Source organism: Haemaphysalis longicornis, unplaced genomic scaffold, assembly GCF_048455015.1.
Source record: "Haemaphysalis longicornis isolate Haplotype H1 unplaced genomic scaffold, Haemaphysalis longicornis Haplotype H1 scaffold_2, whole genome shotgun sequence".
Classification (NCBI taxonomy): Eukaryota; Metazoa; Arthropoda; class Arachnida; order Ixodida; family Ixodidae; genus Haemaphysalis; species Haemaphysalis longicornis.
In genome coordinates this window covers 177,962,072-178,246,076 of record NW_027526295.1, presented here as the reverse complement: position 1 = coordinate 178,246,076, position 284,005 = coordinate 177,962,072, and the positions used below count along the sequence as shown (strand labels likewise).

The window sequence follows — 284,005 nt, the reverse complement described above, 5'->3', positions numbered from 1 at the left end:
GTGGAGGGTTGGTGGGGCACGTCCAGACGAGATGAGCTGTGGTGTTAGGCTCATCGCATTGGGGGCAGTTGAGTGGGTAGTTAGTAGGGGATAAGTAGTGGAGATGGAGGTGATTGTAATATGTGTTTGTTTGAAGTCGGCGCCAAATGCGGGCGTCAGCGGTAGAAAGGGAAGGGTGGGGAGGGGGATAGGTGCGTCGGGTTGCTCTGTAGTGGTAGAGGATGTCGGTGTATGTTTGGGAGAGGGGCGCAAGGGAGTTTGTAATACTGGCTGCATTGTTGCCCTCTTCTGGGAATGCCCGGTGAAGGAGAGCTCGGGCGGTGGCGTGTGCCACCTCGTTCCCAGGGAGGGAAGTGTGGCTGGGTGTCCACACTATGCGGGCATGAGGGAGGGTGGGGCATTGAGAAAGGATGGCCAGGGTAAGAGCCGAGACTCGTCCGAGTGCAAAACGACGACAGGCAGCTTGTGAATCAGACAGTATCGTTACGCTGGGACTCATGGCTTGGGTCATTGCGAGGGCAATGGCTGCTTGTTCGGCCGTGGTAGTAGACGCTGTGCAGACAGTTGCCGAGGTGAGGAAGGCATTGTCGTAGCGGGCAACAGTGGCGACGTGAGCTGGTCGTTGAGGATAGGGAGAGGCGTCCGTATAGAGGGTGGTCGGGTCGCTGCCGTATTTTCTGATGAGGAGGCGTGTACGATGCTGACGACGGCCGGCGTTGTATGTAGGGTGCATATGACGCGGAATGGGGAGGACATGGATGTTGCGTCGCATTGATGGAGGTATGCGTTGTGGCGAGTCCGGAGTTTGTACCACCTTCCGGCCTAGCGTTTTGAGCAGATGACGACCGGCGGGTGTGAGTTGTAGGCGCTGTAGTTAGTTTTGGAGATGGGCCTCAATAATCTCCGAGAGGGTGTTATGTAGACCCAGTTTCAATAAGCGGTCGGTAGAAGTGAAGGTAGGCAGGCCGAGGGCTGTCTTATAAGATTTGCGTATTAGGACATCAATCTTGGCATGTTCTTGTGGTTTTAAGGTAAGATGGGTGCCCCGTAGGTGATGCGGCTGATCAGCATTGCTTGAATGATGCGGCAGTTATCTGTTTCCTTGAGTCCGTGTCGGCGAGAGCATATTCGTTGAATTAGGTGTGTAAGTTGGGAGACTGTCTGTATAAGTTTGGGGAGGTACGCGGCCCCGGAGCCGTCGTGGTGGTAGTGGACTCCTAGGATGCGGAGGATCTTGACGGTGGGGATTGCTTGCCCGTTGAGAGTGAGTGAGGGGTCGGGGGTAGGGTTTGGTGGGCGGCCCCGGGTTCGTGCTCGGAGGACGAGTAAGGCGGATTTTGATGGGGCGCAGCAGAGACCACAGGTTTGGAGATATTGGAGCGTAGTGTCGACTGCCTGTTGAAGACTGTCTTGCTGTTGTCCGGGAGAGCCTGTGTTGGACCATATGGTGAGGTCGTCTGCATATAAGGCGTGCGACACGTGGGGGATTTGTTCAAGTACTTTCGGGAGTCCCATGAGCGCTATATTGAAAAGTAGGGGTGAGACAACCGAGCCTTGGGGAGTGCCCTTTGCCGGTGTGTGAAAGGTCTCTGTCTGGTGAGAGCCAATGTGGAGAGTGGCAGTTCGATCTGTCAAAAAGGCTCTCACGTAGTTATATGTGGCAGATCCGCAGCCCGTGGTTTGAAGTTGGCGGAGAATGGCTGTGTGAGTGACGTTATCGAAGGCGCCTTGTATATCGAGAGCGAGGACGGAACTGGGATGTACTTTGCTGAGGCAGTCGAGAACCCGCTCTTTGAGTTGGAGGTGGACGTCTTGCGCCGAGAGGTGAGTACGGAACCCGAACATGGTGTGAGGTAACCGGTTGGTGTCTTCAAGGAAGTCCGTTAGACGGCGAGTCACCAGATGTTCAAAAAGTTTGCCCACACAGGATGTGAGGGAGATCGGTCGTAAGTTGTCAAAAGTGATGGGTTTGTGAGGCTTGGGAACTAAAGTGATATCTGCGTGGCGCCACTGGGGCGGTACTGAGCCGTTAGTCCAGTGGTGGTTGTAACAGGCAAGCAGGGATTCTAAGTGGTCGTCGTTAAGGTTACGAAGTAGCTTGTACGTTATTAAATCGTGTCCGGGTGCTGTTGTGCGGGTTAGCCGGGTGAATGCTTGCGTGAGCTCGTCCATGGTAAAAGGGCCATCGAGCTGAGGATTGGGAGTGCCCACGTAGTCCGGGTGCGAGGGAGTTGTCTGAGATGATGCAGGTCCGAATAACTTGTAGCGGATTTGGGAGAGTAGTTGATCAGGCGGTTGAGAGTGGTTGTGTATAAGTCGGGCTATGTTTTGCGAAGTGGCAGTTTTGGTAGGGGCGTTAGCCAGGAGGTGGCGTAGGATGTGCCAAGCTTTCTTGGTTGTAAGAGTGCCATTTATTTGGTCACAGAAGTCGCGCCAGTTTTGGGCTTGCAGTTGTTTGGCGTATTTAAGAGCCTCTTCTGTAATCTGGGCGATACGACGTTTAAGCTTGCGATTGTGTTTATTTCGGCGCCATCGGTTGAGTAGGCTACGTCGTGCCGTCCATAGATGGTCGAGATGGTTGTCTACTGCCGGTAGATCCTGCGTGAGCGTGATTTTCTTGGTGTGTGAGTTTTGTAGATCAATGAGTTGCTGCGTCCATTGTTCTAGGTCATCGGTCGGCAGTATGCTTGGAAGTGGAGCTTCGCGGAAAGCTTGCCAGTCAGTGAGCTGCGCCGTGCCCATCTTGCGACGGATACTCGTGAGTGGGACAGTGAGAGCAATGATGTAGTGGTCACTGCCTAAAGTATCTGGCAGCAGATCCCATACAAGGTCGGTGGTGTTGCGACTGAATGTCAAATCCGGTATGGTGTCTCGGGTCACGCTTGTGCCTAGACGTGTTGGCCGCGTCAAATCGTTCTGCAGGGTGAAGTGGTGGTGCTGTGTTGCTTGTAGCAGAGCCGTGCCTTTTTTTGGACGCGTGGGGATAGCCCCATGTAACGTGAGGTGCGTTAAAATCACCCAGGAGTAAGCATGGGTTGTTGCGAGTGTGCCGCACCGCCGCGCTGAGGAGGGCTTCGATTGCGGATAGGGGTTGTGTGGGCGGGCTGTAGACGTTCAGTATGTAGAGGCTTGGTGCTTGTGGCTTATGAGGAAGGATTTCAACGAGGACGTGATCGATGGGTGACGTAATCGGTATTACCTGGGCTGTCAGTGACCGGGCAATAACGATGGCCGTGCGCGTGTGAGGGGGATTGGTGTAAGTATCATAACCGCGGAGGCTGGGGCATGGGATGTCAGTTTCTTGCAATACAATGGCATCCGGCGGGTTTGGGGAAACGTATAGTTCGAGGGCTGCTTTTTTGCTTTTAAACGATCGGCAATTCCATTGGTAGCTGGTAAGGGGCACTTGCGTTGCGGGTCTATTGGTCATCAGGTTTAGACTTTTTGGCTTGAGGTGGGTTGTCCGGGAGTAGGGCGCGTTCAAGCAAGGAAATGCGTTCTGAAAGCACATCGAAGATACTTTTGGTGGAGTCGGTGATCATTTTGCTTAGGTATTCTGTAGACTGCTGTACCAGCTGCTGAACTTGTGGGATGCTGCGGGCCGTAAATTGTGCGTCGATGATTTCCTCTACGTCGGCTCGTGTGAGGGGAGGGGTAACCACGGGGACGGGCGGGGGTGGTTCGGACTGGGGGGCTCGCTCTGCTTCAAGGGCTTCTACCCGGCGTAGGAGGTCGGCATTTTGTTGTTGCAGGTTTTTGATCAGGTCGAGGAGTGCGGGGGGAATGGTGGCGGGAAGTGGCGTGAGTGGGGATAGCGGGGGATAGTTTTGTATGTCGCGTTGGGGAGGGAGTCGAGCAGTGGGAGCGCGAGAGGCAAGAGCAGACCAGCTTACCTTGTCGGCGGCTTGCGTGGACGTCTTGCTGGCCGGCGAGTTCGGGATGAAGCGGCGTGGACAGTCTTTACCCGCCGTGGAATGGGGTTAGGAGCACAATCGGCATTTAGCGATACACACATGGTCTACTGACGGAGTCGGTTGTCCGCAGTGGAGGCATTTTGGGCTGTCAGGGTTAGGGCACACGTCCATGCGGTGCCCCAATTCACCGCAGACGCGGCACACTTGCACGGAGCGGCGAAAAGGCCGGCAGCGGAGAAGCATACTGCCACCCTTCACGTAGAACGGCACGCGAGTCCCTTGGAATGTGAGAAGCGCGGAGCGGGTGTTGCCCATGATGCGCGTGTGGAGGAGGGTGGGGTAGTTGCCTTGAAGGTAGGCGCCTAGGTTGTCCTTGTTTATCGAAGAGTCAAGGCCATGGATGACCCCGCGACAAGTTCCCGGTGGTGGCTTCATATACGTAGAAAATTCGTAGGTCAAAGTTGAAATTTGCAGTTGCTGTATCTCACTCAGCCTTACGGCCAGCTCGGGATCCGCGGTTGTTGCGACGAGTACATTGGGAGTAGGTTGTACCAAGAGAGTGACGGCTCGGTAGAAAGTCGGAAGCGGCAGCTCACATTTGGTTGACAGAGCTTCGGTCAGTGCAGCGGTGGTCAGGGTAGCAACGTTGAGGCCGGCTCGTGGGCGGAAGATGACCGTGTAGTTGGTAGGCGGTAGACGTGGCGGAGGCTCCCGGGGTGGGGGCTTGGGGGTCGGCGCTTTGGGTACTTGGGGTTGGCCGGTGGCTTGGCTTGACGTCGTGGCGGTAGCAGTGGTCTTCTTTGCGCGTTTTTTCAGAACAGTAATCCATGGGTTGTCTGGCGGGAGGGTTCGCCCGCTGTCAGGGTCAGTATCCATGTCGGTGCTTGGCGATGCGTGTGGAGGAAGCGCGTCGTTCATCTCGGGCCCGAGGCACCGGCGCTGGTTCGAAACGATGTAGCTAGGCCTACAATGTAGGCCTAGCGGAGTCGGCGAGGTCGCGAATCTCGGTCGGTGATAATTTGGGCAGCAGGGGTCTAATGCGGCTCACCCAGGTGTCGAGTGGTTCCTTTCGTCGTTGTACAGACGCTGGTGACAGTGCTTAGGCTGGATACTGTTGTCAATCCGCGTTTTGGCAGCATAAATCGGGAGCTGAAGCGAGGCGCGGGCGACTGCGTCAGCCCCCTGGTGGCGGTTAGTCGACAAGAAAAAGAAGAAAAAGAAAAGGGGGAGACGAAGGTGACTGACAGGGGTTCGCCAGAAACAGAGCTGTGTGCGTGCCATGAAAGTGCAGTGCAGTGGTGTGCAGAGAGTGGAAATGAAGTATTTCGTAGGGACTCCGCAACGGTTAGCCAATCGTCCCCGAAGGATGGGTAGACAGAGCAGAGACTACATTTTGATTAGTTTAGTTTGTGTAGCTATTTTGGGTTACTTGATTTCCTGTATCCGGCATTTCCTCCCAATGGAGAGTTTGTTTCAAGGGGGGAAGTAATTGTGGTGTCGCGTCGGCGACGGCCCCGAAGGCGCGAAGCAGGGGACGTGCGCTCGAGTTGAAGAGTCAATCCAAAGAACCCCTTTATTCAGAGTGACGCACAATATACCCACGGCGTAGCGCCCGGTGGTAGAACCACCGAAACGCCGAGATGTGAAAACCCCGGATACTACACCAGGTCGCCGCTAGCCAGCTGGCCCTCACACTGCTCACGGGTTGGGTTTGGATGGGGGAGTGGAGTTGGGGTTAGGTGGCACTCCCACACCATGTGGTATAGGGTGCATGGGGATGGGCAGTGTTTCAATTTGGAGAGTACTGTGCAGAATAAATAGCATGAAGGCGTGTGCCATGGGGAAAGGTGTTGGTTTGCAGCCGCCGTAAGATGCACTCGTCGCTCTTGGAAGGTTCGAATGTGGTGGAGAGAAGTGCTGGCTTTGTCGGCCTAAATGGGCTACGATGTCAGCATTGCGGAGAGGTATGGGCGAGAAGCACTTGGGTCGTCAGTTTTTGAGGGTGCGCGGGGTATGAGGGCGCGGGTAGAGGCGTGGGCCGCCTCATTCCCAGAGAGAGCCGTGTGACCCAGTGTCCACACGATGCGGGTATCGGGGATTGGCGTTGATCATTGGGCAAGAGTGCGAAGGGCAATGGCAGAGATTCGTCCAGCTTGGTAGTGGCGGCAAGCGGTCTGAGAGTGTGTCGGGATTGTCACGTACTCTACGTCGGTGTGGGCGGCCAAGACGATTGCAATTTCTTCTGCTGTTATGATGTTGTTGGTAGGGATGGTAGCTGAGTTCACAAGACGTCCCATGGAGTCGACGTCGGCCGACGTGTGGGCCGAGTGAGAGGAGTATGGAGAGGTATCCACGTATCGAGTGTCGTCCCGAAATCCGTACTTGACGTAGACGTGGGCAGCCCATGCCTTTCGGCGGCCTTGGTTATACGTTGGGTGCATATGGCGGGGTATATGGGATACAGTCATGAGACGGTAGATAGCTGGTGGAATGCGTTGAAAAGTATGTTCCGGGGGGGGGGGGGGGGGAGAGAGGATAGCCGAGACGACTTAATATTGAGCGACCAGTGGTTGTTAGGAGGAGGCGTTCTTTTTGTGTTGACGTGGTGATAGGTAGCCCAAGTGCCATTTTGTAACTTCTCAGTATGAGGGCGTTTCATTTATTGCTTTCCGCAGGTTTCAGTGAGAGATACGGTGTGCCGTACGTTATACACGCGACAATTTTTGCGAAATATACATTATTGTGGAAATGCTATGCATTACAGGTTTTGTCATTTTCCGTAATTCTTATTATTTTTCTTATGTTCTAGCTTTTCAAAATTTCCTCCGACCAATTAATTCTATTCACGTTAATGTAACCTTTAATTTGGAACTTTCGTTAAATGCGCAGTATTGTGGAAATGCACGGCGTTACACAGTTCCTTAATTATACAGATTCCGTAATTATTATACATTTTGCTATTTAAACTTTTCAAAATTTTGTTCAAAAGTTATTTCTATTTACGCTATTTTAACGATTACACGTGGAACTTTCCAGGAATGAGCATTATTGTGGAACTGTCGAGTGTTCCATGGTTGGCCACTTTCCGTAATTATTTTATATTTTTGTTATTTTTAAGCTTGTTTTTAAAATTTCGCACTACCGATCATCTCCTTTTACGCTATTATAACGATTACAGGTGGAATTTTTTGAATTCTGCGGTAATGGGGAAATGACATGTTTAATTTTAAATGTTTGTCTTTTTTAAAGTTTGTCAAAATTTCATCCGACCAATTATCGCCCTTTACGTTATATAATGATTAAATTTTAACTTTCCCGAAATCTGAATTTTGTGGAAATGCAGGGCTTTACGGGGTTGGCCAGTTTCCGTAATTTTTTTGTATATTTCCTTATTCTTTGTTTTTTTCAAATTTCGTCAGACCAATAATTTCCATTTACGCTATTATAACGATTACATGCGAAACTTTTGCGAAATATGCGCTATTGCGGAAAGGCCATGCATTATATGTTTTGCGATTTTCCGTTTTTCCAATATTTTTCTTATTTTTAGTGTTTCAAAATTTCGTTCCACCATTTATCTCCATTTACGCTATTATAACGCCAACAGGTGGAACTTCAGCGAAATCTGCATTATTGTAGAAATGCAGGGCGCTACACGGTTCGCCATTTTTCGGAATTTTGTATTTCTTTCTTATTTTTTAGTTTTTCAAAATTTCGCTCGCCCAATCTGCCTTATTGTGGAAATGCGATGCGTTATACGTTTTGCCATATTCCGTAATTTTTATATTTCTTGCTTATTTTTTAGTTTTCGAAAATTAGTCTGACCAATCATCTCCATTTACGTGATTATAACGACCACATTTAGTCGTTAGTCGTTATTATAACGACTAACAACTACAGCATTAATGTAGAACTGCAGCGCGTTACACGGTTCACCTCATTCCATAATTATTTTATATTTTTCTTGTGTTTTTAGTTTTCCAAAATGTCGCTCGACCAATCATCTCCATTTATGCTATTATAACGATTACATTTGGAACTTTCCGAATACCAGCATTATCATAGAAATGCGGGGCGTTACATGGTTTGCCAGTGTCCGTAATTATTTTATATTTTTCTTTTTTGTTTTTGAAAATTTTGTTCGACCATTTGTCTCTATTTATGCTAGTATAACAATTACAGGGGTAACTTTCCCGAAATCAGCATTATTGTGGAACCGAGTCTGCCGGGCGTTACATGGTTCGCCACATGCTGTAATTGTTATTTCTGTTCCATTTTTTTAGTTTTTCAAAATTTTGTTCGACCAATTATCTCTTTTTACGCTATTATAACGATTACAGGTGAAACTTCCGCGATATCTGTATTGTTGCGGAAAAGCAAGGTGTTACACGGTCCTGGCTGCGGGGGTACTCGGTAAAGAATGCTACGCATAAAAATGTGTGACGGCGCCTTCTCGCTTGAACAGCGTTTGTTCGCATATAAAACTACTATCGGAAAAAACGTACCCACATGTATGTTACCTAGGAATGAAGGGGCTCATTGCGTGATCAGAGATAGTAAAGCTGGGGTGAAGTAGCTTTAGTGTTTCCGACTGAAGAGGACCATATTTTTTTGTGTTGTCAAAGTCTGATCGTACGACATTCGAATTACGCTTCAGGTACGTACCCTTACCAACTCAGCTACTCGATCGGTGTGCGTGTGGGCGAGAGAGAGAAAGAGAGAGTGTGCATACAGCGGGGGGCTGCGTGCGTGCGAGTGCGTGGAGATCTCACAGCTGTTTGTGTCAAGCCTCCTGTAGAATACTTGCATAGATAAATTTCCTATACCTGCTTTTTCCGGCCAAAACATACAGCATTGTGTTTTATGAAACGTTTATGCAAGTGAAACCGGAACAGGAGAAAACTGTCCAAATGCCAGTGCACAGTTTTCACTCGAAATACGCTCCTATCCAAAGGACGAATGCGATTTTCACAGGACGCTAAACCTCACGCGATACCTACGAAATCGGCAGCGATTCGTTCGGCTTGGTGCCATGCGTCCCCCCAGTATCAAGCGTGTAAGATTCGTTCATGTGAACTCCAAGGTGGTCATGCTTCTCGTTCGGCCCGTCGGACTCTGCGGTTGCAGAACGGTGCGGGGGGAGGGTGTGCATGGTGAGGTGGCGATTTGTGGGTCGTGGGGACAGCTGCTCCGTGGTGCCGGGGTCGGCCGGCCTCGAGATGGGGACTATGATGAGCAGCAGCACCACCACGAAGGCGACCAGGAACACCACGCATGCGCAGGCCATGATAAACCCAGCGCGACCACCAGTTGGAAGCTCCAGCTTGCTTGTCCTGTCCATGTAGTACGGCCGGGCGGTGCCATTACCCTTGTTGGCCTCGGCCTTGCGGGTCGCGTTTCCCTCGGTTTTGGCGGACGGCTGATTCGCTGGCGGGGGAGGGTCTTTGGGGGGTTCTTTTGGATTTTCACTGCGCGTAGGCGCCGATGACGACTGAGAGGCCATTATTTATCTTATTCTTCCTCTCCTTCTAGCGATGGTACCTATAAAAAGGGTCGAGAATCGACTGAACAGCAACATAGAGTGCTACAGATAACTTATAACGATCTTATAACAACAATGAAAAGTCCTATAACAATCTTATAACAACAATAAAAAAACAATATGTGGTTGGGACGTATGGAGGTACAGTCGGTATTACTATTATATTAATGTTATATTATTTTAAGGCCCACTCTTGTACTCTACCTGCCTTACATCGCACATTTTAATGTGCCCTGGTGGCCCCAGTAACATTTTTTTTAGAATTTATTATTCTCTGTCATTATTATTCGTAAATATATTCCTGTGTTTCTTTCATGCATTCATGTGTATTTGAAGGTTCATGTTTGGTTGGGTGGTTTGGCCAAACCCACGCGGGGGATTGGCCAAGAAGCTTTGTACCTAATTAGGATGTGTCCTAATATATTTTAGATCCCAAAATTTAGGAAAGGAAATACGGAACAATTTTTAAATATATATATATATATATATTTATATAGAATATGAAAGTAGAGTCAGGCAGAAAAATTAAATAAATGTGAACGCTTAGCTGGCTAGCAGGAAAACCAGCCTGTCGCCACAATGTGAGAGTGAAGGGCGGACACAGCATCCCTGTGGCAGACTTCTAGGGCGGAAGCGCCTATTGACAGAACCTCGAAAGTAGATAGCGGAAGGTGGAGGCGGATAAAGGTTGACTCCAGATGCTCGCGTCGCATTGGGGAAAAGCTGCGGCAATTAAACAGGAAATGTTCCATATTTTCCAGTTCGTCGCAGAAAGGGCATTGTGGAGATGGAGCCAGACCAGATTTATAAAGATAAAAATTTAATGGAGGAATTTTGCGCCAAAGTTTAGTGATTGCTACCTCGTATATCCGAGATACACAAAACATCGGCTTCCATGCATGACGAAGGTGGCTATAATCTGGAGAAGAGAAAAGGGCGTCTTGCCGGTAAGTCTGGAGTAGTTGTAAACGTCTAAATCTTGCCCCCAATCAGGGCCGTACCCAGAGGGGGGTTTGGGGGTTCGAACCCCTCCCAAAATCTTTTCCATGCAGCACGTAAGCAATACTTGCTGTTGCTTTCAGCAAAACTACCCCCTTCCAAAAATCCATAACCCCTCCCAAAAAAAATTCTGGCTACGGCCCTGCCCCCAATAGAAAGCTATCATTTGGACATTGCATGACCACATGTTACCCTGTACTTGCAGACATTATTTTTCCTCCTTGTCAAGATTTATGCGGTACTGGTTCATAAATCTTGCCAGGCCGTTCAACATAGGTGGGATGTCGCTAGCAACTCTAATATGGAGGTTATCGTCGTTCGAATCCAACCTCCGGGAGGCAAACCCATGCTTGTCGTCTCCGTTTACTACAGGCCACAATGCAATTCCAAAACTAGACACCTACGACTGGATAACACACCTCTTTTCGCGGAATTTTTCTGGTCCAATAATTATTGGAGGAGACTTTAATGCAAAAAGTAGCCTATGGGGATACTCTCACTCCGATCTACGAGGAAAACTCTTAGAACAAGCCCTCTAACTCAGCTCCCTCGAGCTAAGAAATGAACCATTTGTACCGACCCGAGTTGGGCTTCACACTTCTCAGCGGGATACCACACCGGACCTCACGATAACTACACCTGGTATAATTAAGAAATGGCACACTCAAGACTCCACTTGGGGTAGCGACCATTTCCCCATCTTCCTTCATCTCAACAGTAAAAAGCTTCGCCCGAAGCATACGTATACCGTAACAAACTGGAATCTCTTTCGATCCTGCTTTCAAACCAACGCCCGACCGGACCTCCCTGAGTTCTTACATGCCGTCTCCGATGCTCGTACATCTGCTGCCGAATCAGTCAACGGCACTGTTGAGGTTGACAACCCAGATATCCATATTCATAGGTTGCTCCGAACGGCCCAACGTCTCACCACGAAGTATCGAGAACGTGGCAAACGTCACCCTGACCTCATTAAGCTGAAGCGAGTTTACAAGAAAATCAACGATTACCAAAGGACATTACAAAGTGAAAACTGGCAAAATCTTTGCTACCGGCTCGGGCAAGAGAGAGGCCTTTCTCACTTATGGGGCATCTTTCGCAGCCTTTGTAATAAAGGAAAGATAAAGCTTCCTATCATTGACGAAATGAGACTGCAGTGTGACTATTACGACGTAGAGGAAACTATTATCAAGTCTCTCTTTCCACATGCTACGAAGGATAAAACGGCACTAAAATCTCTTCCCGACATCGACATACCACCCCCTCTAGACGAACTTGACACTCCTTTTACCCTGGGAGAACTTCACGTTGCGCTCGCTCAAGGCAAATCTAGATCCGCTCCGGGCCATGATAAAATCACTTGACAAGATCTCCGCAATCTGCCAATGCAGGGCCATGAAGCCCTTCTGAGTGTTGTCAACGAATCATGGGAAACGGGACAAGTCCACGAGCACTTGAAGACGACCATCATTTACCACATCCCGAAGCCTGGTAAAGACGCCCGAAGACCCGAAAATCTGCGACATATTGCACTAACTCCGATCATGTGCAAGGTCATCGAGCGATTAATTAACAACAGACTTCTGTTCCATCTCGAGCGCACAGGTTGGTTTCATCCATTGCTAACTGGCTTCAGACCTAATCTTAGTACACACGACTACCTTTGGCTGCTCCGAAGAGTCGTAAATCTTACATCTCGAAAACAACTCCCGGATTACATTTTGCCGCTTAATATGCAGAAAGGATTTGATAACGTCAGCCAAAAGGGGATCCTACAGACTAAATCCTCGAGATGAATCACCCACGATGTACTATCTTGACAGAGGAGTTCCGCAGGGGTGTATTTTTGGTCCACTCCTCTTCAACTTAACTATGAGTAGAGTCGCGCGCAAACTGGACGACGACTCAGCCGCTCGCTTTGCATTCTATGCCGGCGATATCGTCGTATAGACTAAAGCGGCGGATTATGACAACAAAGACCTTATGCAAACCGAACTACAAGCTGCAGGATTCAGCCTTGAAACGTCCCTTTTGAATTTCAATTTGAATCTTTCCCCAAACAAGACTGAATTTCTTAGCATTGATGGCAAACGCTCAACAAATCCAGCGCAAGTCATCCGACTCCAAATTGGCCAGACAAGTATCGACTCCAAGAATGGTACCATTACACCGCTGGGCCTACAAGTGAGCAGTTGTAATAGCCCTAATGCGTGGATACGACATCTACGTACCTCAATTGAGATCCACTATGCATCTAATGTCAAGAATTTCGTACAAGTATGGCGGTTCTCAGCAAAACTCTTGCCTCATGTTAGCCCGTGCTGTAGCCCACGGCAGGATGACATATGGTTTCCCCGTGTATGAGTTCAAGTCAAGACAAATCCAGGAACTGAGCATTCTGAACCGGACAATAATCAGGACGGTTACTGGACTTCCAAGGCATACAAGAACGGACATCCTTGAGCAAGCTGTCTCTCTACCACCTGTTATCAACTTGGTCGAAGAAACACAACTACGATTTCAATACCATCTCGAGCATACTCCCCAGGGACGTGCCATACAAAGGCGGGATCTCCTAAAAAGTGAATTTGACCCCAGAACTGTCTAGAAAACACTTCCACCATGAAAAAGACCCTTTCTTGACATCATTCGTCGGCGCCCCATTTCTCGGCGACACCCGGAGGCCAGGGAAAGATATGTGCGAAAACTGTCCAACGAAAAGGAAGAAGGCGAAGTTGATCTTTTTACCGATGCTGCCGTTACTGACACTGCTGCAGCCATCGCATGGAAGTACCCAGAACTTCCTCAACTGGATGAGTCTCGCACTATTACTAACACGTGTGGACTGACCGACGAAGCGGAACTCTTTTGAATATTAGGCGCTCTACAAAGAATTCAGAATCACTCAAAACTACAAACAAGGCAATTCAGAGCCGTAACAGACAATTACGTGGCACTCATGGAGCTTAACAAAGCCTTCACTCAAAATTTTACAGCCAATTCCATACTAAGAGCGGTACAAGAACTCAATTTTGAAGGAATCAAAGTCCGCATGGCTTGGACATCTGCACATACACCAGGAGCGCAGGGCAACCAACTGGCACATAATTCTGCCCGGGAGAGTTTACAAAATCCTCCCTTGGTCCCCCCCCCCCCCGTCATCACTGAGTGCGCTGCGTCCGCCCAAATAGACGTACCCAGTACCAACTGGCAACAAGAGTACTGGCGATTCAAACTACTCAGCAGACAACGATTGGCTGAAGCTTCCCCACCTGGTTTTTTGACACCTTTAAAGACGCTATCGAGACGAGTATTCGCCAACAAGGTGTATGCGGATGCGGCTTACACACCGGACATCATTTCTAAATGGAAAAGAAATCAGGCTTCGACATCTAAATGTATCTTCTGTGTGGCACATACTATCCCCAATCTCTTTCATCTAATTTGGTCTTGTCCAGCATTCTGAAGTGGCAGAGAGCAACTCCTAGAGTCCCAGGAGGCCCCGCAATCACTAACTCAGCACTTGCAGCTTATTAGAGGCGATCCCCGCACCCTTAAAAGGGTAGCAAACTTTGCTGTACAAAGTGGTCCGTACAGAGTTGTATAGTGGCTGACTGACTCCCACCCTTTTTTCAAGTGTTCGTGCACGCGACTGTACTCGTGTGAACCTCGTGTAAACAGTGTGAACAGTGAGAACAGTGCTCGGTTTCTTGAGAAAAACAACATTTACCCTGATTTCATGACAGGATTCCGAAGAGGACGATCCTCTATAGACAGTGTCACCGATCTGGTGTCTTCAGTGGAGCAAGAAAGAAACCGTTGCCGAATCGCGGGCGCATTGTTTTTTGACATCAAAGGCGCCTGTGACAACGTGCTCCACAATGCGATTATGGATGCTCTAGAGATTGTGGGCATAGGCGGCAGACTCTATGAGTGGATTTCCAGTTACCTTACTGGTCGGACAATCTTCATGTCCACGTCTGCCGGTGACACAGGGCGCCACCATGTTAATCGCGGTGTTCCACAAGGGGGAGTACTGAGCCCCACCCTCTTTAATATTGCCCTAATCGGTCTCGTGGGCGAAATGCCTGAAGTCGTCAGAGTCACTATGTACGCTAACGATATCTGCATTTGGACTTCTGGTGTAACTCGACCGCAGCTGCGAGCCCGTTTACAGCGAGCCGCAAGAACGACGTCTCGGTACTTGTGCCGTCAAGGTCTGAGTTTAGCGCCAGAAAAATGCGCCGTTCTTGCATTCACCAGAAAGTCGATGCTCCGGTATCCTATCATTATTGAGGGTACACTGATACCTTACGTCACGCACCACAGATTTTTGGGAGTGACTGTAGACCGCGGTCTGTCGTGGACGAAACACATCGCCTCGTTGAAGACTAAACTTGCAAGCCTTGTACATGTTCTTGGTTTCGTGGTGGGGATGAGATGGGGTCCATCTGAGAGCGCTCTTCTCCAGTTGTACCGGAGCCTGTTTTGGAGGCATCTTCGTTACAGCCTGCCAGCCATTTCAAACCTGCGAACTTCTTCCCGGTGCACATTGGAGGGTTTGCAAGCACAAGCCCTCAGAATATGCTTGGGACTACCACGATGTACCTCTACTGTGGGCACAATTGCCGAGGCACGTGTTTTTCCAATCGATGCACTTCTTTTGGCCGAACCCCTCCGAGTCTACCTTAGATGTTTCACAAGGCATAAACACCATCCATTATCGGCTCTTCCTACTACGTATTCGAGAAGTAGTTTTGCGGCAGCCATTTTGCAACACCAACATAGGATCCCATCAGGTTTCGCTCCAATGGTGGTTTCCCAGAATCCTCTGTGGGTACTATCAAAACCATCAATTTACCTTTCCATCCCGGGAATTGGGAAGAAATCCTCTTTGCCATCAATAGCCCTCAAACAGTTGACTCTAGCGTTCTTGACAGACAAGTACGCCGGAACTGTACATGTCTATACTGATGGCTCTGTGACTGCATCCCGGTCTACCGCGGCTGTGGTAATTCCAAGCTTATGCGTTACCCGAGGATTCACACTAGACCACAAGACAACTTCTACTGCCACTGAGTTGGTTGCCATACGGGAGGCGATTCGTTTAGTCTCCCGTGAATCACCTCAAGCTTGGACCCTGTTTGGTGATTCCAAGCCAGCACTCCAGGTCCTCAACGGAGTTATGAGGCAAGGACCTTATTATGCCCTTGCTGCGGAAGTACTCGAATTATGCTCATTGGCACTGCAACAAGGACATGTCCTCACCATTCAGTGGGTACCAGGCCATTGCGGGCTAGCTGGTAACGACTGGGCTGACCAGGAGGCAAAGAAGGTTTCTGCAAATGCAGATGTTGTACGTCTGCCCTTCTGTCCGCAAGGACGGACACGCCCGCCCTTCTGTCTACCATTCTCCGCCACGCCTCGGCGAGTCACTGGTCACACCCTGACAATCGTGATAGAAGACTACACCGCCTGGACCCCGACTGCAAGTTTCGGTTACCTCCTGGTATTCAGCGAAACTACGCCACGCTGTTTCACCGACTACGGCTTGGCGTAGCCTTTACCCGTCGCTACAAGCACCTCCTTGGCTTTACGAGTGACCCCGACTGTGAGACATGCCATGTACCAGAGACTATTTCGCGTGTTCTCTGCCACTGTCCACGCTATCCGCATCCTCGAGAACATTTAGCGAGAACATTGGACCGTTTGGACTGCGTGTGGTGTAGGAGGAAGTGCTGCTGGGACCTTGGCCAGACGCTAAGCGTTCCCACAAGGCATTTAAAGCTGTGCTGACATTTCTGCGCAGCAGCGGCCTCTCAGAGATATTGTAGTTGAGGCCCGTCCGGCGTAACTTTAACACATACACCGTATCGGTATAGGCATCTTCTATACATAGCCATTTATTTATTTCTCGGCCATCTTCATCTCTCTCGTCCTCTATCCACGCTCTTTCCTCCCCTTTCCCTTCCCACACACAGAATAGCTGGCCAGATATGCTACCATCAGGCCGGCCTTTCTGTGTTTTTTTCATTTCAATAAAATTCCTCTCTCTCTCTCTCTCACATACCAACGGCCAGTGCCTATGTGAACACTCAAACCGTGCCTGCAGCTAACCGGAAGGGGAACTCCAAACGCTTACAACGTCATGTGATCATTATTTGTAATACGGGTCTTCCCTCTTCCTTTTCCCCCCAACCCCCATCAGGGCCTCAGGCCTCTTCCTAAATAAAGGTCATTCATTGATTCATTCCTCTTTGTCCTGTAGCTGTGCTTATTGTACGACAACTTTTTTGCAATTGCTGTTAATCGTGTAATGTAGATTGGATGGCAGTATTTTGTGTTTAGTCTTTGTAGTTTTTCTAGTTTTTTTTTATTGCTGCAGTGCTGCCCCTATTTTGTCTCTCAGTGCGCCAGCACAAAGGCTTCGGCTGTTCCTGGGCACTCTAATAAAGGTTGATCATCATAATCACCATCATCATTATCACCATTTTGCTGCAAAATGGCCCCTAGCAGGGGTTGCTGTGTTCTGAGCTCGCGTGCTTTTTTTCGGAAAGCAGGCGGTTTTCCGCTGCTCCGCTCTAAAACTGCAATTCAAAATTTTTCCACCGGTCGCATTTCAGAGCCGCCACTCAAAATTTTGGCAGGAAACTCTGCCCGACCCCTAAAACAGCCAGTTCTTCTGACCTGGACGCCCGCGCATTCGGGCCTCGAAGGGAACGAAGCGGCCCACGAACACGCCCGAGGACTCGCGATCCGGGCTGGGCCCAGCCTCTATCCCTACCACGGGGCGCGACCTGCGCGGGATCGCCTGGTCTCTTTTCACGACATCACTATGCACTCGCCTCTCCCGCTTGACCTATCCTCTGGCGGACAAAACTTTAGACAATTCTAAGGCTCACACGTGGCGACTTCTTCAGACAGGCACCTTTCATAATCCCGCAGTCCTGATGCACATCCACCCAGCTCTGTACCCCACTTCGGCCTCCTGCTTATGTGGCGGTCATGCCACACTATGCCACATCATCTGGGCTTGCCCAAAAAGCCCTTTTCCCGAAATACCATCCGACGAACGGTGGGAGGCCGCGCTGCGCCGCTCGGACCCGGACCTGCGGACCCGCTTGGTCGCCAGGGCTGCCGAGGTCGCTGATCACTTCACGCTGACAGTCATCAACGCGATCTAACCACCAGCATCGCTTTCATGATGTATTATCACTGATATTCCTCGAAATAAAGTTTAGTCTCTCTTTCTCTCTCTCTCTCTCTCTCTCTCCGCTGCTCCGCCTGTCAGGAATCTCTCTCTCCCCTGCTCCGCCTGTCAGGAACGTGTGCACATGAAGTGTGTTGTGTGGCCGGACGCGAAGTTCCAGCTGCTGAAATCTGGTGCTCGGCCATTTAAATTTAAGGTGTCTTCGATTTGGCTGCACTCATTCAGGTAGTGCAGCACTCGCCTCTTCGATTTTCGAGTGCAGCGCTCGGCCCCTGCACTTTGTTCTTCGATTTACCGACGGCGCAGAGAATTCAGGATGAGTTCACGGCTTTGCCTGCATTTACCAGGGAGAAGGTGCAGAATCAGGCGACAAAAGTGCAGGTCCGGTTCTGCAGTGGCGGCGATTGCGCTGAACTGGCGGCATTCACGCAGAAAGTGCAGGCCAAATCGAAGAGACCTCTGGAAGAGACCTCTCCTACAGGTCTCTTACGGCCGAGATGCCGGCCTGGCCTAGCCACACCAGCAACGACATTGGCCCGTCCGCAAGCAGGGAATCTTCCCCCTGCTCCCTTCGGTGAGGTTCGCCGGCTGTCGTCGAGAAGGCCTTCTTTCCGCCGCTCCAACCGGTTGACCTTGGCGCCGAAACTGCCGATCTTCGGGCCCTCCTCACCCAAGCGCTGGAGGGCACGACTAAATGGCCCGGCTTCACGAGAAATGGTAGTGTCTATTATCACGGCAACCATGAGAATCATCGTCAGAAATTTTCCACTGCTGTCGCCTCTCATTGGTAACCACGCTTCACGGAGATTCTATAGGATCAATATTCCCTACAAAGCCATTCTTGCAGCTATCCCTGTAGCGCTGTGGTATAGTACTTGGCTTTAATCGAGGAGGCTCAGGCTCGTATCCGAGAATGCGATGCTTTTCTCGGCATTAAGAATTTATCTGTCATGATTTTGTTAATACTGAGTCTGGTTTTTACTATATGAAGGGATCAACGCAAAGGACTTTTAGAATGGTATGAAGTACGTTTAATCTAGGTTGTGTTCTGTGTCGTTCGGGTGAGTTAGATTAGGTTTGTTGCAGTTGGGCTGAATTTGGGTAGCCACTTTCTGAATCAAGCTAAAAGCAGAAACGCCGGTGCGTACGAGATTTTGGCGCACGTTAAAGAACCCAAGGAGGTCAAAATTAATCCGGAGCCCCGCACTATGGCGCGCCTCATTTCCTGCTTTGCGTCGGCGCGATAAAGCCTACAATAAAACAATCAATCATTGAATTCTGGTAGGTTATGATGCGTTCGGTTGGGTTACGCTAGGTTTGGTGAGGTTATGTTGTGTTAGGTTACGTTGGGGCGTAATATTATTCAGCAAATTTTAGGCCAGCCAGCTTTTATGAAAACTGCCGTGAGAATTTTCCGGAGGTAATTCTCACGGCTGCCGTGACATTAGGCGCAGCCTGATAACAATGACCAGCTAAGCCGGGAAAACATGCAGGGATTTGACAGCCTTCGGCGGGAAGGTGAGCGGGAACTGGCCTGGCACGCATCGGCTTCCTCCGTGACGAAGTACCAGTCTACGAGAGGAGGTCGCCGCGCGACGACCGGTTATGGTGTCCGACCCGCACAATGCCGTCTCTCTTCAGTCACCCACGGCATCGGCTGCGGCCGCGTCACTAATCATCCCCATGAAATCGCCTTTCGCCACTGCCGAAGCCGCCGCTTCTGCTCCTGCGGGTGCCGCGCCCCCGAAGTACGGTTTCTATCGTCACCAGCCGGCGTCGAATCACGGGAGTTTGGGTCTCATGGTTCACGCCCAAAAGCTGTCGGCACCGGCGGCCCCGACGCGGGTTCCGCTACACGAGGATCTGACATTGCCGTTACCACCACCGGTGATGTTAGGGACAAGGGGCACCAACCTACCGCTTCCTTCGGAACGTCCGACTCATGCGAACTATGATACAAGTCCGAAAGTAGCCGTAGGGTTTCTTCGTCACGGAGCATTCCCCTGAGATCACGGAAGCTCAGCTCACCTCATACTTGTCTGCCAGAAATGTGTCCCCCCTTACGTGCACGAGCCTAAAAACAAAATAAGATACCTATTCCTCCTTTCATATATCCAGTAAGCGACGAGTGCTGGGGCGTACTGCCAGGTCCTGGCCTGTGGTCGAAGGCTTGTCTCTTTAAGCAATTCAGGGGCACTCTGCATGAGCCTATGCTGCATTCGTCTGAAATTTCCTAGCCCCCGCAGTGATTCGACGCCTGAATGTGTACTACCAAATTGTACGTGGTGTCAGGACCATACCTGCTGAGTTATTTCTCTCCTTAGTATAGTCCACACTTAATGTTGTTACCATTAATGAAACTGGGCTCTCTTCAGAAATTCAATCCAGTGATTATTTTACTGATAATTATATATGCTGTCTTTCGTAGTGACCGTGAAAGCTTCACGCCCAAAAATTGCGGTTTTTGAGTACTCATTGCTGTGGACAAGTCGTTGTATTGGCCGTCGTCGCTCGGACCTGGAAACTCTTAAAGAATCAGCGTGGGTAGAAGATGTCAGCGGAAGCAAAGATACCATGTTAATTTCCACTTTTATATGCCGCCATCCATGAACTAGGCGAATGTCAGCGCCGTATCGCATTGGTGGATGGTATTGCAAACGCTTACCAAGCCAGTAAATTTCTATTCTCTGGGGACTTTAATGCCCCCGGGATGAACTGGGATTATGGCACTTTTAGCCACAATAATCACTACGTCGCCCAGAAAGGTTACTGTCTGTTAAACGTTTTTTTTTCTTTCAGTGGTATATAACCAAGAGATAGGTGTGAAAACATATGCAGCAATGTTTTAGACCTTCGCCTCTCTAACTTGCCCGGCCGAACTATTTCTTTATCGGATGTATTGTGGGTCCGACCTGACAAATTTCACATTTCTCTGGCGTATCCTTGGCAGCACTGAAGAGGTTCCGACGATTCTGCCCCTCCCACGTGAACTTTGCTGCTAGAAATTACATTGCCTTTTATGACTTCCTGTGTGACATTGACTGGTCTCTTCTGATAAAACTTCCCTCATTAGATGACCGACTTCATGTTCTTACCTCAGTTATTCAGCAAGGAATGTGCACGTTCATAACAAAAAAGTCGAGCGAGAAATCTAAATTCCCTAACTGGTCTTTTACACTACTGAACTTTACCTTTTACGCCTGCACTTTATTTTGCTGCGAAAGCTTTTATTTCACCTGCAGCGTTCCTTCGCCGGGCTCCAGCTGTGGTCCTTTAAGCTTGATTTGTTTAAGGTGGGTTCGCAGGGGCAATGAAAAACTTAATGAAGCGGATAATTGTCTCACACGTACTGCCTTTACCCGCCCTGTCTTTGCTGGCCACTGTTGCGACCGGGCGGGGGCACCCGATCCGAGGTCCGTGGCCTCCGACATACGAGTGGTAGCGTGTATGATGCGAGCGGCCAGCCGCTGTTGCAGCCGTGAAGAAGTCCAGAAGCCGTAGGCTAACGTAACTGTTTACTTCATAGCGAGAGGTGAGCCGAAGCCAAAGAACAATGCCCCGACGGGCGAGGTTACAATACAGGACTCGAGCAGAGCGACAACATCGATTCGCTGCTCTAACAGGAATTGGTTTACAACGCTTGGGCAGCTCTATTTATACCCAAAAGCGATAACGGTCAAACGCAACAAGTGGGAACACGCACAACACTCTTTCCAGAGTTCGTAAGCCGTTCATAGCCTCGGACACGTTGAGTCCGAGAGAGGGGAGAGAGGAGGACTCCGCTGCGATCGACGGGGCCTCTGTGTCCTTGAAGAGCGTGGAGACGAGCCTTGCAGGCAGCCGCCGAAGTTTTGCCGAGAGCAAAGCGTCTGACGCGGCTTTGTCGCAACTTGTTGCCGACATGGTGGCGCGTGTTTTCAAAGGCGCACGAGTGGCTTCGCTGCACAGCCGAGGAGTGATGCGGGGAAGTACTGTGGCGCTGGCCGATTCATAACAGCTTCTCCGCCGGGGGTCCGAGATGCCGATGGATAAGGGTCTGCAACCGTTGTCCGGAGGGATGCTGTCGAAGTGAAGTGTTCGGCAGACGCTCGACTCCAGGCCTTGGCTGTACGACACCGTGCTGGAGCTTCACCGGGAGGGTCACTGGATGAGTAGTGGCTCCCCAAGAACGTCTCTGGCTTGGTCAGGCAAGCAACAGAACAACACAGGAAGACACAACCGCATCGCCGGCAAGTGCGAAGACAAATCCACACTGAAGATCTACCAGGCTTTTAGTTGCGATAAAATACGCTAATAACTAACTACTCTAGTTACATTTTTGCCCAGCAGTACTTTCAGTGGTGGCGGCCCAGCAGTACTTTCAGGCAAGTGACAAACCTGAAAGGTGACATTTCGCTTGATTGGAAATGTCCCACACAAAAAGAAACGTAATCGTAAAGGGCGAAACCTGCTCCAGGAAAAACAATGAACTTGAGAAAGTCAGGCGTCTACAGGCCACTTCTCGCGCTGAGAGCTGCGATTTGAGCTCTCGTCATTGTTCCGAGCCTTCCCAATTTGTACCGCACTTTAGGTGCACCCGTTCTCTGAAAGAGACTGCTGCGACCGCGTGAAAAGACACCGGTCGTCTTGTTCGACAAAGGTCGAGCGCGCGGAGGAGCGAACGAGATTTTCCAACGTTCAAAGGAGAGGCGCGCACTCCTTTTTGGAGGCGGAGTTCTCTTGGCGCGATGCGAGCTCACGGCTTTGCCCCTTCGCGTGCCCGCACTGAAACGCGCGCCACAAGAACGCGCGGACGTTTTCCCTCTATCCTTCTTGCTCGCCTTTTCGCGAACGCGTTCGGCAAGCAAACGCCGGAACGCGTTTACGTTCTCTGCTCTAGGCTGGTCGGTTCCCGACTTCGGCTCAGCCGCAGTCGACACCGCAACCTCAACTAGCTCCGCCGATGTTGGCCTATCATCGGAAGCATCAGCTTGGCGTGAAAAGGGCACGACGTGCTCATTACACACCTCGTAGCTTCCAACAGACCCTATCTCGGCGTCCATCGCCTTTTTCGCAACACCCTCAGCAAGCGAACACCGAAGGGTGTTTTCGTTCTGTGTTGCGGCTGTCAAGGCTACACTAGATCCAAGCTGCCCTGTCTCAAAAGACGGCTCAGCCGCCCCAGACACCTGAATCTCTACGAGCTCGACTGGCCGTTGCTCGAGGTTGGTTACCTGAGCTGGTGGCAGGACGGAATCGGCTTGCTCAGTGGCGAGATCGTCATTTCTCCCAACTGAACCGTGCAAACCGTTCGCTGCCTCGGCTGCAGGCTTTCCCACCACGTCGCTCTCTTCTGAATTACCGTCCGAAGGAACAACTTCGGGGCGTGGACCCTCGAGATGACGGCTGACCAGCGGGCGCTTGGCCAAATTGACCGGCTGCGGCGCGCCGAGGGGGGCGGCCCGCTGCTGCAGCGACTGAGGGGCCACCACCGCTCGCGCATGGGGCGCATGCTCGCGCTCTACGAAGAGGTGGTGGCCCCCGTGGATGCGCAACCTGGTGGCCCGGCTCCTGCTCTGACAGCTGAAGTGAGGCTGGACATCCCAGGTCTGCGCAGCAAGCAGCGGACGCCCCCATGCGGACAACTGCAGCTGACACGGGGTGTCATCTGGGGCGACCTCGAAAGCCACACCCTTGTCTACACGGACGGCTCGGTGCGGCAGCAGCAGGGGTCGGCCGCAGCGGCAGCCGTGCTGGGAGGGGCCACCCGGCAGGCGCGGCTGCCCTATGCCTCATCTTCGGCCACTGCCGAGCTGGTGGGTGTCGGACTGGGTCTGGACCTGCTGCTGGAGGTGGAGCCCTTCCCCGAGCGCTCTGCCCTGCTGTGCGACTCCCGGGTGGCCCTGGCGCGTCTACGGGACGGCGACTCGCACTCCCTGTTGGTGCGGGGCATCCGGGAGAAAGCGGCGCAGCTGGCGGACCGGGGCACTCGGCTGTGCCTTCAGTGGGTCCCCGCCCACATCGGCCTGGACGGAAACGAGCGGGCAGACGAGCTGGCCGCCGGGGCTCACGCGCTGCCTCCCTCGGACATGTTGGCCCAGGCGGCAGCGGACGACGCCCGCCTTCTCATCCAGCGACACCTCCGCACCAGGCATCCAGACCCGCGGCTGCGTGTCGGAGGGGGTCTGCCGCCTGTGCGGGCATCACGCCTGCCTCGTCGACTGCGCTCGGCCGTCCTGCGCCTCCGCGTGGGGGCCGCGTGGACGTCAGAGCGGAAGCACCGACTGGGGCGGGTGGCCAGTCCCGCCTGCACGCACTGACGAGCGCCCGTGCAGTCCCTGCCGCATGTACTGTACGAGTGCCCCAAGTTTGCGGCAGGGCGGGCGGAGCTTCTGGCCGTGCTCCGAGGGGTTCGGCCGCTCGAGGAACTGCTTTGGCCCCCAGGAAATGCCAGGGAGCGGGACAAAGTGCTCGAGGCCCTGGGAGCATACCTGGGGGCCTCGGGGCTCCACAATGCACTAAGCTACAACTCTACGTAACTGCCCGGGTCGCAGTGGAGTGTAGCTGTTAGGGTAGAATTCCTGTGTGTGTGCGTGTGGGTGTGTGAGTGCGTGTGTGTAAGTGTGCAGGTGTCCTACTCCTTTGTGTCCTGTATTTTGATATTTATTTATTTGTCTAGTGTTTCGTTTTTTTTGTGTGTGTGTGTTTTTTTTTTCTCTTTCACCTAACGTTGTATATAGGTTATTCTTGCCCATGTTTTATATATTTATGTTAGCCCTCTACCCTATCCCCCTATTCCTATGTACTCTTTCCTCCCTTTCCCACCTCCCCCACACCAGCAGGCGTTCCGGTGTCCGCCCCTAGGCGAGACAATTAACGCCTGTTGGTGGACCTTCCTTTCTTGTTTTTGTGCAATAAATACATACATACATACAACTTCCGTTTCAGCGGACTCGTGTTGCCTTTCGGTAGCCTCATCGTTTACGCAATCCTGCGAAACGTCGCTATCTCGCGAAATGTTCACGTTCAAGCCGGTAGCCGTTCCCACGGCCTCCCGCGAATTTGAACCGTCCGAACACTCCGCCGAGATTTCCAAAACAAACGTCGACACATTATCGCACTCAGTGGACACGCACTGCCCTCTGCCGCCTCTGCCGACAGTCTGAGCTAATGCGCCGTCGTTATCTCTCTCAGCAACCTTGCCGCGCTGCTGGGCTGCAACCGTCGGGATAGGTTCTTTGCAGTACGTTCCACATGGGTCTCCTTTGCGCATGCGTGACCACTGCAGTGAATTTTTTAAATCAGCCGATTAGCCGCCCTTTCTCGTTCTGGGATTTGGTGTAGTGGTTCCGGCGCTGACTACGGTCGTTGTAGTCCCTGGTTCGATTCTCGCACTGTTCTTTCTTTTTTTTCGTGCGTGTGTGTGTGTGTGTGTGCGTGTGGCCGTGTTAGCGTTTTGTAATAGCAAAACTTCGCGCCCGCTTTACAACTCACGCGATGAGAGCAGTCGGTCTTGGTTTTTTACTCAAGCGGCCGAACCGCTCCCGCTCGCTGGATCCAAGGCCGACGTAGCCATCGCCAGTTACGCCCGATCTCCTCTAATTATTACCAGTGATTAATAATTAACAGTGACTCTGGCTAGTCAGTGAGCGGAAGCGGTTTGGCCGGTTAGGTAAAAATCAAGACCGACTGCTCTCGCTGAAATATTGTGAAGCGGGCGAGGCGCGCGCTCTGAGGCGGGCGAGGCGCGCGCTGCCCATGGTTGCCAGGCGTGGTCACGCATGCGCAAAGGAGACCCATGTGGAACGTACTGCAAAGAACCTCTCCCGCAACCGTCACCTCCGACTCGCGCTTCCGAGCGTCTGCTACTGGCAGCGCTGGCACGGTGGTGCTTTCCTCGACAACGAGGTCTTTTTCGAGCAATAATTCTAACTCAGGCTTCGCTTCTTCCTGCTCGAGTTGAATTTTGTGCTCTAGGTGCCCTGACCACGACTTGCCGTGTGCGAGACGCAACAAATCCTGACGATAGACCTGCGGGACAACTAATTGGTCATACTCCACCCTTCTCCGGTCTCGATACTTGCGGTAAAGTATCTCCTCCCTCGCCTGGAACCTTACGTTCTTTTTCGCAACCCCTTCAGTTACATTATCCAGTAACTTTTCCAGCGTGTGATCTTTTCTTTGCTCCGCGCTCAGTGCCGTATTACCGACGTGCAGCAACCGCTCTAAACTTTCCGACGTAGGTGCTACAAAAAGCTCTGCCAGAGAATCATCTGTTTCGGCGGGGTGCTGCTGCTGCTCGACACCCGCGATCTGAACCTGCAAGGAGGCAGACTGGCCGCGTTCGGAAGCAACGTCGGCGCTAGTCGCAGCAAGCTTCCCCACCTCCTCTCTTCGCGAATCGTTCCTGCTTTCAACCGCCGCCGTCGCTCCGAGTTCGCGAACCTTCGAGCGCGTCAGCGCGAACACTATCCCTTCCCCGAAAACGAGTCCCCTTTCGCGCAGCAGCTGATCGGACCTGTTCGAGAAAAGATACGGATACTGCGCCGGAAGGCTGGGAGAGACAGCGGCCTCGGTTTCGAGCTCTCCGAAGGGACCATCGATGGTTATCCTGGCGATCGGAAGACACACGCTTTGCGCTTCTACGGCCTGCTTTATCCACGCGCAATCGCCCGTGAATTGGTGGGGTTCGACGTAGGACGGGTGGACCACGTCCATTGTTGCTGCGGAATCGCGAAGCACTCGGCACGGTTTGCCGTTAACTGCAAGCTCGCGTACGTAGGGCTCTAAAAGTTGTCTGCTCTCCTCATCCTGGTCTACTAAGTGAAAGACAAGCTTGCCCTTTTTGCAACTAGCTGCGAAATGCCCTGTCTCGCCACAATTGTAGCACGCGGACTGCTTGCGCGCTTCGAAAGCCTTTTTTCGGCGCTGTGCCTCTGCGTTTGCGCTCTTTTCGTTTTCCGAGCCCGTTTCATTATTCGCGGATTCGGTCACTTTTGCTCCGCTCTTTTCGTAGGGAGCTCTGCCTTTCGGCCCTAACTTATCAGGCCTCGGCCTGAACTCTTTTTGGCCGTCTTTCGGCCCCTGCGCACCTCGACGTGCGATGAACTCGTCGGCTAGTTGAGCTGCCTTATCCACAGTATTTACCCCTGGCCTATCTTGCACCCAGAGTCTCAGGTTTTCAGGTAGACGGCGATAAAACTGCTCAAGACCGAAGCACTCAACTACCTTGTCGTGCTCTCCGAAAGCCTTTGCCTCTTTGAGCCACTCTTCCATGTTTGCCCTCAGCTTGTAGGCGAACTCAGAGTATGACTCGCCCCTGGCTTTCTCGGCTTCACGGAACTTCTGACGAAACGCCTCTGCTGACAGCCTGTACTTACGCAGGAGGCTAGACTTGACTTTCTCATAGTCCTCCGCCTCCTCCTTTGGCAAGCGGGCCATCACGTCGGATGCCTCACCTGGCAAAAGCGTAAGGAGCTTTTGCGACCATGAGTCTCGGCTAAACTGGGCCCTCTCACACGTACGGTCGAAGTTGACCAAAAAAAGAACGATGTCTTCTCCTACCTTGTAGGGTCGCATTAGGTCACACATTCGCAGCGTAGGCCGCTCAGACTGCACGCTTGGCGCGCTGTTGTCACTCTCACGCCTAGCTCGAGACGCCTGGACGTCTAGACGCTTCATTTCCAGCTCATGCTGTCGCTCCTGTTCTCGCCTTCTATCCTCGCGTTCCTCTTTCCGCTTTCTTTCCTCGCGTTCCTGTTCTTGTTTCTGCCTTTCGAGCTCCTGTTCTCGCTTTTAAAGACGATAGTCTTTCTTGGGCTACTTAAACCCAGAAATTTTGGTCTGACTGTATGTCTGTATGTCTGTCCGTCTGTCTGTCTGTGACCCGATTCAGCCACCCGGCCAAAGCAAAACAATGCCTGCGCAATAGTCTTATATAGTCACAGCTAAATCTACCCGTCTATGTCCGGTGGAATGCTCATACTTGTCAACATTGTTGAAGAAGAACAAGACATTACGCAAATATGAGACAACAAATCAATACAGAAGTGATATTTGCAGTGTTCCTTTATAAAAAATCAAACATGCTTGAATTTGCGAAATATAAATACTCCATCAACTGCAGAAAAAAAAATTCCCCCGCATTTCCCCGAGGGGGAGAATGTGAAAGTGCGAATGCACGGTTGTCGGCCCGCTTGCGGCGCTTGCGCTCGGCCCCCGCAGCCCACCGCCTCGCCGCCTTCTCTTCCATCTCTTCCATCGGGTTTGTAGTATCACGTGTACACCACGCAGTTATCAAGCCGCTATAACGCCGCTGAGTCGCCAACGCACGCCGCTGACGGCGTAGTTTGAATGCGATAAAGATATAAGGCGCGTTACTCACACAGATATCAGCGTGGCTTCCGTGGCTTAGTCGGTAGCGCGTCGCGCTGCGGCCGCAAAGTCCTCGGATCGAAACCTGGCGCCGGATGCTGTTTCTTTTTTAAATGTAGAGGAGCACTGCGGACGCCGCCGACGCCGCCGCCGCCGCCGCCGCCGCCGGCGGTGGATGGTTTGGGGTCGCTTATAAAGAGCATTCGCTCTTAAAAGAATTCACTCCGCCGTCCTCTGCTGTCGCTCGCGCCACTATAGCTTCTGGGGCCATTTTAAGAAATCAACCGGCAACAGTTACGCAAGGTTCCACTAGGTAGGTTCCACGTTCTGCTTGCAACGCACGTGGAGTAGGGAAACGCGGTTCTATAAACGCTGAAGTAGGGCGCCTCGATTAACGCGCGTCTTCGCCGTACGGCAGCGTTCGCATCGAGACACCCGGTTTGGAGCAGTGGAACGCGGGAAATTTAAAATGGTTTAAGCAAACCTTTGGCGTCTTTACCTTGGGAGGAGCGCGACGCAAGAGGAACAACATGAGAGGTGAGCGGGAAAGCGAAGGGAGGCAGTTACTTCGCAAAAGCCGATAAAGACTATCGTCTTTTGACGGCATTTGCAACGAAAGGAGCAGATACGCGGCCAATTTTTCTCCTCGCGTTCCTCACGCTGGCGCTCAGCCTCTGCAGCCTGACGTTTAGCCTCTGCCTCGGCGGCCTGACGTTTCGCGGTCTCCCTGCCATTGATCAGCTCAATGCATTCCGACAGCTCCTCATCGTCAGCCCCGACAGCGAGTATAACCTGTATCAGCTCTGGCTTTCTCAGCGCGTCCGTAACATCCAAGCGCAACTCTTTTGCAAGCTCCAACAACTGCGGTTTTTTCAACGCCTTCAAATTCATGGCCGGTCTAGAGTACTGCTTTCCCACTTCTGCAAAAATGTTTTGCGCGAATAACCCACGCGACAAAAACACACGCCCTACCAGCTATCCTCAGAAGCCTGGTAAAACTCAGTGAAGAAAAGTCCCGCACTCACCCTTGACCGCCGTGAATTCTGCGAAGTCCGAAGCCGCCTTGACGTCCGTGGTGTTGGGTCTCGCACCGCTGGCTTCAGGTGTTACGAAGTTGCCATCCGACCGCTGCCAACCAGTTGTTGCGACCGGGCTGGGGCACCCGATCCGAGGTCCGTGGCCTCCGACATACGAGTGGTAGCGTGTATGATGACACGGCCAGCCGCTGTTGCAGCCGTGAAGAAGTCCAGAAGCCGTAGGCTAACGTAACTGTTTACTTCATAGCGAGAGGTGAGCCGAAGCCAAGGAACAATGCCCCGACGGGCGAGGTTACAATACAGGACTCGAGCAGAGCGACAACATCGATTCGCTGCTCTAACAGGAATTAGTTACAACGCTTGGGCAGCCCTATTTATACCCAAAAGCGATAACGGTCAAACGCAACAAGTGGGAACACGCACAACACTCTTTCCAGAGTTCGTAAGCCGTTCATAGCCTCGGGCACGTTGAGTACGAGAGAGGGGAGAGAGGAGGACTCCGTTGCGATCGACGGGGCCTCTGTGTCCTTGAAGAGCGTGGAGACGAGCCTTGCAGGCAGCCGCCGAAGTTTTGCCGAGAGCAAAGCGTCTGACGCGGCTTTTGGCGCGTGTTTTCAAAGGCGCACGAGTGGCTTCGCTGCACAGCCGAGGAGTGATGCGGGGAAGTACTGCGGCGCTGGCCGATTCGTAACACCACCCTCTTCCAAGCCCGCGTAACGCCTGCATGGTTTAGCCGGCACTTCTGGCTGCAAAGATTACCGCATGTCTCTGCTTGCCCTAACATCTACCACCTCCGAGGCTCTTGCTGGTGTTGCTTCACTTGGTATCGGACTAACTCGGACTAATCAACCTTTACTTTACCTAGCCCTCTTTTCTAAGGCACATTACACTGTTCTTGCGCAAAGATCTCTTCACCCATCCTTTCTCGGCTGCTAACAGCTTCTTCGCGCTCCACGAGTGACACATAAATGTGCTGTTTAGTCTTGTGAGTTTTATTCTGGGTATTGTGAATCTAGTTTAGGTCAAGGATGTTTTTGGGACGATCCCTTTTTTCTAAACCCGGAGTGTGCCGTTTCGGGTCCCAAAACTTTTTATTTATTGTCGCGATAGGCTGCATATGCAAATCATTTACTTTTCAACCTTACATCTTTTCCGTTGCGGCATCATTTCTGCTGTGTTGTGAAGTTTTTCTGCGTAGATACTTCCCATTCTCGGTTTCTTCCTTTTCGGAATACGCATTTGCACTTAGACACCACTTCCCAATTTTGCGTGACCCCAGAGGACGAAATTCGTGCACGAAAATAAGAGTGCTGTGAGGAAGACATCGTGTTGGAGATTTTGCGACTACGGAGTCTATTCAGAGCCACCGACATGTATCCGAATGTAAAATAAATCTGCAGACTATACTAAAATTTTCAGAGTATGTACTTTGTCACTAATCTGTAAACATAAGCGCTGTCTCTCGGTTGATTTTCCCTCGTTCGCGTCGGTATCATCATGCGAAAGATGCTTGGAATTGAATGGTAGTGGTGGTAAAAACACATTTATTGAGCAGCCAAGGGAGCTGGAAAGGGACGCGGTCAGGCTCCTACGTCCAGGAGGCCGCGAGCCAGCGCCGAATCCAGGGCTCGTTGCTCCAGGGCGGCTTGATGCTCCGGCGCCGAGCTGGTCAGCGCAGACTACCACTGCTCAAGGGAGGGGGAGAGAATGGGGTAGAGGGGGGGGGGGGGGGGGGTTGCATGAATACACAAGGTGGTAGGTTCTGAGAGGGGTGTCACATTGTGGGCAGTTGTGTGGAAAAAAATTCCCGCACCTTCCCGCGAGGGGAACACGAGTAAATGCAGGGCATTGGGGGTCGTTAACGCCGCGTAAAGTCGCTTTAGGGTGGGTAGTTGGGTCGTAGTTGCGTTGGTGTTGTTTTGGGGTAGAGAGAGGAGAGCGAGACGAGAGTGTATATAGGGCTGAATGCGTCATTTATTATTATTATTGGTCGATTCCGTCGTTATATTGCACAGGGATCGTTTTTGCTTACGTCGATGAAACCGTTGGGAAGGGGGGGGGGGTGGGTAGAGGTATACAGCTTTGCTGTAAAAAATGCCTGCAGTATGTGTTGTATTCCACTCCATGCCCATGATTCCACTCCATAGAGCCAGTAATGCGCAACGGCTCCTGGCCTCCCTGGAGGTGGTACCTACATTTATTAATTGGTCCTTTCTACAGTGATGTTTTTGTAACTATAATAGTATATCACGGCTGTGATAGTATTGTTTCGCGTGCAGAGTATGTTATCCCAACTACAAATTAAGGCCGACCGATTACAAGCAACTTCTGAATAGAGTAGTTTCATATGACAAGTCTCAAGCTATGAAAGCTTTGAATATGGGCCGTTTGATTATCCTTGCTCCTGATTTGTTCGTATGCGCGCCAGCACGAATCGCTGCGTAGTTTACGTAACTTTTGCTGTGCTCATTTATACCTGACTTACAGAAGCAATAGGTGCATGCGTCCTCAATTATGGCGCGGCCTTGATAGTTTCCGCGCCACAATACGTTTCCCCATTACATTTAGCACGCGCCTTCTTACAAGTGCAACTCATGGTGCATTAAAGTGAGGCGTCTTAAAGGGACAGACAACCGATTATTGTCGAGTATATATTCTCTATCCCAAATGAAAGGGCATCACTTAAAGCACCTTGACGAGAAACGGTTTTGCTGATAACGCCCTAGAACTTTTTAAATCGGAATTTTTAGATCTGCGAAATTTTAAAATGTTTAGAAATACATATACAATTTAACATTGTACAAATACTTGTGTTGAAAGGTTTTCAATACGTACATAAACGTTTCAGCAGTTACAGTAGCTGCTAGGTTTGCAGGTCGGCTACCGAGTCGGCTTTCTAAGTAGAAAGCCACAACGCATTCACAAGGCCCACCTTCACCTGGAACCATAAAACACACTGGCGACGGGGATGCGTACTGAGATCGCATTTTAGGCGTGTGTATTATTCCCGTCCAATCCCGAATTTTAATTTAAGAAAATCTGAGAGCTGACAATATAGCTGATTAGCGATCGCAGTGACATAGTTTGTCTCGGGTGTCTGCTAGTTTCTGCATAGTGTGTCTACTAGTTTCTACCTTTAATTTTATGCGTGGTGAATAAAACTTCATGTAAAGGTCATTTCAATAGCCAACACGCCCCTTCACCAAGTGTGTAATCATTTCCTTAGCCGGTGCAGTATTGCATTCTGGGTCAATTTTCCTGCTTGGAACTTCTGATTATGCTAGGTGGCAAGTTGAAGGTGAACTTGAGTGAGTTTGTGTTGTGGGTGCCCAAGAGTTTTTGTGAGGGTGTAAAGGTGGGCAAGTGAAGGGCTGTTTTGTAGGCTTTCCATGAAAACACTGGTTCAAGAAACATCTTTTTTTTTTTGCTTTCCAACCAATTCTGATGAAACTTCATAGGCTTGTTCAGTTTTTTTAGCTGATTTCAAATATCTAATTAGTTTTAATGTGAGGCAACTAGTTTCTGTGTTAATTTAAAAAAATCCTTGGTTGTTTATGAGAACAGTAGAAAAAAAACTATTCAACAAGATTGCCAGCAAGACATGAATAGATACCAGAAGTTGTGGAGAACGAAACATGGGAAGCAGTTTTTTTGTTTTGCAATCACATACAAGTTTACACCAATTCTAACTTCTAGGTTTGAACTACTATTGGTAACCAATTAAAAATAATGCTAATTATACAAATACTGAAATGCAAGATCTGCTTCCCATATCGCATGGTTTACACATTCAGCTTCCCAGTGCGAAAGAAGTGATCATTTCTAGTTGCACTACATGCTGGGATGTACTGTCGGCATCAAATGAAACGCGAACATGAAAATATGGACCAGAACGTGCAGAACGAGAACGGGCTAGGGCAAAGGCCAGTTCTTCGTCCTCCTTCGGGTGTTTGGTTTGGGTGGAGCAGGGGTCAAGAACTTTGCTCGAGCAGTCGGTGGCGGCTGAAACCATAGCTCCACGTGGCTGTGTCAATACAAACAACGTGCAGATTTCCTCGAGTTCCTGGACTCGCAGCTCTCTCCGCAGGGGTGGAGATCTTGTCGAAGGCGGTCTTCTCATGTAAAATGCGGAGGCTGTCTAATAGGTGTCTGCTCGCGGTTATCTTGGTGAGGTGCTCCAGGTGCGCAGTGTGTTGCACGGCTTGCACCTTGATTTGTTCTTCGAAAGTGTTGCGCGCACCCAACGCGTCATATTTTTCGTTTGGAGCGTGCATGGGTATTCCTAGGGCTTAGTAATGCTCATTTCTTGATGAGGCTGCTTGGCTTGCAATCATTTTAAAATATTTACGGAATTGTGGAGTTGTTAGGGGTTTGTGTGAGGGAGAGGCTGGAAGATGGGTACTTGTTGTTAAGGGGGGATATGGCGATCCACCCGCCCCAGTTGACTGAATATTGCTTCACTACAATTCGCAAACTGGGGTCACTTCAAATGTAAGCTGAATAATCTTGCGCAAGCGCTGTTGGGTAATGAAATTGTAGGTGTAAAACTATATTATGACCATTGATCTAAATTCCTGCGTACGCTAAATAAATGGTGGGAAGCGGCAGCGTCCCGCGGTGTCCTACGGCTGCGGGTCGAATATGACAAGCGTTAGGTCGGCGGGGAGCGGGGGCGATGCTACGATATGAACTAGACATTCTAGCTTCACCGTACTATCAGATCCGTTCGCCCCTAACGAGATCCGCGGCTTGTTTGGTTTAATAATCAGTATCCTGGAGTAGCTACCTAGCGATGATAAATAAGAGTATCTAAACAAATGGCGTAAACATGCACAAGCAAACCGCGGTATGTACGTGCGCTGCTTAAAATAAGCTGCCGACAGTTTTTACCTACGATTAGGGAGTTTTAGTATAGCGTTTTAGCTGTAGCGTTAACGTTTTGCGGGCCGCAATCGCGAACGGATAGCGCCTCGTTATGCTACGGTTAGCGTGCCCGCTAACGCTACGGGCGCGCTAAAGTGGTGCTTTCCGCTATACTAAAACTCTCTATTGCCTTTGTGCAGTCGCGCGGGCGCCGGCTGGCAGCTTGTTATGTAGCTTTGTGCTTTACACAAATATTGACGCCCAGGTGCAACATACGACGCGGGGCGCTGCGCGTTTCTCGCGCAAGCACGACCATTGCCCAGGTCAGGTTAGTTTTTCCAGACTGCTCTCACACTATAGTTCGCGTAAATCCATATCGCGGCCTCTCAACACCGAAAGTGCACAACAAACGTCTTCGAATCGAGCACGCATTAATAAAAAAAAGTAAAAGCATTGCACGCACGGCATAGGACTCGCCGGCCAATAAGATGGCTCTAGCGGCGCCGGAGTGCGCGATGTGCCGGAGCACGACCGGCTTTATGAATAGCGACCTGCGCACGCGCCGTTTTCCTACGGGGCTACGCGGTCCTGCTTTTTCCCGCCGTATAATTTTTAGGGTTTGGACAATTTATTAGGCTTTGTTGACATTAACAGAGCGATGACAATGCTGACAACCTGGCAGTTGTCATTAGCATCGCGCCACAAAGGCGGTGCGTTCGGAGAGCTATTTTTCTGCCCTACACTGAAGGTGCGGGGAGTTTCTTTGTGCAGCTGAGCCACCCAGGCTTGGACCACATGATGGAGCGTGTTTATGCTGCTGACTACTGCGCCGGAAGACGGGTCGTCTGCAGCTGGCGAGCCTGCTGAAACCGAGTGGTGCAGCCTGTCCGAGGGAGTCGGCAGTCTCTACTTTGCGGCCATGGGCCATCACGGATGCACCGCCACCTTAGCAACGCTTGCTTGGGCTGGCTGGTGCGATTCTTCACGGATCTACCTGCCTGCAGATATCAGCGGGTGATGACCGCGCCTGCTGGAACATTGCCAGCGGTGGCATTGGACAAGCGGAAGCCGGCGTAGGGAACGCTATGCAGTGACTAACGATTTAATCGACGAACGAACTTTCCGTCGCCTCTAGTCCTGTAGTCAGCTCTCGCCGGCGTACGCAAGAAATTTAGGAGGGAGGGATGTGGGGATCGCGACTTTCACGCGAAACCCTTTCTGGCTACTTCCCATTGTGGCTGGCGTTGCACAATGAGCCTCGCTCGCGCGACGGGAACCATACGGGAGGGCGCCAGTGACCGGAGTGTTCGTTGTCGCCAGGGTGGAGGCGTTGACCCTTTTCTCCTCTGCCTTACCCGAGAACCAGTTCTTCCTCGGCACTAGCGCCACCAAATGGCGAGGTCTGGTGGGTTGTCGCATGACGAGAGGACGCTCTCTTGTCTTGGGGATGCGGTGGCGCGCGGACGTTTCGGCGCGCCAGTCCGGACCTGGCAAACGCGCCACAATGGGACGTGTTCGGGCGAGCTGGGAGACTGCAACCGCGCTCGCACGCGCAGCGCTCCGCTGCTCCGGTATGCCATCGGTGAGTCGAACCATCTCGATCTCTAGCGTTGTTTAATGCCTCGTTCCCAGTGTTACCATTATGGCCTACCAGTAGTCTGTATGCAGTATATTTGATTTGCACTTTGCAATAAATGCTGCCGTTGGTGTTTTGCCCTCTCCGCCTCCTGCCTTTGTCTGCCTCCGCAAACAATGGACCCGTCCGCAGCCGGCGCTCGCAAGGCATGTTTGCTGAGCGCGGATGGCTGCGGGGTGGGAAATAACTAGTGTGTGAAATGTAGAATCCCGCTATATATATGTGTGTGTATATATATATGTGTATATATATGTGTATACATGTATGTGTATATATATTGAGAGGCAATGCCAGGAGACTTCGCGGACGACGTGTATTCGGCGAGTGGTACCCTGGCCAGAACAGGAGCAATCACGATGGCGATGATGGTGCGTCCCAGAAAGACGACGAGCGATGAGATGATGGACGCACACAATGCAGCGACGACGACGAAACACGAAGGCGGTATTGGCCAGTCATAATACTGAGATATGGCCTGATGACGGGACATTGAAGATTCGCGCTTACAATATATATATATATATAAATATATATATATATATATATATATATATATATATATATATATGTGTGTGTGTGTGTGTGTGTGTGTGTTTATGTATATATAACGACACCACGTCAGATTCTCAAGACGCCATGTTTGTTCTCCCCCAAGGCGCGATCCCCGCTTCTTCCTTCGCTTCCACTCGGCGGCTGTCCTCCTCGGTTTGGTAGTGGATTGGCCGGTGACCGTGGTCTCAGCTTTTGCTTGATCTTTTACGTCTCTACACTCTGCCACACTTCAAAGAGGTGCACCACCGAGCTGTTTGCGTGGGCCCCTGGCTCTGTCTCGACAGTTGACCCACGAACGGCTGAAGAGACCGTTGCAGGTCTCTCCCCGTTGGTTATGTCTAGTGGTTCGGTTCTCTTTCTTTCTGGCTAGTGCTAGAGCAAAGCTTGTTTCCATTGACGAGTAATTCTTCACTGCGTATTCCAGAAAGATCCTCTCCTGCGTTTCTAAGCGGCGCGTTCTGCTGTCAATGCAGTCCGTTTGTTTGAAGGTATTCCTCCCTCTCATGGTCATTTGGTTCTCGTTTTCATTTATGCGTAAGTCTGTCTTTTTTCCACGTGCTTGCATTCAAGATTTTTGTTGTCGGTAGCGGTAATTGTCGCAAGAGCATCCTTGTCTGTAGCAGGTGTATCCTTATGTTCGTCGTGCTTTTCATCTTTCGTTCGGGCGTTTGATGCTACCTCGCCGCTGGCTTCGGCCTCATCATTTATAGCCGAAACGATGTCCTGATCCTCAATGGGTTCTTCATAAACGTTTGCGGATGAGTTTCCCAAGATGTTGTCCTCGGTCGTCTTTTTGCCTTCTGGTCGGCCCAAGATTCCCTTCCTGGGGTAGTTCACGTTACCCGTCGCGGTAAGCGGAATGTGGTCTTTCACCGGCACCTTGGAGTTGTTGCAGGGCTCCATCAGAATTCCAAGGCTCACGTTATCTTGGTTCAAGGATGCGGGCGTCGTCCTTACTACAACTACAACTACAACTACAACTACAACTACAACTACAACCACAACCTTCGGCTGGCACTGCGGCGTAGCTGTCTTACTGTGGGCTTGTTGAAAGACAGCTGCCGCCTTCGTGCCATCCTTCGGCTGGCACTGCGGCGTAGCTGTCTTACTGTGGGCTTGTTGAAAGACAGCTGCCGCCTTCGTGCCATCCTTCGGCTGGCACTGCGGCGTAGCTGTCTTACTGTGGGCTTGTTGAAAGACAGCTGCCGCCTTCGTGCCATCCTTCGGCTGGCACTGCGGCGTAGCTGTCTTACTGTGGGCTTGTTGAAAGACAGCTGCCGCCTTCGTGCCATCCTTCGGCTGGCACTGCGGCGTAGCTGTCTTACTGTGGGCTTGTTGAAAGACAGCTGCCGCCTTCGTGCCATCCTTCGGCTGGCACTGCGGCGTAGCTGTCTTTCGAAGCATAATCGGTTCGCGCTTCATGAGCTGCGCTTTTTTTCTCGACTATTGTGTTTCTATTTGCTTTCGTGCTTGTGTTACTATTCTTGCCACTGTTAAGCCAGGTTTCCCGTTGTAAATTTGATGTGCATAATAAAAACAACTACACAGAGGGACCAGGTGATTTGTTTCTGACTTGTTTTGCAAGTCCCGTAATTGCTTCGCAAAATTGATGCTTTTTGTTTATTGTGCCTCGCGGTCCGATTTCTGTTTTATAGATGCATTGTACAGGAAATTATTTAACAAGTGCGCATTAAATAAATGAGTAACGTTAAATAAATTCCTGTTAAAGGGCATGTATAAAGCAGAAATCGGGCAGCGAGGCATCCCATAAAATAGGCATTGGTCATAAAGACTGGCCACAAAGCCAAAAATGTGCATGAGAATTCACGGGGTGCACCCATAGGCATTATCATGGCAACATACTTTGCCAAGATTTGTTCAATATTGGCCTTCAAGAGCGTGGCCATTTGTTGGCTTGTCAACTTTCCCAAGCGCCAGCCAATAATGGCGGCCGAAGTATTGCCAAGCTCGGACACATTGGGCCTGGCCACTGATGATTCGCCGTGCTTGGGCTTGGCAATTTCTGCTGCTTGGGAACGTCTTGTACACATTGAGGTTCGTACGTCTTCTAGTCATCTTAGTAAAGATGACTTATCAACATCTCACGGAGCTTAAGACGTCGGAGATCTTGCACAATTGTCCTGTAGATATCTCTCTTAAGACATCTTTGAGACATAAAAAATAGACGTCTTATAGCTAACTCGCATAGTGCAAGATGTCTAAGACCTTGCAAGACCATGGTGGACATCTATAAGACGTTTAGTGTTCAGTGGGCTTTTAGGCCTCCAAAATTGTGCTGGGCATGGTAGTGTAATTAAGTTACTGAGTAGTTACTACAACATATTTTACTTATTTCTTGCCTAAATATTTAGCGCGTGGGCAAATTCTATTTTGCAATAGGCAGTTTTAGCATATCGATACCGTGTTTGCGTTACCGTTTACCGTGTTGGTGCACAGCGCGAGAGTTACCGCGAACGGTAACTTACCGGCACAGGCTTCACCGTCACCAGCGGCTTCCGGTAACACGGTAAACGGTAAAGAAAACGTGTCGGAAGGACCCTTTAAACCTAGTACACTCTAAAAAAAGAGAGTCCAAAAGGAGTCGTCGCTGCAATGACTCCCTTAGACTCTACTAAGACTCTCTTTTACGCTCCACGACCCTCTTTAAAACAGGGAGGGGTCACGGGACTCTTGCACTTTGCAATGGGAGTCACGGGTCAACAGCATTTTTAGCATATATTTATTGACTGATTGAATTTCCACAGTGATACTTAGGTTTGTTGCTACCGTATTGCAAGATTTAGTGGCGCAGATACAAAAACATGAAAAGTAAGGGCACACAGGTGTGTGTCCCGTGACTTTGTCCGCTTCTGCGCAAACGGTACAAAATTTGATTTTCTAGGACTGTAAAGCATAAAAAATCTAACGCTGTTTATGGAACACACAAGGTTGAAACGCCATGCTTTCTACGATACAAACGCAAAGTCCACAATGCAAAGTGCTGAGCTAAGCTAATGTGGTGATTATGATTTTTAGTGTGTAATTGAGTCATCTGAATATGCTGCTTCGGTTAGCTCAGTGTTGTCATTGATTTGGACTTTGGCGGATAGGAGTGTGGACTTTTCATTTGTATGGGAGAAAGCTTCGCGTTTTTCATCCTGCTCCTCTTCGTCTTCTTATTATTCTTTTTCAATATGTGCCCTCCAAATTTGTAAAGTTGGCTTTCCTACTTCGCGTTTTATCAACGACACCACAATTTGCCCTCCCATTGTTTAAAGTTGGCTTTCCTGCGCTGAGTTTATCATCATCATCACCACCATAAGCCCTCCCATTTGATAAAGCTGGCTTTCCTGCAGTGCGTACAGGCGTAAAAGCGCCATGAGTGGGCATAGAGAGGTTCACTTTAACAATTTTTTTGAATATGTCGTATCAGAAAGCAATCATCTACAATACATACCATACCTGTGGTAGCCAAATTATTTTGTTCTTACAATTGTCGGTAACTATGGGCGAATGAAAATGCTAAAGTGCGCAAAGACTAGCAAATATTTTAACATTGCATAGAAACCACATGTAACAATAACACAATATACTTAATATATACGAATTAAAGTCTTTACTGCAATGCTGTTCAATGTTGATGAAATAAAATATGATTGACATTGCTTCTGTATATGATTTAAATGGGTTGTCTATTTTTTACGTTAAAAACATTGCCAACTGTGCACCGGATAACGCTCTGCGAATAAGAACACGAATAAAACTATGCTTCGTAATATATATTGCTACGCAACTAAATGGCCTTCTCAGGAACCCTACAAAATAGGCGGGAGAATATCAGGACGTGTGGCGTGTTCGTAACTAGCTTTTGCGCCACAATTCTGCCGCTCTACAATTCAGCCTCTCTATGCACGATGTTGCGTGCCTGCTTTCTTGCAAAGCTTCGTTCGTTGTCGTGCAACAAAGCCTACTTTACTGCAGATGTTATTCTCATTCGCGTTTTACCAATTAAGCAGTATGTTCACTGCTTCATGTGCCACTAGTAATTTTGTACATTAAGTACACATCGATGTAAGGCATCGCACTTGCGCGCGTACAGAGCTCTGTTCAGATGTCGTGTAAACTTACACCAAGCTGCCTGACCAAAAAGCAGAATTCAAGTGTTAGTCATTCAAATCCTTACTTGTAGTTGCTTTTATTCAATAAAAACTACTTCATATTGCGACAATCTTTTTATTTAAATGATTAATGCATGTTGCCCATACTTATTATATATTTGAACCTGTGTGCGAGCGTCGCATCTTTTAGTGCGTTTAAAAAAGCCGCCAAGTAGTCACGTGACTGATTTGCGTTTGTTTTATAAAAACTTCTGTACATTACGTAAAACGTACATTTATAAAAAGTTCCTGCCAGAACCAGATTTCTTTTGTCTAGCGTTTGCTTTAAAACTCAATAACAAGAATACAAATGCAAATATTTTAGACAACGCGAATCAATAGAATCCACTGCGAGCCAAGTAGAGTAAGCCAGTGAGTGGCGCTAGAGTTGCTAGAGTGAACTAGAATGTGGCGCGAAGGCAGCGGGGCGAGTTGATGCATTTTTGTCGAATTCGCGTATCAAAACCGCTGCGGGATGGAAACGGCGTGACACCGGTATGAAATTTGCTGTGCGGAATTCATTGCGCACCGCCTGAAATCGTCTACTAGAGTTCTTCAGTTCGGCAAGTCGACGGCGTGCTACGGTTGAATGCGAAGCCGGAACAAAGGCTGTGTCATCGTGTTTTTTCACGTGAGTACTGCCCCTGCTAATAATACCAAGTGAAATAGTTGTCTCGGTTAGCTTTCCGGACACATGCCGAAAAAGTTGCATATGCTGTGCTTGTTTGCTTGCTGCCTGGCGCCTCGTAAGCATTGTGAAATCTCTCCTTCGCCCCCTCCTCCCTATTTGAGACTGTTCTAAGCTATCCCGATCGCGAGACCAGCTGCCGCCGCCGCGACCGTCCTTCCTCGCGGCTGCTCGCGGTCTGCGGGCCGCGATATGCGTCGTGAAACTGCCGTACTCCCTGTTCTGTGGCCGTACTCGCTCGCCAACGCGCCCCTACAGCGTACGCGTTGACCGTGTGCTGGGGGCGTTGTCGGGAAAAAAAAGTTGGCAAGAGGTGAGGACGCAGGAAATGTAGTTGAACAGATGAGAATTTGCAATGTGCAAGGGGGAGAAAATAGTATGCAAATGCAGGACACGGAGAGAGAGTTCGGGCCGCGCGCCAGCGAGCGAGTACGACATTTCCACAACGCCTGACGTTGCCAAGCTTCACGAGCTAATGACGAAGCCCGTCTTTGAGTTCACGTAGAGTTCACAGGGGCACAGAATTCATATACGTGGAAATTGGAGGTGAAAGGCGGACATGTGGCCTCGCAGGGAATTAAGTCTCGGGGGGTGTGTGTGGGGAGGAGGGGTATTTTACAGCGCCTACGAGGCGCCTGTTCTAACTTGTTCATGCCGTCCGTATTCTTCAGCACACCCTCCTTTTGCCCTCGTCCATTAGCCCACGTCAAGCTTGTCTCTAGCGCTACTGTTGTGTTCGCTGTCTAATGGCTGCTTTTTGCACCGTCGGTTGCAGAAAACCATTTGACTGTTGGGCGGAGTGGTACAATTCTGTAATACACGGCGCTAGTTTGCAATGGCAGGCTATTCAAAAGTGTGTCAAGTGTTCCCTTTTTATTCTGTAGTTTTCTTCTTTGACGTTTCGTGAAATAGAAACCGAACTACAAAAAAAAACAGTACATGGGGGGTGTAAATCGTTTTGAACCCTTTGGTGCAGCGTCATTTTTTAACACTGGTCTGCCCGTATAGGCAAACTTGTTGGGACCGTTTAGTGTCCTTTTTATGGGGAAAAGCTATTATGAATGGCAAATTGGCATGTATTGTCGCGTTCGCGCGATATTTGCAGGTAAAGAAAATAGGCCCCAATGCAAAATGAATCCTTTAATATAGGCATCAAAAGAAGCCTGGAGCATGCTAAATATTCTTTTGAAGGTAGGTTGTGCTTTTTATGATCACATAGACGGACACAAGAAAACTACGTACAATTTCACGAGTAGACGGCGCCATCTTCTCGTGAAAGCGGACGTTTTTTTTGTGCCCGTCTCTGTGATCGTAACAAGAGCAACTTTCCTTCAAAAGCTTACACCAATTAGCCCGACATAAAGCTGTGCAAAATATTACATGTCCTGATCACACACTCAGAGTGTACTTTCGATATTTAGTGAGTCACCTGTTTGCATCATTATTGTCTGCCAGACATGTTGTCACTTGGGCATTACTCCAGCATGCAGACCAGTGTTGCACAAGTAGACATGCTTCAGCGCTCTTCCTGTCACCCTCATCTTTTGCGCAGTCTTTCAACTAGCCAGCAACCAAGTCTTCATCTTCCCTCTCGTTATATTTTGTATGTACTGTATTACAGAGCCATAAACACATCAGCTTGTCCACATTAATTAAGGAGGAGGTGCTCAAGCAAGGAACAAGGTTCGGGTGGAGGCCGATCGCGGAACCAGAGGACTCTGAAGCTGGTGAGCTAACCAGGACTGGAGATGGGCCTGCGGATTCTGTGTACCAGAGGTTCCAGACGAGCGAGTTGGCTTGCAGACAACCGGGCTCGGTTCTACACCTGGCCGCGGTTGGTGGCCACGGCCCAGGATGGATCACCACACCTGCCTGTGCTGCTTTGTCCGAGCAGTACATGCATTCGGGGGCCAATGCTCTGCTGCAACCTGGACCAACGATGACCCGGGGCACACATCGCTGAATGGGGCTTCTCGTGTTGGTGAGAGCATTTCCGTTTTTCTCTTCGCTTGAGCTGGATTTCGGGGGCTGCACGTTGACCCTTGTGTCCTTGTTTGGTGCTAAGTTTCCCTTTCACCGTTCGCCATTGTAACTCATTCTGTTCCCTTTCTCCTGAGTTCCGTGTGAACGTGTCACGCTCCTGCAAGGCCAAGAGAATCTTTGCATCAACAATTAATTTTTCCCGAAAGGTTAGAGTGTCAAGCACTACACTTGGCTGTTTGGCATGGAAAGACCCAGCATTTGAAACATGTCATAACAGCAGGTAAAATCTTGCAGGGCTGCAGATTTTCATCGACATGGCTGTGTGAGGTTATGCGGGTTTGTAGTAGGTTTCAGGGGATATAAAATTTGCTTGTGCCTGCTTTGGACTGGCCCTTGAGACTTCGAATTCTTGTGCGGTTGACGTCTGTGTAAAATTGTCATTTGTTGCAACTGCTCCTGCCCTTACTTTTTGCCTTCAGCTTTGGCTCTATCAGGTATGGCTGCTCTTAATCCTCAAGTCCTGTGGATGTCCATGCTCACGGGGTACTTTGCCTTTTTGGAGGTTTGTATTACACTTGTCTCTATCTTAGTTCTTTCAGTTCAGCTCATAACCCTCCTAGAGATCGCACAAATATTGTTGATTTCAAATTAATTCCAAATCACGGTTGGCTACTGTTATTGCACGAAGGCATCTTTGGATGTTAAAATGCTGTGAAAATTGTTAAAAATTGAACCTTGGTGTCACTTCTTTTTTATTCCCAGAGAGGTTGTGTCAGTTTTGTGCTTTTCGTTTACGCACCAAAGGCTTCACATAAAAAAACCAAAGCTTCATAATACTAATGGGTCATTCCACGCGAAACGTTCTGGCCCAAAAATTGGCCACCGCCAATTCCGTTGAGAAAAGCAGGTGAAGGAATCCTGAAATACTATGAATACGTCGAAACCTTCATACAACAGCTGTAGAAACCCTAACGAGGATTTGAATATTCAGACAGATTTGATCAGTGGACAAAGCTTACTCAAGGCAATATTACACTAAAATAATGCCGAGCACGGCAAACACTAGTTCGGAAAAGTTTTTTTTCCACCCTCCGGTTTTGTGAGCAATGTAACCAACATAAATGAAAACATGCAAACCAGTTATTCTCGTTAGCACAAAGGCAAAGGAGACTGGGAAAGGGTAAAATAGGGGACAGAAGAAAAGGAGGGCTGGTCAGCCTTAAGAGCAGAAATTGACAAAGGGAGCAATAGAAGAATGGAAACTTGCAGGGAACAGTGCAACAACACCTTCCCGGAGGGCTCAAATTGGTGCGAGGGGCCAAATATGGCCTACCGTCGAAACAAAATCTAAGTAAAATTATCAGGCTAGATAGAAGTTGTTTCAGACGGAGTTCACTATGTGCGGTGCGGCTTCTGTCTTCACTTGCGGCAACTCTTGCTATGCATATTGCACATCTGATATGTTTCATCATTTTTGTGGGCCCCAACACAGGAAGAAGCAGTTTTCCTCCCCTCATTGACCAGGGTCGTAACAAAATCCAAGTAAAATTATCAGGCTAGATAGAAGTTGTTTCAGACGGAGTTCACTATGTGCGGTGCGGCTTCTGTCTTCACTTGCGGCAACACTTGCTATGCATATTTCACATCTGATTTGTTTCATCATTTTTGTGGGCCACAACACAGGAAGAAGCAGTTTTCCTCCCTTCATTGACCAGGGCAGCAGTAGTCTGATGTGAAGTGAAGTTTATAAGCGAACACATGCCCAGAAAATGCTAGGAAAACACCTAAGAGGACGTGGTGGAGAAGCGCCACTCTAATGTAGCAGGGCCGGCAGAGGACTCTTGTCTGTCGACATTTTTTAGTGCTAGCCCATATTGCGTCTCTCATGCCAAAGCCTCAGTGAGAAATTTGAAAATATTCTGTGTTGCTTGCGGATTTCTGACTAATGTATTTCCGGCTTGGAAGGGAGCCGAGTGAGTACTGAAAAGCTAGTTCTTTCAAACTAAACAAAGCTGTATTCAGTCTTTATGGACCCTTTACTGCATGTGTTATTGCTTGCTTGCTGCAGAAACAGTGCTGACGTTGTCATTTGTGTGTTTACAGCAATTCCGCGTTTTTTACAAACTTGTAATCCAGTTCCACTTCTAATACTGCTAAATGAAAGTAGTGCGGAAGTAGAGACCCTGATAATAAAGCAATTGTTAATACACCGTGAAAATATGAGGAACGTAGCAATTACCACATTGCATTTGTTAAGCTGGAGCCCTGTGGATATTTTTCCTTATGGCCTCCTCTATACTCTTTTGTTGGTCCCCCACATCTTATTAATTTTCATGTCAGTGATATGTATTTTTTTTTATCATTAGATGCAAGAGGGGTGGATACACTGTCCTGCGGCCTGTTTTGCTGAATGAAAGTGGTGTCGAAGCCTTCAGAGAAGCACTGGTAAGTACAGCAGTAATTACTTTTAATGAAAACACTTCGCAGGAGCTTTGGAAAAAATGAGTGTTGCTTCTTTGTGTGGTTTTAGAATTTTTAGAAAAACGGTCGTGTCAGCGAAATTGCTTAAATTTCTTGGAATCGTTCCCAGTCTTCAAAAATCATCTATCGATTTCTCTATAATCTCGCTCCGAATAATCTTCCAAAAAAAAAACCGAAGAAGCAGACAAAAAAGGCATTGTGAGCTACTAGCTACCAACCTTCAAAACAACTACCTGGTCTGATAACCACGCCACCACTGTGACACCGTGACACACCTCCTAAATTTCCCATACGGACCCTGGCATCAATGAATATCTTGATGTGTGGGTGGGTTTTGTATTTTTAAGCTATTTTGGCAGTGATAACGCTCGTTTCTCACGAAATGGTCTTCCAGATCGGCCTAGTCATGCTAATACTACAAGCAATTAGGTTAAAGCTCCCATATTCAACTCATAAAAAGCTCTCACACAGTTGCAATTTCAACAACTTCAGCCAATGTAGTCATGAATAAAATGAACCACTAGAAAAACAGTTGTCTTTAGTTACAGTTTTCTAAGAAAAATAGCTTGGTTGAATTTGTCTCATGACAGCTGATTAAAGCTACAGTTTAAAGGTAATTCTTTTTCTGTGAACGAAGCGATGCTTCCTACTACTAAAACCTGTCCCGAACATCAAAACGCTCGAGACGGCCTGAAAATCCAGAAGCTGCCGTATGCATTGCGATGCTCGCTAAGTACACTACTTCTGGCGTTGACGCTGATATCTGCTAAGAATAGACTTCGGAATATGGGCCGCAGACAGGGCGGTAACTTTCTTTTTATCGCAGAAAGTCTACCAATTTTTGGGGTCTAACAAAACATTTTTGTGTAAACATATTGATTAGGCACATTCTGCATCAGCTCAAAATGCAGATTATTCGATGCCCTTTCCAACAAGAGCAGATTCGCAAATTAACAAAATCAGTTTTTGGCCAAACGTTGCAAATATGGATAAGTTGTGTATATCAGTTCGCAAATAGTTTAAAAAGTTTGGAGTATAATTTTTGCCAAACATAGAAAACACATCTTGGAAAAAAGTTTTGTTGCCCAGTACAATTTGTCAGATATGAAAAACATGTTACCATGTGTGGTGCCCTCGTTCTGCAGTGAAGCCCTACCTCTGTTTCAAAATATGCAATTTCGGATAGTTTACTGAAAAAAATCGGGTGGTTTGGCATTATTAGAGGCACTAATTTGTCCCCACATGATGTAAAAACATCTTGTCAATGGTTGACATCGCATTAATGGTAAGGTAAAAATTCGGGATAGGACAAAAACTGCTTGGGGCTGAAAACAACTCGTTCACTGTCAGTTTACTATCATGCACCTGTTGAAGCTTTCACTTGCTGGTTGTTATAATCTTCTGGCTCACTTTTCTAACCCTGCTCTCAGGAATGAGGTGCGATGCACTGGAACAGTGCCCAGCTAGCTATCCCCGAGTAACTGTTGTGTGACAAATGAAAAAGGCGTTCAGCTCTATGAGCCTCCTGCATTGCACCTCCACCTAACATTTTAGAAAACAAACAATACCAAACTTGTGGCAGACTCTGTCAGAATATGTAGTTCTACTGAGGAGCAACTCTAGACCTCCGAAAATATCCTCGTACAGAATCAAAACTGAAGCTAATTTTAAGCTCTCTCTCCTTGCCTTAACTGATGTCCGATGACTTGAGGTTATCAATTGACTTTCAACTGGAACTCTTATTGCACAAGTAAGGCATGGGTGAAGTGAAATCACAAACGGCATGCTTTTTTTGAGGAAAAGTAGTGGGCAACGAAGGCGTTAAGGCAAATCGGGTTGAAGTTCTCTGTCTAGTAGTGCCAAATATAAATTGCGCAATGCAGAAATGAAACAAATGACAGGAAAAGGGCTGAAAATGCTAAGTGCACTTGTCAGACATGCGGAGACATCCACGAATACTTTGACTGAAAAAAAGCTACCGGTCCTCTAAACCAAAGCTCACTAGTGCATACCTGGTGTCATTTTCTGGTAGTTCTCACCTTTAAACGCAGTCGGATTGCAAAGCTGACGACATCATTTGATACTTGACTTCTGTGAGCCATTTGATCAAAAAATCTAGTGGTAATGCAGCGTAACCACAAGTGACATCCTTTTTTGTATAGCGCAGCAGCCATGGCACCTATCGAAACAATACATGCTGCTCAACCCTCAAAAACACCGTCAGAAATTTCAGTGTAGCCAGAGCAGGAAAATTAGAACTGATTCTAAAACTGCAGTGCCTAGACTAACCAGTGGGATGCGTTAGTTGCAAGAGAAATGACAACATGGATATCAGGAATATACAGCATTGATGATCGGTGATCGGTGCTTTATATTTCCGATTTTGTGATGTTGTAGTTGTTTCTCATGTACCCCGGTGGTTAGTCTAGACACTACACGTTTAGGCAACCTTGAGATTTTCGGCAGTTTTTTGCAAGGTGAGGTGTGTATGTTTTCTCAGAAGGGAGCGTTGCTGCTGCGCTTGATAAAAAAGCATGCGACTCGTGGTCATGCTGCATTACCATGGAATTTTCTTGACCAAAAGTCTTCCAGCAAGCCAAATACCAAATCATTTTGCCAGTTTTGCAATCCGATGGCAGTGACAGATGATAATTACCTGGAAATGACACCAGCTTTCCACTACTGAGCTTTGGTTCGAAGAAAGGGTCGTTTTATTTTGTGAAAGCTTATTTCTGAAGGTTCCCCGCATGTGTATCAAGTGGACCTGGCATTTTCAGCCACTTTCCAGCAGTTTTCATTCTGATTGATTGATTGATTGATTGTAGGGTTTAACGCGCCGACGCAACGCAGGCAATGAGGCGCGCCGTAGTGGAGGGCTCCGGATTAATTTTGACCACCTGGGGATCTTTAACGTGCGCCGAAATCTCGTACACACGGGCGTTTTTGCTTTTCGCCTCCATCAGAAAAGCGGCCGCCGCGGCCGGGAATCGAGCAGTTTTCATTCTGTTTGTGTGTTGCAAACCTAATATTTCGTGCTACTACGCAGTTACCCAACTTCAAGCCAATTTGCCATAGCACCCTCATGCTTCACTCATGCCCTACTTTTGCGATAACAGCTCCAGCTGAAACTCAAAAAATAACACCAAGTCATCGGATATCAGCTGAGACCAGTAGAGATTTCCAATCAGCCTTGAACACTGCCAGCTGTTCACTGGCCAGTTTTGTTAGTACGAGGCTATTGTTGGAGGTCTAGTGTTGCTTCTTACTGCGACTGTCTAATCTGGCAGTCTCCAAAAGGTTTGATATGGTGCCTTTTTGAAAATGTTAGGCAGCACTCTTTTCGCCGTGCGAAAGCTTGCTGGGCACAATTCTAGTGCATCGCAAGTTATTTCTGCAAGCAGGGCTACCATAGCGAGTCAGAAGATGACAATAAACCGCAAGTGGAAGTTAGTTCTGGTAGATAATTGATGATCAGAATGTCAACAAAAATGCACCACTGAGATTGGTTTTAAATTCCAAGTGGATTTTTTGGCATCTCTTGCTTGCCGTGAATCTGGTGCTTGCTGTAGTCCTTAATAAGATGTTTTTGCATCACGTGGGGACTAAGTTGGGCCCCTAATAATATCAAACCATTTCAGAGAACCATCCAAAATTGTGTATTTTGGAATGAATGTTCGGCTTCACCACGTGACGCGGGCACCATGCGTGCAAGCACCTCGTGGGCACCACAGGGACAAATTAATTTGCACTAGTGAATTTTTTCTTGGACAGGATTTTTTGATGTAAACCTTCAAAATGCGTATTCTAAATTTTTTCCACAATTGGTGGTTTGTTATACACAACTTCTTTTTTTTTTTTTCATTTTTCTTTACGGTGACAAAATTTTGATTTGGGTTTTTTTTTTTGCGATCATTATTTATGCAAACATTACACAACTGGTGCTAGCAAGGGCGTTGAATCATCCGCATTTTTGCCACTGCACTATGTGCCTAACCAACACATTTAGCAAAAAGAAATGTTTTCTTAGAGCCCTAAAAACTGGTCAATTTTCTGCGGTAACAAAATAGTTGAAATCAACGCTGGTGTCAGCTTTACTGCATGACTCTGAATTTGTGCAGAGAAGCCCCTCTAGTGCATGAGAAGTTCGAGAACAAAAAGTTGGACATCCAAAGTCAATAAATTGGGATAGGGAAACTAATTATTGTGGCATGTCCCATCAAGGCTGTAGTGTCAGCTTTACTGCATCGCTCACAACTCGTGCAGAAAAGCCCATCCAGGGAATTAGAAACTTTGGAACAAGTTTTGTGCCAAATTTAATTATATGAGAAGTTAAAAAATCAGGGTACGGAAACTAAACGCGTTGACAATAATTCAAATAGACAAGTGGTTTAAAATTTTTTATTTTGGCCACTAAAAACATGAAGAAACCGAGGCACGTAACAAGGCAGTGGTGCCCTTTGTACTGACAACTTAGGTTTCTTTTCCATCAGTAATAAGTGTGATCTAGATAACTACAACTGTAAGCATTATTTAGTGCTTCATGCTTTCACTTAAGCTAAAAACTGTTGAAGGAAAAAACGAAACGGGGTGCAGACATTGCATGCAGAGTAGAAAATATAGTCAGCGTATTGAATAACTTTAAAAAAGCGTCAAAGTTAATCAGTGAAGCGTAGATGAAGGTTCAGGCAAATTGCTGCTATCAAGCCTAAAAGCAAAATAAAAGCGCAACGAGCAGCACACCCAGCGCTTTTTGCCCAGGGAATGGGGAGGATCTATGATGTGTCGTTCCCATCTGGAAAGTCGATGTATCCAATTTGTCCCTTGGCGTTTTGCATGTACCCACTCATTGCGAATCATGCAAGTACAAGCCTTTCTTGGGCCAAGTTTGACTTCTGCAAAGAAGCTAAAGCACTGATTTTGGAGCTTTTAGATGTTTATTACATAAAAAACGAGCACAGTGAACCTGTATTGCAATGAGCTTGAATATTTAGAAACTTCGCTATGATTCCTTTGTTACCATTGTGCGGCCCACTATTAAAGGGTGTTATTTTAGACGATGCACTCAATAAACTTAGTTGCAAGCAAGTGCTTGTCCTATCATCTTCTTTGTCATGTGCTATGGACTCGACTTTTTAAGAACTATGTACTAACTTGCCTCATGCTTTTTACTGAACAGTTTGAGTTAGACTTTGTACCCCTCCAGTGTTTTGCAGTGTGGAGCATGCCCTTTGCGCAGCAGGTGTCTCAGTTCACTTACTGCTTTGTTACTCGTGCTGCCTTTACGCTTTACATAGATATTTTCATACCATCAAAAGGGGGGAGTAGCAGCCTTTTGCACTCATAAATTCTTAGTCTCCCTCCCTGGAGCTTTCAGATCCTCTTTATGGATGCAGTAATTTTTGAAGCCTTTGCATTTCTGGGGTGTCCATATGTAACTTCATACATTATATATACATATGTTCCCTCATACAAAACATTTCATAACAAAAGCCAAATGGCGAAGCAAGGAAATGTAATAGCAAGAGGTGTGCTCCTCGCCCTCTTTTTTGTCAGGCACTGGGCAGTTAGCCTGTTGTTGATGATTTTACTGTGCTGGCTACAATTTCATTTTGCTTTTGTCTTATCGTTCAATTTCTTTTCATTGATATTTCTGGCAGGTCCGAGACAAGGCCTGGTCCGAGACGCCAGGACCCGAGGACACCTTGTAACGCTTGTGCACGGCTTGTGAAGATTTCTGGATTGACTTCATGGACTTGTGTAAGAAGTCTGCCTTAGAAAAACAGCAACAAAGAAATGAGCCTTTAAAAATTATTGCAATTTATTTCCACACCAGTTTAACCTTGCACCAGCAGGTAGGCAAAGCTGGTTAACACAAAACTTGTTTTTGTGATTTAATATCATGCCTGTTAGTCTAGCAAACCTGCGTTGTGACAAGCCATAGCAAGCAGTAAAACATGCTTAGTGTACCTATTTTTAGGCTATTTGCTGGTTATTTTGTAATTTAAAACAGCTGTGATACCCTAAGCTGGCTTTTCATTCAAATGTGTATCACTTTCGTCTTTAATAAAATAATTTTCAAATACTTTTGGTTTCTTTGCTATACTTGTATGAAACTGCTCATGAAGCTGCATGCATGTGGGCTAAAATTGCACTTGCACGTATACTGCAATGATTCCACCAGCAGTATTACTGACCATCTCTGGGAAGGTCACCAATACACTTCCACGACTCTGTCGCCATAAGCATCACGGGACTCTTTAAAAAGGGGCGTCCTCACAACTCTTGTTACAGGGTCGCGATGATCATCAGGCAGGGGTCCCGTAACTCTCTTTTTTCTTTCGTGGCAGTCAGTGCTGACTCTAAGGAGGTAGTCACCCATATTCTACTGTGACTACTGCGACGGGGTCCGTGTGACCCCCTTTCAATAAGACTAGCGTGACTCTGCGAAAGGGGGTCGATGATGAGTCAAATCTGTGGCAAGTAAATACCCCCCAAAGAGGGTCACAGGAACTCCTTTTTTTCTTAGTGTGTAGAGTTAGAGTCAATAGGCAGTTTTAGCATATCGTTACCGCGTTTACGTTACCGTTTACCATGTTTGCGGGAGTCGACTGCGCAGCGCGAGAGTTACCGCGAACGGTAACTTACCGGCACAGGCTTCACCGTCGCCAGCGGCTTCCGGTAACACAGTAAACGGTAACGCAAACACGGTAACGATATGCTAAAACTGCCTATTGACTCTAACTCTACTAGGTTTAAAGGGTCCTTCCGACACGTTTTCTTTTTAAGCTCTACAGGTGATGGCTATATTGTCAAAGCAACTACAGTTATTGTGAACGCTTCACCCGAAAAGTGAAATATTCCAGCTACTTCAAACGAAAGCAAATAGATATCAGCAAGAAAAATTATGCGTGATTTGCTTTGACACTAATTCATCAGATGTCGCTACTTGCGCCGCGGCGGCCGAAATACGCAAACCGCAAACGGTGTGCTAAATAAAAGAGTTTTAGCATAGCGTTACCGTGTTTACGTTACCGTTTACCGTGTTTGCGGGAGTCGACTGCACAGCGCGACAGTTACCGCGAACGGTAACTTGCCGGCACAGGCTTCACCGTTGCCAGAGGCTTCCGGTAACACGGTAAACGGTAACGCACCCACGGAACGATATGCTAAAACTGCCTAATACATGCCGTTTTCAGCGGCAAACGGAAACTCCCGCTCCCGGTAACACGGTAAACGGTGACGCAAACACGGTAACGATATGCTAAAATGCTATTACAGACGGATAACTACCTAAATGTATGGTTTTGATTTTCCACGCACTGCGTGCCCGCTTATGTATTACCCGTAAAAAGTACACGCAAGAGAAAACGGCTTGGGGTACGTGTTCTTAACGCCTGGATGAAAAATATGTGCGAACCGTTTCCTCCGAGGAAAAATTTCAGCTTTAGACTTCAATGGCCATTCTTCTACAGACATTTGCATATAAAGTGACCGTTAGCGACGTACACATTAAAATGGATCGTACCACCATGGCTTGGCCCTTTCTCGCTTTGATAAAATAAGTTTTTTCTGTAGTTAGTTAAGATTTGGTAATAATATTTCGCGATATCTTTTTCCTGCAAATAAAACAGTATACCTGTACTACCCCTAATAAATTAATAGTTGCATTTGTTAAAACCCCAACTTCATTCTTGAGAAGAGCTGCGGGCGCTACAGACTGGCACTGCTACCGCGGAAAGGTTCTATTTTGTTAATTCTCGCTCTTTCTTTTTTTGTGTGCGTTGCATATAAGTGCATTCGTTTATGCCACCTTGCGGACTGGCACCATCACCGCTGCCGCGGCGTACGCATGCGAGTAACACGTTCCAGACCGCGCTCGACCAACGCAGAAGCAGACGGAAGGTGTGCTGTACCGGGTCGGACGTAACGCAGCAACCTTCGTGTTGTTTTTTAATTGGCGCCGCGTATCGTAAAACGGACCATTGCAAAAAGGTTGCAGGTTCATAGGGCGTCTTCATACTTTGGCTCCGCCAACCGTAACGTTTTTTTACGGTGAAATACGTTTGACGTAACTTCAATTTAATTTTCAGGTTACGGCGGGCGCAAGTTTATGACTTTCGGTTACGTCGAACGTAACTCAAAACATAAGGTTAAAATACAGTCGGACGCGACTTTAATTTTAAAAATCGCACGCCTCGGTTCGAGTCACCTGAGTCGAAACTGGGTGCGTTATTCCGGGAAGGGGCTAAATGGGAAAATACGAAACGGGAAGGGCGTTTTGTACCGGGTTGAAGCGGCAGGGAACAAACGAGAAGGTTCAAATGGGAACGGGTTCAAATGGGAACAGAGGAAATGGGAAAGGCGAAGAGCTCTGATTCTCATCGTTTTTTCACGTTCGTTGTCATCTGCATGCAATTTTCTGCAGCCAGAGCACTGAACCGGAGCTCGCCGGAACATCAAGAGCGCTCGAATAAAAGGCCTCGTTTTGGGGACGCAGGGTGCGCTGACGCTTCGTCAGCTGTTACATCTCGCTCTATCCCGCTTCCGTGTGCTGCCACAACAGAAACCCTGCCTGACGACGCCCCCGTGGACACGCTACCAGATGGATATTCGGGACAGCCTGGAGCGGTGATCCTTGAAGACAAGCATGATGGAGGTGTTTATGTTGACAGCAGATCGGCGTCAACCTTGTTGACTACAGAAAAAGTTAAGTGGAAGAGGAAGGAAAGCGACCTCATGAGTCAAATTGTGCGACTAAACCGCTGCAACAGCTGAGAGAGGATTCCTTCAGTGCGGACCTTTCGTACATACGGCAAAAGGCCGCTGAAAACGTGTCTTCCGCATTATTCTTGCTTGAATAAGAAAGTAAGGCCGACATGGTCCGAGGAAACAACTTGTCGCTGTGTTGTTCTCAGCCCCATATATCTACAAAGGCATATGAACGTATACGAGGTGAAGCACTTCTGAGGCTGCACTGCAGAAGTGCTCAGTCCGGGCTTATCTGCATCCAAAGTGGCGATATGGGCTTCACAAAACTGGTTGCAGCTCGCCTTAAGACTGAGGCAGAAATCCTAAGCAAGCCACAATCAATGGGTGTAGCCCGAAAGAACCCATTCCCGTTTGACCCCTTCCCGTTTGAACCCATTCCCGAAACGCCCTTCCCGCTTGACCCGTCCCGTGTGCGCCAGTTCCCGAAACGACCTTCCCGTTCAGCTGGTTGGCTGCCTAATAGTCTTACTATGATGTCTTCTCGCTGAACATCTGCAAGGCCCTTAGAGGTAGTATTCCCGCGACAATTTTAAGTTTCTCTAGTAAAGAAAATTTAGGCTAGAGACGACCCTACGCTGCTTAAGTTTTTGAAGGTTTGCCCTACTATGCAAACTGAGTACGCCAGAGTGACGGGAATAAACAGAATCAATAAAACGCAAAGCTAAGTTTATATTTTTCGCCGCTTCTCATGACTGCGATTTTTTATAGCCAGATGTGGCATATGTATCCAGATACATAGGGTTACTTTATTTTTATACATCTTTTTATCTTTTATAGTTTTCATCTGTTCCTTTTCGACATTGATGTACACTTGCGCTATTATAACGATTACATGTGTTAGTCCGCCAAATACGATTTCTTTCAAAGTGAGGGTGTTTTTGCGATTTTTTATTTGTGCTTCCGCGGCGCTTTTCTGGGCTTTTTTATTTTATCATTTTTTGGTTTGTTAGTTTAAAAGACTTGTTTGTTAATTTAAAAGATTTGTTTATTATTTTGTTAATTGTTACTTCGTTTGTTAGGCTTTGTTAATTTAAAAGATTTGTTAATTGGTATGACGAATTGTAACCAAATGTCGTCGTCTCTAGATTCAAAAAGTGAAGCCCAGGTTTGAAAAGCAGTCAATTGAGGACTCTGGATGTACTGAGCATGCTATCACAGCGGCTGTGAACAAACGGAAATAAATGAAAAACAATATGAAAATGTTTTTATAACGTTTCATAAACTGGGTACGTTATTCCGGGAAGGGGCTAAACGGGAAAATGTGAAACGGGAAGGTTCTTTCGCCCCGGGTTGAAATGGGAAGGAACAAACGGGAAGGTTAAAATGGGAACGGGTTCAAACGGGAACGGGCCAAGTGGGAAAGGGCGAAACGGGAAGGTCGTTTTGCGCCGGGTTGAAACGGGACGGAACAAGCGGGAAGGGTGAAATGGGAATGGGTTCAAAAGGGAACCTCCCGTTTGACCACCCCTGCAACCCGAACGATTCCGCCCAACCTGGTGTGGGAGCCGGCACCACTGAGGCACTCCATTAAACTAATTGTTAATGTTTTCACCCGCCTCAGTGTATCTCATTTCCTCCAAGCTCTGCGTGGACCCACCTTAATATGACTTTGTGACTAACCCATTACACGAGCGTCACACGGAAATGCCATGCGTTGTGCATGTTGCCATTTTCCGTAATTTTTATTATGTTTCTTATTTTTCAGTTTTCCAAAATTTTGTCTGACCAATTATTTCCATTTACGCTATTATAAGGAGTACACGTGGAACTTCCGCGATATCTGTATTGTGGTGGAAATGCAAGGTCTTACACGGTCCTAGCGGCGGAGGTATCGGTAAAGAATGGTACGCATAAAAATGTGGGACGACGCCCTCTCGCTTGAACAGCATTTGTTCGCATATAACACTACTATTGGAAAATACGTAGCCACATGTATGTTACCTAGGAATGATGGGGCTCATTACGTGAACACAGGAAGGAAAGCATGGGTGAAGTAGTTTTAGTGTTTTCGACTGAAGAGGACCATTTTGTCGTGTTGTCAAATTAGGACAGAAAAACAAGCACAGAGTGTGGCCTGATCGTACGACCTTCGAATTACTCTTCAGGTACGCACCCTGTTGCGAACCAGGGTAGCGTGGTACAAGTGGACCGTGGTTGGTGTCGTGCCGGGGCAGTCATGATGACGAAGTTAGTAATTTTCAGGTCTTCTCCGTACCCAGGAATGCACCGCGGTGTCTCGTGTCGCCGTGAGGGACGAGGCAGACTCGGATGTCCAAGCTATGTACAGTTTATGTACAGGAATTATTTACAAGGCATATACAACGGGAGCAGAACTAGCCCGCAGTGGGGCTTAGAAGCTTGCCCGTGTCTAGCCGGCGCAGGCGGGACTCTCCCCGTGACCTGCGGCAAGTTCAGAGCAAAAAAGACCCCCTTCATCTCGCCGGGCTCGACATAAATACCCTCAGTGAGGGAAGGGGAAAGGTGAAAAAAAAACAAGAAACGGCAAGGCCGGGTACAATACTCCCCGACCGAGCAAGGTACGTTCGGAGAACCTCCACACATGGTCGTCGCCACCCAACTTGTCAAAGAGAGCGGCGCCTTTTTGTCCCGGGCCGGACACGACCCTGCTCGTTTCCGTAGGCGCCGTGCGTCGAGACGGCCTAATTGTTAGCGGCCCTCCGAAGGGTGACGGCCGTCTCCGCGTCTCTGTCGTTGGGGGCACCCGCAGTGCAACGACCTCCATGGTCAAACCTTACACCTCCTACACAAGATACATTTAATCCCACTAGATTAAATGGATTAAGACGAAAAAGAAGGTTTGATCTGCGTTGCCAACAGTTCAGGGGAACACGCGCAAAAAAGATATAACATGGCGAGGCGCAGACTGAACTAACGCGCACCTCTAGCGGCAAAAGAAGTAAAAAAAAAAAAACAGGCGCATGCACAAAAAACAAGCCATGGACCCCACAGAAAAGGATGAGGTCATCTCGTAGAACACCATGAGTGTCCGCCGCGCAAGAAATGTAAGTGTTCGGTTACGCTACTTCCGTCAGGCACTGATACGCACACTTAGGAAAAAAAAATGCACACAAACAGTCTGCCGCGGTCACACAATAGTTCATCGTACCGCACCAAATCGGAGGTGGGCGAAGTGCAGTCCGGTGGTTGCGCGGTCGAACACATTGCACCGCGCCGTCCCCCACCCCAACCCCGCCGCGAGTACCGCTGTCCGAATGAACCTTATGCATTACATTTACAATGCGCGCATTAGCTTCAGAGTTACGGAGTGATGGGGGGGGGGAAGACGTCAGTAGTTGAGGTTTTCGGAGTCCTAGGTGCCGTAGAGCCAAAGCTCCGATTTGAACAAACAGCGGATTGCCCAAAAGGGCTCTACCACATTAATTAGCTGCTTGGTTTTCGGCCTTGAGTAGAAACGCCCTACGCCCGACGGAAACTGATGCTCCGCTTTGTCGCGTGCGTATTGGTCGGGGGCATGTTTACGCGGGCCTCTACGCGACAGTCCTGCGCTTGCCGTGAAGCTAGGTGCGTCGCCCTGACCCACCTTGACCAACTGTGGCTTTTTCGACGGCGGCAATCTATCCGGCATAGTCGGGGCTGCTACTAGATTTACCCCTTTCCCGCCAAAATGGTGGGAGGTGCTCTTACCGGCAACGTGGCCAGTCAAGCGTCGCCTCCGGCCACGCGTCATTCCCGACGAAAGCGCCGTCTTCTTAGCGCGGTGTCTCGGCCTGGGAGACCCCCGACGGCATCTGGCGCTCGGCCGCGTGGCCGTAAGAATACGGTCTGCATGCGGTGCGACCGGCGGTGCTACCGGCTGCCTTGGTCCGAGCGTATCAAACTCGCCCTCAACCGGCGGTTCACCAGCAGCACCCCTCGTTGGGTCAGCCAACTCCCATACGTTCGACACGTAGTTGCCGGTGCCCTCTTGCGGCACACCAGCGGCCGGTGTGCCCAATTCACGACTCCGGGCGACTGGTATGGGCTCGAGCTTTGCGGAAGGCGTGACGGGCTCGCGCGTAACTGACAGTGGCGTTGCCTCTACCGCCAGCTCTACAAATCCACCCGCCTCGGCTTCGCACTCAACTGCTGAGCCACCCGTGTCGCCCCCGGCCGGGTCTGCCCGCTCAAAGACATTCGAGTCGCGGTCGCATGCTCTTTCCAGAAGTTCGAGACTAACCGCCGATATTAGCAGGGCACATGGGCCGGGCGGTTCGGGCACGCAGTCGACGACGACAGGATATGTCTCTGCATCGCGGGAAACATCCTCGGACGACCCCCCGTTGCGCGAACCTCCTTTACGCTCGAGCGCCACTTTTCTCCGATGGGCTTCCAAACGCGACCTTGCGACTTCAACCTCTTTTCTAGCAGCTTGAAGTTTTCTCTCCCACTCGTCTTTACAGAGCTCCCAACTAGACATCGCTCTAGATTTAGCTGACCTAGCGCGGAAAAATAACAATCATCAATACCCCTTTCGGACAGCAGTAGTCGCGTGCGGGTGAAAAGGGGAAGGGGACTCACTTTTCTGTTGCGATGGCCCGGTGCGCAGGCTGTAGCTCCCAAACGGCGCTTGCGACGCACCGCCGTTGAGTTGGTGAGGATAGAGACGTTTCCCTTCGCTGTATCCTCACGCTTCTCGGTGAGACTTGGAGGCTGTCTTCGTGAACTCGAACTGCAGGCTCGAGCTGTAGGTGTGCTCCACGGGAAGGAACGGTCAGGACTCGCTCCTTGAACGGTGCTGGGCTCGTTCTCGTTGTCCTCGTAGGTGGACTCAGGCGTGCGGTGATTCCTGTTCTGCCGACTGCGCCAGTAAATTTCAGGTCTTATCCGTACCCAGGAATGCACCGCGGTGTCTCGTGTCGCCGTGAGGGACGAGGCAGACTCGGATGTCCAAGCTATGTACAGTTTATGTACAGGAATTATTTACAAGGCATATACAACGGGAGCAGAACTAGCCCGCAGTGGGGCTTAGAAGCTTGCCCGTGTCTAGCCGGCGCAGGCGGGACTCTCCCCGTGACCTGCGGCAAGTTCAGAGCAAAAAAGACCCCCTTCATCTCGCCGGGCTCGACATAAATACCCTCAGTGAGGGAAGGGGAAAGGTGAAAAAAAAACAAGAAACGGCAAGGCCGGGTACAATACTCCCCGACCGAGCAAGGTACGTTCGGAGAACCTCCACACATGGTCGTCGCCACCCAACTTGTCAAAGAGAGCGGCGCCTTTTTGTCCCGGGCCGGACACGACCCTGCTCGTTTCCGTAGGCGCCGTGCGTCGAGACGGCCTAATTGTTAGCGGCCCTCCGAAGGGTGACGGCCGTCCCCGCGTCTCCGTCGTTGGGGGCACCCGCAATGCAACGACCTCCATGGTCCAACCTTACACCTATTCCTGTACATAAACTGTACATAGCTTGGACATCCGAGTCTGCCTCGTCCCTCACGGCGACACGAGACACCGCGGTGCATTCCTGGGTACGGAGAAGACCTGAAATTTACTAAGTTGAAGGAGAAGAAAACTTTATGTACAAGTATTTACATCAGAGAACAGGCATCAGAGAACAGGCAGTGCGCTCCTGCGCGCGAGAGATTAAATAGGCGCGTTGGGTCCGTTCCCTTTCACCCTTTTTCACGGCTGACGTCAGGATGCACCAATCACAGAATTCATGGCGCTGATAGTAGCTCCCCCACGCACACACGCACGCATGCACGCCCCCACGCGCGCACACACACACACACACACACGCACACACACACAGACGCGCGCACGCACGCACGGCCGCACGCACGCACACGCGCACGCACGAGAGACACGCTTCTCTTTTGCGCAGGTGAGCGTTAGGTTGCCCGCGCCGTGGCAATCCGCCTTGAGTAGGAGTCCCCTTTGTCCTTGTGATGTTGCACCACCATGAACACGTCTTGCATCTGTCTGTCGTCGGCTCCGGTCTTTTCGGTACAGGGCGTTTCCGTCGAGTGTAGGGTGCCTCGATGATCGATGCGCCCTAGTCGGGTGGCTCGTTGAAGACGTCTCCAGGGTCGTCAAACACGTCACAAAAAGGGCATGACAATGATGCGCAGGCACGCCGCCGAAGCTATAGCAGTAAGGGGCGCCAAGCAATGCTATTGTCAGCACCGCCACCGCTGGCAGGTTGGCGCTTGAGGGGCCACGAGGTCGCTGAAAGGGCTGTTGTCAAGTAGCAGCACCTTGACTTGATCAGTGACCGCATCTCCGTCCTCATCATGATACCTGACCAGACGAACTTTCGTCGAACTCTTGACTACATACCTATAGTTCGCCACTGTGGACACGCCGGGTTGTGGAAAGTCGATTAGGGAAGACCGACAGCAGGTTTTTGGTGGTTCACCCGAGCGCAGTAGACGGGTTGCATAACAGCATCGCAACAACGCTTACGTACTCAGCTACCAAATCAGTGTGCATGTGTGTGCACGCGAGCGAGCGCGCGAGAGAGAGAGGAGTGAGTGTTGCATGCGTACGTGTGCGTGCAAGTGAGTGCGGGGGCATGACACAGCTGTTTGTGTCAAGACTCCCGTGGAATACTTGTATAGGTAAATTTCTTATACCTGCTTTTTCCGGCCAAAGCATAGAGCGTTCTGTTTTATGAAATTTTTATGCAAGTGAAGCCGGAACTGGAGAATACTGTCCAGATGCCAGGACACAGTTTTCACTCGAAATACGCTCCTTTCCAAAAGACGATTGCGATTTTCACAGGACGCTAACACACACGCGATTTCTACGAAATCGGCAGCGATTCGTTCGGCTTGGTGCCATGCGTCCCTTCAGTATCAAGCGTGTAAGATTCATTCGTGTTAACTAAAAGGTGGTCAAGCTCCTCGTTCGGCCCGTCGGACTCTGCGGGTGCAGAATGATGCGGGCGCAGGGTGTGCACGGTGAGGCTGCGCTTTGTGGGTCGTGGGGACAGCTGCTCCGTGGCACCGTGGTCACCCGACCTCGACATGGAGATGATGTAGAGAAGCGGCAGCACCACGAAGGCCACCAGGAACACCACGCACGCGCAGGCCATCACGACCGGAAGCACAGCGCGACCACCAGTTGGAAGCTCCAGCTTGCCTGTCTCGTCCATGTAGTGCGGCCGGGCGGTGCCATCACTTTTGTTGGCCTCGGTCTTGTCGGTCGCCTTTCCCTCGGTTTTGTCGGAGGGCTGATTCGCTGCTTGGGGAGGGTCTTTGTGGGGTTCTTTGGTATCTTCGCTGCGGGCAGGCGCCGATGACGCCTGAGAGGCCATTATTACTCTTATTCTTCCTCTCCTTCTAACGGCGTTGATGTTATAACAACAATAATAAGAGTGTACTATGTGGCTGGGAGATATGGGGGTACAGTTGGTATTATTGTTATATTAATGTTATTATTATTATTTTACAAGACACTCTTGTACTGTACCCGCCTTAAATCGCACATTTCAATGTGCCCTGGCGGGCCCCGGTAACATTATTTTAGAATTTATTATTCTCTGTCGTTATTATTCATATATTACTGTGTTTTGTCTCATGGATTCATGTGTATTTGAAGCTTCATGTTACCCCGTACTTTGTCATTCTTTTTCCACTTTGTCCTGTAGCTGAGCTTACTGTGTGACATCTTTTTTGCAATTCGTGTTAATCGTGTAATGTAGGTTGGATGGCAATATTTTATGTTTCTTTGAAGTTTTTCTAGTTTTTTATTTCTGCAGTGCTGCCCTTTTTGCTTCTCAGTGCGGCAGGACGAAGGCTTCGGCTGTTCTTGGTCACTCTAGTGAAGGTTGATCTCCGTAGTCACCATCATCATTATCATTTTGCCACAAAATGGCGCCTAGCAGGGGTTGTTGCTGTGTTCTGTGCTCGCGTGATTTTTTCGGAAAGCAGAAGGTTTCCCGCTGCTCTGATGGTCAAAAACGTGTGCACACGAAGTGTGTCATGTGGCCGGACGCGGATTACCAGCTGCTGAAATCTGGTGCTACGTCATTCGAATGTAAGGTGTCTTCGATTCGGCTGCATTCCCTAGAGTCATTCAGGTAGTGCAGCAGTCGCCTCTTCGATTTTCGAGTACAGCGCCCGACGTCACTTTGCTCTTCGATTTATCGACGGCGCAGACAATGCAGGGTCAGTTCACGGCTTTCCCTGCTTTTACCAGGAACACGGTGCTGAAGCAGACGACAAAAGTGCAGGACCGTTTCTGCAGTGGCGGCGCTTGCGCTGAACTGGCGGCATTCATGCCGAAAGTGGCAGGCCAAATCGAAGAGACCTCCCCTACACGTCTCTTACGGCCGAGACTCCGGCCTGGCCTAACCACACCAGCAACGACATTGGCCCGTCCGCAAGCAGGGAATCTTCCCTCTGCCCCCTTCGGCGAGGTTCGCCGGCTGTCGTCGAGAAGGCCTTCTTTCCGACGCCGTAACCGGTTGACCTTGGCGCCGAAACTGCCGGTCTTCGGGCCCTCCTCACCGACGCGCTGGAGGGCACGACCAAATGGCCCGGATGCATGAAAACAAGGTAGTGTCTATTATCCCAGCCACCGCGAGAATTACCATCAGAAATTTCTCACGGCAGTCGCCTATCATTGGCTAAGCATGCTGCGCGAAAATTCTGTGGGATCAATATTCCCTACAAAGTCGTTTTTTCAGCTAACCCTGTAGCGCTGTGGAATAGTACTCGGTTTTAAACGAGGAGGCTTGGGTTCGAATCCGACAATTGGATGTTTTTTTAAGTTTAAGCATTTTTCTGTCCTCGGGATTTTGTTAATACTTTTTTTTTACTCTGGTTAATTACTATATGAAGAGATCGACGCAAAGGACTTCTAGAGTGGTTTGAAGTATGTTTAATATAGGTTGTGTTCTGTGTCGTTGGGGTGGGTTAGATTAGGTTTGTTGCAGTTGGGTTGAATTTGGGTGCCGCTTTTCTGATGGAGGCGAAAAGCAAAAACTCCCGTGCGAACGAGATTTCGGCGCACGTTAAACATTCCCAGGTGGTCAAAATTAATCCGGAGCCCTGCACTACGGCGCGCCTCATTTCCTGGGTTGTGTCGGCGCGTTAAACCCTACAACCAAACAATCATTCAATGAATTTGGTAGGTTATGATGCTTTCGGTTGGGTTACGCTAGGTTCTGTCAGGTTTTTTATGTTAGGTTACGTTTTCCGTGAGAATTTCCCGAAGTTATTCTTACGGCTGCCGTAACATTATACTCAGCCTGAGAACAATGACCAGATAAGCCGGGTGTTATGAATGTTGGACCGGTCCGCGTGGAGAGCAATGAGCCGGACTACTGTTTCTAAGCCAACACACGCGTTATATTCAAAAGGCAATCCAAACGGGCAGGTACGAAAGGGGGAAGACGATATTTACAAGACTCGCAGAGGACTGGCGAGGAACTTGTCCACTACAGTCCGCTGGGGCTGGCACGGTGGATGGAGCGGAGATGGGCTGGTGACTTCGGTGAGTCGACGCGAGGTGGCAGTCTGTCCGCAGAGCTGACGAGATGTGTGCGCCGAGAAGCTTCAACCCGGTGTTATGTTCCACGGCGAAGAACATGGCGGTGCCCATGATTAGAGCGGGCCGGACCCCGGCTTCTCCCGGCGGCGTCCAGGGCTGTCGTCGGGCCTACACCGCGATGGATGGAAACTTGGAAGGAAGTGCCGGCAACAGACCTGCCTACACCGCGAGGGCGCCGTCCTGCTGACGTCATGCCCGAGCTCCTCCTCCTTCTTATTTCTTGCTGGCCCTTTCTCTTCGGCTAGCGGTACACCAACGGTTCGGCGGATTGGCCACCACACTGCCCTGGCTCTTCACTACACTACCCCCCTCCTCAGAAAGTTCTTAGAAAGAAATATTCTAGAGAAGTTGGTGATGGAGGCAGTGTCGCAGAGAGGGCCTAAACACCAATCCATCTCGAAAAGTCACACAGCCCAGTACCTATTTGCGCGCTCGTAGAACATAAAAGTTCACACACTAAAATCCAAGCAAGTCCCTGTAAGCAGTTCGCACGGGCACAAACAGTTCAAACAGTCCTCTCAAGCTGCTTCACAAGTCCTCCTACGTGTTAACTATAAAATGTTCTAAGCTAACATAAGAATGTATGCCTAAGTGCACTACAAGGATAAAAAGCGTACGAAGCTGTGTACAGCCGAAAATCGTTGTTCAGATTCATATTTCGAGGTCCAGGCATGCGTGTACGCCAGAAAAGCCTACGGTTGCCTGAAGAACTCGGCGCCCCTTCCGTGTCGGGCAGCACGACTCTCTGCTATGGAACACACCCTGATTTCCGTTCCTGCGCCTCTTTGTAGAGTGTTTATGTAAAGACAATCCGGTAGAAACAGGGCTGTACTGACATGTGGTGAGCATGTCACGTTTCTTGTGGCTTTGTGGCTTTTCCCTCCGCTTGCGTCTGATCTTTATCCGTTTACGCGAATGCTTGGGTGAAGTTGTTTTACGCGGTGTACCACTTCGCTGGGTGATCCGGATAGCGGTAAGTATAGTCCTGCGTAACAACTCGCATGTGGAACTCCATTTAAGCTATAACTGCCGTTTGAGCGATCGGTGACCAAGACATCTGCGTAGCCTGTTTCGATGCTTCCGCGCAGGTATCGCCATCTCTCGGCCGCTCGGCGCACCGCGCGCCACGGCGACCGGTCAGCGTAGGCTTGCATCGCGGCAGATATCTGATCGCCGCTTTTAAAATAAGCCCTGACAACAATCCCTAGCACAATTTTTCACCACACTAACACCTACTTTCTCGCATGTGGAACTTCTTTTTAGCGATCAGATTGATTCAGAAGAGCAGCGACAAGCGCGGTTGCTACCGTGGTCTGCGCCGGTTCGAGCCGCTGAGTGTGCCGAGCTGGCAGGCGCGACCGGCGTGTGCGCGGACTGTTTCCGATGCAGAAAACGCTTCACGATTGCTTGCTTTATCCATTTCTTGCGAACAAACGCGCAGAATCTACAAATTCAGCTCAGCGATAATCGTAGTTGACCATGGAGCAAAAACAGTGGGCGGAGCGACGCCGACGACGCATCTCATGCGCGCATCGGGCCGTCTCAAATTCACGCGTACGACTAGTCGTGGCGACAGTCGTAACGATCAGTCGCATGCGAATCGCGTGTACCAATCGTACATGTGTCCAGCGCTTAAAGGCATTTTGCGAACTGCCGGCCTTTGTTGAGCTGGCGATCGCACTTCAAGTACTGCTCGCTCTGCTACTCGGACGGCACACGGATCTGTCCGAGATTTCTCTGCCAGCCCTCATTCAGTGATAAGAAGCCGCCTGGTATTATGTGATGACCAGGGGCTGTCATCTTAAGGCGTTATAACACCAACACAGAAGAAAAACTTCGGCTGCTCCTCGCCGTAATGTGGGATTGCCGTGCATACAACGAGAACGCAGCCGGAGGAAACGCCGGCAAACCCTACCGCTTCAACTCCCGCTAGGCACGCTAGGTGGCAGCACACCGCAATGAAAGAGGCGGATTCATTCCTACGGAGTAGCAAGCCTCTTAAAAATCTTTTACCTTGACGCATAACATGACTGTTTTTTCGGCTAAATTTAGGCAAACATCGAGTCTCGAAATGATTGAAAATCATATGGCACTGTCGCTTCCGGGATCTGCGACAACGCGGCGTACAGACCCATGCTTTTATGGCCGGATGTATCGCAGTCTTTCTGTGCCTGTAAGTTCGTTTTCGCGGTATCTTTTGGGAGCGCAAAAACGTCTCACTGGCGGCTGCAAGTCCTTTGGCAATATTGACTTCCGGGCCGTTATTTGAATACGCTTCAAGAATAATCGAACGCAGTTCCTTGTCTTCCTCAGGACCTTCTGCGTTGTCATGAGTCTCCGGTGCTTGCAAACCAAGCTCTCGTTGAGCAGGCACTGAACAATTAGCAGGGTAGCTAGGTGCGGAGCCTGGCACATGTACGGGGGTACGCGATATGTCGGCCGGACGAGCGAGGCGTATGCGCGATTCGAGAGCGGCGATTTCCTTGTTGAGGGCAGCAATCCTTCGTTCATCCGCGTCCCTCCTTTCCTCATACTGTCTGAGTGGCTCCCTTTCCTCTTCCTCTTTCCTTTGCTGCCATTGTTTCAGCATCGCATCTTTGTGCTCACCAGCGTCTCTCAAGAGAGCAACATCAACAGCGAGTCGCCTCGCCTCCCTACTCAAGGATAGCTCCTCTTTCAGCTTCACCTTCTCCGTGTCGAAGTGGTTGCGGAGGGCTGCACCTGTCAGTCCCAAGTCTTGCCCCGCCTTCATTATTCTTTCCAGGCCCGCTAGATACATGTTCGAATATTTGCGTGGTTTTAGGGCTAACAGCAACCGGACTCCTCTCTAGTGGTAACACGTGAATCCTGGCAGGCTCGCCACTTTTTGTTAGGAATGTTGGGCCGGACCGCGTAGAGAGTCACGAACCCAACTACGTTCTAGCACACGCACTCACAACATATATACTAACTAGATAATGTACAAGGCGGAAGTGGCACTTAAGTACACTGAAGGACTGGACATGGCAAACACTCATGTGTGGATTATAGTGGGCAAAGTTGTAAAGGAAGAGTCACGCTCACTGCCGCGAATCTCAGAGACGCGATGGTGCGGAAGCGACGCACTATTTTGCAGTCTACGGGGAATAGTGTCTCGCGACGGAGCAGGTCGCTGCAGGCATTGAACCGGTGCCTCGCTGGACAGGAACGCGATGGCGGCCGATGGCTAGCGGCGGGCGTGAGGCCTGCAGTCTGCAGCGAGGCCTCGCTGCCCGCGCTCTACGCCACCGGAACCCCGATCACTCCAACAGGCACAAAAGCTTCTTGTCGTCTGCTTGTCGGCCGTCGTCTCATTGGCAGCCCGGGTTGTTGCTCGAACGGGAGAGCCGGCGACGGTCCTCGGGCCTACACCGCGAGGGTGGCCGTCTTGCTGCCTCCAAGACCCAACAGCTTCCTTGTTGTTGTTGTTGTTGTTGTTCCTTCACTATATTGGCGCATACCCAATCAGGGGATCGGCCAAACATCAGTCGCTAATTCGAATGAGATTGCTGCCTAGGTGGATGATTCGAGGAAAAGTTAGAAAATTTTGGAAGCTTTTTTCTTCTTGTGTTTGAGGAATGGAGATTGGAAATTAGTCAATATTGAAACAAAATAAATAAAGAAAGAAAGAAAGAAAGAAGAAGAAGAAGGAGGAGGAGGAGGAGCAGGAGGAGGAGAATAATAATAATAATAATAAAATAAAAAAAACTGCAATGGATACGTTTGGAGGGCTCTGGTCCGAGCTGTTGTTGTTGTTGTTCCTTGATATTATTGGCACATACCCAATCAGGGGATCGGCAAAACATCAGTCGTTAATTCGAATGAGATTACTGCCTAGGTGGATGATTAAAAAAATTAGAAAAATTTGGAAGCTTTTTTTTTCTTGTGTTGGAGGAATTGAGTTTGGAATTTGGTAAATATTGAAACAAAAAAAGAAAATAAATAAATAAATACTTAAATAAAGAAAAGAAGAATAAGAAGAAGAAGAAAAAGAAGAAGAAGAAGAAGAAGGAGGAGGAGGAGGAGGAGGAGGAGGAAGATAATAATAAAAAAATATTCAGAAATGGATGCTTTTGGAGGGCTCAGGTGAGGGGCCAGAATAAGATGCGAATTAGGTTGTAAACCTTTTGGAATTTTCTATGAAGCGCAGAAGAGCAGAACAAACATCCCGGCGGCAATATCCTGTTTCTGAAGCCCCAAATGATAAAAGAGCCGGCACTGATAATGCCAACCCCAGGCGATGAAGCGGCACTTCAAGGAGCTGACGTCTGAGGCTTGAAAATCGTCGACATGACAAAAGGAAATGGTCGACAGACTCTTCTTCATTACAGTAACTGCACATGGCAGTCTGCGCCAGACGAGACCTGTGGAGGTATCTGTTCAACTGGGGCACACGACATCGAAGGCTCGTTACAATCGCCTCCAAGTCGCGTGAGGGGCACCAATTCCGATTCCAGGAGAATTTTAGATGAGAAAAATCGATTTTGTAGAATTCAAATTTGGCGCCCTTGGAAGACCGCCTCATAGTCTCTACAACGCCAGAAAGAGGGCGCCAGGAGTCCGCTAGAAGTAGGAGTTCCTGTATAAACATCCCCCTCGCGAGGGGCACGATCAAATGCAGAGCATTTCCGGGGGCGCACGACGTTAAGTAGTTTGCGTTACGTTAATGTTGTTGCACTTGTGGCAACTGCTGACGAGAGAGCGCTCGTCAGCAGTAATTTGAATGAGTCAAAGATATAAGGCGCGTTAGTAGCGTTCCATTCTGTGTCGGCTTTGTGGCGCAGTGGGTAGAGCACCATGTACATTGCGTTCCGCCCGCAGGGTCGAGGGATCGAAACCTGGCGCCGGATAGTATTTTCTATTTTATATAGTAGGGACAACGACGGTGCGGACTACGGACGTCAACGCGGGTGACATCGTGAGTTACTGAAATGCTCTGCATTTAAAAATCTCGCAATGACAATAAGACTGATTCGTGCTGCCCTTGCAGCTTCAACAATCTACGGAATCTTACGGCGGCTAATAAAGGCGTTGTCTCAATGACATCGATAACAGGCCCGGAGAGTGCTACCCTTGCCAGTGAATCTGCGGTTTCATTAAAAATGATTCCCGCATGCCCAGGGACCCAAAGAAGGTCAATTTTAGTAATATGAGGTGGCAGAAGGGATCGAAACGTCCGTAGAAGAGGTGAGTCTTTAGGAGAAGAAAGGGCTAAGCCTACGGATAGGGAATCTGTAAGTATAAGTGGAGACGACACCGATATGTCAAGCTTTCGTAGTGCCAAGACAATAGACCCTATGCAAAATGCGCCCCGCCATCTCACGTCGACTCCGGTAACTAGGTCCGCCATTTTGGTACGGTCGTTTGAAACCGAAACCAATTGGAAAAACATAGAAGGCGGGCATTGACCGCTCTTGGTGATGGACTACAATGCCGGAGCATTGCTTCGTGCCGCAATGCGGAAATACCGGTGCAAATGGAGGAAAGGTACGTGAAGTTCCACGCTTTTGAACGAAATTTCTGACGCGAACTGTGCCGGCGCGAGCAACCTTTGTGACACGCTGGGCGCGGTGCGCTGGGAGCGAATATTTGTCGTTGGTTCGCTAAGCGCGTGATTCCGTAGTTGCTGTCCGGATGAAAAATACTGCTGCGTTGGAGTTCTGTGGTCCAGCCCTTGTATTCTAAATGAAGCCTGAGCGTGCGCCACCTATTCATGCGACTGACAGCGGCGCTCGACCGGGAAAACAGTACCACACGTTGCCAAAATTAGGCTGTTTCTTCACTCGTCCCTGTGGCTCTGCGCCCGCTTCATTTCATTGTTAAATGGTACCGCTTAGCCCCTACACGAGCCTTTATCTTACCTAAGGCTGTAAACAAACTTTTCTTGCTGCACTACGCCGTCACGGCGCGGTTGAAAATTTCCTCTGTGGTGGGCGCGCATGGTATGGGAGTGTGTTGTTGGTTTTCTTTTACGTTGCATTTAGCCGCGTGTCGTTGCAGAAGTGGCGTACACTGTTTTATGATGATCTAACGGTGGAAAATTCGTGCTTTTGCACTTGGTTCCCGATTTGCCGGGCTGAAAGGTTTGTTTTACGTCAAGTTAACTTGGTGCCTATTGTCATTTCAGCCACGATGTATTTACTGTCGAATATTTTGCGACTAAAATACACACTCCTCTAGTTTGTCACATGCTGCATGCATACCTTCGACGTAATGATAGTAGCCATTGATGTAGGCAGCTGAGACAATTTTCAAGTTTTATTAAAAAAAAAACGGCCAGAGTTGCATCCGGCCGCCACGCATCAGCTTGAGTGCTTTTTGCATTTTTTGTATCCACAGTGAAAATCCCAGTAAATTAAACTACTTCGCTGATTTATAGCGCGTGCACTATAGAAAACTGTGGATATAAATGGAACAAAGGGAAGGATTCGCGCACCCCTGCATGCCGCGGTCTAGTAAACACGACGTTGCCCAGCCTCTGCGTGCTCGCGAGATGACCACGGCGAAATGTGGCATGAATGCTTGCTGGTAGCTCATAGGTGACCCTTCAGGTGCCATGCCAGTCCTTGTTTCTGTCACTGTGGGGGGTGAGGCCAGCACAACTGGGGCAAAAAATCCATTCCCAAGGCGACCAAGTTTTCTCCCAAGCGCCTGCACGGCACTTTGTTGCTGCTCGCATTGCTCCTGTACTCGACATGCATCGAACAGACGCATTGGCAAGGGAAGAGAGGGGCCATTTTCTCGCGGGCTTCTCCAGTCAATGTCTTGGACACTCACTCTGCTGTCTCGGACGTCCCCACTGTTGTGGCAGCTCAGTGCACGCAAGCTCCGGTGGCACCTCTTAAAACCTTCGGCTTGCAAGAGGGCGAGTAGGTGCACAGCAGCCAGGATGTGACTCCATGCTCCACTGCAACCCACCGGGCAATCGCACGCTGCCTCACCATTGCTTCCCTGTCCGTCTCAAACGTGAGGCACACAACATAGGGCCGGCCACTTTTCTTCTGGGAGCGAAAGCAGCTGCTGAGCACATGGAAGAGGCCCAACCTGCAAGAACAGAGAGAGTAACAGTAAATAGCACTCAGGGAAGAACAGGACTAGTCCGCTACAGCTTATGGTAAAGGGACAGAACAGAAAGAAGTGGCTGCAAGGAAAAGACTCAAAATGACCAGATTTTGTGTCTCGCTTAACACTGTTGCAAGGGCAATAATCTACACCTCAAACAGTAATGATGTCAAAATTGTTTGTCAAGTTCGAGCGTGCAAGTGTCTCTGCATGCTTTGTTAATGCATTTTCAAGAGAAGGAAGTTTAACATTTATAAACCTCACCGTGGGTAATGATACCAGTACCCGCATAATCGTGTTCGTCATAACTTAAGCAAGCAATAATATGATTATCTGGAACTCACTTCCAGAACCTTTCGAGATAAATAGGTAAACATTCGGGCTATACCGATGACCCATCGAATTAAAAAAAATCTTCTAGTTCAGTGAGTTCGAGCTAACGAGGTTTTAGCAATTCGTGCACACCAAAAACACGCGCTTTAGAAACAAACACAACCACCCCACCGCCAAAAAAAAAGAGAAGAAAGACACACAAACAGATTTTTGTGGCAGAACATGCGCAATAAATAATGAAAACACACACAAAAAAGAAAATTCAAGGCGTATGTGCGCTTTTGTAGTTGACATCGCCGCAAAGCGCGATTGCTTTGCGGCAAACGCGCGGGCGGACGACCGTCACGGAAAACGGCCGCAACCTTTCCGTAAACATCTTCGTCAAAAATCATCCCGCAAATTCGATGTACAACATTTGAAAATACCTAATCCACCCACTAGCGGTACGGTCTGGCGATTGTCGCTTTCCTCTTTCAGGGTTACTGCAACAGGGTCGCCGCTACGCATTTGCATGGTAAACAACTGTGAACAAAGTGCTATACAAATGCCCATACCGGTTAACTCGCGTCAAGTAAAAAACAAAGAAGGATTTACTTACTGCGAGTCGCACGTGTTTGTCCGCACCGATGAAGGCGAGCAATGCGTCTCGGTGGCTAGGCGGCATGCCCTGCTCCGCTGCCGCTCGGATGGGTCTTCGGCGCGGCACCCCGAGTGGTATGAGTCTTCAGACACAGTCGGCAGCGCAGACAAGTCCTTCGTCCACAATCCGCGGTCGGGAGCCAGAAAACAACGTCCAGTTTGAGCCATACCTCGTTACCGTCACCTTCTCTTCCACAGTAAACAATACGAGACTTCCCGATCGGCGCCCGTACCAATATGGCCAACGGCCTCATTTACATCAGTGTTGCTAGATCACCAAGCAATTTCGCATAAGGTCTATTGCCAAGAATTCCGCATAGAATATAGGGATAAAATCCACCAGACGAACCGAAAAGTATCAATTTAGGGAAGGGGAAACTATACCTATTCCGGATTTTTCATCTCGTTGAGAAGCATCTGTATATATGATAGTACCTTGCTGAATTGAGGCCAAATGATCTTGTAGGATACTATTGAGCAGTCGGGCAGGTAGCATTTTAGCATTTTGGGGAAAGATGTTCCGGAAGTTGACCGTTATCGTATGACCCCCATCAAGAGATGGAAGTACGTTATTGAGCGCAACCCCTAATGGAGGCACCAAGCTGTGCTAGAGTAACTTGCGGTCGATAGGACCTGGGCCACTGGTCCGCCAAAAACACAGCTGGCTCAGCTACAAAGATAAATTGTGCCCTGTTAACCCCCGCGCCATAGGCTCTCAGGAAAGTATCCACAGTGAGTATTCTAAATCGGTGTATCAGAGGTCCGAACTTCTCCTTCTTCTTCTTTCTTGCTGGCCCCCTTTTTTCGGCTGGTGGTACACCAACGGTTCGGCGGACTTAACACCACACTGCCCTGGCTCTTCACTACACCACTACACCTGCTTTCATAATCCCTGAAGTGACGAGTGCTGGGACTTACTGCGCGATCCTTGTCTGTGGCCGAAAGCTTGTCTCTAAGCCATTTAGGGGCACGCTGCGTGAGTCTATGCTGCACTCGTCTGAAATTTCCTCTCCGGCACTCTAAGAAATGTGGGGAGTAGTTGAAGAATCAAACAGCTTTTCTATTCCTGCCAGGGTCGTTTGACACCGTCCGCACCACGCACGGCGTTAGATGGTGTGTTCACTCTACTAGGAAACCAGAATAAAACTGCTCGCGAACTCTCCCCACTCTTGCTGGAGCTAAGCGGCGATTGTACCCCATTCGCGGGAGAGAATAGAACAGCGTACCGATTCTGTCTCGCATCGATGGAGTTCGTATATCCTCCGCGAGAGAGAATAGAACAATATATGGACTCTATCAACTTCAGCTGCACGCTATGGCGGAGGCGAACTATTTGAAATCATACGAAAAAGTAGTTACCTAAAGAGCCACAGCACCGGCCCGGTGCTGTGGCTCTTTCCCTAAATAAAAAACCGGCCCTTCCGGGGGGGGGGGGCGTGGTATAGAGACTGTTTAATTTGTGTTAAAAAAAGACGCCCAGTGCCACTTATTATAGCGTTTTCTTAGAGAGAAATGAACATAACGTTTGTACTGAAAGTGATTGCGAGCCTCTTTTTATGCTCTGTATGTGCTTGACTGACAAGTAACCGCCATTTTTGACCGCGGCAGCAGCATTTCGTTGTTTTGTTCCTCCCTTAGCACCCCCTCCATCTCAGGCAGCGCGCTCTTCCGCGTGTTTTCTCTGCTCGCGTGTATTGGCGCAGCTTGTCGACATGTATTTATAATCGTTGTTATTGAATTGATGCTTATAAAATGCCAAAACAGACATAATCGCGGCACGAGGGCCAAAAAACCGGCCAATGACGGCCGGTTTTAAGTATGGACCGCCAACCGGCCCGCTGTTTAAAAAACCGGCCGGGCCGGTCCAAAACCGGGCAGGTGGCAACCCTAGCACCGGGCCATGAAACAAAGCGTACCTAAACTAAAGGGCAGCGTATTCAAAACAGCGTGAGAAATAGTGTTACACGTTCAGTAGGAATGCGTCATATAAGTGTCCTAACGCAACGGTGTCCGTCGGACTACTTGACCGTTGTGCCTTTGCGCGTTCTTTTTGTACGCGCCGGGCCTGTGGACGGACGCGTCGCTCCGACGTCTCCGTCTTTTTTGTGGTATTGAAACCGCCGTAGTACTGCTGTACGTGTCTGTGAGGTGCGTTTTGGTGTCGGTGGCTGTGTTCGAAGTGTACCTGACTGGTGGAATAACATCGTTTGCATGCTGCGGCCGCCGCTGAAAACGTAAGTCACCATTTCATTTTTCCTTGCGCGGTACGGGAGAGCTGGCGCTCGTTCCCGCCAAAACTTCAGCGGCCGTTTATAACAACTAGCGCTCGTGAATGGTGCTTAGCGTTGTTGGTTCTTGCGAAGAATTAAGTGGTCACATAGATGTGCTTTCATTTGGATGACGCCAGTTCTAGCTATCCTTTTTCCGGCTTTGTTTTTTCCGAACAAGAGGCCGTGCTCCCTTTGCAGGTTCACGACGTTCAGCATGCGTTGAAGCAAGACTCGTGTGCAGTATAAGAGTTGCGGATGTATTAAGCTGGCTTCAGTGAACTCTAGCTATAAATGAAGCTTTCGTTTCATTATTTTCTTGAGCAACGTAAAGATATTGTCGAGCGACAAAGTAATTACACTGCCGCTGGGCTTCTCCGTCGGTTCCACTCGCATCTGGCGCGTCCGACGAGGCAGAAGTGAGCGAAGGCGACAGTAACGCCGTAACCAGTTTAATACCCAATTAGTTAGGTTTGTAGCGTGGCTTTATTTGGTTACCCCTTAAAATATAACGCATTCAAAGGTCACAAGGTTTCTATTCAACGTCCAAGTTGGCATAGATGCCTTGCAAAAAAAAAGTGAACGTTCGTGCGTTCCGAACCCATTGTGTATTGCGTTCCCTTGTAGCCTCTGGTCCCGCGTTGTTAGAAAACAATGCATAAGCTAATAAAACGTTGACGGCACGACATTTCAGTCACGATTAATTGTTTATGTGGCTACAGTAGCCACAACAAAATTTCACGGGACCACTGGCGGGTTGCTTTGTCTATTGGACTTTTTTCATATTACCTTGCGCGACTGCAATAAGAGTGAAGCCCATTTTCGGTGAAATTCGGGTCTGTTTTCTCAAGAACGAGCCCAGTAACTGCTACCATAAAACGCAGGATTGAAAAATGAATAGGTGGGCCTGAGGTTGCAGGTTCTTTTGTTGGTCTGGCTGCTTTTAAGTGCAATGCACTTCTTAAGCGACCCTGAACCTGCGTCCACCGGCGATGTCCGCATCACATACCCACGTGGGGGATTGGCCAGGAATCTCCTCGTCTTCCTTGGCAACGGGGGAGATGGGCGCGCGCTGCCTGGCCGCTGACATGGCACATACCCACGTGGGGGATTGGCCAGGAATCGGGCGTGAGAAGGGCTAATGCACCCGCTTAAAGGAGTACTGACACGAAATTTCAAAGCTGAGATCCGCTCTAGCAATCAAGTACAACGACAACACAAATAGGTGTCTGTGAATAAATGCATCTTTCTTTCTTTGTAGTTGTGTGTGTGTGTGTGTGATCTCTCTTTCGCGAACATTACCGAACCGCGCAAATTCAACTCGTGCATTCGCACTTTCACATTCTTCCCCTCGGGGAAATGCGGGGAATTTTTTCTGGTAGACGTCGAAAAAAGAGGAGGAGGACCCTGTTGGTATAAAATTTCAATATCTGATGAGGACCCCGATGCTTTAAATTAATCCGTGGTCTCGTCCTTTTCATATGGCTTTTCAGTGGCAGTGCTGTCTAGCCTGCCCCTTCTGGTGAAAGAAAAGCCAGAGGCCTTGCTCTCAAAGCTGGTATGCATATTTTTCTTCTATATGTTGAGTAAATAAAATCCAGTGTAGTGCTTGTGAATTATGCTCAATATTCTATGTGTATGCCTGCCAAGCTGTATCTGTGTTTTATGTGGAGCTTTCATATTTTTTTCCCTCTACAACTGTTTAGGTGAGATTTTTCGGGCCATCAGTGTGCCAACATTTCCCATTGATAGGTATGCCGTGCATTTACCCCATGGATGCGGCAGAAACTGTGAAAACGGCTGTTGCTCCTGCTGGCAGGGACATCTAGTAGAGTAGAGCTTGGTATTTCGGCACCTAGTGTTGTTTGACAGTTAGTAAAACTGCATTATTGTTCTGTGTGATCACAACAGCTGTTCGAGCAGAGCACTACAGAGTAAATGCAAAGGGAGCAAAAAGTGCAGTCCCACATACTGCACATGTTGCTCACGCCGCACCTGGGTCACTTATTTTGTAGGTGGTTGAGGTCAAACACTGATACATCCCCCTCAGGGATAAATTTAGCTCTGAATTTAAAGGGGCCATGGAGACAAAGTACAAGTTTCGTTCGTTTGCCCCGACAACAATAATGCTATTTTTATTGCAAGCTTCAAAAAATATCCCGGATATTAAGGGGAACAGATGAAGCAGTGGCTGGTCCCCAGCCATTTTCCTGCAACACCTCTGAGATCGCAGCATCTTGTTTGTGCAATGGGCAGCCACTGACCAAAGAAAATGCCAATTTAAACATGAATGGGTGATTGTAGCGCAATTTTCCTGATTGTAGAATTTAACGCGCCGATGCAATGCAGGCAACGCATATCATTTGAATGGTAACGTGCAGTTAACACACTGAAAACTATGGTTTTAGTTCTGTCCACGCTTTGTGTTAGGCCTGCACATTATCTGTCGCTGTAGCGTGAAATTTGAACGCTTTTCAATATTTCTTTTATTTTCTTCAGTTAAAAAAAAAGGTATTCTGTGGCTGGAATGGAGCTCAGTGAGTTACCCAAATATAGTTCTTTCAAATTGAATAAAGTTTTATTTTTTCTTCATGGCCTCTGTAACTGCAGGCTTGAGGAGTGCTGGGAAAGCTAAAGCTAATACAGTAAAAATTGCGAGAAATGCCGGGCTAAAAAAACACGTTTTTAGTAAGGCTACATCTTGAGAACTGCATTATGAGAGCATGGATATGGCGTTCAAGTAAAATATCCTTAATTTGAACTCGAAGGGGACCATAAAATTGTTCGAATTAAGCGGAGTTCGAATTATCGGGCGGGCACTTGAAGGAATAGACATCGTGCCACACTTTCACGGGCAGAACACAACGAAGCCACCTCTGGAATCGTTATCGCCGATTAGGCGCTACTACAGGTTTTTTTCGCACGCTCCGTGATCGCAGGTCCAAAGCAGCGACTGCGGCACAAAGAAAACCTGCACCGGTGTGCACCGTTGCAGCGAACTAAGCCATCGCAGCAGCAAAGCGAGCGCGCTAAGCTGTTTTTTTTCTGTTTCATTGCGTTGCATCTCTAGTAATTTTCGTTTGTTTTGGATTTGCAACACATTGCCAAGGGAAACTGGGAAACAAGGGAAACATTGCAACTGGGAAACCAAGGGATCCCAGTTCGAATTATCGGGCGTTTTCCCCCACTGAAATATACACGGCTTTGTCGGGACCAAGGCGTCAGTTCGAATTAACTGTAAATTCCAATAAGGAGCTTTTACTGTATTTGACTCTTAGTGTTTAGCTAGTGTCATGGAAAAAATCAGCATTAATGGCATTGTAGACAATTGTGGGATGAACTGGGGTTCTCGATGGACTTTGCTTGCCCCTTTCACTGAAGTCACAATGTCTTATGCAATGACTCATAACAAACACTTAGTGCAAATATTCGAAGCATTCCAGGCACTCAACTAGCCAGCCATTGCGAGCACATCAGCAGTTTCTGCAGACGTTAAAAAACTGCCTCATAGTGGAGTGCAGAACTCCAGAACTTGAGTTCCTGAAAATTTTGGTGTAGTAACCATCATAGCAATTCAAATTTGCTAAAGGGAGCATTTTGCCTCATCAGTGGACAATTGTGAATGTCACATTGATGAATCGTTAACATAGTCACTAAATTGTTACCTTTAAGTGTATAGACTGTTAATTAGCCATTAGTTTGCCTGAGAATCGCTTTGTGCAGTGGTTGGCTAAGGCAGGTCATGCAGTGATTGTGTCCCCTGAGGAAGGAAGAGCAAAATACTGTTACTTGTGTTACCTCTGGTACTTGCATTTGTGTGCTTTTTATGCAGGAGCCAGGAGAGACTACCCCTTACTCCAGTATCTTGTTCTCGAACCAAACTGTGGAGGAATCTGGAGCCGTGACTGTGCAGTTCGAAGAGCTCCAGCAGGAATTATTCGACCCGTGGTTGGGGAATTGCCGGACGCTGTTCCCGCAACTCCTGTGAGAATACCCCGACCCCCTCCCCGAGAGAGGCCGGCGACTCCCTTGTGAATGGTAAGGCTATTCTGCTAAAAAGGGAGTTGCCTGATGCTGGAAAAGGAAATCGTATATGGGACAAGAATTTCTTTTGGGAATTGGGGGAACTCCTTTACTTTTTAGGTTCAGTTATTCGACGCCTGAATGTGCACTAGCAAAATGTACGGGGTCTAAGGACCAAATCTTCTGAGTTATTTCTGTCTTTAGCATCGTCCATACTTAATGTTATTATCCTTACTGAAACTGGGATCTCCTCAGAAATTCCATCTAGTGATTATTTCAGTGATAATAATGCTCTTTCGTTGTGACCGTGAAAGTTCCACGCCCAAAAATTGCGGTTTTGGAGTACTGATTGCTGTGGACAAGTCGTTGAATTGCTGTCGTCGCTCGGAACCGGAAACTCTTAAGGAATCAGCGCCGGTTGAATTTGTCGGCGGGAGCAAAGATAGCATGCTAATTTCCACTTTTATATGCCGGCGTTCATGACCTATGCCGAATGTCAGTGCTGTATCGCATCGGTGAAAGGCATTTTAAACGCTTACCAAGCCAGTAAATTTCTGATCTCTGGGGACTTTAATGTTCCCGGTGTGGACTGGGATTACGTCACTTTTAGCCGCAATAATCTCTACGTCGCCCAGAAAGGTTACTGTCTGTTAAACGTTTTTTTTTTCTTTCCGTCGTCTAGAACAGAGAAATAGGTGTTGTTACGAATCGGCCAGCGCCGCCGTACTGTCCCGCATCACTCCTCGGCTGTGCAGCGAAGCCCCTGCGTGCGCCTACGAAAACAGGCGCAACCATGTCAGTAACAAGTTGCGAAAAGCCGCGTCAGACGCTTCGCTCTCGGCGCAGTTCAAAACTTCGGCGGTTGGCGGCGAGGCTCGTCTCCACGCTCTTCAAGGACACAGAGGCCCCGTCGATCGCAACGGAGCCCTCCTCTCTCCCCTCTCTCGGACTCAACGTGCCCGAGGCTATGAACGGCTTACGAACTCTGGAAAGAGTGTTCTGTGTGTCTGTGACGTTCGTGGCGTGTTGCCGCTTGTTGCATTTGACCGTTATCGCTTTTGGGTATAAATAGAGCTGCCCAAGCGTTGTAACTCATTCCTGTTAGAGCAGCGAATCGATGCTGTCGCTCTGCTCGAGTCCTGTATTGTAACCTCGCCCGTCGGGCATTGTTCTTTGGCTTCGGCTCACCTCTCGCTATGAAGTAAACAGTTACGTTAGCCTACGGCTTCTGGACTTCTTCGCGGCTGCAACAGCGGCTGGCCGCTCGCATCATACACGCTACCACTCGTATGTCGGAGGCCACGGAGCTCGGATCGGGTGCCCCCGCCCGGTCGCAACAGTGTGAAAACATATGCAGTATATTATAGACCTTAGCTTCTCTAAACTGCCCAGTCTTACTATTTTTTTCGGCATGGTAAAAGGCGCACTAGACGGGGACATAAGAAAAGACAGTGACACGGGCGAGCGCTAATCTTTTCTTATGTCTTTTCTTATGTCCCCGTCTAGTGAGCCTTTTACCATGTCGAAGTCGTATCAACAACTAGCCCAACATTCTGCGTTGACTATTTTTTTGTCGGATGTATTGCTGGTCCGACCTGACAAATTTCACATTTCTCTTCTGTATGTCTCGCAGCCTTCAAGTGGTTCCGACGATTCTTCCCCTGCCACGTACAACTTTACCGCTGGAAATTACATTGCCTTTTATAACAACCTGTGTAACCATGACTGGTCTCTTATGATAAAACTTCCCCCATTAGATGACCGACTCGATGAACGTTCTTCAGCTATTCAGCAAGGAATGCGCACGTTCCTAAGGAAAACCACCAGCGAGAAATTTTAAATTCCCTAACTGGTTTGTTACGCTACTGCGAAATGCGCTAAAACGTTAAGCCCATGCTCACAGGCATACTCGCGGCACACAATCTGAAGCTCTGAGAAAGGAGTTTGGGTATTACAGGGCCCTGTGCAATAGGTCTAATTACATAGCTAGGACAGAAATCAGCGATACGGGTGAACAGAAAAGTTTCTGGGTGCTCCGTTCGTTCCCGATGTGTCGGCAAGGCGGCCGGAACCGTCAACCTTTCAGATTACGATCCTATTGAAGAGGTGGCGAATGCCTTTGCAGATAAATTCAGCCCGGTGTTCTTAAAAGGTGACGTTGACCTCCTGTTTAACTCCTCTTCTGCGTTGTCTAATTTCTGTCTTCACAGAATTACGGAGGATGACGTTCGTAAAGCCCTCAAGCGCCTCAAACTATCATTTTCTTACCGCCCTGATGGCATTCCACCTGCAAATATAAAAGCTTTTGGGGAGCTTTTGACTCCAATACTAACGGCCATATTTATTAATTCAATTCAATCTGCTACTTTTACGGAACACTGGAATACAGCAGGTCTCTGTCTTTAAAACTGGTGAGAAATCTAGTCCCAATAACTACTGGCCTATTTCGCAACTGGCGTTTAAGCTTTTTGAGACTGTTTTGCACGATGTTTTGTCTGCGAGTGTTAAAGGCATACTACTTTCCTAACAGCCCGGGTTTATGTCTGGTCGTTTCACAACCACTAACCATGTTGCTTTTATGCACGAGTGTCAGAAGCGGTTCATTGAAGGAGGCAGCTCGATACATGGGTACTTTGACCTAAGCAAGCCTAGGCTTTTGATGTCGTCAGTCAACGTTTGTTGTTTTGAAATTCTCCCTCTTGAACATTGATAACTCATTTCTTGAGTAGCTCTTAATCAGTTACTTGCGTGGGCGCTCTTGTTATGTAAATATTAATGGCCAGCAGTCATATCGCTATTGTTCCTCAAGTGGAGTGCCGCAGGGTCTGTTCTAGGCCCACTTTTGTTCTCTTTGTTTGTTCGGCCACTATGAAGCAGCCATCATTTTTACTTTACGAGGATGACATCAAGATCTTGACAGAGGTCTGGTGTATCAGCGACTGCAAGAATTTGCAAAGAGACGTTGATGCATTTGGTCACTGGTGCAAAGAGAACAAACTTATAGTGAACGCAGCGAAAAGCAAAGTGTTGTCTTATCCGCGTAAAAGCAATTACCTGTCTTTTTAGTATTCTGTTAATGGTGTTACATTGCGATGCGTTTCAACGACGACTGATCTTAGTGTGCTCTTTGGCAGCCAGCTGACCTTTACACTGCATGTTAGCTTCATTAAACACCGAGCTCTCCGTCGCCTGGGCATAGTATGGAGGATGGCTAACGAGTGACCTTTACACTGCATGTTAGCTTCATTAAACACCGAGCTCTCCGTCGCCTGGGCATAGTATGGAGGATGGCTAACGAGTTTCGTTGTTCAACAACCTTCCTGAAGCTGTACTCCGCCAGGCGTCGTCCCTTGCTCGAATATGGCTTGGTTATATGGAACAGCCGGTGTAGATCTAACAGCGTGGCTATTGATACAGTGAAAAAGTAGTTTCGTGTCCATACTTTGATATCGCTTCCCTCGCTAGTATCACCGTCTTGATTTAGGACCATAGTACTAGGTAGTGCTGGCTGATCTAAAGGCTAGGCGCCATACAGCTGACCTATCAGTCCTTTATAAGTGAACACATGGGCAAATTAACAGAGCTGGTCATGTTCCTTAGCTACATATAACAGTTCCTCTAAAATCCTCGAGAATATGTAACCCTTTTCGTACTCTCCGCGCCTGTAACAGACGCTGTCCGTTGTACCGGCTGCAGAGAACATCCAACGTCAATTCTGCTGACATAGATATTTTTTAAAAGCTCACTCCATTAGTTCAGTTCAGACATTATATCACTAACTTAGATACTGGCAAATATTGTCTTTCATAGAAACGTACTGTATATTTATCTCTTCCGTAGCAATCACTTCATCTTTTTACTTATAGTTTTACGCTTGTTAGGCTGCCTGGTTCTTATGTTGTCGTGCTCTCTGTAAAGCATGCTGTCCACGGCATATTCTTTGTTGATATTAAGGATTGATGTTACAAGTTAACATGTCTGCCTGCTATATAGAAATGTTTGTTTTAATCTCCAGGATGTTTATCTATACTGTCGTGTCATGTCAGGATTGCTTGTGTTCAATGTGTGTACAGTGTACATTATCCATTCTGTTGTAGTGTTTTCTACTGATGCGTTGTTCACTTATACTATCAAGGTTGCTTTACTTCCTCCTTTTTTCTTTTGTCGTCCATATACTTGTCAAATTTCTGTCTTACCTGTTATCTCCCTTTATCTTCTGCACTCTATCTTGCTGCGAAAGCTTTTATTTCTCTTCCAGCGTTCCTTCGCCTGGCTCTGGCTATGGCCCTTTAAGCTCAATTTGTTCAAGGTGGGTTCCCAGGCGCACTGAAAAAACTTAAGGGGCGGGTAATTATCTCCCACGTATAGCCTTTAGACGGCCCTGTCGTTGCTGGCCACCCTCTTCAAAGCCCGCGTAACGCCTGCACTTTTGTCTGCAAAGTTTACCGAATGACTCTGGCTCCCTTAACATCTACCACCTCCGAGGCTCTTGCAGGCATTCGTTTGCTTGGTATCGGCTGTACGATGAGGTACTATCCCGCTGCCGCGCTTACCAACCTTTAATTTGCACCTACTCCGCTTTTGTATGGCACATTACACTTTCTGCCGCAAAGAGTCCTCCGCCACTCCTTTCTCGGCTGCTAACGGATTTTTCGCGCTCCACGAGCGACACATAAAGATGCTCTTTACTGTTGGGATTTTTATCGACACCAAATTTGCCTTTATTGCGGGCATTGCGAATCTATTTTAAGTCAGAAATGTCTGTGGAACCATTTCTTTTTTTCTAAACCCGGAGTGTGCCATTTCGGATCCCAAAACCTTTGATTTATTGTCGCGATACGTCCCATATGAAAATTATTTTGTGTTTCAGCCTTATAGCTTTTCCGCTGTGCCATCATTTCTGCTTTGTTCTGAAGTTTTTCTGCGTAGATTCGTCGCATTCACGGTTTCTCCCCTTTCGGAATACGCATTTGCAGTTAGAGAGCACTTCCCGATTTTGCGTGTCCCCAAGGACAAGATTCGTGCACGAAAATAAGAGTGGTGTGAGGAAGACATCGTGTTTGAGATCTTGCGACTACGGAGTCTACTCAGAGCCACTGACATGCATGAGAATGTAAAAAAAAATTGCAAACTGAATAAAAATTTTTACAGTATGTACTATGTTGCTAATCTGCAAACGTAAGCGTTCTTTCTCGATTAGTTTATCCGCGTGTGCGTCGGTGGCATCACGCGAAAGTTGCTTGGAATGGAATAGAAAACGTATCTTTCTGTTATTATCGTATGGAGTGTTACCGAAGGCGTTGGGTGAACATCCTAGTCCGGTAGTCCACGCTGTGCTGCGGCGGCACAGGCGTGTGCGTCACAAGAAACTCCCGATCCGCGAGCTGGCCACTGCGGAGCAAGGTACATCTAAACCAAATGAACCGTAACCAAATATTTTGGGTTCCGGGGCAGAATGGGCAGTTGGGGGTATGAGGATAGGGGAAATCCAATGGAGGAAGGCGTGGTTGTGGTAAGTCTCAGTCTTGAGCCGTCGCCAAATGTGTGCGCCGGACACACCTAGGGATGGATGTGGGGTCGGTAGGGCCCTGCAAGAAGCCAGGTAATGATGAAGGATGTCGGAGTAGTTTTGTGACCGTGGGTGCAAGATCGGACAGCCTCTATGTGGTTCTCTGAGATCAAAGACAACCAAGAATCGGTTGTCTATCCTGACAATACAGTAAATAGATATAAATAAGTGCAGATTAATTTTGACGCCGTCACAGAAAAAAAATTCCGTAACAAAAAAAAAAACAGGTCAATTTTGGCTTTCGTTCAACAACAAACCCTGGTTTGGTTGTTTCCTTTGAAACCAATGTGACCTTTTGCTTTTCTGTTTCCCTTTCTTTTTTAGTTAAGTGGTCACGGTAAGTTTCTTGCCCATTAGGTTTCCATATCTGGAATGTAAAACGTTACAACTCATAACATGCGAATTTTGACTGCAAACAGTTACCGGTGGTAATCTCGTGGCGCAGGCAGGAGACATTCCTTTATAGACAACGCCACCAAACAGCTATGATTCAGCTGCTACGACTAACGTACGCCTGCACATTTCTATTTGTGGCTGTAATCTGCCGATACAGGTCAAATTATTCTTTCTTTCTGTGCAGTGTCCATTTATGGGGGTGTTGGCATTTCTTGTTTTTTTTTTTTATGCGAAGTGAAGCATGGTGCGGAAACAGGTATAGAACGATACAATGATACAGAGTTTCACATATCTTGCTCAAAGTCCGCTTTGTGCTGCCACCTTGATAAAGAAAGAAATCGCTACGAATACTGTTCACGTTAAAAGCGGTTGTTTGTGTATTCGTGTGTGTGCAGTCGGCTTCTGCGGTGCTCCAAACCAAGCTAATGTAGCCATGTATATCATGGTTTAGTTTAAATAATGAACGCATGGCTTGAAGTTGTTTCTTGCTTTTCTTATATGTTTCCCATTGTTTATAAATGACCTACACTTCAGTTGTTATCTTGCAACTTAATTTCGTGTCGCACATTTTAACTGATGTGTTGTATTGACATCTCGCAGCCCACGGTTCCAGTAACTGTGATTAGTCTTTCATGCTTGTGTATCCAAAAGAAAGATACCCGTTTTAATCCCCACCTTGTTTTGTAATATAGGCGCGATAATATGGTAATAGGGCTTTAATAATATTTTTTTTCGTGCCCGTGAAGGGGGGTGACACGTCTTGTGGCACCCGGGTGCAAGTTTAACCAGCATGGCCACTGCACGGGCCCGTGCATGTACAAAAGGGTTCTAGCCACGCTGCCCACCCAAAGTCTTTTGTGCGGCGAGAGACATGTATGGACCTGAACGGTTCGGTAATGGAAGTGGTCTTCGCCTCACATCACCCATGTTATGCAAGAAAGCACTACAGCGCGTGGTCGTGTTCTGCGCTGTTGAAGCCCGCGTGTCGCGAACGCACACACACTAAGGACAAAACGCGCTGGCTCAATGGACGGAATGTCTCAAGTATCTTTGGCGCCGTTAGCCCTTCGTCGGACTTGCGCCATAAAAATCCAGTGGTCATCATTGTCGTAGGGTTCTTCGAATTCGTAGCGCTCTCCCTGGTTCCAATTGCCTGTTTTCCCCCACATTCCCACATTCACACGCGGTCTAAGTATTTTCCGTGTCACCCGGTATGGTCATAAGAACAACGCGTCACGTGACGACCCGCTGCCGCCAAATCGCCGTTTCCGCCACAGTATTGGGAAAGAGAAGGGATCCTCTCCGTGCCGGTGCGATGCATTCTGTTGAAAAGCCGGAGCGCAGCAAAAAAATTACACCATCTTCCCACGTGGGAACCCTGAGGGGATGCAAAGCCGCGGAGTAGTAGCTTGTTAATTGGTTGTTAGAGTAAAGACACGTGTAGTAGCGTATTAAATGTCTTCTTTATTTATCGAGTAATGGGGAACGTTTTGCGACTTCTCGTTCTCGAAGCGAGGAATCGCTGTTCGACGCTGGCGTTTCGAAGCGTTGTCACGTTTCCGAACGCCATCTGGATCAGCTACTCGCCGCTGGCGTTTCAAAGCTGCTTCTCGTTCTCGAAGCGAGGAATCCGCTGCTCGACGCTGCCGTTTACGTTCGGCGTCGCGAGCTCTCCTCTGTGCAGCCTTGTCTTCGGAGGTGCTCGCGGTTCTGACAGTGTGCTGGCTGGCGCTAGGTGTGCCAGCCAGTTCGCTGACGGAATCGTTGGCGTCCATTTGCAGTCATCGGACGGCGCAGTACCGAAGAAGCAACTGAGCGGAACGCGAACCGGGTTTATTTGCAGAGCAGAGGGAGGGGAGAGGAGGAGAAGCGCGCATGCGCGTGATTGGACAGCTGGTGTGGAGAGGGGAGAGGAGCAGCACGCGTAGCGCACAGGTGGTGTGGAGAGGACGAGCAGCGCGCGCTAGCCCACAGGTGGCGTTGAGAGGTGGAGGGGAGAGAGTGGTGTTATCACAGGTGGTGTGGAGAGGAGAGGTGCGGACGCCGGACGACGGAGCACAGAAACTTCCGTCCGAACTTCACCGACGGAAACTTCCGTTCGAACGGAAGTTTCCGTCGGAAACTACCGCCTCAAAACCGTTGCGGTATGGGTTGTGTTCTCTGGCTAAAGCGCGACGTTATGTATACCTGCCACTGCATAGTACACGTCGGAACTACTTATACCCATGTGTACGTCTAATAATAAGGATAGTAGTGTGTACGATCATGTGCGCTGGAAATCACTGCAGTCGACAGCAGCATTTTTTTAAATTCTTTGAATGTTACATAGAACCTGGCGTAGAGTTGCATAAGCCGAATGCATTCTTACGGATCGATTAAGGAAAATGTTACTGGACGGGAACCTAGTTAATTCACAAGAAAAACGCTTATAAACGTCGTTCCCTACGCCAGCCGCACCATTACCCGAGCCGAATCCAACTATTTATATAGTGTAGGGGGAGCGATGCGGACTACGGACGACAACGCGGGTGACATCGTGAGTTACTGAAATGCTTTGCATTTAAAACATCCCCCTCGCGAGGGGCACGATCAAATGCAGAGCATTTCCCCGGGGGGCGCGCCTGCAAGTCGTATGGATTACGTATTGGTTGTTGTTGTAATTGTTGTCTTCCAGCGTAGGCATTGTCGATGAAGTCGCTGGTGAAACGTGCCGTGAACCCCCTGCCGCGGCTATGACGCAACACAATCCAACACAATCCACTTTAATCCAATCCAATCCAAAACCAATCCAATCCAATCCAAGCCAATCCAATCGAATCCAATCCAATGCCCCTCGCGAGAGAGTGTTATAGCGCCAAAATCGCGCCACCAGACGAACGCGTGATGTTGACGTCACGATCACGCCACAGATGTTAGCGACCGGAGCACGCGCGAACGACATATGTGGTTTAAGCGCGAACCGACCGCGGCGAGAGAGCGCGATGCGAGCGCCCCCACCTGTTCTTGCGCGCGAACCGACTGTTGATCAGCGCGAACCAAACGCGGCGAGAGAGGGTGTTGCGCACGTCCCCACCTGTTGTGCGCCCGAACCGAACGCGGCGAGAGAGGGCGTTGCGAGCGGAGAGAAGGCGAGGAGGACGCGGGGGAGAGGGCGCACCTGTGGCCGACGGTTGAATGAGTCAAGGATATAAGGCGTGTTCGTAACCTTCCATTCTGTGTCGGCTTTGTGGTGGAGTGGGTAGAGTACCATGTACCTTGCGTTCCGCCCGCTGAGTCGTTTGATTCGAAACCTGGCGCCGGTAAGTATTATTTTTTTATATAGTGTAGGGGGAGCGATGCGGACTACGGACGCCAACGCGGGTGACATCGTGAGTTACTGAAATGCTCTGCATTTAAAAATTAATCAACGATCCGTTTGTGGGTCTTCAGGAATACGTCAGCACTTCGACCCTCTCCTTCCCAAACTGGATGCTCTGCTGATCGCGCACCCTCGCTTCGGCGTGCCAATCACGGTGCCAAGTGCGTTATTTTAGCGCTCTGACCGCCTCAGTGGTCCAGAGGCATCGGCTGCCTGTCGCCCCTTTCGATGTCCACCAGCATCGGTATTTCATCGCCTTCGCTCGCATCCTTTGCTTCTCTGCCGCCCTGCAAGTGTTGACAGGAGTCACGAGGCTCGTCCAGACGCTGCGCGACGGGACCGGAGCGTTGGCGCAGACAGGCACCAAGCCACGATTCGACTGTCGTCCCCTTGGCAACATCGCCCTCTCCCCTGTCCGAGGTAGCTCTCTGCACGCGCCTCCTCTGGCGACGTGATCGACGCGAAAATTGTGCCCGCGTGCCCCGTCTATCGCGCACAAAATTTAAAAAAAAGTGTGTCTGAAGCCTCTCGCTTGAATCGCATTTGTTCGCATAAAAAACTACTATCGGAACAGACGCACCCACATACATATTAGGAATGATGGGGCTCATTGCGTGAACACAGGAAGGAAAGCAGGGGTGAAGTATTTTTAGTGTTTTCTACTGAAGAAGACCATTTTATTTTTTCGACCAATTGGGAGAGAAAAACACGCACAGAGTGTGGGCTGATCGTACGACCTTCGAATTAGGCTTCAGGTACGCACCCTTATCAACTCGGCTATTAGGTCGATGAGCGAGTGTGTGTGCGACGAGAGAGATAGAGAGAGAGTGAGTGTGTGCACAGGGGGTAGGAAGGTGCGTATATAGGTGTGTGTGCGAGTGAGTGCGAGGGGATGCCACAGCTGTTTGGGTGGGGCCTCCGGTAGAATACTTGGATAGATAAATTTCCTATGCCACCTTTCTCCGGCCAAAACATACAGCGCTGTGTTTTTCGAAATGTTTATTCAAGTAAATCCGGAACGCTAGTACAAGTTTTCACTCGAAATAAGCTTTTATTTAAAGGACGATCGAATGTGATTTTTACCGGACGCGAAAACACACGTGATATCTACAAAATCGGCAGCGATTCGTTGGGCTTGGTGCCATGCGTCCCTCCAACATCACGCGTGTAAGATTCGTTCGTGTGAACTCCAAGGTCGTCATGATCCTCGTTCGGCCCGTCGGACTCTGCGGTTGCAGAACGGTGCGGGGTCAGGGTGTGAACGGTGAGGCTGCGCTTTGTGGGTCGAGGGGACAGCTGCTCCGTGGTGCCGCGGTCGTCTGGCCTCGAGATGGAGATGATGTAGAGCAACAGCAGCACCATGAAGGCGACCAGGAGCAGCACGCCCGCGTAGGCCATCACGAAAGGAAACACAGCGCGGCCACCAGTCGGAAGCTCCAGTTTGCTTGTATTGTCCATGTAGTGCGGCCGGGCGGCGCCATCGCCCTTGTTGGCCTTGGCCTTGTCCGTTGCCTTCCCTTCGGCTTTGTCGGACGTCCGAATCGCTGTTGGAGGAGGGTCTTTGAAGGTTTTTTTTGGATCTTCACTGCGCACAGGTGCCGATGACGCCTGAGAGGCCATTATTACTCTTATTCTTCCTCTCCTTCTCGCGGTGGTACCTACGGAAAGGCCCGAGAATCGGCTAAACAGCAACGTAGACTGCTACGCATAACCATAACGATTTTATAATAACATTAATAAGAAGAGTATGCTCTGTGGCTGGGAGGTACAGTGGGTATTACTGTTATAATAATAATATTGTCACGGGCTCTTGCACATTGGCAATCCAGGTGTTCAATTATGGACAGCCTCTCCTCCAGGGATATGCGCTACTGCCAAGCTGGTGCACAGCCTTGAGAGAGACGACGACGACGACGTTGAAAGCCTTGCGGACGTGCGCGCTGTTCCTTTAACATTGGAGCTGCTTTACCTACCGGCTTGTATTTGCCTGTGAATACATTTTATAACGAGCAGTTCCTTCATTGCCACGTCACAATATTATTATTATTATTTTAACACACACTCTTGTACTTACCCGCCTTACACCGCACACTTTAATGTGCCCTGGCGGGCCAAAGTAACAGTTTTTTTTAGAATTTATTATTATCCGTCGTTATTATTCATAACTGTCTGGCCCTTCTGACAATAAAGGTATTCCTCCTTCTCATCCTTCTTGTGTTTTGTTTCATGCATTAATGTGTATTTGAAGCTTCATGTTACCTCGCGCTTGCAGGCATTCTTTTTTCCACTTTGTCCTATAGCTGTGCTTATTGTATACGGCATCTTTTCTGCAATTTGCCAGACATTACAGTCTCTATTAATTGTGTAATGTAGGTGGGATGGCATTATTTTATGTTTAATCTTCGTCGTTTTTAGTTAGTTTTTTTATTGCTTCAGTGCTGCCCTTTCTTGCCAACACCAACGATAACAGCTTCTGTCCGACCGTTGGCAACGTGCAGACATAGTGCAGTGGAAGCGCGTTGGGCTGCCATATATACCGCGGAGATCGGGCTTAAATCACGTCGAATCACACGTGTTTTGAAAGCGAAATCCTTAAGGTCCCCATTGTACGAAAAAGCTCCGTTGTTGTCGTAGGAAAAAAGCCGCCGCAGCAAACAGTACAAATAAATAAAGAAAAACACATGCGTGATCCGATGGGATTTGAACCCGGCTATGTTCAGTAGAAGCCCATTGCTCTATATTGTGCTTTCTCCGTATGCTGTCAGCGTGGGACAAAAGTCGTTGTTGTTTCATTCTTCGTTGCACATGCATAGGACTTTTCGTTTTCGGGCAAAACCCGATTTGTACACCCAGAACATTTTTCAGGCGATTCGGGTTACGCCCAATTTCTCCCAGAATGGATCTTTTCCAAGTAGCGATCTGCACGAGCGCTGGCGGTCCACCGCTCTCAAGCAGTATTTGCTGGAGAGAGAGAGAAAACACTTTATTCAAAATCCCGGTTAAGTGCGTTCGGTGAGCGACAGCCGCAGCCTGCCGGTGACCATGGCAGCTCTTTCCGCGAGACTCTTCTGGGTCTGCAAGTCGGAGCTGCCCAGCGCCTTCTCCCAGAGCTCGTATGAGGGGATCAAGGGAATAGGGTCTTCAGAGCATGTCCATGTGAGATGGGCGACTGTTTCCTTGGCAACACACGCAGGGCAATTAGGTGACGGATATAAATTCGGGTGAATATGGTGCAGTATGGAGCGACAAGCCAGCGTGTTCGTCTATAGTAGGCACCACAGACGTTCTTCGGCATTAGTAAGATCCCGATTTGCGGGCGGATACATTCGGCGGGAGAGGCGGTAGTGTGCGGTGATTTCGTGATAGCTTAATAAGTTGTCTCGGCCTGATCGGGCTCCATGTAAGGGGGCGAGGCTTGGTCCTGCTCGAGTGGTGAGCTCTCGAGCTGCTTGGTTGACCGCCTCGTTAACCCCGACCCTGTATGGGCAGGAGTCCAGATCAATTCCACTTCGGTGTTAGGAGGGTTTTGTACGAGAATTTTGAGTGCCTGCGGGGAAATAGTCCCTTTGGTGAAGTTTTTGATGGCCGTTTTCGAAACTGAAATTATGATTACAGGGGTCGGACGGTGAGCTAGTGCCAGCGCAATAGCCGCCTCTTCTGCCGTTGCCGGATTTCGGGTGCGTACAGTAAGGGAATTGATCGGTAGCAAGCCCCACAAACACAGCTGTCGAGTTCATCGGGTATTGGCATGACTCTGCCGCTCGGTATACCCCGGGCTGCCAAATGCTGCGCTGACATTGTTGTGCACAGCTAATGGAAGCTGTGATGTCTAGAGAAATATCTCCCAATTGAGATTCGTTGAACGATCGGACCGGTCTCGAATAGAGACCGACATGTTGTGCATGCCGATGATAATGAATGTCCACAAGGATGTGTAAAAAATCGATGACCAGCTTTTTGGGAACAAAATGTGTTTCATTTCTTGGAGGTCACCAACGCCCTTGATTGCCATCATGACTGATTCATTTGATTGATTGATTGATTGATTGATTGATTGATTGATTGATTGATTGATTGATTGATTGATTGATTGATTGATTGATTGATTGATTGATTGATTGATTGATTGATTGATTGATTGATTGTAGGGTTTAACGCGCCGACGCAACGCAGGCGATGAGGCGCGCCGTAGTGGAGGGCTCCGGATTAATTTTGACCACCTGGGGATCTTTAACGTGCGCCTAAATCTCGTACACACGGGCGTTTTTGCTTTTCGCCTCCATCAGAAAAGCGGCCGCCGCGGCCGGGAATCGAACCCGCGACCTCGTGCTCATCAGCGCAACGCCTTAGCCACTGAGCCACCGCGGCGGGTGACTGATTCATTTCCGAACAAACGCCAAATTTCGGAGAGTATTTGCTAGAATGCCCTGATGTCTCCCCGATGGCCAGCTTGAAACAGACACCAATTTTAACGTGTTTACTTTTAATTTTAATTTTAATTTTAAGAAGCTTGTGATATACCTTCTGATATAATAAACTGAGTGTATTACTTTGCAAATCTGTATATTTATCCCGTAAAGAAACCGGATTTTCGGAATAGTATTACATAAAAACCGCGGTTTCTCCCCGATTATCACTTTGAGAAATGGCACCATAATTTTACCCCGATTTAAAAAAAATATAAAACCCGAAAACGAACAACCCTTACACATGCATACACACTTGGGGTATTGTCCAGGAACCGAGAGCTTCCAGGGCCAATGAATGTACCCGCTGCGCACAATTCACGAAACTGTGAATTTTCAATTGGAAAGTAAAAGTTGTGGAATAATGCGTGACACCTGAACGTGATGGCACGTGAATAGAACAGTTGCATCCCAGCCGCGCAGAACTCGAATTCTGGGGAAGCTGTGGCGTGTGCCAGTCTTCTTCGGGAGACGGAACTGGCAAACTCGTGGTGAAAGGACACTACCATTGACTAATTAGGGGGAGCTTGGGCGGAGCAATTGCCGCGGCATATCCAGCCAGGCTAACACCGCCTGATCCCACACAACAACCACCACCACCACCACCACCACCACCATCTTCTTGCGGACGTAATTCGCGCAGTAAGACGACGAGACGAAAAGAGAATAGAGAGACGCATACAATGTGTAGCGGAAAAGAAGGCTGTTGAACTAATGCGCGCCAAAAGACAAAAAAAGAAGGAAAGCGAAGAAGGCAAAGCAAATGTACGTGATGTCGTAGCGAAGAAGTTAATGAGTACCGCCAAGCTTTCACCTCTAAAACTATAGCAGCGCCCCATCCTGCGGAAAACCGCCGTGTTTGTATATAGCCGCCGCTGAAAAGACTAAACGAATAAAAAAATGAACAAAGCTCACACTAACGTGCAAGACTTGAAGGTAGCGAAGCTGTACGCATGCCCTTCACGATTATCACGAAGGTTTTTAAGTCCACGATTGCAGCCGATTTGCTTCTTTTTCGCTGCCGCTTTTCGCTGCCGCAACTACCTTCACCCCATCATTGTTGCTGTCAGCGTGAGCTTCTTTCTTTCTTTCTTTTTTTTTTTTTTTTTTGAAGTGATAATCACTGGACATCAGTTTGGAGGGGCGTGCGCTATGGCATGTCTTTCTCGTTCCGATCAAGAGAGAGAGAGAGAGAGTAAACATTTATTTCTGAAAATTGGGTGAGGGTAAAAAGGGTGTTAAAAGAAGACGGGCAAGGGGGGCCATCCTAGTCCGGTAGGCCACGTGCCACGGCCGCTGACCTAGCCCGTTCGACCAGTGCAGCCTGGTTTTTGAGCTGGCCGCTGCGCAGCACGCACTCCCACTGCTCGTATGTTGGGGGGGTGGGGGGTGAAGGGATAGTAGGGCACTGCCACACCAAGTGGAGTGTTGTCATGGGGAGTTGCAGTGTGCGCAGTTTAGGGAGTAGGTGGTTGGAGATATGTGGTGTAGATGTTGGTGGTTATAGAAAGTTTTGGTCTGTAGGCGCCGCCAGATCCGAGCGTCCGCGGTGGGAAGGGAGGGGTGAGGTGGTGGGTAGTAGCGGCGGGACTGACGGTAGTGGGAGAGTATATCGGCGTAGGTGGGGGGTAAATGCTGGAGGGTAGGAGGGTCTGGGGGTGGTGGGTGGTTCATCCCCTCCGGCAATGCCCGGTAGGTTAAGGCGCGGGCAGTGGCGTGAGCCACCTCATTCCCGGGAAGAGACGAATGCCCTGGGATCCATACGAGACGGATGTGGGTCGCTGGGTGTGGATGGAAAGGGAGAGGTTGGTGATGCGACCCATAGCGTAGCGACGGCAGGCGGATTGAGAATCAGTCAGGATAGTGATGTGCGTAGCAGGCGTGTGTGCAATGGTGAGTGCAATGGCCGCCTCCTCTGCAGTGTCAATAGATGTGGTGCGTATGGTGGCTGTAGTGGTGGTGTTGCCTGTTGAGTGTATGATTGCGATGGCGTGTGCAGGGTGTGTGCTGTATGGGGCGGCGTCTGTGTAGTAGGCGGTGGGGTCTGTGTTATAACGCTTAAGTAGTAGTCGTGTGCGGTGTGAGCGGCGCCCCTTGTTGTAGATGGGGTGCATGTGCTTTGGTATTGGGAGCACTTGGATGGCAGTGCGGGTCGTGTGTTACCACGATTACGGCGAACGCTGGAGCTTTTTTTTTTTGCCAATCTTGGCCAATCTCCCTAAGTGGGTATGCTTGGCCTCACAAACGTGCGCCGGGGGCACTGGGCGGTCGCCGGTTTTGTTAACAGCGGACACGGAAAATTGCGATTTACGAAATTGCGAAACACAGCGGTGCCCCCCCCCCCTTTTTTTTTCTTTTTGACTGGGCAACGACTGTTTTTCACGGAATGGGGCACTTAAGGCTTTCGCCTTCAAACCTCTCCCTGCGCTGCACAGCGATTCCCCGCGGCGCCGAGGAAGATGCGCCCGCTACACCGCCACATCTGTTCCACAACTGGACACTAATGCCTTTTAGATGCAACGCATCTCTCTAACTCGCCTTGTCCCGCGTTGTCGCGTCGTAGTCCGCATCCCTCCCCCATTCTCCTCGCCGCGGCAGCTGCGCGCTCCGCCGCTCTCACCGCAGCGCCATCTGTGCGTCAGCGCGGTCAGCGCGCAGCTTGCGCTCGGCTGCGCTCGTTCCCGTCGCGATGCCAGCTGTGCGTTAGCGCGAAGCTTGCGCTCGGTTAAAAATTTACACCATCTTCCCGCGAGGGGAACTGTGGGGTAGATGCGACGCATTGGGGGTGAACATGCTGCATACATAGCATACACAACAGCAATGCACACGCTGACATCGCCAACATAACGGAAACGCAACGGCAACCCCTGATGCGTCGCATCTACCCCATGGTTCTCCTCGCGGGAAGATGGTGTTTCTTTTTTTGCATTCCCTGCGAAATTCTTTTCTCGCAGGGTCTATTTTTATTTTGTTATTCTTTATACGTATTTAATGCGGCATCTATGGTTTCCACGCGCGGTATATATCTCCACCGATGTCTCCAACCGCTACACCGCGCGACTACTGCTGGTAGTGAGCGTTAATTGGACAGATAACTAAGAAAACAAATATTTCACACATTTCCATTCATAGTTCCCCGCGTCTCTGATTGGGGTGGGGCGCCGAGGCAGGTCGACCAAGACGCATCGTGGGTAGAGGACATTGCCCCGCTAGATAGCGCATTTTTTCACTATGTTCATGGCCTCGTCGGGGGCGCATTTGAACGAGTCGGAGAAATCGCGGCTGTTGCGCATGGCAACTTTCCACCCGTAGCCGGCCTCGGTCCGCAGCTGCCGCTGTCCGCCCGTCTTCTCGCACGTCTGCAGCACGAGGTAGATGAAGAACAGCTGACCATCCGTCAGCAGCCGCCGTCCCGCCAGCCGCAGCGATAACGGCTCAGACCAGCGCCTCGCGCTGTCCCAAAAATGCGCGTACGAGGCTCTCATCGCCAACACGTCGCGGCTGCGGGGAAACTCGCTGGCTGCCGCCGGCGGGTGGGCCTCGAGGCAAGACTCGGCGCCCTGCAGCTTGGACCGCGTGGATGCCGTGAGCCAGTTCGGGCCGGGACCTTGGGCGGACGATTCGTTGCCTCCGGCCCCGCCACTCGTCAAGGACAGCAGAAGCAATCCGAAGAGGCACCTGCCGATGCGAGGCCCGATTCGTGCAACCTGCAGCGGGCTGTTGGAGTCCTCAAAGGACTGGGAGACGTTGAAGGCTAGCAGCGGCACGTACACCGCCATTGGGTATGGCTCGTACCAGCAATCCGCGCTGAACACCGACCGGCGCCAGCGCTGCGCGGAACCACGCGCAAGGGAGTCCAGGAACGTGTACTCGTGGACGGCCATGTAGGTCTCGAGGCCGTTCAGGCTCTGGCTGATGGAAGGCAGTCGCTGTGCGTAACCCTGTACGAGACCCGAGTCTCTTACCCACTCTGGCGATAGCACGCGCAGCTGGGTGCTGGACAGGAGAGTCCGGATGGCGCCTTTGGAGCTATCGTCGAAGTAGGTTGAAGCGGCAATGGTACGCTGGAACTGTTCCACAACTTCGCGCGCTAGTTCGGTGAACTCGGCCGCCGGCGTGCGCAGGTTGGCCAGCAGGGACGCGGAGACCAGGGGAAAGAGCGCTTTCTCCGCAACACGAACGCACAGCTCCCACCGGGGTAGCGCGGCCCGGCGCTTACCGTAAGCAAGCGCGGTATAGAAGTCAGTAAGGCCCGACTGAGGTATGAACGCCGAAGTCTGAATCATAAGACGCACGCACAAGTAGTTCAGCACAGTGTGCGACCACGCTTCTCGGGCGAGTTCCAGGATTTTGTCCACAACCAGAGGTGCCTCTACAACTATCTCTGACCCGGCTCCGCCGAAGATCGGCGAAGTTCCCTTAACACCCTCGAACACTACGGTCAGGAACTCGAGGAGCGGCGAAGATGAGTTCACGACAAGCAGCTTGTAGCCGCCGCCCAGATCACTTAGTTTTTCGATATCCGTGGCAAACTTGACTACGTTGTGGGAATATGCAGGCGGCAGGTATTCTTTCCTGAGCGCCTTCACCGCCGCAAACACGGCTGAAGTGTAGAGGCGGACGGCATCATTAATATCCATGTCGCCAACCCCGGAAGTGAGCACCTCTGGCGGTCGCACGGAAGCCACGTCCTTGCCGGACGGGTTCGAAGCGACGCCGGCTCCGAGCAGCGCCGCGGAGCCGGTGAGACGCAGCAGCTGGGCCGCAGTCTTCCAGACCGATATGGTGCTCCGTATGGGCGGAGTGAGCGGGAACCCTTCGAGAGACACTTGCAAGAGCAGCTGGAGGAAGGCTTCCCAACCTTCGTCCTGGGTGCGCTTGAAGTTCATGCACTTCGCGTGAAGGTCGCTCAGCGCTTGCGCGCTGCTCGGGAGTCTAGATTTGTCCTGGATATACTCGTGCAACTTGCCCTCGGCGTACGTCGCGTAGTCGTCGTCGACGGAAACCGAGTCGCTGGCTGACGAAGCGGCGAACTGACTGGTCCAACGGCGGCATACGAAGCTGTAGAAATCGTCGCAGGGATTAACCTCGTCCCACGACAAGAGGTGGGTCAGGTACAGGGAGTTTCGGAGGCAGCTGGAAGATTTGCACGCGGTACGCAGCGCCTCTGTAATGTTACGGTTGCGCGAACGCGGCCAGGTCAAGAAAACGAACGCCACGACAAACACGAGCAGCAAGCAGAACGCCACCGGATACAGGAGGCGTTCCTTGTGGACCAGCCTGTCTACGTTTTGCTCCCTGTACACCAGCATTGCTCCTACGTTCTGCTCAACCATATGCGGCTCGACCGGTGGGCTCGGCCTTTTGCTCCTGCGTGTACCGCGCTTAATGTTTTGCTCTTCGACCATATGCGGTTCGACCTGTGGGCTCAGCCTTTGACTCCTGCGGGTACGATGTTCCCAGCTTCTTGCCTTGAAAGACTCTGCCATGTCAGTCAGCGTTATCCCCTCGGCTGGCGGGGGCTTCCTGCTCAGGACCGCTTGCTGTAACAACTCTTGGCGACTAATCGAAGGCCTCTTGTGGGTAGTCGTCGTTGGCTTCTGCCGGTGAGTGTCCGCTGGCAAGGTTCGTTTGGCCGTGAACTGCGACAAAAAAAGCCGAGAGTTGGCCTGATCGCTACGGCGACTGTCGGGCGGCGACTCTGCAGTAGCAATCGTTGTTGAGACTTCGTCCTGGCACGCCGGCTGGAATTTACCGTCCGATTCCTCAGCCGGAGGCTTCATGGGTAGTGATGCGACGCGTTCGGGTGCCTTCCAGGTCTGCGGAAATTCGAATAGAAAAGCGCGGGACGAAGGTGCTCCAGTATGGCGACTCGACGTGTCTTCGCTGGCAGATGACCTGGCCGGTGGGGCAGTGACCTGCGGTTGGACCGGCCACTTCTCCAGCAGCAACTGTCCCTCTTGCGAAGACAACGGCGAGGGCACAGGAGGCACGGGAGTCACCTGCTTGCAGGCAGTGAAAGTCCTGGCTTCGGGGTAGTAGAAGACCACCGATGAAGGGTCGGAGCGAATGCTATCGGCGATGGCAGACATACGTTCACTTGTGGGCTCGGAAGCATCGGCTGACGCTGCGGCACCTTGGACTAGCTTCGAGCTGCCGACCGATTGCACCTCTGGTGAGGAGTTGACGAGAAGGATCGCTGTTCGAGTCGCCGTTGATTCGGTGCCAATGTCCTCATGCGGCGAAGGCGGAGCAGGCGGGTGAGGTGGTGCGGCCGTGGTTGAACTGGCGTCGTACGTGGCGTTAAGCGAGTGATCGTGCCTGCTAAGTTTCGAGCTGCCGACCGATTGCACCCCTGGCACCGAGAACTCGAGAAGCCTCGTAATTCGGGACATGTCTTCGTGCTGCGAAGGCGGAGAAGGATCGAGGGGCAGGTTCTGAACTGGCGTCGTACGTGGCGTTGGGCGAGTGACCGCGCCTGGTGTGACTGGCACGCGGCGTTCTGGTTGCTGCAGCGCTCGGGACGGGGGGCCGGTCATAAGCGCCGCTGCGTTCCTTGTAAGTAGACGTGGCGGGAGCTGTGATTGCGCAGGCCTAGCTGTTCGGCCGGCTGGAAGATCTCACGATGCGGGCGCGTGAATGCGCGAGGCGTGTCACAACCTCATCGTCCTTCTTTTAAGCCTACGGTTTAGTGTCGGGGTTCCGAATACAGGCAGGATTCATTTTCGATTATGGTCTTCAGATGCAAAGCATTCGTTGGCTTGGGAGAATCAGTAGTGGCATTATGCGTGCTGCGCTTCCCATTGCAGTTGGATATCAGAGCCAGATTTTGAACTCAAGAGTAGTATGCTGTCAGCTTAATTGTTCATGCTGTCAAAGACAACAAAGCACAGAGTGTGTTCACAATAAATTGACACAAAAGGTGGCACGTACCAGCGCGGGGCATTACTCAAAAAGCCAGCACAAAACTATAGCATGAGTGATACCAGCATTACCGTTGACCTTAGCACATTGGAAGAGCACACTCTCGTTTAAATTGCACAATAAGGGTACAAAGATATGCTTAACATGAGAGGTATGGTGCTGGCCTACTACGAAGCGGATACCCTTTCCGAAAAAAACTCGAGACTTGCTTCACGGTGCTCAGTCTGAAGACTCCAAAGTTCAACCTCCTCTTCGCCGCACTACCCCTCGCAGGCCTAGTGCCTTCCTTTGGTGAATAAAATGTTTACAACAACAACAGTGGCCTCCCTTCCTTTAAAAGATGCAAAAAATAAATTAGCAGTTAGCTTAGCTCGGCTATGCCAGGATATACGTAGCGTGAGCTGGTTATTCTTAGCTTTCCTGGTTGTCTAGGATTAGCTTGATTATCATGCTTACTGCTGCTTCAGTGACGACACACACACACACGGTATACACATTATGTGACACGTGTATATTTATCAAGCGTCACCAATCTCGCCCCAGAGCTAAGCTGGTTCCACAGGCGCACACCAGTGTTGGTGGTGGTGCTGGCCCATAAAGCGGCGCATACCCACTCAGGGAGATTGGCCAAGAAGATTTTTTTTCATTAAAAAGAACCAGATAAGGCAAAACAGTACAGTCGAAGAAAGAATTTAGTACGCAGATTGAAGAGGTAATTAGAAAAAGAAAGAGGAACGAGAGAGCCTGATCGGAATCGTTTTAGCAAGGCATACGAGCCGTCTCTGAAATGAAGGAATGGATGGCGTGCAAAACATCCCCATGGCAGTGGCCTAGCTTCGTGCCCCCAAAAGACAAAAGTACTGGCAAAGTTAGTGGCATTCCAAGACGCCGCAGGGGAGCCTCCAGCAGCCTTCTTCGATGATGAGAGAATCGGCGGCAAAAGGAAGAAAATTTCATCTGATTTAATTTCCTGGCAGAAGTGGCACAAGGGTGAGGTTGTTAGATCTGCCCGGTATAGGTACCTATTAAGTGGGGTAACACCACAACGAAACGAAGTCAGCGAAACTTCGCACAGGCGAGTTTGGCAGAGACTTCTTTTCCAACAAAACCCGAGATGTTCGAGTTCCAGAGAAGTGTGCAGCCCGTGACCAGACACGTCCTAGGCCAACTGGTATTGGCGATAACGGGCTAGCAACACGCAAGCAAAAGGGGAAAGCCCCTCCACAATTGGTAAAGCCAATGCCATTTTTGCTAACGTATCGGCAGCTTCATTGAGGGCTAATCCACAGTGGCCAGGCAGCCAAGCAAGCCTAATTGCCAGAGTTGCTGCGACGCACGAGCCATCGTTTCCACACCCGGCCACCCCTCGCATGATCATCAAGTGGACCGGGCCGCCACGTGCGGGACGGAGGTCGGCGAAGACGCTGGGCGCGTGGGGTGTGTGAGAGAGGCTGGGCAGCGAGCAACGTTCTGTGCGCCGTGAGACGTCACTGCTCCTCGCACATGCGCAGCACGGCTCTCCAGGAGCCACGCGAAACTGCTCAACCTCGGCCAGTGTAGCTCACGCTACAAAAAAAGAAATGGCTCCAATCCATGATGTGAAGGTGGTTGGAAAGCAAAGCTTTAAACGACACCCACAACTATTGCCCATGCAACGTCACTTGAATTCACAGGCGAGGCCACCGCTATCGCTCCATCTCTTCGGCCGATCAACAAAGGAACTGGAAGACACCGGCACATCAAATTCTTTGGAGGAACTGCTTAACGCGCACAAAATCAATCAGCTACAGGGACTGCGAAGCACGGCACAGGGCATAAGCATCCTTCACAACCTAGGATACGACACCAGCCAATATGAGGGAAGCAAGAACGGACAACTGGAGCCTTACATACGGGGTAAAATCTGCGCTGCTCCTCTACCCCACAATATGCATCCGGAGAGGAACAAGGAAAGACGAACCTTTCGTGTTAAGGCCATCCTGAAGCCGATCAACAAGACCGAGCCACAACCCGAACTCTACTACACTGACGCCAGCCTCCTAGATGGGACGGGTGTCACCGTTGTCGTAGACGGAAGTCATGCCCTCATCACAGCAGGCACAGAACTTGACCTCAACGCAACCGCCGATATGGAGACAAGGGCAATCGCGCGTGCTATAGAACTCTTGCCGTTCTGTGCCAGACACCGGTGCAGTGTACATCTACACCACGGTGATCTACACCGACTCTCAGGCTGCATGCCGACAACTTCGCTGTAACCGGATGCGCAGAAATACCGCTCACATACTCAAAAAGGTCCTCGCCTCAAGTCAGAAGTGCTACAAGGTAATCTGGGTACCTGGGCACGAAGGCATGCCAGGAAATGAGAGCGCACACGCACTCGCCCGCGCGTTAAACCACCGGGCGCCTGAGCATGCACTTCCACATTCAAAGGAACGTAGGACGCAATCAGGACCGCAAGAACCAGTTGACAACATGGGATCTGCTACGGACAGCCCGTCAAAACAGAAAAAAGCACCCAACACACAAAACACTCACTCGCCGGGAATCCGCTGTACTAAGGCAAATTCAGACAAACACGCTACCTGCTGTACACCTAAAACACCGATTCCAACAATTACCGGGTATACCCCCAAGTGTCCTAACAGCGGCGACTACCCTAGCATCTATCACACTCTCTGGACATGTACACAGAACCCTAACCTTCCCTCCATACCCACTCCTACCCCCACTTCATGGAAAAGGAGGCTGGCCGACTTTATCGTGGAAGTGCAAAGGACACTCATTGAACGCGCAGAGAAGCGGCCCTGTCGGCTATCCCGGGAGCTCCGGACTAGGGGTTGTGAAAATAAAGTTATTTTCTTCTTCTTCTTGAATTCACACACGGGGCTCTACAAAGAGTGAAACCAGAGATTCTGCCAGCCGTTACCTGGAATTAGCAGGGGCGGCGTCCCCCACGCAGCAGCAGCGTTGGCCACAGCCGGGCTAGAGCGGGGGACGCCGCCGTCGTATAGACCGGCCATGAGCCGGGAGAAAAAAAAACAGAGGAGCGTCTTTCGAAGGGTGAGACAGCGGAACTTGGCCATCCTGTTGTGCTAGCTTGGGGCTACACCACCGCGCGACACAAGCGCAGGCACCGAAACAATTCGGCATGTGAGCTTAGTGATTCTCATTTATACCGATTTAAACTAGTTACTTTAGTAAGTTTGAGAATTGCGAGAAAGCTGAGGGAACTTTATAATCTCTATTTATCAGAACCAGTTGCTACTTTGGCTTTTTGTAATACCTCTTAAAACACAACCGAATTGGTATTCACCAATCTAGAAAGCCGATTCCCATTCGTGGCAAGCGTAGCATTTCTCTAGCGGCTTGTACAGCTTCTCCCTGTATGTGGTTTGTACATTTTGTTTTCCCGCCCTGCAAATCAATCCGTAACGTATGTTTGCCGTACGACCACTTAATTCCGTCGGGTGCGGGTTACGCTGGAGGTGCTGTCGAACAAGTTAAGCCGTACGAAGGCACCGCGCAATGGACGCGAAGCTGCAGCAAACCAGGCCTAAAATAACCGTCGACAAAGCCGTATACCTCCGACGGCACCACCGGCGAGCAGGCACTTCCGCGCGGGGAACGCTAGGTAAATTCGCTACGTCATCTCTACTGTGCTCCTTCAGTGAAACCCTCCCTCCCCCCCCCCTCCCCCGTCGCCGTCTCCGCCGCGTCGGGAGTTTGTCGTCCCGCACGCCACGAAATAACCGTTGGCTAGTAGAGCTAGAAAGCTTTGCTCTAAAAAACTTCGCAGACGTCTAAGCACTTATACGAGTTGTGTAAGTGACTTGAACACTCGAGGAATGACGTCGCGCTGAACGGGCGTGCCGGTATTGTGAACACCGCCATTTTTCTCGTCGCCGAGAAAACCAGAAGAGGCCGCAGCGCCGACAGTGGAAGCAGCAGTTCCCTGAATGGTCATTGACGACGTAACCATCTGGGCCACGGGTGGGAGCGACGGAGACATCGAGGCGGACCTGCAGGCAGCGGTGGATGCCGTGGAGTCCGCGCTCTCGGGCACGGGCCTGCGGTGTTCGCCGCAAAAGTCGCAGCTGCTCATCCTGCCGCCACCTGGAAGACACAGGAAGAAGGCGAGTCAGGAAGCGATCGAGAACATCGTCGTGCGCACGAGCGACGGTATGACGATCCCGCATGTTCCGGGGCTGCGGGTCCTGGGGATGTTCGTGGATGGCACCCAGACCAACGCCACGGCGGTCAAGAACATCACAACCAAGATGGGCGTTGCAGCACGCCTGGTCAAACGAGTCTCATCCCGATACCGGGGCATGAACGAGAGGGGGCTCCTGCGCCTGCTGCAGGCTTTCGTCGTAAGCCATGCAGCATATGCGGGGGCCTTCCACCGCTGGACGAGTGCGGAGCGAGCCAAGATCGACGCCGCCATCCGGAAAGCCTACACGGGGGCCCTGGGGCTCCTGCCGGGCACGAAGACCACGGCCTTGCTATCTCTGGGAGCACACAACACGCTCTCGGAGATCAGTGAGGCCCAGAGAGCATCGCAGCTGAGCCGCCTAGGTAGCACGGCAGCGGGCAGAAGACTACTAGATCGGGTGGGCCTCCTACCTCCTGGCGAACGTACGGGTGCAGGACCGGACGGCGAGCTGGAGGAGCAAGTACCCCTGAGTGACGAGGCAGCGAGGAATATCATCGTATACCCACTGCCCAAAAACACAGATCCAGAGAGAGGCGAGGGCAGGCGAGCGGCGAGAGCTGTGGCGCTGGCCCGTCAACACCAACGAGACGAAGGTGCTATCTACGTGGACGCCGCGAGGTATCCGGGGAGACGCAACGCCTTCGCAGCGGTGGTGGTTCGAGCTACTACCGGAGAACTGCTAACAGCAAGCACAGTGCGCGCCCGAACGGCTGGCCAGGCAGAGGAGGTGGCGATCGCTCTGGCCATGGGTCTGCCGGGTACGCGCACGGTGCTAAGTGACTCGAAATCGGCGATCAAGAATTTTGCCCGAGGAGCGGTCTGGCGGGGTGCGGAACAACTAGTGAGGTCCATCGAGGCCTCGCGGGTCGCTCGCGGCGTCGCTGCGGGACCGAACATCGTCCTCAAATGGTTTCCGGCCCATGCGGGCCGGCAGCTAGCACCCGACATCGTGAACCGCAACGAAGAGGCGGACGCCGCGGCCCGTGGTCTCATCACGTGCCGGACCGCGGCCGTCCGCCCCTCCGAAACCAGCGGAGTAGACCGAGACGAAAACTTCGAACCCCTCACCGACTACGGCGAGATCCTGACGGCTTACAGAGAAGTCAGGAGAGCCTTCCCACCCCCGCACCGAGAACTCTCGCGCGCGGAGGAAGTGAAGCTCCGACAGTTGCAGACTGAGTGCGTGCTGGCGCCGGCTCTGGCCGGGCACGTGTGCCCCGACATGTTCGTGGACGCCAAGTGCAGTGTGTGCGAACGTGAACTAGCTACTCTCCGCCACATCATGTGGGGTGGGTGTAACAGTGCCATGAACAACGGGAACGGGCAGTGCCAGGACGCCACGTATCCCGAAGAGGTGGGTGCGTGGATACGCTCCGAAGACCCGAAGACGCAAAGAAGGGCTATCCAGCGGCTCGAGGAGGCTTTGGCGAAGCAACGGAGAAAGGGAACCGACGCCCCGGCCAACGGGTGCGGAGGAACTCGAGTATCTGTCGCCTAGCTGAAGTACAACATCCTCGAGGTCTAGGCCCTAGGACTATTGGACTTTAATAGCCGTAGTCTTTAGACAAGGAACATCCGCCCGCGCCATGCGAGGCCGGGGACTTCCCACACGCCGGATGTGTAAATAAATGTTATTTATCTCTCTCTTGACTGCTGCGCCGCAGGGTGGAGATAGAGAAAGCGACATTCCGTTTCCTAGTCGTGCAAGCCTGCCACTTCCTGTTACACCTAGCGCCACCTACTGGTCAGCTTTGTACAGTGTCGCAATCTTCTTGATCAACTGCTACAACGAGCTTGCAGGTGGTGTCGCGGCTTCTAACGCTCAGATTCCGGGCTCGAGCCTAGCAATTCTACCTTTTTAAAGCGAAGCTTTATATGGCCAGGCCAAAGAAAAATTCAGCGGTCCTCTGTACGCAGAAACTCCGCCGGCGCAACCCCGTGCGTATGCGCGAAAGGCACATTGGATGGGTTTATGGCAGCAGAGTCGGCGCGCAGCTCAAGCTACAATGCCGGGTCAACGTGGCAATGGCAGCGTCAACGTGGCAATGGCAGGCACCGGCCGCACGGTACTTCGAAATGGTAGGCCACGCGCCATACGTAACACCGGCCGCACGCAGTGCATGGGCGCATTTCTTTGTTTTTTTTTTTAATTGTTCCTCGTGTTTTTTATTCGAAAAATTCTCCCTTCGACAGCTATCAGGTCGGCGTAACAACGTAAAACGTCACCGATGAAGGACCTATCGACGATTGTACGTGCTCCGCCTTCATTGCAGAGAGAAAGACGAAAGCCAACTGGAGGACTGCTAATTAGATCAGTCGTACACATTCTTCTCGTAAATGAGGGTGGTTTAGTATCGTTAGGTCGATTGAGGAGCGGAGAGGAGGCTAGCTAGTACCGCTTTTAATTGAAGTTCCACATCGCACTGTACCGAAGTGCCGTCTTGCACTGACTTGGAAAGGGAAAGTCGCTCAGCGAAAACATGCGTTTCTCCTCCCGCTGCGCCGCGGGCAGTTCGGCTGGTACCTGAGCAACGCTGAAGCCGTTGCTACGGCCCCACATGGCGCGTCGAAGCCAATGTGGAAGTCCGACCGGTGCATGCCCGCGTTCGCAGTCACTCGCAGTCACACGCAGTCACACTTTTCTGCCAGAGCGCGCCCTTGTGTTGGACTCTCACCTCTGCCATAGAGTTTCATACTAATATATACTAGAGGGAAATCTGGCGCTGCATTCGCGTGCCGCCGTGGGCGGCGCCATTGCAGCTAGCGACGTTCCTCGCCTTCTTGGCTTGGTTAGCCACATGGCTTCTTTTTCGTCTTGAAGCCAAAAGGGGTAACATTGTTTTTCTGTTCATCTTCCATGAAGCTTCTAAATAATCCCTGGCAAATCAATCTTTATGGAGTTTTTATTTTTCAATAACAGAACAAATTCGATTAATTTTCTGCAGTAATATTGTTGCATTCTTGCAGCCAAAGCCAACTTTTCAGCCTGTTCGTGAGCCATGCCAAGGACAAGTGGAACGTGCCTGCCTGGTACATGACGGCACGCTCACCAACGCTCACCGAAGCGCGGCTCCCCTAGACGGTGGCGCCACATTTCCCTCTAGTGTATATTAGTATGAAACTCTATGCACCTCTGCCACGGCATCTTTTTTACATAGAGATAATATACTGACTCTAGAGGGAAAGCGCGCCGCTGAGCCAATGCATTGGAACCGCACGACACATAGTGGCAGATACAGTGAACTAGAATGTCTTGATCCAGTGGCGCGAACGGGAGCGCTCTGCCGCGTTCGGCTGAAGCAAAGCGCGTCTACCGCCGCCAGGGGCGCCACTGCGCCTTCTCCGAAAACGGTACCGCGGTTGAACGGGCCGTTGCTTGGGGCGCTCGCCAGCTATTGCCGCTGCCGTTTTTTAGTGTGGTACAGTAATTAACCTTTATGGAAGAAAGATGCTCACTTTTGTTGTCCCTGTACCTTTCTAGGAACGTTTTGTTGCTTATCAGACCCGTTTGAGCCATCGGGCAACGGCTACTAACAAAGTAGCGCTGTGTCGTCTGCTAGCGGCGCAGACGACACGAGGGGATGTGCGATGCGTTGGCGGCGCTCGGTCGGGCAGATTCTCCGTCTGTTTATGGTAGAGGCCGGCCTTTCATTTTCTGCGCGTTTTACGTTTCCGTGATGTTCCCCTACAGAAGCAAGGGGTATCTAATCGTCAGAAAAATAGTTATTGCGAGTGCTGTCGAATAGATCTAGGTTGGACAGTAGCCGCGATGTCAAAACGAAGGACGGACACCTATTCCTTTGCTCCGGGTTGTCACAGTGGTTACCCAGGTGCTCCCAAGGCGTCTTTGTTCGCCGCTCCAATGGACGATGAACTGCGCAAAAAGTGGGAACAAAATTGGGGAAGACTGGACAAACTCTTGACCATATCTTTAGCCGTCGGTGAGCGCCACTTTGGGCCCGAGTGCATATTGCGGGATTAAATCCACGTAATAAACGGCTGTGAAGTGCGACTTGCACGCGGGAAGTTGTCACTGGCTCCAGGTGCTGTACCTACCATCCTGCCTACTGTGCGTCGAATTCTGTACGGAGCATGCAGGCGGAAGCCGCAAAAAAAAAAAAAAGGCGGGCAAAAAAAAAAAAAAGAGTTCCAGTTTCAGCAGTCAGCAAGAAGCCACGACAAAGCTGAAGACCCGAAAAAGATGAAGTGCGCCAGCCACACCACGAGGCTTCTCTCTCTCCGCAGGGCTCATCAAATGAAGGCGCAAGTTCTGTGGAATGGGATGCTTTCACAATTAGCCATCTTCAAGAAGTCAAGCTTCCTTCAAAGCTCTGGTGCCGGCTAAATTTTGCCGGCGATCGAAACGTTCTTTTCGCTACCACATCGATACGATCGAAGAGAAGAAAAGCTAGAAGTTTTTCACGAGAAATCCGTGCTCTTCTATCCACATGACGACAAAGTGTCGGCGCAAACATTTTTTCGTAGTGTGTTATGCGGAAGCCGTGAAATAGATTCCCCAGCTGTTGCAAACAGTGTGCTGCAAGAAGCTGACAGCAGTTCGGCCTGCAAAGGGGCCATGACGGCTACGGCGTTTAGTGATGTATTGCACGTGCTAACGCCGCATTCAGCCCTAAGTGCCTGGGGAAAGCTTCCTCTAAAGGTAATTTGTTCATTGCAAACTTTGATGCTGAAATAATCAGCCGGGTGCTACTGGACGCGTGAATAATGGGTATAATTTGCTTCTGTAGAGGCAAATTCACGAGTAAGTTCATGCCGGGGCTTTATTACAGTAAATACAAAAAAAGTAAATCCATTCGTAAAGAATTAAACATACCAGTTGTCCGCCGGCAGCACATCGAACGCGTACGCTCGTATCGATCATCTGCGCAGGTAGCAGACGACACCAAACAACACGATTTATAGCCGTTTCCCTACCGCTCAAACGGGCAGATTTGCAACAAAATGTTCCTAGCAAGGTACGGGGATGCCAGACGCGAGTAGCCTTTTTTTTGTAAAGGTTAATTACTACCCAACATCGGAACAACGACAGCCATAACAACTGCAGATTGCCTGAAGTACAGCGACTGCCGCGGCGGCGCCTTTCGAAGAGAGCGCAGCAGCGCCACCTGGCGTTTTCTACACAGAAGAGCACACCCCTTCCTCGCCGTTCGCGCCACTATAGTTCATATCACAAGCTAGCTGCAGCACTGCGGAGGCTACATTGTTGTCCCCCTCAGGGCGCCTAACTCACCGCGAAGGAAGCGACAAAAGGTGCCGGAGCCTTGCGGTGCCGCTTGCCGAGAGGGCAGAAGGGAGTGTCCTTTCAGGACCCCCTTCACGGCGAGTTAGGCGCCCTCAGTGGGCGCACTATTGATAACAATGTAGCCTCCACAGTGCTGCAGCTAGCTTGTGATATGAACTATAGATCATTCTAGTTCACTATAGTGGCAGACATGATACAACGATTTGAAGGTTGCCAGCTGAGTTTTTGCTTACTAAAAACGGCGAAAGCGATGGGTTGTAATCTGGCAACGGGCTACTGCGGCGTTTCCGCGTCCGGCTAGCGAAGCATGCCGGGATTAATTGTAACATGGCGGACCGCTGGCAGGGCGGATTGTGTGTAGGCGGCGCCGACAGCATTGCGTAGTTTATTTCCTGTGGGTAGGTAACCGACGTGTTTTCGGTTTAGCGTACGTGTGACTTATATGTACTGAGACTATTTGAGCAAGATGTGGCAACGCTCACACAACACTTGCGCGCAAGCTCGAATGCGACTGATCGCATGCGCGAGGACGCCAAGGAGTCAGCTGATCCGCACTGGGCGCACAGAAAAAATGAATCTCCGTCATGATCTCCGTGCATTTTTGCGCTGTGGTGCTTTGTTTGCCATTCTGTGACGTCTTGCGAGTCGCTCGATGCTTTTCAAATGAAGTGAAGTGAAGAACTGTGGCTTTGTAGCTTAATGTAAAACCTTTGTTGATACACAAAAAAGAAGAAAAACGTTATCGCATGGGCCAACGCTGATGTTGCCGGTGAGTAGCGGCCACTGATCTCCACTAGAGTTGCTGGATGGCGCTTCGAGCTCTCCGGCGCACGGCCGCCGGAAGTTCGCGCGCTCGTCCCGGAAGTCGGGCCGTTCCAGCATAGCGCATGCTACGCATGGGCTGGTTTCGCACGCATTCCGCCAAAAATGCCTGCTTGTTGCGCCGTCAACTGCACAAACAGACCAGAGTAGTCGTCTGGGAAGACGTTTCACTTGGAAGTTTTACAATATTCGGTACGACGTGCGTGATACGCAGCGAAACGCAAATGTCATATCAGTTTCGTTTTTAAGCTGTAGCTCTTGTTACGCAGATTCCCTCGCTCTAAGCCGGATTTATACCGCCGTTGGGTGGCAAACTTATACCCTAGTTACACGGCGAAAGTAACCAGAGTTAAGTTTAACCGTGGTTACTAAACTTTAACCGCGGTTATCGCAAACTGCGGTTTTGGATGTTACACGCGAAATTGCAAGTTTGGTGACCGCAGTCACTTGATTATGAGCGCAACAAATATAAATGCACACTTTTAACTTCACGATAAAAAACAAGAGAGAAGCAGTGTAGACAAAAAGAAATATCGTTAAAGCATTCGCTTCTGACACAAACGCAACGCACTCGTGCGCGGCGAGAAGAGGGGCTTCCCCAAGAGCTCGCAACCGGCTTGGTGTTTGGAACTTTCAGCTTAGCATCGCGGTAGATATTTGACCACCGCTATCTCTACAACTGCGAATTACAATCCATAGCACAATTTTTCGCCGCACTAACATCCATTTTCTCGCATGCGGAAGTTCTTTTCCGCAATCAGATTGATTTCGAAGAGCGGCGATGCGATAAGCTGTTGCTGCCGTGGTCTGGGCCGGTTCGGGCCGCAAGCAGTGCCGTGCGAGCAGGCGCGCCGGCGTGTTTACAGGCACGGCCGACGCGCGCGCCGATCGTTTCAGAGTGCTTAAAACGCTTCAAGATTGCCTACTATATCCATTTTTGGCGGACGACGCGCGGAATTTACAAATTTAGCACAGCTTTTGTCGTAGTTGATCGGGCGGATCGGGAAACGAGCCGCTGCTGACGGGCAGTAGCGCTGATTGCGAGAGCGATGCAAAGAACGCAAGCGCGTCTCGGGGACAGCTTTGGGGCGCCCGCTGTTTGAGAACCTTCGTCTCTTCCGAACGCCAGGTGATTTTTTTTTTCGCCTCCGCTGATGCGCCGCCACTTGCGTCCGAACTGAATTATGCGATTTTGAGCACTGCGGCTGCGGAAACTGAGGTTAGCGTGACCGAACTGGCCAAGCTCAGTTTGCGTTAACCATGGTTAGCGACGTAACCGCAGTTTCGTCTGTGGTGTAACGCAGCAAACTGCGGTTTTGTCTAACCGCGCTTTTCCTTAATCGTTGTTAACTGTGCCCGTGTAACTAGCTCTCCGTCCCCAGGCAGCAGGCTTGGCAGTGACCAGTTTACTGACAACTGTTTTGACAGAACGAGCGCACGAACTCGGTACAGCCTGACGCCGTGCCCACGTTGTTTTCTTTCAAGCATAAATCCCTAGCATAAGTTTCTAGCATAAATCCCGTTAGAGCTGCGTCGTGTCCTCTCAAACCAAGACCCAAGTGACATTTTCGTTCTCCTTTGCAATTAAATTCTGCTTCATATTAACGTCCCATATTTCGGTATAGCATAAGTTGCGATCTGAACGCGATGTGTATAACCAAAATGCAATAAAGTGAGAACAAAATGCCAAAATGCGCCAATGGGGACGCTTATGAGCGGGTGAGAAGCGTAGCAGACGCCTGACTTCCGGGACGAGCCGTTGAACTTCCGGTGGCCGCGCGCGCGCCCGGCCGCGACAGCGGCGAAGCGCCATCCAGCAACTAAGTGGAGATCAGTGGTAGCGGCCCTTTGAAGCACAGGAACGAAAGAGCGCGGTCGATCGCAGGCCAATGGAGTGGCAGAATGCATGCCAAGGGAGTATGCGAAATACAGTCAGCGGCGTGTCCCGTTTTCCTTTCCGTCTGTATTCGTCAAGTTCTAGCTGCTTTCCACCACTTCAAAGGGAAAGCTTGCGGGACTCAATGGGCAGTATTGAATGGGTAGTAATTTGCCGCACAGAGCGCGCGAGGAGACAACATTGACTTGTTGACTTGTTGTGATTGATTAAAAAAGAAACCGCATTTCGTTACCTCTTTTTTCGTTCTACCTTCGCGAACGTTTGCGCGAAAGTACGAAGCACGGAGAGCTGTAAGAAGTTCCATGAATAAAACAACTGCAACCGAACAATTATAAAAGTTCCTTTTATTTCTCTTCCAACGAGAGCGATCGCTGGCTGCCACTCCGTAGCCTGTAGTGAACTTGCGGTAGTCAAGGTCAGATCGGAATCGCTGTTCCGGCGTCAGTTCAGGGGCAATAGACAAGGTGCTTAACGTGAAGAAACGAATGACAGCCTCGCAAGCGCCCGGGGAGGCACTTGCTCAGCGTGTGCCTCCGAGTTGTACCAGTTGTACACGTTTTTCCCGCACGCAGATCTGAGCTGGAGACTGCACACACACACTGTGCAGTCAGGCGCAAGGGCCTCGCCACTTCCTAGCACACTTAAAGAAATCGAAACCAAAACTGAGCTACGCACTTACTTTTGGTTCAAAAATTAGAGCTTAATTACACTAAAAGTTTTTTGTAGAGCTAGTTTTAATTACTGCGGCAATTATTTGCAACTGTTTTGCTTCAGTTCTTTGTTTTAGTTAAATAATTAGCGAACAACCCTTTACAAAACTGAATACAATTGATCTGGCAACCATGGGAATTGTAGCGTGGAGGGGGCAAGACCGGACATGGCGGTGGAAAGCACGGAGACCGGACGCCCAATGACCCGAAGGAAGTCCAGGAGGGGGAGGAAGACAAACGGGAGCGAGAAAATCGCTTTCCTTAACATGAATGGGGGCAGGACGGAACGGAAGTGGGAAGAGATATACAGGGCAATGGAAGGGGAGAAGTTGAGTGTATACGCGGTTGTGGAGACTCATTTCCGGGAAGCGGAGGGCCCACCAGGGCACACAGGTCAAGACCGGACATGGAACCTTGAACCTTGATGCGGGCCAGACCGGATTGCCAAGAACACCTGTGGCTGACTGGCATACTCGCGGGACAGAAGACGGCGATGGGCGTGGCATATATGTGGACTGGAGAAGGGGCAAGAAAGAAGAACGAAGACCTCTGGAGGTGTTTACAGGATGACATTAAATCGTTCTGGAAGGATCATCGCATTCTCGTCGTGGGAGATTTTAATGCACACGTGGACTGCCTGGACGGTACCACGGATTTCAATGGTCAAAAGCTGATGGACATGGGAGAGAACCTGGGACTCGTTCTAGGTAACCTTGAGCCCAAATGTGTGGGACAGACCACATGGTCCACAGCAGGACGAAGCTCCACCATCGACTACGCAGTGATGTCTCCTGTACTGCGGGACAGGCTCACCAGAATGATCATTGATGAGCAGGGGGATCACAGCATAGGGAGCGACCACAACAGGCTTTTACTAGAATTCGGTGGGCGCCGAGGGAGATCCGCGGAGGACGTGGGGGCAAAGAATGGCCGCCGCCTATCGGACAGCGAAGTTGAGCGTATGGCGGAACGCCTGGAAGCGTCACCGGTAGATGAATGCACACGCCTCGTCGAAATGGTACGTGAAGAGCTGGAAAAAAAGCCAAGACGGAAAGGCCGACGGCAGAAGTACAGATTGAAAAGGTGGTGGGATAAGGAGGTCCAACGCGCGGTGAGTGAAAGAAAAGAGGCTTGCCGGGCGCATCGACAGGCGGTCAGGATGCGGCAGCCGGAGGCTGTCCGGGAGCACTGCTGGAAAAGGTACATGGCGAAGAAACATCGGGCAGCAGCCGTAATCCAGGAGAAGATCAGGGCAGTTGACCGCCAGTTCCTGGATGAGCTAAAGAGGAGTGGCCGGGACGCGCCTAGAAAATTCTGGCGGCATCTGCAGCGGGCATACCAACATGCACCACCTAAACAAGACCTGCGTCACCCTGAGTCTGATCAACTGCTATCAGAGGACGAGGGATGTGATTTGATGGCGGAGCAGATCAGAAAAGCTTTCCGGCGCAGAGACACAGCTGATTTGCCCTGTACCAGTGAAGAAGAAGAAGAAGAGAGTACAGAGCTTGAAGAGTGGCTGGGCCCTGTCGGAGAATTGGAACTTAAGAACATCATAAGGCACATCCAGGCAGGGACTGCGACAGGATTGGACGAGTTCCCAGCAGCGCTGCTGAAGAAAATAGGCCCTCAACAACGACGGGCACTGCAAGAAATGTTGAGTGCCATATTGAGGACTGGGACAGTACCCAAGGAGTGGAGGCAAGGAAAGATGGTGTTCCTGTACAAGGGGGCGGGAGACCGGTGCAGCTGGACTTCGTACAGGCCCATTACGGTGACCCCGGTGCTGTATCGGGCTTTCGCTCAGGTGCTCCGCGGTCGTATACAGGCCTGGGCGGAAAGGAGTGGCATCCTGGGAGAGCTACAGAACGGGTTCCGTAGGGGAAGGCGCCTAGAAGACAACCTGTTTGTCATCACCCAATGTATAGAGATGGCACGCACGCAGGGCAGAGAACTATGGATGGCGTTCTTGGACATCGAAAAAGCGTACGACTGCGTCGACCACTCCACTCTGTGGAATCAGCTGCGACACAAGGGCCTGCCAAAAGAGGTTGTTGAGCGACTCCAGGGGCTGTACTCGGGAGCGGAGGTGATGGTGGAATGGCAGGGCAGGCGGTCGAGTCCAGTGCCCCTTGAGCGAGGTCTTCGTCAGGGCTGCCCGCTGTCCCCATTGCTGTTCATGTTGCTCCTGTGTGACCTTGAGACGGACCTAGAAACCTGCGGCCTCGGCTTTGACGTGTCGTACATGGATGGAGGGAAATCGGTGCGCCAGACGTTACCCGGCCTGATGTATGCGGACGACGTCGTGTTGACAGCCGGCACCAAATCGGAGCTGCAGAGCTTAATGGACGTATGCTCCAGGCATGCGGATGGCCTCGGACTCCGGTTCAGCGCGCGGAAATGTGCGGTGCTGCGGTGGGGCGTCACGGGTGTGCCGAACCAGAATGACCCACTGACCATTCAGCGACAGGTGATCCCGTACGCGACATCGTACCAGTACCTGGGAGTGATCATCGGAACGGCGGCCGGCTATATGGAGGAGCACGAACGAAAGCTGAAGAAGAAAGCACTGCGGGGACAGAGTATACTCAGATGCAGGGCACTATGGGCCTTCAACCGAATGGAAGTGGTACGTAGCCTCTGGAAGGCGGTGACGGTTCCTGGGCTGACATTCGCGAACTCAGTGATCTGCCTGTCAAATGCAACACGGGAGTACATGGAGCGCAGACAGCGGGAGGTAGGTCGGATGGCCCTGGGGGCACACAGAGCGACGACAAATGAGGCCGTTCAGGGCGACCTTGGGTGGTCGTCGTTCGAGGCTCGGGAGGCAGTGGCGAAGCTGGGCTTTGAGATCAGGTCTTGGGCCCTCGGAGGGGACCGATGGGTACACCGGGTGCAGATGTGCATGCTGTACACTGGGGTGACGTCCCGGTGGAACCGGCGAACGAGGGCTCTGGCCACTAAGTATGAAGTGCCGCTGCCAACCCTGAACGACCTCAAGGGAACGAGCTTGGGACCGAAGGCACTGCGTGAGCGGGTGTGCGCGGCTGAGACTCGCATGTGGGAGCAGAGAGCTCGGAGCAAGCCGGCACTACGGACGTACAGTGCGCACAAGACAACGATCAGCCGGGAGGGTTTCTATGACAACAGTCGTGGGAGTTCCCTGCTGTTCGAGGCACGCTCTGGAACTTTAAGGACCGCTGTGTGGTGGGCGAAGTGTGGCAGGGAGGGGGAAGTGAGGTGCTCGGCGTGCGGAGAGGAGGAGGAGTCTTTGGAACACGTCGTGATAGAGTGTAAGGCGATCCAGCCCCACCAGCCTAGTGGAACTACACTAGAGCGGGCGCTGGGCTTTGGATTCAGCAAACCGCCAGGTGGCGGGCCGCAGGCCAGTGAGGCGAATGGTGGAGGAGACGATGCAGCGGTGGACATTGAGTCACAGGCAGAGACCACCGAGCGGACGAAGCGTCGTCTCGAAAACTGGTTTGCAGTAGGGAAAAAGAGGTGTGGCGTCGTAGGCTAGGACCCGTGCGGAACATTTTTCCGAACGTTGTGCTCCGCCCGTTTCAAAGGGAACAGCCATCAAGACATCATCATCATCATCATCAGCGCCCACGATTCGTACGGTCTCGGAGCTCTCTTTACCCCCCTGCTTTTTTACACTGAAGCTTTTTAAAGCGAAGCTTTCTGGGCCTCACTGGTGGCGTCGTGCGTCCGAGACAGTCCGAGCCATGGAGGAAAGAATACTTTCCTCCATGGTCCGAGCAAAACGCACGGCAGGAAAGCTGATGATGATGATGATGATGAAATGCATTCTCTGAGTATGGACTTTAGCTTTGGACTTTCGTACTGTGGGGTTGGATGTTTGCTTCGAACTTCGGCTGGGTTGGTACTTTGGTTTTTTACTTTGACTCAGTTTGCATGGCAGACAGCTTCGAGTTTTGTTTTTACTCTAACACCAGTCGGATTTCTTACGCTATGAGCCATTCAATGCTGCGGCATAAAAAGGTACCAAAAAAAAACGCTACGGGGGATCCTAAAGCTTTCACTTAGGATGCAAGAATGCACGAGCATCACCAGGCCTCTCAAGCTTGGACGTTCCCTGTCTTCCCTATAGGCGGCGTAAAAATCGACGCCCCACGTGACCAACCTACCAACCTAAAGCGCTGTTTTCGACCATCAAGCCCACCAGACGGCGCAGGCAAAATGTTACTTTTGGTATAGAATACAAAACATTCATTCCGTGACTCAAAAAGCCCACACAGTTCGCTTACAATGTGTTATTTAAAAATACTATTAACAAGTTCCGCATCAAACATCCGTTGAGCAAAAATGTACGCAACTTTTTACGAACAGCCGACTGGTGCACCACCTCGTTTCTGAATTCGCAACCACAAAGCCGCCAATTCAAATTGAAACCGCTGCAACGGCCGACCGTTTCAATGTGCGCGGAGCACCGGTTTCGTGACTGTTATTGCTGTTATGTGCTTTTGCGTCCATCAGTTGTTGAGAGGACTGGCAAAACACGGGAATTGAGTGCTTGTGGAATGACAAATGTGGGAAATTCCGCATCGGAAGGCAGCTGTCGAGGCCAGAATATTCGATTCTTCCAACAGAAGGTGAGTGTTATGCACTCCGCTAGAAAGACGGTGCAAAGGAAACCGTTGTCGCCGTCAATACTTCATTTGTGCCCTTCGTTCGAAATCTTAGCGCAAGTGAACGAGTTGTTATGGCAAAAAAAAATGTTGTCACGAAAGCGACGTACAATTGCAGCGATCGAAATGAAATGATGTCCTGGCCTCTGTAAACTTGCGGATGTCAATAACCCAGTCGAAAATGTCAACAGGAATACGACAGAAACCCAACAAGAATTCCTGTCGTACGACACAATTTCTGTAGTTACGACAGAATTCCTGTCGTTACGACAAAGTTTTCTGTTGTTACGACACACATTTCTGTCGTAACGACAGAGTCAATCTTCTCAACGACAAACATTCCTGTAGTCCCAACAGAACTACCTGTCGTCACGACAGCCATCATGCTGTCGTGACATAGCCAGCTGTCGTGACGTCTGTCGTTACTACAAGACTACGACAAAAATGCTGTAGTAGCAAAGCTGGCTGTCGTGACGACAGAATCTTGTAGTAACTACAGAGGCATAAATGCTGTCGTGACGTCTGTAGTTGCAACAGGACCACGACAAAAATGCTGTAGTAGCAAAGCCGGCTGTCGTGACGGCAGATTCTTGTCGTCACTACAGATGGGGCTGCCGTGGCAAAATATGTCGCGATACATGAATCTGTCTACACAACAGCCAACAGTCGAACAAGATAATTCTGTCGTGAGGACAGCTTTGCAACTGCAGTTGCAAAGCTGTTATGTGGTTATTTCTTGCGATGAAAGAGAATATTTTTACCACTTTCCTGCTCACAGAATCAACGACGAAATGAAACTTCCAATTTTAAAACCGGGGACGCGGGAGCAGAATTGAGTTTACTATTTTGCTCGCTGTAACACGACGACTAACAAAATAAAACACACAATATCGCCCTAAACCCGACACCGCAACTCACAGCCAATAAAAAAATAAAAAGGTGCGAACGCCCAAGAAGTTTCTTTCCATAAAAACCAAATTGTACGTGAGAAAAAAAGCTGAAACCAAACTCCACACCTACCCACATCGTGGCAGCAGGCGAACAGGTGAAGCACCAATGACAAAACTAAAAGAGAATCAATAAAGCAGCCACAATAAAGTCCTAACCACATGGACGCGAAATCACGCGTCGCGCGATCGTCGGCGTCGTTCGGCGTCAACGCGCGGGCCCTCAGGAGAGGGCGAGCAACCGCATGAGACCGGCGAAGTCGCGCGCCAGTAGCTGCGTCAGCGGGCGTTGCTGGACGTCAATTGCCATCCTGTTGAAGTCGTTTATGAGCAGTTATTATCGATTATTGAACTGCAATTATCAAGACTTTATCTTTAGCAAAAAAGAAAATCACTTGGCATATTTATTCATTGCTATATAAGTATGTTGGCAATGTATCTCGAGTCATCATGGTCAAATCTGAACAAAATAAGATAGGATGATAAACGAAGACGCACCTCGCAAAACTGCTTTAGTTGCTTCTTGATTTAACCTGCATGTTATGTACCTAATGCAGGTGCATGAATTCAAAGTGTAAGCAAAACAAATTTCAGCGCTGCCTTGGTACTGAGGTTACCGTCGAACGTCATTTGTAGGTTAAAAGGCAAGGTACTCTGGCACCCTGACTGTACCCTGTAAAAAAAAAACTGATCAAACCCTCGCCGAAAAAAAAAAAAAAAAAAAAAAAGCTTTTTGAGGATTCGAACCACGTACTTCAAAACGAAAGTCCGACACCCAACCCCTCGACCACACAAGGAGACAGGGAGGCGCAGAGAATTCGGTGTACCAAACGAGGCTGCCCACAAATAGTGTCGGATGTGTTTTGTTTTGGTCGTGTTTGAGAGACTTGAGCAGTGGTAACGCTTGTTTCTTGCGCACCGATCTTGGAGCCGAGGACGATAATGCTAGTGCTACGAGCGATGTAACCACAGGTCCCTCATTTGAGTCAAGAAAAGCTATCGCACATCCCCGGTCAGCGCAAGCCACGGGAGCTACGAATGGAAGGGAATGCGCCGCTAGAATTCTGGCGTTGATAACGCTTGCTCGTCACGCACCGATCTTGCAGACAAGCCACATTATGCTTATACTGGATGCGATGTAGCCAGAGCTCCCTTATTTAAATCGCAGATCCCCGATCTCCCCGTTGAAAGCCGAACAAGCCACAAATGGATAAGCGCTTGCGAACAGAAATAGCTGGCAATTTGTCTCAAGGCAACCGATTACCGCAAGTTAAAAATAAATCGATTGTTTTCTGCTGAAAGGAATGCCCCCAAACCACGCGAAGACGGACGCTGTCGCCCGCTTTCCGATGCTCTCTCGCGCTGCGTCGACGCCGATATCTGGCGAGCGTAGACATCGGCGTCGCTCGGGCGTCAGCTCGCGTAGCCGTGCATTTCTGGCGACGACGTCGACGCGAGAAAACGCCGAAAGTGCTCTGCATGTGGTTGGGCCTTAAAGCAGCCCCGACCACTGCAAAAAGAAAAGAGAATCAGCGCACATACTATGTAGCCGAGCACAGTGCAGAAACACGGTGCAGAAAATGATGTGTGTGCTATGGTGTGACTGTGAGACTGTGATAACACATGAAAGAACCGTGCTGAAGTTGGAAGCTGCTATCACTGGTTAATACAGTGCTAATTTTTATCAAGAGGTTTGTAACCCGCTAATAAATTATGTTCATTATTACAACCAAAATGATTGAGTTTTCATGTATCGCTTCATCGGCTTCATCTTCTGGCATCAACCAACGCCGCCTATATAGGCCGACTGAAGCCGTAGCCAGCCGTAGCCGCAGCCCTCACTGTTGCAACACACATGGCAACGCACATTACGCCGCGTTTCTTTTCTTGCGCTGGTCGATCGTTGTCGTATGCACGTAGTGTGACCGTGTAACAAAGCGTAACCGTGTAACGTTTTCGTTCAGTATGTTTTGGAAGGTAGAAGAGAAGTCGTTGGGCCTACGGACGAGCGTAGTTTTTTTGTGGTGGACGTCGACGACTACGAGCGTGGCGTGGGAAGTGTTTTGGCTCGGCGACAGCGAGACGCGGGAAGATTATTCGACGGCACCATCGTTCACATGACCGGTAAGTGTTCTTACCCTTAAATTGTGCATAACAGTGTCTGAGCGCTTTTTAGCAGTTTTACATCTGCCACTACCGCAGAAAGTAAGGAATGAATATCGGCATGCCGGCTGTGCCGTCGGAAGGCGCGGAGATCCGCTTCACAGTATATGGCGCCGACGCCGAAGAAAATGGCTCGTATTACCACCTTGCACATTTTCCACGTAACACGCTCTATTCAGGACTGTGCTGGCTACCAGTTAGTCGGGTTAGGAATTCATCTGCATTGTTCGTGTCGGCGTCGAGTAGTCGCCAAGCCACATTCTCACGTACAGTCGGCAAAAGGCTTTAACGCGCGAGCGGCGTGCTCCGGAGTGCGCGGGAGACACGTAGTGATAACGCCTGGTTTAAGATAGGTAGAATGTGTGCATGCGAGGCCCGTATCAGCGCGATGGCTGTGTCCCTCCTCGCTGCACCCGTCGCCTTGGCTTCCACACCTTCTTTTACCGTAATAAGCGCTGTGTGCCTGCGCTGCCGGGCCGGAAAACAAAACTGGAGATTACCCGCCTTAACGCTCGTTGTGCGAGTTTTTCGTCTGCGTTAGCCTTGGCGCACAGCTGTTCATTGCGTTATCGTTCCGCCAATAGCTGCATGAGTCCCTTGAGCGCCACTGTCCGGTTTCAGGGCTCGGCTTTGCATGTCACTGCTGACGGGCTCACGCCACAATACTCAGTGCACTGTGCAAGCGATCACGGCCCGATATCTAGTTACTAGTTATCGTGTGTAGTAGGTGTTTTTTACTAAGTTGTATTGCGCATATTTGCATTCCTTCCCACCTGCAATGTTCCCATGTATGTGTCACTTCAAGTGACTTTTTTTGCACATTCTCTTCTTTTTCTCTTTATTTGCTGTTCCATTCTTTCAAAGTTCATTCAAAGTTTGATGTTCCCTTACAGTTCTGTCGCGACACTCACTCTTTGTTACCCCCCTTACACAATGCCCTGCAACAAGGGCCTGTAAGGTATTTTTAAATAATAATAATTAAATAATAATAATACTATAAAACACCGGCAGCGATGCGTTTTCTGCTATTGTCGTTCGTTGTCTCGCATACAGGAAAACACTCCTGTCTAAATTGTGTAGGGCGCCGCAAAAAAAGCGTTGCGCGTAGTTAAACGCAGCCAACGCTCTACTACCAATCGCTCATTTCCGCTATTGTTTCCCGGCCCGGCAGTGCAGGCAGCACTTCTCACGACGAAAGAAGGTACGGAATTGAAGGCGACGGGCACAGCGACAAGGGAAAGAACCGTCGCGCTGATGCGGGTCGCGCATGCTCGCATTCTACCGGTGTCAAACCAGGCGTTCTCACTAAGTGTCTCGCGCGCAGTCTAGAGCACGCCGCTCGCGCGTTATAGACAAACCTTTTGCCGACTGTACGAGCTTCGAAATCGTGGTTTTTCTGTGAAGGCCGTCTTGCCAGCAGCCACTGCAGTAATGTTATTTGTAAATGCTCTTATCGAACATGACGCACATAAATGCCAAGGCGCTAGAATAGCCACCGCTTTCAGGTATGTTTATTAGGGGAAGTCAATATTTGCATGAAAGTTGACCTCATAACTATCATTAAACACGTGTAAAATGACACTGAAGTGTGCTTGTTGCTCTAAATAGGTGTCATTATGGTGGACGAGGCTCGGAACAAGTATGGCATGTTATCTCTTGACCTCTCATTGCAGGCAGACAAAAAAACTGCGAAGGCAGAGAAAAGATCAGCGAAGGTCGACATCATTCTTCGAGCTGCCGCAAGGGACCAAGACCCTGTAGCAGTTTTAAGGAAGAGGGTCGTGCAATTGGAGGCCGAGATGCGGGGGCTGCGATCACTCAACATGGAGTGGCCGGCAAGTTCTTTTCACCAGTGCGTAAACAATGCTCCATCTGTGTGCATGGCTTCTTATCACTATTATGAGCTAAGCAACGTACCAGATACTGCAGTTGCTATCATGCTTAGTTGGCTGTAATGTCAACTGTTGCAGGAAGGTTTCACTTCCTCAAACATGTGGCATTACCATCTAAGGAGCCTACAGCCTGATTGAACAGGTTCCTTTCTTTGGGTGGGTGAAAACAAAACTGCCCTGCAGCACGACCTTGTCACGTGGCTTCTATACGAAGATTTTGAGCTATTGGTTTATCTAGTTGCTAGCCATGGCCTTTTTGCAGGCACTGCATAAATTACTGCCCGTTGAAAGTGCTTTACTCGCTGTAAAGGATTTTGACAATGAGATTGTTTGGAAGAGAAGGCCTAGTAAAAAAAATTCATAAAACTGCAATTCCAGTGAAAGTGCAGGAACACGGCAATGCTGTTTTATGTTTTGTAGCAGACTTGCTAACAATGTGACTATGAGTGGGCAACACAACTTACTGCTCTATATTTTTCATACAGCCCCAACCCTAAAAGTGACTTGTTAGTCTCATAAAAGGACAATCTGCACCTATGTAGAATGACTTGTTTGCGATTTTGTGCGTGCTGAGAATGGTATTAACCAAACTTTAAATTCCTTTAAAAGCGGAGCAATTTATTAAAGGCTGTGGCTAGCGTTCCGTCCAGACGGAACGATATACAAGTGCTAAAGTTCCGTCGAGACGGAACGGGGCGCTGCGGGTTATGCTTCCGTCCAGACGGAATACGTCTGAGCGCTTAGCGTTTGCCGGCGTGAAATTTGTACAGTTCCGTCTAGATGAAAGGAAAACCGGCTGATTAGACGACGTGCTCCGTCTTCAGATTTGGTGTAGGCGTTGTGCTTCGGATAATGGCAGTATTGTACCGGGTTCGATTCCCCCCGGACATCCTTGTTTTTTTTTTGTTTGTTTTTTTTTCCTTTGCGTGGTTGAGCCAGCGTTTTGCAACAGTTAACTTCTTGCCCACTTTGCAATTGACGCGGGGAGAGCAGTCGGTCTTGATTTCGCACTAAACCGGCTGCTCCGCTACCGCTCAATAGAGCCAAGGCCGACGTGTCCATCGCCAGAGTTCTGATCACCTCTAGTTCGTAATGGTGATTCGTAACGGTGACTCTAGCTAGTCAATGAGCAGAAGTGGTTTGACCGGTAGGGTAAAAATCTACAAAACTCAAGAAAGGCGATCGGACGGAGCATTTTCTGCCCGCGAAAATGCGCCGCGCACGCCGCAGGCGCGCTGACGCTGCAGCGGAACCACTGGTACGCTGCGACCGGCGCGGCCAGTGGCAGGAACATGGCGGCGGCTTCGGCCGCGAAGTGGTGTAGGGACCCGCCGCGGTGGCTCAGTGGCTAAGGCGTTGCGCTGCTGAGCACGAGGTCGCGGGTTCGATTCCCGGCCGCGGCGGCCGCTTTTCTGATGGAGGCGAAAAGCAAAAACGCCCGTGTGTACGAGATTTCGGCGCACGTTAAAGATCCCCCGGTGGTCAAAATTAATCCGGAGCCCTCCACTACGGCGCGCCTCATCGCCTGCGTTGCGTCGGCGCGTTAAACCCTACAATCAATCAATCGAAGTGGTGTAGGGAAACTATGGTGTCGGGAGCACGAGCGACCGCTCAAAATGCCGCTCAAGACATGCACGAAGTTGCTTGAGCGGTAAAGGAGCTTATAATTTTGGGCGAGAACGGTACTACAAAACATCATCCGCACAGCTAGTGAAAGCGCCCATGCAGTATCTGCCGGGGTGGTGGCCTAAAATCTCTGGCGGTCTATGCTGGCGGAGCCAGCCGGCTGAGTCGAGCGCTTCGAAACTGCCGCCATGAGGCGCGTGCCTCCCCAATGGCGCAAGTCGCAGGCTCCTCCCACTGCCGCGCGCGACGCGCGTCATTTTCTGAGTGAGGCAGCTAGAAGACGCGGGCGTCAAAAAAAAACCCCCGCTTCACAACAAGCACGAGGGCAGTCGTTCTTGATATTTACCCAGCTGACTGAACCGCTTCCGCTCATTGACTAGCCAGAAGAACCGTTAATTAGTAATCACCATTACGAACTAGAGGCGATCGGAACTCTGGCGATGGACACGTCGGCCTTGGCTCTATTGAGCGGTAGCGGAGCAGCCGGTTGGGTGCGAAATCAAGACCGACTGCTCTCACCGCGTCAATTGTAAAGTGGGCAAGAAGTTAGCTGTTGCATAACGCTGGTGCAACCACGCAAAAAAAAAAAAGAAAAACCAAGCATGTCCGGGGGGAATCGAACCCGGTACAATACTGCCATTATCCAAGGAGCAACCCCTACACCACATCTGAAGGTGGAGCAGGGCGTCTAATCAGCCGGTTTTGCTTTCGTCCGGACGGAACTGTACAAATTTCACGCCGGCTCCGTCGGGACGGAACGCTAAGCTCTCAGTTGTATTCCGTCTGGAGGGAAGGATAACCCGCAGCGCCCTGTTCTGTCTGGACGGAACTTTAGCACTTGTATATCGTTCCGTCTGGACGGAACGCTAGCCACAGCCTTTATTAAAACTGATTGCCTGTACTGCGTATTGTTTTAAGAGTGCAACACTTTTTCATGTGACTCAGGCACCTCTCCAGGGAGTGAAAAGAGTGGACATGGCCTGCAGCTCCCTGCCAGCATGAGCCCTGCAGAACCCCCAGCACCCGACACCAGCTGCGCCAGCACAAGCCTGGCGGCACCACCAGCGCGAGCCGTCTACGGTGCTGGCTGTGAAGAAAGTAGGTGCTTAACGCTTTCTTTCTGTTAGTCCCAGAACTTGGCTTGTTTTTGCTACTGTAGAAAGTAATCCTTTTGTGAAACATGGGGTATGCTCGCCAAACAGGGTCACGTAAGACAACTCCAAAGCGGCGGACTGCTGTGCAGCTACAGCAAGCATAGTGTGCCCAGTACCAACAGCAGTGCTCATCAAATTTCTATGCTTATGTGTATTTTGTACTTTTATTGTTTCTCGCACCATTCGTACTGCTGTAAAATGAATATGCATTGCATTTATGCGCAAATAGCTCATTTGGAAAGCTTGCAAGCCGTACCTAATTTGTGTTTGCTTTTGCCGGCCTCAGCCAATCGCACAGCTGGGCACATAGGATATCTAGGTTCTGTTGCGGGAAATGAGCTAGTGGGTTGCATGGCCATTCCCTTTTTCCTTACTTATATAGCTTATTTGGGGATGAAAGTGGTGTCACTATGATTTTAACGTGGCAATCTTTCGAATGAACCAAACTTGTGATGTGTCTGCATGGCCCCTTTAGCTGAAAGTTTTACAAGCTGGCATATACTTTTGGAGAGAAGTTTTATGAGTGTAATGTTATGCTCTGCAGTAATATAAATGAGAAAAGCACCACTTTTTTAGCACGGGGAGCATTCGTTTTACTGCGAAACAGTCTGTGTTTCAAACCCCCCCCCCCTTCGGGTTTTATTCCAGTGAAGCCATTTTCTGCTCTTGTCGTTTTTGCTAAGCACACACATATAAGCGGTTGCTGGTTTACGCGTGCACATGTGGGGACCAGAGGAAGGAGGGTAGGTCGTGCATGCAAAACTATAGGTTTCACACCCTCTTACATGTGGAGCCTTACACATGGATGTCGAACAGCCAAATGCGACCTGTCTGGTGTCTTCACTGGTCGAGCAAATTGGGTTGTGTGCTACGTGCACAGTAAGGGAAACAGACAGCCCCATGTTTGTTTTCTAGAATAAAGCTCGAGTCTGTCCAAGTTTAATTCAGTAAAACGACTGGTAAGTATGCTGCCTTGCAAATTATGAACAAACGTGGTTTGTTTCGTGCACTTCGTCGACTGCGCCCGGCTTCGCAGCTCATCTATGTGGAGCCATTGTGTTTCGTTCTATGAAATGGCAGAGGTTAAAAACAGTTTTGGCAGTCTAATTTGCAGTCTTTTTACGTTGTTTGCCATTGTCTTGCATTACATGTATTGTTTTGTTCTATTGATGCAGATCCCTTCTGGCACTACCTGCAGATGAAGGGCTGCGAACCAGGGGACATGAGCAAGCGACACGTGCTGCTAGTGAGATATCTAGCACGAGGGTCCGTGGATCTGCACCAATAAGAAGGTACATGTTTACTAATTTGGTTGCTGGAAACCTAGGCCAGTGTCTCTACTGTTTTAAAGGGACCCTGCAGCACTTGCCATCGACTACTCGGAATGTAGTTTGGGGTAAAGTCTATTGTCCTAGCAATCGCCCTTCCAAGAATTATGAAAAGCCCTTTACTGTCACCAAAACTATGCACGATTAGAAATCGCGCATAGTTGTTCTCTCTCAACTCGACTGCGGACAACGCAACGAAAGCTGTGTGCTCTCTCCTGGAGAGGGGGGCGGCTTGCAGCGTTCTCTTCGGCGTCCTTGGACATATCATAGGCTGGGGAGTATTCTCTGCAATGTGGGGGAGGGGGGGAGTCAATTCTGGTTTGGTGCCACAAAAAAGCAGGCATGGCTGCCTGCTTGCAAGCGCGCGCTCAGGCTGGTAGAGCGTTTTTGAAGCAATAAGCAATTGTTGCCTAGTGGTCTCGTTGAAAGGAGAGTATTGAGTTTTTCACTCAAACTCCGTGCGCACTCAGCAAAAGAAATACCAAACTGCGCGTGCATGTTTAGGCATAGAAGAGATTGGTACACAGCGCCGATGACGGCGAATCCTCACAAGAAATGTGAGAAATGAGTCGCAAAGTTGACCAGCGACAGCCAATTGAACAGCCATGGCCGCAATGACGTCATTTAGGCCATGCCAAGAGCGAAGAGTGCGCGGTTGGTTTTTCCCCGTCTTTCGCGATTTGTGTGCTCACCGCTTCACATGGACTGGTAATATTTGGCTCAGGTATTCCTGGCAGTGTAATCTAAACATTGTGCAGGTTTACTGGCACTGTTTAGTGTTCCAGGGTCCTTTTAATCCAAAATGGTCAGTTACTGAAACAGAGGCATTTTTGATTGTCTGCATTGATAGTTTGATTTTCTAAATTGACACGGCAACTACGCACCTCGACTGAGAAGACTGCAGTTCACGCTGCGCGCAAATTTTGCATTAGGGAGTATCGGCACTTTTTCTTTTTAATGTGTTTAATTTGCTGAACTTTTATCGTTGCTTAACTTTACTTAGAGATTTATGAGCTGGCTTATATATAACTCTTTGGGGAAAGTTTTATGAGTATGATGTCACACTGTAGTAATTTACCTCTCGTTAGCACTGGAAAATTGACCGATTTTCAGGGGTCCAAGAAAAAAATTTTTTCTGCAAAATCATTGGTAAGAACTAATTAAGATAAAAAAAATTACCACGCGTGGTGCCCGTGCCATGCGGTGAAGTCCAACCTGCGTTTCAACATGGGCAATTTTGGGTGGTTCCCTGGAAGAAATCTGGCGATTTGACATTATCAGAGGCACCAATGTGTCCCCGTGTGACGTAAAAACATTTTGTCAGTGACTGACTGCATTTACAGCCAGCACAGTATTCGCGACAAGCATGCGATGCGGAAAAACATGCGTGGAGTTGAAAACGTAACTCCGTGGTTGATGCTTGTTGACGTTCACTGTCAGTTATCGCTGAAAACAAACTTGCGGTTTATCATCACCTTCTGACTCGCTATTGTAGCCTTGCTTACAGAAATGTGGTGCAATGCGCTAAAATCGTGCCCCGCAAACTTTTCCCAAGTAGCGGTTGTGCGATAATAAAGATCAGCACTATGAGCCTCATGCATTGCAGCGCACCTAACATTTTTGAAATGAAACAGTACAAAAGGTATTGGAGACTCCATCCGAATAGACATTTCAATTAAGGAGCAGCACTAGACCTCTGGAGATACCCTTGTATGGAAACGAAACTGGCAGGCGGACAGCTGGGGGTGTGTAAAGCCGGTTTGAAGTGCTCTTTTCGTCGGAACTGATATCTGGTGACTGGGCGTTATCTTTTGACTTGCATCGGAAGTTCTTATTGCAGAAAGCGTTTTAGGGTGAGGGGGAAATCAGGAGTGGCATCTTTTTTTTTGTGAGGATGTTTAGCGGATGCTCAAGGCACTATGGCAGGTAAGCTTGAAGTTGAGTAACTGCAGAGTAACACTAAATATGAATTTCGCGATGCAGAAACAAAACCGAAACTTGTTAACTGTTTGAATGGTCCTGTGGTAAGTAGAACTACAACACAACTAAGAACAATGTGCGCAAAGGCAATAAGACTGCCTAAAATCGTGAAGTAACTTTGCAAACGGGCACTGCTTGATATTTTCAGCCGATTTCAGGGGTTATTACTGTGTGACTGCAAACCTGACGTTTAAAAATTATCATCTGATTCACCCTTCATGCCCTGATAATAAAAAACCAAACGCTGATGCAGAGTACCTACGGTTGGCATGCATTGTTCTTTAGTAGCAGTGACGCGCAAAGACCACTCCCCTTTCTGCACCCATGTGATGCAAATGCATGTCAAAAATCACGTTTTTGTTGAAAAATGAAAACAAAACTGATTTTGAAAGGACATTTTCTGAGCTAAGTCCTAATGGCTTGACTTGTTCCAGAATTGCCAGGAACGCTGTGGAAAGGGGCTTGCAAGGTATCGTTTAAATTGAACGTTTTTGAATAGGCACAGTAATGTGAAAAGCACTTTATCAGCAATAGAGAGCACTTCTTATTGCTCAGCATGCAGAAGCGTGTTTAGCTTTTATAAAATGGCGCAGTTTAAGGACACAGTATTAGCAGTATGATTTTAAGTCTTTTTGTGCTGTCTGTCATTGTCTTGCATCAATGTTCGTTTTTTTTTTTTTTTTTCCTATCGATGCAGGTTCCTTCTGGCATTACCTCCAAGTGAAGGTCTGCGAGCAAGCTGAAATGCACAAGCGCCGCAAGCTTCTGGCTAGATATCTCGCGCAGAATTTCGCTGATCTGCGCCGATAGGAGGTACATGGGCTTATTTGCCAATTTGGCTGGTGTGAACACCAGAGCTAGTGTCTCTACCGTTTTAATACTAAACAGTCATTGTGAGAAATGGCGGCATTTTTAATGGTGGATGTAATTTGCAATGTCGTTTTTGTGCTTCATGAGGTGTGCATTGATAGTTTTTTTGTGGCTTTCTGCAGCTGTACAATTCATTAGTGGCAGCCTGTAGCTATTGGTGGCTTTTCCCTGGGAATGTAGTGTATTTACTATAAGGTTTTTGCAGCTTCAGACAACTTTGCAGCGTTAGAATTGTGCGGATCATCCATAATGTATGTAGTTAGGGACGGTGCACTTTCAGCCTTCGGCAAGCCAATTCTAATGGTACTTGTACTTGTTTTTTCAAGCCTGGAGCTGTGTGTGCATGAAGGAAACTAAAATAAAATTTTTGTATTCTCTTCAGTTTGCCTGTGCATGGGCTCGTGGCATATTTGGGCTGTCTTAACTGTTCACTTACAGTGGACAGCCCAAATACAGTGCTAGGCTGGATTCAAAAATACTGATATTTGCTGCAACAGAATTGTTATGAATGCATTGTGCGACAGGTCAGGACTGCAAGACGCCAGGAATACATAACACAGCATCAGGACTTCGACAAGACAGGCATGATTCTCGCAGTAGAGCATCAGAACTGTGACATACTACAGGATTACTACAGGACTACGACATACTACAAGATCACTACAGGATTACTACAGGGCTACGACATACTACAGGATCACTACAGGTTTACTACAGGACTATGACATACTACAGGATCACTACAGGACTACAACACACGATAAAACAACAAAATTGCTACAGGAATACTACACACGACAAATGTCAGAATGACGACACAACACGACGACTGTACGACAAGACTACGACGGTACGACTGTACGACACGCAAAAATACGACAAACGACGTACTACAGAAATTTTTCTGTTGTCATTTTCGACTGGGAAATGATTTGTTCTCACTTGCTGCTCACTGTGGTCTGTGCCAGTCGAGGCCATCTGGTCACCTGGCGTAACATCACTTCACTAGCGCGGCGCAAGTAAACACGCGACCAGCGTGCCAGCCAGGAGCCAGCAGGAGCAGCCACGGCCGGACTCGACGCCCCTTTCGCGCGCGGGAGGAGGAGAGTCGAGTCCGGCCGTGGAGCAGCGAGCCGGCGGCCGCCGTGCGAGGGCAGCCATGTTATTAAGGAGCTCAAGCGGCCTGTGCAAAAAGCATCCGCCATGTTTACAAAGCCGTGTTTACAGCGCCATCAAGCGGGCGTACTGGGTAGTTCACGACGCCGCCACTACGCTTTTTCTGGCACTACAGGCAAAGCTAGACCTTTGCTTCTCTAAAATCCTCCCTGTTCTGTGGCATCACTTTACGCTGAGCTCTGTGCTGCCAAGTTTTGTTTCCGAGCGCATGTTGCGAAACACGCGAGAACTGAATTTTCCAACACGCAGTGGGGGAAAGCCAAATTTGCAAAGACGAAGCTTTACACGGAGCCGTTTTAAAGTAGGCTTCACTATTATACACAAATGTATCTCGCAAGATATTTCCCGGGGATTGTGTAACGTGACACGCAGTGATATTAAAACATGAAGTCCCGTGGAGTGGAAGTTGCGCGGTTTTTTCTTATTAATTTTTTCTTGACGAGCTGACGCGCGCGCGTTGGCGGCGGCCTCACCATGCGCGGCTTACCGAGGATCTTCTACCCACAGAATCTCCGTGTATGCCGGCGCGAAACACTAGGGGTGTTTACAATATATATCTGTCCTTCTGAAGCGTTGAGAATGCAACGCGAACGACGCTACTCAGCCCCCGAGGTCACGAGTGGTTGGCAGGCGCCAACCGCTATACCTATCATTTCCGGTAGCTGCCGGCAGCCTGTCTACCTGCATACCTCAAATTCCATTCCCGGTATGGCTTTTGCTCTGGTGCTGGGAAACGCTGATTCCGCAGGCACATCCACGCCGAGGCTTGGTCCCCTTTCTCATTTTCAGAGTCCATCCGCTTCTGTAAAGGGTGCTTCTCCTTAAACTCACCTGTACGTGGAGAAAGCCGTCTTGAAGGGACAATCACGCCAGGCAATGCCTATTGGAACGCATCCTTTACGCATCGTCAGGCCAGTGTGTGAACCATAAGCACTTTCGCGCCGCGGGTAATTTTTCAAGTCAGGACAGACTGGTACGCAGGATGACATAGTTACCATTTGAGATGAAATAGCTTGCAGCTGGGCATCCTTTCTTCGTTTGTGGCTGCATTCTAAGAGCTTGTCACTATGGCCTAGATTACTAGAAAAATCTTCGGAAAATTGCCTTATTCATGCACGTGACACATTGTGCAAGGCTATGATGTTGCATGCACAGCATGAAAACAGCAATGAATCACTCTGGTCAATTAACATTTCTGATTACCACTACCTCTGCAAGCAGAGGAAGGGGGGAAAGGGGCGGACTCATTACAGTTTGTGGCTTTTTTTGACACGAAAGTGTTTTATGCCGGGGTTCACCAAGATCGAAGTGCTGTCATATCCGTCACGGAAATGACATTGACAGAAAAACTTTGATTGACGCGGTGGCGCCAGGATTCAAGCCACAAGCTCTTTCGACACAACGGGAGGTACTAAACGCACTCCGGACCGCGCTATGAACAGACGCGTGAATGAACAAATGCACCTTGTAGCCTTTCTTTCAGATAGTGCTGCCATCTAGGAGAGGCGAAGCAAGTACTGCATCATGACGCTAATGAGCGCCGACGGTTGGCGCCTCGATGCCAGCGCCTACGTGTATGGGGGACGTGCAGCGTAAACTGCGGAGAAGCCGTCTTGCGGATGTCACGCTTGTGACACGGTCCGCTGCTCCTTTCACTGCAGCGGACCGTGTGCTCCTTTCCCTTCAGTGGACCATGTGTTCACCAAACGATTCGCTGACAACCTGTTTGGTTTCGTTTGCACGGGACGGTTTGCGAGCGCCTATGGTTTCAGTCAGATTTATGCAATGCTCCTACGCGTGCAATCCACTGTCTACCACTGATATACATTGCGTCTAACGGTGCCATACCGACGAAATATAAATCGCAACGTGCAAGTTCATATCAATGCACAATAAACATTCAATTGCTCCTGTGAAGGCACATTTCACTTTCGTGTTTTACCGGTTCCTATAGAAGAGGGAACAACCACATTTTTTACTGTATTTGTAGACGACATTTTCCATGACTGCCGGCGTAAAAGTAATCACTACACATGAATAAAATACAGTCGAACACGGATATATCGAACACGGGTATATCGAATTATTGTCTATATCGAACTCCTAAATTATCCCCTTGAAAATTCGGTGTAAAAGTATAGGAATTCGTACGTTTATATCGAACCGTATTTTTCCCGACATCGGGTATATCGAACGCCGCGGGAGCTGGTAGGTGCTCTTCGGCGGTCGCTGCACCCCCGATTGAGGTTGAGGAGGATGTGGAGGAATGCGCGGGAATGGCGAAGGTCGGGTACAGGAGGCGCCTCCTCGATAGGCTTTTGATGAACCTCCGCGTGGGCACCGAGCTTAAGGTTGACCTGCTGGGAGCCATACATATGATGACAAGCGCTTGGAACGGCGTGAAGAAGGAGACCGTGGCCAACTGCTTCCGGAAGGCAGACTTTGTGACGGCCGAACTTTCCGAAGCTTGCGAAGACGGCGACGACGACGACGAGTGCATGGGCGACACGTTTCGTGAGTTGTCGTCCCTTTTCCCGGCTGCTGTTCCAGCCGGAGTGTCTGCCGACGACTTCGTCAACGTTTACACCAATATTAAGGCTGTTTCGAGCCTCGGTGACGAGGATATTGTAGCTGCGGTCGCAGGAACCCAGGCCGATAGGTCGAGTGGTGAAGATCGTCCGGACGAGGAGGTACCTACACGATCGTACTCTGCGGGTGAAGTGGCCGCTGCGTTCAGCTTGATTCGCCGTTGTTGCGGCGACATGGAAGGAACTGGGCTGTCGCACCTGGACAGCCTCGAGAATATTGAGACCAGCGTCTTTAATTTCATTTCCAGGACGAAGAAGCAGGCCAAGATCAGCGATTTTTTTTTCACGGAAATAAAGCGTCCTGTTGCGTCGTGAGTGCGTAATTAGTTGGCATTCTTGAATGCGCCCATCGGTAACTGATCGTTCGCCATAGGTGAGGTCTCAGAACCCATATTTTTTATATCGAATTTTTCATATATCGAACTATTTCGCGATCCCCTTGGAGTTCGATATATCCGTGTTCGACTGTACTACATTTATGGTAACATTTCGGAGGAAGGGGGAATGGGTCCTGTGCGCGTCTTCCTTGCCATAACTTCTCTACAACTGCCGAGTCTCTACTTTGCCCACAGTACGAACTTTTCCTTCCCCACACTGGTCCTCCAGTCACCATTTGGATCTAACAATCGTATCCAAATCAGCAGCTTTCCCTGCGCTTCAAACGACTTAGTGGTGTCGATGCCTCAGTGGTCACGCCCTGTTCAACAAGTCGGCACTGTGGGCACTCCGATAAAATATAACAAAAGACACAAATGAGATGTAGAAGCACACACACACAAACCCACAAGTATGCATGCATGTGAAAACATAAAACTGTGTTTTTACCAAAGTTGACTTGGGTTTGTGACCACTTCCTTGAACATGTGAAAGCCTAACACACCCCACACTGGGTTACCATTCGGAATTTTTCAGTTATGCTGGTTTTATGCGCTGAAAAAGGCTCCCCTTAAGGCCAGTTTGTGTGGTATCCCCATACGAAATTCATAACAGCCCCTTAATTGACCCCACAACCTTGCAACATAGTTATCAAGTGAAAATGATGAAAAGAAGCGTACGAAGAACAATGAGCTAAGCCATGACACAACTTGCCAAAGGAATCGGTATTTTAAGTTTTATTTACTTCAGTTGCGAAAGTAGTGTCATTTCTTCTGAATATTGCACAACATATACTATTATGGCAGTACACATATCATAGATAATAAGCTGCCAAATGCAAACAAGTGCGCACCTAACAAGCCCATGGCAACAAACCAAACATAAGCACAAAATAACAAAATACGGAGTGTAACTTGCAAACTAAAACTGTGAAAAAGTGCTCATTTATTATTTTTCTTCTCACAAACATAAACTGCAATAAAACAACAAAAGGCACCCTCTAATTATATAATAAGTAGAATGCATAAAAGTAAGTGACTTTATCTGTGGCTGATGCAGAGAAAAGATAACAGCTCATGTCAGCCTTCATAATAATGTGCAAAGCCAAAGCTAAGCTACAATTCTTCAGCAAAGCTCGATAATTATAGTGACATGGCCCTGGCTATAATTGCAAAAGGTACTACAGTCGAACACGGATATATCGAACACGGGTATATCGAATTATTGTCTATATCGAACTCATGAATTATCCCCTTGAAAATTCTGTGTAAAAGTATAGGAATTTGTACGTTTATATCGAACGGTATTTTTCCCGACATTTGGTATATCGAACACCGCCAAAGCTGGAAGGTGCTCTTCGGCGGTCGCTGCACCCCCAATTTCCGCGGTCACTTAGTGCCTTCGCCGAAACCCAACAGGGACAGAAGCTGGGGCGTCGGAGCGTCACGCTTGCCTTCTCATGAATAACTGCTCGGCCAACCAAACCACCTGCGAGCTCGACAACACCGAGCTCAAGTTTCTGCCTCCGAACACAACAGCCAGGCTGCAGCCGCTCGACCGCTCGACTAAGTCGTTCAAGGTTGGGTACAGGAGGCGACTCCTCGATAGGCTTTTGATGAACCTCCGCGTGGGCACCGAGCTTAAAGTTGACCAGCTGGGGGCCATACACATGATGACGGGTGCCTGGATCAGCGTAAAGCAGAGCGTGGCCAACTGCTTCCGGAAGGCAGGCTTCGTGACGGCCGAACATTCGGAAGCTTGCGAAGACGGCGACGACGACGAATAGGGCATGGACGACACGTTTCGCGAGCTGTCGTCCCTTTTCCCGGCTGCTGTTCCAGCCGGACTGTCTGCTGGTGACTTCGTGAACGCTGACAGCAATGTTTAGGCTATTGCGAGCGTCGGTGACGAGGATATCGTATCTGCGGTTGCAGGAACCCAGGCTGATAGCTCGAGTAGCGAAGATAGTCCGGACGAGGATGCGGCTACACGATCGTACTCCGCCGGTAAACTGGCGGCTGCGTTCAGCTTGATTCTACGTAGTTGCGGCGACATGGGAGGAACTGGGCTGTCACACCTGGATAGCCTTGAGAATATCGAGACCAGCGTCTTTAATTCCATGTACAGGACGACGAAGCAGGCCAAGATCAGCGATTTCTTTTCACGCAAATAAAGCATCCTGTTGCGTCGTTAGTGCGGAATTAGTTGTCATTCTTAAATGCGCCGATCGGTAAGTGGCCGCCCGCCACAGCTGAGGTCTCAGAGCCCATATTTTTTATATCGAATTCTTCATATATCGAACTATTTCGCGATCCCTTTGGAGTTTGATATATCCGTGTTCGGCTGTAGTATATTGGCACAAAGGACCATGACTTAAAACTGGTCAACAACTATAAACTCATCCAGTGAATACCCAATGATGCTTCCACCTACACAGCATCATTAACTTGCCAACATTCCATATTGTTCTTGCGCCAAGTAAGTAGCAGACCCAAAACAGAGCACATTCCGGGCTTTAAGCTTGATAACGAGTTTCATGAGCCCATTTCCTCAAGCAAAACGGTGGGTAGACTGAAATGAGGAAAAAAGGGCTGCTTAGAAACTTCAGCCCTCATCAAAGTAGTCAACGTGGTCGCCTGATTTAAACTTCTGAGCGCTCAGGACTTGAACCAGACGAAGAGCAGTGGCATCAGGTGTGAGGAGCCTACCAGATTCAACGGCAGCTGAAAGAAGGAAAAGCATTTCGGCATTTGAAATTTATTAAGCCGAGTCAAATGCTGCTGGTAATGCAGCTGAATCTGGATATGCACAAAGCTCCCATGTTTTGAACTAGCCTACATTGATATTTGCTTGTGTTGAGCCACCTGAACCATAGAAATGACTGGCTCCAAGTGAAAATTTGTTTGCTCATATGTACATTCTTCTGTGCCGGCATTCCCATCACCATCACCAGGCAGAAGCTTAAATTCGGAACAGAAGGATTTGCCCCAGCTTTCCACTACACATCAATTCTACTTTATATAATACTAGTTCCAAATTACAAAATGAGCAAACTGTGGTTTGGCGAAGAAGCCAAAAGTACAGAACCTCAAAGTACAGTATGAGGGGGTTAGATATGATGGGGCAATGGAGGTTGCACAGATACCATATAAGTACCAAAAGAATACCTCCATTTAAAATATTTTTTTCCCACCTTCTGGAGCAAGATATCTACTTCAATAACCACCCTAAGGATCGCTCACCACCTAAAAAGTGTGTCAGCTAGGACACGTTTAAAAGCCCCAGAAATTCCTTTATTGGCCCCTGCGAAAAAACATCCTACCTGTACACAATTTTTGTTTACCAATTTCAAACAGAAGAGAAGATAATTGTCATGCTTGATTCAAAAAGTCAAGGCGAAGTAGAAGTGGAACTTTTTCAGCGGGCATTCTCTCAAAACTTCACAATATTTACCATATATATGTTTATGCATACATTTTGCAATTAATTTATCAAGGTACACATTAGAATGCCCCTCGAATTTAATGTATGTGGGCTTGATTGTGCCAGACATCTGAGGTGTGCACTCTTTACATTATATGGGGGCTTTACATTGCCTTAAATCAAAGGTAAAAACTACAAATGCTATATTTTAAGCACAAAAGTAATTAACAATCATTCAAAGTCATTTGCCCTACCTAATACTGCGTTTTTTATATTTTGGTTAAGTGGTGAACAAGTTACAATAAAATATTAAACTTTCTGATGTGGGAATCTAGCCGAACAATTTAAATTACAAAGTTGTAAAGCATCAAAAAAAAAATATTGAATGCAGCAGTGAAGACATTTCCAATGCTCTAAAAAAAAACTTGCCAACTTCTATTTTTATCAAGGGACGTGTGTGACTGCATTGTTGCGGTGTGTCTCACATTTTTTGCTGTTTCATTTGCATGCCACAAAATCTCCACTTTTCTAGAAATTTACACCGGGCCATTATCTACAAGGGACAAGTATTGCCTCCTGTGCCTCTAAGACAGAACCTCTCGTAAAATATGGAGATATTCTGACCCACTATCGCCAAAGCAGAAGAGTAGTCCCGGCTCCACATCCTGAGTTATCCAGACAAGAAGCCACAAGCCTCCAAAGTATACTAACTCCTATGCTCATCGCATCCTTCTTCGTGCCATCCACCCCACTTTATACCCAGCCACCCAAAATTTCTGCCTCTTATCCGGCACCCTATACCATCAAGTATGGGAGTGCAGACAAACCCCAGGCCTGACCCCTAACCCTTCACCTCTTAATTAAGAGCAGTGGGTGGCCTGCCTGAAAAGTTTGGACCCTGGCACCCAGCACATACTGGTGAAGAGGGCCTGGACTGCCAGCCAAGGCCAGGGCATCCCAGACTAGGGACACCCCCCACTGGCCTGGTGTCCTAACAGCAGCACCAGCGCTCGTGAAATAAGAATTTATTCCTCCTCCTCCTCATCTATAAATTCTCACAGAAACTGCAGTATCAGGCACATCTTTTTGGATACTCTAAAACTCTTCAATTTGGTAATTTTCCCCTAGGTTCACTGCTTAAAAAGTTGATAACGTTACTTTACCAACTTCACCAAATAAGGAAAATCTAAAACTAGTACCACATGATCTCTGTCATATTAAACGATTGTTAATTTCTGTCATGCGCAAAAAGTGAATGTTTCTAATTGTTATCTTTGGTTGAAGTTAGGTGAAACACTGTAGACATAAATGAAAAAAAAAAAAGTTTGTTTTCCTGGTAAGAAACCTCTGGCGACCGGCATTCAGCACTACCTCTTGCCATGCTGGCAACTTCCTCCACACCAGTATGAAGGCTCCGCTGCATTGCTGTGTCTACAGGGCCTGGCGAGTAGTTGAGAACCACCAGGGATGGATCCTCTGCTGCGAGGACCTTCATGTGCATCTCCCGTGCTGCTTTCCCTGGGAAAGAGAGACATGCCACATTTGCTGCTTGCTAGACAGGTCCAATGGCTGCGTGAGCTTGAAAGGGCTACAACACTGAAAGTGCATTCAGCCAACCTCATTGAATTGTACCTATATAGACCTAGTCAGTTCAGATTTTTTTAAAAATTGTGCAGAAGTTCTTATAATTTAGTGGTCACAGCTAGAAAAGACTGTGTTGGTTAAATTTTGTAGCAGAACATTTGAAAGAGCACTAAGTTTAGATGTGCATGCATAACTTTTCATTGCAGTATAAATACATATTTAATTTTTTTTTTTTTTCAAATATTTCCAACCCTACCTGGGATTTGAAAAGTTTGAGAATTTACCAAGTGTCACTAATATTATTCATGGTTTCCTTTATCATATAAACAAAAGTTATCACATCACATTTGTCAAGTCTTATTTTTTAAAGTAAATGGTTACCGCTGTGCCCCATATTTATCCCCATCAAATTGACCCAATGGCGCATTATCAATGTATAAAAACCTGTCTTTTTTTATTTGAACCTGAGAAAAACAGTCATGGCTCCAAGATAAAAGGAACGAACATGTAAGACATGAAAAGTGCATTTTAATCTTACTGTGCTTAACTTTTTTGTTCAATTTAGCTTACCGCCATCAATATTTCGACTCTTCTTTTTTGTTGATATGATCAACAAAACATATTTCTTAACCATCAATATTTTGACTTCTCTTTTTTGTTGATATGATCAACAAAACATATTTCTTAACACTAATGGTAATTTTCCAATTAATGCACCAGTTGCCAGTTCAGTAGGTATAAGGGTAAGGCTTTGCTTTCTCAGAACAAATTAGTTTGGTTGCAGGTTGAAATCACCTGTTGAAAGCTTCCTGTTTAACAGACCATGGGGCAACACACAACTTCTCATCATTCCCAGCTACGTTTTTGTTTGACAGAAAAGGACGTAGTCGTCACTGAACAATTTGCAATTAAAGGGGTGGATTTTTCATGACCTGCTTCCTTCACCGTGATTCATGACATAACAGGGAAGGCAGCCGAAACAGGTAGCCAGTACACTGCTGATGCTATATGATGAATGACGTCGCATATAACTGACGAGTTATGCTTGTTCGTTATTTTTGATTTTGTTCATACATAGTTGTGAACATAGTACAATAGGATGTCCTTTAGAAATTTTCAAGGTTTTCAACATCCGCATAGACATGGTTTGAATATTTCATGAATGACATCATCAACTTATGAGGATTGATTGATTAATTGATTGATTGATTGTAGGGTTTAACGCATCGACGCAACGCATTTGATGAGGCGTGCCGTGGTGGAGGCTCCGGATTGATTTTGACCACCTGGGGATCTTTAACGTGCACCGAAATCTCGAACACACGGGCGTTTTTGCTTTTCGCTTCCATCAGAAAAGCGGCCGTCGCGGCTGGGAATGAAACCCGCGTCCTCGTGCTCAGCGGCACGACGCCTTAGCCCCTGAGCCACCGCGGCGGGTAGGTTAGCTTATGAGGAGGGTAGTCAGTTATGGTAGTATTGTCAGCCATATCAAAATCACAGAATGCAGTAAGCATTCCTTCCTGGACCCAAACTGTTTTTGGACCCAGAAAGAAATATGCAAAATTTGCATGTGGTCAAATATTATTTTCGTTATATCTACTTCTGTGCCATAATTGTAGCTTTATGTACACTTCATACACATTTCATGTGGGTTGTCCCACCAGCAGATATGGAAGCTGTTGACTTTTTGTTCCTTTTTGACCACTGAAAGACACTACAACACAACGATACATTCCTGAAGGCACCCTAGCTCTGCACACCTAGAGCACACTCCACCAACATCAATCAATGTACGACAGCCGCTTAGAGTGACTCCGCATTGAAAACACATCACTGAGCAGCCCAGAATTTAGGCACGCAAATCTCACGACCTGGCTCTACGCATCACCGCTAACACTATGGTTAGAAGTACTCAAAATTGAGATCACATTCAATTACAATTACTGACGATGCCGGATAGCATTCAATGCATGTACGATTGTTCGCTCAGGATATGACCCAAGGCACAATCAGAAAATGCTCACAGTGACACAAGGCTTCAATTTCGGTTGGTTTGAGAAGTCTGTCTACGGACCACAATTTGATAGCGAGGCAAATGGCCGATACTTCCCATGCGCAATGTAGGATGGCCATGTAATCCACCCTACTTGATTTGGTTTTAAATAATTTGATTCTACATCTTCATTCAATGTAAGTGAGGTCCTGTTTAAATGTAAAGCAGTAAACCTCAACTTCCATTTATTTCATTTTCGATTTAATTTGACCAAATTTCAGCACACCCACCATAATCGAATTCACAAGAGTTAACTGTACGTAACCATTAAGGCAACTTCACTGGCCGTAAATAGGGCCCTACACTGCCATGTGCTTTACATTACTCTCACTGGACAAACCCTATGAAGCATGAAAGGCTCCCACTTGAAGTCTTTTGACAACTCTTACAATAACTTGCAAGCAATTTTTGTTTTATTTTTCACTTCCATTACAAACACAGCCCGGGTAATCAGGAGCCGTGTTTTAGGAGTCAAAGTATAGCTTATGCATTCATACAACTTTTCATTGGGGCTAGCATGAAGTCGTAACAACAAGAGCTTTGAAATGGTGAATAAGAGGCGCTGAAACCGTTCAAGACATGCCAATGCGCATACAACACCGGCCTAACTGATATCGTTACGAGGCTTAGATGCAGTAAAAAATGTAATTTCACTATGTACAAGACAGAAACTAAGCCACCTAAGCCAACTAAACATCTAAGCCAACTAAGCCAACTAAATATCCAGTGTAGCTGATCCCACATTGAACCTTGTCCTTCTCTTCCTTGAGCACTCAACCCTGAGTATCCTTTACTTCTTCCAAACTTGATAAAATACCAAGCTGACAATGTCCTTTTCAGGTGCCCCATGGCATAATTCGCTGGCGGGGTAAAGTGCCGTCCCGGCACTATGAAAGATCAGTGTCTGTCGACTTGAACAGTTTGAGGCCTACGACGTGAACAATGTCTGTAGATAAGCTACAACTCAATGAGGAGGGCAGAACTGGCCAATTTCATAATTCAAGCCGGTGACTTGGTGTAAAATGCAGTAAAGACCGGTGTACCAAAGAAGAAATGTTTCAGACAGCCAAACTCAGCGACTTGGAGTCTAAAGAAGAACAAGGGATCCTAGCTCGTAGTGCATCCTGCAATGTTGTCGGTCACAGACGGTCTTCTCTGTGACTTGAGATGAAGAACAGCGAGCATAAGCTACCTGAAGAGCATGGTCGGCCAGAGCAATCACATCACGGGCGTATTCTGACTGCAGAGGCAGAGGGACGGCAGACACAGGCAACAGGGCATCCTGTGGTAGGGTGGGCTCGTGGCCTTAGAGGAGATAGAATGGAGAATAACCACCCGTTTCATAGTAAGATGAGTTGTAGGCAAAAGTCACGTATGGCAGTGCGGTGTCCCAACCCCGATGATCGCTAGAAGTGTAACACGAGAGCTTTCGGTCAGGGTACAATTGAAGCACTCAGCAAGTCCATTTGTGGGTGGGACACCGTCGTGACCTTGAGTTGTGTGCAACAAGCATTGAGGATGTCTTCAACAACTTTTGATAGAAAGTAGAGTTCACCGTCAGTAAGCAACTGTCGGGGAGCCCCATGCTGAAGAATTAGGTTCTGAACCCGAAAATTAGTTACATCAGTAGCACAGCTGGTCGAAAGTGCACGCATGATGGCGTCGCGCGTGGCGTAATATGTAGCTACAGCGATCCACGTATTTATGAATGTTGACTCGAGGAAAGGGCCAAGCATGTCCAAGCCAACTTGGAAAAAAGGTTCCGCTGGAATGTCAATCGGTTGGGGTTGACTGGCTGGTAGCATGGACGGCGTTTTCGCCACTGGCACTGATCGTAAGCACCAACGTAGCTGCGAACAGAGGTGTAGAAACCCGGCCAAAAGAAGCAGCACCACACGCAGTCACAGATATGGGATACTCTGAGGTACCCAGCAGTCGGCAGATCATGAAGTTGTTGAAGCACAGCCGACCGCAGATGCTGGAAAATGATAAGCAGGAGGTTTGGCCCAACAGGTTGGATATTCCGACGGTAGAGAATACCATCGCGTAATACAAACGTGCGTCAGAGTGCCAGATGAAGCTGAGTTGAGCTGGTTGATTAGAGATAACAATGCAGCGTCACAATGCTGTTCCTACTTGATGTGAAGGATGCCAGAGATAGAGCACAAGATGTCTGCATTATTGTCCCCAAACGCATCAGGTGAGTCAACAGGGTAGTTGGCAGCCCGTCTATTCTGTATATCTGGCGAGACGGAGTAGATTGTGCTGCACCTTTAGCTCAGCTCTCATAACCCCCGGAGATTATTTCAAAAAAAGGTATGAGCATGCTTTTCCTAGTGGTTTTGTGAGATACCTAAAGCATGTGGGGCAAAAGAACTGGAAATCAATCAGACATAAGATTTTGAGGCAAGGGGAAGGAAAAATGGATTAAATTTGCATTTCTTGCACGTCAATGTAGACTGGATGCGCCTAAACTAAAGATACGTAGGGGCACTGTATAAGACTTTATAAGATGAGTCCATCCTACTAAGCTCAGAACCAAATAGCTTAATGAGTGTTGCTTACCTGTGCAATAGAAACCCGTGCCAGCAAAGGGCATGATAGCTGCGAGTGATGTAATGTTGACGATAACCCTCTTCAGTGAAGAACCTTTTGGAAATTTTTCAAGGAACGCAGCGGTCAGCGTCATAACGGAAGTCAGGTTGAGGTGAAAGTAGTCGTCAATCTCCTTTTCGTCAGTGTAAGCATTCGCGTACTTGGTAATATCGCCAATGGTTGCTGCGTTGTGAACCAACACAACGCCATCTGCGCCAGATGTTTCGGTCCAAGCCCGCGATATCAGTTTCTGGTAGTCGTGAAACGTTGCTACGGAGTGATCTGTCGTTTCGGGGACAACCTTAACGTGAGGAGCAACTTCGCCGACGAGCCGCCTGGTTTCGTTGAGGCCTTCAGTGTTGCGGCCAGTGATGACGAACACGGAGTTGTCGGCGACTACTTTGGAGAACGCTACGGCCACAGCTCTGCCGATGCCAGCGCTGGCTCCCGTTATAACCACGAGGTACCTCTTGTTCCAGAACGGGCCATGGCACTTCGCTGGGTCACCTGTTGCTTCAGACATCGCGAAAATCGGCTGCGCGTTCCGACCGCCCGGATGGTCGATCAAGGCACGCGGACTGTAAATAACAACGAAGTCGTTCAACTCAGGCCCACTATGTAGTAGCAGTCACGCAGCGCCAGTGGTCATACGACGATACGACTGTATCTGTATCCCCGTATCGCCCGTATCATAAAACCTACAAAGCAACGCAACTTGCAAACAAGTTATCATCATCATCATTTTGTGCCCTCCTTATCATCATCAGTAGCCTTCATCAATTTCGTTCCGAGTCAAAATGGCGGCTACGCGTCGGGCGTAGCAGCCGTCAGTTAGAACGGTTGTCCCTGTTCTGTGGTTTTTCTTGTAAGCAGCTGTGATCATGGCGGCTCCAAAGAGCACCCCGAAGGATGCCCAAGTTATGAGCGCGATACTGAAAGATATGGGCATTATTGACTACGAGCCGAGGGTCATAAACCAGATGTTGGAGTTTACATACCGTAAGTAGCCGAAGTTCCGAAAGGGTATTTCTCGCTTTGCTTTGCACGAGATGCATGGCACAATTTCGCTTCTGTGCTCGCACTTTCAGGTTACGTTACAAATATCCTGGACGACGCCAGGCTGTTCTCCACTCACGCGAAGAAGAGGGCCGTGGATGTGGACGACGTGCGTTTGGCTATTCAGATGCAAGCTGACAAGAGCTTCACGTCCCCTCCCCCCAGAGACGTACGCTTTTAGCACGATCGGTGGTGTTTTGCGGAAAGTGGGCGGCTGACAGCGCCGATTAACCATTCGTGTTTGATTCTTTTGCTGGTTTCAGCTGCTGATGGAGATCGCGCGGCAAAAAAACAGCACGCCGCTGCCCCTCATAAAAGCGAACGCCGGGCCGCGGCTACCGCCGGATAGGTACAGCTTGACCGCTTGTAACTACCGCTTCAAGTCGGCGAAAAAGGTGAGGGGGCCGTTAGACTTCAGCAACCTTTTCCCTCTAGCCTTTTTTTTTTTCTTCTTTTGTGTGATGTCAGGCTCAGATCAGACGTGTCTGTGATGCACATCCCAAACATCTGGCTTGTGTACTTTTTCTTAGTAAGAGGTATTGACGGTTACCTTGGTTAATTTAGTTAATATGAAGGCGAAAAAAAAAATGAAGCCTCAGCTCGGGCTTATTTTCTCCTGCATTCTGCCAAAGATAGTGGCCTTTTTTGGCGAAAGTACAAGTCTGGTATTGACGCGCGGATAAAAAATAGTCATAAAACTCCAGGGTTAACATTTTTGCAAAAAAGATTGTGGACACAAAATGTATGCATGTCCACATATGCACCCACACAGACGCATGCATGCGCACACGCATATATGAACGCATGTGCGCATGCTCACTTTTATCATTTGAGAATATGCGCTTCCGTTAAAGGGACCATGAAAGCATACAGGTTTAATTAAGTAGAAAGATCACGCTGTTAGAATAACTATCGTGCCAATTTTAATCTAACTTCAATCAGTTCATCTAGATAATGAAGAAAAGATGAAGGAACGGTGACTCACCGCTTTCTTGCACTTCCCCTGTGACGTCGCACGGACTGTAGTTAATTCCAGAAGCAGCACTGTGGAGTCTACGTTGTTGTCAGCAGTCGGTCCACTGAGGGTGCCTAACTCACCGCGAAGGAAGGCGACAACATTTGCCGGGGCCTTGCAGTTCCACCTGCCCAGAGGGGGAAGGAAATGCCTTTTCAAGGTCCCCCTCAAAATGAGTTAGGCTTCCTTAGTGAGCCGACCGTTGACAACAATGTAGCCTCAACAGTGGTGCACATAGCTTGCGGAATGAGCTGTGACTCGTGCAATTATCCGCCGAGGTGACTGTGTGGATATGCTGTTGCATGTGGACGCAGATTTGATCCCAGCCACAGCAGCTGTTTTGCTGATGGCGGTGAAAAGTGAATGCCCATGTGTGAAAATTTTGGCACATTTAAGGCACCCCAGGGGGCCTAATCACTCCAGAGCCCTCCACAATGTGCATTATATAGTCAAGTCGTTGCTTCATCGCGTAAAAAAATAAGCCCATATTGTAACTGTTGTGTGCAATTGGCGGCCGTCCACAAAAGCTGCCACCAAAAAACATTATTGTGCGATTGTGGTTAGCACAATCATTACAGTTTTTAGTTCCTCTCTAAGTACGACACTGCTCGCATTGGGTGGTGGAAAGTTTGTCTATTTGTGATTTGTTCTTGATGAAAATAATGTCTTTGGGGCAGACATGAAGTTGTGTTTCCAAGGCTAGTGCTTTTAACTAAAACAAAAGATTTATTTTGTTTCATGGTTCAGTTAAAGCAGATTCATGCTCACTGGAGTGGCCTTGTCAATAATTTTCTTGTGCCTTTTAGCTGAAAAGATGTTGGTGCAATTCTCAAAGTTAGGTTAATTTTGACTCAAATGCATTTTACCAGCGAATACAAGACATGGATGAAGAAATGCACACAGTGCCATTGCCATCAAAATGCATTCAGGGGTACTAGTGGCCAACCCTGGCTTTTTTATCGTGCCAGCCACAACTTTCTAGCTTTAAAAAGTGAGGGGATCTAGGCTCAGTGCCATCGTTTGTTCATTTCCTTTTAATTTTAAGACAAAAAATTCATCTTCCTGGATGCAGTATTGCAGCTAGGTATGGAGTGCTGCCGGTTCTGGATGTAAACACCATCCCAGATACTGTATAGGCTAACCAAGATGGGTGCAACCATACCAGGAAGGCTCTTTGGGACACAAACAGCACTCCCTCACTAGAGAAGGATCTGGCCACCCTGGTGTAGTAGCTGGCCCAAACCCCTCATGATTGACCAACCCAAATCTCGTCCTCCAGTCCCCGGATGCTGTGAACACCTGACCGCAATGCCAGTCAGGCCAGTGATAAAGCAGAGGGTGCTAAGAATCTCTGGGTCCGGTCAGGCAACCTCGGGAACTTGAACTTGATAACATTCAACACATGAACTCTCTAGCGAGGGAAGCTTAGCTGTACTATTAGGGGAACTGAACTCTTGAGAATTGAGAACACGAACATCTGTAATAAATAGATATGAATGGCGTGCTTGGAACCTTAACGGCAACACACCCACAACCTCCCCTGGGGACGAAATGGAAAAAAAACCAACCCGGGCCCGAGCCGCGGCGCCAGAGGGGTTTGTAACCACAGCGGACTGACAGATCCGAGGCCTTTGCGGGCCCCAATACATTTGTAGTACCTGCAAATGTATAATGCAAGCTAATCATCACAGCCGCTGGTGGAACCGGTGTTCATGCCTCAGTGAAACCTGGGGAGGAGTGAAGCATGCAGTGTATAAGTATATTCTTGGCGCCTTGGCGTTTTTGCCGGTGGAGATGAAACCTCTGAGGAGGGTAGACGTATACAGCTTTGCTGTAAAAGTCTCGTGTCTTTGAAGCACGAAGCGTTCTAGCGCGAGGCGTAAACGAGTGTATTTGCACAGTTCACAATGTTACACTTCTTGTGCACACGGCGAAGTCACCATCTCAGCGTAACTACGTTAGCGCTGACTGCTTGGCTGCCCACTGCGTAGTTTAGACAAATCCTATGAGACGACATAGCTGTTTGGTTGCTTGGTCCTTATATGACCTCAAGTGCTGCGCAAATGCTGGTGAACGCGTGAAACTTTTGAACCGAGCAGCCAGATTTGCAGCATGTGTTGCAGTCTGTGGGTTCCATGGCTCTTGCTTGTCGTCATTCCTCGGGGTGCCGTGGCATTATTATAGGCACTCAAGGGATTTTTTTTTTTTTTAACACTGCTAACTGCTCACTTATTTGCTACCAGGTTTCTCTCAAAGGCTGCATTTTAGAGTGTTCTTTGCTTAGCCCCATGATTGGTGACAGCACTTACTTGAGCAGTTTGCAGTTGAATTAAAAAGTAGTTTTGCTAGAGGGTGACATTGCTATTTTTCTTTTTTTCTTGAGGGTAGTAAGCACATTTTCTTGCTATGTGTGGCGAGCAGATGCTATGGACATAGGTGACAAACCTTGGTTTACCAAATTTGTTCACCGGAAGGAAACATGCCTTTATTACAGGCTGTGTTTTTTTTTTAAAGGAAATGAAGTGTTGAAAGGAAATGAAGTGTTTCTTTGGAGGAAATAAAGTAGAAGTGAAAGTTTTTAGTAAATAAGGGAAATTGCCCTCGCGTGTCTCGACTGCTCGAGCTAATTTGGTGTTTTTGTTAAACAGCCAAGGATCCAGGTTGGTTTGCCGCCACAGCTCGGGCTGTCGTCTCTTCAAGGAAACAGCAGCTCAGGTAAGCTTCTTTGCCTTGACCTCCCGCACATATCATGGGCTTCACATTGAAAAGCATCCTATTGAAATATTGCTGGCAATGTGGAGTGGAAACAGTTGGCCCAGGCTTTTTCATTTCCGTGTGTGCAGCGATGACAGTTGTATCACTCTGCCCGTGCAGTGCCATCTTGAGTGTGCAGGCAGGCAGGCCCCACAGGGTTGTGACTTTGGACGCGTTGGGCTCTCTTTCCAGGCATGTCAAAAGTCGCCCCCGCACTGAGCCTGAGTAGCAAAACTGGTGCCACGCTTGCCGTGGTCAGCAAGCCAGCGTCTGCACCCACGGTCACAATCGTGTCGCGACCAGCTACCACCAGCAAGTCGCACCCGACCCCCATCATCAAGCTGTCTCAGAGTAAGTGTCCAGGCACAGAATTGTTCTGGGTTAAAACATTTGTTTGGGATGTCTGGTTAACACCTCCTCATTCTAGCGACAAGCTTGGATGGCAGGCGAGACTTATTAGCTATAAGTAGATTTTTACACCTTGCGCAAGATGACATGAACTTGCTGTTTCTTTTTCTTTAATGACAATAAAAAACCGAGAATTTCTTTGTGCCTGCAACATTAAATCTGTACTAGCAAAAGCTTCTTGCTTGCATAGCAGCCCCGCCTAATTTCCCCCAAATAAGCGATAACGAAACTTGCCGAATCTGTGAGGTAATACAGTTTAGATCTACTGGAGGTTAGATCTGGAGGTTTAGATTTACTAAACCTCCAGATATACCCATGCACGAAAACTAAACTTGCAAATGAGCAGCTGGCCACATTCTGGACTGATGTGGTGGGCTGTCGTCATCCGATATCCGGCCACTTTTTCTTAACATAAAATCAGGTGCAGATGCATAAAAAAAATGGTGAGCGGCATTTTTTTTTTTTTTATAAAAAAACCGGTGTGTAATGAACGTCCCATGGCGAATCGGCTGAGTTGAATTACTGCATAGTAGTGCCAAGTGCAATTTTTGCAGTGCAGAAACGAAACTAAAAGTTGTAGAGAGTTTGAAAGTGGTCCTAATGGAATCCGCCTCTTTCATTGCGGTGTGCTGCCACCTAGCGTGCCTAGCGGAAGTTGAAGCGGTAGGGTTTGCCGGCGTTTCCTCCGGCTGTGTTCTCGTTGTATGCACGGCAATCCCACATTACGGCGAGGAGCAGCCGAAGTTTTTCTTCTGTGTTGGCAGCCCCTGTTCATTACATAATACCAGGCGGCTTCTCATCACTGAATGAGGGCTGGCAGAGAAATCTCGGACAGATCCGTGTGCCGTCCGAGTAGCAAAGCGAGCAGTACTGGGAGTCGTCTGGCATGAAGTGCGATCGCCAGCTCAACAAAGGCCGGCAGTTCGCAAAATGCCTTTAAGAGCTGGACACATGTACGATTGGTACACGCGATTCGCATGCGACTGATCGTTACGACTGCCGCCACGACTAGTCGTACGCGTGAATTTGAGACGGCCCGATGCGCGCATGAGATGCGTCGTCGGCGTCGCTCCGCCCACTGTTTTTGCTCCATGGTCAACTACGATGATCGCTGAGCTGAATTTGTAGATTCTGCGCGTTTGTTCGCAAGAAATGGATAAAGCAAGCAATCGTGAAGCGCTTTCTGCCTTCGGAAACAGTCCGCGCACACGCCGGCCGCGCCTGCCAGCTCGGCACACTTAGCGGCTCGAACCGGCGCAGACCACGGTGCCACGGTAGCAACCGCGCTTGTCGCTGCTCTTCTGAATCAATCTGATCACTAAAAAGAAGTTCCACATGCGAGAAAGTAGGTGTTAGTGTGGTGAAAAATTGTGCTAGGGATTGTTGTCAGGGCTTATTTTAAAAGCGGCGATCATCTGCCGCTATGCAAGCCTACGCTGACCGGTCGCCGCGGCGCGCGGTGCGCCGAGCGGCCGAGAGATGGCGATACCTGCGCGGAAGCATCGAAACAGGCTACGCAGATGTCTTGGTCACCGATCGCTCAAACGGCAGTTATAGCTTAAATGGAGTTCCACATGCGAGAAAGGGGATGATAGTGTGGTGAAAAGTTGTGTTGCGGATTGTCATTCGCAGTTGCACAGATAGCGGCGATCAAATATCCCCGAGCCGACGCGAGCGACGCAAGCCGCCGTAGCCAATCGCATGCGGCCGACGGGAAGCGATAGAAGCCGACACCATTCCCTTTTCGGCACTCCGAGTTACAGCAGAACGCAGCACAAGTTGTGGGCTTTGTTCCGCGCACAACGAGCACACACAAAAAATCAAACGATGTAAATACAACCACGACCCCTTCCCGCTTGTGCGGGAGCTGTGGGGAATGTCGTCTGCTGCCCCTACCGGACTGCTGAGGGACTTGGCCGCTAGGGGATTGCGCATGCGCAGTGGGGTTGTGAAAGAGGCGGATTCGGGGCTATGATAGGACTTTAACTCTTTCGCTACCGCAGGAAATTGACCAATTTTTAGGGGTTCAATAAAACATTTTTTTTCCTGCTAAAAAATTATTTAGGCACTAATTGCAGGAGCACAAAATGCAGATTATTTAACGGCCTTTCCAATAACACCAGTTTTTTAAAGGTTTTCATATATCATAGTTGTGAAAAAAAATATCAAAATCATAATTTTTGTCAAGTTGCCGAAAAAAATGATAAAGAAGGAGTTGTGTATATCAAACCACCGGTAGTAGAAAAAAATTAGAATATACATTTTGTAGGGAAACATTTCAAAAACACACCCTAAAAAAATGTCGACTTGCGTGGAACAGTTTTTCAGATATAAAAAAAAATGTTAGCACGCACGGTGCTCGTGTCATGCGGTTAAGCCCAACCTCCAATTCAAAATGTGAAATTTCGGGTGGTTACCTGGAATAAATCTGGCGGTTTGACGTTATCAGAGGCACCAATTTGCCCCCACATAACGTAAAAACATTTTGTCAATGGCTTGACTTTGCATTTACAGCGAGCACAGTATTTGGGACAAGCACGCGATGCGGAAAAAAACATGCATGAAGTTGAAAACGGAACGCCGTGGCTAATGCTTGTTGTCGTTCACGGTCAGTTATCTCTCAAAACATAAAGCTGAGCTTTATTATCACATTCTTACTCACAATTGTAGCCTTGCTCGCAAAAATGAGGTACGATGAGCTAGAATCGTGCCCTGCGATCTTTGGCCGAGTAGCAGTTGCGCGCTAAAAAAGATCAGCACAACGAGCCTCCTCTATTGCAGCGCCACCTAACATTTTTCAAATGAAACAGTACAAAAACTTATCAGAGGCTCCGTCCGAATAGACAGTTCAACTAAGCAGCAACATTAGACACACGGATATACCCTCGCATGGAAACGAAACTGGAAGGCGAACAGCTGGCAGTGTAAGGCCGGTTTGAAGCGCTGTCCTCGGCGGAACAGATATCTGGCGACTGGGTGTGACCTTTTGACTTGCATCTGAAGTTCTTATCGCAGAAATCGGGTTAGGGGGGGGGGAAATCAGGAGCGGCGTGCTTTGTTCGAGGATCAGTCGCGGACGCTTCAGGCGCCATGGCAGGTAGCCTTGAAGTTGGGTAACTGCGTAGTAGCGCTAAATATGAATTTCGCGATGCAGAAACGAAACCGAAACTGTTGTAAACTGTTTGCGAATGGTCCTGGGGTAAGTAGAACTACCACAGTACTTAGAACAACTTGCGCAAAGGCAATAAAACTGCCTAAAATCATAAAGTAGCTTTGCAACCAGGCACTGCTTGACATTTTCAGCCGATTTCTGGGATTATTACTGTCGGAGCGCGAACCTGACGATTGAAAATCGTTTGCTAATTCCCCATTCACGCCCTGATAGCAAAAAACAAGCGCTGGTGCAGAGTAATTACGAGTTGCACGCATTCTTCGTTGGTAGCCGTGACGCGCGATGACCACGCCCCTTTTCCACACCCAGGTGATTCAAAAGCGTGTCAAAAATCACGTTTCCGTTGCAAAAATGAAAACAAAACTGATTTTGAAAGGCCATTTTCTGATCTAACTCCGAACAGCTTTACTTGTTCGAGAAATGCCTGGAACGCTATGAAAAAGCGCTCCCAAAAGTATCGATCAAATTGATCGATTTTGATAGGCGCGGTAGCGAAAGAGTTAACCAACATGTGCAATGGCAATAAAACTGTGTGGAGTCAAACGTTAACAGACACCGGTCGATACATTCAGTCAATTAGACTGCGTATTACTGTCAGGGTGTAAATCTAACAACTAATCGGCTTCTGACTTACCGTTGGTTCCCAGGTTACGAAAAAACAAATGCTTATGCGCCAATAATTATGAGTTGTATGTTTCTTGTTTCTTTTCGGAAGCAGTGGCACGCGGCGGTCACTCCGGATTTTAACACCCAGGCGGGATAAATTTGCACCAAGAGTGACGTGTCGTGACATAAATGAAAACGGAATTAATTATGAATGGGCGTTTCCTGAAATATCCACCAGGTGGCCTTGCTTGTTTTATAAGTAAAGCAAGCACCTCTAACGCAAAGAACTTGACCATTGAAATTGTTGTTCTACATTATCAGCTTTGAATAGACGTAGTGAAAAGGTTAACTGGCATTGTGTTTTGCATGTGACTTCCAGCACTTCAGTGCCGCCAGCACTTCGCATTGAATTGTGAAATAAATTTTTAAACTGCAGGGCCACCTCTCAGCATGAGTACAGCAGTGTCATCTGCAGCACCTGTGCCAATTGTGCAAGTGAGCACTGCGCCACAGCCCGTGTTGCCCACACCGACGACGACCGTGGTGCAGCCTGTTGCTGTGGAAAAAGTCAGCACCCCACCGGTCGTCACTACAGCTTCCACGGAGCCGCCTCTGCAACCAACTCTGATGCCACAGCCCATCATCAACATTAAAAGTGAAAGTAGCGTTGACATTAACGAGAAGAAAAGAAAACGCGATGAGGACGATGATTATGACGCTAATTAGTGAGTCAAATTTTGGCATTGTGTAAGCAGCAGGTGCTGAGCTTAATTAATCACACGGAGAAAGACTCCTGGCATTTCTCTTTTTCACTCTGGCCTTCGAGCCAGTACGGCAGTACGTTGTACTACAGCCCTGAAAAATGGAAGCCAAATAATTTTTACGAATACGAATAAATATTCCTTTGGTCATGCACCTTTTAGCGTGCTTCATTCAAAAGTGGTTGCTGTAATGGTGTCACTGGCATGGTTCGAAATTATCAAACTGCACTGACGCTTGTGGGTACCATGAAGGGAACATAACCTTTGTAATATTTGAGTGACTGGGTAATCTAAAGCTTACCAAATTGTTTTGGTACGAAACCATATTTTTAATTTAGAGGCACTTATATTTCAGAGGACATTTTTCAAACTGCTCGCTTCTGCATGTGAATGGATGCAGTCTAGCAGGAAGTGGTAATTTCTCCAAGCTTCGGCTCTTATTTTGCTTGAATGACACATTTTCAAGTCCACTTCAGCGCTTTCAATGTTCTAGGGGGGAGAGTGTCATCTCTGGTTCGACATTTGATCCAGTTTTGACAGAATGTGGCCAGACTTGAGTGAGTGGCTCTTTTGTGTTGCTCTGTTACAAGAAGCGCACAGAAATCATGAGTTAGGAGTAAACGGGAAATAAAAATCGAAGCAGCTGGGGAACCTGCAGGGCAGTCACAATCGCAGTGGTATTGTACTAAGCCCTCACGCAGATTCTCCGTAAGCGGATACAGGCATGTATGAAATGAGGAAGGGACCTGGGAAACCTCCAAAATGGCTTACGCAGGGGCACAGGGTTGGAGGGAACCTCTATGACCTAACCCTTTGAGGGTCGAATTTTTTCACCAAATGCAACCCCGCGGGGTCGATTTTCTTATTGCTGATTTAAATTCTTCACATGAATCTATTTCGAGAAAAAAATATCGTAATTCTTTTAGGGTGACCATAAAGGGACAAAAAAATCGTTTGTGTTGTTGAATACATGTGGTTTATTCATGAGTAACACAAGAAAAATTCTAAATAAAAACTAGAGAGTAACAAGCCAGCACCTTTTGAGTGGATTGAAATCGGATAGATATCAGTTTCACAGGCGCAAAAAGTGGGAAGCGCCCGGAGGACGATACCGAAACCAGCCGCTGCGCGCGCGGCTGGATGTGCGAGCGATAGATGGCGCACTGCTCCTATAAAATACAAAAAAAAAGGAGAAAAGAGCCTCATCAGTTTCGCAGGCGACCTTGGTCTGTGGCAGGCGCAAGAAGCGAGAGGCGCGCCCGGTGGGCGATACCCAGCACGCCCCCTCGTTACCGGATTTGCAAGCGGTAGTCGGCGCGCTGCTGAAGTAAATCATAAAAAAAATTAAAAGAAGAGCCATCGGCGCAAGAAAAAAATTTGACACATTTCTGAAGTGTGGCAGTACATGCCAAGCTAAAGAGGTTGGCGAAAAAGGCGCGCTTTTTAAACATACAAGCAATGACGTACATGTACGTTATTGACCGTTTTCAAAGTGTTTGCCGATGCCGTACATGTACGACCATGACCCTCAAAGGGTTAACGCATAGAGTTGATACGCTTGCAAAGGGAAGAACTGTGGGCAGTGTTTGTCGATGTAAAATAGCGTGACGGATCCTGTGGAAGGAACTGCAAGATGGGGGCCTGCACAAGGAACCCAGTTAGTGGGATTGCTGCGTGCTGGAGGAGATGACATTGCAACAGCAGCTGCCAGGCTTGGTGTACGCCAACGATGTACCGTCCAGACGGCTGGCTCTCCCTCAGGCCTACAGAGGCCATCTGCTTGGGGCACGCGTAACTTCTGGGACTTTGGTTTAGCAAGCAAAAATGTGAACTGCTTTATTGGTGCAATACAGGCCCACTGCCCTACGGAGATACGCTGACATTGCAAGGGAAACTTTTTCCTTTTGCCACATCATGTATCAGTATTTGGCCGTTGATTTTACCCCCAAACCAGACTACACAACATTCTGAGGGCCAGAGCTGTCTGGACCTTTGGAAGATGGTAAATGTTCCTGTGCTCGGCAATACTCTGATTTCAGCAGCTTGAGAGTGCTTAGAGAAGACACATGGAGGCTCTGGGAGCACACTGATCGACACCAAAGAGGCAGTGCAATGGTATGTAGGCTAGACTTCGTTTGAGGCACAGGAGGCCGCAGCTAAGCTCGGTTTACAAATCCAAACGTGGTCACTGGAATTTGTGCACTGGGCGCTTCAAGTGCACCAGTGTTCTCACGGAAGATAGCACAAAGTGCAAGAAGAGGGCATGTGCACTGGCCCGGAGGAACAAGGTGCAGCTTCCGGCCCTGAATAACTGCATGGAGACCAGTTCCAGCAAACAGCAGCGGTGGGAGCAAGTTCTGGTGGCGCAAACATGGAGGTGGGCAGAAAAGGTACTGGTGAAATCATCTTTTATGGCAGTTCACTTTATTGTATCCGCTTCTCGGATGAACGGTAAAAAAAAACAGTTGGTACCAGAGGCTGTGTAGGGTCAAATCTAGAAGTACGGGGACAGACGTTTTAAGGTGCATAGCAAAAAGTTGTACACACATATTAGGTTGGCACACATGCATATGTCTACTCGTACATGCTGTTGCGTGAAGTTTCGCACAGATACATATATGCAAGCAGGTATGCACGTCAGTACGAAATGCAACATGAAGTATAAAATTCATGTATACAGATGTGTCGTATACATTCATGTACATGGCAGTTTCTGCCTGAGCTTGTAGGCACGAGGCATTTGATTTATGAAATTTCTTGTCAGATTTGCGATGCAGTCTATATAGGCAGAACCTGAAACATAAAGAGACAACTAAAGGAGCATGAAGATGGCGTTGGTTCACGCCTACAGCACATGCATGTGCTTTGCAACGATCCACACATGTATAAATATGGCCGAGTCGCGTTTCGTTTCATATGTGGGCAAGGTACCCACACAGGCCCCGAAACATAGTTTGTTTTTACCTGGTGTTCCTTTTGTTCCGGCCAAATTTTGCAAGACTTGAAAATAATGAAATGCTGTAAACAACCAAATATATCTTAATTAAGGAGTCCGTACTGCTTAGAGTGGTTGATAATGGAGGGTGACTTTTTTTTTTTTTTCGTTTAATTGTGAACGTTACAAGTCGACTTGAGTTGATGAGGACTGTATTTGCCCTTACAGACAACTTTTACAATGACTTCGGAGGCAGTGCGAGGGTGCTTGATGCATGGGCTGGAGTAGGGAGACAAAAATGGAATGGCTTGGTAGATCTACTTTGTTCGGCTTGTGGCAAATGAGTCGGTAGAGCACATTTTGATGTGCAAACAGCTGAACCCAAATGATGTAGCCATGGAGCAAGCGCTGGGTTTTGTTTTGAGACTTCCCCAAAAGGGTGCGCATGACACTTTTTTGTTTCTATTTTATCAGAGTGCCCACAGGGCATGACCACTAAATGCACATCATAAGCAACACCCTGAATGCGAGTGGGGTGCCTCAACCAATAACAATGCACTGAGCTCAGTTGACATTACCAAGCATCAAGCGGAGAAAAGGAAGAGACTCCCTCAGAAAAAGCGACGGCGAACAGAACTCCTGAGGCTCGGATGCGAGGGTGATTAAATGCACCCAAGAGTGTAACCCATGTTACATTGGGGCAGCCATTGAACCATATTATCATCATCATCACCCACCTCTATGTCATCGTACAGCATCCCAAGTTTACAGCTAATAGAAGTTTCATTGTTCTGGATACATTGCATGCAATTTACTCAGTGTCCTGCCACGTGTAAACACTGCCTTCACCTATGTTTTCTATTTCATGTGTTGTTGGGGTGTGGGTAGAACCCGGCCCCTTAAACTATATGCGCTCCCTTTCCCCTCCGTGAGCTGTGGGAGAGCCTGACGAACAGCGGCGACTTGGATGCCCAGCAACTTCCTGGTCTCCGACCTCTTATCGCCTCCTGAAATGAGAGGCGGCCACTTCCGCATCACCAGGCTCAAATTAGTTTTCCAGCAACAACCACAAAGCTGACCTCATGTGAAGTCTCTTCTGTTTTTTTTTTTCGTGCAAAAGCGCTTCTGCTGTATGCCTCCCTGGATTTTATGAATGTACGATGATATTTATCCATGATGTCGCAATTACTAAGGAGCCAGTGGAACAGCTGGTGGTGCAACCGAAGCAGGAGGTATGCAGGGGCCAATCCGGCCTATTTAGACCTAAGCGCTCAGTGGTCTAACACCGTCAGCAGGCATTGCGCTTAATGTTATGGCTGCCGAGCTTTAAGCCTAAGCACAGGCCTAACTGGGGTGGTTGCCTTATTCTCTTGGTAACGGTGATGACCGATGTTTAATCCACACACGCGTGTTTTCACTGCGATTCAAATCAAGCCCGCTGACAGTGGTATACATACTCACAGGGGTACAGGACAATGCTTACAAAATGACTAAACTCAATAATTTCAGTCAGTCAAGAAGTTTAGTAATCAATCAATTACTTAAAATGCGCAATGACTAAGAGGGTCAGCTACCAGAAATCTACTCTGAAGCCTGGCAAATTGTACATATATGTGCACAGGGTATACCACATAACCAGGAATGTATGCTGCCTTTACACCAGAACTTGTAGTTGGTGCAGCCAAAGTGTTAGTCATACTTACTGTGAAAGCATTAGTTGGCTCTGTAGGCCAAGATTCTTCATCTCTGACACGCAGAAAGCACATAAAATGGTTGACGGCTCAAAAAAATGAAAAACTGGTCAGAGGATGCTCAGACTGACACCAAATTTCCCAAAGAAGCTCCTAGAAAATATTTGTAATTGAATTTAACAGAAAATAATTAAATTTGGGTCTTGGCTGGAATCGAACCAGGGGCCTCCGGAATGCAAAATGAGCTCAAGCACACATCTGCGACACCACCACAGCTCGATTACTCTGGTTGACTAGGTTGACCTAGTGAATGTGTTATGGCCTTTTATTTAGAAACATGTTTTACAGAGATGAATTGAGGCCATACTGACCATACAGATTACTAAGTGGCAATCGGGCTACTAGCAAAGTACATTTCCGCAAGAGGTCCTCTTTGCTTGGGTGTTGAAAACGTGTAACATATAAAAGAAATGATGCGGAGAGAAAAAGATAAAGGGTGAAATGGTTGAGGAGGAGGAGGAGGAATACTTTCATTGGAAGGGATGGCTGTAGGCCCATTGGAGAGAGGGGTGGTGGAGGGGGAATGGGGATCTGTGGTGGTTGACGACAATAAGCTGGATATGTGGCCCCGAGGATGTAGGCATACGCATTCATGTTTCAGCCTAAGCTATACTCTCAAATTAAATGCATTGGCAATCAATACCTCTAAAACTAAGGCCGTGCTTTTCAGAACGAAAAATCGAATCGTCAATATTAGTGACTCCCTTCATATTGGGAATTCTGCCATTGAAATAGCCTCTACGTTAAAAAGCTTTAGAGTCATATTTGAAGAACACATGACATGGAATGAGCACGTTGAAAGTATTATAATACTTTATTATTATAACCACACGTGAAAATATAACTACGTGTGAAATCTTGTTACTATAATAACAAGATTTCGCATGTTGTTGGCATTCTAAGAAGGCTTCAAACTTTTCTACCGACCAAAATAAAACTTATGATATACAGCACACTTTTTCTTTCACAGATTAGCTACTGCCACCTGATTTGGGGAAACACCACTCTTTCAAACATCAACAGCGTACTCCTATTACAGAAAAAAAGCTGTGCACGCCATCTCTAACGCACCCTTCAATGCCCACGCGGAACCACTTTTTGCAAAACATGGCATTCTTAAAGTTGGATTTCTTTACAATAATATTTTACTTAATCGTTATTATGCAAGGTAAAAGAAGAGGACCAACTGTATCGCACAGCTATCTAACCTCTCAATGTTTTTTCTCGTACTCCTTTTTTTTTTTTTTTTTCTCTAAAATAAACCGGGTCACAGCCTAATTATTACTGGCAGCTTCTTGGCCAATCCCCCGCGTGGGTACGCGCCGTATCATAGGGAACCAACCAACCAACCAACTAACCCCGAATAACACCAACTATCACACGCGCCATAAAGAGCCCTGGAAAACACCTTGAGTGCGCAGAAATTACGTAGTTCAAACTGGTTCAAATGCTCGCGCACACACTGCCAAATTACGTAGTTCAAACTGGTTCAAATGCTCGCACACACATTGCCATTTCTACTAAATTCATCACTCTTTTAACTTCAGCTTGTGTTTCATTATTTTTTTTTAGTATACTCATGTGTCAGCCTTTCGCTTTAAAACAGCTTTTTTTACTGTATCAATTGTAACAACATGTAAGATTGTAAAAAGGATGAAAGATCATACCGATTATTTTGTTGCATAAATTATGGCTGCTCTTTATTGTTGCTGTTTTTTTTATGTTTCTTTTTCTTCCTTTTGTGTTCTTTTCCTCTTCTTTTATTATTACCACTGTATAATGATGTACCCTCGTCCCCACTGCTGCATAGTCAACTTCGGTTGACTTTATAGGATTGTTAGTTTTCTGAGGGGGTACGGACCCAGTCAAGCCGACCATGTGAAGGCTTTTTGTCTGTCCTCCCAAAATCTAGGAGAACAATTTAGAATAAAAATTATTTGATTTGATTTCCATGTGCTTCTCAGAACAGAATATTGACCGGTGACTTGCAGCTGTAGATTCCATCGTCTGAAAGTTTCAGGTGTATAGCTGGCAATGGTGATTATGAAGGCTTCGACAAATGAGGGGAGTTCGGGAAGAGACATAAGCTAGCTGGGTGGGGTAACACTTTTTGAGGTGGGCTTTCCTGTATTTTTTGTGTGATTTGAATTGCATGCGAGGAAGAGGCCGCATGGTGCGTGGCCGGCGAGGGGAAAGGAGCGGCGATTTGTCAACTTTAAACGCTCCTATGCAGCCGTGTGAGCTGCCTGATTCCCCCGGTGAGGGGTCCTTATGACCGGGCAACCTCTCAATCCGAATGTCAGAATTGCTGTGACTCAAGGTGGCCATCTGATGAAGGATTTCCTGAGCAAGCTGGTTAGTGGAGGTCGGGCTTCTGACAGTTAGGAGAGCTTCGAAACAATCAGTAAGATTATGAATACTGGGTGGGACGGTAAATGTAAAATTAAGCATGAGGAAGTCAGTGGTGCGTATGGTGGCATTAAGTTCGGCTTTGAAATAAGCAGCATGTGGTGTGTGGAGGGTGTGAAAGCTATGTCCTTTACCCTTCGTGCCTCCTTTTGGTTGCAATGAATCGGAGCATACCTGCATTCGCAGAGTTCCAGGCAAGGAAGACATTTAACGGGAATGTAGTTTGCTTCTGTAATGGTAAACGTTAATGCAAAGGTTTTCTGTAAAGGTTATGCATGCACTAGGTCAACTATTCCACCTATTTGCATTAACCTTTAGTTACGAAAGAAGCAAACTACGTTGCTGTAGTAGAAGTAGTAGTAAACTTTATTTTGTGAAAGGGGGTGAGGGAAAAGGGGGAGAGATCAAGGGTGGGATCCATATTCCAGGACCCCAGAAGCTATTTGGCCATCCCTGGCCCTACTAAGCAGCGGAAGCTGCTGTGCAGGGTCCGAGCTGGACAGGGCTTCCTCCCAGGACTTTAATGAGGTTTGGTGGCTATTTTTGTCCCAAGTAATTGGGCAATTCCAAACTGTATACAAAAAATCGGCCTTCTGCTGTAGATGTCCTCTTTGTCTGGCGCTATGTGAACGCAGGTATGTGCCAAGTATTGTAACCGAGAGAAAGAAAGAAAAAAAGAGTAGAAGGGAAATAATGATGATGATAGTTATGAGAACACGTGCCGTACAGGCGGCGCTGCGCTGACCGACCCTGGACCGACCAACCAGCTATCTGCGTTTCTGGCCTTTTTAGCATATCCCAGCGATCCTGGGCAGCAATTTTGTTATTTCTTCATAGGTGTACAGGGCCTAAGATATCGCAGGCGTTAAAAGACGGCCGTACTACCGAGCTGCACTTTCTGCTCCTGGGAAGCAAACAGCGATAAGCGAAAACGCCCGTGTGCACGAGATTTCGGTGCACGATACAGATCTCCCCAGGTGTTCAAAATTGATCCGGAGCCCTCCACTACAACGACGAGCCTTATCGCCTGCGTTGCGTCGGCGCGTAAAACTGGTAAAACCCTACAATCAATCAATGGGAAGCGAATTTTGACGCTTTTGTTTGCGTCGGCGGAGCATATAGAATTAATCACGGAGTTCGTATACTGCTAGACTCTCATTCCTCTCGACACAACAAAATACGACCTTTTGGTTTTCCACTTTCTACCATGACTGCACAAATTGCCGGCATTTCGCCCATGTTTTTTTGCGTAAGCACGACGTAAGCAATCAGTGACGTGCTGCACCTATAGCTATGACGACATGCAGTGTAATTTGACGAGTCACTCATAACGATCGCTACCAAGGTATCAAATATTGTGCAAGAAAGATATAAAAACACTTGGCATGTACTATAAAAATTAAGACGGTAGCTGAGGCTGACAAGAAAAAACACATTTCTGGAGGTCAGACTTGACGCCAACACCACAAGGCGATCGAGTAACGTTGATCCAAAAGCGAGCGAAAGGCGGATGTCGAGCTAAAGAACATCACACAATTTTTTTACCGTATCTATTTATTTCTTTCAATCGCTTTTATTAACATAGCTGGGCTCTCTGCTTCAATGCAAGCTTTGTTGCGTTATCACCTTCCCTGCCGCCACCGCCGCCACGCCATCGTCTGCTGCTATGTTACAAGTTTATGGCGTGATCACAGAAAAAGACGGCCGCGACTATCGCTTCTATGACACATAAGAGCAGCGAAGCGCTACGCCTGATAACCGCGGAGCACACCGATGTCACCGATTCACTCATTCGTCAAGCTCGACTGCAATCAGCGCTGTAATGAACTAAATAGTCACTTTTCATTGTTATTTTTCTCTTGAGTTCGATCATGTGACCCAACAGCTTACTAGGAGAAGTATGGACAAATGTCATGCATTGGGTTCTCTTTGTCATGGAGAGGCTTGTACTGCCCTCTTATGCTGCGGTTACGCCAAACAAATATTTTTTATTTCATTGCCAAACATAAAAGCAAAATACTGCATGTTATTTGTATGTCGCATGATCGATGACTTGGAAGCAGTTGAAACTATAATTTGTTTCGGTAGGAAACATGCTTTAAACAGCGCGCATGCGAAACTGCGCCTGCTGCAAATTGCCGCACATTTCGCGGCGCCGTAAGCCGGGGCAATATTGTGCCCTATTTTGCTTGTATTTTGCGACAAAAACAACCGCCATTTTCATGCTGTTACGTAGCATTACGTCACTTTTACGCAGGCTGAAGTTGCCAATGCATGACGTAATCGTTCCCGCCAACTGTTTAAATTACGTCACGCCTTCTCAGCCAATCACAGAGGGAGTGTGTATTACAAGCAGTATTGTTGTTGAATAGCAAAGACAGGCTTACGTTGTCATGTCCGCCGCATTTTGTCTGGTTTTTCATTGCCGGCCAAGAATTATGCGCCTTTAGTAACGAGAAATAAGGCAAACTTTAGAACTAGTGTCCGTTGACGACATGAAACGTCAAAATGACGACACCACACACAACCGCTTTGTCAGCCGGAAGCACGTGTCCAAAATTGAAAGCCAATCAGAAAAGACTTCCGGAAAATTGCCTAAATTGCCGGCAATTTGTGCAGTCGAGAATAGGGCCCATGTTTTCAGCATAGAGTTAATAGCAACGCGCGAAAAAGCAAAGCCACAATCGTCATCAGCATCGTCACGCTGACGCATGCGCTGACGCTACACGCAACTGACGCTTTGAGCTGCCGAGTTGCCTGCTGGGAGTGCATAAAATGAAGGAAGGGGCAGCAGACGACAGATAGTGTTCAAAGGTTGAGGGGTGTCCGGTGGTGCTAGTTTTGGAGAATGTTATTGGCTTTTATTTAATGAAAATTACAATGAGTGCTGACGAAGGTCGAGTAACGAGAACTGCCACGTCTTCTCGTATTGTGAGCGCACTTGAAGAGACCGAAAGAGGTGAGTTTCTCGAGGTACAAATAACGACACGCCTTGTGAGCTTTCTTTGTTACACTTTGCATTGTTAATTGTGCGTTATGTTGGCATGTTCGTAGAAACTGCCACCCTGGCCCAAGATGTACGCACGCCAGCAACGCGTCGTTCGGGGGCACTGTCAGATGAAGTTTTGAAGGGTGGGCGTCCATTATTGTATTTTTGCTGGCGGCCAGAGTTTCTGAATTTGTTGTAATCGGTCTCGTTTTCCGTTTAGCAGCCGAGAATGAGATGCATGATGAGATGGCACGACATGACAGCGCAGTGGGTAAGTGTATCGTTATTTGTGATTTAGTTTTTTTCAGGGTAAACACCCGTTCAGTTCCACAGTAACAGAGCATTTGATTTCTTTCTAATATAGATCAGCTGGCTCTCTTGAAAACCAGGACGAACGAACTGCAAATCCATTGTGAACAGTGAGTTAAACGCAGTGTAATTTATTACAGAGCTCAGTGTTAACGTGCCCATTACCGTTGCAGATTCACCAAAACGAACGAGGAGGTTTCGAGCAGAATAATGGATCTGAAGGCTAGACTTGTCCAGGAAAAATCGGATAAACTCGAAAGCATGTAAGGTTTTCCTTATATAATTTAGTCTTATAACTACCCCTTACTTAAGCCTGGTATACTAACCAACATTGCATTTTTTGCAGGAAGAGCCAATACCGTAACATCTGCAATTTGCACGACTTGCTGATGGATGAATGGGTGAGCAAATCGGTCAGCACATATAACATTAGTGGGGCTTTCAATTTCATTTTACTCGATTGTTTGGGGGAGCTGTCAGGAAACACACCCAGGCTGAAAGTTGAGAAGAAAACCTAGCTGATCACACCATTGCAAGGCTATGATGGTCAGCTTTGTTGAAGCTTCTTTGGCATTCTTTAAAAGCCTGGCCCCCTGTGAACGATGAAGTTCTTGCATTTTGTTTTCATTGCAATAAAACCCGTTTGATGCCTAGGTTTCTTGCAGTGGGCATAAAATCTTGATACAGAGTTGCCAATTCTTACATAGCACTAAGGCACAACCGAGTGTTAGGGGATAAACATTGTATTAAAATGAGCGAGTTTGGTGGTCAGGGGCCCCACCGTGTGAGGGATGCCCTTAATCAAGCCTAACCACAGCCAAAAACTTGCAAAGGTGTGACAAACGATGCCCGATGGTGGCTGCGAGGCTGCACTAGAAATTTATGGTAAGGAGGCTGCTGGTTGTAGATGGCATGGCATGTACTCTCGTGGGCAGCAGCCTGGGATTCATTGTTTCGGGGAGGTCAGCACGGCCGGTGCACAGATGAGGTGAATGTCGGTATCGTTGGGGTGAGCTTGAAGGATGCAGAGGCTGTGGGGATGAGGCAGCCCTGAAGATATCAGGGGCAGGCCTCTTACGAGCCAGCGAGGTAGCCTTGGGCTGCACTGGATGCTAGCGCAATGGCTGCTTCTTCAGCTGCTGTGGCGATGGCCAATCACTGCAATGTCATCGGTTGGCGGGTTACTGGGCGGTGCCCATGCACTCAGTGGTAGACTTACGGCACGTAGTTGATGCAACTCAGCTGCATGTGTGGCTCGGTGAACGTTGTTGTATTGTGGGAGGGGGATAGGCGCCGCCGTGACTGGGTGCCAGTTGTGAGGAGGTATGCCAACCAGAAATTTGTCTCGTCGACAAGTGGCATAGCATTGGAGAGTGCAGCGCCTTGTATGAGCAAGCTAAAGGGGCCATGAAGACAAAATACAAGCTTTGTTGTCAGAAAGACTGCCTTTTTGTCCTGATAACAATTTTAGCCTCGGAGAGCTAATGGAGATAATAACGACAACGCGTGAAGAGTGGTGACTCCTTAGCCACTTTCCGGCAACTTTTCTATGACGTCACAAAACCTTGTTTGTGCAATTGGTGGCTACAGACCTGAACCATTGCCAAGAAACATAACTGTATGCTTGTAGTGGGGCCTCCAGTACATTTTATCGCATCACTTGAATGCTGATGTCTTTTTACTCTTTCGTCTTTCTATAGTCTTTTTACTGCTGTCCCCTATGACATCGCTCCTGCCCACAACATGTCACTGTAGCGTGAAATGTGAAAGATTTTGAATACTTTCCGTGTTTCTTGTTGTTCGAAAATGTCTTTTGTGGCTGGAATGAAGCGGAGTACAGTTCTTCTAAATTCAACAAAGTTGTGTTTTGTCTTCATGGCCCCTTTAATGGTGCCGTTGCTGGGCAGGTTTCTGGGCTTCGTGAAGTTTCTTCTAGGTATAGTGGATCCCCAATTAGGGGGGTTTGTGGGTGGAGAAGGGAGCATGGTCATTTAAGCTTGGGGCATTGAGCTTGTCTCACTCCACAGACTTATTGGCCCGTTACGGTGTCCCCTACACGAGACAGCTGGTGTGTAGTGCTTGGGTGATGCAAATTGTATTGTTTCCCTGTTGGCTGAACCAATGATGGGCAATGTGGACTGGTTAAGGGTGTTGTGTTCGGTGAAAGTGTTAGCGCCGCTACCATTCTAGTGCACAGCACTTCAGCGCTCGCTCCTGTGGTTTCACGGTGCTGCCGTCCCCCATTGTAACCGAGCGAACGAAGGGGACACCGAAGACGAATGAGCTGGAAAACAAAAGAGGAAAGTGTGAGGGGGAGAACAGTATGCTGAGACGGCATGAGACATTCTCTCCGGTGGCGATGTGCTAAGAGCTGACCAATAGGACGAAGAGGCCGCCGAAGATAGTGAGCAGGAGAGTGGAGGGTGAAAGTATGGCGAAAGGTGCAACACATGGTCCCTCGCGGCGATAAGCTACGAAGCAACAGAGAGTTTAAGCGTAGCGGCTAGCATACGCTACGCTAGTGTCGGCAGGTAGCGGGACCAGACTGTGCATGCGCGCGTAGGACCGGCCAGGAGGGGCCACCCCTTGCCGAAACGAATGCGCAGGCTCAGCGAGGCGGGTCGCTCGACTCCGCAGAACGAATGCGCACCTGCCCACTTGGGTCGCGCTAGCTGCTATGGTAGAACTCTCTAACGCTAGAGTATATCGCAAACCTTTATGCGTTTGCTAAGGCGGCGATCACTTCATGAGATGCAGCAGGCATGCACTGTCACCCAGGACGTTGCGGTTCACCCTGCACACAAATTTCGGTCGAGGGAGTATCTTAACCATCAAAAATTTGGGCGGATGTGGAGTTTGCTTATTCTTAGTGAGGGTACTGAGTGGTGGTCAATGAGGTAAGTATCTGGGATAGGGTTAGTGTTTCTTGTATGCATAAGCCCATACCAAAGGTTGCAAGATAAGCTAGGACTTGAGAAGTTGGAATGTGCAGTGTAACTATTGCAACTTGTTCAGAGCAAATAAGCAGCTGTGCCACACTTGAGCACTCTTGTTGTGCTGGGTTCACACACATTTTGTCTAGAAACTTGGAGCACTGGGCTTTCCATGGCTCTCAGTGCCAGGATTTCTTTTATTCGCCGCTGTGGCTAAGGCATTGGGCTGCTGAGTCCGAGCACACAGGTGCGATCCTAGCTGTGGTGCCTGCTTTTTAGATAAAGGCGAAAAGGGAAAACGCCTGTGTGCCGAGGTATCAGTGCATGTGGAAGATCCCCAGATGGTCAAAAAATCAATCCTGTGCCCTCCACCATGGCGTGCCTCTTGTCCAGTTATGACGTCGGCATGTTAAGCCTCCAAATGTTTGTTTTTGAGATTCATACGCACATTTTATAGAATTAATTCAGTACCAGTCTTTACGTAAACTAAAGTGCATAAATGGTTTCAATAAACATTACATATCAACTGTAAATGTGGCCTTATTTACAAAATAGCATTTTTTAATTGAAAACTTTTAAATATCAATGATAAGGTCTTGTTACTATCTTTTTTTTTTTTTTGCCTGAAGTACCATCTGTAAGGTCTTTGCCATCACAGCTGATCTCCCTAGTGAGAATACATTTGAAACTAGCTGTCTCTAAGCTAATGCTTAGGTGCAGGGGACATGGTACGTAGAACTGGTGCTACTGAGTGTAAACCTGAAATGTGGCAGGGCAACAGAGCAAGTTGTGTTGGATTATTATTATGTTATTATATTATTTATCATTATTATTATAATATTAATAATATAATAATAATGTTATTATTACGTTATAGGTCAAAGTTATTACGTTGATCTGCATAATGTTAACTGATCAATTTCTTTGTTAGTTCACGTATTTGTAAGCTTGTGAGTACAGGAACAGTGATGACTTGCATGGTTTGATAAAGGCAAATAAGCTTTGAAGCCCTCCTATTTAATCGAAGCTAAATGCCAACCACTGCCCAATAGAGCTACATGACCACCCCATTTTGTCTTCAGCCAATATTAGAAAGACCGGTAGCGCTGCCTGTGCATCCTTTTCTTTATTGCTACCAGTTCACTTCCAATCGATTTCAAGTCACTGGGGAAATGTAGTAGTTCCCAAATCATTGCAACTCTGACTTAAACCCAGCAGGTTGCTGAATATATACTTACTTGATGAGGTCTTATATTATGTTTAGTTGTACATCTAGTGTTGTGTGTAATGCACTCTTTACCTTCAGTCCAGCGAGTAGTGTTTTGGACTAATGCTAGGCTTTGTGTTTGACCTGTGTAAAGGTTTGAGCATAGTTATCTAGGTGTACTTGCTTTGGCTCAAGCCATCTCTCGCACACGTATACATAACGTGCCTTTTGTCTTGTTGGCCTTAGAGTCCAGCGACCCTGGAACGCTTGGCTGCAGTCCTGAGGATGAAACAGCCAAAGATGGAAGAGCATTGTAAGTAAACAAATTGTTGTAGTTGTCTTTGCTTTTTCACTTCCGAAAAGGTGCACTGAAAAGTGGAATGCCGCAGCAGTGAGCCGTGAGCTACCGGTCTGTGGCAGGGCTGTTTGTTTCCGTACTGTTTTTCTGTTTGTGTGGGTGAAGACTAAACCTGCACGTTTATAGTGCTGTTCTAGTTGGGTCAGCTTCGACCAGAAATTGTGCTGCTTGGTTATGTAGTGAATGCTAATAACTCTTGTCGTGACCAGAGGGAGAATTGTGTGTTTGGGCTGCCTTTTAATTGCGGGTATTTTCGTATGCTGACATCATTGTCTTTGTCAGATTCTTTACTGTTGTGCTACATCAACCAGAAATAGTAGCTTCTGTGTGACCACAGTAAAACAGTTGATCACCACGTAGGTTTGTTTGTGATACGTGTAACTGTTACTGCATCAAGCTAATACAAAGTAAGGAGAGGCAAAAAATTCTTAGTGCGCTTTTGTTTGTATCATTAGTGTTATTATTCTTTTGCGTGACATCCAATTCTGTGAAGTTGCATTTGTTGCGCACAAGAGCAGTGACAAAGTTTCCACTTCAATCTGTTGCATGCTGAGTCAGTAACTTAAAATCAGTGCACTTATGTGTCTAGGATTCGGCATGTTCAACTGCATTTGATTTCTGAAAGCAGCTGGCACCACTGAGATGGGTAAAGCTTGGAGGTGTATGGACGTTTGGCAGTATCCTTTAATTGCTAGTAATATTATAGAAATATATCTGCGTCTTTTTGTGTTTTTCAGCTGTGTGTACTTCGACATATGTTTCCGTAAGACACTGGCTGGTGTGCCAAATTGTTGTCTTTTGCTTGTCAGCATCATGAAGCCAAAGAAAACAAGGCTTCCATTACATTAACAATGCATTGTTAATAATACTATTGCATTTTGTAAACAATGCGTTTTGTTAACAATACTATTGATAAACGGTGACACTGTTGCTCGCACGTATGCGGCACAGCCCGCCTGTAACAAACTTGACGGCACAGTGGGGCTCCTGGGTCTCCGATAAGTGTGCCTTTATTGCCAAAGTTACGCATACTTCGGCAGTTGCATGAATAGGCTGGTGATAGTGATAAGCGGGTTCAACGTGATCATTGGTGGGAGGAGGTGGTTAATTTTCTTAAAATTTGTGTTCTCAGAAAATTTGTTTGCCTGAAGTGAAAAAAAGTGTGTGTAAGTGTAGAGGCAGTTATATTTAGTAAAAAAAAATTGTGATATGAACTTTGTAAAAGCTGTTCGTCAAAGCTAAACCTATTCATTGCTCGTAACCTCCAAAGTGCACCCTTGCAAACTGCTTGCAGAAGGTCCGATAAACATATCTTCTGTGTTCTTTTTTGTTTACGACTCATTTTTCAATACTACTAATCTGTGCTCTTCTGTTGTCTATGACGTGTACGTTTTAAATCCGTCGCTGACTTTTTACACTGGCTATTTGTGAAGGGACAAACACTTTTTGTGAGGAAGGGAAGTTATTAGAAATAATATACCCCTGAAAACTAAGCACCTATAATTAGCCTTTCCAGCACTCTCACCCGCACAAAAAGAAAGTAAGACTGCGTATGGTCCGCATCGCTTTTCAAATGTTCCACCCACTTGCACTGTCCTGCAGTTGGCCCATAGCTCGCAGCCTGTGTTGATGGTGCGGGTGAGGTGGCTTGTGCGTCCACGCATGTTCCTTGTGGTTTTTGCAGCAAGATACCTGGATGCTCTTATTGAGGGCAAGAGGGCTGAACTTCACCAGGCCCAGCGGGAGGCTGTCGCTTCAGCAGAGGCCAATGACGTGGGGCCCGAAGCGAGGCAGGCAAGCTGGTGAGTAACAGACGCTGAGTCAAGTTTCAGCTTATGTTCCCTGGTCATGAATGGTGCGAGGCAAGCTGAAAGGACCTTAAAACACATTTGGGGGGGGGAGAAAAATTGATAACATCCCTGGTGTGTCGTAGCATATCTACAAAGCACGGCGTTCTGAGGAGGAAAAACAGGTCTTGCTTGTGCAGCATGTCATCGGGCACGGCAATGACTGTGGTGAGGTGCTCGATATCAAAAGGAAACGAAAAAGAAAAGGCCCAATGGAGTCGCTACATTCCAACCAACGAGGCACATAATCACCATCATTGCGGATAGTGAAGCAGTGACTGAAGCAAGGCAAGAAGACGAGGAGGAAGAAGTCGGCTCTGAAGAAGGACTGCCTGGTGGGGTCGGATGTTGGAGGCGAGTCCGAGGGTTCCTGAAGCCTGTCGTCAGGACGGCAAGGACCTAGGTGCTCTGCGACCATCGCTATAGGATGTCCACATACCGCGTCCCCACTGGCAGTGCCACTGCACCTCTATCCTTTTCTGTCAGACCCGTGTTGCAATTTATTACCCCTGGCTTCAACTACTGCGCCACGAGATTTCCTGAACCTGAACATCATCAAAAAGTGGGTCACGACAGATGGCATTGACGTGCCCTCTGTTGTGAGTCGGCACTTCCGAAAATGTTTGGCGGTTCACCACTAGCACTTTAGCACGAATAGGTGTTTCTAGTATTTTTTCTTGAGCCTCTTCACCGACTTCGAAACTAACGGAAAAACTCTGTTACCCACTGATCAGATACCTGTGTGACATATTTTTGAAAACTTGTCCCGAGCTAAAAAAATTGTGAATTGCAGGCTTTCGTATTTCTTTTGGTTTTTCTTTTTTTAATCACTAGAAGCAGCCAGCTGTATGTATTGATGGCCTAGCTAGTTATTTTGCACAAAGGCGCCATCTATTGGGATGGACGAGAGGTAGAATGCTGGCTTTATGTTGTGGAGGTCAGCAGTTCGATCATCGCCAGGCGAGTCTTTTCTTTGCTTTTATTTTTTAAGCTGTTGTTGGCGTTTATGGAAACCGGAAACGAATGTTTTGACAGAAGAAACGCCCCTGACTCGGGCAGAATCGTCAAACGTTCAACGGCAGCAGCAAGCTCCATTATTTATTTATTGATAGATACTGTCAATCCCTTCTGGGATTTTTACGGGAGCAGGCATAGTCAAAGAACACATGTCAAAGAGTTTTTTTTTTTTCACAATAGTTAACGAAGAAGTATAACAAAGGTTAACACGAAGTACAGAGCTTGCAGTAGCACAGAAATTATACAATAGAGGCAAGAAAGGTAAACGGCGAATAAAAGATAGCGCTTGCTCAAAAGGTATCGAAATCACACACATCGACGCACATAAATAGCGCAACATGGAAAACCTGTTATCGAGAAAGGACAGCAATTTCAGCAAGATAACTGAATTTGTCTACTGTTGTTTGAGTGATGGAGTGATCAAATAAATTCCACTCTCTGGTGGCGCGGGGAAAGAAAGAAAAGTAGAACGTGTCGTTGTTGCAATCATATTCTTCAAGCGTGTGTGAATGTTTGTATCGCATAGGACGGGTTTTGTTGGTATGAATGTAGGTATCTGAGTTTATCTTTAACGAATTGTGAAAGAGTAAATACAAAAGCTTCAAGCGGTTCACTTTGGCACGCTTTTCCAGTTCACGAAGGCCCGCACGCTGTAATATTTCAGTTGGAGAGTCACTACACCTGTACCAGTTAAAGATAAAGCGCACAGCCTTACGTTGAACGCTTTCCAGTAAAACAATTTTAGCCTTCGAAGCCGGGAACCAGGCAGCACTAGCGTACTCCAGAACTGGGCATATGAAAGTACTAGTATACGCGAAAAGCTTTGTTTCGTATGTGGCTTCTTTCAAAGTACGCGTCAAAAAGAAAAGCTTGTTGTAGGCTTTAGATGTAACATGCTTCACATGTGCATTCCAGCTAAGATTAGACGAAATTATTACTCCTAAGTATTTATATTCATCAACTGATTTAAGAACCAAATTGTTAATTTGATAGGAAAAATTTAATTTTACTCTCTTGTGCGTCACGGTCATAGAAACGGTTTTTTTTCAATGTTTGTTTGCATTTGCCAGTCTCTGCACCATCGAGCTACTTTATTAACGGCGTTGTTGAGGTTCAGCTGATCATTTGTTTCTAATTTCCTGATAAAGAATGCACTCATCTGCGAATAACTGGATCTTTACATCAACATTATCTGTTATATCATTAATAAATATTAAAAACAATAACGGAGCCAGAACACTGCCCTGAGGCACGTCAGAACTAACTTTTACCATTTCAAACGCATAGTCGCCATACTGGACATATTGGTACCGGTCAGATAGGTAATTATGGATCCAGCGAATAAGGGGACCGTCACCGAAAACACTGGTTAGTTTGGAGATGATTTTTACATGTGGCACGCAATAAAACGCCTTGGACAAGTCTAGGAAAAATAACATCAGTTTGTGATTGTTCATTTACGGCTCTTGCAAGATCATGTAGTTTCAATGAGCTGGGTGGTAGTCGATAGTCCCCGTCTAAAACCATGCTGGTTCGGATAGGCTATTTGTTTCAACAGCTTCAGTGAGGAATTTTAGTATGATATGCTCAAGGATTTTCAAACCTGATGAAGTAAGGGAGATAGGCCTGTAATTTGATGGGCATGAGGCATCCCCTGATTTGTGTATTGCGATTATTCTAACTATTTTCCGTTCCTTAGGGATGGAACCTTCCCGGAATGATTTTGCATAGAGAAGGTGAAGATATTTACTAATCGGCTCTGTGTACCTTTTTACAAAACTGTTAGGAATTTCGTCTGGACCAGTACTTTTCTTCTCATGCAAATTCAGTAATAAGGATAGAACACCAGATTCAACAATCGATAGCGTCCCCAACAAGTAATGATCACGCGCTATTGAAGAGGGCTTAGTTTGACCATTATCGAGGGTGAAAACACTTCGAAAGTAATCGCTAAACTTGTTTGCTTTTTGCTTTGCGTCTAAGTCAGACGGCTGCGAATTACGATTTTGCGTACTGCGCATGTACTGGTAAAATGTTTCGGGAGCAGTCTTGATAAAACTATGCAACGTGATGCTAGAAAAGTGTTTCTTAGTGTCACAAATTTTGCGTTTTAAAGACAACATCATGGAATGTCATTGTGCCCGGTAATCGGAACTGAAACTAGACTTCTTGGTTTTTCTTAGTCGCTTGGTTCTGTGTTTGATATGTATTATTTCTCGAGTAATCCATGGTCTCTTTTTTTGTGTGTTTTTTACTATGGTGGGGACAAAGTTTTTGATGGAGTGAACAACGTGATTCTTAAATTATAGCCACACGTCATCAATGCTGGACCGTTCATCCTCCCGGAGTTCGTAGTAATCAGGAAATTCGTGCACCAGATAAGTCATTATAGCATTGTCATCTGCTTTTTGGAATGCAAGCACGTGGCGTTCATGGGCTTGTGGGTGAACAACAAATGCAGTCGGCAATGTACAAAGAACAGCCATATGATCAGATATGCCATCGAAAATTTCCACGTCTATTTTGTTGGATAGGAAATGGTCGCTAACAAAAACAAGGTCCAGAATTGAACTGGACGCTCCGTCGGTTCTTCAACAACTGGCCCGAGATTAAACGAAAACATTATGTCAAATAACATGTTTTCTGAGGCATCCAACGCAGTGACAGAGTTCCAGTTTATTCCAGGAAAGTTGAAGTCCCCTGACATGATTATTTTGCTACCTAGCATATGCATGTGCATGTAGTCGAATAATGGAGCCAGATAACCAGTATCAGCGTTAGGGGGTGTGTGGATGGCACCAACAAAGAGAGCACACCTTGCACCATACGGCCTCTACATTTGGCACGTTGCCCATAACAGAGTAATTGATGCCTTGCTTTAAAAATAATTGCCACGCCCCCTCCCCTACAGCTGTCTTTGCGCACAATCCTGTAGTTAGGTGGTACGACTTCTTGATCATATATGCTCGGATAGAGCCAGGTTTCGGTAATTGTTACATCAGGTTTGAATGACAAAAGCAGTGCTTCCAGCTGGTGCACTTTTGACCAAGCTGCGAGCGTTAAGATTGAGGAGCATTACGGGCATTGTTGCTGGCTGCTTCGCAGTTCGATGACTGTGGGTTGGCTTTCGTTTTTTTTTTTCCCAGTGAAATAAGGTCGCCTGTCTTGTCATTCAAAGCGAATAGACGGTTATTTATGCGAACTTTGTCTTGGATCAGGGACACTTTTTTATTGCGATCACGATTTTCTTTAGTTTTAGCCCACAGTTTCTTACGTGTGTCACGCACGGAGCGCAAGAAGTCTTCACTAATGGAAAAGTTAGAGCCTTTTAGTTTAGTACATTCCTTGAAAATCACGGCCTTATCCCGGCAATCCACTAGCTTTGGTATTATCGGCTGGCTCTTTGCTCCCTCTCCTGGTTTAGGGCGGCCCAAACAGTGAATTCTTTCGAATCCTGACGTTCGTACATCTAGAACATGGTTCCTCAAAGTGGGTTCCAAGGAACCTTGGGGTTCCGCAGGCCCCTCCTCAGGGTTCCGCGAGCCACTGATAAATTTTCCCTGGTTCCACAGTCGCAAAGTCTTGTATGGTGAACTTGAGGTGCGATCGATCTAAGGAACCTCCATTACTCACGCCCGAGTGTCAGTAAGCACATCTCGGCGCATAACAGAAACGCGCGAGCTGAGCAATAAATCTCGCCAGGAGCTTGTAGCCAGCCAGACTCCGAAAACTGGCCACGTGGTTAAACTATTGCACTTGAATCTCGGCCTTATATCACCCCCATGCGCATTTCTCCTGTTTGGAGATAGGTGCCGCTAGCGTACGCATTCGCGTAAAGTCGACCGGAAAAAAAACGATACCCTTGCTTGCTTTTGAATTTATTGCACGTTAATGTAGCATGAACGGAATGAAAAATGGCGGGAGGGAAGGAGGGGGTTCCTTGGCACTTAACGGGTGGGGGGGGGGGTTTGTTCCCTGGGACCAACATGCTTGAGAACCCCTGATCTAGAATATCGTTAAATATTTCCTTTGTAACTATTTCCTGCAGTAATTCTGTGGTTTCTTCTGGTTGTTCCTGCACACCGTAGATAATCAAATTCGATCGACGGCTATGGTTTCCCAAGTCGTCCACTTTCTTCGTCATCGCGGCAAGGTTTATCTCAAGCTGGGAAATTTTGGATGCATTCAGACACTTGTTTTTGTAAGAAGGTGATCTTCTCAAGCTTCTTATTAATAGCTTTGAGATTCTCATTAGCTTTGAGCTGTTGATTCTGGGCATGGAAGTTCAATTAGCCACACTGAGAGCAACCCATCGGCAGCGGCGACGTGTCGTAAAAATTGTCAAAAGAATGTTTAAAACTATATATACAATTTAACCTTATACAAATACTCGTGTTAAAAGGTTTTCAGTAAGTGAGTAAACGTTTCAGTAGTTTCAGTGACACCCGCTGCTTACCAGTTGGCTTCACAAGATTTGATTGTTAAATTCGTCCTTATTAATTACTTTCAACAGTCTTAGTTATTCTTTTGGTAGCATAAAGTTTTATAAAACGCATTAAATTACTGTTGAGCTCGGTTAAAAGCACTTGGGTGGTGCTGGCTGCAACAGATTTCTGGAGAACGCCGGTGGTCCGTAAAATTTTTTCATTGCAAAAAGGACCCGCATTTTCCATTGGTTCATCCCCCACAGAACTTTCCACTACGAAGTACCCACGCCGCTGATCGTCCCATTGAATGCCACATTTCAGGTCAGGTTCGCAGCAAATTCCTATTCTTTGAGATTTTTCATGATGCACGCGCTGTGCAACGCGCTGCAGCCAATGCAAGGTAGGAGCTGCTAAAACCCGATGGTAAGCGTTGACCAGTGCACCCCTGTGCATGGCTTCTAAGCCAACGGGAGGTTTAGGAGCCGCTTCACTGCTACAGATGCCTTCTTCTTAGCTCAGTGTCCTATTTAATGCCTTTGCATTAAAAACAAAACTTGCATTGCCATTGTCAATGTTTTCTCTGCACCAGTGCAAAGTGCACTTTGTGCGTTATTCTGTGCTTGGTCTGTTTTTGTGCCATATGCTGTCAATATTCCGAATTGGTATGCAGATGGCCTTGGCTAACTATGGGCTACCAATGATATAAAAACCAGAACGTAGACGTTGTGGCGAAGTTGCGCACATACATGCTGTGTGCACTTTGCATTGCTGGTTCACAAGTGGGTTTCTAAAACAATGTCGTGGCTCGAAGGAAAAGTTCGGGCTTGTCCCCACTCACATGCCGTACCTCTCGCTCAGTACTCTTTTTTTTTTCCCCACCTGACACAGGCAAGCCCTTCAAAAGGAAGGCGAGACAGTGGGCCGGGTGCTGGGCCTGCTTGTTCAGAAGCAGCAGCAGCTGAAGGACCAAATCGAGCGGCTGTTGAGCAAGAACTGAGCCTTGTACGGCCTCCAGGAACCGGCTGCTCCCCTCAGTATGCCAAAGAGCCTGTGATAACGGCCACCCAGTTTCATCTCCCTTTCCCCGTGTACACCTTAATTTATCTCAGTCATAGTCTTTTGACCCTCACTTACCAAAATGTTCCTCCTCCTTTTGCTGCTTGTACTCTTTTGTTTGTTAACATGCAGCGCACGCCCCAAAGGCTGCCAGGTGTCAAATAAAACATTCCAGTATCCTTGCCAAAAGCTCTGCTTCTTATTTCGCCTCGAGCTTCAACAGGGACGAAACGTCTTTTTGATTGTAACAGCTGGGGCCAGGACTTCTAGGGACGCCTGTAGTGATTCCCCAAAGAAGGCTCGCTAGGGGCACAAACTGTGGTCGCACACTATGCTGACACCAAATGCTTCGGTTTCCTTATCTCACCTTGCACTTCTGAGCCTGAGCCTATGCATTTGCTGATTGCATAGGGCAACACTGGTTTATTGTACAGGTCCGTGCAGTATTAAACAGAGCAAGGAAGTGGTGGCCGTAATGCATTGCTGTGCCACGTGTGTGGTGTGTCAGACTGGGTACAACAATTTTCAAAGGGCAGCGCGAGGCTGTATAGAGTGGCACTAGTTGCATTGCCGCTCGCAGTCATCAGCGTCGACCAAATACATTGCTGTTGAGCTGGAATAAACTGTGTACGGCGCGAACACGGTCCTTGTTGCGGGCTATAAGGTGCCACGAAGTCCTGTTCATGGGGGGCCTAGTACTGCCCCCCATCTGTCTTTTTTAACGGCACGTGTCGAAGCATCAGCAAATCGGGAGTTTCCCTTACCACAGACATAACCAAGCCATAGGCATGAATTAAAATCTATGATCTTTTGTCAACTAATACGAGGTGCTCGTTAGTAACAGTAATATCGGTTTTCTTGGAACTATAAAACGCACAGCCTTTGCGAACGAGTTTCTGTCCCACGCGGCTCTCTTTAGCACAAATAAAATGTCCCTGGATTGGGAATTTTGTATTTTCCTTTCGTCAGAGCAGACCTTGATTGATTGACAGCAAGCATTTGGGAGTGAACCCCAAATAAAAATGTTAGAAGTGGGATTCTTTCCTCTTAACAACAATCTTTCCAGTGATTCATTTTCCTAATGTGCTTTTCTGTATTGCCCTGGCGTAATTTTGTTGGCGGCTTATAGTGTATCATTGTGCGAGGGGAAATTGGATGGGCAGGCAATACTATGCTGCTAGTGAACAGAACTTCAACATTGTTGCACTTCGTAGCACACAACGAGGAACGTGTTTGTGAGCTCAACGCTTCTTCCTGCTCAACAGCGGTGGACTCGGTCGCCGCTGCTGGCTGCTAGTGGCAATGTAACGCCGCTCCTTGGTTCCCGTGCTCCATTTACTTCTGTGCGGACCTGTACATAGTCTACAATGCATCATATACCTTCAAGTTAGTTTGGCCAAGCAACAAATTTGCAAGGTTTTGGGTTGTAAAAAGCAATTCATGAATAGCCTTCCATTGTTCAAAGCTTTAGTATTGTTTCTTTGCCAGGCTGTGCGAAGACTCTCAACATGCTCGTACTATACTGCACTTCAGACCGTGTTTTGATTCGGCCTTGCATGGAAAGTTTGTTGCAGCAGAATACTGAATCGAACACGCCGCATAGCGTTTGTTCAGCCAATTTATTTCCCACATTCCAGGAGTCCGTGTATAGGTGTGGGGGGAAGGTTATAAATAGAATTAAATATCCTCTATTGAGGCATCTGCACATGATGGCGAAAGCCAGACATTTGCATCTCCGAAACACTTGAACACACACGAAAAGAGTACGCCGGGGCAAAGTATGCAAAAATAGCCTGTTGATTAAAAGGGAGAAAAAAAATATGTCCAGTTGCGACCATTGCTTGAGGTGTAATTCAGGACGGTAGGAAAGACACGGGAGTTGCTTGCTTGTTAAAGCAAGTGACTACTGATTGCTGTTCACAATTCTGTCACAAGGCAGGGACACAACCATGACTACAAACTTAAGATTTTCAACACTGACTAGAATATTTACACACACAAAAAATGCCCTGCCAACTTTTACAGGGTGTTGAACCTGATAAACGAACACAACACGAAAATCATCTACTGCTGAACAAAACATTGGATAACAATCCCGGTATAGCTTTAACCAAAAAAGTAGAGAAGCTTTCCCTGAAAGTGCACTCACTGAACATTCAGTTGCTTTTAACTACTACGCCCATATTACGAGATCTTGTCAAAATTCAAGCCCAGGGCTGTTCTGTATGGGTGGCACGCGTTCACACTCGCAGCTTTTAGCAGTGCATGGGCACGCTACCACTTGAGATCAATAGTCAGGCTAGCAACAGGTATTGTCCTATATCCGTCCTGATCATCCAATCTGTTGCAATTAGGTCACTGAAGACCACTGTGATAAAACTAAGTAGCAGCAGCATTTGCATAATGTGTCATTGCCTACAAACGAACGTCCCGCATCAAACACGGTCCCAGCTGTCCGAGTGCACAACTCATTGTTGACTCAAGTCGTATAACAAAGTGGCCATTCTAGAAATGGGCAATTTCGACCCTTTTTTCTAAGCAAAGGTCCAGGTAGGTGTTTTTAAGTAGCTTGAGCATTTTGTTGTTCACAAAAATCAGCGAAAAACAAAAACCAACTACGTCCAGTAATAAGTTCAACTTGGCGACATTTAAAGCCTTGGAACCTTAAATAAATACTCAAATACAAACGAGTAATATGGCGGAGCAATCTACTGTTCGGCAAATAAGCTGACTGTGTAACCTTACCGAGATCATAAAAATGTTTTTTTTCATGCCTGGAAGTAGTTGAGATCAACGTTAACTGTTCATGAAGCGGTGTTCCTATTAGCACTTCAAGCAGTATGAAGACATACCCAGTCAGTGTCACAGTGGGAATAACACACGATAAGCAGTTTCCAATCTCTCATTTCAGATTTCTTGTACTATCAGAAATGTTCCCATTACGTCGATAACCCAGATGTAAACAATTTTTGGCTCAGGAAAACAGCTCAACCCAAACTGGCCTGTTTGTGGCAATGATGACCCAAGGTAAATTATCCAGGTTAAGATGCACATATTGTGTCAAACATTTTATAGCTCCTGTGGCTGGTTTCTTGTATGCCACAACAGCATTGAACCCAACAAAAGAAACAACAAAACAACACATTTGTGCGAGTTTTAGCTTAAAACAAGCATGTAATACACTTCCACTGCTTTGCAGTCAATCTCCTGTCGCTGAATCCAGGGTACGCTGTTCAGCATGCATTAAAATGCAAGCGCTACGTATCCGTACACATGTCGACATTTGTGGTTATAGTACATGACACATGTCCGGTAGAAATCTACAGTTGGACTCTCATGACAGCAGCATTGTTCTTGGCTTGAACCAGCAAACACCTTGTCTGGCACACTGCTTAAAGCTAACCTAAATTTACTGCACGGAGGCCCAATGCACTCGACATATACTGTAACTTCCGCGTTAAAATGCACAAACAGGTCACCGTTGTGTTCGCCGGCCGTGTATCCTCCTATCCCACAGTTTTTCATCAGCAACTTGTCCAGTCTTTTCTACACGTTGCACAGCCTGAACATTGCATAATCTAGGAGTGGCCACACTGCAAGTCCACCTGTTAGAGAGCACACAGAGCGTCAACTGAACTGCCTCCCAAGTTTGCTTAGACCAAAGTCGGGGCTAGAAAAGCCTGCACTGTGACATTCGCTGCTTGTGCCAGGAAAAAAAGAAAAACACCCACGAGCGTCGACACACAAAGGCGCTCTCAGGTTCTTTTCGCATCCGAGCCACTACGTGCACACGACTCAACATTGCTTAGAGCACCGTCACCAGGCCGGTGCTGAACGCCAAGAGGTGTCGAGCTCTCATGTCGGGCTAGGGTCCATCCGGGCTGACGTGGGAGAGAGAGGTGGGAGTTCACTTGTTCTTGGCCTTCTTGCTCCTGGGGGTGTGTCCCTGGTAGTGGGCCATCATGAAGCAGAGGATGAAGGTGTTTGCGGCCAGGAAGATGAGCCCGGCCAGCCAGACGTGCAGGAAGAGGGGCTTGCCGCCAAACTCCAGGTAGTAGGCCTGCAGCAGCCACAGGCCCTGGCCAGCCAGCCACATGAGCAGCAGCAGCGTGCCCCTGCGCAGGCTCAGGCCCAGCTTGGGCAGCACCAGCGGCAGCAGGCACAGGTACCAGAGGAAGTACTGCGACGTGCACACCTTGTTGAAGCTCACCAGCACAAAGGTCACGCAGAACAGCGCGAAGGGCAGGTCACCCAGCTGGCCGTACTTGAACGACAGCAGCGCCATGAGCAGCGCCTGCGGAAGCAGTGCCACCAGGGTGCCGCCGTCTTCGGCGGCCAGGTAGAGCGGGTAGAAGAGCGGCGAGAAGTTGTGGCGCACGTCCTTCCTCGTGACGTGGTAGAGGAACGCCTCGCGGATGTACTCGCGCCCGTACACGAAGTAGCACAGCAGGGTCGGCACGAAGAACGCCGCCGCGCACGAGCCGAGGAAGACCGCTTTCCGCCGGTTGGGAAGCAGCAGGCGCGCCAGATAGGAGCGCCAGCTCTCGGGCCCGCCCTTGGCCGAGAAGGGCAGCCTGGTCTGGAGGGCCAGGTATATGGGCAGTGCATAGACCAGCGTGTACATCTTGAGGTGCACCGAGAAGCCGTAGGCCAGGCCCGCCGCGGTGTCCCGGCCCTTGAGCAGGGCGAACAGCGAGAAGAGCACGATGAGCGCCAGGATGGAGTCCGAGCTGCCGCGCGTGGACACGGCGAAGGCGATCGGGTTGTACAGCCAGAGGCAGGCGCACAGCACGGCCTTGCGCTCACTGAACTTGGCCGTCCGCACTATGTGGTAGGCGTAGTAGCCGACGAGAACGTCCACGGCCGAGAAGAGGACCTTGCCGAAGGCGGGGTGCAGTAGCACGTTTGGCACCAGCAGAATCGCCAGCAGCGGGCTGTAGCGGTACGTGTCCCTCCTGAACGGAGAGTCGCCCTTGGCCACGTAAGCCGCGCCGTCCGTGAAGACGTGGTAGTCCACGTCGGTGTACTTGACGTGCAGGTTCTGGTCTTGCCACTCGCCCATGATGATCAGTCCGGCGCGCATCAGACCGGCGAGCAGCAGGTGATGGTAGAGCTTCACCTTTCCCACGCTGAATCGGCTCGACTGCTGCACCATGGTGTCGCTCAATCGCTACCGCAACTGCGAAAAGCAAACGAAAACTACCGGGAGATGCGGCGCAGTTCCCCAAGCCGTTAACCAGTCGTCTTGGCGGGGCCTGCGGAGCGCTTCGATTCCTCTTCCTTCAGGAAACCGGAGCAGCAAACGGACATCGTCTTCCACTTCTCGCAACACTTGAGCATCTCCTCGATGAACGACGTGCAGGCTTCTTCTTTATAGTTGTTCGCTTTAAGGGAGAAAAGAGAAAACACGGTCACAGTTCAGCTGAGTGAAGCCGCGGGCTTCGATTCGGGCGCGCTGGTGCGCCACCGACGTAATCCTATCGCAGTGAGGGTGCGGATCCGGGCCCTTATGTAGGCACAGCATGCCGATTTCGGACCAACGCACGCATGTCGCCCGAACTATTCGCATGCAAAGGTTTGTATCTGATGGCTGCCCATTCTTCGCGAGCAAGCAGCTAGATGCGTGCAATGGAGGCAGACAATCGAGTCTGCGGAATCGATCGATTGCAACTTGCGCCAAGGGAGCGCATAGCCACGATGGGGAGCACTTTGTTTTTGCTTTGTATTTTCTTTTGCGTCCGCGCTGTTTAGAGATTTACTAAAGCTTCGCACACGTAAACTTACCTTGTAGGCATTTCTGAATTGCACAAGCCTGTTTTTGGCAAGGATCAGTTGCCGTCTTCATTCCCGTAATGTTCCCGTATTTACGAAAACCAAACTGCAACAAAACAAAGCAAACTTTGCAACTTTGGCTCGCCTTGACTTGACACTGTGCAGCTACACCGGCTACACCGTGAAACCGTTAACCCAGATTTTTGCTTTAAATTCACCTTATAATAAGGCAAAGCGTAGAACTTCATTCACGTGTGACACTTTTATATGCTCGCAAACACGTTCTATTGGTTACAATATGAACACAAATTTAAGACAAGGCTGGCAAGGTGTCGCCTGTGGCAACGAAGGCAGCAGACGCTCAAAAATCGACGACTGAGAGAGAGAGAGAGAATAAACTTTATTTCGAGGTTATTGAGAAATTGCCGTCGTTTCTACCTTGTGCCTGTAGTATAGGAATATCACTTCAACTTTACTCTGCCGCTGAGCGAAAGAAAAGACGGCTTAATTCAGTTTAAGTGGCATATTTCGTGCCTTTTCTGCGCTGTGCTGTGATCACACGTCGCGGCTCAGGAAAACGAATGTCGAGCATTCACAAATTATACTGGTCCAAAATATGTCATAGCAGGCTTACCGGGCGTATTGTGCGCGTGTGTCATACCATCATCAACCTGCTGAAGTTTGAAAGTTACGAAAAGAAAGTGGTTATGAAAGTGAAAGTAGCGGGTTTCAGCATAGAGATAGTAAGTGGATCTAAGCGAGTTTAAAAAAAAAACCTTGATTTTTTTACAATAAATAAATCTAGCGGTATTAAAACGCGCAATAATGTGTTCATTTCTATTATTGCCTTTTAACGTGGGCTGTTTATCTTTTGTAATCTTTTGTTTGTATCGTCGTGCCGCCGGTGCGCTCTCATGAATGAGCTTCTCAGTTCTCGTGATTTCTCGCGTAGTGACGAGATTTTGTGAAGTGAAACATGGAAGATGGCGGCTGATAATGATGTGCGCTTAATAGAGCGATTACGTGTTGTGATTGGTAAGTCATTCGTTTTATTGTAGTTATTTCGACTTCTGAATGTTGTAGGCGACGTATTAAATATCCTGTAGCAAAACATCTATTGTACAACATTGTTTTTTTGCGGGTGCCGAAACGGGAGTTGCGAGTAGGCTTATCCAACAGGTTGTCGCTGGCTTCATCGTAGCGTCAGTTCTCAGTACTTCGGAGTGGTCCGATCAGTTTCGCGTGCCAGGACATAGTGGTGTACCTGCCTGTCTGTCGCGATTTTTGTTTGTTTCACCGCCTGTCAGTGGTCGTGGCCGGCGGCAGGCACGACCTTGAGTGCTTATGAATGATCCCGGAAAGAATTTTTCCCTTCATTCATTCATGAGAGTTGTAGCGAGGATTTGTGAATGGGGTTTCGCAAGCTTCCCGATCGTCACACCCCCGTCCTGTCCTTGTATTGACGACTCGGTGGTGTTTGCCGCGCCCAAAAGGGACTTCTCTGAACAACCCACGGGTGCTGCGAGTACCCGAAAGCGTAGCAAACTAAAAACAAACAAACGAGCGAAGATGGTGTGAGCTACGCTGTAGCGTCGTCGAAGAGGCCTAGTGCGTGTGCGATTGTTTTCTCTTTCTGCCCCGCTTCCCAGGCGAGGCGAAAAATCTGCCGCCGAGAAATCATGGCTCGGTGGAGCAGCGCGACGTGTACTGTGCCATCAAGCTCGACCAGGAGGAGATATTCCGAACGACGACCAAGGAGAAAACCCTCAAGTGAGTCGTTCTCGAGAGCGCTCCTTTCCCACGCGTTGCGCTAGATCCGCGCTGGGTGCGTGCGTGCGTGCGTGCTCGCTTCCGGTCCCCTTTGAAGGCAGATCGTCTTTGATCGCCGCACCGTTTCTTGTGCCCGATAAGACGCGCGTCCTCTCCGCGGCGTCTTTTTATCGGCCCGATGCGTGTCACGACGCCGAACACACACACACACACCTGTTATCATCTGGCGGGGGAGTCATGAGAGTGACGGGCTGCTTTTCACCATTTAATTACGCTCACCGCGGACCCGATAAGGGTGACCTGTTTTCGCCGGCAACCCACACCTGGATTCAGTTTTCCGTCTGGCTTTCTCCGCGGCTGCTGCGTGCTCGCGGATGTGGTGCGTGCCTCCCCTGATTATGCGCCCGCCTCGCCCACATCCGTGGTGGGGCCCGTTGTAACAGTTCGCGTCTTCTTTGCGGCGCCCAACTGGAGTGTCCCGCTTCAGTGGACCTGGCGTTACAACGTAGTCGGTTTGCTGCTTGTCCTTCGGGTTCTGCCGTAATCGAATTACGGCAGAACTGTCTTGTGCTCTTCCTTCACACAGTAAAAACAGAAAGAAAGGTAACTGAAACGTTAGAGATCACTGCCCTGAGGAACTTGCAAATTATGCTGACAAGTAGGGCGCAGTGTTTGTGACTGGCTACAGCACGGAATTGAGGGACTTATGGGCTGTGGGAAACTCGTAGGTCAGGGTGCTACACGAGCGTTTCAAAGGCCTTTGAATCGAATGTCATTTGACTCAAACGGCATGTTTGAGCTGCTACACGACGTTTTTCAAAAGCATTTGGTGCACGACAACTGACCTTTGCCTTTGTACTTTGTAACGCGAACGTTTGTATTCTCGCACGTAGTTTCTGCATGTTGTATTTACAAAAATAATAATGTATGAGTAAAACTTGGTTTTCAAAGAGCGCACACTTCACCATTTTTCTTTTGTTTTTGTTTACTATCAGTCAGTCTGATTACAAAGTAACTTAGTACTGTCAACTCCAGCGGTGAAAAAGAAAAAAAAAACTGGTTATGCTGTGCATATTGTGCTCGTGTATGTAGTTTTAATCAATATTATCGCTCACAGAGGTGTTTTTTGGCTTGACTTTATTTATTTATTTTTATTTTTTTCCCAAGTTGAAACCAAACTGGACAGCAGCGGCAACACCAAAACATGGCAGGTGAATGCGGAAACTCAAACATGCGGTGTAGATTGGCAGAACTCCTTTCAGTTTGAATGGCATTTCACATTTCGAAGGCCATTTGACTCAAATATCCTTTCAAACGCTCATGTAGCACGGGTATAATGCTTAGTGTTGCCGCCATATTTTGGGGAGACCTTCGTTGTTTGTGCTGTATGCACTTTTCAAAGCTGTGTGCTTTATTTCCATGCTTTGGCAGGTTTGTCAAATAAACACACTTGACAATTCTATGCAAAGTACTGCTCTTTCACGAACTCAGAAACTTTGGAAATGCAAAAGACATAGCAAAACAGTAACTTGAACAGAAGATTTCACAGGAAAAAGATGGTTAAAGTGACCGTGTGTGCAATTTATTTGTTTGTTTTATTTTTATATCTCGGGGTCCTTTGTAATGGAGGCGCTATGCACATGAGGGTTAGGTACAGGTGGTATCGGTGGTGGGGCAAGTAGTGAGGGGTACGGGCTACCAGCTTCATAACTGTGAAAGAAATGAACGCAATAGAACGTCAGAGTGCAATGTTCATGAATCCCTGATGAGTGTACAATGGCACATCATCAATTGCAACGCAGCAGTACTAATATATAAAAAAAATATACTATTGCAAACTTTGAAGAATAAACTGTCTGTCAGTCATTTTGTCTGCTAGGCTGTGTTTCCACATGCCCAGTGCAGACCAAACTGTCCCAGATGCTTCCTGTTTTTTTATAAAAATGATATTTTGCCTTCAGTGCACTTTTGCTTTAGGTACTAGTATTCTGAAAATGCTTGCAGGTAAAGTTTTTGCACAGTTCGTTGGTGGGTGTTTCTGACAGAAGTACACCTGATGGCCTCTTGTGTTTTTATAACTTGACAGAGTCTCCTCTTAAACACAACACTGCACATAAAACAAGCTGTCAGACCTGAATACTAGCTGGACAGAAATGCTTTGCAGGTAGCTCCGAACATTTGAGTATTAGTCACGAAAGTAACCTGGTAGGATGAAATTTGGGAGAGGGAAAAGGAAGCTTTTCTGGGACCTTACACAGGTGGTTTCATTCCAGCGCGAGAACGTCATTTTGCTTGGAGAGAGAAATAAGTATGTGAAACAAGTTCTGAAAGCATCGTTATTTTAAAACATCAGTAGTACAAAGTGAAACAGCCATTTGGTGGTTAGAAACAACTACAGAAGACATTGTGCTGCTGGTGGTGATGTTGGAGGCTTGGTTCTTGAACATGGAAGCCCTCTTTTTCGATAAAGACGGAATATAAAGGTGCTTGTGATTGCCAAGCTTTTTGCACACGAACAGTCCCAAGATAGTCAGTGGATCATTGTTGCTTTGGCATTCCAAACAAGATTAAAATTAGAACACTGTAAATGCCCGCATTACACCTATGCTCACATTACATAACACACGACTGCAGGAGGGATTGAACAAACTTGCAATTGCCAATACCCACATGGACACATGCCCGCACTCTGGTTGTAAAGCTGGGTAATAAGGTGATCACCTGGGGATTTTTGTTTTCACTGGCTGTTATGTGGCTGTTTCTCTCGTTTTTTTTTTTTTTTGCTATGAGGTGAAACTTTTTTCATGTTTGCCATGTGCCTAAAGCATAATTGTACATGCTGTCATGAAATAATAATACTTTACATGAAAAAACGTAATTTAACAGCCTGCCGTTTGATCCCCGTGGCCTTGCAAGTAAGGTCGCTGGTTTTGACAGTAGTTTGACGCTGGCTCTGGCATTATTACATCCTGAGCACAACACGTTTAGTCAGCACAGACTTGCTTTTCATGCGCAATTGTATTTGTGTCGGAGACCCAAAAATATAAAGGCTGAGTTTGAGTATAGGCTTGCGACCATGTGTGACAAACTCCGTGGATGTGGGAAAAAAGATATGCTGTGGCCTTCACCACGATGTGGCATTTGATAAAACCTGCCAGCAATAATCTAATTCACATGTTGCAAAGGTGCACCCTTGGTCTGTTTGGATAAAACACTTGGCTGCAATGTTTGGTGCGCTCCTTTTAACTGAAATAAATATGGATCAGTTGTGTCGATAGCATTTCACCGGTTGCGTGTAACTAATTGAGGCGTGACAAAAGCTGGGAATCACGTCTGATTAGAGAGGTCAGAGGCTTCAAGATAAAGTCGTGGATGTTTTCTCGTCTGACTGATATGTGAATAAAAGGCTGAAAGTGCGGCCCGCTGGCCGTTAGCCTGCCTTTCGGCTTTGTTAAAGGGACACTGAAGTGATATGTAAACATTGCGGGATTACTAGCGCAAATTGTAGTCCGGAGTCCCCAGGCCATGTTTCGACCACTCTAGGCGCGTTTACGCGATTTTATTTAGTAGAAAAACTAATTCGAAAATGCTGTCCTCCTCTCTTTACGCTCGCCCATTTTCTGTGGCGGTTTCGTGTGACGTCAGGAGGGGATGAGCTGGCAATTGGTTGCGGTACTGCACGGCTCCCCGGCCTTCAGACAGAGTCAGTCGGGCCAGCGTTTCGTCCGCCGGCCGCCGGCGGGTCGTCGCAATCAAGGAGGTTAAAAAAAATTGCTTGGTCGCAATTCGTTCGCTTAGTTGAAACGAAGCCAGGACACGTTTGTGAATGGAAGAATGTGCCTGTCTTTACTTGGTTTGTTTGTACACTGTATCTAGCTCCAAGTCAAGGTCGCTTCACGCAAGCGCTGCACAAGCGCACATGCGACGCTTCGCTGACTGGTACGCCAGTAGGAAAATATAAGGCCTCTTGAAGGCGGGAGAAGAGTCAGCGAAGTCAATATAGGTACTAAGGAAATAAAATCAACTGATATTTTTATCGTACAGCGTAAAACTAGGGCGCGGGAAGCACTTTTTTGCGCTGGGCGAACAAGCACAGCGGTCAGCAGCACGACTACGCATCTGCGAACGCTTTTCCGTCTACGAAATGCAATTGCTAGACGTGAGCTACTGTGGAAACTCGGGCGACGCTTACTGCACGAGCGCAGTACAACAAATAGTCACCTAAGCTGCTTGAAATACCAAAACTAAATAAAAGTGTAAACCGGTTGTACAATATATAGCCAATATTAGGCAGACCTTTGCATCCCGCTCCGTGGCTCAGTTGTCTGAGGCGCTAGGTAGGGCACCGTAAGTGTTTTGCAAGTCACGAGTTCAAATCCCCGCGGGTACGTGCTTTTTTTTTTTTTTTTTTTTTTTTTTGTAATTTAACTTTTTTGTTTTTCGTCGATGTTTTCTATATTGAGTTCACCTTTTTTGGGCCGCAACGTTCATGGCTACATGAACTAGTCCACAAAACGCGCGCAGGCTGGCACTGGCGCGCTAGCGAGTTCTCGTTGGCATGCTGTTGCCATAAGCACCGACTGCTTGCAGGCAGTGGGCACAGGCCAGAATGAACAGACCCTTGGCCTGGTGCGAACACGCTTTTTACGATACAGGCATGAGGGAGGCAAGCTCCAAATATGGGGGAAAAGCGCATGACATTTGGGTGTCTGCGGGTACGTGGAGGGCGTTCATGCACTGCGTAGGTCTCGGCTAGTGAATGCTACGACTACAGGCCGTCCTGGGAGGCTTATCTTGTGCATTTTACAGCCAACAACATGGCAGAAGTGCGGTACGATGATTACTGAGATATTGAGAATGCCCATCCAACAACGCCATTGGTTATGTTTTACAGAACCGAAACCGAAACCGAAACTTGTTTGATTGCTAACCTTGGGCATCGTCCAATCACGGCGCCCCTCCTCCCAACGTCACAGCCTTAGTTGGTGCGGCCGCCGCAAACCGCGCATGGTAGTTTTTCTTCTTTCGCGCTTTGTAAAATAATTTGCGATTTGTCAACCGGATAAACGATGAAAAGTGTGCTAATTTGAGCCAGTCTACGCAGTGCAAGCAAAAACGGGAGCTTGACAAATTCACTTCAGTGTCCCTTTAAGAGGATGCTGTATAATGAAATGTGTTGTAATGTAAGCTGTCATCACCATAGTGAGGAACAGTGAAGCACAACTTTACCGTCTCATTTTAGACCTTTAGACCTATGTAAATCGTGTGCCTGAGGTTTCTCTTGTATCTGGTGCACTTTTATGGAGGAGTTGATATTGTGTGGTGATAAGAGCAGACAGCATGCATTCGGACAGGAAACTTGGTGGTTGTTTTGGAGAGTGTGCGTGTCTTTTCTGTTTCATCCGACCCTCGCCAACAAGAGAAAGCAAAAACAATTTTATTTTATTTATTTACATACCCTAACGGCCCGAATAGTGGGGGGGGGATAGTGTGGGGTTATGATTGAAAGTACAGTACGGGTCTATTCGTTTCACCTGCACCGCGTGAACCAGTTCAGGCGGTGCCGCACTTCGCCGTTCGTTTCAGCGGTGCAGCTCGCGGCACCTGAACCGCTCCGTTCGATTCACCGGTGGTGCCGACGGGTGCAGGACGGGTTCACGGCTTTGCCTGCACTCCCTGCCGAGGAGGTGCAGAAGCAGACGAAAAAAGTGCAGGGCTGGTTCCGCCGATGGCGGAACCCACTTTGCACCGCTGTGAACTGGTTCAAGAGGTGCAGGCTGAATCGAATAGACCCTACATTTTTCCAGCGGAACATAACAATGAAGTCAAGGATGCTGTACGAGAATATAGCTTAATCAAGCTATAGCTCAGTCAATTGTTAATCAAGATTTTGTTAGCACGGCAACTTATTTAGATCGTTGTGTGTTAAATGTAACTACGGGTCCTGTCGATGTAAACAGCTTTAAAGGTTTGTTTCTCTCCTCTTATTTTTTCCCGTCTTTCTTTAGCAGCAAAGCTGTTCTTGGTCAAGGCTTTCGTGGGTCAAGGTGTGGTATTGCGGGTGCAGAAATGTGGAGAGGGCATAGCCTAGCGAGGGGAAGAGCAAGTGCCAAGCGCATGTGCATGAAGTGAAGACACTTAATAGGCCAAGCATTTCTAAACTATACTAAATCTGATGGCAGTGTTTATACTTGCCAACAGTGTTGAGCAAAAAGAAAACATTAGGCATACTTGAGGCAAGACAATACATGAGTGATATTTGCACTGTTCTTTTAATTGAAAAAACATGGCTGATTAATTTGTGCAACAGCAAATAAAATGAAAAAATGTTTTGCCCTAAACATACAAAAAGTGCTCGCGATGCCCTCTTGTGGCAGCATTCCAAGTGCAAAAGAAACTGAAGGTTCCAGTGAATGGCCCGAGCAGTGGAGCATGGTGAAATTGAACTGACGCGAACGGGAATCGATCTGCTGGCCTTGAGATGTTTTCTAAAGCTTGGCCTTGAGATTAAGGAACACCAGGCAACTTCGCTGTTAACATCACCGTTCGTGACGCCAAGTTAGTTAAGGAGGGTTAAAATTTTGAAAATGATATTGCTATGTGTTGGCAGGATCATGCGATGGTGCTTTCTTTGAAACGAAAAGAATTTGGAATCGCTCGCTGACCAGCTTTGAGGCACCCGTACATGTCTTGAATGTTCCCAAGCATTCACTTCACTGCCTGTGCAGTAGTACGTAACTGTTGTCGTAATTGCTCAAATTATTTTATTTAAAGCTGTAAGTGGTAAGTTCTTGGAAGCTTCAGGACACCTCACAAAAGGATAAAAAGGCTGTAGCAGTGGACTCTCTTTGACGGATCCTTTGTTTGATGCGAAACACTCTTAATTGTGGTCTTTATGGGAGATGCACCGATGATAATCGAACAGCTGCTTAGGAGCAGAGGTTGTAAAGAGCAGTGTACCTTGCATTTGCCATTACGTTGCCTTTAAGTCCTGTTGTCCCCCCTTGCAGCCCCTTCTTTTCGGAGGACTTCCAGTTCGAGGTCCCCCGGGAGTTCCGCTACCTGTCGGTCTATGTGGCCGAGCGAGAGCGCGCATCGAACAAGGACAAAGTCCTTGGCAAGGTCTCCATCAAGAAGGAAGGCATGCACAAGTACTATGGCAAGGACAACTGGTTCCCCATCATGCCTGTCGACGCTGACTCGGAAGTGCAGGTGAGCTGCTTGTTACGACAGTGCGGGGAGTGGGTCCCTTTCCACGGGCAGGTCTCTCTGGGAGATTCCCAGCATGTGTTTGCGCGAGGCACTTCTCAAGGGGAATTTTGACACTTGTTGCTCCTAAACTGTGCAAAATGTGAGGCTAGACTACGAAGTTGGGTGCTGCATGTGCTACTAGTCAAAACTTTCAAAATATTTTCCTTTCGTCTGCTCTTAAAATCAGCTTGTGCTTGCCCATATTTTGGTTTTGATGCTAGTTATCTCATTTTCTGGCAGTGATTTTTTATGCTCCGTCTTTTGTTTTGAGTGTCACATTGTCGGCTTGGCATTTATTTGAGACAATGTTAAAGAACCGTATTTTGTGCAGCGCTAAACACGATTGTCCGCATTTTGATTCTTAGTTATGACGAAGTTTGGACACAATGAACACTTCCCTTGCGATAGTTATCTGCTCACCTTAACTCTTTGCGATGAGCTCGAGCAGTGCTTTACCTGTGCATTTCTCTCCCCTTGCAGGGCAAAGCTCATATCTCAGTTAGGTTAGAGCCCTCGACCAAGTCTTCCATATACGGACCCTGTGCGAAACTGTGCGTGAGGCAAGTATACTGATGACTGCATGTCAAGCATTGTTTGTTTTAGGGCAAACAATACAGCAAATTACAGCTTGTGGAGTGTGAGCACTCGTCGCAACACACATTGAATTACCCGGAGATTTTGAGTAGTGAGGTACCAGGGGTATAGGGGAGTGAGGTTTCACACATCCCTTGCGGTGTGCCACGTTTAGCCCGAGTGTTGCTTTGGGGGACCAAATCGCGGTTTGGATTTGATTTCGAGCGGTGCTTCCTCGTGATATTTATTTATTTAATACATACTGCAGACCATGGCTAGGTCCAAGCAGGGGTGCACAAGAAGATAAAATGCAGAAAAATACCGATATCCAAAGCATTACGCAGTGTGTTGGCGTAGGAAAGGAATAACGACCTTGGGTGTTATAGGATGTTGTGATCTCGCTGAAGTGGCAGGTGTAAAGGGGAGGAGGAGGAACATCCCTTGTTTTATGTTTAAATGTATGTTTTGCGAGTTGTAAGCGGGTTGTCATACTTCATAGTCACTGTTAAATCTCCTCTTGGGTATGCATCCGTAGTCACCACTATTGCCATCATCGTGTAGACCGTGCGAGTAAAGTGGTGATCCCCGTAACGGGCAGCCATGGCTTCGGTCTCGCTTCGGTCGTTCTTCCGTTAACACTTTTTTTTTTTTTTTTTTTCAGTCCATAAGGTCAATCTTTGTGACGCGGTCGGGGAACGGCTCTACAACGGCTCTAGGGCGGATTTGCTTGCATCTCCGCCCTAGAGCCGTTGTAGTAAATAAACGTCCTGGCCTCATGCTATCAGATGTCGACATTGCAGACAGCGTGGTAGACGTGAACGTTGACGTATCTGGCTTCTGCACGTTGTCAGTATCGGGAACGTAAAGGTGGCTGTAGGTCGTCACGATCAACTTCGGCAGTACTACTCGCACGGTCTACACGATGATGGTGATAGTGGTGACTACGGATGCATACCCAAGAGGAGATTTAACAGTCACGGTTGTGGAGCTGTGAGAGCAGGCTTAAAAGCATCATTGGGGCGCAGGGCATGAAGTGCTTTTTTAATGTATGGTGTAGTGTGGCGGCGTGTGAGGGTGGTAGCGGTGCCAGGAGCAGATTAATATGTTTAAGCATTGTTTAAAGGCGCTACACGTGCTCTTCCTCAGCTGAAGTCTCCCCCTTGTGGTGCGTAACGTGCCCCTGTCCTTCGGCCACCAGGGTGACAGAGTGCAGCGACCTGAACCTGGTGAATGGTTCGTGCAACCCGTACGCCCAAGTGACCCTGTGCCATGGCAACACAAAGCAGGAGACCCGCAAGAGCAAAGTGCGCCGGAAAACCGTCTGCCCCCGCTTCGAGGACACCTTCACCTTCGATGTGAGTGGCTACACATGCACACTTGCCCCACGTGAACTTGTTTGTGTCACCAAAAGAGCTTTTAATGATCGCTGTGGGCACACAATGTGCAAGGAGTGCTTGAACTGTGTACAATATTTAGCTGCTGCAATGTGCACGGTGGGGGAAGCGGTAGGGCGGGGGGGGGGAGAGAGAGAGAGAGAGAGAGAGAGAGAGAGAGAGAGAGAGAGAGAGAGAGAGAGAGAGAGAGAGAGAGAGAGAGAGAGAGAGAGAGAGAGAGAGAGAGAGAGAGAGAGAGAGAGAGAGAGAGAGAGAGAGTTGGGAGGTAGGTGTTTATTCTAGGTTACTACCGATAAACTGTGTGTTTCTATATCTGCCACACGGTTAAATTTTTTAATTACGTAGGATGAAGACGTGTGACTCGCCTGCCATAAGCAAGCTGCTTCACTCTCCTTGTGTTAATCATTGCAGTGAACGTGTTTCTCTGTGTGTTCCCCTTTTGCAGCTCAAACCGCAGCGATCAGAAAAGCAGATACGGTCAATAAAGGATGAGTTCAGCAACCTTGAACTCAGGTAAGGGTATTTTAGTGCCTCTTGTGCATGGAGAAAACATGGTGCTGGGCATGCGGTTTCTTTATTGCGCATGGTGTCCAAGTGACTGGGCAGTTTAAAAACCAAGTGGGGTTCTCCTTAGTTCCTTTTTCTCTGGTTGGAGACCAAGATAATGTTGAATAAGTGGAATGTGACGAGTACAAAGCCCTGGCATTGCATTTTCATTCATGTGGGCTGCAGAGCAGTGTCTCCTTAACACGTTCGCTGTGGCATGCCTTTTTGAGGTGTCGCTTTACGTGTGGAGTGACCCACCGGTGGGTCACACGCCTATGCCTGTTTCATTTGCTCCAAAAGAGGTGGTGCTGCAATCTTGCTTGCTGGAGTTTGGCACGTTTATTTGAAAAATGCTGAAATGTTTGCGAGCAGCAGGAAATACATGTGAAACATATTTCAAAAACTGCGGCAAAATGTTGGCGAGCAACAGAATTGAGAAATAGGCCGCCACTGTGCTCCTTGCAAACGATAACGCCGCCCCACGTCCAATGCAATAAATATATAAGTATACATCAGTTGCATTTTCGAACTCAGGTGGCAGCATATCATGGAGCGTTCTTGAGCGGTGTGGGTCTCTGGTGGGTCACACGGCACGCAGCATGAAAACGTTCTCATCGAGTGCGTCACCGGTGGGTCACGGCATTTACCACCAGAAAAGTATTCTTCTAGCCATTTATACCCTCATGCAACGAGAATCGCATCACTGCGTTCTATTGCATCCACAAGCAGATGCATGCAACTTCGCTGCCGCGTAGGAGGAGCTCAGGCCATGGCCCACCAGTGACCCACAACGCAGTGAGCATGTTAATCTGTCTACATTGCTGTGATGATTGGAGCCGATCTCATGTTGGCTGCTACCGATTTGGCCGTCTACATTGTCATGTACCTGGGAGATAAAGGCACTGCGCACATCTTTACGTACACCTCACATTCCATTCCACATTGCTTTGGGCTCCACTTGAAGTTCAGTAAATTAGACCATTGCACCTTCTTTAAACATGTAGTCTTAAATTTGTGACTTTTTTGTAATGTGACTGGTCTTCTTACCAAATATATATTTTGGCAGACCTCGCCGTTTTTATCTTCTAGGACTTCATTTGTATTCATGCTGAGTGGCTCATTTTGGGCACTTGGGCTGTTTTCTAACCGTGCAGTGACTTGAGCATCACTAAGCTGGTTTTCAGCTCCTAATTCTAATTTATGGGTGTTTTGTGAAACCGTTGCATTTGTCAAGCGAGTGTGTTGAATCTCAGACCAAGGCTGCAAATGGGTGGTGTGGCTTTGCTGCTCGGATCTGCGCGAAGGTTAATTGAATGTTTGCCCAGCTTCGAAATGCCTCAAAATTATGCCGATTCCTTCGTCACTGTGTGTGTTCAGTTTCAAAGCGGCTTCCTGCTATTCTCCCGGTAACCCCTACACCCCTCTTACCATCCCTTGGGAAAGTGGTTGGTGTTGTGGTCCCCCGTGCCTGCTTACTCCGTACAAATTGGGATAGTTGGGCAGGGACTGCTGCATCGGGAGCGTGCGCCGTGTGACTGTGGGGGCGTGTGTGTGCAGGGTGTGCCTGCAGCACGACCTGAGCGGCGTGGGTGGCATGTTTGGGAGCGTGTTCCTCGGGGAAGTGCGGATCCCCGTGCGGGACCTGGGCCTGGAGCGGGGATGCTCCCACCAGGCCTGGTACCTGCTGCAGCCGCGGGCCGAGGGCCAGCGCTCGCCGCCCACCACCGCCGTGGGGCCCTCGTCGGCCAACGGGGCGGCGGCAGCCGCGGGCAGCCTGGGCTCGCTGCGGCTCAAGCTCTTCTTCACCTCGGACCGGGTCTTCTCTAGTCACTTCTACCGGGACCTCCGGGAGCTGCTCCTCATGTCCCCCGACATCAAGGTGAGGCCCTCAAAGGGGTTGGCAAGGCCTCTTGGTGGGGTCTTTTCCGGTTGGCGTAATGTTGTTTCATTCATGTGCACTGCCTCCCTGCTTTTGGAATCTAGAGACTACACTTGGGTGCAATTTAAGGGGGGACGCGGGTCTTAGAATGGTCCAAAATCGCGAAAATACGCATTTTGGGAAGAACACATTTTTGAAGTCTTTATACCTTCAAGCACCTACTCTAAAAGTTTCACCGCTGAATTTGATCGGGAATAATCTCAAAAACGACTTTGAAAACGCAGCGGGAGCCGCAAAACGCCGAAAACCGGGCTAAAAAAGCTTGAACTTCGCGCGCGCGCCACGCTCGAAGCAGACTGCCGGCGGCGGCCATCTTGGGCTCGCTTTGTAGCTGATTTCTTTGTGCGTATTTTGCGCCATCTCAAAATGGCGTCGCATGGGGAGAACGAGCGTTACCGCCGATTTACTGAAGGTCGTTTCGGAGCCGCTGATTGGCAGGAGCACGTGCGCTCGAGTCGAGCCCCCCGTTCCGCGTCTCTGATTGGCCGGCGCCGTTGAGCCGCCATTTTTTTTTTTTTTTCGTTTTGTTTTTGCAGGCGCGCGTTCGCTTCCGCAGTATTTTCAATTCGGGTGCGTTTTCTCTGCCGTTAGTGACTGCGATTCTGTCACAACGTCTTTATATCTCGTGCCGCAATGCTTGGACACCTTTACCTCAAGGAACTACGCGCTGCAAGCGTACGAAAACACGATGGAAGACGCCGTAGACGGCGGTGCCGAGATCGCCTGTCACGTACGAACCTGGGGCGGTATTCTCGAGTTTTGTCCCTTTTGCGTCCCTTTCAAAAGTGTCCCTTTTGGCGAGCCCTGATTGGCTAAAAGCAAACAACCGGAAGTGACGCAACGCAAGCGCAACAAACCTACTTCCAACGCCCATTGCTGAACTGGAAGTACGTCACATTGAAAGGGACTCAAAAGGGACGTTTTCAAAAGGGACAGTTACGAGAATACCGCCCCTGGTCCGAGAAGCGCCGCGTGGAAACGTCCAGATTTAGTTAGCTGTTGTGCTTTGGTTATATTTGTGGGGGGGAAAAAGTCTGCAGCACAATATGTTTGTGCTTTTCTTTAGTTTGCATCGACGTTGAAGGAAGTGCAAAGGAACTACCGTACGTGAAGGTTCAGCAAAAAGTGCAGTTTTCCAGCGCTGTTTACAAAAGTTTTTCATTACTTGCATAGAGCCTTCCTGGTTATTTTTGGGGCACGGTCGCATACTTTTTTTTTTTCCTGTAGGAACAGAGTAACATGGCGCTTTTTATATTGGGCCATGCTGTAGCAAGAGTTAGAAACTAGATTTTCTTTTCTTAGTTTGCAACGTCATGCTCTGCCTTACTGAGTGTTTCACTATCAGGCTTTTGACCTAGGATGATAAGACTGGTATCATTTAATTTGCAATAAATAGATCTAGCAGGTGATGCTGTTTGTATCACTCTGGTATCCATCGCCAAATCGAAGTCCACCTGCAGCTCTACAGTTTATTTTGTGAGGTCACGCTCTTCCTTGCGGGGTGTTTCCTTATCTTACTCTTTAGCCAGGATAACAAGACTGGTATAATTTCATTTGTATTGAATTGGTCTAGCAGCTGATGCTATTTGTATCACTGAAGCATTGATCACCAAAGTGCATTTCACCTACAGCCTTGCTGTAGGTTTGAGATGCATAGCAGGACAATCTCTAGTTCTGGGTGGCTGCTGTGCTTTAGTCTCATTGGTAGCACAAAAATAACAGCAGCACATGGTATTTGGGCCTTTCTGTATTCTGTAAAGACACTGAAAGAAAAGGTGAATGAGGATATACAGTTTCTGAAGTGTAACAGTAGAAAATTTAATTTTCCTTCGCAATTTGTACGGTATTCGTGCGAATTTATGTCAATCTTTCCAGAAGTATTTTTGTGTTACAGTCACATAGTTGGTATGCTTTTCTTCGTGAAGAATAGAGCTACAAAATGATGCTATTTATATTGTTGTAGCTATGCTGTAGGAAATGTTACCGTGATCTAAAACTTCAAATGCATTTTTCTCAGTTTCTTTTTTTGCAAGACCAAGCTCCGCCTTACGGGGGTTTTTGTAATGTTGCTCTTAGGCTAGGATGACAAGACTGGTACCATTGTATTCGTATTGAATTGATCTAGGGGGTGATGCTATTTTTATTGCTCTGTCATAGTTTACCTATTTGCAAAAATTAATACAAATGAGGCAATTTTATACGAATTGTTGATATCAAATGTTCACCTCTTTCATGCTTTGTAAAAGTCTTCGAAATGAATAAAAATAGCATAGCCCCCGAGAGTAGACCTTTGGCATTAAGTCCGTATAAATCATCATTGAGTTTGCTAAAGCGAAATTGCTCTAAACCCCCGTAAGAAATGCCTCAAAAAATAAATTTCAAAGTGTTGTATTTCTTGAACAAATGAAGCTATGTTAAAACTAGTTACATATTTGAAATCAGTGTAAAAAACTGCTTAAGACTGCCAATTTTCATCTAGCTGGCACTAATAATAAAAAAAATTGTCTAAAGACCCACCTCCCCCCTTAAGCTACTCCGTGTTACCCGGGTTACTCCGTCCGGCACAAAGTAGTGCGTTACTTGAAATGTATTGATCGTGGCACGAGCCGTTTCTGTAATTTTTTGGACCTAATGTGCGTATAAATTACTGCAGTGATGACAAACAGATTGCGTGAGAAAAAGCAAACGATATCGCACATTCATAGCAATCTCCTTTCAAAACACACGCACTTGTTGACATCCAGGTCCATCGCTTAGGCAAAGTGATACCGTACATGGGTGTTTGCCATTCTTAAAAGTTGTTCTCAAGTATAGGAAGTCAGTGGTGATTAATTCAAGCTGCACAGCTTTCCCCCGAGTGTGATGGTGATACACCTTTCTTGTCCAAACCTTGCTACAAATTTCGCTGGCCTGTTCTGCACTGGGCATGCCATCGCTGCGCGTGCGACTCTCAAGGTGTCCCCAGTGTAATTTGTGCCATGCCAAACGAGAGCGAGCGTGGCAGGGGCATCTGAGTGGGAACCGTTGCCCTTGGTGGACGCAGCCGGTGACGTCGAGTGCGGCGTACGTGCTGGGCGAGATGGTGCAGCACAAGGACGATGCGGCCCAGCCCCTGGTGAAGATCTTCAAGAGCCACAGCTCAGTGCTGCCCCTGCTGCGGGCGCTCGCCAGCTGGGAGGTGGCCGGAGCCACGTGAGTGCCAGTGCATGACAAGAACACGACTAGGAGCTTTAGTTTCTGCGTCCGGCAGCGACGATGGGCGAAAGGGAAAAAAAATACAAACCGACCTTTCGTATTTTGACCATAACAAAAATGATGTGCCCATTTGAAGGTGTCACACTTCCCTTTGTTCTGATCAGAGAAATTAGGTGCAGTTCGGGCAGGTTACGGTCAAGTGAATGCAGTGTTTCATTTCATTTCTTTCATTAAGAAGGTCAGAGCTCGCTATGCAGCTTTATTGTCCTCGATCCTATCAGGGACTGCATTGTGTCAGCCAATTCATCAGCTCAGTTGTTGGGATCCAAAAAGAAATGGAGGCAAGCTGATTGTAGAAGCTTCTGGTCCTTAGTGGCGGAAAATAATTAGAGACAGGAAAGTCGAACGAACGAAATACTCTAAAAGCAGCTCACAAACTCTTGCAGGATTGTCTCTGAAGTGACTTTCTGAACTTACTTTAGGCCCGCACTGGCTGTAGTGGTGCTCAAGCCCGTGCAGCTTTCTTGATGTGACGTGAGCTGCCTTCTCATACTTCTCGTGTAACCTTCCCAGAGACCCGCACACCATCTTTCGGGGCAACACCCTGGTCTCCAAGTGTGTGGACGAGTACATGAAGCTGACGGGCATGCTCTACCTGCAAGATACTCTCAAGACCGTGGTGGCCAAGGTGTGTGTTGACATTCCCAGCAGGGGGGAGTGCCTGGGTGCATCCTGACTCTGGCAGGGAGGCTGGCCTTGTTCATGCCTTGCCCATCGTGGAATGTCTGACGCCTTTTTCTCCCATCTTGCTCTGTGCTAGATTCTAACCGAGCGGCTGTCCTGTGAGATCGATCCCACGAGGTTGAAGGACGGCGAGTCACTGAAAGTGAATGAGGTGAGTGGCATGAGCTGTCGTTATTCTCTTCTCGTGGACGAATACCAGGCTTCTAGCATGTCTGATGCTCGTCTTTGTGTGTGCATCTGTGGCAGTCACAGTGCTGGAGGGTAGAGTGCTGACCAAGCAGAATTTTCTTTTCTTTTGTAGTTGAAGCTTTCGGGCTGGGCCCGACACCGCAACATACCCACCGGGCCCATGTTTCATAACTGTTTTTTTATTTTTTTATTATTTTTGCTGTTCGTTTGTTTTGTTTTCAGACTCTTACTTTCGAGTTTAGCTTTATTTTCTCTTCACTAAACTTATTCAGGTGTTGCTGCTAAAACAAAAGAAGCTGTCTTCTGTATTGAGTTGCATGATTTACAAGAGATTGACTCCTTACTCTCGGCTTCTCTTTTTTTCTCTCTCTCTTTTGAGATGTGCGTTTAAGTTGTGGTTGAGAGAGTGCGTTAGGGGGGGCTATCAAGGCACATTGTTGTGGTGAGACGAGATGAGAGCCTCTCCCCCCCTCCCTTGCACGTGCAACCAGGCCCACCTGCGGGGCTACGTGGGTGCGGCCCTGTCGGCCATTGTGGGTTCGTGGGTGGCCTGCCCGTGGGAGCTGTGCGACCTGTTCTCCATGCTGCGCGGCCTGGCGGCCGACCGCTTCCCGGGCCGCAAGGAGCTCCAGTACTCGGTCATCTCCGTCTTCCTCTTCCTGCGCTTCTTCGCCGCCGCCATCCTCAGCCCCAAGCTCTTCGAGCTGGCCTCCCGGCCCATCGTGAGTACAGGGGCCCCCTGCGCCCCGCCGGTCGGGCTCGGTCCAGGTTCACCTCACTGAGCTGCTGCTTCCTGCGTTCTCTTGCTTGTGCAGGACGAGCAGTCCCACAGGACTCTCACCCTGGTGTCCAAGTCCATACAAACACTGGGCAACCTTGTCAGCTCCACATCGGTGAGTTAGCCGAACATTGTCCCGTGCCTCTGCGCTTTATTTCTCTCAATCGTTGCCTGCTGTGTTGCACTGTCAAAGCTAAGGTGTCTTTGCAAGTATAGTATGCCGGCTTAGTGCAATCTGTGGAGTGTACTAGTAGCGTGGCTGGTGTGCTGTAGCGTGGGTACAACAAATGGCATCGCGTCCATTTCGGAAAGTTATGTCAACTGACCAGCTCGCGGTCTCACTGGTGGCATAACCTAAAGGGGCTATTTTAGGCATAGCTGGGGGATGGGGAGATTGGAAACTCTGACCGAAGACTTCCCGATTGACTTCAAGATTTGTTGCATGCTTTAAGCTAACAAACTGGAGCTTAATCATAAAATAACTCTGCTCTGCTCGGTACCATCTATCAGTTCCCTTGTTAACTTGGGTCAGATGATGGGGTATTTAAAATGGGGAGGAAAAAAGGCAACTCACAGCATTGTACCTCTCAGTAGTGGGATGGGTTAGAAGTAAGGGGAAACAAAGGGGGAGGGGCATTACATTGGCCACATGGCTGGCTGAAACTGCAGTATTGAAGCTCCCTTGTGGGCCGTGCCCCTTTAATTTCGTTGCTTTGACACGTTGCAGGCGCAGCCCTTCTACAAGGAGGACTACATGAAAGAGTTCTACGAGAACTTCATCACGGAGGAGCACAAGGAGGCTGTAAGACAGGTACGGTGGCCGCTGCAGACTGGGTACCAAGGCCAGTCTTGCTCGTTGGCCTTTCCCCTACATCTTATTCTGAGGCATTGATGGAGTATTTTTGTGTGGCACACGATGGCCAAGTCTTCTGTGTGTAGATGAAAACATTGGTTGCACACTCTTGTAACACCATTGGGTGATGTCTCCAAAGCTGGCCGTACAAGTACGTGCGGCTGTTAAATTTCATTTTGAAATGATATGTTGCCAGTCTCATGCCATTATTATTCTTGGCAGTGCGAAATATGCCTGAAGGTGTAAGCCTTTGTTTCTTTTTTTGCGTAGAAAAAAGAATTGAAGGAAGCTCACACTAGCGCGTAAGACATGAAGGTAGTGAAGATGTACACAACCTTCACCACCAACACAAATGCTTAAGCCTACAATGGCCGCCGATTTGCTTCTCCTTCGCTACTGCAATGACCTTCACTCCATCGTTGGTGCTATAAGTGTGAGCGTCTTTTATTTTTATGGAAGTGATAATCATTGGCATCACCTTGGAGGGGCGTATGCTATGACGCATCTTTCTCGTTCTGAGCTAATGTTGCCACGATTGCAGCAAACCCTGGAGTCTCGTTCCGAACAGGAGTTGCCAAGATTACGGCAAATGCCCCTCCCCCCTCTTTTTTTTCTCCTCGTTGGGAACGCTGGGTGGTTGCCGCGAGGCACGTGCACACGAGCGCTCAGCATTTTTTTTTTTTTTTTAACTGTGGGGCAGCGTATTTTTAAACGCTTCGCTGCACAGAGCACCCACGTGACATGCCTGTTCGCGCGATGGAGAAGGGTAATTAAATGCCGTCATCGGCTGCGCCCCAAACCTAAAGCAACCTAAAACGTACCAAATCACTATTATTAAAGACAGAAAACATGCAGATTTGTGTTTAGAAAAAAAAAATTTTCAAAGAAAAGGTAAGAAATAAAAAAAAACAAACTAAGATAGGCATTGCTGGGGCTCGAAAGCGCCAGTACTCGGTACTCTACATTGAGACCGCAGAGCCCGAACAGTAGGCTTCTTTTAGAACGGGCTCAAAAGAATAGAGCGCGCAATGACGTCACACCCATCCCGTCGGTGCTGTGTGCAGCGAAGCGTTTGGAAACACGCTGCCGGGCAGCCGCCGCAATTTTGGCTCATTTCCCTAAGTGGGTATGCTTTGCTTGACAAATGTGCACTGTGAACGCTGAGTGGTCGTTACGAGGCACCACGCGAGCGCTGGGCATTTTCTTGGTTTTATTAACTGCCGGTTGGTCGCCGTGAGGCCCGCGCTCACGGTTGCAGCGCGCTCAACAATTTCTGTGTATTTTTAACTGCGGACTTGAAATATTACGATTGTCTGAACAGCTTCTCCGGTAAAAAGAAGCATGGTTTGGTTTGGCGGGTGTGTGACGGTGGTTGCGTTACTCCTTCCAGTACTTGGAGCTGATCTCCTTGAAGAACGTCCCGATGCGGAACCTCGACACTCCGTCCATAGTCCTCAAGGAAGGGTGAGCTGTTTACGAGTGTTGGGGCGCACTGTTGCCACTGGCCATGATTGCAATCGTAAAGGCAGCACAGCATTTTGCGACCATAGCTTGGTACCTTGGGCACCCAGTTTGAGCAAAATTCAGACCACTACTTCATTTCACGCACAGCTGTTATTTTTATTATTTCTCACACACGTGTATTTGGGAGTGGGGGAGGAGAGAGTAGATTGTGCGAAATGGCTTGCATTAGTCGCTCGGTATCACTTTGCATCTGTGCATAATACATACGTGTTTTATCGGTTAAGTAAACAGTTGAGTATTGGCACTTGTCCAGTGTGCCTTGTAAGCGTTTCGTCCCCTTTTGTGCTGTCATGCGCTTTGTAGCTGAGCGCCAACTTGCTTAAAAAATTATTCTCCCGAAATCAGACCCTCTTGTGCCACCTTCAATGTTCACGCAGTTGGACCACAAAGCGACCTACATTCTGGTACAGTTCAGACATTAGAGCCGCCACAGAAAAGTAGCTGGTGGCATTTTAACAGAAAACTTTCTTTGTTATACCTTATTGGAGGCCTATTGGAGGTGCACCTGTTCTGCTCACTTTTGTTTTGTTCACTGGCATAGCTAGCGTCGACTTTTTGCGTTAAAAATACACAAATGCTTGTGCTCCCTTCCTTGGCGGGGGCGGGGGATACTTAAGAACTGTACCACTCTGGTGCTGTGCCCCACTTGATGATATGAACTCGTGCCATGCCTTGTGCAGAACCATGACCAAGCGTGCACAAGGGCGCAACAAGCTGGGTCTCAAAAACTTCAAGCGCCGCTACTTCTGCCTCACTACCAAGGAGCTCTACTACTCAAAGACTAAAGGTGAGCTGCTGCTGAAATTCATGTGGGCCGCACACTGGCGCCCCAGTGTACAGAACTGCGAGTGGTTTCTGCAGGGCGCTTGCTGCTTGTTGCTTTTGCTGGTTGGTGGCCTGACCTGCGTCAACCGTGTTCTTGCAGACTCGAGCCCTCTGTGCACAATCCCCCTGTACGAGATCTTGGGCGTGGAGAAGGTGCAGGAAGACTCCTTCAAAATGAAGAATGTGAGTGCAGAGTCTCGCCGTCTCTGCATGGATTAGGGTCGAGTGTACTTTGCGGCACGCTTCGAAAGTCTGCAGTCTGTTAAGGTGGTTTGAAATTCCCGCCACTCCTTGACGCTGGCTGTGCGTGTGCGTGCAGGTGTTCCAGGTGATCCAGAAGTCTCGGGCGCTGTACATCCAGGCCAACAACTGTGTGGAGGAGAAGGAGTGGCGCACCATCCTCACCCGCATCTGCCACTTCAACCTGTGCCGCATACACACCTACCACCCGGCGGCCTTCCTCAAGGGCCACTGGCTCTGGTCAGTGCAGCTGCCGCCCCTTTAACTCGTGCGGTTGCTGGCATGCGTGTGCCTGCTCTGTGTGCTCTGCACGTCAGGGTTCCCCCCTCCACAAATTCAGCGCATATTATCACTGCAGGTTGGGTTTTGGGGATTACAGCAGTTGACAACTTTTGATTTGGGGTTTCCTGCTGTTAGTGTCTATCTGCCTTGTCTTCGTAGTGCTAGGCACGTTGCTACCTGGAGTCGCGCATAGCGCAGGTGAAGGCTTTGCTGACCACAGACAGCTTACTGGGCACATAGCCTGAAAATTCACAAGAACAAAGAGAGGAAAAACTGGCCTTTCAAAAGCCTTCAAAGGGACTACAAGCAATGGTGCTCCAAGGCATAGTGGAGTGTTCACAGAAAGCAGTGATTGAGAAAGGAATCGTGCCTAACCAATGCTGTTTCTTTGCTGCCGGCATCACCTTATGTGATGCGTGTTGTGGCGGAACTGCTGTAGCAGAGAAATTCCTCCTCTGACACTTCTCGGTCTATGGTCGGCTGCAGTGTGGAGGAGGTGTTAGGGGAACGTTGAACAATTGCAGTTTTGCAAGTTGGCCTTATAATGGGCCATCACATTTAAAGACAGGGCAGAACTCGGCATGACTTGTAGCATTTGCAACACCTTGCGGCTGCCAACAGCTGACTTTCATCACAACGAATGCAAGCTGAGTTGAGCCACGCTGTTCCTCGCCTGCAGTGAGGGCTAGGCCGAGCCGCACGCTTTGCCTGGATGGCCACCAGCATCCTCACGTGCTTCCCTCTCTTGTGCAGCTGCAAGGAGGAGAGCGAGACTGCGCCCGGGTGCTCGCCCGTGACCTCGTACAACCTGGCCGACATCAAGGTGACCATCGACACGGACCGGGAGATGCAGCGGGTCCACTCCATCTTCCTCAACCAGATGCCCACCCTCGAGAGGCTCATGGGTGAGCTGCTGCCCAAAGGGCTTTCGTCAGGGCCGCAATCGAGGGGCAGTGACCGCCAGAGCTACAGCTTTTTCTTACAATGGGTGGCTACGTACTGCCTGTCCTGAAAATGACACATTGTGTAGTGGCCAGGACTTCTGGGTGGGGCTGGAATTGTAAGCTGCAGTGTATACTGTGAGCGCTGAACAGGTGGCACACGCCACAAGTTCGGGAAGCAGGGTACACAAGCGCTAGAAGTCAGACAGATCATGTGCGCCATTAAGAACTGTGTGCTTGGGTTAGGTCGGGTTGATGGGGCTCGGGTTGAACAAAACCATCATGGAAGTTGTCCGTGGCAGTGAAACGACACCTGAATTTCCATTGGGCTACTAAAGGATGGGGCGAGAAGTAGGGTAAGGCTATGAAAGGAGGAGATGAGACAATTTTTAGCCAAAGAATGTGTTCAGGTGATGTGGGGTAGGGGCACTTGGATGTTAAGGAGGAGGAGAACTTTTTTAGTGAGCATGGCATTTGCCGGGAGTGGCTCCTCGGTTTGGAAGGTTATGTGCCGTCTTTGCCAGCACAGCTGTCTCGACCAGAAGAGCCCTGGTTACGAAGGTGCAAGCTAGACAGAAGGATCTCCCACTGCTTGGGTGTAGGGTAAGGGGAGTGGGGTGGCTGTCCTGGCATTCCCATATGATGTGAGGGAGAGTACCTGGTTGTCCACAAAAGCAGAATACTTGTGACCCCATGTCACAGCTTGCACCCCTACTGGCCATGCCTTCGGCACATACAGTGGAATCTCGATGATACGAATCTTGTGGGACCGTGAAAAATATTCATATCATGCGAAATTTGTAATAACCAACACAGACCAAAAAAATTTAACACAAAAAAATGTTTTTATTTCTTTTCTTACTTTCACGTAAAAAAATCTGTGACATTTTTGGCTTTTTTTTTTTCACCTCCATGTCGCCGAGCAGTCGTTTCTGGTGCGCATAAAATTTGGCACTCGTCTCCTCACCCACAGTGCCCAAGTGACACGTCGAGGGCATGCAGGGTTTCGCTTGTCGATGGTGCTAGTTCACTTCCACCACAGTCCTCGCCGTCACTGTCCGACTGCTGCTCCGGCTCCTTCATCTCATCAACGATGTCCTCAGTCGTCCGGACACCGCAAGTGGCGAGATCATCGTCGACAGTGACGACGAGCATTCCACGCTGAGCTGGTCCCACCCTTCGATAGCCAGTGGCTCCTCAAACTGTGGAGACGCTGTCATAGCGAGGCTGAAAAACCCACACTTGCGGAGGCAGTTGGAGATCGTGTCCGCAGTAACTCGGTCCCACGACATGGCAAGGAAGTGCACAGCGTTCAGCAGACTGATCTGGAGGTCTTCATCCTTGCAACTGTTTTTCGCCAGCAACCGTTGCACCAGCATGCCTTCGAAGTGATGCTATATGTTTTATATGATTCCTGTATCAAGTGGTTGCAGGTGGCTGGTGGTGTTAACCGGTAAAAATACCAATTTCACATGAGGCAGAACTACTTCTTTCGGGTGAGCCGAGCATTGGTCAATTAAAAGCAAAACCTTCCTATTTTTACTCGACATCTTGTGATCGAACTGCATGAGTAATTCTCTGACCAATTCGGTGGTCATCCACGCTTTCTTGTTCCCCTTGTACAGGCAAGGCAAACTGCCTACATTTTTAAAGCACCTCGGTTTTTGCAACCTCCCGATGACCGTTAGCTTCAGCCTCTCTGACCTGTAGGCGTTAATCAGTAGAGCTTAGTTACTCCTTGCTTACTGTTTTGTCCACCTTGACAAGCTTCGCCTCTTTAACTGCAAGCTTTGGTTGGGTTACAAATTTTAAAAATCGCGGGCCATCTCCACTAACATGAAACCTGAGGAGGGACGAAGCATGCAGTGTATTAGTGTATTCTTAGTGCCTTGGAGTTTTTGTCAACGGAGATGAAACCGTTGGGGGGTAGAGGTAGAGGTTTGGGGGTAGAGCTTTGCTGTAAAAGTCTTTTGTCTTTGAAGTACGGAGCTCTCTAGTGTGAGGCGTAAGCTAGTTCCCCAGTGTTGTAGTACCGTGACTACATGACAATTACGACGACGACAGGAGATGCCAACAGCGCCAGCCTCTAAGGGGCTTCGCCCCTAAAAAAAGCCCACCTTATCTGTGTCAAATACGTCCCGCGCTTCGTACTCCAATAGATGCGTCGGCAGAGTTTCGGCCATCCAGTCACTCACCACTGAGCCGTCCACCTTCTTTCCTTCACCGCACACAGTTTTGTATGCAAGACCATGCCGCTGCTTGACACAGTGAACCCACCCACCGGAGGCCCGAATTTTTCAATTCCAAGTGAGAGGACGACGTCGTCGGCTTTCTCCCGGAGCACTTTTCCATCACTGTTCACTCCAGCCGCATTTACTCCTTTGAACCACGTCAGGAGGATGTCTTCAAGCTTGACATGCTGGGCTGTCTTGGCTTGGAGTTCACACCGAAGTGCTGCACGTTTTGCAAAATCATGTCCGGTTGCCCAGCAATGGTGCACAACGTCGACGGCGGCAGGCTGAGCTCTTTTGTCAAGTCACTGCACTTCCTTTTCAGTTTGCAGTTGACTTTATTCAGAATCCACAGCCTCTTTTTGAAGAAAAGGGCTGTCCTTTTATGCGACATAGCTGGCAACCTGGATGATTTGGTTGGGAGAAGCCTGCTTCTAAGTAAAAACTTTGCAAACGCATCTCAGCAGCCGAACAACCACCATGCGCAGACGGCGGCAACGGAGAGGAGTGGCGTATTCCGGAGGCGCGGTCCCCCACCCAAGACCAATGAGGCACCAGCAACCGAGTGACGTCGAGTCGCTACCCGACTGCATCACTGCCTGCCCAAGGCCATCAAGGTGTTCTCCCTGGTGGCACGGCTGTGGTAGACTCGGCATGCTGCATGCGCTCACACAACAATACAACAACCCGCCGCGGTGGCTGAGTGGCTAAGGCGTTGCGCTGCTGAGCGCGAGGTCGCGGGTTCGATTCCCGGCCGCGGCGGCCGCTTTTCTGATGGAGGCGAAAAGCAAAAACGCCCGTGTGTGCGAGATTTCGGCGCATGATAAAGATCCCCAGGTGGTCAAAATTAATCCGGAGCCCTCCACTACGGCGCGCCTCATCGCCAGCGTTGCGTCGGCGCGTTAAACCCCACAATCAATCAATCAACAATACAACACTCTTTCCTGGCCGTTCCTGGAAAAAGAGTGATAAAGAGGAGGGAGAAAGCCCTTACGTCGCCGTCGCTTGCTCGCTCGGCAGTCGGGTGCCTTGCCGGCTTGTTTGTGTCATCTGCGGGGCCGCGCATGTTTGTTTGTAATACCCGCCGTGGTGGCTCAGTGGCTAAGGCGTTGCGCTGCTGAGCACGAGGTCGCAGGTTCGATTCCCGGCCGCGGCGGCCGCATTTCTGATGGAGGCGAAAAGCAAAAACGCCCGTGTGTACAAGATTTCGGCGCACGATAAAGATCCCCAGGTGGTCAAAATTAATCCGGAGCCCTCCACTACGGCGCGCCTCATCACCCGCGTTGCGTCGGTGCGTTAAACCCCACAATCAATCAATCATCAATGTTTGTTTGTAATGACGAAATTTTGTCCATTGCAAGCAATGCAATTTCACTAGGGCTTCTCATAAACCAGGATCACATCATTGAGATTCCACTGTAACCCTTTATAACAATTAACGTGCGTCGCTACGCCGTGGTTTGATTGTTGCAGAACTTTTATTCCACACCTTCAGTTGTAAAGTCCAAGTGACTGTTGTAAATTGGCCGAAGGCCAAAGGGCATTTTCAGCAAAGCACGCTTCTTGCAGCAGCCAGCTGAATGAAATTGGTTCCCTCTCCTTTTCATTGTCTGAGTTTTCATCTAGCCTTGCCAATGCCCTTCTTTTCACTGCTGTCTTGAAGTGAAGGGTGCAGTGGAATCGAGGATAGCGAAGGAGAGGTAGCTCCTATGTTGTTTTGTTTTGTTTTTTCCTCTTCCTTGTTTTAATTGTGCTGCTCGGTTGAAGATGGCTATTGGACTGGCCCGTACAAGGTATTAGCAGGCTAACCGCTGTTTTTAGCCGCTTCCAGAGGGCTAGTTTTGGATGAGTGTCACGCAAGTCTAGCTTGACAAGAGTCCCAGCATGTGGACTGTGTGTGACGGTGTGCGTGCGCCCTCTCCCTCCCTGCAGAGACGTGTCGGCAGCAGCTGCCGGGCGGCAGCCACTGCGGTGTGGAGCTGCGGCTGCCCCCTGGCTTTGTGCTGGAGGACCCGGCCAGCCTGCTGAGCACCGTGTCCTCCATCAAGACCTTCGTGGAGAGCATGGAGCTCAAGCACGAGCGCCACCGGCACCACCTGTACCGGCAGACGCAGTACGGCTCCAAGTGAGTGCCCCCACCCACCCAGCACAAAAACCTTCGGCAGCTAACAGTGGCAGTAGCCCACACAGTGTGTCACTCCGCCGAACCCGGATGTCAACGCACGCATGCATTTTGAAGGGAGATTCTGCTTAGATGCAGGATGTCCGCTTTTTCTCGCAATGTTTGCCATCGCTGCAGTGACTTCTATGCAGATTAAGCCGAAAAAGCAAGGTAGCAACACGCGTCATGTTCAATATACTCGTAGTAATGCACTCTGCTCTGCATGGAAGAACAGTTGGCTGCAGTGTTAAGGCGCAGGGGCAACTTCCATTGTCTATCTTAAATTGTACCCGAGTATAGGGTCTGCACCGGTGCCAATTCGCCACTCCTCCTCAATAAGATTAGGAGCGAGTGAATCAGCAGTGACTTCCTTGAAGCCGGAATAGTTCATGACCTTCGTCAGTGTTGACAGGAAGCAGGCGCGGTACTCCTGAGTCTGTGCCTGAAGCTGGCGACACGTGACTGGATTGGCTGTGAAGTGCTGCGGATGGCATATTTATTTATTTATTTATTGTACCTCAAATGCCCCGAGTAGGGGTATTACATGAGGGGTGGGCAGATACATCAGTTAATAAGGTGATCGATGAAATCCCTGAATTTAGTAGGGTCGGAGTGTTGGATGGCGTCGGTGGGCAAGCTGTTCCAGTCTTTGGCTGTTTGCACGAAGAATGAGTGCAGGTGGGCAGATGTACGGGCTGCTGGAGGATAAACAGCTTTTGCATGGCTAGTGCGGCATGACGTCCGGTGGGCGGGTGTGATAGCAGATGAAGGGGGCAATGCGTGGTAGAATTTATGAAAAAGGCAAAGGCGAGAGGTTTTTCGTCGTGAAGCTAATGTTTTAAGGTTGGCGCGGCGTTTGAGGGCAGATACGCTAGTATGATGTGAATAGTCGGAGTAAATGAATCTAATCGCACGGTTTTGAACGGCTTCAAGTGTGTACGTATGATTAGATTGAAAGGGGTCCCAAATTGCGCACGCGTACTCTAGCTTAGGCCGAACTAGTGTAATGGAAGCTGGGATCTTTAGTGAAGGGGGAGCAAGTTTTAAATTTCGTCGAATGTAGCCGAGTGCACGGTTAGCGTTGTTAGAAATATGCAAAATGTGCGATGACCAAGAAAGATCGGAAGCTAGATTGATGCCTAGGTGTTTATAGGAGCTAACAGAAAGAATTGCGGAACCGTAAATGGAGTACGTAAATGTTTGGTGTGACTGCTGTGAGTACAGTTTTTTTAACGTTCAGGCGCATTAACCATGTTTCGCACCATGTTTTAATGAGGTGTAGGTCGGACTGAAGGATTGCTGAATCGGGAGGATAACATATAGAGCGGTATAGAACGCAATCATCAGCGAATAATCTGATATTGGACTGAATGTTAGTAGGAAGGTCATTAATGTAAATCAAGAATAGCAGAGGGCCGAGAACAGTGCCCTGCGGAACTCTGGAGAGAACGGGGGACATATCTGAAGCAATGTTGTTGGCGTAAACAAACTGTTGGCGGTTAGTCAAAAAGTCACGGATCCAATCGAAAATCTGAAGGCTTAAATTTAGGCGGGATAGTTTTAAAAGCAAGCGTTTGTGTGGAACTTTGTCAAAAGCTTTTTCAAAGTCTAGAAAAAGGGCATCTACCGGTGAGTTAGTATCCATGCTAGAGCTGATATCATTCACAAATAACGTGAGTTGCGTGTCACAGGAAAGCCCTTTCTGGAAGCCATGTTGGTGAGGGTGGAAAAATTTATTGGCAGTTAGGAATTTTACAATGTGGGAGTAGATTATATGTTCCATGATTTTAGAACAAACACAAGTTAATGAAATGGGATGGTAGTTATTATTGGATTTTGGAGTACCTTTTTTCGCCACTGGGATAACTCTGCCCACCTTCCAGTCCAGCGGCACCACACCACATATAAGAGACTGCTGAAAAATGTGCGCCAAAATGATACTTGAGACATGCTTTGTGTTTTTTAGTATTTTTGAATTGATTCCGTCGATGCCAGAGGAAGATGATAGTGACAATGATTCTATAACTTTCAAAATACCATTAGGATCAAACACTAATGATGGCATGATGTCGTGGTCAAAGAAAGGGGTGTCAGGTAACTCACTCACAGGTTCTCTGGTAAAGACGGAGCTGAAGGTTTTGTTTAGAATTTCGGCGACATCATGTGCTGGTACTGTGTGGTTATGATCGTCGGTTAGCAACAGCGAAGTGGGGTGGTTAGGGTTAATAGTCTTCCAAAATCATTTTGGGTTATTACGTAACATTTCTGGTAATGTGGTAGAAAAAAACGACCGTTTAGCCTTTTGGGATTGCGCCGTGAATGTCTTGTCCGCCGCACGATATTTGGCCCAAGCATGTGGGCTGTCAGACCGTTTAGCCGACCGGAATAGACGTTTCTTTTCGTTTTCTAAGACGTTTCTAAGTGACGAACTGAACCAGGGGGAAGATGATTTTTCTTTGACGGTAATGGTGGGGACGTGTTTGTGGGTCAACTCCTGCACTTTAGTTTTAAAAAGGGACCAGTTACATTCAAGAGAGCGCTGCAAGAAATCAATGACGAACCACTCAGAGAATGTTGTTAGCTCTTCATTGATAGCCTCGTAATTTCCTTTATCGTAGAGCGTGATGGTTTTTTTATTCTTTTGCTGATGAGGTAACTTGAGACTAATTGAAGCGTGGATTACTGCGTGGTCACTTAGGCCAGATAAGTGGGTGAGTGGTGATATGCTATCAGCGTGCGAAGTTAAAAGGAGGTCCAGAATGTTTGAAGAATTACAAGATTCTCGAGTTGGCGCAGAAACAAGTTGTGTTTCTTAAACCCTCTTAAACCCCTCTTAAAACTATTTCTTTTAATTTTTAAGTAAACTCTGTGAAACTTGTCAGTCTTACTGCTTTCCCCCCACTGATTTCAAATATGGCATTATTTTTTTAGTTGGTCAATTAGGTCCTGAGATAATTAGTGGTAATTAACCATTTTTGGAGGAACAATAGACAAAACTGTGTTGGTCAGAAAACTGTAATCTTTACATTTTCCAACACTATGAACCCTGGTGAGTGCAATAAGACAATCAGTTTTTTTATTCATCGCTTGGAACTGATTTTACCGCTCATTAAACTTCAGTGTTTGAAGTTGGCACTCAAAATGGCTCCTTGCCAGTGTTGCCACCAAGGTTTAACGAGCTGTAAAATTAGTTTAAAGTAACGCATCAAAAAACTAATTGTCTTATTGCACTCACCAGTGTTCATAGTATTCGAAAATGTAAAGATTACAGTTTTCTTACCAACACAGTTTTGTCTATTGTTCCTCCAAAAATGGTTAATTACCTCTAATTATCTCGGGACCTAATTGACCAACTAAAAAAATAATGCCATATTTGAAATTAGTGGAGGAAAAGCAGCAATACTGACAAGTTTCACAGAGTTTACTTAAAAATTAAAAAAGTTTTTTTAAGAGCAGTGTCCCCCCTTAAAGAGGGACCCTGCAACACTTGCCAACGACTACGAGTAATGTATTTTGGGATAAAGTCTATTGTCCCAGAAATCTCCTCCCGCAAGAATTATTACAATCCGTTCACAATTAACGAAACTACGCGCGATGAGAAATCGCGCATAATCGTTCCCTCTCAACTCGACCGCGGGCAACGCGACGAAAGCTGCGCGCTCTCTCCCGGAGAGGGGGGCGGCTCGCGGCGTTCTCTTCGGCGGCCTTCGATATATCAAATGCCGGGTAGTTTTCTCCTTTTCTCCGCAACGCGGAGGGGCCTATTTCCGGTCTGGTGCCACAAAAAAGCAGGCATGGGTGCCTGCTCGCAAGTGCGCGCTCGGGCTGGTAGGGCGTTTTTGAAGCAATAAACGTTTGTAGTCGAGTGGTCCCGTTGAAAGGGAAGTATTGAGCTCATCACTCAAACTCCGCGCGCACTCAAAACACAAAAGAAACGGCAAAACTGTGCCTACAGGTTCAGGCATAGAAGAGGTTCGTACACAGCGATGACGACGACGGAAATGGGAGAATCTAGCCGCGAAGTTGACCAGTGACAGCCGATCGGGCAGCCATGGCCTATGTGACGTCCCTCAGGCCATGCATAATGAGGACAACTGAAGAGAGAGCGGTTTGTTTTTCCGCGTCTTTCACATCGATTTGCGCGCTCACCGCTTCACGTGCACGTGTAATATTTGGCTCAGGTATTCCTGGCCGTGTAATCTAAACGTTGCGCAGGTTTACTTGCACTGCTCAAAGAGTGTTGCAGGGTCCCTTTAAGCCAAAAGTTAGACACGTGTCGACAAAATCGCTTTCTATGCTGCATTTTGATGTTGTTAAGGCGAGGTCGGACCATGTTATCGCTGGGAAATTGAAGTCGCCGAGTATTAGTAAGTGTGTGCTGGGATTTGATACGGATAATAAGTTTAAGGCGCTATGGAATTCTGTGATGAATGATGAATGAGCGTCAGGGGGGCGGTAACATGCACCAATAATTAAGGGTGGAAAAGAACTGTTGCATCTTATAAATAATAGCTCAAGGGTGGAGGGGACATTAACACGGCTGCACTGAAGTCGTTGGTGAGCTGCTATCAAAACGCCGCCACCTCGTTTGGTGTCGCGGTCGAGTCGAAAGACATCGTGATGTGGAAAGCAAGATATCAGTTCTGTATTGGAAATTGAGGAATTAAGCCATGTTTCTGTTAGTACGATTAGGTCGGACTCAGTGGTGTCGATGAGGGAACGAAGATCGTCACGCTTAGGCAGAAGGCTCCGGATGTTAGTGTATATTAGCGATAAAGATTTACCGATGGAATTTATTTGGGAAGGTTTGGAAACTGGTGGCTATTGTGGTCGGGGAACTACTTTTTGAGCACGGCGATCAAAGACGTAAGTGGTTTTGTCAATCAAAAGTTTGTCATGGCGGAGTTTGTAGGGTTTGGGTTGGGACTTGCCGAATTCGATCAAGCGTTTTTGCGCAAAGCGGGTGTTAGGTGAGCAGTCCTGGCCAATGCTGTAGTCTGAATTCTTCAATTTTTTGGCGTTCGAGAGGACGTTTTCTTTATCTTTGTAGTGTGCGAAACGCATGACAATAGGGCGTTTTTTGTCTGGTTGGAACCGACCTATTCTGTGTGCCCGCTCCGCACTTCTTGGATCGAGGGATACTTGAAGCGCTTCATCACATAGCTTCAGTACCAATTGCTCGGATTGTGACCATGTTTCCTTCTCATCGTCGTCGAAGCCAAAAAACAGAAGGTTAGAGCGGCGAGCGCGGTCTTCAGAACTGTCAGACCTGTCGGTAAGAGTATCAATTACATTGGCGTTGTGCGCGGCGAGTGTCTGGATGTCATCAACCTGGGTTTTGAGTGAGGCAAGTGTTGAACAGTCGTTTTCTATTTTTGTTAGCCTGGAGATGATGTTGTCGAAGGTTTTTTCATGCTGGGAGAGCGCAGTGCGAATGGATTTCATTTCATTCAGTATTGTTTCCTGGGAAGAGCGTATGGCGTCTAGTGTAGACTGGATGTCACAAGGATCTTCTGTTGAGGACGAGCGTGTGGTAGACCCGGTTCCTCCACATCGCCGCACAACAGTAGTAGTTTCAAGGTGACAGCGGAACAACAATATGCAATATCAACAACACAGCCTGGGCTCGGCAGCACTAGCAAGGCGGCATAAGAAGTGCGTTTAGCAAATAATGAGGAACAATTTTTTACCTGCGCAAAGAACAGGCGTTGCAAATGACGGTTGGCCATCGCTGGCGTGCTGCCGAGCCCACTGAAGAGCGTGTCGATAGCGCAGAGCCTTTTATCGGGGTGGAGTGACGTAGGGGTTGAGTCGGTAGCACGTGACCAATGAAGAAACTGGGCTGCGAAGAGATGATCCTCTGGCGGCGCCGATGGGCACTGGCCAGATGTGCTGTGTTGAAGATCCGGGGTAGCCGAAACGTCGTGCGTCCGGGTGGCTGGGTTGACCGGGCTCAGTAGTATCGGGAGGCAAGGGTTCGTATCAGCAGCATGAAACTGCTCGCCGTGAATTCCGAGCGGAAAGGCCAGGAACAGGAGCTGCGCAAAGAACAGGCGTTGCAAATGACGGTTGGCCATCGCTGGCGTGTCATTGTCATTGACCAATCCCCCTGAGAGGGTTCATGCAGATGGTGGTGTGGAGGGATTTTATTGATGACAAGCGCTGGGAGTGTGAAAGGTTCCGAGCTAAAGTGACTTTTTACAGTTTCGCTGTAAGAAAATGTTTGTGAAAACACAAAATATCCATCAGCCGGGTAGGTTTTGGCCTTGCTATCATAGGTAGGTACGGAACAGGTTGCGAATATTCGCAGGTACCTCTGAATAGCCAGCTGGCTAGCTAACAACCCTGAGCTGGAGCTTCTTTTGCCAAGCGGAGCTGTTGAATTCATTCTGAACTTGGTTGGGTGGTGTTAGAAATAAAAAATACCAAGAAAAAACAAACTGCACTGCCTTTAAAGCCGGCTTTCGTGCCTGCTCGAGTGTGAGCGCAAGGGTCATATGTGTATGTGCACTCCTTACTAAACGATTTTATAGGTGATACGTGTTTTTTGAGCTACTACAATGCAAAAAAATATTGGCGCAGCTTGCACTACTGGTGCAAGGCTGGCAAAACAGCGGAGCTGGGGGGTCGACCTAGCTTTTTCCCTCTGGAATCTGCTGTCAGTGTGGGGGGGACCGACTGTAATGGCCTTGTAAAATCCGGATAAACTTGTCCTCCCCCCTCAACACTTAGCCTGACCTAGCAAGAACATCGCAAAACCTAACAAAATTTAGCAAAGCCTAACGAAACCTAGCAAAGCTGTAAGAAACTAAGTTGACCCGCCAGCTCTGCTGTTTATGCAGCCTTGCGCCACTAGTGCAAGATGTGCCATTTTTTAAATTTGTTTTGTAAATAAGCAGCTAAGTGTCGTTTTTTTTCCCTCAGTGTTAAACAAGATAGACCACAAAATGCGACATTTGTGCAAAGTTTGTGCATGAATGGGGCAGCAGTTCCCTCAGGAAAAATGATTAAAGACGTTTGTTTATTGCTGTAGCACCCTGTACAACAGGCAGTGCAGTCTATTGGCATAGACCTTCACGAGAAAATGTGTCATTCCCACATGGGTGCACAACTGTGCAGCGCCGACGTGCACCAGTGCACAGCGTAACAAGTGTTGGACATCGCACTCGATCACTTGCAGCGTGCGTTTGTATTTTTCCTTGACGGTCCAGTCTACCAAAGCAACCTAGAACTGCACAGCCACTGCCAGACTGTTTACACACTCTGTAGATGGGTGTGAGACTGAGTTTGCCCTAAAAACTTTAGCAGCACATCTTTTATGTTGTATACAATTGTTGTATAATTTGTATACAATTGTTGTATACAAATGTTGTATAAATCGTTGTATGTTGTATAAATATATGTTGTATGTTGTATATGATTAAACTGTGCAGGAAAGTCTCTTTTTTCCTTAAGAAAAAACAAGAAACAGATCTTTACATTGGGTAGCTGGACTGTTGCTAGAGAGTGTGCGCGAGCGTTTGGTAGGCTGAGATGATGCTGGTGCAGTGCTGCTGTGGGTGCTTAATGCATTGTGCATTGTGTGGTGCAGGCAAGCGCCCATTGGGGACGACAACTACCTGCTCATGTTTGCGCGGCAGCAGCAGCAGCAGCAGCAGCGGACTGCCTCGGTGCCAAACGCGTCCTCCCTGGCGCGCCCCCTCACCAGTGATCTCAACATTCCTCTTCCGAACCTCCCCGCGCCGGCCCTGCCCCCCTTCCCGGGCAGCGCCAGCAACGGGGGCCTCTTCAGCCACATGGACGTGCCTTAGCCGCCACTCCTCTCCCTCTTCACACACGCGCGCGCATGCGGCACGCCCCTCGGCCTGCTACGAGGAAACGGGACTCTGCGTCACGCCCAGCCCGGGCTGCTGCCCCTCGCTGTGCCACCGGTGCTTTTTAGTGGGACTCTGAGCTGCAGTGCTTCTTTGCCTGCTAGCCAGGAGCCTTGTCGTCGGCACGGGAGGGCTCTGGGCGCATTGTTACCCGGTTTCAAGAGTGAACTGGGAAAGTTTAGGGCACCTGTGTCGGTGCATGCGAGGGAGCCAAGCGGTGTCAGATAACAGGTGCGGTTGTTTGGCAAGGCCGTGCATTATCGCCACCAACAGATGGCACATTTACCGACGCAATTACCAATTGCGAGGAGATGTCCACTGCCTGCCGAATGGGTCGGAGCATCCTTAGCCAAGCTATTTGCGCAGTGCTCCGAAAGCTTTTCATGTACGGTGATGTCTGGGATGAACAAGAGCAAGCTGGGGCCCCTGGACTGGCACACAAGGCAGCATGGTAGTTTATGGCCATGCCACAGCGTGTCTGCTTTCAGGGCACACTCACTTGCACAGTAAGGCTTGGATCGGCTGCATGCACCAACTTGTGAGCCAATTTCTCTCGCCGCATTAGCTGTCGTGGCAGCACGTGAGGACAGCATATCGGTGTGCATTACGCAACGATGGAAGTGCGCGCGACCGGTGGTGTTTTTTATTGAGGATTTGCTTCGTGCTGGTGCTGAAGCTTATTTCTCTTCCTCAAAAACTCTTGAAATGCCAAACTGCACCTGCAAGTGCTGCGTAGGACTGAACGCAGCGGTGGATAATGCTGCAGTCCCAGGCACACGGTACAAATGGCTGTAGCAAAGGACGCCCGAAGGATGCGAGATGCTCGCTTCACCCGTGTAGCTTTCTGTTGAGGACAGAAAGATTGGCGTCTTTACGTTGGGAGAGAGGGAAAAAAAAGGAGCAGTGTTCAAGATCACTTGTAAATCAGCCAGACGCAGTCTCTGCAGTCCTTTTTACCTGACAATCTGCCTCGCCCTGCCAGCATCCTTAAATCTTCATACCCATGCACAGTGACGGTGCCAGTGCAGTTGTTGGCACAATCATATGGCGGTGCGTTTCTGTGCATCCCAAGGAAAAGCCCAATATGTGGAGAGACCTGCTCGCTCCCCCCTCAACCTTTCTTTGTCCGTTCAGACGTGGGTGCGTTGAGCGAGAGAAGTACCACTGCCAAGTCCCTCTTAACTGGCGAGGAAGGTGAAGGCTAATCAAGAGCTGGAACGTAGGGATTGGGAGGTGATTTTGCATTCGACGGCACTGCGCAGGGCCATCGAGGCTAGCCACAGTTGTGCAAGAGTGCATGTTGTCCGTTCCTGTACTGTTGGTGGCACTGTTGTCCACCTTCGCAGCTTCTACCGTAGCACAGTCTGGGCAGTGAAAAAGCACGCGAGCGGGTGTATAGACGCAAGAGCATTTCGAAGATTTCCGACGAACAAAGTGTAAAGAAGATTGCGGCCAGGGTTCATGTGTCACACATTTAAAGGGGGGCGAATTCACTCGCGTTTGCGAACAACTTTGTCGATATTTTTTCCTTCTCGTCGCTCACTCGTGTTTTTTTTTTCTCCTCCTGCTTGTGTAGTATTTTTGTATGTTTAATATATTATATACATCTAATATACATATTGCGCTGTTACGTGTTAACACGCTGCAAGTTTTTTTAGTTGCAGGAAATTTTTAATGGAGCAATTGCTGCAGAAGGCTTGATGTAAATTAGCCTATTCGTGAAGTCTTGGCCCACAGTTTAGAAAAGAAGAGTTGTTACTTGGTAAGGGCACTGTAATTTGATGTTAGTGTCACGCCTGCTGTCACAGGGGTGAAATTCGCTCTGGAGGAGGAACTTGGAATAGGTGTGAGGCTTGCCATGTTCTGATGGCGAGTTAGGTGGCGGTAACAATATTTATTAACATGCCCTGCAGAGCAGTTTATTTTTGTCTTATGCAGACATCATTTGTAGTTGGGACTTGCTTCGCTGTACTAAGAATGCTGCAGTGCCTAAACTAAGTAATAAAAATGAAAAAGCAAGCTATCAAGTCTTTAAGGCCGTTGCACCTGTTAGCAACAGAACAAAAAAATTATTGCAACTTAAAGAAGAATGCATCCCGACTAAAATGTGCATCCCCCATCTCAAGCGGTCCCGTGAAAGGAAACGGTCATGCGACCACTTGTGGCGTTTGCTTCGGACTGGAGGCAAGATGCTATTTCATTCATTGACTCACACATTAAGTTCGCTGTCACGTCATAATTGCTGTATAGTTGATTAACATTGTCCCTTTTGTGTGCAATTTGTGCGTCTTTCTTTGTACTGCCAGCTTGCTTCTCCCTCCTTGGTGCTTTTGGATCTTGTTATTCCAAGGATGCCACATTGGCTGCTTTCTGCTCATTACGGTTTTGTGTGAATGCATCCGAAACTGATGTTCGGTGTACACTAGGTTTGATATCAGCGAGCTTGCAGTGTAGCCAACCGAATGATGAAAAATTCTTTGATCATGGGTGGGTGAGGCATTTTTCTTATTCTTTTTTTTCCCCCTCGGAAGGCGTTTTATTTTCTGAAAGTGATGCCCCCCCCCACTTCCTTCCTGTTGAAGGTCACATACTGGGAGAAAGAGAGCCCTAATTCATCTCTTTATCCCCCCACCCCACCCCTTTTCACCGTATTAGTTTATTCGTCATGACATTTTAATTTAAAGGGCCCACATGGTGTTCCCATTATTGGCGAGATTGTGCATGTTATTCACTGACATGTTTCTGAAATTTTTATGCGTTGCAGTGTTGTCTCGCAGCCGGTACTTTAGCACGAAAGGAACTTTTTGTACGGATGACGTGGGTTTCTGAGCAGCGATTGCGGCGCAAGATGTGACAAACCATCCGCCGACATGACAGCTTCAGTGCTTTGTGCTTTCCGTTGTTGTTTAGCCTGTTGTAGTACTTACATTTGTCGAGTTGTTAATATAATCTAGTTGTGTACCGACCGTGGGAATTTTTCATCAGTTCAGAGGTTTTGGCTTGTGATGGTGACGCTTTGCAAGGGAGCACTGCTGTGTACCGTGGCAAAGTGTACACGTGCGTGGTGTAAACAAGGTTCACATTGTACAGGGAAATGGTGGTGGTATTGGCGTGATGTGTTGCGAGCATTGTGCCCTGTTTGAAACTAAGTGACATTGCTTTGTAACTTGACCTTCTGTTTACCACACGAAGCAAGTTTGTAAAGTAGAAGTTTGCAATGCGTGTTTGCGTGGTACCGTACCGTATCAGTAGCGGCCGTGTTACTGCCGCGGTGCCTTGTGTGCAAATGTGTACCATGCTCACGGCAGTTGTGTATGCTTGTCTTGGAAGGCTCAAGGGAGAAGCAGTGGCAGCGACGTTTTTGTTTTGCGGGAGATGGTCAGTCACGTTGACCACGCAGAGTTTGTACTGCGATTGTAGCCAGAAAGCGTGTGATGGTGGTTGAGCAGTGCCACACCCTACAACCATGCTGTACATAGTGTTTGGGTCTGTACGAGCTCTGCTGTCGTGGGGGCTAAGTCTGGCCAGGCGAGAAGCATCTATGCAGAAGCACCACCCCCGGTCCTTGTTGTAGAGAGGAGCACATCATTTACATAACTCGAGTAACAACCCCTCCCCCGTTTTATCACCGCGCCCCCACATTTTTAGCCAACGGAGAGAGCGCACGCTTTTGCCCCCCCCCCCCCCCCGACTCGGGCCTAATGGCATTGCGTGCTCCGGTGTGGTCACAAGCAAGGGTTTGTTGCGTGGACACTATTTATTGAGAACTAAACATATTTACTCCAACCAAGAACAAAGCCCTAGGAGTGCCTTTCTACTTCTGTCTCTGTTGTGCGTGTACGTTCCCATCATTCACATAGTGATTGAGTAAAGACGAATTTTGCGCTACTCTGTGGAGCCTGTCTGCTTGCCTGTGTACTATACAGTCACGGCGAAGAAAACAAGAATTTAGAGCCATTCTTCTTTTGAATGCAAACAAATTTTATTCCAGTTTGTGCAACGTTTACACACTGCTGTCTCGTACAGTCCGAGCGTGTGCCGTTGTATTCTCGTCACACATGATCAAGGCAGAGTTTTTCTTGCGGCTGCATATTAGTGTAATATTGCTGCACGAAGCCCTTGTGAACAGCACACGTTTTGAGAAAAAGGCCCTTGACATGGAGTGTACAGGAAAATTCACACTTGAAAGTATGGATAGTGATGGAACTCGCCCCGTCGTGTCACACTTAAAGCGGCCATGAAGACAAAACACGTTTGGTTCTTTAAAAAAAGATTACTGCTTTGTCTGGATAACAGTGATACTAATTTTATCACAAACTTAAAACAAATAATCAAGGTATTAAAACGTCAAGCAGCAGTGACTCGTCACAGAATCTTCTTTGTGCCAACCTACTAAGCCACCACAAAGAAACATGGATGGGTGATTGTAGTGGGTCCTATAGTTCTGTGTGATCATATTTGAATTCCAACAAGCAGAAATTGGCACACATAGCCATGTTTTAAATGCTGGGCCATATTACATCACCAGCAGAAATTTGAAAGTTCTTCAATATTCCTCGCATTTCTGTAATGGTAATTAAAAAAAAGCACCAGTCCTGGCTAGATTGGAGCTGATTATGTTGCCAAAGGTCAGTTTTTTGAAATTGAACAAAGTTGTGCTTTGCCTTTATGGCTTCTTTAAGTGACAGTTTTGGACTGCAGAATTCACACTACTCAGGCGGGGGTTTAACCTCAAGGCTCTTTCCCCCACCCCACAGGTGTACGACAATTGTTTGCTGCATGCGTGTGGGCATTTCTCTACTTACCAAGCAGTAATGCAGCACTTTGAGAGTTCTCTTTTTTTTTTTTTTTTTTTGACAGTTGTCCAAGGGGCTCGTCGCTGCGTTTTGGAGGAGTGGAATTTTTAACACCTTTGCCAACATTCGAGCTGAAAATCAAAATTTAATGTGGCATGCTTGAAGGCAAGAATTTCTTCCAAAAAAAATACAAAAACATCAACAGTGCTCACAATAGGTACAAGTGTAAGGAATCAACAAAAATAAGGATAAAGTGACAACACTTTACGCAAAAATCTGCTTCCCTTTTGTAAAAGAAAACAACCATATTTTTGGTACACTGACAAGTGTGAAGTTTTTTCTAGTTTACTTGATACTTCTACAGAGTCTCGCATGTGCCAGCGAGAAACTAGTGGAGAATCCTGTTTACTTCCATACACTTGAGCTTGGTGGTTTCAACCACACTGAAAGGCTCTGGCAAGAAAACCTACATTCCTGTAAAAGAAAACGCGAAGCGGACTTGCCGATTACGCAGTTCAATTTGCTCGGAACTTTGCTCTTACGAAGAAGCCAAAAAATATAGCAACCCTACCCAGCACAAAAATAGCTTAATTGATCTGTCAATTTGGTCAAATCTTGTGGTGTTGCGAATATTGAATGGGAGTCGACTGCTACAGGTTTCGACCTGCAAGAATATCTGTTCACAAAGATATTGACATTACCGAAGACAGAACTTTCAGCAGTACCATGCTTGGCCAGCTCACTGAGCAGAACTAGAGCTTTTAATGAGTGCCACCAGGCTGGGAAAATGTGAAGAGTAGTGTGACAGTTTTGCGCTTTTTGAAGCTACGAACAATGTATATTTGGGAACGTGGGTGTGCGTACAAAGTGGGTTCACAGGAACTTCCTTTCGCCCGATGAAAACTTGGTGTTCAGGAACGCAGCCTTGTTGATCAACGCCTTGCTAGCCTTGGGGTCAATCCGGCTGATCTTCAGGTCTTCGTCCCGATTGAACTCTCGCCGCTCTTGCACAGCCTCCTGGAATGACCAAATGGATAAACCATGCGCACTCGCATTCAGACAAGTAAGCTGCCAACATGAAAGCAAATTATTATATGAGTAAGTGTTATAACTAAAGTGGCCCTCATGCGTTCCGAATTTGCAACATTTAGTATACCAATACGACTTCTCCCAGCACATGTTTGGTCTTGTATGAGCAGCACAGGACAAAAGCAGTTGGAGGTCAATAAAAGAGGCCCTCGTTCTGCAGTGGACCTGAGTAGGCTGATGATGAAGAATGCTCCGAGTAGATTATACCCTGCAGAATATAGATCATAACAGGCACTGCGTACAAGTGACATCTTGGGAACATGGCAGAGAGAGAGAGAGAGAGAAATAACTTTATTGAGAGAGGCTGGTGATCCTAGGCGTCGGCCAAGAGCCCTCGGGCTCTAGCAGCGTCCTCGGCCAGCTGGACGGCCCAGACTTTATCTGCTGGTCAGAACTGAGCAACACGGTCTCCCATTGCTCCGTCTGAGTGATTCTGCGCGAGGGTGTAGCCACCTGCGGGCAGGCCCATAGCATATGTGCTAGATCTGCCCTTTCTTTACATTTGTGGCATTTGTCGGAATGTTGCCCTGGATAGCAGTAGCTATACATGGCGTAATCCTTTTTTTCCCCTTCTTTCAAATCAGTCGTTAAATAACACCATTTTTAACCGTGGTTCAAAGTTTGCAGAAACAAGAATGAAAATCTCGTGCGCTTTCAAAATTGCATTAAAAGTTTTGGGACAGACTTCCTGAAGTCCGCCCTTGACCACCAACGTCTCGGAGACGGAAAACGACCTGCACCACGGCTGTCAGGAAAAAGTGACAGCGGCTTCCCCTTTACTTGCTGGTTTAAAGAAGCTCTTCAGGGAATCTACTTTTTTGCTACGGGCAAATCTAAACTTGTGAAGGCATCGGGAATAAACTTCGTATTAAAACAGGGAAAAAAAAAAAAAGATCGTGCTGCAGCTAATAAAAGGCTGAACAATAAGCAAGCTGACGCAAGTGAGTGTTGTTGAGCACAGGGCGAGGTGGCAGTGTCTATGGCAATGCACACTGCACAGGCGTCACATTCAACGCTTTCCTCATCGAGAACAACCAGCCAGCATAGCACAGTCAGTAAGAATTTGGCTTCGCAACCAAGGGCTCTGCAACCAGGTTTGATGTCGGTCAAAGCACTGTTTCTATTTTAATTTTTATTAGCTCAGAAGAGCCTTTGTACACACAAAGGTTGGTCCAGATTAGTTAGCAAAATCCAGTATACAGTTGAACCTCGTTATAAGAGACATGGATGTAAGAGACAAATGGGTATAAGAGACACTATTCACCCACATGGTTGGCTGCCCTATCTTTCCCATTAAATTGACCTCTTTTATAACAGACATCGGATGTAGAATCTCGCTTGTAACAGACATTTTAACTTCAGATGCAGTGCCACTAGTCACTAATTGCAGTTGCTTCCATTGTGGAAACAAAGGTGGATGACAGACGCCTGCAGTCGCTATTTATTATAACTTCAGCAAACACACGGTGGTTCAGTCAGCTATGAAATGACGATGAGAAGCCCTGCCAATGGAAATGCAACTTGCAGAAGTGGTTGAAGCTTACTGCCATCCATTGGATGGAGCGAGATCACACATGCGGGCTCTCCCACTCGCGTAGCTCCCAATCAAGAAGCATCGCAGATGTTGAGTCCTGCAAGCGTAATGAATAGCCTGAGCGCACAGCGGAAGAAGCTGTGCGCTCTGGCTATTCATCATGCTCATGAACTCAACATCTACGATTCATCTTCCACAAACAGTGAAAGGAAAAAAAAGCTCGTAGAATTGGTTGTAAAAAACAGTGTAAATACAGTCATGAAGCAACCAAAGATTCAGAACTGCTTCATAAATTCTGGGGGCTAAACATAAATTAGAATGAATCTTTTGCAACATGCTGTAGCGTTCTTTTTAGCTTATTTTAGTCATACGGAGCCCACATAAGTGAAAACATGGTTCCCTGCTTATAAGAGACAGAAACTGCTCCCCGGTACGTGTCTCTTATAAAGGGGTTCAACTGTAGTACTTTTGGAACAAACTGTCACAATGCAAACAGCTGCAACACTGCAATGTTATGTTAGGCAATGCCACTAAAGTGCACACTACGTTAGCACTAAGACTGCCATGCAGAGGTGGACAACATGATGTTTTCACCCCAACTTCACCATATGAGGTGAGGTAGGGCTGTAACAAACTGTGTGTGTGAGGTGCGTTGTTCTGCCATTAATCTTGGTTGGAGCCGACGTTCGGTCACTTTTCTTTGCAGATCCATGCTATTTTGCAGTGAATATATCCACCTTGGACGCTCAAAAGCTGCATCTTTATTGAGACTTTCTTTAGACCTGCTCCTCATCATTTTTGTTAATCGTATAGCAAAAGTTTGCCCGATGAAACAACACTGGTGAACCTCCAAATGCCCTAGAAGATGCACAAATTATTTTTATTCCGATTTTGGAGCACCACATTTATTCGATTAAAAGGCGGTCACGATTATAAGGCGAGGGTGCAGTTTGGAGAGTCAAAAAGATCACCTCATATACAGTAAAGCCCGCTTATATCGAACAGCGCGAGGATTGCAAAATAGTTCGATATAACGAAAATTCGATATAGAAAGTGAAGCAAAAAAAAAAAACTTACATGAGAGCAACCTTGCCGACGGAGTCACAAGCTAACGCTGAGCTCTTACCACCTGCAGTTCACTATTGATACGACACTTTCTCGGAAAGAAAACAATCAATTATTTGGGCGGAAGAACTGTGTGAGTGTAGCCTGCTTCTTGGAGTGCAACGTGTTGCTAGTAACTGCGTTCTCCACGGTATCTAAACAGCCGACAAGCACAAGATTGCTGCCCTCAGTGGCACTGCAGTTTCGCCATAGCAGGGCCACGGCAGCGACGGCTTCGCTCGTGCTCGGAAGCGGTACGGAGTCCTCAGCGTCTTCGACAGAGCGGAGACAAGCATGGATACAAGCGAATAACGGCAAACCCAGTGAACCCAGCAAGTGCGGGCAGCGAGTGGCGTGAACTTGAAGTTCGGTGACACCGCAGCCCGCAGCGCCCAATGTGGCGCTTTCGGCTCCAACGGCATGCATGCATGGAGCTGGTCCACTCTGCCACGAACGGTTTGGACGCGCCCGAGCTCGCGCCACCGCTGCACGCAGCTGTATTGCGGGAAAGGCTGCCACATGCCTAAGGAGAGCGAAAAATCTGGCGCGGGAGAGTTCAATCCAATGTGAGCAAAATCGCGTTCGATATAAGCGGGCTTTACTGTGTGTATGTGTGTGTGTGTGTGTGTGTGTGTGTGTGTGTATATATATATATATATATATATATATTTATATATATATATATATATATATATATACACACACACACACACACACACACACATACGCCTCGAGCGCGGCCTGTAGGGGCGCCACTGAAATCCTCCTAGCGGCCCGAAAGCGGTCGCGGGAGTCCGCGTCCCGCTCCCCACTGTCGCCGCTGCTTTTGCGGCACGTTCACGACGGAGATTTGCCGTTTGCGGGCGTTTGAAATATATGTTTATGTAGAGCAGTCACTCTGTTCGCAAATGGGGTGTGTTTACGAGAGTGTAAATGTTTCTGACACGATCTTAGTGTGGTATATTCGGTCTGTATAAGCGCCAGGTGTGTGTCAGAGGCCAGCGTCGCGGAACCGGCGTATGATGGAGCCGATTGTAGTTACACTGCACCGAATTTATTTTACTAGCAGCGTCTCCGTAACCACCGGTTCCTCAGATGTTCATGTTACGGGTATACACTACGATCAAAATCAGTTTTGTGCGCTTACATATTCAGCTTAGCACTCATACCTGACAGCACGCCAGTTACGTTTGCCAATATTATACCTTTGATATTGATCACCACAATTGACAAGCCAGTCTGTGTTAATTCCGGGAATATTCAACAAAAGTACGATGGACAATGCATAATTATACTCGGGGATCAGCACATGACAGAGTCGTCTTGTCGTGAGGTGAGCGCCCGCAAACATTCATCTGCTACATACATCCCCTGCGAGCAGCGCGGAGACGGGCTTAGAATATAATCCGCGTCCGCGACTAAATGCTTCTTCTAAATATCGTCATATGGCACAGGGAGCCTGTAGAATAAAGCAGAAACGGAAATCAGAGGGCCTTACCACATGCCCCACTCTTTCAACGACCCCTTTCATCGCTTGTTGAACTACCTACACTGTATACTTCCAAAAATGCGTCCGCTATACGATTAGCTGTTCGTTGAAATCGAAAAACAAAAGGACAGTGAACGCGAGATTTGTGTGTGTGATTACCAAAAGGTTCATTGCTTGATTTCGCTGCGCATATGCACACAGCGTCCCCCTCCCCTCCCCCCACCTATGCTTCGGGAAATAGCAGTGCATTTCGCGTATAGTTGGGCACTGTTGCACTGTTTTTTTTTGTTTTTTTTTTCATTTCCATTAGAGTTATTCCGTTAGAGTTATTATCAGCTGCACTGTTTTTTTTTTGTTTTTTTTTTCATCTCCGTTAGCGCTATTATGTTTCTTCCGCACTTGCACAGCATTTATTTTTCTGTGGTTTCATTAACTTGCCTTGGTTCTTGCTATAAGGCATGTGTGGGCAAATATTTAACGACGCACAGGCTTGGAATATACTTAACATTTTCGCATGGTTTATATTCTTATAAAAGGCATAAGTTATTGTCTGGGATTGGGTAATCATATCCCCGAAACATATTTTTCTGCTTCGTATATATTCGAAACGAAGCCGCATTCGTTGACCCCGCTGCAAAATGAAGTTAACCTCTCACTGCGGCATTATCAGTTCTAAACGAGGCAACAGTAGAATTCATTTGTGCTTGACGTATTTGGAGGCGACAGTGGTGATATGCTGCCACCGTCGACGACGCCCGAAAGAGCGGCAACGAAGTGCGCAGAACCGCGTCCCCGTGTAGCTCTTGCAGGCGATCGCGTACTCTACGAAGACGCAGCTGCTTTTTAAGTCAACTTAACGTACACTTTGCTTATAGACATCACCATAACAAGTTTTTTTGGATCACGGAAAGGCGAAAAGAAGCAAAACAAAACCAAAACACTGCACGAGCCCCTATCAGCCAAGCAGCACAAATCCTGTCAATGCCGCGGAGAAGCGGCGGCAGGCGGCGCAGCGATCGCGAAGCTCGAGGCGTATACTGAGCTTCGAATATAAGGCAGGGCATGACTTTGATACTACGGATTTTGGGAAAAAAAAACCTCGCCTTATATTCGAATAAATGTGGTAGGGCCCTATTCTCGACTGCACAAATTGCCGGCAACTCACCCATGTTTTTTTGCGTAAGCACGACGTAAGCAATCAGTGACGTGCTGCACCTATAGCTATGACGACGTGCAGTGTAATTTGACGAGTCACTCAAAGATCGCTACCAAGGTATCAAATATTGTGCAATAAAGATATAAAAATACTTGGCATGTACTATAAAAATTAAGACGGTAGCTGAGGCCGACAAGAAAAACACAATTCTGGGGGTCAAATTTGGCGTCAACACCACAAGGCGATCAAGTAACGTTGATCCGAAAGCGAGCGAAAGGCGGATGTCGAGCTAAAGAACATTGCACAATTTTTTTACCGTATCTATTTATTTCTTTCAATCGCTTTTAGTAACATAGCTGGGCTCTCTGCTTCAATGCGAGCTTTGTTGCGTTATCACCTTCCCTGCCGCCACCGCCGCCATCGTCTGCTGCTATGTTACAAGTTTATGGCGTGATCACAGAAAAAGACGGCCGCAACCATCGCTTCAATGACAGATAAGAGCAGCGAAGCGCTACGCCTGATAACCGCAGAGCGCACCGATGTCGCCGATTCACTCATTCGTCAAGCTCGACTTCAATCAGCTCTGTAATGAACCAAATAGTCACTTTTCTTTGTTATTTTCCTCTTGAGTTCGATCATGTGACCCAACAGCTTACTAGGACGAGTGTGGAGAAATGCCATGCATTGGGTTCTCTTTGTCATGGAGAGGCTTGTACTGCCCTCTTATGTTGCGGTTATGCCAAACAATTAATTTTTATTTTATTGCCAAACATAAAAGCAAAATACTGCACGTTATTTGTATGCTCCATGATTGTTGACTTGGAAGCAGTTGAACCTATAATTTGTTTCGGTAGGAAACATGCTTTGAACAGCGCGCATGCGAAACTGCGCCTGCTGTAAATTGCGGCACATTTCGCGGCGCCGTAAGCCAGGGCAATTTTTCGCCCTATTTTGCTTGTATTTTGCGACAAAAACAGCCGCCATTTTCAAGCTGTTACGTAGCATTACGTCACTTTTACGCAGGCTGAAGTTGCCAATGCATTATGTAATCGTTCCCGCCAATTGTTTAAATTGCGTCACGCCTTCTCAGCCAATCACACAGGGGGTGTGTATTACAAGCAGTATTGTTCTTGAATAGCAAAGACTGGCTTAAGTTGTCATGTCCGCTGCATTTAGTCTGGTTTTTTATTGCCGGCCAAGAATTATGCGCTTCCAGTAAGGAGAAATAAGGTAAACTTTAGAACTGGTGCCCGTACACGTCATAAAACGTCAAAATGACGACAGCACACACAACCGCTTTGTCAACCAGAAGCACGTGACCAAAATTGAAAGCCAATCAGAAAAGACTTCCGGCAAATTGCCAGAATTGCCGGCAATTTGTGCAGTCGAGAATAGGGCCCGTAATTAGCTAAGTGGGCTATGGCTAATTGCCCCTCAGTAGAGGTGAGAGCTTGAGGCTAGGTACGCAATCAATGGCTGTGTTTTATTACGAAAGACTTCACATGCGAGGGATCAAGGATGAGATGAAGATGAGTTTGGAGCGAGGTTTATGGGGTTCAGGAGACATAAAGGTGAACTTACCCAACCAGATCTAAGCCTAATTAGTGAGGCTGCCATCAGGTCAAGAAGGCTAATCTGAGGTAAGGTCAAGGCAAAGATTGCCATCTCTGCCCACTTGCATTTTTGGCTGATTTTCTTTTCATGAAGCAATAGACAGTTTGACCTTCATCCATGTTTCCATTATTCCTTTTCTGGTGTCTGTCACGGTAGTGCTCAACACAGAAGCTCCCATAACAAGACACAGCAGAGGAAAAATGTTTTCTCCTCTGAGGTGTGTTCGTAGCACAATGTCAGTGTGCAAGATACGAGCTTCCTGAAGGCTGTTACCTTTTTTTCCACCTTCCGCTTTTTCCGATGCATGTCAAGGAGTGACTCAGCCCTTTTTTCCTTCTGAAAAGGTTAAAAAAAAAAAAAAGGAAAGTAACTCACCATGCAGCGCATTGCCAGTTAATGCAAAAACTGAACCTGTCAGTACGCACGTACATTGTACTGTGTCAGCTGTTCTTCAAGCTCCTCCTCTTGCCGGTGGTGTTTGTGGTGTCGTGAGGCTTCAGCTTCCCCTTTTTCTGCTTTTTCTGCTTTTTTCTGGTTGGGATGAACAAAAGAAGCAACAGCATTTTACCACACGACCACTGGAGACATGAGCAAAGCAAACACCTTAAAACTAAAGGTCTACAATTATCAAACTCTTGACAAAATGAACACTGATGCAAATTGAGGTGAATAGTTTTGAATAGGGGTACCTTTGCTTAAATGTATATAAACCTTCTAAACACACCCACGAAAAAAAAAAAAAAAAAAAATAATTCGACTGTCTGGATTCACACACCAGTGCGACCACATGCTTCTGCTAGGTAAAATATTTCAAAATATCATAAAGAAAAGATTAAAGGGACTCTGCAACACTTCCGATAGACGCTTTCACTCTTTCCTTCGCGTCTGGAAGCACTGCAAAAGCTACAGTAATCGCCTACACAGAGTGGCACTGCATGGTTTGCTCGTCGCAGCAGATATGCCTTCTGTTTCTGCTTTGTTTTTGTGGCCTCCTTTTAAAGTGGTTGTCAAATGCGTTCATCGCTGGAACTGAAGGAAGGTCGGCCAATAGCTGCTACATGGCTGTAACACATAATCCCAGTGGTCGAAGAACGCCAAGACCGGGAAAGGGGGAAAAATATTTTGCGCAAATTTCTCAAGTTATCTGATGGGCACAGAGCAGTAATTTTTGGCCGCGTTACTTTATGATGCCCTAATCGAAGTGCTGGATGTGTTTGTTGGCTACGTTCTGCAAGCATCCACAATTTCGAAAAAAGTTGAAAAAGTTGTTGCAGGGCCCTTTAAGACGCGATGGCAAAGAAGTATAACGATAACGAAAAAAAGTACCGGTAAATAGTTTCACAGGAAAATGTAAGCTCCTCAACATACTACTTTTGACTAATTGCAGTTACTAGAATCGCTCACTGAAAACAGGTGCCTGCTAGGCTTGTTAATGGCTGGAACAAGCAAGTAGAGTCCTTGCAAAATTTTCTAGGCCACCCCGAATGCTTCTTTGCCACAAGAAGGTGACAGCAAAAGTCTGACTGTTTAGGCATGCAGGGGGTGCTCGAGGTGGGACATTCATGCAAAACAGGGGACATGACGTCCACAAGGAGTGCGAGGATGTGACAGAAAAAGCACACACCTCTGCCTTTCTGGCCTTGTCCGCAGGCGTGTCAGTCCAGGCAGAACGGTCAGCCGTCGGATCCTCCATGTTCTTGCGGAACGTCCTTGCCCCCAGGCCGATTCGGAGGCCCAAGTTGTCCGGCAAGTGGGTCATCCACTCCTCTCGGCGGGGCTCTGCATCCTCATCCTCGAGAGACAAAAGAGGCACGGAGAGAGAAAAATTATACATTCACGAAGGCTGCACAAAGTGAGGACATTTAGACTCCAAGCCAACAGGTCACTTCATCAGCATCAACACATTATTACAACCACCATCGGGCTAAGTTGACTCAAGGATGAACCGGTAACACCCTGCAGGGTTTTTTAAAAACTACATGAATGATGCTTCTCTTTTCTAAGACTAGCCTGCTCCTCTCACTTCGGGGCAGGGAGCAAGTGGGCTGGTTGGTGCATCACTACAGCATGTGAGGAAGCAGCACTAAAGAGAGGACACAAACACTGGTGACACAGCTTGGTATCACTCGAGTCTTGGTTTATTTTAGGGTTTAACGCGCCGACGCTACACAGGCGATAAGGTGCGCCGTAGTGGAGGGCTCCGGGTTAATTTTGACCACCTGGGGATCTTTAACGTGCGCTGAAATCTCGTACACACGGGTGTTTTTGCTTTTCGCCTCCATAAAAAAAGCGGCCGCCGCAGCCGGGAATCGAACCTGCGTCCTCGTGCTCTGCAGCACAACGCCATAGCCACTGAACCACCGTGACGGGTCGTATCAACCGAGTCGATGTCCTCTTGTTAGCGCCCAGTCCCACCCACTCCCTGGCTTGTGTTTTTTGTTATTTTTGTGTTGTTGCCCTAATCAAGCCCTGTGCTTTGCTTTAAAGGAGTACTAACATGAAATTTCAAAGCTGAAATAACAATGTAAAAAGCTTCCTTTCTATATGGAGATACATCCCAGGAAGTTTCAACCGTTCAGCATAACATATTTAAAATCAATTTTAATTTTTGTGCGCACGAGCAAGCTCAGAACGGATACCCTTTTGCCATCGGCATCCAGCATGACACGTTGAGTGCCTCACCCCAAACTGGCGTCGTCACGGCTCCAATAACGTAGCCACGGTAATGGCTGCTGTTGGCATGTTTCTTTTCTTCAGACAGTTCTAAATTTACAAGTACTTCAATATTTACACCGCAATTTTGACGCAGATAAAAAAGTGCAGGTGGGTATCCAAAGTTATCTTCGCAGGCAAGCGACTTACTGCAACAGGCGAGCTCACAGCAAAGAATTGTGGTCCCAAATTTTCGCAGTAACAGTGTATGCGCCCACGTCACTTTGCTCCTTTGTCTCATGATGAGATGGCCGTTTTAATCTTTTCAAGTTCGAACTAAGGCGGCCTCACAACATGTAATGTTACAATGCCTCTAATGCCAGTGCGATGCAAAGACGAGCGGTTTGGTGCAGTCTTTGCAATCACCATTACTGAATGCTTTTTAGGTGGAGCATTGCACATGCTGCGACACAGACTGCTCACCTTTTGTCGCCAGACTTTCAGCCTGCTGCTACCCAAGAGTAAATACAAGCTGGGGCCATCTGGTCCCAGCTTACATTTACTCTTAGGTAGACTGAACGGTAGGCTCAGAACATTTTCTTTTTCAGAGTGAGCTTTGATTGCACCTTCGTTGTCTAGACAAGCATCAGACAGTCGGCATACTGAAGGGCGTATATACCTGTCCCTCAAGCCGCCGTTTCATCTTGGTCGCCCGCCGATCAAAATCCCGCGCGGCACTGTTGTCTGCGTAGTCATCCGCGGCGGCTTCAGAAGGCATTGGACCAATAACTTCGTCCGAGTCGTCGCTGTCGTCGTCGGGTGCATCTTGAGGCGGCGACTGCTTGGCCACCGAAAAGCCCGGAGGCAGCACAGGGCCTATGACGCCAGGCTTGCGTGACGTGTCCACAAATCCTGGTGGCAAAGAGGGCCCGTACAAGTCTTGGCCGCTTTTGTCCGTGGAAGAGCTGTCGCTGTCACCGCAGTCCCTGTTGTCTGTCTGCGACGGCTTGAAGCCAGGCGGGAGTGCCGGCCCGATGACAGGGGTAGTCGGTTCGGCCCTCGTGGCGGCATGTTCACCACCGGAAGTCGACTCCGTTTTGAAACCTTCGAAGAAAAGCTGGTTAACAAAACCACATCTAGTTAGAAAGCTTGCAGCGAATGAGTTGTGTGTTAGGTCTCACCTTCTGGGAGTCGCGGACCGTACGTAGACATGGTCCAAGACCTACAAAATTTGGAGTAACAGCTTACAGTTTCATATCCCAAGCTGCCGCCTCCTGATTATGCTGCAAAGCAGAAAACAGACATCGAAGCTATGACCAGCGCGGTTGATTTTTCAGGTGTCGCGGCTTTCTCTGCACTCCTAAGAAAAGGAGTTGCAGAAGCAGACGAAAAAGTGCGGGGCCGGTTCTGCACAGTGGCAGCACCTGCGCTGAACTATCGTGCACTGGACTGGTTCAGGGAGTGCGGGTCAAATCGAAGAGAGCAACTTCGCAAATGTGAGGCGCACTTACCTTGCTCTGCAGTAAATCACGCAGACTCCATTGACTGCTGCGAATTTAGACTGTTTAGACTGATGGACAGGTCATGTGAACTTTCAATATGCCTGAAGCCAGTGGTCTAGAAGTCTAGCACTTCATAATACTTCATACGTCATCTAATGCCGGTACCTGATGCATGCTGGGTAACTTGTGCAGCTTAATGGCGCCTCCAAAGTGACGCTGCGCCTAAATCGTGGTGTTTTTTTCTGGTAATACGGATTCACCTAGCTAAGCACCAGCCTCGAGGCGTTGTCAAGTGAAGCCTGCGTACTCGTGCAGGATGGGAGAAGAGCGAGATCTCGACAAAGGTGAGAACTTGGCGCGTTCTTTCCTTAAGCCTACCGAGCCTGCGCTGTTTGGTTCGGGGGGCATTTTCTACTCTGCATGTTAACCTAATTAATTGGTAGTTGTGCACCTCAGCTCGGTAAACGCAAAAGTTCATTGCTACAGTTGATGCATGTTAATCATGGTTAATTCACGCAAAGCTTCCTGTCGTTCTTGCGGCAAGGTTCTGCGGCTACGGTGGTTGTGGCGCGTGCCGAGCCATTTCTCCTGCCTTGGCGCAGGATCAAGGGAAGAAGAAAAAGATCATAACCTTTAATAACGACATAATTGTAAGACGTTCGAATTTTTTTTTAACTTGTGAACATGCGCTGAGGCAGCAGTAATGTATTTACTTAGGCGTAACGTCGCTATCCGCTATAAATTTTCTGGGACGTCAATGCATGTGATTTATCTCGATATTTGCCTACAGTGCGGGCATTCCTGTTGAAGCGCCGAGGTCGTGTGAGAAAAAATCTGATGAATAAATTATGAAGCCAAACATTACTATTCTTTTCTGAAGTAATGACAATGCAAAGTAATATTTAAAGGAGTTATTAGCCGAAAAAACAAAAGCAATGATGTGCATTGATGTGATGTGAAGAAAAGAGGGCCACGAACAGTCATCAGCTGCGAGATATGACTAATGTCTTATCAGGTCTGTCTGACGCTGTGATTTTTTTAAGTCGTGGCCGGAGGTGTGGAGCGAAACGGCTAGACAAGCATACTTAGCTATGCAAGGCATGGTACAGTGGTGAGCTCGCCTAGGGTGAACGCGGGAGCGCGTGGCCACCGGTACTATCAGAGCAGTTTACCGTGGGATGCGCGAAGCATCACGCATGCGCTGTGAGTGTCGAGCTAGAATTTGCTTTCAGCGCGCGCATCGCGTCATTGAAGCGTTTGCTCGTCTTCTGCTATGTTGCGCGTCGTCTGCTAATGGAGTCTCGCTCTGAACCTCGAGTCCTCAATCCTTGTATGTGCCTAATAAAAATCACAAAGGTGCTTTTCCACCGTAAATTGAATCGAGCTTGTAGTTCCCTGCTCACTTCAAGCTCTCAATTTGTTTGATAAACATTGTGTGCATGTGTTCCTTCGGCTTGCGTGGCAATCACTTATTAAAAATAATATGCTACTAAAAGGAGCATCGTCTTTTTATCGAGTCTGCTTGAAGCAAGCTGGCGAGTTGTGATATGACCAACCGATTGCATTGCATTCAAACTAATGAACGAATAACCACTCCCTCAGAAACATTTTTGTTGGGGATTGCAGTTTCAAGTAATTTATACAGCGGCCGATTGCTAGCAGATGACGCTCTGATGACGCGGTGCGTGTGCTGAAAGCATAGCCTCGCTGGAGATGCACAGTGCATGCGTTCTGCTTCGTGCATCCCACGGTGGGCTGTTCTGATAGTGCTGGCAGCCACACTCTCCCGTGTTCACCCTAAGTGAGCTCACCACTGTACTAGCCTCACGCTCCCCAAGGATGCCATCGCCTTTGGCTTGCACATCCTATCTGCATAGTTGTAGACGATATTGCATTGTGTTCATTTTTATGAGTGCATTTCACAGGCTGGCTTCTTGCCTGCAGTTTCTTGGCTTCGTTCATCGTCAATGCAAATTGTAGAAAAGCTTAACTTGCTAAGCCGTACCTGACTGAGAGAAAGAAGTTCCACATTCAACTGGCCACAATAACATTTGGAATGCTGGCTTGCTGTTTTGATTGGGCTACTTTTTAACCCCCAACTCATGTCCTATCTTGAACATCTTCACAACATGGAATTGAAGTGAATGCAATTTCTTTGAGGTCATGCTGTTGTGACCAAGGGCTGTTTGCTCAGAATGAAAGCTATTTTGGCACTTCCTGTTTGTGCAACTTGCACACTTCCCTTGGCATTTGCACTTGCTGCTGTAGTTACGAAAGCAGTGTGCATCCCTTATTGGCTAGGGGGGTGTCAAGGTAAGCTTCCTTGCTTCCACTAATCAAGTGCCAGGGGCCGAGATGTCGCTGTTGGGATATTAAGAATAACTTGGGGCCCGCCCTTGGCAACCCTAGCACCTATGTAACGATGGGTGGCGATATGGGGGAACCTAAGACTATCTGAAGACCATGTATTAACCTGTCGTCTTCAACAATGTCCTCAGGATGGCTAAAATATACAACACAGTTAGTGAGGACAAGTCGATGCTTTCGTTTATTCGTTACGAGGGGCTTTGCAGTGTAGATGTCGATAGTTGGTGTTCTCTCCAGGGATTCTTTCTGCAGTGACATCCCTGGGGGCTTCGGTTGCTAATGGTACAGAAACAATCTGTTGCTCCCTCAGTGGGCAGAGGCTGTTTTGTATATTAGGCAATGGACTTGCTTTGAGTTACATGCTCCACCCCTTGAGTTCGTTGTGGGTTAGCCTTTGATACTGGTTTGTGGGTGTGCTGGGCCAAACACTGGAACAAGTATGCCACCAATAGTTGTGCCACCATAGAGCATCCAGAAAACAAGTGCCCAAATTGGCGAAACCAGGCACGGGCATACAGGATTCGGGAAAACGCCCAAGAAGCCAGTCACAGCCGCAAATTGGCGCCTCTACACATGTGCATCACCACAATCGACTGCTTAATCAGCCAAGATCTCTCAACTTTCTTGGGTGAAGGCCAAGATCAACTTGGATTTTTTTTTGTTTGTTTGTTTGTTTGAGAAATGTCTTGGGGGGGGGGGGGGGGGGGGGGCAGAGGGCTCGTCGGCCAGCTACAATGGGAGGCACGACCTACTGACCGTAATTCTTTTAAAGGGACAGACAACCGATTTTTGTGTGTGGAGTGCATGTACTCCAGCTCATATGAAAGCTACTGTTTTATATGCTGGGGTAACCGCAGGGAATTTTTAAACAAACAGCAGAAATATTTTAATCTGCACTAAAATTTCTGTTGTCTGAAAGGTAGCAAACATGTAGTTGTCTAAACGTGACACTACCTTACATCTCCAAACAATTTTCAACACGACTCAAAAAACGCATGAAGGAATAGAAAAGGTTGCACATTATTGTTTTTTATTCCGGGACAAGTTTTTAAATACTTTTAATCTCACGGGCAGTTAAAAGTATGTTGCAACACGGCTCAGTCGTAGTTGCCAGCATTCCTTTTTGTCGGGACACGGATGGCTGGTAGGTCTAAAAATGTTGATTTCAAAAGTGCTCGGGCGCTGTCACCAAAATTATTTCAGGTTAAGGTGTTTTAAGTGATGCCCTTTCATTTGGGCCAAACAAATTATACTCGACAAAAATCTGTTGTCTGTCCCTTTAAAGGAGTACTGACACGAAATTTTCGTGTTACGTTTTTTTCGCTGCTATGCGTGCCTACCAGCCCACTAATCATATAATGACAGATTAGACGGTCGAGCCCAGCGTAAACATTCATTTACGGCGTCGTTTATTCGTGCAAGTTTCGGTTTCGACTGAAAAACGCCGAGCGGCCGCCATAACAGGATGTATCACATGACGTCACCATTCTTGCCGCATCGCTGCCTCTCTGGAAGCGCGCGCGAGCGAGCGCACGCGCGCGCCCAGACCGGCCGAGGTCTTCGCCGTCCCCACAGGCCCGGACAGCATGACGTCAGTCCCAAAACCATGACGTGTACACACGCCCGAGCAGCGCGCGCCAACCACAGCCAGCGCGTCGGCTTTGTCACGGGAGCCCCGACGTCGGCAGTTTGGGGCAAGTAGCACATGATGTCATGTCGGCCCGCTCTGGGCTTTCTCGTGCGGGCGAAGATTAAAATGGATTTTAAACATGTTCCGCTGAACTGTTGCTGTTGAAACTTGCTGGGAGATATCTCCTGATAAAAAGGAAGCGTTTTACATAGTTATCACAGCTTTGAAATTTCGTGTCAGTACTCCTTTAAGAGCCACAGCTGATCGATGGGGGCTAGGCAATGCAGACTGGTGATTTTGTTGAACATGCCCCACAAAAGCGTTTCTTGCTCAGAGATGCAAGCGCGACAATAAATCGTTATCGAATGACAGCGATGATAAAGAAAAAAGCAACGCAACAGTTGAGGCTGGTGGGCGCTATGAGGAAGAGTCAAGTTGGGATGTGGAGGGAACGGGAAAAGAAAACACTGGGAGTTGTGCAGGGTTGGAAACAAGCTTAGCTTGTGTGGCTCACGTGGCTTACTGTTTAAGAAATGAACACTATTAAAGCATCAATTCATTTATCAGAATGGTGATTAATCAGTCGTCCGCCCCTAATTGTAATGCCTGCATCAAAGCTGGGCAGGAGGGATAGGCTGAAATGGAGTCGGCCTAGGAAATTTTTAGTAAGGCTGAGCTGATCACAAAAGGCTGAATGAAAGGTTCTTCTTCACTTTTATGCACTGTGCCCGGGCATCTTGAAAGAGGGCCAGGAAAGCTTTCAGTAGCCCTTGTTCAACCTAGAATTCCAGAAAAAAAAAATGTAGGCTTACCAAACATTCACACAGTTGGGCTATGCTTGAACCCAATGTTCTTAAAGGGGCCTTGAAAGGCGTTTTGAGCACACTAAATGAAGTAGCGCAATCGTTAGATTGGGTCGTGAACGTCATCTGTGCCAAGTATTACTCTTTTACGTGCAGCGGAAAGCTCACACTTTTGTTGCAAAGTTTGTCGCTTTTTTCTCACCCTTTCCTTCGTGTTTTTGGACGCCGCCATCTTCACATGTCTACATCATCGATTCCCAGATGTTCATCACTAGCTAGACATCCTGCTATTGGGCAGCTTTTTCACGCACTTCCGGCAAAGAGATAAGTCGTCTGCTCAGCGTCGGCCCGCCGGCTGATCTGCCAGCGGAGTACCGCAGTGCTTGGACATTTTACGACAAACGAAACAAGTGTAAACAAACGCTTAACCGTTTGTATTGAATGCAACACGGCCATAACACGACATGGATGTTCTCTTATCTGAGTACGTTCCATAAAGAAAGCGTTGAAGCCCCGTGGCACTTCTTTCGTGCAATCGCAGAGAACGCCCTGAGCCGAATGCCCGGGTTTGACGCATACATTTTATTCAACTTCAAAACAACCCAGAGATGCGTTTCGAACGAACACAACGTCACCACATGCGTTACAAGTCTGAACCGCGACTGACAGACGATGGGTTGCCTCCTCCTGCCGGTCGTAAATTCGGCACTCAAACCTCGCGCGCGGTTTGCGGGGACAAACAGCAAGTCACTTAATTCTGGCGCACAAGCCGAGATGGCTTTTAGCCACGCACACTGCACATACCCCATGCGAGGTTGAGTCGTACGTTGCTCGAGAAAGATAATCCAGACCATGGGAAGCACTACCCACCCACAGAAGCACAACACGCATTTCATCGCGAAACAAAGGCGTCCACAACACACACACCATCGCCTCCTGTAATATTAAACTCATCTCGCACTTCATAATGGGAGTGAGTGGTACACTTGCAGTGCCCACATGTCGCGAGGTGGGGCCCCGAGCTGAACCGGGATCACGCTACCGTAACTGACTTCTGGAGCGGTTTGTGCCTTGTTGCCAAAGCAATGGATGCTCGCTCCAGCGCTAGTAAGCTCAGAGTCGTGCCGGAGCATGTTTTGCCAACGTTGCCGCTCTCCACCATGCGTCGCCCCAAGCTGAACTGGTCACATGATTGAAGCGTTTTGTGCACGGGTTCTGTATCGGTTTAAAATGTCTTTTTCACTTGCCGCCGGCAGGATTTACCACCGCCGCAAAATAAGACCGGGCACCAGCGGGGCCACATCTGATACGGCGCTTTTTGGGTAAACAGTACGCGGTGCATGAAAGGAACCGAGCGCACGATCCTCCCCGAGTGGCTGCGAGTTCGCCGCCGATAAAAAGTCACGTGCCGCCGATAGCAACTGCCGCAACATACACCGCGAAAGGGCAAGGCCAGGCCGCCGCACACATGCGGCCAAATTTTTAGTTCGCTTTTCCAGCCTTGAGCGGAGTGCGGGATTCATGGTGTCAACAAAGCTTGCCTGTAGCAGACAGCAGTCTGATGAGCGCCATAGTGGAAGTACGTCATCGCTGAGGAGCGCAGCATCATGGGAGGGAAGGCTCGCGCGCCGTCAACAGCGAAAGGAGGAGGAAACGCGGCGCGACGATAATGCACTGTTTTTGATTTACGATTTCTCAGCTAATACTCATCGCTTTAACAAACTTCTTGCGGGAGGAGATTGCTAATACATTGTTTTATTTGGTTACATGTACATCCATGCATCGGCGGAAGGTATTTCAGGACCCCTTTAAAAATTAGTTCCATTGTGTTTGATAAATGCACAGGCTCTGGCTGTAAACTCGCAATGAATATTCGTTTCAACAAAGCTGTTTAGCAAATTGTAATTTTTCATGTTCACAGTTAAAAATACCAAGGCATTCCCAAGCACACACACGTGAGCGCAGGTCTCGCGGCGACCGCCTGGCAGTTAACAAAACCAAGAAAATGCCTAGCACTCGTGCGTGTGTGCCTTGCGACGACCGCCCAGTGTCCCCTGTGCACGTTAGTGAAGCCAAGCAAACCCACTTAGTTTATTGGCCAAGATTGCAGCAACCACCGTCAGTTAAAAAAAAGAAAAAAGAAAATGCCAAGAGCTTGTGTGTGTGTGTGCCTCGTGGTGACTGCCCATCGTCCTCGGCGCACGTTTGTCGAGCCAAGCATACCCACTTAGGGAGATTAAAGATTGGTGAAAAACAAAAACTCCAGCGTTCGTCGTAATCGTGGCAACACTTCCTCGGAGCGAGGCATACACGTCTTAGCGCACGCCCCTCCAAGGTGATGTCCAGTGATTATCACTTCCAAAAAAATGAAAGAAGCTCCCACTTATAGCAACAAGTACGAAGTACAGGTCGTTGGAGCAGCAAAGAAGCAAATCGACTGCAGTCATGGACTTAAACCTCTGTGATGGTCGTGCAGGTTGCATACAGCTTCGCTACCTTCAAGTCTTGCGCGTTGGTGTGAGCCTTTTTCATATATATATATATATATATACATACATACATACATACATACATACATGCATGCATGCATGCATGCATGCATGCATACATACATACAGGGTGTTGCGACGATAATTGGACCACTTTAAAACATTTTCCTGAGCGCGCCGCCGCTCTGTTCGCGCTCAAACTTGCCACGAAGGTCACAATTTGTGGTCTATTTTGTTTGATACCGGGAACAGTGATGGTACTTACCTGCAAATTCTGAAAATAAATAAAAACAATTTTCGCCTATGGGAACATGGCGGCTGATTTGGACGTGCGAGCCAGCGCAAGTTGATGTTGGAACGACGGAACCACCTGCAGACTGAAATGCACGTTTGGGGTTCACGTACAGAGCCAAATGGTGCAGCAGACGATCAGAAAATGCACCTAGAAAAGAGCTAGCAGACGATCAGAAAACCCAGTTTTCCTGTCGCACGTCCAAATCAGCCACCATTTTCCCGTAGGCGAAAATCGTTTTTATTTATTTTCAGAATACACAGGTAAGTAACATCATTGTTCCCGGTGTCAAACAAAATAGACCACAAAATGCGACCTTCGTGTGAAGTTTGAGCGCGAACAGAGCGGCGATTCACTCAAGAAAAATTCTTAAAGTGTTCCAATTACCGTCGCAACACACTATGTGTGTGTGTGTGTGTGTGTGTGTGTGTGTGTGTGTGTGTGTGTGTGTGTGTGTGTGTAGCTTTCTCACTGCATTTTGAAGTACAGCAAGGTTTTTAGGAGTTGCATGGTAGGGATCCAAAATCAGCTGCTGAAAAAGCGGATAAGTCTACTCTAAGACCACAGGCTAACTGTTCCAAGCAGCTCCATGTTGTACCACTGCATACTCTGTATAAACGCTATGGCTAACTGTTCTGCAGGCATGTGTATACAACTACCACTCAAGGGCCATGCATGACGGGTGGTCGGAACTATAGTTGGTCAACACTGCCTCCTCTCAGTTTCACTTCAAGGAGGCAAAGCATTCCGCGGGCATCTCAGCTCGTCATTGTAGCCAGGGTCCTTGAGAGCTCAGTGCAACATCCTACTTCAGATTTTCAGGGGTTGTAACTTCAGATTTTGTCGCGTTAAAATTTTCACCACCTTCACCTGCATTTATAAATTAGTGCTGGGTGCAGGGAGCTTTTGTTGTTGTCTGTGGGGGATGGAGTTGGGGCTTGAATTAAGTTTCTGAGTTCAAAAGAAAATTTGTTGAGGGGTTCTTTGTAAGTGGCCACAATGTGTGACTGGTCGAGTTTTTTCAGGGACGTAACTTTGGTTCTAATGCATGTAAAACTACCTCGGAAATTGCTAAAGAGAAAGCATTTGTTGACTTGGTAGGTTGAAAATCCAACGTCACATCGCAACATGGCCGACTGCATGAGAACAATGCAAGTAACTGAAATAATGCAAAAATGGGGTAAACTTGGTTCTGAATGGGAGTTGAACTCGGGGGTGGGGGCCCCCTACAAACACCAGCCCACGACGCCATCAAGGCTCGATGGCCCTAGCTGACTGAAGGTGGACACAGGGAATGCGTTGTGGCTCTAGAAAGGTCTACAATTGGGCAAATAGTAAAGTGCTCTTCTGCTTGCTAAATGTCCTCTTTGCTTGTTGTGCAACAGTAGCGCCGTGTGTCGCACTCTGAAATCTGTGATCGTGTGGCACTTCCTCAGTGGATGGTGATTGGCGATGGGAACATGAGTGTTACTCTTTAACATTACTCTTTGCCCTTTACATTACTGTTTACTTTTTACGTTGCCAACATTACTCTTTGAGCTCCAATGTTTCCGGCCCATGCAGTGCATGGCGATGTCAGCGCGGATATGTTCCAGCCTTCCTGTTAAGCCTAGTGTTGAGCTAGACCTCTAACATCATCAGCTGGTGTGCGCCCAGCATCATCTAAAACACTCCTTTTTTTTGTGTGTGTGTGTGTGTGTGTGTGTGCGTGTGTGTGTGTGAAACTGCGAGAAATGCTCCGCTGTTCTGTCTCGGAGTAGGAGTAGAATCTTGGTTTTCGACCGAACAACCCGGGTTCGAGCCTCAGCAGTGCCAACTTATTTTTTTTCCAAGACGCGGGACTTTTTTATTGCAATATGTTCTTTTTGCTCAGTTCTGGGCATTCTTTTCGTAAATAAGAGTGGTTTAGTACTTTTAAATTGTAGGTTGGGGAATGGAATATTGCCTTGGTAAACAATGGGTTTGACGTTGCTTGGCACGTCATAAGACTATGTTACTATGTAACGTTGAGGCTAAATATAATCTGAATGAAAGCGATTTGCTCTTGGATGTAATAGCACAGAGGGGAAAGACATGCAAAGGAAAGGAATGATGGTGTTTCTAAGAGAACATGATTTCAGCACGTGCCGCTGCCTCATGTAGTGGCACAGCAGTCACTGGCAATCCAGGGTACTTGTGGCAGCGACCACAACAGTGCCACAGCCGTATCCTATTGCCAAAATATGTGATGTCTGTAGGGCGCTAATGCTTCTGCTTTCACATCACAAGGAGTGCTTTGATGTGCTCGTAATTTTTTGGTTTGTTTGTTTTAATTTTAGTTACAGAACTGTCTGCCTTTCTGATCCACACACATTGCAGATGCTGTTGCATTTCAGACCTAACTTTGACTGGCTCTCTCACTCTTTCCTCTCTGCAGAGAAAGACCGCAGGCGGCGACGCAGCCGGTCAAGATCTAGGAGCCGTGAACGCAGGCGTCGTTCCCGATCCAGAGAGACAAGGAGGAGGAGGTAATATAATGCTAGCATCTTTATCGCATTAGCACCCTGCTTTTTGATAACAATACAAGAAGTTGCACAAACAAAAACACAACAATAACCTGTATATACCCCAACCATTGTCATGCATCACATTCAGACAATTCAAGTAGAAATGTTGCCTTTAATTGAATCATTAAGGCAATGATGATTCTGTTTGTAGGACTTGAGGATATTAGTGGGCTTGGCTCAGTGCTGAGGGGGCTGCATTACACAGCCGAAAAAACCTTCTCGTGGCAAACCTGGACATGAAGCCTTTGGTATGAAGACTCCATATAAAGCCACAGATAGGTAAATAAGGTGTTATACAACTATCAGTTCGTTACAGATGTGGGGAGCAGCTGTCAGGCTTCCATGTCCAGAGTGTACAGCCTGCGGTGACGCGAGACTGTAGCAGTTTCCTGAAATTTCCCCTTACGGAATTTCGCTATATCCCTCGCTAGTTTTAGTGGACAAGCAGGTGTCCCCAAGCGAATGCTTTTGATGTGTCTTGCTGATATCAAATTTGGGGGCTCATCTCTTGGGTGCTTGGCCTGAGATTCTCTTAGTGTTGGGGGAAGTTGCGGGGAATTTCCTCATGTGCATTGGGAACTTCACTCACAGAGCATGCCTTGAGGCCTTTCACATTTCGCCAATTTCAACTTTATCCAGATTATGACCATCTCTACATTTTAGATAACTGGAGTGTTCTACGCTTAAAATGCTGGGCGCATTTAGTGTCGTGCTGTACATACGTACTGAAGAAGAGTCAATTTTAGCCACGAATACGACGCCTGAGGGACCACTTGGCATTGTTCTGGCGTTCTTGGGATCCTCGTTCTCACATGCTTGGGATCCTTGTTTTTCTTCTCCCAGCCGCAGCCGTAGCCGAGACAGAGGCGGCGGCGGCGGCGGTGCCGCAGGGGCCAAGAAGTCGCGCAGGAGGAAGCCCTCCATCTATTGGGATGTGCCTCCTCCCGGATTCGAGCACATTACCCCGCTCCAGTACAAGGCCATGCAAGGTGGGCAGCCCACGTTTACAGGCGCTAGTCAGGTCTTAAGCGTTCTGTTAAGGAGGCCATGAAGACAAAATACAACTTTGTTTAATTTGAAAGAAATGGGTTTCAGCACCTCACTCAGCTTCCATTCCAGCCACGAAAGATGTTTTTTTAACCGAATAAAACGCAAGAAGTGTGTGTTGAAAACTCAGATTTCGTGCTACAGCGGTGTGTAATGGGCAGGAGTGGCGTCACATGAGCCAGCATTAAAAACATAATTTTCAGCGTGTTTGCTGCACGTTAGAATTCAAGTGGGGCGATCAAATGGAACTAGAGATCTCACTGGAATCGTCCACACTGCCATGGTGGCTCAGTGGATAAGGCGTTCGGCTGCTGAGCCCAAGGACCAAGGTTCAATTCCTGGCCGCCGCGGCCACTTTTCTGATCAAGGGGAAAAGTGAGCACGCCCGTGCTTTTTGGTGCACGTTAAGGATCCCCATGGGGGTCAAAATTAATCCGGATCCCTCCACTATAACGTGCCTCATCGCCTGTGTAGCGTTGGCACTTCAAACCAATCAGATCACTACTATCGTCCAGTCATGTGTCTTAGCAATGGGTTAGCTCAGCAGCCGCCAATCACACAAACAGGATTCTGTGACGTCGTAGAAAAGTTTCTTGGAAGTGGCTAGGGAGTCTCCACCGCTTCACGTTTTCCTTAATATCTGCACTCTAATTCCCCCCTTCCCTTCCCCCCCGATGTTTGCGATAAAATTGGCAGCGTTGTTATCGGGACAATGGAGTCTCTCCCATGAACCAAACATGTATTTTGTCTTCATGGCCCCAGTCTTTATAAACAGAGAGTGACCGGGATCGTGTCAAATGGACCTTCTTCTTTTTCCTCCTCCCCCCCTTGTGTGCAGCGTCTGGCCAGATTCCAGCCACTATGCTGGCAGCTACGGGTGCTATAGCCACAGTGGGTGGGACTACCACGACCATAGGCGCAGGCATTGGAGGAGGGGTGGGTCCGGGGCCTGTGGCACAGGCCATCATCCAGCCACCGGCTGCCGTGCCCATCGTGGGCGGCACCATCACCCGCCAGGCACGCCGCCTCTACGTGGGCAACATCCCCTTCGGCTGCTCCGAGGCAAGTTTATTGCGGACTGGCAACATTTGAAGAAGTCTACGGGGCTGCCAACCTGTGGGCTTGTCTCTAGCCTCGGGGTAGGGTGGAATACAGCCAAGTCCATACAATGGTCTCTGTGGTGTTTTCTCTCTGCAGGAGGAGATGATGGACTACTTCAATGCACAGATGCATGCCTGTGGCTTCTCCCAGGCACCTGGCAACCCTGTTCTTGCCTGCCAAATCAACTTGGACAAGAACTTTGCATTTCTAGAGGTCAGTGCTTAACATTTCTTTCATTGTTACTAAGTAATGCTATCAAATCATCCCAACCTGTTATTGTCAATTCATGGACCAAAGCTTTTCTTTGGGTGCTTTGGTGCTTTTAGCTTTCTCTCTCTCTCTCTCTCTCTCTCTCTCTCTCTCTCTCTCTCTCTCTCTCTCTCTCTCTCTCTCTCTCTCTCTCTCTCACTCTCTCTCTCTCTCTCCCTCCCTCCCTCCCTCCCTCCCTCCCTCCCTCCCTGTCTTAAAGCAACTCAATTGCTTCCAGTGCCTTTGGCAAGCTCTTTTGTTGTCTTGTCCTTCTTGTGGCTATTTTGCTGTGCACCCGGCCCATCCGCTGTCGCTAACATTGACACCAGCAATTTCGTCGCCCCCCCCCCCCCCCCCCAGTTCCGATCAATCGACGAGACAACCCAGGCTATGGCATTTGATGGAATCAACTTCAAGGGCCAAAGCTTGAAGATCAGACGGCCACATGATTATCAGCCTATGCCTGGCATGTCTGAGACGCCATCCGTGGCGGTCCCAGGTGAGTATCGCTTGATCTACCCTGGTGGGGCTTCCCATTTCTCACTCTGTGCTGTTTGGGGCTGGCCGTCGTCGTGCATATTAGAATTTAATGCAGTTCCCGTTATATTAGTAGCAGCTGCCGACAAGTAAGGGTAAACAGTTAAGTATGTTAGGCTGAGAATGCAGTCGAGCTCACTTATAACGATACCATTTATAACAATATATCGGATATAACGATGAACAACTATGGCACTGTCCACTTTTGTATGCTTTCTACGGTAAAATAAACCGCTTATTTACAATGCTCCAGTGCCACGATATCGGATATAAGGATTGGATTCGGTCACAGTGTGCACCAACAATGTGAGCTGCCAATGGCATGTGCCACGGGCCGCGATGCACCTCATCCCATCCACCTCTCAGAAAAGCGAGTCAACAGCGCCGCTTACGGGAAGTGAGACAGGAGGAGAGCAGTTTTCCTTCCAAACCCCCCCCCCCTCCCGGCACCGCCGCTTTGGCATTGTCCCCACGCCCGCTCGTAAGCTCACTTGCGTGTTCGGCTGTGTCAAGTGCGCGCCACTTTGAATTTGACTGGGTGCCTCTTCAACTGCCTCCATCTTCCCGTGGATAGGACGTCAGGGCCAATGTTTTGGAAACACCCAAGTGCCTCAGTGAACAGGCAATTATTGCACGGATATGTGCTGCAGACAGCGGGGACTGTGACAACTCTGGCGACGCGGTTGTGCAGCCTACTCGGGTTGTGTCTTCGCAGGTAGCCTGACGCATGATACTGTCCCTCAGGGACTTTGTTTCTGCCAAGTACCTTTTGGTCAGCTAGGTGAAGCACCTATAGATTCTTTTGAAAAAGATGGGCGTCAGCATTGCGTTCAGAAATGGCTTTTATGGCTTCTATGGCTTCTTTTCTGCAAATGAGTAGTAGTACAACCTTGCTTGCATGCAAATGAAATCTTGTAAGCCCTGTTTTGTCTTTTTTTTTTTCCCACAACTCGCCTATAAAAATTATCGGTTTAACGATGGGATTTCCTTGGCACTTAGGTATTGTTATAAGTGGACTCGACTGTAGACAAATTAGAATTGGTTTGCAGCTTTGCTTATGTTGCATCTAGTGTATCTCTTTTTTTTTTTCAATTTTAAAATTCATTTGTCTTCTAGCAAACAACAAAATAGTGTAGTACATAAATCCTAAAGATCTTTGCATGTGCTTCAGTGATTTCATTTAAAATCATGGAAGATGCAAGTGTTTCCACATTATGACTGAGGTTTGGGGGGGTATGCAAAGACCAGGCATTGTGATTGTGGTCTGTCATGCAACGCTAGAGTTTATTGGTCTGTGAGGTGTTTATTTCATTATTTTGATGGTTTGGTGTGAAGCATTTTTTTCCTTTTTTCCCTTATAGGTGATGTTTAAAATGCAGGCTGATAACCACGATGTTCATTTTGAAATGCGGTTAGCATTTGCCTGGAAGAAACACTTTCAGAACTTGCATAGAGCTGAGGTGGACTAGAACTCATTCAGTCAGCGATGTGCCAGCCCTAAACCATTTGCTCGGTCTTTCTTCGTTGAGACAAAGTTTCTGTTCTTTCTCTTTCCGGCACGACATGTTTAGGGATTAGGAAGCACGCTTAGAATTGAGTTTGATTGCTTGTTGCTGGTAAATAGTACAGTCGAACCCACTTATATCAAACTCAAATGATTCCCCCCCACCCCCCGAAGTTATTGCTTCTGTTAAAAGCAGTGCCCTAGAAAGTATCCTGTGAAGGTGTAGGAGCATTGTGCATCAGCGCTGATCTCTATCAGCCATGCACCACTGGAAGGAGGCTTTTTGGAATTACTTGCAAGCCAACAAAGCTGTGTTACAAACCCAAGTGACAGCTTGCCATTTTGGTGAAGTTGTGGCATTTTTGAAAATGGACTGCTGTGATCCATGGAGAGGGGTCGCGCAACTTTGCCTACTACATTTTGCTTCTGCAAGTGGTTGCCTTGTTATCATCAGAGGCTTTGCTTTCCTGATTTCACTGAAATTCCTCCATTGTGTAATGTCTGGCCTGGATCCCCGGGAGTGACTGCTTTCTTGTGCCCCTGAGATTTCCCACAGCTGTGGCTTTATTTTCATTTTGAGGCTTTTATTTGTTTACTCTTGGTTCCAGCAGGTGGATCCAGTAGGCGGCATTTTCTATTTGATCCTCCGTAATCACTTTTCTTAGCTTCAGATAACTGGCAGCATTTGCGCCGCACTTCCTCGTGCATTTCTACGCCCCACCATAACGGTGCTTGCGTTGTCAGTGTGGTGTGCACGTGTGGCCCTGTGCTAACTGGGATTCATAGGAGAACTCGTCTTGGGGGCTTTACCCACATTGCCCCAATATCGGGGCAGGGGGAGGTGGAGCGCTTTTATTAGAGCTTGTGTTGAGAAAGTTTTGCGTATTACCGCTTGCTTCCTTTTTGAATTTGATATATTTGGGTTCGGCTGTGTTTGCAATTTGAGGGTCAGTGTCATCTAGACAAAGGGGTGACGATAGTTGTGTTTAGAGGTTCACTTTTCAGGGCTAGCAATGTCACAAACAAGGTGTACCCTCGTGTGAGAAACGGTTGTGCCTATTCTTACATGCATCCTAGTGGGCAGATATGCTAATTGCTTTTGCTTGAGCATTGTCTTAGCCATTCCAACTTATGCGCTTATCTGCATCCTGTATTTGTGTTGGTCTGTCTGTAGGCCAATATTCAAAGTGCCTGGGAAAGTGTGAGGAGGCTTGGCTTGTCTAAAATGCAGAGGTTAATAATTATGCAGGCTTGCAGGGTTTGAAAATTGGGTCAGTCTCTAGGGGATTGTGGTCTGTCGAGCCTTTTTTGTTTTTTCCCACTTTGGCAAAGGTATGATTGGAGCGGCATTCGAGGTGGCAGCGATGCTTTTTTTTTGTTCCTTGATTTTTTTCTCGAACCATTTGATGCGTTCACTTTGAACGAGTTCCTCTTTGTCGTGATGTCAGCTCTAGAAAGGAACATGGATGAACATTAGATTGCTTGCCTGCTGGCAAAGAGTGCACGGCTTCCTCAACATATTTGCAACGTCCAGCATTGGGTCCTTAGAACGTGTTTCTAGCAGGGCTTGGGTGCATGAAGGGGTTCAAACTGTCCGAGTCTCGCAATGGTTGTGATGTCTGCATTATTACAGGGTTTGAAGTTGTGTCGTGAAATTTCCATGCACTTTGTGTGTACTAGGTTGTATTGCATTTCTTTCGAGGGGAAAAGCTGCTCCACTCTAGCGGGGGCTGTGGGCTGTGCTGAGTGCTTTGTTGAGTAGCGCCTAGCCCTTTTATCCTGATCTGTCTCGTCCTCCATTTTAAAATTGAAATTTTTTCTTTTCTCCTTTTTTTTCCGCACAGTTTTAGGTAAAAGGGGGGCGTTAGAAGCCTTCAGGTCCGAGCCCCGCCTCAGTGGAGTCTCTGGACAAACTCAGTTTTTCTCCCCACACTCTCTCTCTCTCTCTCTCATTCTCTCTCTCCCTTGGTTTATGCCTTTTTGTTTATTTATTTTTTCGAACTACATTTTGCAGCCACGGACTTGCGTACGTCTTACCCTACATTAAGAGGCCAAGTAACCGGCAAGTTTCATGCGGTGCTTAAAGGTTCCCGCCAAGTGTTGGCACTTTTTACCACTACTGCAAGGACACTTACAGGGAGCCTACCAGTTGCTCTGTCCTACTTCGGTTATTTGAAAAAGGGTGGGGGGAGGGGGGCAAATGCAACCGTAAACTATTGTGGAACACTTGCTGCAAGTCTCGTCGAATGTTGAACAGACTCTGTTGTGTGTACTTTGTGGCAGTAGCTTTGCTGTGTACCCTACTAAACGTGCATCGCAAATCGTAATGTCAAAATCACAGAAGGGCCAGCGTTGCCTTTTTTCCTACCTACACCGCTTGTCCTCGTGTGAGTTAAAGCTACCGGGTGGTTCGACTGCTTTGTGCCAGGACAGGAGTTCTCTCTAGGTGAACCCAAGGGGACACCGGCAGCAAGCGCGCACGCTGTGTCTCTTCCTCCGGCTCCCGCCTCCTTTCTCTCCCCTGTGTTTTTTCCCCCTTCCCCCCAGGAACTGTGTGGTGGGTGAGGGCGGGAGACAACTGGATTTGGGTTCTCTTTCAGGTGTTATTTCAACGGTAGTGCAGGACTCTCCCCATAAAATATTCATTGGCGGGTTGCCGAACTATCTAAACGAAGACCAGGTAAGGTGGCCACCAGCACTTCCTTTGCGTTACCCTTTTCTGCATCTTTCTCTCTTTCTCCCTCTCTCTCACCCATTGTGCAACTTCATCTTAAATTGGGTGGCTCTTTGCAGGCATAAATTTTGTACCGTTTTGATGTTGCTGTGATCTTGCAAGGTTAAAGTGTGCCCAGTACTAGTGAAGTTATATTGGCCCCCAAAGTGTTGCATTTGTCATCGTTGCCAGAAAAGTAAACCTGAATACTGTGTAGCCAATCTTGGTGTTTGCTGCTGCTTCATAAGCCTTTCTTGCCTGTTTGGTGTTTGTTGACGTACTGCAGCTGTGCACTTTATCGAGTTCTAGTGAAACTGTCATCCAAGTTGACATTTTACATTGGCATCTTAAAATTTAAGACTAATACCATAACCTCTAAATTCTCTTTTTCTGCATATGTCCTTTATTATTCCTTAAATTTGCCTATGCTCCATGGTGCTTCTGTGCCTTCAACCAAAATCTTAGCCTTTGCGAGCTGTTTTGCCATGTTACCGAGTTTTTTGTCGGCTTAATTGTGAGTACTCAATGTGCCCATGCAAGTATCTCCAGAGTACATGTTCGCAGACAGTTAAAGAGAATGTGTGTTTTGGCTTGCAATGGTGTATCACTGCACCAACCTCAAAATAAGGAAGGTGTTAGAGCTACGGGGAGGTAGAATCAGCAAACCGTAAAGTAAAAACACTGCACTATTAAGATGGGAGCTTTGACACAAAAGTAGGAGACAAGCGTGTAGGCAAGTGTGCAGTGGGAAGGTAGTTGAAATAGCTGAGGTGGTACACACTGTTTCAGTTTATGTGAGGTAGCCTGAGAATAATGAGTACGTTCTAAAAATGACAAAATAGGAAACGGGCGAGGCAAAGCCCTTACGAGGAAACTGTTAGGCCAGAGAAGACAGTACTACAAGACAAGGACTAGCTTGGTCTTTGAGTTCACAATAGTGACCAAAGGTTAGATGGAAATTGCACTTAATGAGATGAAGAAGGGCAAAGCTGCTGAAGGTAATGGAAAGCCAAACACAAGTGGAATTCGAAACTGGTGCTTATTTGTCAAAATTGGGAATGCGCATGCAGCCATGACAACTTATAGCCGATAAGTAAACGTACCCAGCCAAGGTGGCGAATTCATGGGAAATTCATGAAGTTGAGAATGGGGCACTAGGTAGCTTTTAGCCTGCTGGAGCAAGTGACGGTGTTTAGCTGGGGACGTGCAAAATGGGCAGAGGTATTTAAAGGGGCATATTCTTCTCGCCGATGATTGACGTAGATTCTGTTGTTCAGATTTATGCTGTCAGAAAAAGTGGGTCGAGCCTTTTAATAATGGGGGGGCTTCCTTGTGCTCACAATGGTGGCTTGAGTTGCATTGAAGGTTGCTTATGAGCACTGTTGAGTAAGTATGTAGACAAACTGTTGACGGCTAGCTCTGCCACATTTTGCATGCGTGAACCGTGTGCCGTAGGAGTTGTGTGAGTGCGTAGCGGAGCGCCTTAGTTGATGATGCTAGTGTTGGAGAAAGCCTGTACTCATTCATCTGTTTCCTTTTTTTCTCTTTTTTTCCTCCCCCACTCTTTTTTTGGATTCGTAGCAAAGGTTGGGAGGGTGATGATTACCTCTTCCTAGTTGCTAAACCAAATCTCGAGTCGCACACAACTTGCTCTTCCCCGCCACTAATTGTGAGGCCCGTGTAGCAGGCAAGTTTAAGCTATGCTCTCGTCGGGGGACACACTTGTTGCAGGAACGAAAGGGTGATGGTGAAGGGGCCATCATCGCACAGAACGACCATGGGGTGGCAACTGCCGTGATTCACAGTGCCCTGTTGCGAAGCTCTGTGTAACAGAGCGGGCTGCACTGATCGTGCCCTCCGTGTTCACTGGTGTGCTGTAGCTTGTGTAAATTTGTCTAAGTCAGTTCGGGTAGTGCGTCAAGCAAGTGGCGTTGTGGGCAATTCTCGCATTTTCTGCAAGGGTGGCTTTATGGTGTGTTGAAAATTTGAATACATATCATACAGCAATGTGCACTGGATGCGGAGGGCACGTGATGTGCAAGTCTGTTGAGTGGACTGATTTGCTGCTGTGGAGGTGGTGTGCGGTGAACTTTTTTGCAGTCTCAGCACAAATGACGGGCTAGTGTCAGCAAAGTGATGCCTAGTTTGGCCAAGGTTAATGGATAGTGTGCATTTGTTAGCTGATCTACACGGGTGATGGACAAGAAAGCGGAAGCAAGAAGTATTAAAAACTACATCAAAGAACGTATCCTGAATAGGGGATACTTCCTCTTATTGGGGCCTCTTTGGGGCTGAAATTTGCGTTAATACATATCACAAAAAGCCTGTTGCCAGGGCGGTGCACGCATCGATGAGGCTTTTGCATTTCCGGTGTTGCAGCCAGCCATTAATTGGTTCACCTGATGGTTTCTCTCTGCTTGCAAATGTGAAATTGTGTTCTTTCACGGTAAAAGCTTGTTAACATTTGTGTCGCTAAGCCAGCATCCTGAACCGTAAGACACGACTGCTGTCCTGTAAGTAGCTGCCTTCCTTTTCTGCTGTGTGGTAGAGTTTCTTACAAAAATATACTAGAGGGGGAACTGGTGCCGCAATCACCCATGAGCATGGGAATGGCGAAAAGAGATCTTTTATTCACTGCAAAATTGGCTCGGCAGCAACAATTTGTATGTGCAATGAGCACACACAAGCTGCCAAGTCCTTCCTTGAATACTAGCTGTCTGAACGTCACATACTATGTCTTCCTATGTGGGTTTACTTTGGATATGACTAGCCATTTCACGGTTTTTGTAATTTTCATATACATTGGCGCAGGGCTAGCAGACCAGCTTAACTTGGGTGAACAGCAAGAGATGCTCTCCAGTGCATACATATAAACTGTTGCGGCATTTCTGATAATTGTGCAGAAATGGTGCATAAAGTGCGGCAATTTAAAAATAAGTATTTTTGCTTTTCTTTCAAGTGTTTCCAAAATGCAGTCAAGAAGTGTTTCTGCAGATATTAGACATGTTATTTTCTTTTGCTTTATCTTTAAAAATGTTATCACATTATTTTCTTTTGCTTTATCTTTAATCTTTAAAAACGTTATCACATTTGCAAAGATGTTCGGAGCCGAGCCAACTGTGAAGCGAATGCAAATCTTTGCTCTTCCCACAACATTCACGCTGCCGGGGAGGGCCCCAGAACAAGTTGCACAGACGCTGGCACCGTAGTTCTCCCTAGTATGCTTTTGTGAGAAAATGTATGTGGTTGGTTGAGTGATGTCTTGCCACCATTAAAATTTCCCTGCCCTAACCTGACATTTTTTGGACGTTTTGCATGTAATTATGCATCTCCTCGTAGCGTCGTAGTACCTCTTGCGCCCCCCTTCTTTCCCTGCCTCTTTTTTTTCTGCTGTGCATTGTGTTACCCTATTTCCTAGGCATGAAGCTCTATTCATTGGTTGTGATGTATGGTCAGCTAGAGCTAGCATCGTGTACCACTTGGAAACAAAGGCTGCTGGTTGGCAGTAGCAGCAGCTGTTGCAGGAAACATAGCACAAAAAGAGTGCCTGCTTTCTTGTGGCAGGCAGCTGTGTGCGTAGCTGCCTCAGGAGTTAGAGAGAAATGCAAAGCCCTGAGCTGCACTGCACTTTCCTGGCAACATTTCGAGGTTGTGGGTGGTGCTGGTCTCTTTGTGCTGGTACTCATTCTTTGCCACTGAAGCACTGCTCTCTGAATCCAACAGATTGTGATTTTTTCTTTCTCACTTTAACAGGGTTGCTTATTTTGTAGTTTTGATTAACCTAGCAATTGCTCTTGCAGTATAATACTAGTAGATTAGTACCTCAAATTTTTTTTGCCTTTAAAGGGGTCCTGAAACAGGCCAATCACGCTCTTGCAATCACGAGGTTGCGTGCCCGGTGATATCTGAGCTGAGTGTAGCTCTTCATGGACAGCAGAAAGCTCAAAATTACACTGATGCCAAGGTTGCCGCTTTTATGCATAAAGAAGCAGGGGTAACTGCCATCGGTCAGACTGGCAAGCATCCTTGCATTCTCTGCTCTTTGCAGTTAGTGTTGCCGGCACTGCACGTTCAACTGTTTACTGTACTGTTTTTGTGCACACATTGAAGTGGTCTATCAGAATTGCCGAAAGCGGTTGTACCCTAAACTGCGATTCTTTACACACACGCACGCGCGCGTGAGCAACTCTAGAGAGACTTATTGTGAGCACAAGTGATGTCACGGTTTTACTGGTGCACAGCTGAAATGTGGCTGAATCCAGTATCGTTGCGAGAGAGAAGGGAATCGAAATTGCAGTCCTTTAGTAGGACTAATTGGGGGGTAGGTTACTACAACCGTGCTGCATGCTTCAGGGCCCCTTTAGGTTGCCAAAAGTAGACAATGCTGTTGAACTTCTGCTGTGATGCAGTGTGCCTTGTTGTCCGGGATTTTGCTGAAAAGCGGTTCAAGTGCCCCCACTTGGTCATACATATGCAAGCTTGTCGGTGAGCGATGTGCTACCAAAACGGAGAAGTTCTTGGCACGTCGTCAGCTGTGCATTTTTCAGAGAAGCAGTGCTTCCTTGGCGTTTTGTAGTGGGGCAGGCGGGCATTGATGTAGGGCATTGCAGTTCGCCAACTACAGTGGGTGGGTGACCTTGTGCGTCCCCCAACGTGTCCGTGTCAATGCAATGTGTGTTTGCACAGGTGCGGGAGCTGTTGATGTCATTCGGACAGCTGCGTGCATTCAATCTTGTGAAAGACAGCGCTACTGGACTCTCCAAGGGTTACGCGTTCTGCGAGTATGTGGAGGTCACCACAACAGATCAGGTGCGTGCCTGCTGCTTTCTATCACTGTTTTAATTATCACACGACCGTGTAAATGGTAAGGTGAACGCCTACAGGTTGTGACAGTGATGCTTGCTGTGCAAATGTGTATCTTATCACGGTCATGGGGTGGTTGGAGTTTCTGTAACAGTCAACATTGCGCGTGTCACTGGCAGTGTGTCAGAAACTCAACCTTTTTTATTTTGCTGATGCGTGAGGGAGAAGCTGTGGAGAATGCACGTTTTGTTTTTGTATTTTTGTGTACAGGGATGCGTGGAAGGATACAATGGTCTCTGGAAGCCGTTTGATAACTATTACGTTGTTATAGCTGTATGAGTAGAAAAGCCGTACACTTTGGCAGTCATTATATCGCAAAGAATTCAGCTAAACTCGGTGTGAATTTTGTACATTAAGTGCCACCTGACATTGAGAATACGAGTGTATGGCATTTCCCTTTAGGCACTGGTGTACCTCTCATGGTTTTGAAACGCTTGTATTCTGAGTCTCCAACTCAATTGCTTTCCCACAAGTTTACATGACACTTCAGTTTATAAAGCTCATAATTACAGTTCCATATTAAGGGGAAAATGTTCCCACGAAAAAGTGGCCTTGCATTTGTGTCAGGAATTTAGCTAGGGCTAATAGTCGCAGTACCTGCGTTGGCACTGCACATTTGTTCACTTTTTTCTTTCTTTAATTCACTGTCAGTCGCATCTCCTCCGCCTTGAAGCTGCTTTTGGCTGTGCTGCTGTTAGGTCTGTGCAGATCTGACTATGTTGTCCACCTTCCTTGCTCATGTGTTTATCTTGTTTGCGTTGCAGGCTATCATGGGACTCAATGGCATGCAGCTTGGCGACAAGAAACTGATTGTGCAGAGAGCAAGCGTGGGCGCAAAGAACAGCCAGATGAATGTGAGCAGCCGAGAGGGGTTTTTGGGATTCAGTGCCCCCATGCGCGCACGGGCAGGTGTTCATTTTTCCCTTCCCCTTCTCTCGCTCCTCAATTCGCAGCAAGCCCCAGTGCAGATCCAAGTGCCAGGCCTGCAGCTGCAAGGCGGTGCGGGGCCCCCGACGGAGGTGCTGTGCCTCATGAACCTGGTGTGCCCCGAGGAGCTCAAGGATGAGGAGGAGTATGAGGACATCCTCGAGGACATCCACGAAGAGTGCAACAAGTACGGCGTCGTCAAGAGCATCGAGATCCCCCGGCCCATCGAGGGCGTCGAGGTGCCCGGGTGCGGAAAGGTGCGACCCCTCTGGCCCTTTTTTCGCCTATGTGACGGGGGCCACGTGTTCTTTTGGCAGGTTGAGAAACTTGAGCAGATTTTTGCGTCATAAGTTTGCTGTACACTTTAAAACACTTCCGCTTATAAAACATTCCTTTTAAGGAGGTTTGTCGTGTTGACCTGGATTTTCAACGATATGTGTATTTTCTTTCCCGAAACCAATCTTTACTCCAACCCCTTTCTTCCCCGCATTGTTTCAGGCCTTCGTGGAGTTCAACTCGGTCATCGACTGCCAGAAGGCGCAGCAGAGCTTGACTGGGCGCAAGTTCAGCAACCGCGTGGTCGTGACGTCATACTTCGACCCGGACAAGTACCACCGCCGAGAGTTCTAAAGGGAGCCACGCGAAACACGCGAAACGGCCCCTTTGCCCCGGCTCTATCTCCCTGATGGCCCCCATTTGTTCTCTGCCATTTCGAAGCACCCTGTAGCCAGCTGCCGCCCCCTTATTCATTGCAGCACCGTGGAAGTGGGAGTGGGGGGGGTTTTCCTTGCGCTGTGTAATTTCATGTTCGGCCACTGTGTGTAGCCTTGCCACGTAGACTTTTTTTTGCCCCCTCCTAAATCCGTTCATGCCAGCCCATCATGTTCCGTGAACTTTTTTTTTTTTTTCTTCTTCTTCTTCATTGCTGTTTTGTTGATGCTATCGTGTTTTCCACAGGTGTGCAAAATGTGTGTGTCACTGTCTGACCGACAGTGAAGTCTCTTGTTTCCTGGTGGCTCCGTGATACTCCTCCCCTGTTGGGTGAAGTGCTGTTTGTTCCAAGCGTCCACACCAAGGTTTTCATTGGCATGTTTGCATCAGTCATTACATGAGCCTGTGTAGGTGTATTACGTGGGACAGTAAGTAGGTAAAAAAAGCCATGCATCATCTCCACTTGAAGAACAGCTTGATTAGGTCAGAAGTGCTACCTGTTTGTTTTCCCCCCTGCTCCTCTCCAGTCTTGTGGCATGCAGAGTGCTTTCATACATGAGTAGCTGTGTACTGCGAAACCGCGAAATAAACAGCTACTCGGACGCCCGTGTCAGTGTTTGTTTGGAACCAGAAGATGAGTGTTTTTGCATGCGTCCTGTGCATGCACTCTGACGAAGTGTGGGCGTCTGGCAGGTGAATATGCTTGAAGCAGGCTGTTGTTTAAAAACAGGCCATGAAAACGAAATGCAAAAAGTTTGCTTCATTCAGTGATGTCAACTTTAATGGAAACTTACTGCAACTAAGCTATATATTTTGAGTAAAATAGATCCAATAGATGAGATTCACGAACCACTGTTTTGCTCGGTCCTGACGTCGTGGTTACATGTGGGGGGGAAAAAAGGCGACTGCCCACGAGTTAACTGGTTATCATTGGATTGCACAAAAAAAAAGTGTTGCTGTCACCTGCGTTAAGACTTCATGATGCATTTCAGCATCATCAAACCATCCGTTAATGCCAAATTTTTGCTTGAACAGGAAGCCAGTATACTAGAAGGGAAGTTGCGGGGTAGCTCTACCGCTGATTGATAGCCTAGTGGCGCCCATTGCCTATGTGTAGCAGTGTGACCCCGAGTTGGTTCTTGCTTCAGGCGACGGGACTCGTTCACCAATTAGTGAGCTAGATAAAATTTGACATTTTTAAATTCAACTGAAAGCTTACTCATTCTAAAAGTGCAATGCTGGCAGACAATCATTTCGCTGAGAGTGACAAACTTATGACGAGCTTTTTGTATATGGCAATGCGTATCAGGTTACTTTTGCAATCGCCTTCCCCCTAACTGAAGAAGTCGTACGTAACGTGGTGTCCTGTACACGAGGGACTAGAAGATCATGCAGCAGACAGGGCAGTGCGTGAACTCTCACGCCGCACCTCGACGGTCACGTGTCTCTCACCCCTGCCAGAAATTAATGGAGAAATACTTTCGCTCATTAGGCAGAAGCGCAGCACTTCCTCCTTTCATCTTCATCAACAACAGCCTGCTAGGTCCACTGCAGGACAAAGGCTTTTCCCATCACCCCATACTATGATTCAAAGCCATAGAAGCTCAAACCATGAGGCACATACGAACACTTAATCACTCAGGTCGAGACTTGCAAAAGTGTTCCCCAAATCTTTTTCAAGATACTTGCAAAATGCAGGGAGATAGCCAAGTTATTCACGCAACCTGGGGGTGCCCTATCATTTGGCCGTAGGAAAGCACTCGTGGCCACACTAATCCTATTGAGATGTGCGGGGCAGCCCTTACCGGCTTATCTCTCTAAGATAGATACGCCTGATCCAAAGAGTCAAGATGGGAGCTGTTGGCATCGCATCCCTGAAAGTTTCGCCCCACGTATGAGCTCCCTTCTAACTTTTCACCCCCATCCCTTCCCTCCCTCTTCTCAATAAATGTTCAATTATTACTGTTTGATCTAGACATATCACCCAACGTCACTGGTTTTGCATAATTATTATTACTGTTGACAAAGTCGGGTCTGGCACCCATCCTTCTGTGAAGCACACTGGTTTTGCCCTCTCTCCTGGTGACCTTTCCACCAGTTCCTAGATCCACACCTTTTACCACCGCATATTCCATAGGGACCTGGTGGCCGTTGTATGGCACCACCGTCGCTTCAGCAAACAGCGTTGCCTGTGGCAAACCGCTCGTCAGTGGAATGCTAGTGGCGGTCAGCGCAGCGTTGTGCATGGCTTTCCGTCGTTCTGCTACGGTGCGGTTTGCAAAGCGTAGATGACCACAAGGACTTTTTTTTCAGATCGGTAAATCTTGAGCGTGGAGGTGACCTTTAGGAGGCATGCCTTGTGTGTGATTTATGCCCATACTCAGTAATTCCAAATAGCAGATGACGCTCAATGCGCCAAGCTGGAAGTCAAGCTGGAAGGGCAAGTCAGTTCCTTCATGCAGTTTGGCGTATCGAGGAATGTATTGCAGCTAAATGCTCCTACAAAGCCGGTGTGTGCAGCTGATCCAGGAATGCTACGGCGCTGGCCTTGGCAATTGAGGACGAAACGACGCCGTGCACAAGCGAAAGAAAGTTGGGGGAAGCCTTCTAAGATTTGCCTCAAAACAGAAATTGTGATGGACGCCGCTTCCCTAAATTCAGTAACTACGGTAGAAACGTGTTTAATTCGACATGCTTACTACAGTCATCGGCAATCGTTTACAGAATAAATACCGCATGATAGTTGAACGTTATTGCTTGTCGTGGAAAAGCATTGCTTTACAAGAATTGCAATGGTTGCTGGCTAGTTGGTTAATGGTTTTTCAAAAAACAATTCCTGCATGGCTGAAGGATGAGAGATAGGAGGGTGCCCTAAACCTGTATACGTACTCAGTTTCACATCTGAATGCTGTGGTCGTTTTACAAGCTGAAACCTACGCTTGAAAAATTATGCACTACTCCGTCTAACGACGATGATGGTTTATCGCAAAGCTTTCTTGTGTAGGTTTCCTTTGTTGCTTTCTGTATTTAAACTTTTTCTAGTTGAGCTTTGAATTTGACCAGCACGCAGTTTGGTCTTTTGATCACAGAGTCTTTGACTTCGACCTTTTCCCATTCGATTTCGCACGAAGACAGCTTCGCGTTCAACCATCGTCATCGTTAAACGGAGGGCTGAATGATATTGCTGTTTAATTTTGCCCTTCCATGCACCCCTCGCCAAATTTGAACTTTGCGTCCAGCTTGTTGGGAATGCGTCTGTGCGGGAGGACTCGGGCTGATGCCCCCCTATTTGAGGCCAGTAGTCACGCGTATTTGGTTTCTTCACAAGGCATTACACCATTTTTAGGGTACTCGGTGAAGAATACTTAAACATTAAAAAACACGGGCTGACGTCAACACTGCCACATTTTTAAACTATCGGTGCCAGCCTTTATTCTACGCGGGAGGTAAAATGGGAAGGGGAGGGGGGATGGCTTGCAGCTTGGGCTGTTGGGTGGTTGAATAACTTTGGCTGTTTATAAAATAACCACTACAAGTGTGGGAATTCCGCTTCGAGTCCTCAGGCTCCCATGCTGTCACAGTGTCGCTCACCAAAAGTGAAGGCACAAAGCTCACGGTTACAGAAAGAAAGTAAACTGCGATGACGTTTCCACGGCTGCACGGTAATTGATCACGTATGTGCCTTTCTCCTCAAAGCACACGTATCAAGGTATTCCAGCGTTAAGGCTGGCGTGGAAACCATAGTCCTTGAATCCAGTGAAGATAATTTAAAGTGGTAGAAATGAATACTAATATTAATAGTTTTATTCCTGCTCGGGTCGCGCGGAGCCAGGTGCAGAGCGCTGCAAAAAGCGTTCCTGTCAATGTAGCCCCATTCCCAAACTTGGTAGCGTCAATCAAGTTTAGTGCATTTAAGAAGAAATTAATGCTACTAATAGTAGTTTTATTCCTACTCGGAATGGGTGGTGCCAAGCGTTGATCACTGCAAAAAGCGCTGATGTCATTGTAGCTCGTACCCAACTTTAGAAGCGTCCAACAAGTTTACGTAGCTGTTATTGCATTTAATAAGAACCGAACACATCTGTCTAGACTTCATTCCACCGCCCGTATTCACTCACATATCTTCTCAAAACACCACCAAAACATTCAAAGCACCGAAGCAAACACTGCAAAAACAACGGGAGGCTGCGTAGTCCAATGCACCGGCTCATTCCACTTATGAGGGGAGCGCCGAGTGGTGGCACCACCCGTCCAGCTGCCTGGTCGATGTTTGAGTGGCACCCCCTGGCTCTGACGTCGGCTTAAGCGGGATTCAGACGACGGAGAAACCCTCTCACGGAGGTGGACGGATATGCGCCGTCAACAGCACGTGACCGGATTATCCGGCCTGGCGGCGCATCCACACGTGCGGAGCTACGCGGAGTGACTAGCAGACGACAGCGCCGAGGAACAGGTTTCATTCCCCGCCGAGGGCCACCGCCGTCGAGCGAAAACATGCGGAGGCATTTTCTTTCGCGGAGCCCCCGCGGGCTATCCCCACCGAGGGGCGGAGCCTAAAACCGGTCACGTGAGCGGGTCCCGCGGGCCAAAAAGAGAGGGTTTCTCCGTCATGTGAATCCCGCTTGCTCCGCTGTCGTCTGCTACATTCGCGCCGCTGCTACACCCGCGCCGTGGTCGTCCGCTTGTGACTGGCAGCAGTGCCTGTGCCAGAAATCGCCCGCTTTTATGCTTTGGTGCTTTAAAAAGCGTATTTTAAATGCATAGCATTTTAGTAACTCACAATGTCATGCGGCGTTCGGCCTAGTCCGCAGCCAGGCCACTACACTATAAAAGAAACAACAGTTTCCGGCGCCCGGATTCGAACCCATGACGGCGCGGGCGGAACGGCAAGTGCCGGGCGCACTACCGATTGAGCCACGCAACCAACACGGATTTCATGCACCGATAGCGCCTTATATCCTTCACTCATTTATGGTTTGTTTCGAAAGCGCCATAAGTTGTCACGCGCCTCCGCAAGATGGCGACACAGGTTCCGCGATCGAGACTATGATCGAGAGACCCGCCATAAGTTGTCACGCGCCTCCGCAAGATGGCGACACAGGTCCCGCGATCGAGACTATGATCGAGAGACCAGCAGCGCTGGTCGCGTCTCGTGCTGCCGGGACGCCCCGCTGTAGCCCACCGCAAATTTGATGACGTGCAGCGTGTAACAAGAAAACCAACAACCAATACGTAATCCATACGACTTGCCGGCGCACCCCCTCGGAAATGCTGTGCATTTGATCGTGCCCCTCGCGAGGGGGATGTATTTTTTTTGGTCAGAATCTGACAGTTCTGCATAATTTCAAGCTCTATCCCCCACAAGTTTACAACACACGAGGAGAGAGAAAACGACTTTCATAGAGCATCGGCCAGACGATCGTGTGTATTTCGTCCTATCTAGCGCATTTGCGAGTTTCAGTGCTCAGAGCTCTTCGATAAGTATTCAAAATGCGTACGCTTCCCTAAACTGTTTCTGAGATGCTCTTATGAAGACTCAACAGTCTAATTCTACGCACCAAGCAGCGGGTCGCACAGCAGGAAACGAAACGGGTGTCTTCTATTTCTTCGTTGTTGTTGACTTGCGTTAGATGAATGTTTTTTTCTGTGCCTAACGCATTAATTTTTCTGCACCGTTCCAAACGTCCTAGGAGGTTTGGGGATGTTTGCGAGGCTCACAAAGTTCGTGTGGATATTTTCGTCGGGCTGTACGGTATACAGTACCTTCTTCAGAAATGGGCTTTCCTTAGGGCTGCGTACAGAAGTACATACCCACAGCGTGCGTTGTTTATTCACATGCAAATGCAATGAGGTTTGTGCTATATTCTTCACCACGAAACGGCGCAGATGACGTTGTCCACAGTACTCGAAGGCGGCTTTTGTGCACCGAATTTCTATCGAACCATCGTTATCGTAACGAACTCAATCTCAACCCGAACACTTATGACATGATTACGTTGTTGAAGGCTTGATATACTTCCTAACAAACGCAATAAATAGTATAACACAATTCGAAACCGATGAATGTGTCCGAACAGCTCTTTATTGTTTTCAGACCCCTTCAGTCGCAAAGAACAAATCCTGGCCTACTCGGGATGACGTTCGATGAATTGAAGAAAATTACTCTCTCATCTTGGACCGAGGAGCCAGATCACTAACCAGCTCAATTTTACTGTTAAAGTTTTCTCCTCGTCCTCCTCCTCTTGAGCGCAGTTTTACTATAACGCCTATCTGAATATTGGGATTATATGGATCTGGCAAATGTACCGAAATATCCCTCCAAATCTGAACAAACATAGTCTACTGTATCTTTGCCATACAGGTAACTCGTTTTGCTCAATAAGCCACCATGCTGGTTAGAAGCCTGGTATAAAACCAGTACACGCCTATACACACAGCAGGTTATTTCGAAATCAACCTACATTATTTGTGCCCCATAGTGCATGTCGGCGCACTTTCATACCGTGACAACGTAAAGTGACTTGATACAATAGTTTCGAGCGTTAGGCAAGGTTACCAAATCTGTTTTACCTTACATACGATTAGCTGGAATCATAATGCCTTCTGCCAAAGCCGACAGCCCCAAAGGCCTGGAATTTGTTTTGGTCTTCCATTTTCGCTGTTGTTGTTGTGAGGCTCCGGCTGTTGCCTTTGTTCGAAAGATTGCTGAATACAGAAGCTGACGCCTAGCTCCGACTCTTCGCGCTATACGCACAGGACCAGCTTCGCAGCAATGCATGGGCGACGCCGGCAATGTTTTTTTCCGGAGCGGTATCAAAAACTATACTTAAAATAATGCCTTGAGCTAGTTTATGCGATTTTAAGTCTTTTGTTACGCAAAGAAGTTATGCATATGCGAGATCTGCTGCGGACAAGCACTAAAAGTCAACCGCGCGCAATGAAACAGCAGCGAGAGCAAGCCCGAGTGAAGCAGACGACAAATGCGAGACTCCCTAAGCCGACGTCACGGAGGAGCGCTCCGCAGCGCCGCCCGTGGTCGCGCTCACCGCCAATACTCCTGGGAGAGCTGTACCGCCCCTCCAATGGTTTTTGCCTCGCCTTGCTAACGTGCGGGAGCCTAATTTTCGGGATACTCGTTTACACTTCTGCCCGGCTCACAGAAACCCTGCTTTCGGCAAAAAAGACAGATGCTTTAAATAGTTTCTGTCTCGACCACGATGGCCACTGATAATGAGGCTTCCTTTGATCATTTGAATGTCTTTATTAATGCAAGCCTCGAACACGCGTATTTCAGGACCATTAAGAATGGAGACTGTAAATAACGAGACCTAAAAGAAGGGTCGTGGAATCTGACAAATGTATTATACTCATTGTTTATTAAAGGGACCCTGCAACACTCTTTGAGCAGTACAAGTAAACCTGCGCGACGTTTAGATTACACTGCCAGGAATATCTGAGCCAAATATTACACGTGCACGTGAAGCGGTGAGCGCGCAAATCGATGTGAAAGACGCGGAAAAACCAACCGCTCTCTCTTCAGTTGTCCTCATTATGCATGGCCTAAGGGACGTCACATAGGCCATGGCTGCCCGATCGGCTGTCACTGGTCAACTCCGCGGCTAGATTCTCCCATTTCCGTCGTCGTCATCGCTGTGTACGAACCTCTTCTATGCCTGAACCTGTAGGCACAGTTTTTATTTATTTATTTATTTATTTACATACCCTAAAGGCCCGAATGGGCATTACATAGGGGGGGATACAGTGGGGTTATGATCAAAAGTACAGTACATTTTTCCAGCAGAACATAAATGAAGGCAGAGATGGTGTACATGACTATTGCAAAGTACAATCCAAAAACAACGCCAAACAAAAATACATTACATTGAATGAAAAAAGGGCTTCACGCGAAATACACTTAAAAGAGTAAGCAAAAACAAAAGAGCGCAAACAGTACACTTTACTGGGGGCAAAAAAGATACAGAGAAAAAAAAAAGAAAAACACAAGAAAGATTTATGCGACATCAAAGAACTTCAAGAGTTCCATTCTGCGATTGCAAGGACTAAAGGAGAGTTTTTATATCTTTCTGTTTTAGCGAAAATTGGTTTAACTTTGAAAATGTGGTCTACCCGGGCGGAGATATGGGGCGGTGGAATGATATGAAGCTGGGAAAACGGCGTGCTACTGTGGTACAGCGAATGAAAAAAAGATAGTCGAGCCAACTTTCGGCGCGTGGCAAGCGAAGGAAGATTGAGTGAATCCTTTAAAGAAGATACGCTTTGGTAACGTGAGTACGAGGACGTGATGAACCGGGTTGCCTTGTTCTGGACGGATTCCAAGAGGTTAGTTAAGTTTGCGCCCTGAGGATGCCATATGATTGAACCGTATTCTAGTGAGGGCCGGATAAGGCAATTATACGCATGAAACCTGGTTTCCTTGGTGGCTAAATGTAGGCGCCTCTTGAGAAGGCCAAGTTTTTTTAGGGCTTTAGTAGTTATGTATTCTATGTGGCGCGTCCACTTTAAATTCGCCGTGAAGAACACACCTAAATATTTAAACGATTGAACTAAATCTATTGGAGTATCATTTATTTTGTAGTTAGCAAGAACTGCCTCGGGGGTAGGACTAAACATTATGTGTTTGGTTTTTTCTACATTGATTTCCATTTGCCAGCGGCTACACCATTCCTCTAGCTTAATCAGATCAGATTGCAAGATAATTGTATCGGCTGGATTAGATATTTCTCTATATACTACACAATCATCCGCAAACAGGCGAATTGCTGATTTTAGGCTGCATGCTATGTCATTGATGTAAATCAGGAATAAAAGAGGACCTAACACAGACCCCTGAGGGACCCCAGATGAAACACGTGTTTGGTTAGAAATATGATTGTTTAATTTGACTGTCTGGAAACGATTGGTTAAAAATTCTTCTATCCATCGTGTTGTGTTTTGGTCAAGTTGGAGGTGGCGAATTTTTAGTAACAGACGTTTATGTGGCACGCGATCAAAGGCTTTCGAGAAGTCAATGAAAATTGCATCAACAGGACGGGACAGGTTTAGAGCGGAATGAAGGTCGGTTACCAATTCGAAAAGTTGTGTTTGGCAGGATAGATCTTTACGAAACCCATGTTGGTTATTTAAGAGCAGTTTGTTCAGGTTAAGGTGATTCATTATATGCGTGAATAATATGTGTTCGAGTAATTTACAACAGATTGATGTTAGTGAAATTGGCCTGTAGTTATTGGGAATTGTATTGTCACCCGATTTCAAAATTGGGGTAACATGCGCTGATTTCCAATCTTCTGGTATGAATCCTGAATCAAGTGATTGTTGAAAAATCAAAGAAAGAAAATATGACGAAAAGGAACTTGTTAATTTTAGAAGTTTCGCGCTAACTCCATCTGGTCCGGGGCTAGTCTTGAGTGCCAAACGATCTATTGCGCAGGCTACGCCGTGCGTAGTGATTACGATAGCGGAGGACGGGTGTGGAATGGTTACTGACGGTAAATCGAGAGAGCTATCTAGTGGTCGCTCAACAGTGAAAACTTGAGAGAAGTAGGTGTTCAGTTTTTCAGCACATTCTGCAACAGGCAAGGTCTTGCCATCTTCACTTGTGAGGGGTGGGGCAGAGTTTTTGTTCTTTGGATTAATGACATTCCAAAATTTTTTAGGGTCCGTTTTTAAAAGGTTTGGGAGCGTGCAATTATAGAAATCATTTTTGGCCTTGCGAATTGCATCCGCGCACGCGCTGGATGTACTCTTGTATTTAAGCCAGTCGTCGGGGTCGCTCGTTTTAGTCGCTTTCTGGTATGCTCTTTTCTTTTTGTTTAAGCTTCTTTTTATTTCTCGAGTAAACCAAGGATCATTTACTCTTTCGCTTATTGATAGTTTAGGTACACACAATTCTTCTACTTCCTTTAGTTTATCGCGGAACAAACACCAGTTATGCTGCACTGAACGATTTGCAAAGTTGAGTTCAAAGTCTTCAGAGAAGCTCTGCAACAAACCGTTTAGTTTTTCAGTGTTGGTTCGGTTGTAGTTAAAGATACGTTTCTTAACTTTAGATTTGTCGGCACGTGGTAACAGCAACGAGCAATGTACGGCGTTATGGTCACTGATTTCGTCCAGTACGTTTGTTTTAGCAAGCTGTGGGTTATTTGTGAGGACAAGATCTAGTATGTGGTCGCCACGCGTCGGTTCATGTACGAGTTGTTTGAGATTATGATAATGAAGTAAGCGCAGAAAGCTTAGTTGTTCATGGCGATTACGTTGAGCATGAACGGTTTGGGAGGCCCAGTCAATGTCAGGATAATTAAAGTCACCGGCAAGAATTAATAGACAACTCGGGAACTTGAGGAAAATGGTATCGATCGAATCGTTAAGAATTTCTACGAAATCCTGCCGGCTATCAGGTGGCCGGTAGCAGGCACCAATGACGCAATGAACGTGTTCAAAATAGCAAGAAACCCAAACGATTTCAAGAGGGGAGGAAATGGAAATACGTGATGGGTGATAACTAGATTTCACACCGATTATAACTCCTCCCCCTCGGCAGCCCGCTCTATCTTTGCGAAAGAGCATAAATGACGAGGGAAGTGTCAAGTCAGTGTTTGGAACATCTTCAGATAGCCATGTTTCGGTGCCTACAAATATATCAGCCGAACACGTGAACAAAATAGCATTTAGGGCGTCAATTTTGTTATAGATGCTACGAAAATTTGCTACGAGCAAGGATAACGGTTTGCTTGACTTCGATTTGTGAAGGGACCCTTTAGAAGTTCATTGTGGGGAGGGCGCTTTCGTTGAGGCCACCTTGACAACGCAGTCATTTGCAGCATCATAACAAAAAGTGGAGTTGTGCATGTGCAGTTTGTTAAAGCGCACGGTGTATTTCTCGGTGCTTTTTCTGTTCGATTTCGCGAAATCGCGCAGCTTTTTTCGGGCTAGCTGTACTTTGGGTGAAAAATCTTCTTCTAGCCAGACTTTGGGCTCTTCAAGATTTTTCAACTTTGAGGCGTTACTTAGGGCTTCCAGTTTTGATTTAAAGTTAAGAAATTTAACAATAATGGGACGGTGAAAGTCAGGCCGGGGTTTCCCAAGTCTATGGGCTCTCTCAATGTCTCCAGCTTCGATTTCAAGGTGGGTTGAAAAAAACTCTTTGACAATACGTTCAGATTCTGCGTATCCTTCATTTTCTTCTTCCGGTAGGCCTTTAATGATAAGGTTGTTACGCCTCATACGGTTGTTCATGTCATCAACGACATCCGCAAGACCTTCATTTGTTTTACAAACGTTCGCCTTAACTTCCTGCACGGAATCAGCCACTACGTCAAAAGTTTTTTGGAATTCCGATACATTGTTCACAGTTTTTTCGATATCAGTCAAACGGACCTCAATGGTGCTGATTTGCTGTTTGATTGCGTTCAAATTAGTCGTAGTTTCTTCATGGCAGTTCTTTAACAAAGTTAGAACGTCCTCGATCTTAGGCCCTGGGTTGGATTCAACGTCACCTGCACAAAGCAGGAGCAATGCCAAGCACGAGGACAGCAGTAGTGTCGAGGGCCTCGGACCGAGAACGCTGATTAAATTCATTCCAGCGGCGAAACGGCTCTGAGAGAGGCACTGTAGCGAACGACAGGCAAAAAACCTGCCGATGCGCACCCGATAGGTGCAGACGTCGACACCCATAGGAACAAAAGAGGGGGATAAGCGGCCACAGAAGCTTTCAGTACAAGAATTGAGTGGAAAAATTCCTACCTAGAAAGGCAGAACACAGCGGTTACACAGCTGCCACTTGTGGCCGCGAATCCCGAAGGGTTGATGCGTCGCCGGGGGTTTTATAGTGTCCTGGTGGCGCGTGACGTCAGAAGTGACGCCATGCGGCTTGGCTGGATGGGATGATTGTCGATGTCTTCCGTCGGTAATCAGCGGCCAGGCGGCAAGGAGCAGTAGGCACGAGGCAAGGCTCTTCTTGCTAGAAAGGCAGAACACAGCGGTTACACAGCTGCCACTTGTGGCCGCGAATCCCGAAGGGTTGATGCGTCGCCGGGGGTTTTATAGTGTCCTGGTGGCGCGTGACGTCAGAAGTGACGTCATGCGGCTTGGCTGGATGGGATGATTGTCGATGTCTTCCGTCGGTAATCAGCGGCCAGGCGGCAAGGAGCAGTAGGCACGAGGCAAGGCTCTTCTTGCTAGAAAGGCAGAACACAGCGGTTACACAGCTGCCACTTGTGGCCGCGAATCCCGTTGCCGTTTATTTTGTGTTTTGAGTACGCGCGGAGTTTGAGTGATGAGCTCAATACTTTCCTTTCAACGGGACCACTCGACTACAAACGTTTATTGCATCAAAAACGCCCTACCAGCCCGAGCGCGCAGTTGCGAGCAGGCACCCATGCCTGCTTTTTTGTGGCACCAGACCGGAAATAGGCCCCTCCGCGTTGCGGAGAAAAGGAGACAACTACCCGGCATGTGATATACCGAAGGCCGCCGAAGAGAACGCCGCGAGCCGCCCCCCTCTCCGGGAGAGAGCGCGCAGCTTTCGTCATCTTGTCCGCGCTCGAGTTGAGAGGGAACGATTATGTGCGATTTCTCATCGCGCGTAGTTTCGTTAATTGTGAACGGATTTTCATAATTCTTGCGGGAGGAGATTGCTGGGACAATAGGCTTTATCCCAACATACAGTACTAGTAGTCGATGGCAAGTGTTGCAGGGTCCCTTTAATCTGTCTTGGGCTGCGTATCTTTTTTTCACTAAAGTCACGTAACAGAGATGAAGGATGACGCATGGTGCTACAATAAAATGATTTATAACACACACGAGAAGAAAGCAAAAGAAAACGCCATTTAGGGTCTGTTGTTTATGACACCCTAGCCAAAACAAGAATACACTTTTAAGGGATGTTTTATTGTTAATACACCCTATCAAAGGGTGTTTTTTTATATGGTAACCCTGTCAAAGGGTGTTTTTGTTTTTTGATAGGGTGTTGTGGAAAAAACTGGTTGATTCCTCTGGCATAGGAGTCGGTAAAACACTAAAGTGAAATGTGCAGTGAAATCTGCAGCTGCGGATGATTTTGCGGGTTGTGGCGAGCGACGCCCTGCTGGCGGGTCGCTTCGGAAAAATGTATTGGCGTCATTTCTGTGACGGAAATGACGCCAGCGAAACCTTGGGAGTATCCCGACACAAAACTCTTTAGTGTTAAAAATAAAACCCAAAAACGAACAACCCTGAGTATAACGTACTCTTTAGTAGTAAAGTTTGCTTCCCCGCAAGAAGACCCTGTGTGCAGGTATGCACCCTTTACAGGCCGCTTGCTTCGTTGTACTGGCGTCATTTCCGTGACGGATATGACGTTAGTCAAATCTTCTGACCAGGAATAAAACACTTTCGCGTTAAAAAAATTCAGAGGAGCTTGCACTCACGCGCAACACTTGAATCGCGAAGCTGTTGTAGGTGATCATTGACGGACACACAGTTGAGTTTCAGTATCGTGGTGTCGGGGTTGACGTCGGCAGCATGGCATTTCAATGACCTTATGTTGAGCAGGGCCAGAGTGAGCTCGTCGTTTTGGTCGATGTTTGCGCACGCCACTCTGCAAGCGCAACTTGCCTCTAGCGGGTGCTATGCGCACCGAGCCTCTCGAAGCGCGACCTCCTCTTCAGCCGTGAGAACTATACGCGGCCGGGCCATGTAGAGTCACTGATCATACAGACGATTCAACATTCAAGTCGCAGCTCTTCTACGCTACAGAGCGCATGCGCACGACTACACGTGGACAAACGAACGAACGATGGGCGTACGCTATGACGTATCTTTCTCGTTCCGAGCACTTGTTGCCACGATACGGCGAACGCTTTATTGGCCAATGTTGGTCAATCTGCCCAAGTGGATAAAAATGCTTGACTTGAACGTGCGCGAGCGGTTGGCATTTTCTTGGGATTTTTAACTGCGGATATACACAAACGATTTACTCACCAGCTTTTCTGTTAAAAGGGTGTGAATCATTTTATATTGTTGGGTGCCTTGAGGCTCTCCCTCTACCTGTTTAAAAGCGGGGATGAGGGGGCACACCCATTCACTCCACGTGATGTCCGCACGCGCTGCGCCTGCGCAGTGGGGGAGCGCGGCAAAGGTCTGGTGCGTGGCCTGACGCTTTGGCGTCTGTGCGTGTGGATGTGCACAGCCGCAGAAAGAAAAAATGATGCAATGAGAGCTATGTGTAGCATGTTGCGTAGATATACATCAACAAAGCGGGATGGATATCAAAGCAAGATCCATTTAGGCCCGCCTAGAGCAAGCGCTGATGTTGGAGAGCCCGAAGTGAGGCGCGCTTGTGCACCTAGAATGCATGATCGTTCCATAATTTCTCCTTCCCCGGGGTAACCGTGGCTCCTGTGGACTGAAGGAGGCAGGAAGCCATAGGGTTAACGGTGTTGCAACATGTTGCCCGCGCAACCCAGAATACCGCAGGCAGGCAAGGTATGTCGCAATTTTACAACAGGAGGATTTAACAACAGCACTGAAGATGTGTACGTGGTTCGTTTGAACGGAATCAACGGATCCCGGGGGCGGCTGGCGCAACCGTGTGCAGGGAGCCGCGATGGTGAAGGCCCACCAGAAATGGCGCATACCCACTCAGCGGTTTTGGCATTGGACAGACATTCATGGGACACCTACGCCAAGCGCTGTTGTTTTACTTTGTGGCTACTAGGGCGAAAGCAATTTCCTCCGAGGCTCTATGGCAAATACCAACATGGGGGATTGGCAAGAACGAACGGAACTTTGAGGGAATAATGCGCCCCATTCACGAAATTATAAAATGTAAACGTTTAAATAAAAAGAGCGCGCGATCACACGTGAGAATTTGTTAAATAGAAAATATCTATGCCAGAGGTTAGAAGAACAAGATCCAAATTTTTGCACAGGTAAAAATACGGAAGCAGGACCTCAGTGAGTCGAAGTGGTTGAATATTGTCTCGCTAAAAAAAGAAACCGCGGCAAGGCAAGAAAACTTGCTCTATTGTTTCGTATTCGCTGCAAAGAGCACGAATAGCGGAGGACGCCATACCAGCCTGGTGCATGTAAAAGTTATGCTTCCCCAAGCTGAGGAGGTCACTTGAGATAGCTAGGCCCGGTAGCTAGGTAACACATGCACTAACCTTACTGGAAAGCGTTTCACCTGCAGGAAAGTTATATTTCATATTTCTATAATTTAAACGAGAGTGCGTTAAACTTCCGTGCTCATCAAACGCCCGCAGAAGGACGTCAACACCGCCGACCGAAAGCGATCGAGCGCCCGCGGCCCGCCTCAAGCTGGGATCAGGTGCAGCGGCAACTGGAGTGTGGAGAGGTGGAGGCGTGCCGGTAGGCTCGCCTATGTTGATTCTACGGCAGAGGCGAAAGAAATAATACGCGATTTTAGCAACCGCAGAGCCTGCACAGCAACGTTCGTTCTTTCCTCGTCGGATACGGTCGATAGTCGCACGATGCCCGGCAGACACGGTCGCCAGCCGTGACCGCGACGGCCTCTCCCACCGGAGCTGATGCAAGCGCCGACATTTAAGGGGTTATGAAAACAAAATACAAGTTTATTTTATTTGAAAGAGCGAATTCTCTAGCAGCAAACAATTATTTATTAATACACCGAGAAATTGAACAATTTAAGCCAAAATTTTAATTCTCGCGCCACCTCCTAACGTAGATGATGACTTATCCAGGGCAGGTTTATAAAAGAAAAGTTAGTATGCTGACTAAGGCTGCCGCCCACAGCAAAAACGTTTTTTTAGTGCGGTTACCGTCTCTCTTCATAAATAGCGGAACAGTGCAGCTGAAGACCCACTGTCCGCACATGTTTATTTTTTGTTATTTTTTTCCTGAACAGACTTGTACCTGGCGTATTGTTACGCTTGATAGTGATGGTATCGAGAAATATTGTGTATGACTCTACAGAAGGGTCACGAAAGTGGCAGTGTCGCTTATGCCAGTTGCTCAATATGTCGGGAAGAGGCGTCAGACAAGCCCAATGCGCTCGACGGCTGTGCAGCGTCGGCCGGCATATGTCTGCAGACAACGGGGCCATGTGGACAGTGCAGGTTGTTTTATTCGAAATATTTGATGTTTTATAGTGGCCGCGCCTGTTCGGGCGCAAGCGATCCTTTATTCACTGGGTAATTCGTCAATTTAAGTTAAAATTTTTATTCTCCCCTACGCGCCAAATTCCTTCCGTTCCCCATCCCCTGAGCAGTGGGAGCGCGAGCTGGCCAGCGAGCTCACGGTGCGAGAACCAAGAAGGTCTCATCGCTCGCGCCCAAGCTGCATACTGCACTCCGCGCTGTTTAGTCTGCAGAGGACCTCGGCACGCCTCGTCTACCGTGAGTCCCCCTAGCCCCGTGAGTCCCCCACCATACTGTGCAGGACCGCTGGCCGCCTTTTTGCTTTGTTTCTTTCCGTATTTGCACCTGCGTGGTTTGTTTTTGTTACGGTAGGTAGTAATCGTTTCGTGAAACATAGGCTATGTCCAACAAACAGGGTCACGTAAGACAATGTCGCTTACGCCAATCGGCCAGTGTCGGGTGAGACAACCCCAAAGCGCCGGACTGCGCGCAGTGCCAAAAAGGGCACAGCGCAATTTTGCAAGGGTGTGGCATAAGTACGGGTATGCACAGGTCTTGTCGCTTCTTACCCGTTTCGTGTCGTAAAATAACCACCATGCCACTTTCAAAAAGCGCCCTGCGACTCATCAATAAGAAAAATGCTTTGTGTCGAAAAAATGTTTATAACACGTTTCACGCTCGAGCGGTGACAACGGCGACGATGTTTCGTGTAACAAGCGTATTATCCCGCAACGGCCGCTGATTATTGCGTTTCTAAGTAAAATCCGCAAGCAGAGGTAACTATACCACTGCTTAGTGCTATACAAGGGCACATATTCGCTATTTATCGCGTGCAGCACGCGTCTTGCGCCGCGCGCAACGTGAACGAGCAGTCGACTTGAGAGCGCCATCCACACTAGGAGCGGTTCGTCCCGCCGCCGCCAGGGGCTGACTCTGCTCGATTTCGGCGATGCTCGGGGCGAATACCAGCATAGTGCGCGCAGTACCAACAGTCATAGAGTTTCATGCAATAATAGCCATAGAGCTAGTGAGAAACTCTATGCAAGCAGCAGTATGCACTGGTACTTCTATGTTTACCTGTACTTTCGTAACTTTCATTGTTCGCCCCACCATTCTTACTGCTATAAAATGAATACACATTACATTTAAGCCAAAATAGCTCGTTCTGAAAGCTCATAAGCACTGCCTAACTTGAGTTCGCTTTTGCTGGCTTTAGACAGTTGTGCATATTGCGTCATAGGTTCTTGTGCGGGAAAAGAGCTAGTCGCATGACCATTCCCTTTTTTCTCATTATACAGCTTGAGTTAAGTTTGCGTTAAAAGTGGTGTGTGGTGTCATGCAGTGTTATCCTAACGAGGCAATCTTTCGAATGAACCAAACTTTAATTTTGTCTTCATGGTCCCTTCAAGTCATTTAACTGCAACAAGTTGCTGAAAGTTACGCTAGGCTCATAAGAACCAATGCAAGGCCTAGAATTTGGACAGGAACGAACTGAAATGCGCCTTCATTCGAAATAATACCCATGAAATAGCTTCTACTTACACGAATTCGCAAATTAGTTTTCGAATCTCCCGCGGCGCGGCATCGCCGTCAGCTCTGTGCGCTAAACGATGGATGGCGCCACGTTGCCAAGCGCCGGAGCCGCCGTGGCGTTCAAAACTGCTCAAAATCTCAAAACGCTGCTGAAACCAAACTACTTATAAAGCCGGTCGTGAACCCAACGAACGTCGTTGGCTGAAACTGTCCCGACGTCGTGGTAGCCGCATGACCGTCGCCCAGCTGCAGCAGCCATGGAGGAGCGCCGCGGGCCTTTCGCCTGGATAATATTCAGGCATCTTACATTCGCCCTTCTCGACCCTCACGTATTCCAGTTTACTCTTCTGCGGAGCCGTAAAAACGTTGGCGGAGCCTCAGGGAGGAAAGTTGCTCATCACCGAAGTCGGCTGTGCCTCCGCGCGGCGCCAAAAATGCGTTGCTGCATAGGCGCAGACTACGGGGGAGCTCAAAGGCGCGACCCCCCCTCCATTCTGTCCCCGCCGCCCCTACTCCCCGAAGTTCCATTGGCAGTGACATTACCAGTTGAGGTTTCTTATGTGTTGCCTCCACCTTTTCACTTAAAACCATAGGTCGGCAGGCAGGCTCACTCACGAGTGCACCCCCCCCCCCCCCACTTACCACTCATGAGTGAGTGGTGAGTGAGCCTCGCCATATCGTTTTGGACTGGCGAGTGTGAGTGCAAGCCCCACGCTTTCTATCCTGAAACCCCCCTTCCCTTCCCTGGCCTGGGTCGTATAAGGGTGAACTCCCCGTTGAGTTCAACAATATCCCCATGAGCACCGCCCGCCGTCAGCCCTGTCACCTAGAAGACGCTACTGTCACCACTCGCGAATGCACCCGCGCTGCCCGCGCTACTGGCGCTATTTGCGAGGCGTACTACGGAGAGCGCCACTATTGCGCTTTGTACTCGCTGTTGGCTATTTGTCGCAGGAGCCGCTCGCTATGATGGTTGTTAATGGCGGGATTGCTTTTAGCTTCGGAAATATGTCGTCACTGAGCTCATGCTATGGGGTACCGTAGAATTAATTCTCTGGGGGCGTGTTGAGTTAGGAATATGAACGACAATCACCCGGGATAACCCGGGACTGTGCAGCGCAGTGAGCATTGATGTAGGAATATGATTTGGGTGGCCTTCTGACGCCGTAATGCACTTCATGACTAATGGAGGGTCTGCTGCATACACTCGCGTGCGAGGGAGGACGACGAGTGGTGAGCGCTGGCACGAGTGAGTGCGAGTGGTGACGGCCAACGGTGAGTGTGAATGAGTGCGAGTGATAATGACGAGTGGTGAGCGTGAGCGCGCGTGAGTGCGAGTTGTGACGGTGAACGGTGAGCGCAAGTGAGTGCGAGCTCGTGGTTACGGCGAGTGGTGAGCGTGAGCGCAAGTGGGTGTGAGTGGTGTGGAGGGCGCGTAGTGAGCGTGAGTGTGCGTGAGTGTGTGAGGAAAAATGTATTTTTCTGTGTGAGTGCGAGTGAGTGGCGCCGAGTTTTGCCGAGGTATGCTTAAAACCCTATTGTGGCTAAGATCTTATTGCATCATTGTTGGTGCAGACGTGCACGCGACGGCTTACTTTCATACTTTCCATTCATTCCTTCAAATCCTTACCAGGAGCACAAGCGCTCTAGAAGCACCAGCGGTGGCTGCGTCATCCGTATATTTATTCGATTTTTTAATCTTTTGACTGTGAACACCATGACGGAGCCTACTTACCGTCATTGTCTAATGTTAGGTATAGCATATGCTCAGGGAATAAATATGTTTCTGTGTGTTCACCTCGCGTTAAATTGCTTTGCGTGCCTTTTTGAGCACGAAAAAGGCTGCAGTGCTCAGTGACCCCTTCAGCGTTTTTTTTTTTATCAGTGGCTCGTCAAACGCGCATGAGTGTTCTGTGTCTCCGTATTGCTGCTCTTTCCTGTAGGCAATCATGATGACTTATGGAAAAAAAGCTTTTCCAGTCATTTACATTTCTTAGGGACGAAAGCATCAGCACTTGCGGGCAGAGGTCATAAATACATATAATTCATCCAGTGCTGAAAATGAGGCCAAACCGGATTCACTAGAAATCAGATTCAGATTATGGTGCACACGCCAAATTCTGCACCCAGATTTGAGACGCGCTGTGTTGGAGGGCTCTGGAGTAATTTTAACCATTTGGGGATCGACATACCGTATTATATACACACGACGATGATGATGATGCTGGGTACATATTATCATCATATTACCATTATCATGGGGTGCAAGTTAAGTTATATATATATATATAGAAATAAGAGTTGGCAGTCAAGAAAACCTCGGAAAGCAAAGGGGAGAGTGTTGTGGTTCGAAACAGATAAAAAATTTGGAAAGACAGACAGAATAGTTTCTTTCTTAAAGGAGCCATGAAGATAAAATGCAAGTTGGTTTTATTCGAAAGATTTCGTGTTTTATAGTGCCCCCCGCGCTTGTCCGGATACAAACGATGCTTTATTCACTGAGGAATTAAACAATTTAAGTTAAAATTTTGATTTTCCCGCTAAATTGTTTGTTTTCGGGGTCTGCAATGACATCACAGGAGCCGACCGCTCTGCAGCCTAGAATACTTTCATTCACGCATCCGCCGTACAGGTTAGAGACACGTATACGCTGGCGCCGCCATTTTGGGTCGCTCGCTCGCCGCCGAAGCAAGTCATTGTGTCAAAACCGCGCTAAACTTATCGCTGCAACGTGGTTTACTGAAGACGTTTGAATCATATTGTCTGTTTCGCGTTGCTAGGTCTCGTGGGAAACGAAAAGAATAACGCGTTGAGCCCGTTGGCCCAATTGCGGCGGCACGGGACCGTTCAAAGGTTGTCTCCACCCTGTACAGCGGTGTTGGTTTGTTCCCGCGTTTCTTTACGTTACCCGAACCTAGATGGCGCCACCATACCCTGGCAAGCGTTTGGTTTGTTTTTGCCCGCATTTAAACTTGGCTTGTTTTTGTTCTGGGAGAAAATATTCGTTCCCTGAAACAGTGCTCGCTCGACAAATGGGGTCACGTAAGACACCGTTGCTTGCGTCAATCGGCCAGTGTCGTCTGAGACAACCCCAAGCCCCGTAGTGCTGTGCAGCTAAACCAAGCATGCTGTGCGGAGTACGAACAGCAGAACGCATCAGTACTTCTATGTTTACATGTGTTTTCGTAACTTCCACTGTTTGTCCCATCATTCTTATTGCTTTGTAAAGAATGTGCCCTAAATTTAAGCGCAAATCGCTCGTTCGTCTAGTTTGTAAGCTCTACCTAATTTGCGTCTGCTTCTGCCAGCCTCCGCCAATCGCAGAGCTTAGCTCATGTGACATCACAGGTTCTGTTGCGGGAAATGAGCTGGTGGGTCGCATGACCATTCCCGTTTTTCCCAATTATGTAGCTTATTGGAGCGAAGTTTACGTTAAAAGTGGTGTCAGTATGATTCTAACGAGACAATCTTTTGAATGAACCAAACTTGTGTTTTCTCTTCATGGCTCCTTTAAATCAATGAGCCCCTTATATATATATATATATATATATATATATATATATATTGCCGCGAACCATACATTGGGTTTGTTTATTTGTGTTTTGCTTTTACCGCCCGGCTGCGCCGGTCTGCGTTATCTCTGTGCCAAGGGAAGCGCGTGTTCCATTCTTTCTTTCTGTGCCGCATGTGTTATCTGTTGTGATAGGGAGAGCATTCCGATCTAACGTGAACAGTCCAAAATAATCTTCTTGGATCTACTATGCTCTCGATGCGAATCGACGTTTCGAGAACCACGCGCGCCGAAAGATAAATAACCTGCAGTGCGGACGCCAGGGCACTGCCCTGGCGTCGTCGAATCGAAGTTCGAAGTGTCGTCGAATCGAAGTTCGATTCGACGACACTCGCCTGTTCAAGTCACTTTGTTGACCGCTGCTTCGCCGCCTCTGTATTCTTTTGAGTTGTTAGGGGAGCACAAGTTCGCTCCAATAAACGTATTTCTCATTCAAGACAACTGCTTCGTCCTTGTCTTCGTGACAATATATATACTGTGTATATATATATATATATATATATATATATATATATATATATATATATATTAGAGAGATAGAGAGAGAGTCGGAGGGGGGTTCTAGTCATTTCGGAAAAATGAAAACTTTCCGCTTATGCACAGTCTTTTGAACATTACACGTACGAGTCGTCTCCATGGTGTTCTGGGCTTAGACTGCTTATAAATGACTGCAGCCACGAACAACTAATTACATGTTAGTAAAGCAGACGATGTCACGCATCAAGCGCAATATCTTTTCATAACGCGCATGCGTTGATGAAGCCCGTCGCTTTGGCGGAGTGTGTCGGGCGTTCTCATCTTTTTCGCTGCAATTTCGCTCCATATGGGCCGCACCTTTAGTCCACACAAGCGTCATTATTTTTTGTCTTTCGTTTTTCGTATTGTCAACAGAACCAATAATGCGTTAGCTAAAATTTCACTTCAATAAATAGACTTTTCTCTGGCGCTCTTTGCCCTTAGTCGGCCTTGCGCCATAAAAACCCAACCATCACCATCATCATCAGCTAAAATTTGCTCAGAAGAATAATACGCTGGTTACAAGTGAAAATTAAATGTGCTGGAAAAAGTTGTGCTCCGATACGAATGCGTCTCCTCATTAGCCATCGCGGAAGCTATCTTTCACTGACGAATATACTCATGTATAAGAGTGGACGGCCGGACGACTGAGAGGCCCAGGCTCTGGCCACTCTCGTCGATGAAGAGGGACAAGAATAAGATGACGGACAAAATAATGTACTCTACTTTGCGCGAAAACAAGAACAGTCAACAAGAAAGCACGTAAATCCCCGAAATACCTGTGCAATACGGTGCGCTACATTTTTTAGACTGAAAAAAAAAAGGAAGTGCTTACAAAATGCAAAAACAATGCGACAAATTACTTTTATATAATATGCCCTTCTCGACGCTGACTTAGAGATTTAAGTACCAGCATCATCGTGAGTCTCCCAACCCCCATCGAAATTTCAGGGATTGTGGGTGGTGGGGGGCGCCTAGACCCCCTCCTCGCACTACGGGTCTGGTGGGACTCCGAGGCGCTTAGTGCTGCATCCCCTCAGCAAGTGAGCAGGCCTCTCACTCCGGGAGAGGCTTAACTCGCACATAGACATAAGCGCATGTACGAAGCGTCGTAAATTCATTTTGCTTATGCCAAATCGAAAATTGAGTCCAGTTCAAGGACAGGTATACGTAAGGGGAGGTATACGGATAGCGGCGTACACCTGTTCTTAACCGGGAGTTGACGTCCGTGGGACCGAGACGATACTCTTTGAGCAGCAGAGTGTCGTGGCCTCCGAGCGGATGGCTTGCGACAAGGGCGCTTGACGCAGCCTTCTGCGAATGTCCCGCACAGTCTTCATTGGCCTCGTGAAAATTATGGCAGGCTGAAATTGTTTCGGACAAAGGTATTATAGATGACTTCGATTCAGCGACAGTGGACGGGGTCCTCTGAGTGGCCTAGCAGTGACGGGTGCTAAAAACGTGCATAACGGTTCATCACTTCCGTGGTGAGCCGACAACCCGGAACGTTTTCGTCGACATAACTGCTATACCTATTAGAATCGGGTGAAGGTTTCGGTGCAGCACGACTACAACGGCCAAAGAAGCTCGGTATTTGCCAGCAGCGTATGCTCGGGTCTGAGAAAGGAGGTTCCGGAAACCCTCAAACATATATACTTTGATCAATCTCATCCGAGCGGAGAGACACGGTTCCTCCTGGCTTCCCCGTGCTGTTGCGCTGTGGCGACGGCTTCCAGCAGACCTTACCGGAACACGTACTCCTCTCCAAAAACGAAAATTCCCCGCATTTCCCCGAGGGGAAGAATGTGAAAGTGCGAATGCACGAGTTGAATTTGCGCGGTTCGGTAATGTTCGCGAAAGAGAGATCACACACACACACACAACTACAAAGAAAGAAAGATGCATTTATTCACAGACACCTATTTGTGTTGTCGTTGTACTTGATTGCTAGAGCGGATCTCAGCTTTGAAATTTCGTGTCAGTACTCCTTTAAGCGGGTGCATTAGCCCTTCTCACGCCCGATTCTTGGCCAATCCCCCACGTGGGTATGTGCCATGTCAGCGGCCAGGCTGCGCGCGCCCATCTCCACGTGCGCGGACATCGCCGGTGGACGCAGGTTCAGGGTCGCTTAAGAAGTGCATTCGCACTTAAAAGAAACCGGTCTCCATTTTTCTTCTTCCCACCATTTTCAACGGGCTCCTTTTGTTTTCCCTCGTTCTCCGCGGAGGCCGAGTTTAGATGCGCGGGGTCCCCGAGCTCTCTGGCTCCGATCCGAAATAGTTGGCGCGCAGCGCGTGCTCATTGCAGCACCCCAGGGGCAGCCGCCGCTGCTGGGCGCTTGTTCGCCACGCGCTTGTCTCGGAATCGCGAGCACACAGCCACACCTCGACGAAGGCGTCAACACCATGGCCGACATCTACGCCGTAAGTAGGCTGCAGTTCTTGCAAATGCTGAGGCACGAGCCCGGAGGTCTCTAGTTACTGCGCTAGGCCTGGATAGGTCTCTCGGGCCGCTGGAAAGTTATGGTACGGTAGGGCTATGGTACGAGCGTGGTTCGAGCGCGGCGCGCGCTGAGTTCGTAATAGTCCACTTGTTTTTCTCTTCTTCACTCAGTGTTCCATGGGTGTGGTTCAGCGACCTTCCGGCTGTTTTCTCTGCTTTTAGCTGCATATTTAAACACTGATTTCTTCGTTAGCTATCAGCAGCGCAAAAATATACTAATCCTGGATTTACTGGATCGACTTGCTTAGCATTTTGGACAATGTCTATGGATGCGTGTCAATCAATTTGTGTTGCCTTTTACTGTTAGCTCCACAAAAGACCACAAGTGTTCTGACGAAGTTACACCCAGCAGTAAGCGCTGAATGCAAGGCTTGCCGTAGCAAATTGTCACGTTTATTAAGATACGTTAATTCCTAAGGTGTTCCGCATAGCTACAACCCCCATATATGTCGGAAACCACTGAGCATGTGACTGCGGCTATAAATAAGGTGCTGGAGCTGGAAACGTCACGCACGCAGCGAGACGCCATTGGTTGCGGATGAACACAAAATCCCTTTGATGTTGGAATTGCCGCCGCAGAGTTAAGCTGTCACCGACTATGAAAATAGTGTTCTGAGTCAGACATAGCGTTAGCGCAAGTATAAGAAGGCCAGTTTGCGACAGTGTTGAGAACTGGACCAGTTGGCAAATATCCCTGCTGATGGAACAGCGCTAATTGACAGGACACGAGCGCTCAACATGTCTTAGGGGAGATACGCTTGGGGAGATAGGAGAGATTGGGGAGGAGGATTTCCGCCATATTTTAGAATTTGGCTGTATTTTGTTCTCTGGTTCTGCAACATATAAGCGCCTGTCATTAGTGAAGCTGGAACGACAAGCATTGCGCTGCTGTTTAAGTCTGCTTAGTTACGTTTTGACTTGGGTGTTGTACTTAAAGGCCGGAGTCCCAACGCTGAATTCTAGGTTCAAATACCTAACAGCCAATGCTGCTGCTGATGATGATGATTGCTATTGGTTTCCCCTTTGAAGCGGGGTGATGACATGTCATCTTACCAAAAAAGACTAATATAACCATGTTTTACACTCTTGGTTTAATACTAGCGCTGCTTAGGTCCATTCACTCCCGGCTGGCCAGACCACAGGCAGATTTTCTTCAGCACGCAATGCCGCCCAGTCGAAAAGATTACAAGAAAAATTTCTGTAGTTGTGTCTTAAAGTTCACGTGTCGTACTGTCGTCTTGTCGCATTCTTGTCGTGTCGTGATTCTGATGCTCTGTCGTGTGTCATATTCCTGTCCTGATTTTGATGTTCCGTCGTGCCGAATTCCTGTCTTGTCGTGATCCTGATGTTATATCAGCAGTTGCACATGGTTTGAATGTTATTGCCCATTGTGAAGGGTAGCGTAAATGGCAGTTCTGTTGTGACTACAGGAATGTTTGTCGTTGAGAAAATTAACTTTGTCGTAACGACATAAATGTATGTCGTAACAACAGATGGCTTTGTCATAACAATATACTTCGGTTGTCACAACAAAGATTTTTGTCGTACGGCAAGAATTCCTGTGCGGTATTCCTGTTGTGATTTTAAACTTTAGGGGGGGGGGGTCATATTGGTCTCGTTTCCATCGCTTACACGTTATTTTTGCTGATTCTTTACTTTCTCATTTAAGCACTGCCTTCCTTTCAGTTCCAGTCTTGCACTTTCCATCCGCAGCAGTTCGGTAGTTCGGTTTCGTTCGATAACATTTTCCTAAAGAAATGCAAAGTTTCTCCGACTAACACAATTGTGTTCACCTGGCTCGCCAGTCTGAATAGACATCCCACGGGTTTACTGCAACCGACGGTTCGCGAGAAGATGAGAAACTTTGGATGGGTATCTTCTCTCCGGAATTGAATTGTTCTTTTTCATTGCGTGCAGCAGATTATATTTCCATTTTTATGCAGACTTTCTTGTTCTTCTTGTTGCCATTTTGAAACTTGATTCGGCGCAATCTTCAGTGATGCTGCTCACGCACCCCATTTCCGTGTGCGTGACTCCCTCTTCGGAAACATTTAATCCTGTTCTTAAAACCTTTTCTGCCTGCGCGTCCCCTCCCATTTGCGGGAAACTCAGCTTGTTTGGCTTCCAGGCCACTCTGGATTAACCTTTGATAAAACCGCAGATATGTTGGTTAAAATAAAATTGGCTTTACCAGTGATGCATACGTGCTTCTCACATTTGATTACGTGTTGCGATCCCGTTATCCCCAATACCTGTTGCCGCCCCAAGATGCCTCTGATCGCGGGCTACACACGTCTCCAGAGATTAAACACCTCAGGTAACGCTGGGAAAAAAAGCTTTTGTCAGACTCGCTTGCGCGAAGTACCACTGACCTTTTTTCGTCGTAGTGCCCCCCCACCCCCCAATCAACACCTACATAAGGCATATCTTACGACCTCTCCATTGTGTCACTTTTGCTAAGAAATCAGATCTCTGGAACATCTCCTCCTTTCTTACCGCCGGTTCTCTAATCCTCGAAGAAAGCTGTTATAGCCCCCCTGCGACGACTGCCATTGTCTCTTGCTTTGCTTTTGTATTTGGGGGGTATGAAGCTGGGCCACTGTCACATGGATGTCTGTCACAGCACCCACTCATTCATTTCGGAGACAATTCGTCTGCCGTGTGCTAGAACTATTCAGAACAAGATGGCTTTTTATTCTGCATTTCCACTCGTCTCCTCTCCTGTTTTTTTTTTCTTTCTTTTTGCCATATTGATTAAATAATTCCTTCTGCTCCCCTAATTTTCTCCAATCTAATTGGTTTATGACTCAAACAATCTATTCCTGTCCCGTTTTTCTAAGTGGGTATGCGCCATTTTTTATGGGCCACCACCACCACGTTCTCTGTGCCCTGCCA

The 284,005-nt window shown here is 48.2% G+C and overlaps 11 protein-coding genes and 1 long non-coding RNA gene across 21 annotated transcripts in view; 7 read left to right on the top strand and 5 right to left on the bottom strand.

Annotated features, from left to right (window-relative positions):
• Window positions 1-8,910: 8,910 nt before the first annotated feature.
• On the bottom strand, window positions 8,911-37,009 carry LOC144168428 (uncharacterized). The gene is made up of 4 exons (XM_077697419.1): window positions 36,980-37,009; window positions 26,090-26,986; window positions 25,852-25,963; window positions 8,911-9,341 (listed from the first exon to the last, which is right to left on the bottom strand). The coding sequence occupies exons 1-4, from the start codon at window positions 37,007-37,009 to the stop codon at window positions 8,911-8,913; spliced, it is 1,470 nt and encodes a 489-aa protein (XP_077553545.1).
• Window positions 37,010-40,694: 3,685 nt separating this feature from the next.
• LOC144169546 (uncharacterized) lies at window positions 40,695-51,457 on the top strand. Of its 2 annotated transcripts, none has more exons than XR_013322464.1 (5): window positions 40,695-40,894; window positions 42,609-42,932; window positions 43,429-43,496; window positions 45,301-45,379; window positions 51,073-51,457. It is a non-coding gene; the product is annotated as an uncharacterized LOC144169546 (long non-coding RNA). The 2 variants fall into 2 exon arrangements; XR_013322465.1 differs by having other exon boundaries at window positions 42,573-42,932.
• Window positions 51,458-118,080: 66,623 nt separating this feature from the next.
• On the top strand, window positions 118,081-129,192 carry LOC144169545 (uncharacterized). Of its 4 annotated transcripts, XM_077698764.1 has the most exons (6): window positions 118,081-119,383; window positions 121,096-121,257; window positions 123,886-124,038; window positions 125,293-125,386; window positions 127,837-127,871; window positions 128,100-129,192. In XM_077698764.1, exons 1-6 carry the CDS (start codon window positions 119,377-119,379, stop codon window positions 128,210-128,212), a joined length of 564 nt encoding a protein of 187 aa, XP_077554890.1. In that variant the 5' UTR covers window positions 118,081-119,376; the 3' UTR covers window positions 128,213-129,192. The 4 variants fall into 4 exon arrangements, with proteins under 4 accessions (XP_077554890.1, XP_077554891.1, XP_077554893.1 ...); XM_077698765.1 differs by lacking the exon at window positions 127,837-127,871 and having other exon boundaries at window positions 118,086-119,383; XM_077698766.1 differs by lacking the exon at window positions 127,837-127,871 and having other exon boundaries at window positions 118,089-119,383; window positions 125,270-125,386.
• Window positions 129,193-133,121: 3,929 nt separating this feature from the next.
• Window positions 133,122-142,736, bottom strand: LOC144169544 (sepiapterin reductase-like). Its single transcript, XM_077698762.1, has 3 exons — window positions 142,037-142,736; window positions 137,206-137,352; window positions 133,122-135,134 (listed from the first exon to the last, which is right to left on the bottom strand). Exons 1-3 carry the CDS (start codon window positions 142,587-142,589, stop codon window positions 135,016-135,018), a joined length of 819 nt encoding a protein of 272 aa, XP_077554888.1. The 5' UTR covers window positions 142,590-142,736; the 3' UTR covers window positions 133,122-135,015.
• A 98-nt stretch (window positions 142,737-142,834) lies between these two features.
• Taf9 (TBP-associated factor 9) lies at window positions 142,835-151,992 on the top strand. Its single transcript, XM_077698761.1, has 6 exons — window positions 142,835-143,065; window positions 143,155-143,291; window positions 143,386-143,517; window positions 146,786-146,852; window positions 147,084-147,242; window positions 151,514-151,992. Exons 1-6 carry the CDS (start codon window positions 142,948-142,950, stop codon window positions 151,801-151,803), a joined length of 903 nt encoding a protein of 300 aa, XP_077554887.1. The 5' UTR covers window positions 142,835-142,947; the 3' UTR covers window positions 151,804-151,992.
• A 9,663-nt stretch (window positions 151,993-161,655) lies between these two features.
• Window positions 161,656-175,265, top strand: LOC144169540 (uncharacterized). 3 transcript variants are annotated; one of them, XM_077698758.1, is made up of 9 exons: window positions 161,656-161,892; window positions 161,988-162,065; window positions 162,143-162,193; window positions 162,287-162,341; window positions 162,405-162,494; window positions 162,578-162,632; window positions 166,618-166,684; window positions 168,414-168,531; window positions 174,284-174,305. In XM_077698758.1, coding segments are annotated over exons 1-9 (606 nt in total). In that variant the 5' UTR covers window positions 161,656-161,801; the 3' UTR covers window positions 174,285-174,305. The 3 variants fall into 3 exon arrangements, with proteins under 3 accessions (XP_077554884.1, XP_077554883.1, XP_077554882.1); XM_077698757.1 differs by lacking the exon at window positions 174,284-174,305 and adding an exon at window positions 174,909-175,265 and having other exon boundaries at window positions 161,658-161,892; window positions 162,146-162,193; XM_077698756.1 differs by lacking the exon at window positions 174,284-174,305 and adding an exon at window positions 174,909-175,265 and having other exon boundaries at window positions 161,658-161,892.
• Window positions 175,266-176,676: 1,411 nt separating this feature from the next.
• Pig-m (Phosphatidylinositol glycan anchor biosynthesis class M) lies at window positions 176,677-180,231 on the bottom strand. The gene has a single exon (XM_077698755.1). The coding sequence runs from the start codon at window positions 180,229-180,231 to the stop codon at window positions 178,984-178,986; it is 1,248 nt and encodes a 415-aa protein (XP_077554881.1). The 3' UTR covers window positions 176,677-178,983.
• A 77-nt stretch (window positions 180,232-180,308) lies between these two features.
• On the bottom strand, window positions 180,309-181,523 carry LOC144169542 (cx9C motif-containing protein 4). Of its 2 annotated transcripts, XM_077698760.1 has the most exons (3): window positions 181,483-181,523; window positions 180,861-180,954; window positions 180,309-180,460 (listed from the first exon to the last, which is right to left on the bottom strand). In XM_077698760.1, exons 2-3 carry the CDS (start codon window positions 180,919-180,921, stop codon window positions 180,309-180,311), a joined length of 213 nt encoding a protein of 70 aa, XP_077554886.1. In that variant the 5' UTR covers window positions 180,922-180,954; window positions 181,483-181,523. The 2 variants fall into 2 exon arrangements, with proteins under 2 accessions (XP_077554886.1, XP_077554885.1); XM_077698759.1 differs by lacking the exon at window positions 181,483-181,523 and having other exon boundaries at window positions 180,861-181,090.
• Window positions 181,524-181,747: 224 nt separating this feature from the next.
• Rasgap1 (Ras GTPase activating protein 1) lies at window positions 181,748-220,046 on the top strand. The gene is made up of 20 exons (XM_077698752.1): window positions 181,748-181,883; window positions 182,498-182,618; window positions 189,629-189,830; window positions 190,350-190,429; window positions 191,641-191,797; window positions 192,282-192,349; window positions 193,940-194,261; window positions 197,365-197,513; window positions 198,090-198,204; window positions 198,337-198,411; window positions 198,941-199,171; window positions 199,265-199,342; window positions 199,955-200,038; window positions 201,471-201,544; window positions 202,285-202,391; window positions 202,530-202,612; window positions 202,749-202,909; window positions 203,705-203,856; window positions 208,056-208,248; window positions 215,876-220,046. The coding sequence occupies exons 1-20, from the start codon at window positions 181,832-181,834 to the stop codon at window positions 216,093-216,095; spliced, it is 2,724 nt and encodes a 907-aa protein (XP_077554878.1). The 5' UTR covers window positions 181,748-181,831; the 3' UTR covers window positions 216,096-220,046.
• A 1,724-nt stretch (window positions 220,047-221,770) lies between these two features.
• LOC144169538 (GPALPP motifs-containing protein 1) lies at window positions 221,771-233,156 on the bottom strand. 2 transcript variants are annotated; one of them, XM_077698754.1, is made up of 7 exons: window positions 233,104-233,156; window positions 232,774-232,875; window positions 232,272-232,696; window positions 230,565-230,732; window positions 229,370-229,471; window positions 229,214-229,276; window positions 221,771-221,971 (listed from the first exon to the last, which is right to left on the bottom strand). In XM_077698754.1, exons 2-7 carry the CDS (start codon window positions 232,802-232,804, stop codon window positions 221,828-221,830), a joined length of 933 nt encoding a protein of 310 aa, XP_077554880.1. In that variant the 5' UTR covers window positions 232,805-232,875; window positions 233,104-233,156; the 3' UTR covers window positions 221,771-221,827. The 2 variants fall into 2 exon arrangements, with proteins under 2 accessions (XP_077554880.1, XP_077554879.1); XM_077698753.1 differs by lacking the exon at window positions 233,104-233,156 and having other exon boundaries at window positions 232,774-233,025.
• Window positions 233,157-233,248: 92 nt separating this feature from the next.
• On the top strand, window positions 233,249-257,475 carry U2af50 (U2 small nuclear riboprotein auxiliary factor 50). The gene is made up of 11 exons (XM_077698751.1): window positions 233,249-233,438; window positions 243,092-243,182; window positions 244,065-244,210; window positions 245,107-245,330; window positions 245,466-245,582; window positions 245,979-246,117; window positions 250,260-250,339; window positions 255,059-255,181; window positions 256,000-256,089; window positions 256,189-256,419; window positions 256,661-257,475. The coding sequence occupies exons 1-11, from the start codon at window positions 233,411-233,413 to the stop codon at window positions 256,790-256,792; spliced, it is 1,401 nt and encodes a 466-aa protein (XP_077554877.1). The 5' UTR covers window positions 233,249-233,410; the 3' UTR covers window positions 256,793-257,475.
• A 23,425-nt stretch (window positions 257,476-280,900) lies between these two features.
• The window catches only part of Clc-a (chloride channel protein 2), a 132,238-nt gene continuing 129,133 nt past the window's right edge, over window positions 280,901-284,005 (top strand). For both annotated transcript variants that reach the window (XM_077698746.1, XM_077698745.1), the window contains exon 1: window positions 280,901-281,031. In XM_077698746.1, coding sequence (XP_077554872.1) covers window positions 281,014-281,031 — 18 coding nt within the window. In that variant the 5' untranslated portion in view covers window positions 280,901-281,013. The remainder of the gene's footprint in view (window positions 281,032-284,005) is intronic.

Bases quoted from the DNA above. Each gene is read 5' to 3' on its own strand.
- U2af50 (XM_077698751.1), top strand. From the start codon at position 233,411: ATGGGAGAAGAGCGAGATCTCGACAAAG. The intron at 233,439-243,091 runs GTGAGAACTTGG...TCCTCTCTGCAG, and splicing joins AGAGCGAGATCTCGACAAAG to AGAAAGACCGCAGGCGGCGA. The intron at 246,118-250,259 runs GTGAGTATCGCT...GTTCTCTTTCAG, and splicing joins GCCATCCGTGGCGGTCCCAG to GTGTTATTTCAACGGTAGTG.
- LOC144169545 (XM_077698764.1), top strand. The intron at 125,387-127,836 runs GTACATGTTTAC...GACTTGTTCCAG, and splicing joins GGATCTGCACCAATAAGAAG to AATTGCCAGGAACGCTGTGG. The intron at 127,872-128,099 runs GTATCGTTTAAA...CTATCGATGCAG, and splicing joins TGTGGAAAGGGGCTTGCAAG to GTTCCTTCTGGCATTACCTC.
- Pig-m (XM_077698755.1), bottom strand. From the start codon at position 180,231: ATGGTGCAGCAGTCGAGCCGATTCAGCGTGGGAAAGGTGAAGCTCTAC.
- LOC144169544 (XM_077698762.1), bottom strand. From the start codon at position 142,589: ATGTCTGAAGCAACAGGTGACCCAGCGAAGTGCCATGGCCCGTTCTGG. The intron at 137,353-142,036 runs GTAAGCAACACT...TCTCTTTCCCAG, and splicing joins CACGGGTTTCTATTGCACAG to GGAAAGCAGCACGGGAGATG. The intron at 135,135-137,205 runs GTAGTGCTGAAT...TCCTTCTTTCAG, and splicing joins AGTTGCCAGCATGGCAAGAG to CTGCCGTTGAATCTGGTAGG.
- LOC144169540 (XM_077698756.1), top strand. From the start codon at position 161,802: ATGAAAATTACAATGAGTGCTGACGAAGGTCGAGTAACGAGAACTGCC. The intron at 162,495-162,577 runs GTAAGGTTTTCC...CATTTTTTGCAG, and splicing joins TCGGATAAACTCGAAAGCAT to GAAGAGCCAATACCGTAACA. The intron at 168,532-174,908 runs GTGAGTAACAGA...CACCTGACACAG, and splicing joins GAAGCGAGGCAGGCAAGCTG to GCAAGCCCTTCAAAAGGAAG.
- Rasgap1 (XM_077698752.1), top strand. From the start codon at position 181,832: ATGGCGGCTGATAATGATGTGCGCTTAATAGAGCGATTACGTGTTGTG. The intron at 199,343-199,954 runs GTGAGTTAGCCG...GACACGTTGCAG, and splicing joins ACCTTGTCAGCTCCACATCG to GCGCAGCCCTTCTACAAGGA. The intron at 202,910-203,704 runs GTCAGTGCAGCT...TCTCTTGTGCAG, and splicing joins CTCAAGGGCCACTGGCTCTG to CTGCAAGGAGGAGAGCGAGA.
- LOC144169542 (XM_077698760.1), bottom strand. From the start codon at position 180,921: ATGAAGACGGCAACTGATCCTTGCCAAAAACAGGCTTGTGCAATTCAG. The intron at 180,461-180,860 runs GTAAGTTTACGT...TCTCCCTTAAAG, and splicing joins AATTCAGAAATGCCTACAAG to CGAACAACTATAAAGAAGAA.
- LOC144169538 (XM_077698754.1), bottom strand. From the start codon at position 232,804: ATGTCTACGTACGGTCCGCGACTCCCAGAAG. The intron at 229,472-230,564 runs GTGTGTGCTTTT...CATCCCAACCAG, and splicing joins ACAAGGCCAGAAAGGCAGAG to AAAAAAGCAGAAAAAGCAGA. The intron at 221,972-229,213 runs GTAACAGCCTTC...TGGTCATTCCAG, and splicing joins AGCGGAAGGTGGAAAAAAAG to GAGGCTGTGCAAGAGCGGCG.
- Taf9 (XM_077698761.1), top strand. From the start codon at position 142,948: ATGGCGGCTCCAAAGAGCACCCCGAAGGATGCCCAAGTTATGAGCGCG. The intron at 143,066-143,154 runs GTAAGTAGCCGA...TCGCACTTTCAG, and splicing joins GATGTTGGAGTTTACATACC to GTTACGTTACAAATATCCTG. The intron at 143,518-146,785 runs GTGAGGGGGCCG...TTTGTTAAACAG, and splicing joins GCTTCAAGTCGGCGAAAAAG to CCAAGGATCCAGGTTGGTTT.
- LOC144168428 (XM_077697419.1), bottom strand. From the start codon at position 37,009: ATGGAGCCCTGCAACAACTCCAAGGTGCCG. The intron at 26,987-36,979 runs GTGAAAGACCAC...TTTCGTCAGAAG, and splicing joins GCAACAACTCCAAGGTGCCG to TTCCGTGAAGCCGAGAAAGC. The intron at 9,342-25,851 runs GTAATACGGCAC...CTCCCCCGCCAG, and splicing joins AGAGCGGTTGCTGCACGTCG to CGAATCAGCCGTCCGCCAAA.